Source organism: Haematobia irritans, chromosome 3 (genome assembly GCF_050003625.1).
Source record: "Haematobia irritans isolate KBUSLIRL chromosome 3, ASM5000362v1, whole genome shotgun sequence".
NCBI classification, from domain to species: Eukaryota; Metazoa; Arthropoda; class Insecta; order Diptera; family Muscidae; genus Haematobia; species Haematobia irritans.
In genome coordinates, this window is record NC_134399.1 from 110,907,200 (window position 1) to 111,195,557 (window position 288,358).

Below are 288,358 nucleotides of genomic sequence, written 5' to 3' on the forward strand. Positions count from 1 at the left end.
TGATTACTACACACCTGTTGGAAGAGCATAATGTTACTTCTTCGGGGGGAACATATAACATGTTTGTCGGAGTCGAGCAAAATTTCTACGACTCCGGCTACGACTCCGGCTCAAGCAAACTCTTCAGACTCCGACTCCACAGCCCTGCTCAGAAATGTCACCAGCATTACTGAGAGGGTATAAACCCCTTTCGAAAAACTCATGAGCTTTATATGCTAGACGGACATGCTAACCATTGCACTGCGGTGGCATCTCTGTATCATCACACCTTACATTAGTTCTGTTCCTCACCCAGAGAAAGAACATGGTTACTACACACCTGTTGTAAGAGCATAATGTCACTTCTTCGGGGGGAACATGTAACATGTTTGTCGGAGTCGAGCAAAATTTCTACGACTCCGGCTCCGACTCCAGCAAACTCTTCAGACTCCGACTCCACAGCCCTCCTCAGAAATGTCACCAGCAATACTGAGAGGGTATAAACCCCTTCCGAAAAACTCATGAGCTTTATATGCAAGACGGACATGCTAACCATTGCACTGCGGTGGCATCTCTGTACCATCACACTTTACATTAGTTCTGTTCCTCACCCAGACAAAGAACATGATTACTACACACCTGTTGGAAGAGCATAATGTTACTTCTTCGCGGGGAACATGTAATATGTTTGTCGAATGGTAAGACTAGTTCTACATAAAATGTATTCCACCAAAGATTCTTCTTTTCTTGGCAATTGTTTTTTTTTTTCTTACCGCTAACTCATCGGTTGCTAATAACTGTGCACAATACTAGCCAGCCAATATTTTTGAAAAGTGAGAAGTTTCCTTAACAAGGTTGCTGCAGTTAATGTCGCAGTAGTGATGAAGGTGATGCTGATTATGGTATTGGTAGCAGTGATGATGATGATGCCGATGATGATGATGTTCAGGTTGCAACTTCATATTGTCGTATGTGTACAGACAAAGCACCACAGCATCAATGGTGTACTAGAGACAGAGTGCAATAGCGATTAAAGCGTCAACTAACATTGGTTGTGTCTAAATGTGGCTAAAAACGTTTTGCAAATATTTTATGGAAAAGTGGGACATTTATTTACAAAACGATATAAGCGACAAAAACCCAACAGAAAAAAACTTGTAGACTCTACATGGGATACTTTTAAGCCATGACTTCTGGTCCATGGTTGTTGGTTTGTTTTTGTACTAGGGAGGTGTACAAAAAAACGAAATGAATCGAAACAAAACAAACCTAACTCAAACGTTTAAGTCACCTTGGTCCAATCGAATCCCCTCGGTTTATCCTGTAAATATTGCAATCTGGATGGACCATTGTTAATTGTGTGAGAGTGTATGTATGTGAGTGTGTGTTTGTTTGATATGAATGAATGCGATATGCCTGACTCTGACAATGAATAAGTGAATGAATGATCGACACTTTGTTTTGAGTTTTTGTTGTTGTTGTTATTGCTGTTCGTTCGTTTATTCGTTCTCTTCCCCATGATGGGAGATGGCAAAGATAGATGGTTTAATTCAAAGCAAATCCATCATGGATATTGGTTGTTTGGCCAACAAACGGGCTGGACCAACCATATACTTTGTTTTTTTTTTTTATTTTGTTCAGATACTCGCATACTTTGGCTGCAGGTAGACACTTGGTTCGAAGAGCTGGTTTTTGTTTGGGGAATATTGGGCTGACATTCAATCCATTCGGATGATTGGTTTCGTTTATCGATCCATTTAAAATGTCTCAGTTGGGGGATAGAAATAAATATTTCTCATTGATTTAAAACATTTGATAGCGCCTGAAAGGGAATTTCAGTCTTCACATGTCTACTCAAACACACACACACACACACATTCGCACTATCTTATTATTATAGAAAGTGAAACTTGTCCATCAAAAAGAACTCTTCGAGAAAAAAAGGCGTGAGAGGCGTTGCAGAAACCATGTATGGAGGTTGTGGTAATGTGATAATTTCTCTTTTTGAGAAATTGCTTGCGAAACTAGGTCGAAGTGGATGCAACAACAAAAAGAAAAAAGGAGATGATCGAACTTAGTTTTACGGAATATAAAACGAAATTCCATTGTGATCATTTCAGGTCCTTAGTAAACCAAAAGATGGGGAAGGGAGGGTAATTGTTGAAAATACGAAATAAATATCTTGATCGTCTTGTGATATTCTAATCCATTTTGGCCCTGTCTGTCCACCCGTCCATCCGTTCGTCCTAATCGTTATTGGATATTTTACTTGAATACGAGGGCGCTTTAATAATTACTTTCACCGCGGTGCAATGGTTAGCATGCCCGCCTTTCATACACAGAGTCGTGGGTTCAAACCCAGTTTCGACCAAACTCCATAAAAGTTTTTCAGTGGTGGATTAGCCCACCTCAGTAATGCTGGTGACATTTCTAGGGGTTTCAAAGCTGCTCTAAATGGTTTCACTGCAATGAATATGAAATAAAATTTCTATAGAAATAAAATTTTGACAAACTTTTCTATAGAAATACAATTTTCACAAAATTTTCTATAGAAATAAAATGTTGACAACATTTTCTATAGATACAAAATTTTGCCAAATTTTCTATGGAAATAAAATTTTGACAAAATTTTCTATAGAAATAAAATTTTGACAAAATTTTTCTATAAAAATAAGCTTTTGACAAAATTTTCTATAGAAATAAAATTTTGACAAAATTTTCTAAAAAATAAAATTTTGATCAAATTTTCTATAGAAATAAAATTTGGACAAAATTTTCGATTGAAATAAAATTCTGACATAATTTCCTATCGGAATAAAATGTTGACAACATTTTTTATAGATATAAAATTTTGACAAAATTTTCTATAAAAATAAAATTTTGTTACAAACTTGTTTTTATTGTATTCGACCTGTATTTGATTCTTCCAATTAATGAATTATTGATCAAAATGAAACAAAAACGACCTCGAGCTCGTTTTTGATCAATATCGTAATTCATTATTTGGAGAAATAAAATTTTGACAAAATTTTCTATAAAAATAAAATTTTGACAAAATTTTATATAGAAATAACATTTTTACAAAATTTTCTATTGAAATAAAATTTTGACAAAATATTCTATAGAAATAAAATTTTGACAAAATTTTCTATAGAAATAAAATTTTGACAAACTTTCCTACTGAAATAAAATTTTAACGAAATTTCCTATAGATATACAATTTTGACAAAATTTTCTATAGAAATAATTTTTTTTACAAACTTGTTTTTGATTCTTCCAATTATTGAATTATTGATAAAAATGAAACGAAAACGACCTCGAACTCGTTTTTTATCACTAATTCATAAATTGGAGAAATAAAATTTTGATAAAATTTTCTATAGAAATAAAATTTTGACAAAATTTTCTATAGAAATAAAATGTTGATAAAATTTTCTATAGAAATAAAATTTTGACGAAGTTTTTTATGGAAATAAAATTTTGACAAAATTTTCTATAGATAAAAAACTTTGACAAAATTTTCTATAGAAATAAAATTTTCTATGGAGCTAAAATTTTGACAAAATTTTCTATAAAAATAAAACGTTGACAAAATTTTCTATAGAAATAAAATTTTGACAAAATTTCCTACTGAAATAAAATTTTAACGAAATTTTCTATAGAAATAAAATTGTGACTAAATTTTCTATAGATATAAAATTTTGACAACATTTTCTATACATATAAAATTTTGACAAAATTTTCTATAGAAATAAATTTTTTTACAGACTTGTTTTTATTGTATTCGACCTGTATTTGATTCTTCCAATTATTGATAAAAATTAAACGAAAACGACCTCGAACTCGTTTTTTATCAATATCGTAATTCATTAATTGGAGAAATAAAATTTTGACAAAATTTTCTATAGAAATATAATTTTGACAAAATTTTCTATAAAAATAAAATGTTGACAAAATTTCCTATAGAAATAACATTTTTACAAAATTTTCTATTGAAATAAAATTTCGACAAAATATTCTATAGATATAAAATTTTGACAAAATTTTCTATAGAAATAAAATTTTGACAAAATTTCCTACTGAAGTAAAATTCTAACGAAATTTTCTATAGAAATAAAATGTTGACTAAATTTCCTATAGATATAAAATTTTGACAAAATTTTCTATAGAAATAAAATTTTGGCAAAATGTTCTATAGAAATAAGAATTTGACAAAATTTTCTAAGAAATAAAATTTTGACAAAATTTTCTATGAAAATAAAATTTTGACAAAATTTTCAATAGAAATAAAATTGCGATAAAATTTTCTATAGAAATGAAATATTAACAAAATTTTCTATAAAAATAATATGTTGACAAAAATTTCTATAGAAATAACATTTTTACAAAATTTTCTATTGAAATAAAAATTCGACAAAATATTCTATAGATAAAAAATTTTGACAAAATTTTCTATAGAAATAAAATTTTGACAAAATTTTCTATAGAAATAAAATTTTGACAAAATTTTCTATAGAAATAAAATTTTGACAAAATTTCCTACTGAATTAAAATTTTGACATAGAAAATTTTCTATAGAAATAAAATTTTGGCTAAATTTCCTATAGATATAACATTTTGACAACACTTTCTATAGATATAAAATTTTGATAAAATTTTTTACAAACTTGTTTTTGTTGTATTCGACCTGTATATTATTCTTCCAATTATTGAATTATTGATAAAAATGAAACGAAAACGACCTCGAGTTCGTTTTTTTTTATCAATAATTCATTAATTGGAGAAATAAAATTTTGACAAAATTTTCTATAGAAATAAAATTTTGACAAAATTTCCTATCGAAATAAAATTTTAACGAAATTTTCTATAAGAATGAAATTTTGACAAAATTTTCTATGAGAATAAAATTTTGACACAATTTTCTATAGAAATAAAGTTTTGACAAAATTTTCTATAGACATAAAATTTCGACAAAATATTCTATAGAAATAAAATTTTAACGAAATTTTCTATAGAAATAAAATTTTGACAAAATTTTCTATGGAGATACAATTTTGACAAAATTTTCTATAGAAATAAAATTTTGACAAAATTTTCTATAGAAATAAAATTTTGACAAAATTTTCTATAGAAATAAAATTTTGACAAAATTTTCTATAGAAATAAAATTTTGACAAAATTTCCTACTGAATTAAAATTTTGACGAAATTTTCTATAGAAATAAAATTTTGGCTAAATTTCCTATAGATATAACATTTTGACAACACTTTCTATAGATATAAAATTTTGATAAAATTTTCTATATAAATAAAATTTTTTACAAACTTGTTTTTGTTGTATTCGACCTGTATATTATTCTTCCAATTATTGAATTATTGATAAAAATGAAACGAAAACGACCTCGAGTTCGTTTTTTTTTATCAATAATTCATTAATTGGAGAAATAAAATTTTGACAAAATTTTCTATAGAAATAAAATTTTGACAAAATTTCCTATCGAAATAAAATTTTAACGAAATTTTCTATAAGAATGAAATTTTGACAAAATTTTCTATGAGAATAAAATTTTGACACAATTTTCTATAGAAATAAAATTTTGACAAAATTTTCTATAGACATAAAATTTCGACAAAATATTCTATAGAAATAAAATTTTAACGAAATCTAGGAAATAAAATTTTGACAAAATTTTCTATGGAGATACAATTTTGACAAAATTTTCTATAGAAATAAAATTTTGACAAAATTTTCTATAGAAATAAAATTTTGACAAAATTTTCTATAGAAATAAAATTTTGACAAAATTTTCTATAGAAATAAAATTTACACATAATTTTCTATAGAAATAGAATTTTGATAAAATTTTCTATAGAAATAAAATTTAGACAAAATTTTTTATAGAAATAAAATTTTGACAAAATTTTTTATAGAAATAAAATTTTGACAAAATTTTCTATAGAAATAAAGTTTTGACAAAATTTTCTATAGAAATAATATTTTGTCAAAAATTTTTCTATTAAAATAAAATTAAAATAAAATTTTGACAAAATTTTCTATAGAAATAAAATTTTGACAAAATTTTTTATAGAAATAAAATTTTGACAAAATTTTCTATAGAAATAAAATTTTGACAAAATTTTTTATAGAAATAAAATTTTGACAAAATTTTCTATAGAAATAAAATTTTGACAACATATTCTATAGAAATAAAATTTTGACAAAATTTTCGTAAAAAAAATCAATTTTGCAAAATAAGATTTTTTTGGTCAAATTTTCTCCAAATTGTGGTCGTTTATTTTTGGCTCGAGTGGCAACAGGGGCCGGCCCTGAGCATAATTGCCAAAGACACTATGTGTATATTTCGTCTTCTTCTGAGTGTTGTAAACATAGGCACTAACTTTAAAGTCGACTATCCTGATTCTCCATCCAATGATGATCTAGATTTGAATCAATATTACCATAAGGTTGCATTTAGCATTAACTCCAAATCGCTCATATTTCCAGACTTAGCATATATGAGATTTCACAATGTCTCTTTCAAATATCTATATAAAGTCATTTAGGGTAATTTTCTTTTGTTTTATTGCAAAGTAAGTAATTTGACGAAACGACCTCTGTATGTTCGCCTCAACGCCATCAAAACAATGGAAAATTCAAAAATTAACTCGAATCACTTGAATGATCGAATCAAATCGATTGCATGCCAATGCCAATGCGAATCGCATCGCATCTTCATTGCCGCACTCCGCTGCATACGGTAAAATAATCATAAAACGGAATAGACAAACGTGGATGAAGCATCAAAAAACAATGGATGGTGATGACAGTAACAACAAAGAAAATAATCGTCAAAAGACAATTGCTTCTTTCTTTTTTTTTGCCAATGTTTGATTTTCAAAATAGGCAGTATCTGAACGATATCTGTCAAGTGGAAAAATACAAGCTTTGTTCAAATGCTGGAAACAAAATCTAGGTACATCAGCTAGCTAAAACAAAAAATCAAAAAAAGAAACAAAAGAAAGGAGGAGCAATGTAATGTGCATTCATCCACATAGTAGATATATTCATTCATTCGTTCAATGCATTTTCATTGCATTACAGATGTCAAATGGTGGAAATACAGTGAGAGAAAATTAAAGCAACATGTGTGAAATTATTAAAGATTACGTAACCCAAATTTTAGGATGCGCTATTTACAAAATATTAAGGATAAATATTAAGGATAAATTTCTTTGAAATAATGAATTTTTAATTAAAATAAGTTAGCTGATAGCCTAAGTAGCTAATGCTAGATTTTCTCTCTATTATTCTTATATTTACTATAAGTTTAATAAATAAATAAATAAATAAATATATAATTAAAATAAGGTTTATAATCTTTGTTTCAAAAATTGTTTTTATGAAATTTAGGATACAAATTTTGCAAATTTGAGTCCCTCCGTTATAGTCGTATGTCCTTGAGTTAAGACAAATTTTCCTTAAAGTAAAGAAAAACTTTTTTGATTTAAAGAAATCGCCCTTAAATTAACTGAAATATTGAATCTTTAGATTTAAGATAAAAACGCTTCAAATATAGGCTAAGACTTATTTTGAGGATTTGGCGTCTTTGGTTTAAAGTTTTTTGTTTTTTTTTTTTTTTTGTTTTTTTAAATTAAGAAAACATGTTTTGCTTTGAAGTATCCGTTATAATTTGGTTTTGTACCATAATTTATTTTTTTAATTAATATAAAATTTGATATTATTATAAAATTTGATAAATGAGATCTGTATCCTAATTTTAATTTTATTGATCCTAAATTTAAAGCCAGATAGGTCACTACAAAATGTCTTTATTTTAAAGAAACTGCAACTTTGTCGCAATCAATACTACAATCCTGAAGGGAAGGTCCAAATCTTTGGATCCCAGCAGACTTTTTTGAGTGTATATAAAATTCTCCAGTAGGAAATATTTTAGTTTTTTTTGGACTTCTTTTTGAGAACTATATAAATATTTAATAATAGTTGCCACAATTATTATACCCACCACCATACAATTGTGATGGGGGTATAATAAGTTTGTCATTCTGTATGTAACACATCGAAATATCAACTTCTAGAAAGTTTTTATCCGATTTGCCCTCAAATTGAAATCTAGCTTCAATCTTCCCTGAAAATATCAAGTAAATCTGGGAAGTTTCCTTCAAGTTTCGAAATGAGGGGTAAGGGGAAGTCCCCTCACTCCAAAAATCAGTATACCATATTGATTTCATAACCTCTCCGAACGTCCTTTGTAAATTTCAAATAAATCAACGAAATGTATTTTTTTTTCACTATATTCGAAAAAAGTCGGGGAAAGGGCCAAATATCAAACAATGTCATTCTTCACTATTCCCCGTCCCCGACCAGATATGGAAAAATCATGTAACCTGTATTAATTTCGTCACCTTCTCCCTCGTTTCCTGTAAAATCGGAGAAGTTTAGATTTTTTCTCTATTTTATAAAATAAAATAAAACAAGTATATACGGCCGTAAGTTCGGTCAGACCGAATCTTATGTACCCTCCACCATGGATTGCGTAGAAACTTCTACGAAAGACTGTCATCCACAATCGAATTACTTGGGTAGTGGTAATATTTACCGATGACAATATAGGTAAGTCTACAAATAATTACGAATCGATATGGACTTTTGCACGGTACTTAGAGAGCCAGAATTGAAATATGGGGGTCGCTTATATGTGGGCTATATACAATTATGAACTTGATATGGACCAATTTTTGTGTGACTGGGGACCGATTTATCTGAGGGCTATATATAACTATAGACCGATATGGACCTGGTTAGGCATGGTTGTTAACGGCCATATACTATCACAATGTACCAAATTTCAACTGACTCGGATGAAATTTGCTCCTCCATGAGGCTCCAAAACCAAATCTCGGGATCGGTTTATATGGGGGCTATATATGATTATGGACCTATATGGACCACTCTCGGCATAGTTGTTAAATGTCATATACTAAGACCACGTACCAAATTTCAATCAGATCGGATGAATTTTGCTTCTCCAAAAGGCACCGGAGGTCAAATCTGGGGATCGGTTTATATGGGGGCTATATATAATTATGGACCGATGTGGACCAATTTTTGCACGGTTGTTAGAGACCATATACCAACACCATGTACCAAATTTCAGCCGGATCGGATGAAATTTGCTTCTCTTAGAGGCCTCGAAAGCCAAATCGGGGGATCGGTTTATATGGGGGCTATATATAATTATGGACCGATGTGGACCAATACCTGCATGGTTGTTAGAAACTATGTACCAATTTCAGCCGGATCGGATGAAATTTGCTTCTCTTAGAGACTCCGCAAGGCTATATATAATTATGGACCAATGTGGACCAATTTTTGCATGGTTGTTAGAGATCATATACTAACACCATGAACCAAATTTCAGCCGGATCGGAGGAAATTTGCTTCTCTTAGAGGATCCGCAAGCCAAATCTAGGGGTCCGTTTATATAGGGGCTATACGTAAAAGTGTATCGATGTGGTCCATTTGCAATACCATCCGACCTACATCAATAGCAACTTCTTGTGCCAAGTTTCAAGTCGATAGCTTGTTTCTGTCGGAAGTTAGCGTGATTTCAACAGACGGATTGACGGACATTCTTAGATCGACTCAGAATTTCACCACGACCCAGAATATATATAATTTATGAGGTCTTAGAGCAATATTTCGATGTGTTACAAACGGAATGAGAAAGTTAATATAACCCCATCATGTGGCGGAGGGTATAAAAAGTGCGTATTACCCTCAACCTTTCCTGAAAATTTCAAGAAAATCTGGGGAGTCAAGAAAATCTGGGAGCCCCCTCCCTGCCAAAAAATTAGGTACATCATATTGATTTCATAACCTCCCCCACGTGCTTCGTAAATTCCAAAGAAATCTGGAAAGAGGCAAATATCGAATAATGAAGTAGCGGATTTTTACGTAGACGCCACCCTTAACCTTCACTGAAAATGTCAAGCAAATCTGAGAACATAAGTCCATTTGACAAGAAGTAGGACAAATCGAAGTCCCCTCCCTGTCTAAATATCACAAAATAAGGTATCCAATATTAATTTCATAACGAGCCCCACGTCCTCTGTAAATGTATTTTAGTTTAGTGTTTTCACTGTAATTTCAAAAAAAAAAAATCCGGCAAATGGGAGGCACTCCTCCCCGATCAAATAACGAAAAATACATTAGCGTATCTTTGACTAGATGCCACCCCGCACATTACCTGAAAATTTCAAGCAAATCGGAGAACTTTGGTCCAATTTTCAAAATCGGACAAGGGGGAGGTCTTCGACCAGATCTCAAAAAATGAAGTATCCTATTATCACCACGTGAACGTCCTCTACATTCTCTGAAAATTCAAATAAATCATTTCAGCTGTTCCATACAAATAAACAATCATAATTCAGATTTTATATAAACATATAGATGAAAAAGTCTTACATAGTTAAAAACATGGGATTAAAGTATTTGCGGGTTTAACTAGAATATCAGAAAAAAGAATAAAACAACTTATCTCGCAGGATAGTTTTTGGTGTACTAACCAAGAGTTTATACAATTGATAAAAACATAAGATGTTGTATTTCATATATCCTTACCTGAAAAGAGAATAAAATATATGAGAAGCATTAATGAGGTATTGAAACTGTAGATAATTTTCTGGAATGCCAATAAAGTTGTGTATGGAATAAACAGAAGATATAAAAAAATATTTCTAAATTATTACAATTTTTTGTTGTTCTATTTCATTTTAAATGATTTTTTATTTTGCCGTATGGAAATCTATCTAAATGGAAATCTTAAAATTTCAATAATGCATAGTGTTCAACGGTGCGTATGAGTATTATTAATATTAAATAACCATGGTGACGTATGACTGATACAGATTTTTAATATAACTCATACTTAATGTACAAATGCAACTAAAACTTTCTATATATTTTAATATATTGCTATGTTAGTCTGACTACAATCGAAATCCCACGTTTTGATATTTTAAATAATAATTTTGTTAAATAAGATTAGGTTAGGTTAGGTTATGTGGCAGCCCCATGTATCAGGCTCACTTAGACTATTCAGTCCATTGTGATACCACAGTGGTGAACTTCTCTCTTATCACTGAGTGCTGCCCGATTCCATGTTAAGCTCAATGACAAGGGACCTCCTTTTTATAGCCGAGTCCGAACGGCGTTCCACATTCCAGTGAAACCACTTAGAGAAGCTTTGAAACCCTCAGAAATGTCACCAGCATTACTGAGGTGGGATAATCCACCGCTGAAAAACTTTTTGGTGTTCGGTCGTAACAGGAAGCGAACCCACGACCTTGTGTACGCAAGGCGGGCATGCTAACCATTGCACCACGGTGGCTCACTTAAATAAGATTGAATTTACATCATAAAAAAAAGAGATATTCGGGCATAATGTGAGTATATATAGTATGTGAACTGTGCGATGAAGCATATGAATATTATTAATTAACAAATATATACGGCCGTAAGTTCGGCCAGGCCGAAGCTTATGTACCCTCCACCATGGATTGCGTAGTAACTTCTTCTAAACACTGCCATCCACAATCGAATTACTTGGGTTGTGGTAACGCTTGCCGATGGCAAGGTATTTTAAAACCTCCTAACACCGTCTTCTAAATTATAAGTAAGCCCATACGTGGTATATATTATATTCAAAAAGATCGATTAAATACGTATATAATTCAGTTTGACAAAATTTTCTATAGAAATATAGTTTTGACAACATTTTCTATAGAAATAAAGTTTTGACAAAATTTTCTATAGAAATGAAATTTTAACAAAATTTTCTATAAAAATAAAATTTTAGCAAAATTTTCTTAGAAATATATATTTTTTTTAATAAAATTTTGACAAAAAAATTTTCAATTTTGACAAAATTTTCTATAGAAATAAAATTTTAACAAAATTTTCTATAGAAATAAAATTTTGACAAAATTTTCTATAGAAATATAGTTTTGACAAAATTTTCCATAGAAATAAAGTTTGAGTTTGAGAAAATTTTCTATAGAAATATAATTTTGACAAAATTTTCTATAGAAATAAAAATAAAATTTTAACAAAATTTTCTTAGAAATAATTTTTTTTATAAAATTTTCTATAGAAATAAAATTTCGGTAGATTATTTTTGGCTCGAGTGGCAACCATGATTATTAACCGATATGGACCAATTTTTGTGTGATTGGGGATCGGCTATATATAACTATAGACCGATATGGACCACTTTTGGAATGGTTGTTAGCGGCCATATACTAACACCACGTTCTAAATTTCAACAGGATCGGATGAAATTTGCTTCTCTTAGAGGCTCCGCAAGCCAAATCGGGGGATCGGTTTATATGGGGTCTGGATATAATTATGAACCTATGTGGACCAATTTTTGCATGGATGTTAGAGATCATATACTAACACCACGTTCCACATTTGAACCGGATCGGATGACTTTTGCTCCTCCAAGAGGCTCCGGAGGTCAAATCTGGAGAACGGTTTATATGGGGGCTATATATAATTATGGGCCGATGTGAACCAATTTTTTCATGGTTGTTAGAGACCATATGCTAACACCATGTTCCAAATTTCAACCGGATCGGATTAAATTTGCTTCTATTAGAGGCTCCGCCAAATCTGGGGATCGGTTTATATGAGGGCTATATATAATTATGAACCGATGTGGACCAATTTTTGCATGGTTGTTAGAGACCATATATCAACATCATGCACCAAATTTCAGCCGGATCGGATGAAATTTGTTTCTCTTTGCGCCTCCGCAAGCCAAATCTGGGGATCGGTTTATATGGGGGTTATATAAATTTATGGACCGATGTGGACCAATTTTAGCATGGTTGTTAAAGACCATATACCAAAACCATGTACCAAATTTCAGCCGGATCGGATTAAATTTGCTTCTCTTTGAGGCTCCGCAAGCCAAATCTGGGGATCGGTTTATATGGGGGCTATATATAATTATGGACCGATGTGGACCAATTTTTGCATGGTCATTAAAGACTATATACTGACACCACATACCAAATTTCAGCCGGATCGGATGAAATTTGCTTCTCTTAGAGGCTCCGCAATAGAGGTGTGCACGTGACACGAAATTGTCGTGACTCACGAACATTTTCGTGATTCGTGCGTGAGTCGTGAGTCACGCTCTTGAAAACAGCGTGAGTGTGCGTGAGCGTGATTAACAAACCAAAATGTCGTGCGTGAGCGTGAGTCACGAAAATAATATCTTCGTGAGTGTGCGTGAGTAAAGAATTACACTCACGAAAATATTCCTGCTCTCCAACATAAAACGCTTAAGAGTTAAATTCAATTACAATTTTAGTGACACCTGGGATGTTAAGAGTTTAATAACACTCTCGATTTTAATAATGCTCATGTTTACATACACTTCGGTAAGGTAAATTAATCATAAAATTATTCGTGAGTCACGATATATTCCGTGAGTCACGGTATTTTTCGTGAGTCACGACGTTTTCGTGCGTGAGTGTGCGTGAGCACAATTTTTCTTTTCGTGAGTGTGCGTGAGCGTGAGTCCTACCAAAAAATATCGTGCGTGAGTGTGCGTGAGTATGATTTTTCAGTCGTGAGTGTGCGTGAGCGTGAGTAAACTATTACTCACGTGCACACCTCTACTCCGCAAGCCAAATCGGGGGATCGGTTTATATGGAGGCTATATGTAATTATGGACCGATGTGGACCAATTTTTGCATGGTGGTTAGAGACCATATACTAACACCATGTACCAAATTTCAGCCAGATCAGATGAAATTTGCTTCTCTTAGAGGGTCTGCAAGCCAAATTTTGGGGGTCCGTTTATATTGAGACTATACGTAAAAGTGGACCGATATGGCCCATTTGCAATACCATCCGACCTATATCAATAACAACTACTTGTGCCAAGTTTCAAGTCGATAACTTGTTTCGTTCGGAAGTTAGCGTGATTTCAACAGATGGACGGACGGACTGACATGCTCAGAACGACTCAGAATTTCTCCACGACCCAGAATATATATACTTTATGGGGTCTTAGAGCAATATTTCGATGTGTTACAAACGCAATGGCAAAAATAATATTCTATGGTGGAGGGTATAAAAACAAGTATATACGGTCTTAAGTTAGGCCGGGTCGAATATGAAACACCCACTATCATGAATAAAATATAATTATTTCCTTTGAAAACTCTTTGTCGTAGCAGGTTAACAAATATGAAAATATACAGAATTTCAGATGGATTTGATGGCAGATACTCTGCTAAGCACACATATACACAAACCATGGATCGTCAAATTGGGAGAACGGACTGTATGGGGGCTATACCGAAATACATCATCTTTGGCACACTTGTTTATGGTTCCAAAAACCCTTTAGATTTTCAATTTTTGGTATATTGGATATAAATTGCAGTGTACAGATGCTCAAGAGTTAAAGTCGGGAGGTGGGGGAGATACCATAACATTGACCGATACCCACCATCTTCGGCACACTTATTTATGGACTTAAAATACCCCTAGATGTCCAATTTTAAATATATCGGATATACATTGCAGTGTCCAGAAGCTCAAGAATTCTAATTAGGAGATCAGTCTGTATGGGAGCTATATAAAAACCTGGACCGCTACACAACATATCCGGCACACTTATTTATGGACTTAAAATACCTTTAGATTTCCAATTTCAGGCAAATCGGATAAATATTGAGGTGTCTACACCCAGAGAAGGAATATGATCACCTCAAATATATTTTAAGAGCAAAATGTTATTTTTGGGTGGTGACCATGTAACATGGTTTTCGCAACCATGTTATTTTCTCGGAATTCATGTATTTGATTTCGGCAAGCAGATTATATTTGACGAGAAAATAACATTTTAGTGACAAACATGATACATGGTCACCATACAAAAATAAAATTTTGCTCTTGAAACATGTTTGAAGTGATCATATTCCTTCTCTGCGTGTAGATGCCCATGAAATCAAAACGGTCTATATGAGAGCTATAACAAAACACGGACTGATTCACACCATATTCTGTACACCTATTTCTGGACACAAAATACCTTTAGATTTGCAATTTCAGGCAAATCGGTAAAAATTGAGTTGTCTATAGGCTCGAGATGTCAAATAGGGATATCGGTCTATATGGGACTATATAAAAACCTAGACCGATACACTTCATGCTCGGCACACTTAGTTGTGGACCTAAAAGACATCTAGGTTATTGATCTTTGATTTAAAGTTAGATAGGTCCCTCAAAAAGGTCTTTATCTCAAAGAAGCCACATCTTTGACTCGGAATCATAATCCGTAAGGGAATGTCAAAATCTTTGGATTCAAGTAAACTTTTTGTTGAGTATACTTTACTTACAATGTACTTCAGTATAGTCGGAAATCGATATTGATAACTTAGGATGGCTTTGCCCTCTATGACATTCTTACTTTGTTAATTCTTTCCAATTTTTCTCTCCATGTACGAAATAAATGCGTTTGTGTTTGAACGCTTCTCATATTTAGACCATTACGCAGAATTGCTAATAAAGCTCAATTTTATTGATTTGGATATTGTTGTTGGTGTTGTTGCTTTAGTCGCTGTTTGTGGTTGCTTAGCATTGTCGTTTTGGCCTTAGCTTGTTTTGGTTTGGAGAAGATGTCAACGTAGAAAATGATTTTACTCTCGAAACTGTTCAACTGAAAGTAGTTTTTCGTTTTTTGTCCCCCTGGATTTTTCTTTGTTATTTTTTTCTTCCAATAGCAAGTGAAGTTTCTTTAAAGCTCTTGGTTTTGCCCCTTTCCATGCTTTTTTGCCACTACCTCTAATGAAGCAGCAACAAGTAGCTTGTTTCAGTTGCATCTGCAATGACACAGTAAAAAAAAAAAACGAGACATAAAATGCAACAAGTTGCTGTTGCTATTGCCATTGCTATTGCTATTATTGTTTTTGTTGCTGCTCCAAACATTGCCATCCCCATAGACATATGGATGGCCTTACAATAACTGTGTGCGAGAGAAGGGGATGTGTGTTTTCCATAGATGCAAGAGGATGCGCGATTGGAATTACTTTAGCAGACGGATAGACAGTCACACCGGCAGGTATTGTTGATTCGTGGTGGTGGTGGTGGTATCGGCCTTAAGTTTTAACGTATGTCTAACATCCAAGGGGGAAAATCAGACCTACTTGATGGCTGGCTAGCTGGTTTGGCATTGTCTCAACGTTAGCTTCATCTAGTGGCAGCGGTAGTTTGGTGGCGACAAGGAAGGCTTGTTTCGGTTTCCTTTCGGCCAACAAAAACAATGCTAAAAACTTGTAGCTTCTGCTTGAAGAGCAACAAACATTGTCGTCAAGTATTTAATGCCAATAATATTTTCTTAGTCAAGAGATAGAGCACAAAAACAGAGAGTGAGAGTAAAAAAGCTCTATTAGAGCAACTTACATGAGTTAAGTAAATGCTCTTGTAGCATTTGTATGATGAGAGTCTGCATGTAAATAAACATAAACATGTGAAGACTCTCATGATGATGATGATGTTGATGAGCATGCTAATTATTATCATCATTGTCATACATAGTGACTTTGGCTTGTGTCTGCACTGCATTAAATTGTCCGTCCTGTGGCCGGATTCTTCAATGCGGATCCATTCACATTCGCTTGCTGTGTACGCTCAAGTGTAGATGAGAAAAGAAAAAATACCTTCAGATTCATCGACACAATGGGCAATGGCAAATAAACCACTACCGGCATATAAATCTAGAGACAACTTTCATCATTATGACCATGTGTGATGATCATTCATCATTATGATGCATAAGAGTTATTTGAGTAAAAGTTACATCCGAATACGAGTCAAATTAGACGTACTCCACAAAGACATTTCGATCATTTTAGATTTTTTGCTTATAATAAGTACTTCGCAAATTGTCTATAGAAATAAAACTTAATTTGACAGAATTTTCTATAGAAATAAAATTTTGACAAAATTGTCTATAGAAATAAAATTTTGACAAAATTTTCTATAGGAATAAAATTTTGACAAAATTTTCGATAGAAATAAAATTTTGACAAAATTTTCTATAGAAATAAAATTTTGACAAAATTTTCTGTAGAAATATAATTTTCTATAGAAATAAATTTTTGACGAAACTTTCTATAGAAATAAAATTTTGACAAAATTTTGTATAGAAATAAATTTTGACAAAACTTTCTCTACAAATAAAATTTTGACAAAATTTTCTATAGAAATAAATTTTTGACAAAATTTTCTATAGAAATAAATTTTGACAAAACTTTCTATAGAAATAAAATTTTGACAAAATTTTCTATAGAAATAAACTTTTGACAAAATTTTCTGTAGAAATATAATTTTCTATAGAAATAAATTTTTGACGAAACTTTCTATAGAAATAAAATTTTGACAAAATTTTGTATAGAAATAAATTTTGACAAAACTTTCTCTAGAAATAAATTTTGACAAAATTTTCTATAGAAGTAAGATATTGACAAAATTTTCTATAGAAATAAAATTTTGACAAAATTTTCTATGGAAATAAAATTTTGACAAAATTGTCTATAGAAATAAAATTTTGACAAAATTTTCTTTAGAAATAAATTTTTGACGAAACTTTCCATAGAAATAAAATTTCCATTCGTTTTGTTTTGTTATTGTTGGGTTTATTCTTTTAAGCATTGTTGTTGTTTTTTATTTCAGCTTAAAACCGTACATTGACTAAACTACAAGTGTAGCTTAACCAAAAGAATGTTTGTCAAATTTATTTGGGCAAAGCCCTATAGACTGCAAGATGGTTGGATGGACGCATATTTCGGAATTACCACATTCCTCATCAGCATCCTCTATTTGCAGGAGAATTTATTTCGGCATAAGCCGGCTATCATACAAAACCTTTTTTCGGAAGGTTCAAGTGTGGTTCATTGTTGGGTTTAATGAACTGGCTGAATTTATTCTGATAATTGGTTGATAGTTTTTTTTTTGTCTATAGAAATAAGCTATATAATTATGGACTGATATGGACCACTTTTGGCATATTTGTTAAATATCATATACTACCACCACGTACCAAATTTAAACCTGATCGTATGAATTTTGCTTCTCCAAAAGGCACCAGAGGTCAAATCTGGGGATCGGTTTATATGGGGGCTATATATAATTATGGGCTGATATGGACCACTTTTGGCATGGTTGTTGGATACCATATAGTAACATCACGTACCGAATTTCAACCGGATCGGATGAAATATAGAAATAACATTTTTACAGAATTTTCGATAGAAATAAAATTTTGACAAAATTTTGTATAGAAACAAAATTGTCTACAGAAACAGCCGGATCGGATGAAATTTGCTTCTCTTAGAGGCTCCGCAAGCTAAATCGGGGGATCGGTTTATATGGGGGCTATGTATAATTATGGACCGATGTGCACCAATTTTTGCATGGTTATTAGAGACTATATACTAACACCATGTACCAAATTTCAACCGGATCGGATGAAATTTGCTTCGCTTAGATGATCGGCAAGCCAAATGGGGGGATAGATTTATATGGGGGCTATATGTAATTATGGACCGATGAGGACCAATTTTTGCATGGTTATTAGAGACTATATACTAACACCATGTACCAAATTTCAACCGGATCGGATAAAATTTGCTTCGCTTAGAGGCTCCGCAAGCCAAATTTGGGGGTTCGTTTATATGGGGGCTATACGTAAAAGTGAACCGATATGGCCCATTTGCAATACCATCCGACCTACATCAATAACAACTACTTGTGCCAAGTTTCAAGTCGATAGCTTGTTTCGTTCGGAAGTTAGCGTGATTTCAACAGACGGACGGACGGACGGACATGCTCAGATCGACTCAGAATTTCACCACGACCCAGAATATATATACTTTATGGGGTCTTAGAGCAATATTTCGATGTGTTACAAACGGAATGACGAAGTTATTATACCCCCATCCTATGGTGGTATAAATATGTTTTAGTTATAATTATAACTATATTAGGATTCTAGATAATTTTTGTATTTTCGAACAATTTTTGTTCTTTCAATATTTAAATTATAAAACATTAACAAAAAGCACAGTTTTGAGGAACAAAAGTATTAGCACAGCTAGTTCTAAATTATTTTTATACCCACCACCATAGAATGGTGACGGGGGTATAATAAGTTTGTCATTCCGTTTGTAACACATCGAAATATCGATTTCCGACTATATAAAGTATATATATTCTTGATCAGGGAGAAATTCTACGACGATATAACGATGTCCGTCTGTCCGTCTGTCTGTTGTAATCACGCTAGAGTCTTCAATAATGAAGCAATCGTGCTTAAATTTTGCACAAACTCGTCTTTTGTCTGCAGGCAGGTCAAGTTCGAAGATGGGCTATATCGGTCCAGGTTTTGATATAGTCCCCATATAAACCGACCTCCCGATTTGGGGGTCTTGGGCTTATAGAAATCGAAGTTTTTACCCAATTTGCCTGAAATTTGAAATCTAGAGGTATTTTATGACCATAGAGGGGTGTGCCAAAAATGGTGAGTATCGGTCCATAGTTTGGTATAGCCCCCATATTGACCGATCTCCCGATTTTACTTCTTGGGCTTATAGAAACCGCACTTTTTATTCAATTTACCTGAAATTGGAAATCTAGAGGTATTGTAGGACCACAAATACGTGTGCCAAAAATTGTGAGTATCGGTCCATATTTTGGTATAGCCCCCATATAGACCGATCTCCCGATTTTACTTCTTGGGCTTATAGAAACCGCACTTTTTATTCAATTTACCTGAAATTGGAAATCTAGAGGTATTGTAGGACCACAAATACGTGTGCCAAAAATTGTGAGTATCGGTCCATGTTTTGGTATGGTCCCCAAATAAAACGACCTCCCGATTTGGGGTCTTGGGCTTATAGAAACCGTAGTTTTTATCCAATTTGTCTGAAATTGGAAATCTAGAGGTATTTTAGGACCATAAAGAGGTGTGCCGAAAATGGTGAGTATCGGTCCATATTTTGGTATAGCCCCCATATAGACCGATTTCCCGATTTTACTTCTTGGGCTTCTAGAATCCGAAGTTTTTATTCTATTTGCCTGAAATTGGAAATCTAGAGGTATTTTCGAGTCATAAAGAGGTGTGCCGAAAACGGTGAGTATCGGTCCATATTTTAGTATAGCCCCCATAAGAACGATCTCCCGATTTAACTCCTTGGGTTTCTAGAAACCGTAGTTTTTATCTGATTTGCCTGAAATTGTAAATATTCTGGTATTTTAGGCTCACAAAAACGTGTATCGGATTCAGTTTTTATCGGTCCATTTGGCAATGCCTCCATATAGACCGACTTCACTTCTTGAGGGTGTAGAAGGCGCACTGATCATGAAAATTGCTTGAAACTCAATGTAAAATTTCTAGATTTTACTTCTACAGATTTAAGATTTCAAATTAAGACGTTATTTTATAATTTTCTTGCACACTTACAAGAGATGTTAATGATTCCCCTAAAACTCAAACAAAAATGGTTCCTATAAATCCAGAATATGATATAGTCCTCATAGGTGAAATCTTTAAATTTATCTTCGGGAAGTGTCCTCAAGTCTTCAAGCCCTCCTGAAATTTCAAAGGAAAACCTAATATTTGGTTCATGGTGGTGGGTATTTAAGATTCGGCCTGGCCTAACTTAGTGCTGTATATACTTGTTTTGGTACATTTAGTACTTTTTTGGCATTCCTTTTTATTTGAGAACAGCATCATGCAGTCTAGACAATGAATGGACTAATTGTTTGTTCCTATATTCCCCATTCTTCCTCTGAATACTGCGAACAACAAATACATAGTCAGGACACCAAGGGCTAAACCGATTCTGGAGGTGGTTGTGAGTCGATCGGAATATATTTTATGGAGCTTAAAATAAATAATTTTGGTAGGCACATTTTTTCGCAGATACCCTGACCACTATATGTGGTTTAGGCTGCTGTGCCAATACTTATGTGCGGCACTGTATATTCTGGGTCGCGGTGAGATTCTAAATCGACTCAGAAATTAATTCTAAAACGATCGATATACTAAACGAGGGATTTCGAACTGCTCCTCCTTAGCGTTACATACAAATGCACAAACTTATTATACCCTGTATCGCAGTTATGGTGAAGGGTATAAAAAGTGGTCCCATTTTTTCTGTGTATGTGAATTTTTCTAAAATTTCATACAAAGTACCAAATAAAAGCTTCCCACCCTTAACTGAAAAAAACAGTACTGCACAGATACAGGCATAACTTGCAGCACCTCAGCTGAAAAAAAACACACAATGAGTGAAGTTGTGTTGGTCAATGTTGCTGCTATGACTGATGATTGGCATTGGCATTACTAACCGATCAACCAACTAAACTACGAACTTCATAATCAGTGAGACCACAAACTAACCAACCAGCCAGCCAACAAACCAACTACCACAATCATCATTATTAACATAGTGAACATCATTATCATCTACTTTATTATGGAGGGTAAGCATTGTTGGTGACTTTAACCAACAGCAGTATTGGAAGCGCACAGATGTAGCACCAAAGCAACAGCCACAAGCAGTTAAAGCTGTGGCAGAAGCAAACGCAGATTCGTTTGGTGTGAGAGTCTTCTCGCCAGTTGAGACCAGCGGTAGTTGTTGTTGTGGCTTGTATCATTTTTGGCCCCGCTTGGAGAAAGAAGAAATTTAATTTTTTGTCGTTTCGCTGCATGCGAAGTAATTCGCGTTGAGAAAGCAGGTGTATTGAACATTCTGCGGTTACCCATGGCACGAAGTAGACGCGCGCGCGCATTCATACTCGTCGCTATTTGAGCAAATAAAACGATTGATAAACAAAACAAAAAAATAAAACAACAAGTATTTGAATAAGATAAAAAAAATTTTATTTAAAGAAAAATATTTAAAAATATTTTTTTAACTAGAAAAAAAAATATTGGAATTGAAAAATAAAAAAAATATATATAGTTTGAAACACTTCAAATAGAAAATTGGAAAACAATAAAAAAATTAAAAAAAAAGAATATTTTGAAATTTTCAAAGCCTTTTAAAAAGGACTAAAACTTAAAAAAAAAATTAAAGAAAATAAATAACTAAAAATTTTATTAACAAATGTTTGAATTTGAAAAACGAAAGTGTTAATTTTATACAACTCTGAGAAAACCTAACCGAGTGACTAAAAAGTGTCTTCCAACAAAAAACAAAAAAAAAGGACTTTGTATCCTTTTACCTTCTATACTGGATTATCAATACCAAAAAAATCACATTTTTGGAATATTTCTATAATAGCCAAATACTTTGCGCTTGCGTCTTCAGCCTATCTTCCGTCTATCAAGAAACTAAGGCAATTTAATTGCTATTGCTGTACCACCTGTTGCTGATAAATTTCATTGCTGTTACTGGATAATTTTGTGGGTGTTACTGCAAGTGTTCTGTTTGTCTAACCAACAGTCTTACGATTAACATTTCAATTCAATTTGCCGTAAATTGAATTGAAGGCAGCCAAAGTTGCTGGTGGTCTAATTCTTCCATTGCAGGTGGGTGGTTGTCTGTTTGTTTGTTTGTTATTTTCTTGACTTGTTTAATGATTTGATTTTATGACTTCATTTGATTTGATTTTATTTCGCTCATATTTTTTTTTATATCACCTTTCCGATGATTTCCACTTTAAGATTGTTTTCCTCAATTTAGATGAGAGAGGGTTAACTTTCATTTTTTTTGTTGTGTCTTGTTGGTGGTATGAAATTTTTTATTGCATCCATTTAATTTTATGTTGATTGCCATGGTTGCTGCTGCAAGTTTGTTTTCCCCCCATTTCTTTTATTTTTTGGCGGTTTTTTCACATTTTCCATTTAATTGTTTTTTATTGGATATATTTGATAGAAATAACGGGGTTCTCTATTAAATTGTTATTTTCAATTTTTTTTTTTTTTGTGTATACGCTTCGTTGGTTGATCTTAAGAGCGCTAGTGTGGAGGGGGCATTGAGAGTTGGTGGTGTGCGGTTAAGATTTTTTCTATTTCATTTTCATTTCCACATTTAATTTCTAATTGATTTCGGTTTATGGTCTGCTGAGTTTTTGGGTTAAAATCGCTTTAACCAAAAATGATGAAAATCAACAACCGAATAATGTGGCTTTTAATATCTTTCAGTTAGAAAGAAAGTAAAATTTACACTGATACTCTGTGAGTAGTTTTCCTAGGGGGGTTAGGGGATTTCTTTTTTGTTTCTTTTTTTTTATTTTAGAAAATTGAAATTATGGAAAATCAAGATGAGAAGAAATATTATAATCTTTCATAGCTAGAAGGGAAAAGCGATATGTCTGATATATTTTGGGGAGCCCTCAACGAAATTATTATGAAATGTTTTTAAGGCTAAAATAAACTATTTTTAAAAAACTGTAAGAAATTTTCCTTATAAAGCTGAATTTTTTTAGCTAAACGCTGGAATAAAATTCAGTGAACCTTCAATGCTAACTGAAATAGAAAAAGTTTTAGTACAATTCTCAAAAATAGTAAGAATGAAGTGCGATGTGGTTAATATGGTAATGATTTGGCACAAATCATTTTTGTTCTTTTCTTTTAGTTGATTTTTGGTATTAATTCTGAGCCAAAGGAGCAGAAAATTGCACTAAGGATACTTTTAAGACGCGATTTTCTTTTAAAGTTATTTTTTGAGAACTTGATAGTACACTGAAAAAAAAGCATGCCCGGTTCCAAAGATTTTGTCTTTACTTTAAAAAATTTGGTATTGATTCCGAGCCAAAGAAGCGGAGAATACAAGTAAGGATACTTTTAACACAGAATTCTCTTTTAAATTTGGGTTTTGTGTACTTGCTTCTAGGAAGCAAATTTTAATTTTTCGCTTTCTCAGCTTATTTTCTTCATATGCTATCAGAGTCCTTTAAAAACGAGTTAAGGACAACTTTATTTTCCAAAATGGGACTCGACATCCACTAGAAATTATGCTATGTTTCAAGTAAAAAAACATCTTTAAAATAAAGTTTTGAAAAACATGTCCTAAATTTGAACGATTTTTTGCTTTATAGTAAAGACGCAAAAAGGCAACAAATTTAAAGACAAATTCATTAAATTTAAAGAATTTTTCTGAATTATTAAAGTCAAGTTGACCTTAGCCCAAACATTTTTTCTTTCATGTTATGATACCCATTTTTAAGTCAAATCACTTAATTATAAGGACATTACGACTTCATTGAAAAGTTTATCGACTTTTGGACAAAGAAAAAAACTTTATATTAGAGAAATGCGTCTTCTAGCTAAGCAAAATTTGCATTCCTATTTTAAAGACATGAAATCTTTGACCTCACGACAATATTTTTTTCAGTGTAGAAACAAATTTGGATTCATTAATTTTTTCTGAAGTACTTAAAAGTGAAGGTTTCTAAATTGAAACTCGACTTCCAGTACACCGAAAAAAATATTTACGTGACATTAAAGTTTACGAAACTTAAATTTTACGATGCGCAATTTACAAAATATTGAGGACAAATTTTTTTAAAACAATGAAATTTTAATTAAAATTAAGTTTATAATTGGTGCTTCAAAAATTTTTTTCATTAGATTTAGGACACAATTTTTTTAAATTAGCGTCCCTCCGTTAAAGACGCATGTCTTTGAACTAAAGGAAAATTTTCGTAAAGTAAATAAACACATTCTTGATTTAAAGAAATCGTCCTTAAATTAACTCAAAAATATTGAATCATTATATTTAAGATAAAAACGCTTCAAATATAGGATAAGACTTATTTTGAAGATTTAACATCTTTGGTTTAAAGTTTTTTTTTGTGGAATTACGAAAGCATTTTTTATTTTAAAGTATCCGTTATAATTTGGATTTTTAAGCTGACATTTGTTTGTACGTGAATAGCTTTCCCAGCAAAAAATTTTGGAAGTTCTTCTAAAGCTACAACTTCAAAAGCACTTCCAAAAATGTCCTCCCAAAGAAGTTCTTTATTTTAGCTGCACAGGAAGGTTATTTGAGTCAATTTTTTTATAACTCGCTTTTTTCATATTTTTAATGGAAAAATTAAAATTTTTTGTTTGAAATAGGTTAAAAATAGATTACACTGAAAAAACAGTGAACCCACCAGTAAGAAAACTTTTGATTAATTTTAGAAAATTTTGAATATTTTTAGAAATTTTTAACTAAACAGTATTACAAGCGCTGGCATCACGCCGATATCACAAAAATAAGTAAATATTTTTCGACAAATTCAAGAAAATTTATTAGACATAAATAATTTTTTTCACTTTTTAAAGAAAATTGTGTAGTTTGAAGGAAAAAATTGGAGTTCAAAATTGCAAAAATGTCTTTAGTGACATACGAAGTTCATGATAGACGCTTTTGTAGTAAAATTTACAAATTTGAAGAAATAATGAACTATTTTATAACAAATACGAATTTAGTAAATCTCTATCCTTAACTTGTGTATAATTTTTTCCCGCCTTTTAGTTCATTTAACTAACGTACGCAAAAAATTTTTAGAGTAAATGAAACTTTCACGAATTATAATACGTTCATGAACTAAAATATAGTTAAATTGGCTTTAGTGCAATAGTGAGTTCACTTTTTTTTGAGTGTAAGAATTAATAATATGGTAAAAATTATTTAAATTTTGCCGAAAAAAATTCCAAATCCATTCTAGAAAATTTTGCGAATTTTTGAAAATATTTGATGTCAAACGTTCCAAACAAGCGTATGAATGCATTAAAACTCATAAAAATATCCAAAAATTATTTATATGTGCAAATATCACAATATTTCTTAATTCACACCCAAAACACTGAATTCACATCACACCTTAAGAAGTGATGCAGATTCAGTGCAGCGGCGGTTAAAATGGTGGACAACCGTCCTATGACAAGCCCATGTTAAATTCATTGCTTCTGCTCCAATTTTGCACCAGTTCCGGATCCAAAAAGAACACTTTCACTACTTTTTTGGCGACGCTTTTTTTTTCCTGTGTTATTAATATACAGCGAAAAGAAAATGAAAATTCGAAAAATGAGATATTTATCCTAATTTTAATTTAATGTAAAGCCAAATAGGTCACTAAAAAATGTTTTTATTTTAAAGAAGCCGCATCTTTGGCTCGTAATCAATACCAAAATCCTTAAGGGATTTGCTTAGGGACGATCTAAGCATGTCCGTCCGCCCGCCTGTTGAAATCAGGCTAACTTCCGAACAAAGCAATCTATCGAGTTGAAACTTGGCTCAAGAACTTGTTATTGATGTAGGTCGGATGGGTCATATCGGTTCACTTTAACGTATAGCTCCCATATAAATGGACCCCCAGATTTGGCTTGCGGAGCCTCTAAGAAAAGCATATTTTATCCGATCTGGCTGAAATTTGGTACATGGTGTTGGTACTCGTATGTAGTCCCTAACAACCATGCAAAAATTGGTCCACATCGGTTCATAATTATATATAGCCCCTATATATACCGATCCCCAGATTTGGCTTGCGAAGCCTCTAAGAGAAGCAAATTTCATTCGATCCGGTTGAAATTTGGTACGTGGTGTTAGAATATGGTCTCTAACAACCATGACGGATTTGGTTCATATCGGTCCATAATTATATATAGCCTCCATATAAATCGATCACTAGATTTTCGGTCTATATTTCTATATAGGCGATCCCAAATCACACAAAAATTGGTCCTTATCTGTTCATAATCATGGTTGCCACTCGAGCCAAAAATAATCTACAGGAAACATTGTCAAAATGTTATTTCTATAGAAAATTTTGTCAAAATTTTATTTCTATAGAAAATTTTGTCAAAATTTTATTTCTATAGAACATTTTGTCAAAATTTTATATCTATAGAAAATTTTGTTAAATTTTTATTTCTATAGAACATTTTGTCAGAATTTACTTCTATAGAAAATGTTGTCAAAATTTTATTTCTATAGAAACTTTAAACTTAATTATATACGTATTTAATCGGCCTTTTTTAGTTTAATATATACCACCTATGGACTATGTGGTATATATTACGGTGTTAGGAAGTTTTAAGATACCTTGCCATCGGCAAATGTTACCGCAACCCAAGTAATTCGATTGTGGATGACAGTCTTCAGTAGAAGTTTCTACGCAATCCATGTACCCTAAGCTTCGGCCTGGCCGAACTTACGGCCGTATATACTTGTTAATTAGTAATTTTAACTTTTTTTTGTTTTAAATAGGTTAAAAGCAGAGTAGGAATTAGAAAAGTAAAACAAATTATTTAAATTTTGTCCAAAAAAACAAGTAAGGAAAGTCTAAAGTCGGGCGGGGCCGACTATATTATACCCTGCACCACTTTGTAGATCTAAATTTTCGATACCATATCACATCCGTCAAATGTGTTGGGGACTATATATAAAGGTTTGTCCCAAATACATACATTTAAATATCACTCGATTTGGACAGAATTTGATAGACTTCTACAAAATCTATAGACTCAAAATTTAAGTTGGCTAATGCACTAGGGTGGAACACAATTTTAGTAAAAAAATATAGGAAACATTTAAAACTGAAGCAATTTTAAGGAAACTTCGCAAAAGTTTATTTATGATTTATCGCTCGATATATATGTTTAGACATTTAGGAAAATTAGAGTAATTTTTACAACTTTTCGACTAAGCAGTGGCGATTTTACAAGGAAAATGTTGGTATTTTGACAATTTTTGTCCAAATCAGAAAAACATATATATGGGAGCTATATCTAAATCTGAACCGATTTCAACCTAATTTGGCACACATAGCAACAATGCTAATTCTACTCCCTGTGCACAATTTCAACTAAATCGGAGCAAAATATTAGCTTCTGTGGTCATATGAGTGTAAATCGGACGAAAGCTATATATGGGAGCTATATCTAAATCTGAACCGATTTCAACCAAATTTGGCACGCATAGCTACAATGCTAATTCTACTCCCTGTGCAAAATTTCAATTAAATCGGAGCAAAAAATTGACCTCTGTGGTCATTTGAGTGTAAATCGGGCGAAAGCTATATATGGGAGCTATATCTAAATCTGAACCGATTTCAACCAAATTTGACACACATAGCTACAATGCTAATTCTACTCCCTGTGCAAAATCGGAGCAAAAAATTGGCCTCTGTGGTCATTTGAGTGTAAATCGGGCGAAAGCTATATATGGGAGCTATATCTAAATCTGAACCGATTTCCACCAAATTTGACACACATACCTATAATGCTAATTCTACTCCCTGTGCAAAATTTCAACTAAATCGAAGCAACAAATTGGCCTCTGTGGGCAAATGAGTGTAAATCGGGCGAAAAATATATATGGGAGCTATATCTAAATCTGAACCGATTTGGATGATATTTTTTACAAGTTTTTCGAGACTCATAAAATATTCGGATGTACGGAATTTGAGGAAGATCGGTTGATATACACACCAATTATGACCAGATCGGTGAAAAATATATATGGCAGCTATATCTAAATCTGAACCGATTTTTTCCAAAATCAATAGGGATCGTCTTTGAGGACCCTATACCAAATTTTAGGACAATCGGACTAAAACTGCGAGCTGTACTTTGCACACAAAAATACATAAACAGACAGACGGACAGACAGACAGACAGACGGACATCGCTAAATCGACTCAGAATTTAATACTAAGACGATCGGTATACTAAACGATGGATCTCAGACTTTTCCTTCTTGGTGTTACATACAAATGCACAAACTTATTATACCCTGTACCATAGTAGTGGTGAAGGGTATAAAAAAAATGATCAATCTATTCTAGAAAAATTGCAATTTTATAAAAATGTTGGAGGGCAAAAAAAAAAAAGTTTCAGACAAGCGTTACGGTATGGTTACACAGTTCAAATATTTGACAGAAATTAAAAACGAATTCGCCGCCACAGTAAATCTAGCAAACATTTTTAGCTCATATGGGACATACATCACATTAAGAGGTTTTTCCCAAAACACGGTTTCCAAATATTTCGATTATGCTTCGAGAAAAAAGTTTGACACTCATTTTGAGCAAATATCTGCCTAGTGGGACAATACACTCAGAATGCATTAAAAATCTTAACCCTTTCACTACCGATGTCCACCTACAAGGACATTCGAAAACGACACCAAACTCTATTTCCCCACTTAGTTTCGATTTATTTCTTGATGTTATTTTAAAGTAAAGACTTTAGTCTAAATAAGATATAAATATTTTCCATATAAGTGGGCACTAAAATGAATTTTTATAAACTTCTTTTACAATAAACAAAAAATACGAAATTTTGAGTCCATGTTTCTACTGTATGTCTCTACAAAAAATATGGTTGATATTTTTTCGGGCTCTTTTTTGTATTTTTTCTCACACTTCGAAAGATATTATAGACCAAACAGCGTTTAGTTTCGTCAGGCCATTTAGTTTCAATTCAGAAGTGAAGTAAGAAGGGAATCAAAGTCAATGCAATGGCTGTTGAAATGGTGGACATTCGTCCTATGACAAGCCCATGTTAAATGCTTTGCTTCTGCGCCAAATTTTTGTGACAAAAATGTTCTATATTCTCCGTTCAAGGTTAGGTATAGTGGAAGCCCGATATTTTGGACTCACTAAGACTAATCAGTCTATTCTGATACCACAGGTGTAAATATCTCTCTTATCACTGGGTACTGCCCTATTCTATGTTTAGCTCAATGAGAAGGGACTTGGTATAAACAAGCCCGACCGGCATTCCACTTTGCGGTGAATCTACTTTTAGAAGCTTTGAAACAATAGCCCGATATTTTGGACTCACTAAGACTAGTCAGTCTATTCTGATACCACAGGTGTAAATATCTCTCTTATCACTGGGTACTGCCCTATTCTATGTTTAGCTCAATGAGAAGGGACTTGGTATAAACAAGACCGACCGGCATTCCACTTTGCGGTGAATCTACTTTGAGAAGCTTTGAAACACTAAGAAATGTCACCAGCATTAATGGCGGGGGTGGGTATAATCCACCGCTGAGAAACTTGTGGTCAAAAGTTACCATTGCACCACGCTGGCTCCCTTTCCCGTACAAAAATAAACATATTTGGGGTGATATATTCATATTCCTTCTCTGTTCAGTTTTCTCGACATCAAGCCACTGTTCCTCTTCCGTTAAACGATGAATGAATTATACATAACAATCTTTTCATTCAAGGTGATAAAATAAACAAATTATGAAAACGTTTATCAAAAGAAAGTGAAAATGATTTAATTTCCGTCTTCCGTCCACCATTTGGATAATAATAAATTATCCCATAACAGTTATTAATAAATTTATGAGGTTACATTTCATTAAAGCAAATTTATAACACGAAATCTCAGACAACGAAATGAAAGACAAAATATTCCCACAACCATTTGTTGGACATGAAACTCCAAATCATTCCGTAAACAAAAAAATAAAAATAAAAAACACTTGTCGTATACCTAAATTATGGTGGACTATATGGAGAAGTCTTAAATAAACCCAGCCATGTGAAATTGTTGCCTACTTGCGTGATGGTATCCCTCCCCTTTGAATAGGGCCACACCTTAAGGAGAAAACTCCCAACTACCTCTTTTGTATGTATGGTCATCAGCAATCCCGGCTTAAGTCAATAAAACCACAAAATATCAACAACCAAAAACAGATAAAAGATCAGCATCAACAATAAAACATAAAATTAAGACATTTTTTCTGGACGCTTTGTGGGCTCACAACATAATAATCAAAGAAAGTCCACAAAAAAAAAGAACTCAGCAACGATAGCAAGAGTGAAGATCATTAGCCATCAACATAAAAGAAACCCCCAAAAAGGTGTTGACCATAATAATCAGTAAATGTGGCGGCTTACACGGTCACGTTATACCCATTGTGGGGAATCTAAACCTTAGCCCACCTTAGCCCAATCATCCATTCCACACCTCCGTGATCTACCACAATTTTATGATCATTTCTTGCCAAAGAAAAGTGCTGAATGCACAACGATACAGGCAAATAATGAAGTACTTAACAAATCATCAAACACTCGAAAGAATGAATGGTTGGGTAACTTGAGTGATGGAATGAACGATCTTGGTATTTTCTTCTTAATCAGCTCAAATTTACGTAGAGAAGCTAAATAGGTAGGTAGATGGGTATAAATGGCATATAAGTGGAACACATTAAATTTACTTTGTTTTCACAGAATTTTAGATGGGGAAATAGCGGAAAATGTTTTGCTTTCCATTTTTTAATGCAAACTAATTTTGTCGATCATTTAGATGGGTAATAGTGAGATAGATGGCTCATAAGCATGTATGGGATGATAATATGGGGTTTTTGAACCCAAATGACGGAGCCCTTCATACGGACAACGAAATGGAGAGTGTGTTGAATATTAAAATTTTCATAAAGATTGTTGCACATTGTGTTGATTTTATTCAACAAAAAGATAAACATATTTTTTTTACAATTTTCTATAGAAATAAAATTTTTCATAAAATGTTCTATAGAAATAAAATTTTGATAAAAATTTCTATAGGCATAAAATTGTCTATAGAAATAAAATTTCCTATAGGAAGAAAATTTCGACAAAATCTTCTATAGGAAGAAAATTTTGACACAATTTTTACCAGAAATAAAATTTTGACAAAATTTATAACAGAAATAAAATTTTGACAAAATTTTATATAGAAATAAAATTTTGACAAAATTTTATATAGAAATAAAATGTTGACAAACTTTTCTATAGAAATAAAATTTTGACAATTTTTTTTTTGTAAAAATAAAATTATGGCACAATTTTCTATAGCAATAAAATTGTGACAAAATTTTCTGTAGAAATAATATTTTGACAAACAATTTTTATAGAAATAAAAATTTTACAAAATGTGCTCTGAATATAAAATGTTGCCAAAATTTTCTATAGAAATAAAATTTCGTTGTTTTTTGATTTCTGCTTAAAACCATGCATTGACTAAACTACAATTGTAGCTTAACCAATAGAGGAAATGAATGTTTGTCAAATTTATTTGGGCAAATCCCTATAGACTGCAAGATGGTTGGATGGAAGCACGTTTCGGAATTACCACATTCCTCATCAGCATCCTCTACTTGCAGCAAAACTATCAACCAATTATCAGAATAAATTCAGGCAGTTCATTAAACCCAACAATGAACCACACTTGAACCTTCCGAAAAAAGGTTTTGCATGATAGCCGGCTTATGCCGAAATAAATTCGTACAAACATATTTCTTTTCCTAAAATAAATAAAAATGTCTATAGAAATAAAATTTTGACAACATTTTCTATAAAAATAAAATTTTCTATAAGAAGAAAATTTTGACAAAATTTTCTATAGAAAGAAAATTTTGACAAAATTTTCTATAGCAATAAAATTGTGACAACATTTTTAAGAGAAATAAAATTTTGACAAAATTTTATATAGAAATAAAATTTTGACAAAATTGTTTGTAAAAATAAAATTATGACAAAATTTTTTATAGAAATAACATTTTAACAAAATTTTTGTAAATATAAAATTATGACAAACTTTTCTATAGCAATAATATTGTGACAAAATTTTCTATAGAAATAAAAAAAAATTTTGTAAAAATAAAATTATGACAAAATTTTCTATAGAAATAATATTGTGACAATTTTTATAGAAATAAAATTTTAAACCTATTTTTATATAGAAATAAAATTTTGACAAAATTTTCTATAAAAATAAAATTTTGACAAAATTTTCTATAGAAATAACATTTGGAGAAAATTTTCTATAGAAATAAAATTTTGACAACATTTTCTATAGAAGTAACATTTTGAGAAAATTTCCTATAGAAATAAAATCTTGACGAAATTTTCTATAGCGATAAAATTTTGATACAATTTTCTGTAGAAATAAAATTTTGACCAAATTTTTTTATAGAAATAAAATTTTGACAACATTTCCTATAGAAGTAAAATTTTGACAAAATTTTTTTATAGAAATAAAATTTTGACAAAATTTTCTATAGAAATAAGATGTTGACAAAATTATCTATAGAAATAAAATTATGACTAAATATTCTATAGAAAAAAAAAATTATACAATTTTCTATAGAAATAAAATTTTGACAAAATTTTCTATAGAAATAAAATTTTGGCAAAATTTTCTACAAACAAAATTTTATGTAGAAATAAAATTTTGACAATATTTTATATAGAAATAAAATTTTTACAAAATTTTTTGTAAAAATAAAATTATGACAAAAGTTTCTATAGCAATAAAGTTGTGACAAAATTTTCTATAGAAGTAATATTTTGAACAAATTTTTCTATACAAATAAAATTTTGAAAAAATTTTCTCTAGAAATAAAATTTAGAAAGAATTTTCTGTAGAAATAAAATTTTGACAAAAAATTTCTATAGAAAATCTCTATAGAAAATTTTGACAAAATGTTATTTCTGTAGAAAAATTTGTCAAAAATTTATTTCTATAGAAAATTTTCTCAAAATTTTATTTCTACAGAAAATTTTCTCAAAATTTTATATCTATAGAAAATGTTGTCCAAATTTTATTTCAATAGAAAATTTTGACAACGTTTTCTATAGAAATTAAATTTTGGCAAAATTTTCTATAGAAATATACTGTTGACAAAATTTTCTATACGAAGAAATTTTTGACAAAATTTTCTACAGAAATAAAATTTTGACAAAATTTTCTATAGAAATAAAATTTTTACAAAATTCTCTACATACAAAACTTTCTGTAGATATAAAATTTTGACAAAAATTTTTAATAGAAATAAAATTTTGAGAAAATTTTCTATAGAAATAAAATTTTGTCGAAATTTTCTATAGAAATAAAATTTTGACAAAATTTTCTATAGAAATTAAATTTTGACAAAATTTTCTATAGAAATATAATGTTTTCTATACGAAGAAATTTTTGACAAAATTTTCTACAGAAATAAAATATTGACAAAATTTTCTATAGAAATAAAATTTTTACAAATTTCTCTACATACAAAATTTTCTGGAGAAGTAAAATTTTGACAAAAATTTTCTGGAGAAATAAAATTTTGACAAAATTTTTTTATAGAAATAAAATTTTGTCAAAATTTTCTGTAGAAATATCATTTTGTCAAAATTTTCTATAGAAATAAAATTTTGTCAAAATTTTCTATAGAAATAAAATTTTGACGAAATTTTCTATAGAAATTAAATTTTGACAAAATTTTCTATATAAATAAAATGTTGACAAAATTATCTTAAGAAATAAAATTATGACTAAATATTCTATAAAAAAAATTAAACAATTTTCTATAGAAATAAAATTTTGACAAAATTTTCTACAGAAATAAAATTTTGGCAAAATTTTCTACAGAAATAAAATTTTGGCAAAATTTTCTACAAACAAAATTTTATGTACAAATAAAATTTTAACAATATTTTATATAAAAATAAAATGTTTACAAAATTTTTTTGAAAATAAAATTATGACAAAAGTTGCTATAGCAATAAAATTGTGACAAAATTTTATATAGAAATAAAATTTTGACAAAATTGTTTTGTAAAAATAAAATTATGACAAAATTTTCTATAGTAATAACAGGTTGATTGATAAGTCCCCGGTCTAACAAAGAAAAACACATTTTTTGGTCAAAATTCGTTTTTAGTATTCAACATAGTTCCCTTGAAGACCGATACAACGATTATAACGACCTTCCAAATTTTTGGTACTATTTTGGTAGTACTCCTTTTTTGCCTCAAAATAGGCCTCAGTTTCGGCGATCACATCTTCATTGCAGCCAAATTTTTTCCCTGGGAGTAAGAAAAGAAAAAGTCATTAGGGGCCAGATCTGGAGAATACGGTGGGAGGAGAAGCAATTCGAAGCCCAATTCATGAATTTTTGCCATCGTTCTCAATGACTTGTGGCACGGTGAGTTGTCTTGGTGGAACAACACTTTTTTCTTCTTCATATGGGGCTGTTTTGCAGCAGATTTCGACCTTCAAGCGCTCCAATAACGTCATATAATAGTCACTGTTGATGGTTTTTCCCTTCTCGATAAAAATTATTCCACGCTCATCCCAAAAAACAGAGGCCATTACTTTGCCAGCGGAATTTTGAGTCTTTCCACGCTTCGGAGACGGTTCACCGGTCACTGTCCGCTCAGCCGACTGTCGATTGGACTCAAGAGTGTAGTGATGGAGCCATGTTTCATCCTTTGTCACATATCGACGGAAAAACTCGAGTGTATTACGAGTTAACAGCTGCAAACACCGCTCAGAATCATCAACACGTTGTTGTTTTTGGTCAAATATTAGCTCGCGCGGCACCCATTTTGCACAGAGCTTCCGCATATCCAAATATTGATGAATGATATGACCAACACGTTCCTTTGATATCTTTAAGGCCTCTGCTATCTCGATCAACTTCATTTTACGGTCATTCAAATCATTTTGTGGATTTTTTGATGTTTTCGTGAATACCGAGGGCGTCCACTACATTTAACGTCCTCAGTGCTCATTTCACCACGCTTGAATTTTGCATACCAATCAATTATGTTGATTTCCCTGTGGCAGAGTCCGGAAACTCAATTATCAAGCGAAGTTTTTTCTTCTACGGTATTTTTTCCCTTCAGAAAACAGAATTTTATCAAAACACGAAATTCCTTTTTTTCCATTTTTTTTCACAATAACAAAAGTTGCTTCACAAAAGACGCTCTATCTCACAAACTAATTGACTTACAGACGTCAAATTTTGAAGGTTCGTAACTATATAAAAATAATATACATTTAATACTAGCGACGCCATCTATGTGTCAGACCGGGGACTTATCAGCAAGCCTGTTAAAATTGTGACAAAATTTTCTATAGAAATAAATTTTGACAAAAAATTTTTATAGAAATACAATTTTGGGAAAATTTTCTATAGAAATAAAATTTTGACAAAAATTTCTACAGAAATAAAGTTTAAACTCAACACAAAATTGAAAAATTTTGCAAAACCATCTCAAGAGAACCACCCTTGGGTGTGAAAAATTCAACTGACAAATTAGGCAGATTGTCATTTATTTGATTCCATATGTCCGCTTTATTGTGGTATGGTCCACATTCCAAGATCAATAGCTACTAGATGTCATTATGTATATTAACTCATAACCACTAATCAATACTATAAGCACATTCATTTGATACAATAAATAATGCTATATGATTATTAAAACAGAATTGAACGTTTATAGTTGGTATAAAATTACGCTACTTAAATTATGGACAATTTATATTTTATGTTATGCCAATCCAATCATTACTTGCATTTAAATTGCAAGAAATAATTTTATCATCATCATCGTCATCTTATATAAATATGATCACATCAATTAACACGCGTTTATAACAGCATATTCATAACACGATAATGCTTATATTGCTAATGCTACTGTGCACTGTGTTTGATCAACCTCATTTTGTGTGTTTGTGTCTTAAGTCTTTTGTTTGTGCTTAGACGTGGACAATTTGTGTGAGTCTTACATTGCATTCTTTCTTCATCCCAATTACATGACATTAAAGCAAATATTTTTGTTGTAAGCTATTAATACATTAATACCATGAAATTGAGTATTAAAAATGCCCCATAATTTTTGTGATGCATCTATTTGGCAATATTGATTTGTAATTGGAAAAATTATGAATTCAAAAACCAAAAGTCATCCGACATTTAATTTCTCCGTTGACACATTTAACAGCGTTTTGGTTGCATAAATGCAAGACAATAATTGCTTATGGGTGATATTTGCACCTAATAGTTTGTTACTGTGGTATCACAATGACACACAAACAAAAAAATATTTTTGCTATACGCAATTTTAGACAAACAAATACCGTTTCTCATTTACGTTTCGCTGTAAGGAAGTTTGTTTGGAAGAATAGTATTTACTTTTTGTGATAAACGTAGATTCTTTAACAGGATGTAAAAACAATTTCATAAAGACTAACTCAAAAAAATATATATTTTAGCTAATTGCATTTTGCCTTACATCTTTTTCACTTTCAGGAGGTTTTTTTAGTTCTTAGAATTTTTTGCTGTATTACAAACAATGTAGAAGAAATTATTCGTTTTTATTTTTATACCCTCCACCATAGGATGGGGGTATATTAACTTTGTCATTCCGTTTGTAACACATCGAAATATTGCTCTAAGACCCCATCAAGTATATATATTCTGGGTCGTGGTGAAATTCTGAGTCGATCTGAGCATGTCCGTCCGTCCGTCTGTTGAAATCACGCTAACTTCCGAACGAAACAAGCTATCGACTTGAAACTTGGCAAAAGTAGTTGTTATTGATGTAGGTCGAATGGTATTGCAAATGGGCCATATCGGTCCGCTTTTACGTATAGCCCCCATATAAACGGACCCCCAAATTTGGTTTGCGATTGCTCTAAGAGAAGCAAATTTCATCCGATCCGGCTGAAATTTGGTACATGGTGTTAGTATATGTTCTCTAATGACCATGCAAAAATTGGTCCACATCGGCCCATAATTATATATAGCCCCCATATAAACCGATCCCCATGCAAGAATTGGTCCATATCGGTCCATAATTATATATAGCCGATCCCCAATCACACAAAAATTGGTCCATATCGGTTCATAATCATGGTTGTCACGCGAGCCAAAAATAATCTACCAAAATTTTATTTTTATAGAAAACGTTTCTATAGAAATAAGTTATTTCTATACAAAATTTTTTCCAAATTTTATTTCTATAGAATATTTTGCAAAGTTTTATTTCTATAGAAAATTTTTTTCCAAATTTTATTTCTATAGAAATTTTTCCCAAATTTTACTTCTATACAAAATGTTGTCAAAATTTTAATTTGTCAAAATTTTATTTCTATAGAAACTTTAAACTTAATTATATACGTATTTAATCGGCCTTTTAGGTGTTAGGAAGTTTTAGGATACCTTGCCATCGGCATGACAGTCTTCAGTAGAAGTTTCTACGCAATCTATGGTGGAGGGTACATAAGCTTCGGCCTGGCCGAACTTACGGCCGTATATACTTTTTTTTTTTTTTTTTTTTAATTTTGCCTGGACGGAGAATCGAACCGTGGACCGTACAGTTTGTAAGCCAACACACTATCTACTGGGCTACGTAGCTGCTATTGTCATCAACATACAATTATTGCTATAACCATTAAAGCTAACAGTCAAACGGATATATTTATATAGCATACTTTTGGGCTCCCACGAGTCGATGTTAAGAAACTTTACTTAACAGAAACATACATTCAGTTGGCCACCGTAGAACAATGGTTAGCATGCCAACATGTCGTGGATTCAATCTCTACTTCGACCAAGATATATTCCAAAAATGTTGAGAAGATTTATATAAGTTATATAAGTTAGTACATATGTTTGCAACACCCAGAAGGAGACGAGTGTCTTTAGCAATATTGCCAAAGACACCATATGTCATATTTTTGCAATATGCCATATTTTTGTAAAGAAAGTGTAGGTCGAAATTATAGTCCAATCTACTTCAAATTTGGCACAAATTTTTGGTTTGGGTCCGAATAGAACCCTATTGATTTTGGAAGATATCGGTTCAAATTTAGATATAGCTCCCATATACATATATCTTTCGTCCGATATCTACTAATATCTCCCAAAAGCCAGAGTTTTACCCTGATTAGCTTGGGATTTTGCACAAAGAGTACAATTAACAAGTATATACGGCAGTAAGTTCGACCAGGCCGAATCTTATGTACCCTCCACCATGGATTGCGTAGAAACTTCTACTAAAGACGGTCATCCACAATTAAATTATTTGGGTTGCGGCCGATGGCCAGGCATCTTAAAACTTCTTAACATCATCTTCTAAATTGTAAGTTAGTTCAGGCGGGACATATATTAGACAAATGATTGATTGAATACGTATATATTCAGTTCTTGACCGGTATATATAGGGAAGAAATAATTACGAACCGATATGAACTTTTGTGGCGTAATTATGGAGCCATAATTGAAATATGGGGGTTCGCTTTATATGGGGGCTATATACAATTATGAACACGAGTCTACCAAAAATAGAAGATTTTTTACTGTTTGGTAGATTGGTAGAATTCGTGATGTTTTGGAAGATTTTGCAAAATATTCCTCTCTAACTGTGAAACGCTTCATAAATTTTCTATAGAAATAACATTTTGACAACATTTTCTACAGAAATAAAATTCTGACCAAATGTTCTATAGAAATAAAATTCTGAAAAAATTTTCTATAGAAACAAATTTTTGACAAAATTTTGTATAGAAATTATATCTTGACAAAATTCCGTAAAGGCATCAAATGTTGACAAAATTTTCTATAGAAAAAAAAATTGACAAAATTTTCTATACAAATAAATTTTTGGACAAAATTTTTACAGAAATTATTTTTTGAAAAAATTTTCTATAGAAATAAAATTTTGACAAAATTTTCTATAGAAATATAAAATTTTGACAAAATTGTCTATGGCAATAAAATTCTGGTTGATTATTTTTGGCTCGAGTGGCAATCGTGTTTTTTCTGCGATTGGGGGTCGGTTTATTTGGGGGCTATATATAATATAGATCGCTACGGACCAATTTTGGCATGGTTGTTATCGGCCATTCACTAGCGAAATTTTCCGGATGTCAAATATGGGGATGGGTTTATATGGGGGCTATAGATAATTATGAACCGATATATATACAATTATGAACCAATTTTTGCATGGTTGTTAGAGACCATGTACTAACATCACGTACTAAGTTTCAATCGGATCGGATGAATTTTGCTCCTCCAAGAGGCTCCGCAAGCCAAATCTGGGGATCGCTTTATATGGGGGCTATATATAATTATGGACTGATTTGAACCAATTTTTGCATGGTTATGAGAGACCACATACCAACATCATGTACCAAATTTCAGCCGGATCGGATGAAATTTGCTTATCTTTTAGGCTCCGCAAGCCAAATCTGGGGATCGGTTTATATGGGGGCTATATATAATTATGGACCAATGTTAACCAATTTTTGCATGGTTGTTAGAGACCATATACTAACACCATGTACCAAATTTCAGCCGGATCGGATGAAAATATTCCTCTCCAACTATGAAATGCTTCATAAATTTTCTATAGAAATAACATTTTGACAAAACTTTCTACAGAAATAAAAAAATAGATATAAAATTCTGACAAAATTTTCTATAGAAATAAATTTTTGACAAAATTTTGTGTAGAAATTATATTTTGAAAAAATTTCCTAATGATATAAAATGTTGACAAAATTGTCTGTAGAAAAAAAAAAATTGACAAAATTTTCTATACAAATAAATTTTTGGACAAAATTTTGTATAGAAATTATATTTTGACAAAATTTTCAATAGAAATAAAATTTTGGTTGATTATTTTTGGCTCGAGTGGCAATCGTGATTTTTCTGCGATTGGGTATCGGTTTATTTGGGAGCTATACATAATATAGATCAATACGGACCAATTTTGGCATAGCTGTTATCGGCCATACACTAGCGAAATTTTCCGGAGGTTAAATCTGGGGAGTGGTTTATATAAGGGCTATATATAATTATGGACCGATGTAAACCAATTTTTGCATGGTTGTTAGAGACCATATACCAACACCACGTACCAAATTTCAGCCGGATCGGATGAAATTTGCTTCTCTTAGAGGCTCCGAAAGCCAAATCGGGGGATCGGTTTATATGACGGCTATATATAATTATGGACCGATGTGGAACAAAATTTTGCATGATTGTTAGAGACTATATACCAACACCATGTACCAAATTTCAACCGGATCGGATGAAATATGCTTCTCTTAGAGGCTCCGCAAGTCAAATCTGGGGGTCCGTTTATATGGGGGCTATACGTAAAAGTGAACCGATATGGTCCATACACACCAGGGACTAGTCCTGTACCAGTTCTGCGGTGGATCCATTTCCCATAGGGTATGTATGTCAATTTTGGTTGAAATCGACTCAGATTTAGATATAGCTTCCATATATATGTTTCTTTTCGATTTGGGAAAAATGACCTAAATATCCACATTTTCCTTGTAAATCGCCACTGCTAAGTCGAACACTTGTAAAAATGACTGCAATTTTCCTATACTTCTAATACATATCTGTCGACCGATAAACCATAAATAAACTTTTGCAAATTTGCTTCAAAATTGGTTAAGATATAAATATTTCCCATATTTATACTCTGCACCACACCCTAGGGTATTAGCCGACATAAATTTTAATTCTATGTTTTTTTTTAGATGTCTAAAAAAATTTGTCCAGATCGAGTCAGATTTAAATGCCTATATAGGGGAACAAAAACCTATATATATATAGCACCCAACACATTTGACGGATTTGATATGGTATCGAAAATGTGGATCCACAAATTCGTGGCGGCCCGCCCGATTTAGACTTTCCTTATTTGTTTTTAACTATGAAACTTCAAAATGTGTCCTATTAAAGACTTAAAGTGAGAAAAGGACAGTACTTGATATCAACCAAATGGACTGTGTTCGTGGATCAAAAAATAATTGTTGCTTTTATTGCAAACATAAAAATTTTGTGACAAAAAATTTGTTGGTTGAAATTTTTTGAAATTTTCGAAAAAAAAATTAAAAAAAAACTCTAACAAAAGAAGGACGTTTATGTACACGCGTTTGTGTGAATTAACGTTTTTAATGAAATTAAATTAACGTTTTTAAGGAAATTAAACAGTACTTATTTATGGGAGTTTTATCTAAATCTAAACCGATATGCCTGATATTTTTCAACAAAAAAAAAAGGGCTACAAAAACCTCTTGGTTTCCAATTCCAAGGTGACAAAAGTGGCCGAACTTCGGCAAGGTTTTAAGACTTTCTTTTAAAGTGAGCTAACACGAACCAACAGTTAGGGTTAATTTTGGTACAGACGCTTAAAAAAGAGTGAAAATGAGCCCCTGCTTTGGGTTTTAGGGCTGATTTTCCAGGGGCCCATTTTAATACCGCCATATATAGGAGTTATATCTATATTAGATTCGGTTTTTTACAACTTCAATAGCTATTCCTTAATCATCGAAAATTGCGTCATTGTGCGCTCTTTGATGATGAGAAAGTTCTCCAGATTTATTCATAGGATCTTCCTTGGAAATTGAAATGCACGATGTTCTGCCAATTTCTAAATTAGTCCTTGCATTTCTTCCAAAATACATTGTTGGCATTTTCTATTTTCTCCGTTCGGTTTTTACATTTGCAACTCAAAATATTTGCTGATGGTAGATCAGAGTAAAAAAGGGAAATTATTACTTTCACACATTTCATTATTTTTTGCAGTTTATGAAGTTCACATCTGTTCGCGGTTGCATCGTTGTCTAACCACAAAATTGTTGCATAGTTTATTGAACTAGCATATGTGAATTGTAATGCTAATAATTTTAAGTAATTTATGATTTTTTTCTCTCATTTTCAAATATTCAAAGCAATATACAATTTTTTGCGCTCTTTAAATTGTGGATAATTTTAAGGTGTAGTAAAAAAAAAATACTGCAAAAATTTGCAAAGTCAATGTTTATGGGAATTTTTACAATTAACTTCAATGACACCACTTTTATTGTTGGAAAATATTTATTTTAAGTTACCAAATGTTTTTTGTATTATATGACCCCAATAGTCTTATTATTCTTATTAGTAATGCAGTTTTGTTTTCCTACAGATTTTATTTAATGTGTAATAACTTTTCTATTTTATATTTTAAGAGTAACTTTTATCTTTTTAGGCAACATTTCCTTTTCGACCATCTACAGAATTAATTGAGCAGCGTGAAATGAACAAAAAAAAATTATGTCTAATAAATGTTCTTGAGTTTGAAAAACATTTACACATTTTTGTGATAACGTAGTGATATCAGCATTTTTAATACAATTTACGTTTTTTGTCTACAGACTGGTTCTGAATCGAAATCAATCTGGATAGATAGGCTTGTGTTAAATTTTAATTTTATTGGAATAGAACCTTGATCTAGATGCTAGATAATTTTTAAAAATTTTATTTCTATAGAATATTTTACCAAATTTTATTTGAAGTATATATTGTCAAAATTGTATTTCTCCAGAAAACTTTGTCAAAATTTTATTTCTATAGAAAATTTTGTCACAATTTTATTTCTATGGAAAATTTTGTCAAAAATTTTGATTTCTATAGAAAATTTTGTCAAAATTTTACTCCTGTAATATATTTTGTAAAAATTTTATTTTTATTAAAAATTTTATTAAAATTTAATTCTATAGAAAATTTTGTCATAATTTTATTTCTACCAAAAAAAAAATAATAAATAAAAATTTATTTCTATATAAAGTTTTTTTCAAAATTTTATTTCTGTACAATATGTTGTTAATCTTTTATTTCTATATAATATTTTTTAAAAAAATTGTTTTTATAGAAAATTTTGGCAAAATTTTATTTCTATAGAAAATTTTGTCAAAATTTTATTTCTAAAGAAAATTTTGTCAAAATTTGATTTCTATAGAAAATTTAGTCAAAATTTTATTTCTATAGGAAATTTTGTTAAAATTTTATTTCAATAGAATATTTTATCAAAATTTTACTTCTATAGAATATTTTGTAAAAATTTTATTTCTATAGAAAATTTTGTCAAAATTTTATTTCTATAGGAAATTTTGTTAAAATTTTATTTCTATAGAAAATTTTAATTTAAATTTCTATTTTTTTTTTAATTTTATTTCCAAAAAAAATTTCGTCATAATTTTATTTCTATATTAAATGTTTTCAAAATTTTATTTCTATAGGAAATTTTGTTTAAATTATATTTTTTTATTTCTATAGAAATTTTTGTCAAATTTTTATTTCTAGAGAAAATTTTGTCAAAATTTTATTTCTATAGGACATTTTATCAAAATTTTATTTCTAAAGAAAATTTTGTCAAAATTTTATTTCTATAGAAAATTTTGTCAAAATTTTATTTCTATAGAAAATTTTATCAAAATTTTATTTCTATATAATATTTTTAAAAAAATTTATTTTTATAGAAATTTTTGTCAAAATTTTATTTCTATAGAAAATTTTATTTCTATAGAATATTTTGTAAACATTTTATTTCTATAGAAAATTTTATCAAAATTTTTTTTCTATAGAATATTTTGTAAAAATTTTATTTCTAAAAAAAAAATTGTCAAAATTTTATTTCTATAGAAAATTTTGTTAATATTTTATTTCTATAGAAAATTTAGTCAAAATATTATTTCTATTTTTTTTTACTTTTATTTCCAAAAAAATTTCGTCATAATTTTATTTCTATAGAAAATGTTTTCAAAATTTTATTTCTATAGAAAATGTTATCAAAATTTTATTTCTATAGGAAATTTTGTTTAAATTATATTTTTTTATTTCTATAGAAAATTTTGTCAAAATTTTATTTCTAGAGAAAATTTTGTCAAAATTTTATTTCTATAGAAAATTTTGTCAAAATTTTATTTCTATAGAAAATTTTATCAAAATTTTATTTCTATATAATATTTTTTAAAAAATGTATTTTTATAGAAATTTTTGTTAAAATTTTATTTCTATAGAAAATTTTGTCAAAGTTTTATTTCAAAAGAAAATTTTGTCAAAATTTTATTTCTGTAGAAAATTTTGTCAAAATTTTGTTTCTATAGAAAATTTTATTTCTATAGAATATTTTGTAAAAATTTTATTTCTATAGAAAATTTTGTCAAAATTTTATTTCTAAAGAAAATTTTGTCAAAATTTTATTTCTATAGAAAATTTTGTTAAAATTTATCAAATTTTTATTTCTATAGAAAATTTTATCAAAATTTTATTTCTATAGAAAATTTTGTCAAAATTTTATTTCTATATAATATTTAAAAAAAAAATATTTCTATAGAAAATTTTGTCAAAATTTTATTTCTATAGAAAATTTTGTCAAAATTTTATTTCTATAGAAAATTTTATCAAAATTTTATTTCTATAGAATATTTTTTAAAAATTTTATTTCTATAGAAAATTTTGTCAAAATTTTATTTCTATAGGAAATTTTGTTAAAATTTTATTTCTATAGAAAATTTAGTCAAAATTGTATTTCTATTTTTTTTATTTTATTTCCAAAAACATTTCGTCATAATTTTATTTCTATAGAAAATATTTTCAAAATTTTATTTCTATAGAAAATTTTGTTAAAATTTAATTTTTTATTTCTATTGAAATTTTTGTCAAAATTTTATTTCTATAGAAATTTTTGTCGAAATTATATTTCTATAGAAAATTTTGTCAAAATTTTATTTCTATAGAAAATTTTTGTCAAAATTTTATTTCTTTAGAAAATTTTGTCAAAATTTTGGAAATTCAATGGCATTACTACAAGCTTTTTTCAATATGTGTTACATCATTTCTCACGATATGTCCAGCTTACGAGCAAGATTTGCTACTATTGCGCCATGGACTTCGATTAAATCTGACCTCCACTTTTCGAATCATTTCTGGTATTGTTATCTTAATTTGGGTCCACTTTTTGGGCTCTAACGAAAGCTATTTGTGGTTTTCCAGCCAATTATATAGCAATCACACTATCACGCTAGAATTCCATTACGAATAAATTTATTTCTGAATGCAATAGATCAAACTCGTTTGCAAGCTTGTGAACAATAAAATGAACTGTCACCTGGTACCCTGCATGTTTCAAGACTGGCGAGTGCCCATTTCTATAGTATTGGCTCAATCTTATCCCATAGGCTGTCAAAGGCGCAGCTTTCGTTAGCGAGCCCAAAAAGTAGGCAACCTATTTCCATCATTAAATTTCCCCTATGAAAACTTGCTGATAACGAAAATTGTTTAGCTCCTTTTTCAAAGATCTCAATTTATTGCAACTTTCACCAATTGAAAACGACCCACCCTACTAAACAAATTATCGAGTATGTTAATATTTAAAGATGATGGTAAGCTTTTATTCCATATGACCATCAATTCTGGTAAAGGATTTAAAGCCAATGACCAAGCCTACCTTCATTGTGGCATTCCTTGATTACCATTACCATTATTAGCAGTGGATATCAGTAATCGAAACAATGACCGATGGGTCATATTTGCAAAAAAAAGTGAAATCATCCGTTAATAATTCCCATCAAATAACAAAGGGAAGAAGACAAGCAAGTGGCAGATATTTACACATGTTTGGCTTTTTTCATAACTTGTCTTTGGGAAAAGACTTGCTTGTTGAAGTGCCTAAGGCTTACAGCTATTCTCTCAAATAAAAAAAAATTAAATTCAAAATCTGATTGAAGGCGATGGGCAATGAATAAATGTAGCTGCGATAAGAAGAAGAGGCGGACAGATAAACCACATCAATTGCCCCCAGAGGGAAAAGTTGAGCAGCCAAATTATCACACACACCAATTATGACCATTGGGTATATTACCTATTATCCCATGATATCTCGGGTAATTAATAGGATAGTCATGGTCATGTTTAAATTGAAATTTAGAAATGTTATCGTATCTAAAGTAGCAAGTAAACACCAGCAAGAAAGTGTTAATGATGGGCACATTTTCATTTAAATGAAAGTTAAATTATCTTGGACATTTTGTGGTGGAGGGTCTAAATTATGCACGGGTCCCCAAGATTTTGTCTTTATACTAATTATTTTTATATTGATTCCGAGCCAAAGTAGCAAAGAATTGAAGTAAGGATGCCTTTAAAAACCAAAGATGCGGCTTCTTCAAAATAAAGGCATTTGTTAGGGACCTATGTAGCTTTAAATCTAATATCAATAAAATTACATTTATGGAATTGTCATTCTCTTTTTCCGATATATTAATAAAGCTATTCATGTGCAAAAAAATCCAATTATAAAAGATACTTTAAAGTAAAAAAAATGTTTTCTTAATTCCAACAAAACTTTAAACCAACCATACAATAACCACAAAATAATTCTTAGCCTACTATATTTGAAGCGTTTTTATTTTAAATTTAAATATTCAATATTTCAGTTAATTTAAGGTCAATTTTTCTAAATTAAAAATGTGTTTCTTTACTTTAAACAAAATTTGACTTAGTTCAAGGACATACAATTTTAATGGAGGGACACAATTTTCCAAAATTAGTATCCTAAATTTAATAAAAAAAAATTGAGGCAAAGATTATTAACATTCTTTTAATTAAAATTTTAATTATTTTAATGAAATTTGTCCTTAAAATTGTGTAAATTGTGCATCCTAATATTTTGGTTGCATAATCTTTAATACCACGTAAATATTTCTTTTTTTTAACAAACAATTCAAAAATTGATCTTTGTCGGTTCATAATTATATATGTATATACTCCTCGATATAAACCGATCAAGAACTTAAATGGCTTATAAAGCAAATCTGAGACAACTTGAGCGCGATGGCTTTAGTCCTTTCACTACCGATATAAACGTAATGTTAAAAACTTATTTTTTCTTCTTTTTTATACCCACCACCATAGAATGGTGACGGGTGTATAATAAGTTTGTCATTCCGTTTGTAACACATCGAAATATCGATTTCCGACTATATACAGTATATATATTCTTGATCAGGGAGAAATTCTAAGACGATATAACGATGCCCATCTCTCCGTCTGTCTGTCTGTTGTAATCACTCTTTAATAATGAATCAATCGTGCTGAAATTTTGCACAAGCTCGTCTTTTGTCTGCAGGCATGTCAAGTTCGAAGATGGGCTATATCGGTCCAGGTTTTGATATATTCCCCATATAAACCGACCTCCCGATTTTGGGTCTTGGGCTTATAGAAATCGTAGTTTTTATCCAATTTGCCTGAAATTTGAAATCTAGAGGTATTTTATGACCATAAAGAGGTGTGCCAAAAGTGGTGAGTATCGGTCCATGTTTTGGTATAGTCCCCATATAGACCGATCTCCCGATTTTACTTCTTGGGCTTATAGAAACCGCAGTTTTTATTCAATTTACCTGAAATTGGAAATCTAGAGGTATTGTAGGACCATAAATACGTGCGCCAAAAATTGTGAGTATCGGTCCATATTTTGGTATAGCCCCCATATAGACCGATCTCCCGATTTTACTTCTTGGGCTTATAGAAACCGCAATTTTTATCCAGTTTACCTGAAATTGGAAATCGAGAGGTACTTTAGAACCGTAAAGAGGTGTGCTAAAAATGGTGAGCATCGGTCCATGTTTTGGTATGGTCCCATATAAACCGACCTCCCGATTTGGGGTCTTGGACTTATAGAAACCGCAGTTTTTATTCAATTTACCTGAAATTGGAAATCTAGAGGTATTGTAGGACCACAAATACGTGTGCCAAAAGTTGTAAGTATCGGTCCATATTTTGGTATAGCCCTCATATAGACCGATCTCCCGATTTTACTTCTTGGGCTTATAGAAACCGCAGTTTTTATTCAATTTACCTGAAATTGGAAATCTACAGGTACTGTAGGACCACAAATACGTGTGCCAAAAATTGTGAGTATCGGTCTATGTTTTGGTATGGTCCCATATAAACCGACCTCCCGATTTGGGGTCTTGGGCTTATAGAAACCGTAGCTTTTATCCTATTTGCCTGAAATTGGAAATCTAGAAGTATTTTCGGGTCATAAAGAGGTGTGCCGAAAACGGTGAGTATCGGTCCATATTTTAGTATAGCCCCCAAAAGAACGATCTCCCGCTTTAACTCCTTGGGTTTCTAGAAACCGTAGTTTTTATCTGATTTGCCTGAAATTGTAAATATTCTGGTATTTTAGGCCCACAAAAACGTGTATCGGATTAAGTTTTTATCGGTCCTTTTGGTAATGCCTCCGTATAGACCGACTTCACTTCTTGAGGGTGTAGAAGGCGCACTGATCATGAAAATTGCTTCAAACTCAATGTAAAATTTTCAGATTATTTTATAATTTTCTTGCACACTTACAACAGATGTTAATGATTCATCTAAAACTCAAACAAACATGGTTCTTATAAATTCAGAATCTGATATAGTTCTCATAGGTGAAATCTTTAAATTTATCTTCGGGAAGTGTCCTCAAGTCCTCAAGCCCTCCTGAAATTTCAAAGTAAACCCTAATATTTGGTTCATGGTGGTGGGTATTTAAGATTCGGCCCGGCCGAACATAGTGCTGTATATACTTGCTTACTTGTACTAGTAGCCTGTAGAAAAAAAAAATAGTTTTGAGAACCTACATTAATTGGGCCCAGATCTATAAGAATTTGCTTTGAAAACTTGATTTTAGAACTGGCCTTTTGTGATAAAAGTTTGAAAGTTTCAAAGATATTCAAAACCCTGTAGAAATTCAAAAGCCAAGATGTTTTGACAATGTCTTGCATTCTTTATATAGTCCGAAGTCGATATTTTAAAGACAAATTTCTTTGCAAAGAATATACTGAAATTTTTTTCTCTATATTATTACTTACTTACTGCCACATATAAACTTATTTAAATTTTGTTTTTCGTTATTTTTCAGATTTTTTTACAATACGGATAAAAGATGAGATTTAAAAATTTATCTCTTACAATCGCGTTATGTTTCCTAATTCAGGTAAGTTTATAGAATGACACATTGTCAATAGAAACTTAAAATTACTGGAAATTAAATTAAAAAAAAAAAAAAAAAAAACAAGTATATACGGCCGTAAGTTCGGCCAGGCCGAATCTTATGTACCCTCCACCATGGATTGCATAGAAACTTCTTCTAAACACTGCCACCCACAAGTGGCAGTTAAGTTGCGGTAACGCTTGCCGATGGCAAGGTATCTTAAAACCTCCTAACACCATCTTCTAAATTGTATGTAAGTCCATACGTGGTATATATTAAATCGAAAAAGATCGATCCAATACGTATATAATTCAGTATGACAAAGTAGACACAAAATTTTGACAAAATTTTCTATAGAAATAAAATTTTAACAAAATTTTCTATAGAAATAAAATTTTCACAAAATTTTCTATAGAAATAAAAATTTTCACAAAATTTTCTATAGAAAGAAAATTTTGACAAAAATGTCTACAGAAATAAAATTTTAACAAAATTTTCTATAGAAATAAACTTTTGACATAATTTTCTATAGAAATAAAATCTTGGTAGATTATTTTTGGCTCGAGTGCCAACCATGATTATGAACCGAATAAAATTTTAACAAAATTTTCTATAGAAATAAAATTTTGACAATGATGAAAATTTTATTATGAACCGAATAAAATTTTAACAAAATTTTCGCTAGAAATAAAATATTGACAAAATTTTCTATAGAAATAAAATTTTGGTAGATTATTTTTGGCTCTAGTTTCAAGTTTTGTGTGATTGGACCAATTTTGGTATGGTTGTTAGCGACCATATACTAACACCACGTTCCTAATTTGAACCGGATCGGATGAATTTTGCTCCTCCAAGAGGCTCCGGAGGTCATATAATTATGGACCGATATGGACCAATTTTTGCACGGTTGCTAGAGACCATATACCAATACCATGTACTAAATTTCCGCCGGAGCGGATGAAATTTGCTTCTCTTAGAGGCTCCGCAACCCAAATCTGGGGATCAGTTTATATGTGCGCTATATATAATTATGGACCGATGTGGACCAATTTTTGCATGGTTGTTAGAGACCATATACCAACATCATGTAACAAATTTCAGCCAGATCGGATGAAATTTGCTTCTCTTTGAGGCTCCGTAAGCCAAATCTGGGGATCGGTTTATATGGGGGCTATATATAATCATGGACCGATGTGGACCAATTTTTGCATGATTGTTAGAGACCATATACCAGCATCATGTAGAGGCTCCGCAAACCAAATCGGTCTCTAATGACCAATTTTTGCATGGTCATTAGAGACCATATACTAACACCATGTACCAAATTTCAGCCGGATCGAATGAAATTTGCTTCTCTTAGAGGCTCCGCAAGCCAAATATGGGGGTCCGTTTATATGGAGGCTATACGTAAAAGTGGACCGATATGGCCCATTTGCAATACCATCCGCCCTACATAAATAACAACTACTTGTGCCAAGTTTCAAGTCGATAGCTTGTTTCGTTCGGAAGTTAGCGTGATTTCAACAGACGGACGGACGGACGGACATGCTCAGATCGACTCAGAATTTCACCACGACCCAGAATATATATACTTTATGGGTCTTAGAGCAATATTTCGATGTGTTACAAACGGAATGTTAATATACCCCCCATCCTATGGTGGAGGGTATAAAAAAAACCAAGCGGTAAACCCTGATAAAAGCCATTTTGGCTTTGTTTTTTATATTTATGGTTCGGAGTTAATTTCATAATACTATAAATAATAATTAGTAATTATTGCCGTATAAACACTTGAAACTATTTTTTTTTATGGATGCAACAATTGTAATTACTGAGAGTTTACCAAAATAAAATTAATTACTGTAGCTCCGCTGAAAGACGTTCACTGGATGTAAGTTTTAGCAAAAATATGGACATTAACTTTGAATATTTTGATTTTATGAATTCAGCGATTTGTATACTATAGTAAATAATAGATATTAGAAAGTCAGTAAAAAAATCAAATTTTATTCGTATATGCGTTTTTTTTCTCATAGGGAATTTCCTCAAAATTTTATTTCTGTAGAAAATTTTCTTAAATTTTATTTCTATAGAAAATTTTGTAAAAGATTTGTTTCTACAGAAAGTTTTGTGAAAGTTTTATTTCTATAGAAAATGTTGTCAACATTTTATTTATATAGAAAATTTTATTTCTATAGAAGATTTTGTCAAAAGTTTATTTCAATAGAATATTTTGTTAAAATTTGATTTCTATATAAAATTTTGTCAAAATTTGATTTCAATAGAAAAGTTGGAGATGAATATTTTGCAATATCTAAATGTTTATGCTTATAGAAAATTTTGAAAACGTTTTATTTTCTCAGAAAATGCCAAAATTTTATTACTATAGAAAATTTTGTCCAAAAATTTATTTCTATAGAAAATATTGTCAAAATTTTATTTCTATAGAAAATTTTGTCAAAATTAGATTTCTATAGAAAATTTTTATCAAAATTTTATTTCCGTAGAAAATGTTGTCACTATTTTATTTCTCTAGAAAAGTTCGTCACTACTCTATTTCCATAAAAAATTTCGTCAACATTTAAATTTTAGAAAATTTTGTCAAAATTTTATTTCTTTAGAAAATTTTACTTCTATAGAAAATTTTGTCAAAATTTTATTTCTCTAGAACATTTTGTCAAAATTTTATTTCTATTTATGAAGAATCTCCTAGCTGGAGAGGAATATTTTGCAAAATCTACCAAACCATCCCTAACTCTACCAATCCATTCGATTTGGATATAGTCCGCATACAAACCAACCCCACATATGGGATCTTCAGCGTCTAGACATCTCAATTTTTATCCGATTGGCCTGAATTTCAAAGAGAGATAGTTTGGAATAGAGATGTGCACGTGACATGAAATTGTCGTGACTCACGAAAATTTTCGTGATTTGTGCGTGACTCGTGAGTCACGTTCATGACAACAGCGTGAGTGTGCGTGAGCGTGATTAACAAACCAAAATGTCGTGCGTGAGCGTGAGTCACGAAAATAATAAGATCTTCGTGAGTGTGCGTGAGTAACGAATTACACACACGAAAATATTCCTGCTCACCAACATAAAACGCTTAAGAGTTAAATTCAATTACAATTTTAGTGACACCTGGGATGTTAAGAGTTTAATAACACTCTCGATTTTAATAATGCTCATATTTTCAGACACTTCGGTAAGGTAAATTAATCATAAAGTTATTCGTGAGTGTGCGTGACGAAAGTAAACTATTACTCATGTGCACACCTCTAGTTTGGGAGCGTTAATAAGTGTGATTCGGTCCACATTTTAATATAGCCCTTATATAGACCGATCTCTTGATTTTAATTCTTGGGCTTCTAGACACCACAATTGTTATCCAATTTGTCTGAAATTCAAAATCTACATGTATTTTGGTTCTACACATAAGCACGGCGAATATGGTGCGTATCGACCCATATTTTGATATACCTCCCATATAGAGCAATCTCCCGATTTTATTTCTTGGACTTCTAGACATCGTAATTTTTATCCGTTTTGCCTGAAATTAAATATTTTGAGGTATTTTGGTTCATAAATAGGTGTGGCGAATATGGAGTGATTCGGTCCACATTTGGATATGGCCCCCATGTAGCTAGATCTTCCAAGTTGACTTCTTGAGCGTCTAGACATCCGAATTTATATTCGATTCGCCTGAAATTCAAAAATCTAGAGGTTTTTTGGGTTCATAAATAAGTGTGCCGAATATGGTGATTGAAGACATTTCAATTAAAAAATTAATTTTGTGATTGAACCAGAAAAAAATTTTTTGTGTGCATGTTGGCTTAGCGGAGTATCTGTCACCAAAACCACCTGCAATTCGATACATTTTCAAGTAACCCGAAGAAGAGTTTTCAAAGAAAACTATTATATTATTTGATTCATGGTGGTGGGTATTTAAGATTCGGCCCGGCCGAACTTAAGTCCCTATATACTTGTTTTTGCTAAAACAGCAAACAAGAAGTCAAATCTGATGGCACGATTATATTATTGCTACATAGAAGTATTAATTTTCGTATGAATATTAAATAGCATATACAGGCATATCCTACGGAATTATCTGAGATTTGAGATTTATCTGAGATCTGTTTAAAAGGGGATCCATATATTATTATGAACTGATATGGACAAATTTTTGTATAATTATACTGCCATCGTCCACCAAATTTCAACCGGATCGGATGAAATTCCCTAAACCTGGAGAACGGGTTCTAGGAGGGCCATATATAATGGTTATTAGAAGACATATCCAGTATCACGTAAATTTATTTGAAGTCAAATCTTGGCATGAGTTTATAGGACTTACATTGAAAACAACTAAAGGGTGGTTAAAATTTCAAGGGCCGATGTTGATTTTGAATAAAACACAAACTATTTAGGAAATTATTGTAATTTTATTTTATTATGATATGTTGGTATTATTCAATTATGTATGGAACAAAATACCGGCCTAATGGGCGCCGCGACCTCGGTGGCACACCTTCATCCGATGGTCCAAATTTTCGATGACGCTGAGGCATAATGGAGGTTCTATGCCGTTAATGTGCCGAATTATCTCATCCTTTAGCTCTTGAATTGTTGCTGGCTTATCGACGTACACCTTTTCTTTCGAATAATCCCAAAGAAAAAAGTCCAACGATGTCAAATCACATGATCTTGACGGCCAATTGACATGGCCATTACGTGAGATAACACGGCCATTGAATTTGTTGCGCAAAAGAGCCATTGTTTCATTAGCTGTGTGGCAAGTGGGACCGTCCTGCTGAAACCACATATCGTCCACATCATATCTTCCAATTCGGGCCATAAAAAGTTCGTTATCATCTCACGATAGCGAACACCATTCGCAGTAACTGCCTGACCGGCCTCATTTTGGAAAAATACGGCCCGATGATGCCGCCAGCCCATAAACCGCATTGGTTTTTCGACAATCACTCTTGGATTCTCATTCGCCCAAATACGGCAATTCTGTTTATTGACCAATCCACTGAGGTGAAAATGTGCCTCATCACTGAAGATGATTTTCTTCGAAAATTGATCATCCACTGTTGCCATTTCTTGGAACCATTTAACACGTTGTTGGAGTGTGATTCTCTCTATGGTTCAAATTGAGTAAGTCAGAAATAGAGAAATGTCAAATAAAATTGGGAAAAAAACTTTGCGTTTAGGTGTGATTCACATTCAACATCGGCCCTTACAATTTAACCACCCTTTACATATATCAAGTTTCAAGCCGATATCTTGTTTCGTTGAGAATTTAGCATGATTTAAACAGATGGATAGACGGACATCACTGGACCGATTCAGAATTTCATCACGTTCAATAATATATACAGTGAATCCTCTTAAAGTTGCACTCTTTGAAAATCTGGCAATTGTCGTAAGAGTTTGCTATATTAACAAATTACCTCTCATAACTGGATACCTCCCGAATGGGGACAAAAATTATGCGACCGTGGGTGCCCATTTCTGAGAGTTTTCATTGTATACCTTATGGGGTCTGAGACCAATATTTCAAAAGAAAACTTTGTTTGTCTAAAATGTTGTTCCTCAGAAAAGAAAGCTCTTCTTTCAGTGAAGGTTAATAGTGTGGCTATTATATTATGGTTTCACGCCGATAGCCCCTACTATGTAGTACCTATATAAATAAACCAAGTTTATTATACCCTGAATGAATTGAAATTATAATAAATTAAATATTACATTAATAATATATATGCAATAAAATTTGAGTTTAACCTTTTGTATAAATCCTAAATAAATAAATAAATTTGTATGACAATCATCGTGTATCAACAAATATTGCATTTTTGATGAGATTCTCATCAAATGACTTTCATTTGCATTTTATATGACATTCCAACGTAAATGTTGGCATGTTGGACATTTCTTATGGAAAATTAGTTTGGCAAAGTTCATTAACTTTTCAACAATAATGACACAATTTTCCAGTCATTGTGGCATGTCGTGCCGCGAGTACTGCTGCTGTTTTTTATTTTTCGCTACTCCTTCTGATGAAATCAAGTTGGTAACTACTCCTGTATGTGCAACCAAAGGTAATGGCAAAACGCCACAATCATAGTCGACGACATAGCTATCCAGTCAAGCAGCCAACAAGCAATGTGGACAAGTAACCCTTGGTTACACATTCAGCATTCTGCAACTCATTAAGGAAACGAATTTCACTTTTTTATGAGGAGGAGACTCTTCAGGAAAAAAAAACAACAACATAAAAAACAACATCAGAAGAGACAACGATAACAGCAACCACATTGATGGTGTGTGTGATGAAGACGACAAAGGGGCAACAACATCAAAAACTCTTCCTTTTTTAGTTTCGTTTTCCATTTCGTTTGTTTGGATAATGATGGCGGTGATGATGATGATGATGCTGTTGAGGACTCTAAAGCTCCTTGCTTTAATGATGATGATGATTATGGCGTTGATAAACAAAACTTTTCATTTTTCCTTTGTTAACCGTAACTTTTGACCTCTTACAAAAAGTTCTGTTTTGGCCATAATCCCACCAAACAAGTCATTGCAATGTGCAATCATGGTAACAGTGACTTGGAAGTAGGATTTTATGACTGTCATTATATATTTACGGTACGGTGTTAGGTTTTTATTTTAGTAATGGGAAAGTTGTGATATAGCGTTCATTAAAATTTCCTGGTTACTATTCCAAAGTGCTTACTGTATATCTGAAATAAGATATTTGAGCCGAAGAAATACTAATGATTAAAGTAGTTACAAGACCGGATCACTTTAGTTACCATTTTGTTTCGATTTGTATACCCACGACAATAGTGTATTGTGATGGGGGCTATAATAAGTTTGCCATTACGGAGAAATTCTAAGATGAAATGACAATGTCCGTCTGTCTGTCTGTCTGTTTCAATTATGCTAAAGCCTTCAATAATGAAGCTATCGTGCTGATGTTTGGCACAAACTCGTCTTTTGTCTGCAAGCAGGTCAAGATCATCTCAGATCTTGACCTGCTTGCAGACAATTTTGATATATTTTGGTCCATGTTTCGATATAGGCCCCATATAGACATCGGTCCAATTTGACTTCGCAACTTGCAATTGAGAGTACATCTGAGCCGAATAGGGACAGCAGAGGATGGTGCATATAGGTCGTGTTTTGAGGATGATGAGACCTAGGAACACTGCCCTTGCCACTGTCCTGCCTTTCCTAGGCACACTGAAAAAAAACCATGCCCGGTTCCAAAATTTTTGTCTTTAGACTAATGATTTTGATATTTATTCTGAGCCAGAGAAGCGGAGAAGTGAAGTAAAGATACTTGTGAGGCATAATTCTCTTTTAAGTTAAGAGTTTTGCGTACTTGATTATAGGAAACAAATAATAATATATTCGTTTCTTCAATTTTTTCATCATGTGCTATCAAATTCCTGTAAAATTGTTAATGACAACTTAAATTACCAAATTCCGATTCGACTTCCAGTAGAAATTATGTTATGTTTCAAGTAAAAAAAATCTTTGAAATAAATTATTGAAGTAAAAATACAAAAAATCAACAAAAAGACGATTTAATTTTGAGGAATTTTCTTTCATGCATAGATACCCTTTTTATACCCTCCACCATAGGATGGGGGATATATTAACTTTGTCATTCCGTTTGTAACACATCGAAATATTGCTCTGAGACTCCATAAAGTATACATATTCTGGATCGTGGTGAAATTCTGAGTCGATCTGAACATGTCCGTCTGTCCGTCCGTCTGTTGAAATCACGTTAACTTCCGAACGAAACAAGCTATGGACTTGAAACTTGGTACACATAGTTGTTATTGATATAGGTCGGATGGTATTGCAAATGGGCCATATCGGTCCACTTTTACGGACCCTCAGATTAGGTTTGCGGAGCCTCGAAGAGAAGCATATTTCATCCAATCCGGCTGAAATTTGGTACATGGCGATGGTATATGGTCTCTAACAACCACGCAAAAATTGGTCCACATCGGTCCATAATTAAAGATAGCCCCCATATAAACCGATTGCCAGATTTGGCTTGCGGAGCCTCAAAGAGAAGCAAATTTAATCCGATCCGGCTGAAATTTGGTACATGGTATTAGCATATGGTCTCTAACAACCGTGTCAGAATTGGTACATATCGGTCCTTAATTATATATAGCCCCCATATAAACCAGATTTGACCTCCGGAGCCTCTTGGAGGAGCAAAATTCAACCGATCCGGTTCAAAGTGGAACGTGGTGTTAGTATATGGTCTCTAACATCCATGCAAAAATTGGCCTATATCGGTCTATAGTTATATATACACTAATAGAAAAATTTTCGTTATATTAACGAAATGTGTCATTAAAAGTGAGTCAATGAAATAAATTCGTTAATACAACGAAAATGTTCGTTATTATAACGAATTTTCTGTTCATCAACGTAACGTTTCGTACTATTATCGAATCTTTTCATTGTATTAATGAAAATGTTTCGTTTTATCAACGAAAAATTTTCGTTGGCTCAATTTTAATGAAATTTTCTTTGTGTGTAGCCGATCCCCAATCACACAAACATTGGTCCATATCGGTTAATAATCATGGTTGCCACTCGAGCCAAAAATAATCTACCAACATTTTATTTCTATAGATTTTTTTTTTAAATTTTACTTCTATAGAAAATTTTGTTAAAATTTCATTTCTATAGAAAATTTTGCCAAAACTTAATTTCTAAAAAAAATTTTGTCAACATTTTATTTGTATAGAAAATTTTGTCAAAATTTTATTTGTATAGAAAATTTTGTCAAAATTTTATTTGTATAGAAAATTTTTCCAAATTTTATTTCTATAGAAAATTTTGTTAAAATTCTATTTCTATAGAAAATTTTGTCAAACTGAATTATATACGTATTTAATCGGTCTTTTTTAATTTAATATATACCACGTATGGACTTACTTATAATTTGGAAGACGTGCTAGGAGGTTTTAAGATACCTTGCCATCGGCAAGCGTTACCGCAACCCAAGTAATTCGATTGTGGATGGCAGTGTTTGGAAGAAGTTTCTAAGTAATCCATGGTAGAGGCTACATAATTTCGGCCTGGCCGAAATTACGGCCATATATACTTGTTTAAGTTGAATCACTTAACTAACATATAAGGACAAAGCGATTTCATTGAAAAGTTTATCGGCTTTTGGACAAGGAAAAATCGCCTTTCGGACCCGATAATAAAAAAAAAGAAGTCCCTTTTCAATGATCTTAAAATAGAATCAGGCAGCACACATTGTGCTATCCGATTCTGTGTTATCACAATGGGGTGAATAGACTATGTGCGCTTAAAAGTATTGGGCTGCCACTATGCCAAAACTATCTAAACTTAATTCGTAATATCCAGTACCTATACGTCCAACTCAACCCGCTTGGTTTCTATGGTATTTACCCTCTATGATACTTGATCCCTTTCTAAGTTACTTTCTACATCTGTCTCGTATTGTATCCACGGTTGCCACAGTTGGTCGAATTCTACCAAAAATTGTAGATTTTTTGACTGTTTGGTAGATTGGTAGAATTGTTTCTATTTTGGTAGATTTGGAAAAAAATTCTCTTACACTAAGAGTTACACAAATTTTGTATAGAAGTAAAATTTTGACAAAATTTTGTATAGAAATAACATTTTGACAACATTTTCTATAGAAATAAAATGTTGACGAAATTTTCCATATAAATAATACATTGATAAAATTTTCTATAGAAATAAAATTTAAACGAAATTTTCTATGGAAATAAAATTTTTACAACATTTTCTATAGAAATTAAATTTTAACAAAATTTTCTATAGAAATAAAATTTTTACAAAATTTTCTATAGGAAAAAAAATTTTTTTTGACAAAATTTTCTATAGAATTAAAATTTTGACAAAATTTTATATAGAAATAAAATTTTGACAAAATTTTCTATAGCAATAAAATTTTGACAAAATATTCTATAGAAATAAAATTTTGACAAAATTTTCTTTAGAAGTAAAATTTAGACAAAATTTCGTATAGAAATAAAATTTTGGCAAAATTTTCAATAGAAATAAAATGTTGACAAAATTTTCCGGATCACTTTAGCTACCATTTAGTTTCGATTTGTATACACACAAAAAAATTTCACGAAAATTTTTCCGATTAAAATTTTAATAGAGTTTTAAAAAATATTCAATTAAAAATTTTATTGATTCAACAAATTTTTTAATTGAAACAAAAATCAATCATAAAAATAATAGTATCAATTAATTTTTTAATTGTATCAATTAACTTTTTAATTGACCTTCAATTAATTTTTTAATTGATACTATCATTTCTGTGATTGAAGACATTTCAATTAAAAATTAATTGGATCAATTAATTTCGTGATTGAATCAGAAAATTTTTTTTTTGTGTGTACCCACGACCATAGTGTATTGTGATGGGGGCTATAATAAGTTTGCCATTCCGTAGAAATTCTAAGATGAAATGACAATGTCCGTCTGTCTGTCTGTCTGTTTCAATTATTCTAAAGCCTTCAATAATGAAGCTATCGTGCTGATGTTTGGCACAAACTCGTCTTTTGTCTACAAGCAGGTCAAGATCTGAGTAGGGATATATTTTGGTCCATGTTTCGATATAGGCCCCATATGGACATCGGTCAAATTTGACTTCTTGGGGGTATAGAAGCCGCAACTTGCAATTGACAGTACATCTGAGCCGAATAGGAGCAGCAGAGGATAGTGCATATAGGTCGTGTTTTGAGGATGATGAGACCTTGGAACACTGAAATTTTGACAAAATTTTCTATAGAAATAAAATTTTGACAAAATTTTCTATAGAAGTAAAATTTTGACAAAATTTTCTATAGAAATAAAATTTTGACAAAATTTTCTATAGAAATAAAATTTTGACAAAATTTTCTATAGAAATAAAATTTAGACAAAATATTCTATAGAAATAAAATTTTGACAAAATTTTCTATAGAAATAAAATTTTGACAAAATATTCTATATCAAAATGTTCTATATAAATAAAAGTTTGACAAAATTTTCTATATAATAAAATTTTCCATAAGATTTTTTTGGGTTTAGAAGTTTTTTGGTAACATGTTCTCCAAATTTTGGTAGTCCATAACTAATATTCGGTTTGTTTGTTGTCTGCAGAACATCTTGTCGTCAAGATGAGCCTGGTTCTCTTTCATACCATGCGCTACGTGACGGGATCGCCATCTCATGAAAGCAAGCAGTGACACAACATCCTAGGAGCATCGTCCGCTCCTATTCGGAACTGATGTGTTCTAGTTGGCCGGACATGCTTCTTTCATGACTATTTTCCCTATTTGAGTACTTTCAGGGTCCACTGATCAGATTTAGGACCGCGGTGTGTGTGAGCACTACAAACGGACCCAGCTTTTGCCAAACCTTCGATCCATCCGTATAACATTTATTACCTTCTAGCAACTGGGCTCACACACTAAGGACCTAAACTCACACTTAGTAGCACCGTCACTTCGGATGTATGGTCACTGCTGTATCCGCCAAAATAACTAAAGCCCTGATGATTCGTCATGATTCTCTTTGCTCATAAAACTCGGTTATATATATTGGATTAGATTACCCTTCCATACGAAGGGGAGTGCTCCACCAGCATGAAAGTGCTCAGCCATATGTGTGAAATAGGCCACACTCCCTCATCTATCACAAAAGAACAGCCACAGTCATAATTTAAATATTGCCCGCAGTCCCCATTAATAGCAACTGCTAATATTACAAAACTCCCATCAGTACATTATCTAGTGATCCATTTAGATCTCTTGACGGAAGAAGTACCGGTCTCCACTGAAACGATTATAATTCGTTCGGGAACGACACAAAACTAATGGTTAGGTTAGTATGACGGATGAGGAAGCATATCAGTCTTATGACTGAGCACTTCCATTGAGGTCTTGTATGGAGTGGCGAGTTGGTATGGCTGCCTGAGGATCAAGTGCTGAGCACTGAGCAATTCCATTGCGTTCAAGTCTTGTATGTAATGGCGAGTGGGTATGGCTGCCAGAAGATCAAGTGCTACTCCAAACTCCTGAGAGAGATTGGTCTTTTGACTGAGCACCTCCGTGGATGTGGAGGCCTTCGATGGAGCGGTGAATCGCGTGTTCATTATTATTTTTTTAGGGGATGTAACTGGAGTACTTTGTAATGGGGTGATGGGAGTTTCGGAAGTATAGCGATTGGGGCTATATTATGGCTAAATTGAAATTTTAGCTATGCGGTAGGAATACCTGAAGAGCACAAAGTTTTGTCGAGTAACCCATTTGTATCATGCACTACGCAAATATATGAAACCCTTATATTTGTGGCAAAGTCGATATATCTTACAACAATCTACATACGAATGGAACAGACTGACTAATTCACTGAGCTGGCATTACTTTCAAAACCATCGTACCGGAGAAGTGTGGACAGACAAAAGGGGTGGAGAGAAATAAGGTGAACTGAAGAATCTTTGATGTTGCATACTTTCCCCTTGAGCTGGCATGACTTTCAAAACCATCCTACCGGAGAAGTATGGACAGGCAACAGGGGTGGAGAGAAATAAGGTGAACTTAAGAATCTTTGGTGTTGCATACTTTCCCCTTGAGACATTTGGTTGCAAACTTTTCCCTCCAGGTGTGAGAACTACTAGTATCACAGAGAAGTTCACGAATCTGGGATTGAAGAAGGTACTTTAAAATAGGAAACTGCAATACATACCTTCAAAGATACGGATCGAGGGTAACATATCTGCAGTGACATTGAGGGTCATACAAATTTCAACAAACACAAGCTTTTCTAATATCAATAGGTCCAGCTCAATTTTAATCTCTGGTCAGTGATAAGGGATCACCTTCTTATAGATAACTCCAAACGGGATGTCACCCAGTATCGCTCTAACTTTGTGAAATCATGAGTGCCCAAAATTTTACCCATGATCTTTCCTTTCAAAGTTAGTTCCTTACAAAGAACTATCTTTGAAATACAAATGCCATTCCAAATCTGAACCCATCCAAATCACTGTTCTCCATCATAAAACATGATTTTTGTAATGCTATGATTATCATTAGAGTTTTATTATTGTTTTGCTCATTGTATTATTGAAGAAGTTGATGGAGTCTTTGAATAGTCTGTGAAGTACCTTGGCAATAGTACTCCGAGCATAGTAAAAACAAAGAAATGGAACTTGAAGCAGTCATCATTACAAGCCAATGAGCAAGTTACCAAGTTGTTTTACTGAACTGAATCGAATTGAGTGTAGTGGCTCTAAAGTGTCGTGAGACTGAGTGGATGATGTCTAAGCAAAGTACCAATGAGTTTGGAGAGAATTATTATTACCAGCACCATCACAATTATTATTACCAGCACCATCACATCATCTATTGTGCCATGCAACAGTTTATAGTTGGACTCTCTGGAGTTTGTCTTGGAGCACTCTGTTCACATCACTAAGCCAAAATACAGTTGTCTGCAACTTGTTGTAGAAAACAGAGATAGCTCAAGGAGTCCCCTCATGGTTATTGCTGAGACTGAGTAGTCATTGAGTTAGATAGTAAGTCCAAAAACCACAATGACGGCATTAGACTCACACAAATCCCAGACACCAAAAATCGCCTTAAACTTAAATATCACGTTCTTCAAATGTCGTTACTTTCTCTTGCCATGCAAGTGACGATGGCTGCTTTATGGTATCTCGTCGTTGTTGTGGCATTTTTCCTTCCATGCTAAGTCCATGGCGATGATGCTGATGATGATGAGGATGGACGATGGCGATGTTGCTTGTGTGCGGATACAGGTTGTGGTAGCAGATGGTGGTGCTAAAAACCATGACGCAGCCCACACTGCTAAAGGATGGATGGACCACAGCATTTTATGGAAACCAACTGAGGGATGTCGTTTGAGACATCCTGTAATAGAGTAGTCATCTAGGAGAAGGGAAGGTTAGGTTAGGTGGCAGTCCGATGTATCAGGCTCACTTAAACTATTCAGTCCATTGTGATACCACATTGGTGAACTTCTCTCTTATTACTGAGTGCTGCCCGATTCCACGTTAAGCTCAATGACAAGGGACCTCCTTTTTATAATCGAGTCCGAACGGCGTTCCAAATTGCACTGAAACCACTTAGAGAAGCTTTGAAACCCTCAGAAATATCACCAGCATTACTGAGGTGGGATAATCCCCCGCTGAAAAAATTTTTGGTGTTCGGTCGAAGCAGGAATCGAACCCTTGTGTATGTAAGGTGGATATGCTAACCATTGCACCACGGTGGCGAAGGGAAACTCCCAAGTGTTTGCTAAATTTGTTCAACATTACAATAAAACCAACTCCTTCCTTCCTTCCTTCCTTCCTTCCTTCCTTCCTTCCTTCCTTCCTTAAGAAGTGATGCAAATTCAGTGCAACGGCTGTTGAGAACTTAACATAAAAGGCCCAAGCGGAGTTATCTCTCATTATTGGTTTCTAAAGCTCTATTGAATATGTCCTAAAAACCACAAATGAAATAAGTTCCCGAAATTGGGGACTTATTTCACTTTGAAATCCCAAAAATAGTTTATGAAATTATGCCCCATTATTTAAATCCCTAAAATGAATATGAAAATTAGCCACATATCCAAAATGAAGTAAGATCGCAAAAATTTGTATGGAAAACAACAACACCAAATTTTTATGTTTTTGGAGAGTAACTTCAGTTTATTGGTGATCGTTTGCATTATGAAAATAAACCCGAATATTTCAAGTGTGGCCTTTTTCGCTTTCTAGGATTTGACCATAGGTTAGGTTAGGTATAGTAGAAGCCCCATATTTCAGGCTCACTTAGACTATTCAGCCCATTGTGATACCCCAGTGGTGAACTTCTCTCTTATCACTGAGTGCAGCCCGATTCTACGTTAATCACAATGACTAGGGACCTCTTTTTTTTATAGCCGAGTACGAACGGAGTTCTATATTGCAGTGAAACCACTCTCAGATATGTCACAAGCATTACTGAGGTGGGATAATCCACCGCTGAAAAACTTTTTGGTGTTTAATCGAAACTGGGTTTGGACCCACGACCCTGCGTATGCAAGGCGAGCGTGCTAACCATTGCACCACGGTGACCATGGTAGTAACTGTACACACATTTCTTGTTTTGAATAGCAATAAATTGTAGTAGATTTGGATTTGGCGTGGTCGGCCTTAGGCCGTGGTTTAGGACTTTCTCCTATGGTCAGAGTCCATAGTGGGCTATCGAGATTGTCAACAAATTCGCTCTGAATAACGCATATTTATTTTAATTTTAAAACTTCAGATTCTGTTCTGTTCATTTTCACGCGGTCAAAAAGGGAAAATAAACCCTAATTTTATTTTGGGATCGATTTTCAAGCTTCACTTACATTTGGTTGGGGCTCATTGGAAGATTTCGTCCCTATTTTTTAATTTTCTCTTAAATCTTTATATTTTCCCATCAATTATGGTTCGTATTCACACAGTTTATTAAATCAAAAAGAAAACAAAAGCCCAAAAAGAAAACAAAAGCCCAAATTATGGGGTCTTCTTTCCTGCATCAGTTGGGGCTCTTATTCATTATGAAGCGTCGCCCCACAGATGTGGCCATGCTTCGTTTGGGTTGTGGGGATTATTTTCATTGGGTCCATATTCCCAGCGCCAATTAAAACTATAAAATCCAAAATTAAATACATGGCGTTATGAATATGAGCCCCATGAAAATTAGCTTTTTTCGCACATTATGAAAATTAAAAATTGCAAACGAAAATGAACATCCCTTTTGGAGATCATTTCAACTGAACTATTTTCACACATTTGCTTGAAGTTCGGAGTTCGTTTTTCATGCCTCAGTTCATGCAACTTTTTGGGCTTATTTTCATAGGGCTCATATTCATTATGAAGCATTGCCCCATTTTTGGGGCCCTGTTTCATTTGTGCTTTGAGGATCATACCGCCAGACAATCGTACCTATCCAACCCCTTTAATGATTTTTATACCCTCCACCATAGGATGGGGGGTATATTAACTTTGTCATTCCGTTTGTAACACATCGAAATATTGCTCTAAGACCCCATAAAGTATATATATTCTGAGTCGTGGTGAAATTCTGAGTCCATCTAAGCATGTCCGTCCGTCCGTCTGTTGAAATCACGCTGACTTCCGAACGGAACAAGCTATCGACTTGAAACTTGGCACAAGTAGTTGTTATTGATATAGGTCGGATGGTATAGCAATTGGGCCATATCGGTCCACTTTTACGTGTAGCCCCCATATAAATGGACCCTCAGATTTGGCTTGCAGAGCCTCTAAGAGAAGCATATTTCATCTGATCCGGCTGAAATTTGGTACATGATGTTGGTATATGGTCTCTAAAAACCATGCCAAAACTGGTCCACATCGGTTCATAATTACATATAGCCCCCATATAAACCGATGCCCAGATTTGGCTTGCGGAGTCTCTAAGAGAAACAAATTTCATCCGATCCGCCTCAAATTTGGTACATGATGTTGGTATATGGTCTCTAACAATCATGCAAAAATTCGTCAACATAGGTTCATAATTATATATAGCCCCCATATAAACCGATCCCCAGATTTGGCTTGCGGAGTCTCTAAGAGAAGCAAATTTCATTCAATCCGGTTGAAATTTGGAACATGGTGTTAGTATATGATATTTATTAACCATGCCAGAATTGGTCCATATCAGTCCATAATTATATATAGCCCCCATATAAACCCTTCTCCAGATTTGACCTCCGGAGCATCTTGGAGGAGCAAAATTCGTCCGATCCGGTTCAAATTTGGAACGTGGTGTTAGTATATGGCCGCTAACAACCATACCAAAATTGGTCCATATCGGTCTATAGTTATATATAGCCGATTTCCAATCACACAAAAATTGGTCCATATCGGTTCATAATCATGGTTGTCACTCGAGCCAAAAATAATCTACCAACATTTGATTTCTATAGAAAATTTTGTTAAAATTTTAGTTCTATAGAAAATTTTGTGAAAATTTTATTTCTATAGAAAATTTTGTTAAAATTTCATTTCTATAGAAAATTTTGTCAAAACTTTATTTCTATAGAAAATTTTGTGAAAATTTTATTTCTATAGAAAATTTTGTTAAAATTTCATTTCTATAGAAAATTTGGTTAAAATTTCGTTTCTATAGAAAATTTTGTCAAAATTTTATTTCTATAGAAAATTTTGTCAAAATTTTATTTACTCGAGCCAAAAATAATCTACCAACATTTTATTTCTATAGAAAATTTTGTTAAAGTTTTATTTCTATAGAAAATTTTGTTAAAATTTCATTTCTATAGAAAATTTTGTTAAAATTTCATTTCTATAGAAAATTTTGTCAAAACTTTATTTCTATAGAAAATTTTGTGAAAATGTTATTTCTATAGAAAATTTTGTGAAAATTTTATTTCTATAGAAAATTTTGTCAAAATTTTATTTCTATAGAAAATTTTGTCAAAATGAATTAAAATTTCGTTTCTATAGAAAATTTTTTTAAAATTTCATTTCTATAGAAAATTTTGTCAAAACTTTATTTCTATAGAAAATTTTGTGAAAATTTTATTTCTATAGAAAATTTTGTGAAAATTTTATTTCTATAGAAAATTTTGTTAAGATTTCATTTCTATAGAAAATTTTGTTAAAATTTCGTTTCTATAGAAAATTTTGTCAAAATTTTATTTCTATAGAAAATTTTGTCAAAATTTTATTTCTATAGAAAATTTTGTCAAAATTTTATTTCTATAGAAAATTTTGTCAAACTGAATTATATACGCATTTAATCGAACTGTTTTGATTTAATATATACCATCAGCAAGCGTTACAGCAACTTAAGTAAAGGGTGATTTGTTAAGAGCTTGATAACTTTTAAAAAAAAAAAAAACGCATGAAATTTGCAAAATCTCATCGGTTCTTTATTTGAAACGTTAGATTGATCCATGACATTTACTTTTTGAAGATAATTTCATTTAAATGTTGACCGCGGCTGCGTCTTAGGTGGTCCATTCGGAAAGTCCAATTTTGGGCAACTTTTTCGAGCATTTCGGCCGGAATAGCCCGAATTTCTTCGGAAATGTTGTCTTCCAAAGCTGGAATAGTTGCTGGCTTATTTCTGTAGACTTTAGACTTGACGTAGCCCCACAAAAAATAGTCTAAAGGCGTCAAATCGCATGATCTTGGTGGCCAACTTACCGGTCCATTTCTTGAGATGAATTGTTCTCCGAAGTTTTCCCTCAAAATGGCCATAGAATCGCGAGCTGTGTGGCATGTAGCGCCATCTTGTTGAAACCACATGTCAACCAAGTTCAGTTCTTCCATTTTTGGCAACAAAAAGTTTGTTAGCATCGAACGATAGCGATCGCCATTCACCGTAACCTTGCGTCCAACAGCATCTTTGAAAAAATACGGTCCAATGATTCCACCAGCGTACAAACCACACCAAACAGTGCATTTTTCGGGATGCATGGGCAGTTCTTGAACGGCTTCTGGTTGCTCTTCACTCCAAATGCGGCAATTTTGCTTATTTACGTAGCCATTCAACCAGAAATGAGCCTCATCGCTGAACAAAATTTGTCGATAAAAAAGCGGATTTTCTGCCAACTTTTCTAGGGCCCATTCACTGAAAATTCGACGTTGTGGCTCGTTAGTAAGTCTATTCATGATGAAATGTCAAAGCATACTGAGCATCTTTCTCTTTGACACCATGTCTGAAATCCCACGTGATCTGTCAAATACTAATGCATGAAAATCCTAACCTCAAAAGAATCACCTTTTAATTCGATTGTGGATGGCAGTGTTTGGAAGAAGTTTCTACGCAATCCATGGTGGAGGGTACATAAGCTTCTGTCTGGCCGAACTTACGGCCGTATATACTTGTTTCCACTAATTTCATGAATTATTTTAAAATTTATGAAAATGACATAATACCCCAAATATCAAATTTTGTAGTTTTTTTCTTTATGACAAATTGGGGAGTTTTGTCATAATGAAGTAACTACCCTCAAAATATGAAGTAACCCACAAAAAATCGTTCGTTTTGTTGTCTGTACAGGAAATTGGGGATATATTTTATTTTTCCTTTTTGGGGAGTTATTTCATGTGGCTAAATTTTTTATTTAAGTTCTTGAGGATTTATTTCATTTGTTGGAGAATAATTTCACAAATTATTCATATTTTATTCTTAAATGAAATAAGTCCCCAATTTTAGGAATTTATTTCATTTGTGGTTATGGGGATTTATTTCATATAGACTTATCTTGTCGATCCTTCTTACAAACCCGTGTTCAATCTTGTGAAATTGTTCTCCAACTTTACCTCAATTAGTTCCTTACCTCGTATCCTTGAGTTATTGACTTTTTCGTTTCCTCTTAATCGGTTATGCCCTGGCATCCAATCGATTCGAACCACTTTTTGTTCAGAGTAGGGGGGACTTATCTTATCGATCCTTCTTACAAACCCGTGTTCAATCTTTTGAAGTTGTTCTCTAACTTTATCTCAATTAGTTTCTTACCTCGTATCCCCAAGTTATTGACTTCTTCGTTTCCTCTTAATCGGTTATGCCCTGGCATCCCATCGATTCGAATCACCTCTTGTCCATAGTAGGCAAGCATAAGTTATAGTTGTAGGTCAATGATAATTTTCAAACGCAATTTTGTACAAACATAAAAAATGTTCGTAATAGTTTATCTCATCTAAATAACAATGATAACATTTCTGAGCGTTTCAAAGGTTCTTGACACTCAAAACAAAGTACGGGGCATTAAAGCCAATTTAATTATATTTTAGTTCATGGAATTATGTTTTTAGAAAGTTTCCTTGACTTTATTTATTTATTTTTCTTGCAATTTAACCAAACTTTTCCTTCTTTGGTGGGTTCACTGATTTTTTTTGGAGTGTAAGAGATTTCACGCATAATGTAACAATTAATTAGACTCTTGCATTTTTGTCAGTTTTGCGTTCATATTGAGTTATTTTACATATTCCGTTTCGTCATGGATTTCTGCCTGCAGATGATACCTGTATCTTCTGATGATCTATAGTCCGAATATTAACTAAAATTTAGCAATCCTATTTAATATCGATGTGCACCCAACATGTGCCCAGTGTAGGACGTAGTCTTCCTTTTCAGTAGGTCTAAGTCCAATACCCATGGATTTACCTCTGATGGCATGGAATCTATTGATCTTAAATGGCTCCATGAAATAAGTCCCCATAAAATAACTCCCCAAAATGAAAAATGAAATAAGTCCCCAATTTCCTCTATGCAAAAACTAAAAAAATCTTTTGCTGAAGAAGAAGTGGAGGACATACAATTCGGTGAATGCAAAAGTAAAATATTTTTTAGTTTTTGCTTTTGCTGAAGAAGAACTGGAGGACATACAATTCGGTAAAAATTCGCGCCAATTTTTTTTAATTTCTGTTTCTCGTACGCTCCAAAAACTAAAAAAAATATTTTGCTTTTGCTGAAGAAGAAGTGGAGGACATACAATTCTGTGAATGCCAAAGGAAAATATTTTTTAGTGTGTAACGAATCAAATGAGACTCCTGGCTGATATCATATCAAAGGGATTGTACAGATACGATTGTCCACATTACCGTACTTCAGTCAAAAATTGATTACAATTATATACCCAAATAAATATACTACAGCATGGGTTAGAAGTTGAAATTGTTATGAACAAAAATGAAGAAATATTGTATTTAATTCATAAATTTGTTATTATTGTTTTTACGAAATAAGTCCCCAAAATATTGGGGATATATTTCATTTTGTGATTTAGGGATTTATTTAATTTTTTTGGGGTATAATTTCCTACAATATTTTGGGGGTTTACTTCATAATGAAATAAGTCCTCAATTTTGGGAACTTATTTCATTTTTCATTTTGGGGAGTTATTTCATGGGGACTTATTTCATGGAGCCATCTTAAAATCTCAAAGATTATCTCTAATAGGTATTTGGATATTTCGCTCACCTATCGGGATATTTCGATTCTTCTTATTCCGTTATTCCCTTGTAGTACTCTGGTCTAAGAAATTAATAAGTGTATCTTTGCCTGTATTAAAATCCGTTCGTAATTTCTTTATACATCCATAGTATTCAAATATGGCATCCCTAATAATGTTGGTCGCATCAACTACTACAAGCAGTTTCCTTCATAAGCTGAACTAACTCTTTAATGCAATGTATTTTGTAATTTCGTTTTCATATTTTTCTCATCAGCATCCTCTCATTCTTTGCTAATGGTGATGGCATATTGTCGAGGTCATAATCTGCAGTATTTTCCAACGTTTTCGTTTATTTAAAATGTGAACAACTTTTGCTTTCATTTACTATTTGTCTGAGTTTTCTAATCTCTTTCCTAGCACGAATCGAACCCTGGCGACCTTTTTGTTCATTGAGGTAATTTGCTGATGGCATAGAAATCATGCCAGAAATAGTAATCGATCTTTTTTTTGAATATTATGCGGTTTTTGTTAAATTGTAATGACTTCCTTTTGAAAGCAGAGGTAGATAGAAAAAAAAATTACTGGACTGGTTATTACCGATACTTTGACACTTATTTAAATTCGATTAGATGGCAAAGGGTTTTGTAGATTCAGTTTGAGTATTAGGTAATTAAGACACAATTTCCTCAATATTGGTTAAAACTTACGACTTATGTCTGGAGAATAACAAATAGATAGACAAACGGACGGACGGACAGAATACCACAATAAATTTCTTGTAGGCTGATGTTTATATAGACCAAATTATTATACCCTATTCACACGCTTGTACATTTAAAAACAAAATTAGCTCATACATTATAACAAATTGTGAACTTCTTTATATTATACCCTTCACCATAGAATGGAGTGTATATTAGCTTTTTCATTGTGTTTTTAACACATAAAAATAATTGTCTCAGACCCCATAAAGTATACAAATTCTGGGTCTTGGTGAAATTCTGAGTCGATATAGTAACCCACCAAAAAAAGGGGTCGCCAAAAAGTAGTGAAAATTTCCTTTTTATATCCAGAAGTGGTGCAAAATTGGCACAGAAACGATTAATTTAAGATTGGCTTGTCGTAGAACGAATGTCCACCATTTCACTGAATCTGCATCGCTTTTTAACGAGTGATCCGGATTCAGTGTTTTGGTTGTGAATTGGAAAATTTTGTAATACTTTTCCAAATAAATAATTATTTTTCATGTTAGCCTGATACCGAAACAGGCAATTAAGTTCCAAATGCATGATATTTTAATTTTTACAATTAATTATTATTTTTGGAGCTTTATGGAAAAATAATAATTAATTGTAAAAACAAATAAACAATTTTTATAATTTTTTATGATTTTTAACGCTAATATATATATTAAAATTTTATTTCTATAGAAAATTTTGTCAAAATTTTATTTTTATAGGAAACTTTGTTAAAATTTAATTAATATAGAAAATTTTGTCAATTTTTTATTTCTTTAGAAGAAATTTTTCAAAATGTTATTTCTATAGACGAACTTTGTCAAAATTTTATTTCTATAAAAAAAAAAATTGTTAAAAGTTTATTTTTAAAATTTTATTTATATAGAAAATTTTGCAAAAAATTTATTTCTATAGAAAATTTTGTCAAAATTTTATTCTATAGAAAAATTTGTCAAAATTTTATTTTTTTTAAAGAAAATAATCATTCAAGCTTGAGAACGTTCTCAAATTTTTTAAAAATATTTATTTCTATATAAATTTTTGTCAAATTTTTAATTCTTTAGAAATTGTTGTCAAAATTTTATATCTATAGAAAATTTTGTCAAAATTTTATATCTATAGAAAATTTTGTCAAAATTTTATTTCTATAGAAAATTTTGTCAAAATTTTATATCTATAGAAAATTTTGTCAAAATTTTATATCTATAGAAAATTTTGTCAAAATTTTATTTCTATAGAAAATTTTGTCAAAATTTTATTTCTATAGAAAATTTTGTCAAAATTTTATTCCCATAGAAAATTTTGTCACAATTTTATTTCTATAGAAAATTTTGTCAAAATTTTATTTCTATAGAAAATTGTGTCAAAATTTTATTTCTATAGAAAAAATTATCAAAATTTTATTTCTATAGAAAAAAATTGTCAAAATTTTATTTCTATAGAAAAAATTATCAAATTTTTATTTGTATAGAAAAAATGATCAAACTTTTATTTATATAGAAAAAAAATTTCAAAATTTTATTTCTATAGAAAAAATTATCAAAACTTTATTTCTATAGAAAATTTTGTCAAAATTTTATTTCTATAGAAAATTCTGTCAAAATTTTATTTCTATAGAAAATTTTGTCAAAATTTTATTTTTATAGAAAACTTTGTTAAAATTTTATTTCATTCAAGAATGATCTCATTCTCAAGCTCAAAATTTCTACAATTTTATTTCTATCGAACATTTTGTCAAACTTTTATTTCTATAGAAAATTTTATCAAAATTTTATTTCTATAGAAAATTTTATTAAAAGTTTATTTCTATAAAAATATTGTCAAAATTTTAGTTCTATAAAAATATTGTCAAAATTCCATTTCTATAAAAGATTCTGTCAAAATTTTATTTCTCTAGATCTAGCATGTGCACTTTATATATGGTTCTTTGCCAAGCTAGGATGCTCACTATCGAACTCGACGATGACCAATTTTTGTTTAACATTTATTGGAGTTGCATTAGTCCTAAATATTCAGAATATGTTAATTATATGTAAATCTACTACAAATTAGCAAAAACTCGAACTAAAACTAATATATTTACTATTCCTATATGGCGAAAACAATGTAAAAAACAAGTGAAAAATGTTTTACGATTGCAATTTACCAATCGAAAAAATTGTCGATCAAAAAAAGTCGATATCGACTCCCGTGATCCGAAAAATTTAGATTTCGATCAAAAGTTATCGATATCGAATGCCGTGATTAGCCCCCAGTACTTCGTTTTTCGTTGTTCGATTAAAAACCCCAATCGAATCTACTTTGTCCAAATATTTCTTTAGTTACAAAGATATGAAGTGTTTTTCAAATTTTGTTTCGCCGGAGTCGAAGTCGAGCAAAATTTATACGACTCCGGCTCCGACTCCGGCTCCGACTCCAGCAAAATATTCAGACTCTGACTCCACAGCTCTGATGCATGCCACATTTAGTTGAAATTGATTCAGATTTAGATATTGCTGCCATACACATCTTTCGTCCGATACGTACTTATATGGCTTAGGTCAAAATTTTACTCTTTTTACTATTTACTTGAAGTTTTGCGCAGAGAGTAGAACTAACATTCTTTCTAAACATGCCAAATTTGGTCAAAATCGGTTCAGATTTATATGTAACTCCCAAAGTTTCTTTTCGAAAATTTCGCACTGAGAGTTCACTTAAAATTTTAGCAATATGTGCCATATTTTATCAAAATCGGCTCAGAATTAGACAAAACCCCATATATATGTTCTTCCGATTTTAGCAAATATGGCCAAAATACCCACATGTCATTTTTTGAAAGTTAAAAACAATTTGTTCAAATCTTTGTATATCTCCTTACAAATTTGAAGGTGTTAAAATGGTATCAAAAATTTTGATATACATAGTGGTGAAGGGTATCATATAGTCGGCCCCCCGACTTTAGATTTTCCTTACTTGTTATTTCTATAGAAAATTTTTTCAACATTTTATTTGTATAGAAAATTTTGTCACAATTTTATTTCCATAGGAAATTTCTACAAAATTTGATTTCCATAGGAAATTTCTGGAAAATTTTATTTCTATAGAAAATCTTGTCAAAATTGTATTTCTAAAGAAAATTCTGTCAATTTTTTTTTAATAGAAAATTTTATTTCTATTGGAAATTTTGTCAAAATTTTATTTCTATAGAAAATTTTGTCAAAATTTTATTTCTATAGAAAATTTTGTAAAAATTGTATTTCTATGGAAAATTTTGTAAAAATTGTATTTCTGCAGAGAATTTTTTAAAAATGTTATTTTTATAGAAAATTTTGTTAAAATTTTATTTCTATAGAAAATTTTGTCAAAATTTTATTTCTATAGGAAATTTTGTCAACATTTTATTTCCACAGGAAATTTCTACAAAATTTTATTTCCATATGAAATTTCTACAAAATTTTATTTCTATAGAAAATTTTGTCGAAATTTTATTTCCACAGGAAATTTCTACAAAATTTTATTTCCATAGGAAATTTCTACAAAATTTTATTTCCATAGGAAATTTCTACAAAATTTTATTTCTATAGAAAATCTTCTCAAAATTGTATTTCTAAAGAAAATTCAGTCAACAAAAATTTTTTTTCAATAGAAAATTTTATCAAAATTTTATTTCTTAGGAAATGTTAAAATCTTATTTCTATAGAAAATTTTGTCAAAATTTTATTTCCACAGAAAATTTCTACAAAATTTTATTTCCATAGGAAATTTCTACAAAATTTTATTTCCATAGGAAATTTCTACAAAATTTTATTTCTGTAGAAAATCTTCTCAAAATTGTATTTTTAAAGAAAATTCTGTCAATTTTTTTTAATAGAAAATTTTATTAAAATTTTATTTCTATAGACAATTTTGTCAAAATTTTATTTCTATAGAAAATTTTGTCAAGATTTTATTTCTATAGAAAATTTTGTCAAAATTTTATTTCTTATTTCAATATAAAATTTTGTTAAAATGTTCTATATTTTGTTAAAATTTTATTTCTATAGAAAATTTCGTCAAAATTTTATTTCTAAAGAAAGATTTATTAAAATTTTATTTCTATAGAAAATTTTTCCAAATTTTATTTCTATAGAAAATTTTGTCAAAATTTTATTTCTATAGAAAATTTTGTCAAAATTTTATTTCCACAGGAAATTTCTACAAAATTTTATTTCCACAGGAAATTTCTACAAAATTTTATTTCTATAGAAAATCTTCTCAAAATTGTATTTCTAAAGAAAATTCTGTCAATTGTTTTTTTTTTTAAATAGAAAATCTTATCAAAATTTTATTTCTATATGAAATTTTGTCAAAGTTTTACTTCTATAGAAAATTTTGTCAAAATTTTATTTCTATAGAAAATTTTGTCAACATTTTATTTCTAAAGAAAATTTTGTCAAAATTTTATTTCTATGGAAAATTTTGTAAAAATTGTATTTCTGTAGAGATTTTTTTAAAAATTTTATTTCTATAGAAAATTTTGTTAAAATTTTATTTCTATAGAAAATTTTGTCAAAATTTTATTTCTAAAGAAAGATTTCTTAAAATTTTATTTCTATAGAAAATTTTGTAAAAATTTTATTTCTATAGAGAATTTTTTAACAATTTTATTTCTATAGAGAATTTTGTAAAAATTTTATTTCAGTAGAGAATTTTTAAAAATTTTATTTCTATAGATTTTTTTCTTCAAAATTTTATTTCTACAGAATATTTGTGAAGTACCTCCTAAGTGGAGAGGATATTTTGCAAAATCTAGAATTTTACCATTCTACCAAGCACTAAATAATCAACCATTTTGGTAGAATTCTACCAACTGTGGCAACCGTCGTTACCACCCGTCTAACCTAGTCTTTGCTGAGTGCCCATTAAACGATAAATAAATTCTTTGTGTTGATGTATATGATAATGAAGGACCTTACTAGAATTCAAGTACTTCAAAATAAATTGCCTTACTAAGTACATATACAATTTCACTGGAGCCCCCTTAAAGAAATTGTGAATAATAAATCTATTGATATTAACGACTATTGCATGTGTCTCCTTTAATTCCATCCATTATAGGAAATTGTATATCAATTACTTATCATCAAGATTGGCAATCTTACTGTTGATATCAAGCAACCATTTCGATGATTGACTCACTGAGTGGCCATTACCATTCATCACAATGTCCACTCGGCCATCATCTTTCAGAAAGCTTTCCTCCTTTTAACAACCACCAGAAGGCACAAGGCAATCATGCGACCAAGCAACAATGATCGGTGTGTTCACTGGAATCATGGTTTCAAAATCAATGTCAAAACTTTAAACTTCCCTCACTCCCCCTTTCTATGTAAGTATGACAGTAAACAATCCGACCTTATCTCGCATGAATTTATGATGGATTATGGGTCATAATCTATATGTTCTCGATGTAGTTGTAGTAGTGGTCGTAGTAGGAAAGGAATCGTCAAAAGAGAGTTGTCATCTTGAGAAACTGAAAGATAAATTGTCTCCATTCTCCTAACTACCACATATTGGTTGAGTCAACGAAATAATGATTGTGGTTAATAGTCATTTGGTCATATTCTATGCACTGTTATGACAAGAAAAATATGCCACTATTATTTCTGTAAATGCAGAGAGAGAAAGAAGAAGGCGATAGACAATATTTGTACAACATCTGTGGTATTGATGTCTTCAAGTCTTGAGTTAAAATGTTGTGATAAATGTATGAAGATAGTTGGCATATAAATTAAACGATGCAGTAGCTGTTGAAGGATAGTCTTTAGGTAATTAATTTTGCAGTATAATGTGTTTGGTGTCTGGTTGGCCCATCTACAGTTGGGCCAAAATTCATAAAGATTACAAATAAGTTTTCAACTTAATTTTCAGGCTAGTTAACGTAGAGTTTTGAGTAATGGTAAACAATAAAGATTGTTGATAATATGAATTTCAGTGATTTAACTGCTATGATTATTTGAAGAAATATTTTCCCAAAGCTTTCGACTCTCAAATAAGATTGGAAACGATTTATTCAACATGGACACCGATGAAGCAGAGTGCAAGCATCTAAAGTTCATGAACTATAATAAAGTGTTTGCAACGTATATATTAATTTGTTAGAACATATTATGTTTCGGACATAAAATTTTTATACACTGCGCCACACTGTGGAACAGGGTATTATAAGTTAGTGTATATGTTTGTAACACCCAGAAGGAGACGAGATAGACACATGGTGTCTTCGGCAAAAATGCTCAGGGTGGGCTCCTGAGTCGATATAGTCCGTCTATCCGTGAACACATTTTTGTAATCAAAGTTTAGGTCGCAGTTTTAGTCCAATTGACTTCAAATTTGGCACAAGTATGTGTTTTGGCTCAGAATAGGTTAGGTTAGGTGGCAGCCCGATGTATCAGGCTCACTTAGACTCCCAGCAAAAAAATTTGGAAGTTCTTCCAAAGGCACAACTTTAAAAGCACTTCCAGAAGATGCACTCCTAATGATGTTTTTTATTTTAACTACCCAGGAAGTTCTTTTAATTCAATTTTTTATAACTTGTTTTTTTTTCATACTTTTAATGGGTAATTTTAACCTTTTTTGTTTCAAATAAGTTAAAAACAGAGTAAGAATTCATATAATGGTACAAATCATTTAAATTTTGCCGAAAAAAATGCTAAATCCAATCTAAAAAAATCTTGAATTTTTGAAAATGTTTGAGGTCAAACGTTTCCGACAAGCGTTAGAATCCATTAAAAATTATAATAATTATTTATTTGACAAAATATCACAGAATGTTTTAATCTACATCCAAAACATTGAATTCGGATCACACCTGAAGAAGTGATGCAAATTCAGTGCAACGGCTGTTGAAATGGAGGACTTCCTTCCTATGACAAGCCCATGTTAAATTCATTGCTTCTGCGTCAATTTTGCACCACTTGCGGATCCAAAAAGAACATTTTCATTACTTTTTTGGCGCCTCTTTTTTTGCTGGGCTATTCAGTCCATTGTGATACCACATTGGTGATACCGCACTCTTATCACTGAGTGCTGCCCAATTCCATGTTAAGCTCAATGATAAGGGACCTCCTTTTTATAGCCGAGTCCGAACGGCGTTCCAAATTGCACTGAAACCACTTAGAGAAGCTTTGAAACCCTCAGAAATGTCATCAGCATTACTGAGGTGGGATAATCCACCGCTGAAAAACTTTTTGGTGTCGAAGCAGGAATCGAACCCACGACCTTGTGTATGCAAGGCGGGCATACTAACCATTGTACCACGTTGGCTCCCTCAGAATAGAACCCTATTGATATTGGAAGAAATCGGTTCTGATTTAGATATAGCTCCCACATATATATCTTTCGGCCGATATGTACTAATACGGTCCCAGAAGCCAGAGTTTTACCCCAATTTGGTTGAAATTTTGCACTAGGAGTACAATTAGTAGTGTCGTCAAGTGTGCAAATTTGGTTGAAATCGGTTCAGATTTAGATATAGCTCCCATATATAGTTTTCGCCCGATTTACACTCATATGACCACAGAGGCCAATTTTTAACTCCGATTTAGTTGAAATTTTGCACAGGAAGTATAATGAGCATTGTAGCTATGCTTGCCAAATTTGGTTGAAATCGGTTCAGATTTAGATATAGCTCCCATATATAGCTTTCGCCCGATTTACACTCATATGACCACAGAGGCCAATTTTTAACTCCGATTTAGTTGAAATTTTGCACAGGGAGTAGAATTAGCATTGTAGCTATGCGTGCCAAATTTGGTTGAAATCGGTTCAGATTTAGATATACCTCCCATATATAGTTTTCGCCCGATTTACACTCATATGACCACAGAGGCCAATTTTTAACTCCGATTTAGGTGAAATTTTGCACAGGGAGTAGAATTAGCATTGTAGCTATGCGTGCCAAATTTGGTTGAAATCGGTTCAGATTTAGATATATCTCCCATATATAGCTTTCGAACGATTTACACTCATATGACCACAGAGGCCAATTTTTAACTCCGATTTAGTTGAAATTTTGCACAGGGTGTAGAATTAGCATTGTAGCTATGCGTGCCAAATTTGGTTGACATCGGTTCAGATTTAGATATAGCTCCCATATATATGTTTTTCTGATTTCGACAAAAATGGTCAAAATACCAACATTTTGCTTGTTAAATCGCCACTGCTTAGTCGAAAAGTTGTAAAAATGACTCTAATTTTCCTAAACTTCTAATACATATATATCGAGCGATAAATCATAAATAACCTTTTGCGAAGTTTCCGTAAAATTGCTTCAGATTTAAATGTTTCCCATATTTATACCCTTCACCACTACTGTGGTACAGGGTATAATAAGTTTGTGCATTTGCATGTAACGCCAAGAAGGAAAAGTCTGAGACCCATCGTTTAGTATACCGATCGTCTTAGAATTGAATTCTGAGTCGATTTAGCGATGTCCGTCTGTCTGTCTGTCTGTCTGTCTGTCTGTCCGTCTATCTGTTGATATATTTTTGTGTGCAAAGTACAGCTCGCAGTTTTAGTCCGATTGTCCTAAAATTTGGTATAGGGTCCTGTTTCGGCTCAGAGACGATCCCTATTGATTTTGGAAAAAATCGGTTCAGATTTAGATATAGCTGCCATATATATTTTTCACCGATCTGGTCATAATTGGCGCGTATATCAACAGATCTTCCTCAAATTCCGTACATCCAAATATTTTATGAGTCTCGAAAAACTTGCAAAATATCAGCCAAATCGGTTCAGATTTAGATATAGCTCCCATATATTTTTTGCTTCGATTTTGTTGAAATTTTGCATAGGGAGTAGAATTAGCATTGTAACTATGCGTGCCAAATTTGGTTGAAATCGGTTCAGATTTGGATATATCTCCCATATATAGCTTTCGCCCGATTTACACTAATATGACCACAGAGGCCAATTTTTAACTACGATTTAGTTGAAATTTTGCGCAGGGAGTAGAATTAGTATTGTAGCTATGCGTGCCAAATTTGGTTGACATCGGTTCAGATTTAGATATAGCTCCCATATATATGTTTTTCTGATTTCGACAAAAATTGTTTAAAATACCAACATTTTCCTGTTAAATCGCCACTGCTTACTCAAAAAGTTGTAAAAATGACTCAAATTTTCCTAAACCTCTAATACATATATATCGAGCGATAAATCATAAATAAACTTTTGCGAAGTTTCCTTAAAATTGCTTCAGATTTAAATGTTTCCCATATTTTTTTTTACAAAAATTGTGTTCCACCCTAGTGCGTTAGCCAACTTAAATTTTGAGTCTATAGATTTTGTAAAAGTCTATCAAATTCTGTCCAAATCGAGTGATATTTAAATGTTTGTATTTGGGACAAACCTTTATATATAGCACCTAACGCATTTGACGGATGTGATATGGTATCGAAAATTTAGATCTACATAGTGGTGAAGGGTATAATATAGTCGGCCCCGTCCGACTTTAGACTTTCCTTACTTGTTTTTTACTAATATTGTGTTCCAAAAAAAGGGTAAAGATTTAATGGATTTACTACCCTATATCCCACACACTTCAAAAACACTTTATTTCCTTAAATACTAATAAATAATTTACATAGTTACAATAAAATGAGTTTGAATAAAATGTTTATTATAAAAACAAAAATTAAAAAAATAATAAGTCATTTATAAAGTCATTCAGTTAATTTTGAAAGTGGTATAAGTGATTTTAACCTTTCAAAATCAGATTTCCTTTTAGGTATGGTTAAAACTTTCACAATCATAATAAATGCTTGTTTGATATAAATAAAATTTGAATAAAATTATTTTTTAATCCTTTAAAATGCAAAACTCTAAATATCTAGAAAGAAGAAATTTTTGACTTACACCACTTTCAAAATCAAGGGCTCATATATTTTTTTATTTATGCAAAAAAAAAAAAATTGTAAATTCTACGAAATTTTACATCATATGTGTTATTTACTTTCCACAATAGCTCTAACCCTCAGTTTAGAGCAGAGCCTCCCAACCCAATTTGCTTTGCAACCTCCCCCAAAAATTTTATGAATTTCGTTGTTAATTCGAATTGGCTACCTTTGACACAAATTAGGGCATTCAAATGACCAATAAAACTATCATACGCTGCTCTGCGGTATTGTGTCCCATTCCCGGCGAAGCGCCGTTTTGAGATGATCGACACTTTGGTATTTTTTAGTGCCAACCTTATTCTCCATAATGATCCAGGCGCAAAAGTCCAACGGATTGAAATGAAGCGAGAAACCTCCTTTCTAAGCCATTCCTGGTCGACGCGTGCTGAGTGCAATGATGCTGAGTCGACATTAATGTGGTATCACAATGGACTGAATAGTCTAAGTGAGCCTGAAACTAAATCGGGCAGCCACTTTAGCATAACCTAACCTAACCTAGGACATGTTCCCGGTAATATTCAGCATTTATTTTGACCCCACCTTCAACGAGGGTAGAGACCATCGGCCGTTACGCTTGCGTTCTTATTGATCAACTACTCAATTTGGAATAGATTCGCATCAACCAAATTCGGTAACTGATCATTTTCGTGCAAGCGAAGCAATTCCTTGGCACTTTCCAATCTATTTGTTTTGTGAATCGGTGAACTCTTGCACTTTAGATTTATTCACTCAATTGAATAATTTTTCGGTCATATTTTTTGTAATTTTTCGGTCGTTATTCTTCTAGTTGGTCTTAGTTCTTACGTTAAAGAATCAACATTTATCACATACGCCAACGGAGCTAATATGACTTAAATATTGTCGTAATCTCACAAAAGTACACAGAAAAAAGTCAGTAGTTAAACTAATGCTAAATTTAAAATATTTTAATTACACAAAAAATATTTCTTTGTAGTTAATTTTAATTATTTTTTCAAAATTTTCCACAGTCAATAAAATTATCCTTCTCCTAAGTATTTCTCGAACATTTTAGGAATAATTGAGGGTATAAAGTTCAAAGACCATAAACATAAGTTCAATGTGAACAAAAATCCAAGAAAATTTCCGTACGATTCCCGAAAATAGTAAGAATAATTTACCAAAATTTGAAGAAAATTCTACTAACCTAACCTACTATCAAATTACCAACTAAAAAAAATTTTTTTTGCACAGTTTGATCAAGTTTTGGTGGTTGTTGTGGAAATAAATCGTTTCTTCAAAACAAGTGTTTTATTATTTTATTTTAGGTATTTAATTATTATTTTTTCACTCCAAATAGCGACAATTGATTTGAGTGAGACTTAGATAGTATGGCCTAAAACAAAAATTAGAATTTTTAAAGTTATTTATATAAAATTTAGTCATAGTTTTATTTTTATAGATTTTTTTTTTCAAAATTTTATTTCTATAGAAAATTTTGCCAATTTTTTTTTCAAAATTTTATTTCTATACAAAATTTTGCCAAAATTTTATTTCTATAGAAAATTATGTCAAAATGTTATTTCCATAGAAAATTTTGTCAAAATTTTATTTCTATAGAAAATTTTGTCAAAATTTTATTTCTATAGAAAATTTGTCATAGTTTTATTTCTATAGAAAATTTTTTTCAAAATTTTATTTCTATAGAAAATTTTGTCAAAATTTTATTTCTATAGAAAATGTAGTACAAATGTTATTTCTATATTTTTTTCAAAATGGTATTTCTCTAGAAAATTTTTTCAAAATTTTATTTCTATAAAAAAATTTTGTCAAAATTTTTTCACAACTTTATTTCTATAGAAATTTTTTTTTAAAATTTTATTTCTATAGAACATTTTGTCAAAATTTTATTTCTATAGAAAAATTAGTCACTGTTTTATTTCTATAGAAAATTCTTTAAACATTTTATTTCTATAGAAAATTTTCTCAAAATTTTATTTCTGTAATATATGTTATCAAAATTTTATTTCTATAGAGAATTTTGTCAAACTTTTATTTCTCTAGAAAATTTTGTCAAAATTTTATTTCTATAGAAAAGTTTGTCAAAACTTTATTTCTATTGAAAATTGTGTCACAATTTTATTTCTATTGAAAATTGTGTCAAAATGTTATTTCTATAAAATTTTTTTTCAAAATTTTATTTCTATAGACTTTTTTTTCAAACTTTTATTCTTGTAGAAAATTTTGTCAAAATTTTATTTCTATAGAAAATTTTGTTAAAATTTTATTTCTACATAGAATTTTGTCAAAATTTTATTTCTATAAATTGTGTCAAAATTTTATTTCTATAGAAAAATTTGGTCAATATTTTTTTATAGAAAAATTTTGTCAACATGTTGTTTATATAGAAAATTATGTCACAATTTTATTTCTATAGAACATTTTGTCAAAATTTTATTTCTTCCGAAAATTTTGTCAAATTTTATTCCTATAAAAAAATTTTTCAAATTTGGTCATTCCTATAAAAAAATTGTGTCAACATTTTATTTCTATAGAAAATTTTGACAAAATTTTATTTCTATAGAAAATTTTGTCAAAATTTTATTTCTATAGAAAATTTTGTCAAAATTTTATTTCTACAAATTGTGTCAAAATTTTATTTCTATAGAAAAATTTTGTCAACATCTTGTTTATATAGAAAATTATGTCACAATTTTATTTTTATAGAATTTTGTCAAACTTTTATTTCTTTAGAAAATTTTGTCAAAATATTATTTCTATAGAAAAGTTTGTCAAAACTTTATTTCTATTGAAAATTGTGTCACAATTTTATTTCTATTGAAAATTGTGTGAAAATGTTCTTTCTATAAAAAATTTTGTCAAAACTTTTATTTCTTTAGAAAATTTTGTCAAAATATTATTTCTATAGAAAAGTTTGTCAAAACTTTATTTCTATTGAAAATTGTGTCACAATTTTATTTCTATTGAAAATTGTGTCAAAATGTTCTTTCTATAAAAAATTTTGTCAAAATTTTATTTCTATAGATTTTTTTTTTTCAAACTTTTATTCCTGTAGAAAATTTTGTCAAAATTTTATTTTTATAGAAAATTTTGTCAAAATTTTATTTCTGTAGAAAATTTTGTTAAAATTTTATTTCTATAGAAAATTTTGTCAAAATTTTATTTCTATAGAAAATTTTGTCAAAATTTTATTTCTATAAATTGTGTCAAAATTTTATTTTAATAAAAAAATTTGGTCAATATTTTTTTATTTCAATAGAAAATTTTGTCAAAATTTTATTTCTATAAATTGTGTCAAAATTTTATTTCTATAGAAAAATTTGGTCAATATTTTTTTATAGAAAAATTTTGTCAACATCTTGTTTATATAGAAAATTATGTCACAATTTTATTTCTATAGAAAATGTTGTCAAAATTTTATTTCTTCAGGAAATTTTGTAAAATTTTATTCCTAAAAAAATTTTGTCAAATTTGTCATTCCTGTAAAAAAAAATTGTCAAAATTTTTTTTCTATAGACAATTTTGACAAAAATTTTTTCTATAGAAACATTTTGTCAACATCTTGTTTATATAGAAAATTATGTCACAATTTTTTTTCTATAAAAAATTTTTGTCAAAATTTTATTTCTATAGAAAATTTTGACAAAATTTTATTTCTATAGAAAATTTTGTCAAAATTTTATTTTTATAGATAATTTTGTCAAAATTTTGTTTTTATAGATAATTTTATCAACATTTTATTTCTATAGAAAATGTCAATTCTTGTAACTCTGTGTCTTTGCTACACAAATGGTGCCATTGTATTGTATTAGATTGACATGGTAACACTGTTTTCATAATGCAACATAACCCCACACATTCATTGCTTGTCTAATGAATGCACCAAACAATGTTAATTACAGTGACATTTGTATACTCTCGAGTATTCTAAAGAAAATATACTCTTACTCGTACTTATGGTTGTATATATGCCATGTATCTTTCATTGATATGCACTGGTGTGCTTACACCCTGAGTTCAACTGTAAATTGCAACAACAGAGACAAAATGGAGAGGGAGAAAAAATGAGCGAGAGAAAAATATCAGTGTTCACTATGTGATGTTACATATGTTGTTGTTGTTGCTGTGAAAATATATGTCACCGGTGTTATTTTTCATCTTTTTTAATTTGTTTTCTATCTTTTATGCTTCATGAGGCAAATGGATCCCTCTATGCCCCCTCTCTCCATCATTATTGTTATTATTATAGTTTAGTTTTTCCCCAGTTTTCCATTGCTTTAGCTTCTAACATACATACATACATACTTTTGTACATACAACTAAGCATTCATATATAGCCAACATTTGATTCAAGCCCATAGAGTAGAGTCACATCTATATCTGTTTGTAGCCTTGAACTTAATTTGAAACGGAACCATATCTAAACCGGATTACTTTACAGTTTACTTTCTTTTCTTGTGCCCATAGTTAGTTACACGGGAGTCTTCACAATCACCAGTAATGGTTGTGGCAGCCTATCATTGTCAACTTCGGAGTAGTCGGAATATTGTCAACATTGCAACTTGGATTGGTTGCATTTACTTATATAACTATATTGGGCAAGTTGTTTAGAAACTCCATTGCCAGCTATGTATCCTACATCGACTGATGGACTTTGGAATCAAATGCCATTTTAGGATAATTATTAGAAACTCTTTTCATTCATAAAAATGCCATGTGTGGGGAAACTAAGAGATGTCCATATGTAATCTGTGAAGGCAAAATACATGACTATTTCGATTAATTAGTTTCTATAAAGGCTGGTCTAACATAGAAGATTTTTAATAAATAAAAAATCACTTATACCAACCGAAAGTACTCGATGAGAGTAGAAAAGTTATTTCTTCATTTTGCCAGATTGGTTGAGGTTCGTTTTATTGGTTGAGGTTCATCTATTTTGATTTTAAGCCCATTTTGTTGAAATTTTCTTCGTTTTTCGCATGGCCCTAGCTCGAAAAATGCTGCGCAGTTTTTTGAAATCTTCAGCAAAGTTGTAGCTATTGACTCGACCAAGAAAAATATTAGTATTAAATTAATAATATAATCAATATTAAGAAATATTAATCGAATTTGGTGAAAAAACTATAGCTCATAAAAACAAACGGCAACCACTCTAGCAAAATGCAGAAATTAATTTTCTCTCATCGGGATTTTTTGTTTGGAGTCAAAAAGTTGAATATTGCGTCACTGTGTAATTATTTGCTAATTTTATTGTTTAAAAGTAAAGAGTGTTAGAAATAACATCAAAGTTTAGAATCAGTCTTGAGATGATCGACACTTCGGCAGTTTTTAGTTCCATTATTATTCTTCAAAATGCCCAGGCGCTAAAGTCCAACGTATTGAAGTCCGGAGATTTTGATGCCTATAAGAAATGACACGAACCATTATTGGTTGACGAGCGTGGAGTGTGATGGTGATGAGGCCTGTTGGAATCTCTACACTGAAAAAATATTGTCGTTAGGCCAAAGATTCCAAGTCCTTATAACGTATTTTTTTTTTTTTTTTATATATAAAGTTTCTTTTTTTCCTTGTCGATAAACTTTTCAACAAAGTCATTCTGTCCTTGTAGTTGGTGATTGGACTTAAAAATGGGTATCTTGAGATGAAAGAAACTTTTGTTTGTCCAAGGTCTACTTGACATTAATAATCTTGAAAAATTCTTCAAAATCAATGAAATCGTCTTTAAATTTCTTGACTTTTTGCATCTTGACTATATAGCAAAAAATTGTTCAAAAATAGGCCATGTCTTTCAACCCACTGAAATATGAGGGTCTCTTTATATGGGGGCTATATACAATTATGAACTGATCGTCGGCTATATGTAACTATAGACCGATAGGGACCAATTTTGGCATAGTTATTAGCGTCCATATCCTTGCACAACGTACAAAATTTCAACCGAATCGGATGAAATTTATTTCTCCAAGAGGCTCCGGAAGTCAAATCTGGAGATTGGTTTATATGGGGGCTATATATAATTATGGACCGATATGGATTATGGACTTGCATGGATGTTAGAAACCATATACTAACATAACGTACTATATTTCAACCGGATCGGAAGAATTGTGCTGCTCCAAGAGGATCCGCAAGCAAAATGTTGGATCGGTTTATATGGGGGCTATATATAATTATGGACCGATGTGGACTAATTTTTGCACGGTTGTAAGTGTCTATATACTAACACAAAATACAAAATGTCAACTGAATCGGATGACATTTACTCCTCCCAGAGGCTCCGGTGGTCAAATCTAGGATAGGGTTATATGGGAGCTATATATAATTATGGACCGATATGAAGCAATTTTTGCATGGTTCTTAGAGGCCATATATGAACACCACGTACCAAATTTCAACCGGATCGGATGTAAGAGGCTGTGGAGGTCAAATCTGGAGATCGGTTTATATGGCGGCTATATATAATTATGGACCGATTTGGATACATTTTTGCATAGATGTTAGAGGCTATATATAAAAACCACATACCGAATTTCAACCGGATCGGATGAAATCTGATCCCTCTGAAGCCTCTTGGCTTCGGAGGTCAAATCTGGGGATCGGTTTATATGGGGGCTATATATAATTATGGACCTATATGGATCAATTTTAGCGTGAATATTAGAGACCGGACGAATCGACCGGACGATCGGACGAAATTTGCTTCTCTAAGAGGTTCCACAAGCCAAATCTGGGGGTCGGTTTATATGGTGGCTATACGTAAAAGTGGTCCGATATGGCCCATTTGAAGTACCATCTGACCTACATCCAGAACAACTACATGTGCAAAGTTTCAAGTCGATAGCGTGTTTCGTTCGGAAGTGATTTCAACATACGGACGGACGGATATCGCTAGATCGATTCAGAAATTTCACCACGACCCAGAAAAATATATTTTATGGGGTCTTAGACCAATATTTCGTTGTATTACAAATGCAATTACAATGTTAATATACCTCCCATCCTATGGTGGAGGGTATAAAAAAGAGAATTGAAGTAAAGGTAAATGTACCTTTACTTCGACTTTTCGCTTATTTGGCTCGGAATCAATACAAAAATCATTAGTGTGAAGGCAAAATCTTTGGAACTGGGCATGCTTTTTTTGGTGTATGGTCGTCTGCAGTCGTAATGTTTGTTTGTCCAAGGCTTCAATACAGTATTTAGGACATTTTCCTGCTAATATTCGGCATTCATTTTAACCACACGGCGATGAATACGAGCAGAGAACGACTATCGGCCGTTATGGTGGTCCTCGACTTCTGATGTCCAATCGAAGGTGTTAATTTTCAGCTGACCTCTACGCCAAGTCATTCTTTTTATACCCTCCACCATAGGATGGGGGTATATTAACTTTCTCATTCCGTTTGTAACACATCGAAATATTGCCGTAAGACCCCCCGATCTGAGCATGCCCGTCCGTCTGTCTGTTGAAATCACTTCCGAACGAAACAAGCTATCGACTTGAAACATGGCGCAAGTAGTTGTTATTGATGTAGGTCGGATGGTATTGCAAATGGGCCATATCGGTCCACTTTTACGCATAGCCCCCATATAAACGGATCCTCAGATTTGGCTTGCAGAGCCTCTAAGAGAAGCATATTTCATCCGATCCGGCTGAAATTTGGTACATGGTGTTAGTATATGGTCTCTAACAACCATGCAAAAATTGGTCGACATCGGCCCATAAATAATTATATATAGCTCCATATAAACCGATCCCCAGATTTGGCTTACGGAGCCTCTAAGAGAAGCAAATTCCATCCGATCCGGCTGAAATTTGGTACATGGTGTTGTTCTATGGTCTCAAATAACCATGCAAAAATTGGTCCACATCGGTCCATAATTATATATAGCCCCTATATAAACCGATCCCCAGATTTGGCTTGCAGAGCCTAAAAGAGAAGCAAATTTCATCCGATCCGGCTGAAATTTGGTACATGGTTTTGGTATATGGTCTCTAACATCCATGCAGAAATTGGTTCACATAGGTTCATAATTATATATAGCCCCCATATAAACCGATCCCCAGATATGGCTTGCGGAGCCTCGAAGAGAAGCAAATTTCATCCGATCCGGTTGAAATTTGGAACATGGTGTTAGTATATGGTCTCTAACAACCGTGCCAGAATTGGTCCATATCGGTCCATAATTATATATAGCCTCCATATAAAACGTTCTTCAGATTTGACCTCCGGAGCCTCTTGGAGGAGCAAAATTCATCCGATCCGGTTCAAATTTGGAACGTGGTGTTAGTATATGGCCGCTAACAACCATTCCAAAATTGGTCCATATCGGTCTATAGTTATATATAGCCGATCCCCAATCACACAAAAATTGGTCCATATCGTTTCGTAATCATGGTTGCCACTCGAGCCAAAAATAATCTACCAAAATTTTATTTCTATAAAAAATTTTGTCAAAATTTTATTTCTATAGATAATTTTGTGAAAATTTTATTTCTATAGTAAATTTTGTTAAAATTTTATTTTTATAGAAAATTTTGTTAAAATTTCATTTCTATAGAAAATTTTGTGAAAACTTTATCCCTATAGAAACTTTTGTCAAAATTTTATTTCTATAGAAAATTTTATCAAACTGAATTATATACGTATTCAATCGTCTTTTTTAATTTAATATATACCACGTATGGACTTACTTATAATTCTCGATGGCTCTTTCCAGTCAAACTTATTTGTGCAACAGTGATTGTGTTTGCAGTTTTTACAACTTCAATGGCTTTTTTCTCCTTTTCACATATTGAAAAATTTCATCCGTTTTCGAGATATCATCATCTCATCAACAAGTTTTCTACCACTACTACGGCGTGGATTTTGATCAAATCTGGCCCTTACATGTTGGATCATTTCTGATGTTGTTAGCATTATTTGTCCACTCTTTGAACGCTATGCTATGTTTAATTCACATTTATACCATGGAGAGCTCTAACGATAGCCGCTTCTGGTTTTCCACCAACATATAAAGCAATAACAATACCACGCTTGTATTACATGCAAACTTGTAAACAATAAAATGATCTGTCACTGGGAAAAAAACTGGTCAGCTGAGGTTGGTTGCAATAAATATCACACACCCTGTACGGTTGATTTTACTATATATGTTGTATTGACTTTTGGACGGACAGACATGACTTGACCCACTTTGAATATCAACACAATGATGTATTATTATTTATTTATTTATTTATTTACAAAATTAGACTTATAGTATTATTACATTCAATAAAATGTTGGAATTTCCTCTAATTACAAAAAAAAAAGAAAAAAACCAAAATATAAATAGCATTCCTCAACCATTAATAACTTCTCGAATATCTCTTTTAATATTTCACTGATAATGGCTTTCTCCAGCATATTCTAAATCATTTCTTGCAATTAATGTTCGAACATTTATTATATCGCTAAATCAACTTTGAAGAATCCGCACAACGCCATAAAATACAATTCTCATTACAATTTTTCTTTTCCCAAAAAAATTTATTGCGTTTTTTTTCTGCATTCATTTGTCATGAAGATGGTGCTGATTTTTTTCACAGCGATAATAAATTTGCCTCTGAATGTCTCATTAATGCCAACTACAAAACGGCCGCTTTACCTGTAAACTTGTTCTTAATCCAGCATTCAATATCGTGGGAATGAAATCGGTTTTGCAATTTTCAATATGGAATGTCCGAATGCATCTGAGAGGAAAACAAAAAACGATGGTTAATTAAAATAACGCTTATCGATCGAAATTGGTCCTCCACCAAAGAAGATGTAATTGAAAGCGAAAATTTCTCTTAAACTTTAAGAAGTAGAGAAAAACGAATAATCTATCTCCAAAAACAAAAAGACCAAACTGAGATTGCCAGAAGACCTGTAAAAAGTGAAAATGTTGATGATCTTTTAAAAGCTATCCTTAGTTTGTTATCATTGTCAGCCTTTTTATAGAAATTTCGCATATAAATTTCGTTTCCGTAAACAAGTTTTTTTCACCAAAAACAAAAAAAACCGAACCTCAGACACTTAATATTAAGCAAAACCTGCGGGGACAGTCTGTTTCTTGTGCGACAAGCAAGACAACTTAGTAAAAGTTGTCGTTTATCGTATTTTATTTCTCCTTCCTTGATTTTATTTGAAATAAATCCGCATAATCAAGTGCCACCACCAAATATATTACTCAAATGTGGAAGTTTTGGACAATCCTACCGATTGTAGATCTCCAAATGCTACGCATATGCACTGAGAGAAAAATATCATTGGCTTCTAATTGAGTTGTGGCAACCTGTTCGTACACACACAATTAGGATCGGTTTTTATACCCACCACCATAGAATGTTGACGGAGGTATAATAAGTTTGTCATTCCGTTTGTAACACATCGAACTATCGATTTCCGACTATATAAAGTATCGATTTCCGACTATATAAAGTTCTTCATCAGGGAGAAATTCTAAGACGATATAAGCATGTCCGTCTGTCTGTCTTTTGCAATCACGCTACAGCCTTCAATAATGGCGCTATCGTCCTGAAATTTGGCACAGATTCGTCTTTTGTTTGTAGGCAGGTCAAGTTCGAAGATGGCCTATATCGGTCCAAGTTTTGATATAGTCCCCATATAAAACGACCTCCCGATTTGGGGTCTTGGGCTTAGAGAAACTGTAGTTTTTATCCAATTTGCCTGAAATTGGAAATCTAGAGGTATTTGAGGACCATCAAAAGGTGTACCGAAAGTGATGCCTATCGGTCCATGTTTTGGTATAGCCCCCATATGGACCGATTTCCCGATTTTACTTCTTGGTCTTCTAGAATCCGTAGTTGCCTGAAATTGGAAATCTAGAGGTACTCTAGGACCCTAAAGACGTGTGCCGAAAATTGTGAGTAATGGTGTTGTTTTGGTATATGCATCATATAGACCGATCTCCCGATTTTACTTCTTGGGCTTCTAGAATCCGTAGTTTTTATCCAATTTACCTGAAATTGGAAATATAGAGGTATTCTAGGAAAATAAAGAGATGTGCTGAAATTGGTGAGTATCGGTCCATGTTTTGATATAGCCCCCATAAAGACCGATCTCCCGATTTTACTTTTTGGGCTTCTAGAATCCGTAGTTTTTATCCAATTTGCCTGAAATTGGAAATCTAGAGGTATTCTAAAAAAGTAAAGAAATGTGCCGAAAATGGTAATTATGGGACCATGTTTTGATATAGCCCCCATATAGACCGATCTCCAGATTTACTTCATGGGCTTCTAGAATCCGTAGTTTTTATCCAATTTGCTTGAAATTGGAAATCTAGAGGTATTTTAGGACCATGAAGGGGTGTGCCGAATATATTGAGTATCGGTACAGTTTTTGATATAGCTCCCTTATAAACCGGCCCTCCGATTTGGGGTCTAGATTCTAGAACTAAAATTAAATGTGCTGAATACTGTGTGTATCCTTCCACGTTTTGGTATAGCCCCCATTATACCGAACTCCCGATTTAACTCCTAAGGTTTCTAGAAGTTGTGGTTTTTATCCGATTTGCCACAAATTGAAAATATACTGGCATTTTAGACCCATAACAAAGTGTATATGATTTAGTGTTATCGGCCCATTTGGTAAGGCCTCCATATAGACAGATTTCACTTATTGAGGGTATAGAAGGCGCACTGATCTGCTTGGGAAAATATCTATCATCAAACCCCCCTGAAATTTTCAAAGGAAACTATTATATTTGATTCATGGTGGTGGGTATTTATTAAGATTCGGTCCGGCCGAACTTATTACTGTATATACTTGTTATATTACGTATGGGGCTTTGTATAAATCTGAGCCAATTTGGCACACATTTCTCAAATGTTAATTATTCTCTCTGTGCACATTTTCAAGTAAATCGGAGGGAAATTTTGACCTGAGTCTATAGGCTGCCAATACTTATATAAATCTGAACCGATTTTGACCACATTTGGCATGCGTAGCAAGAATGTTAATTCTGCTCCCTATACACAATCGGAGTAAAACTTTGGTCCTTAGGACCATATGAGCTATATCTAAATCTCAACCGATTTCTTCCAAACTCAATAGGGTTCTATTTTGATCAAAAAATGTGTTCACAGACAGACGGACATTGCTAGATCGACTCAGAAGCATGATTGCCACTGTTGGTAGAATTCTACCAAAAATGGTAGATTGGTAGAATTGTTGATTATTTGGTAGAATTTTTAAAATATTCCAACTAAGAGTTACTTCAATTTTCTTTAGAATAAAATTTTGACAAAATCTTCTATAGAAATAAATTTTTGACATAATTTTCTATAGAACAAAAAATTTGACAAAATTTTTTAAAGAAATAAAAATTTTGCCAAAATTCCTATTTATTTCTTTAGGATAAAATTTTGACATTTTCTATAAAAATACAATTTTGTCACGATTTTCTATAGAAATAAAATTTTGATAACATTTTCTATAATATAAAATTTTGACAAAATTTTCGATAGATATACAATTTTGACCAAATTTTCTATAGAAATGAAGTTTTGACAAAATTTTCTATAGAAATAAATTTTTGTCAAAATTTTCTATAGAAATAAATTTTGACAAATTTTTCTAGAAATAAGATTTTGACAAAATTTTCTGTAGAAATGACATTTTGACAAAATTTTCTATAGAAATAAAATTTTAACAACATTTTCTATAGAAATAAGATTTTGACAAAATTTTCTATAGAAATTAAATTTTGACAAAATTTTCTAAAGAAATAAAATTTTGACATTTTCTATAAAAATAAAATTTTGTCAAGATTTTCTACAGAAATAAAATTTTGATAACATTTTCTATAAGATAAAATTTTGACAAAATTTTCGATAGATACACAATTTTGACCAAATTTTCTATAGAAATGAATTTTTGACAAAATTTTCTATAGAAATAAATTTTTGTCAAAATTTTCTATAGAAATAAATTTTTGTCAAAATTTTCTATAGAAAAAAAATTTGACAAAATTTTCTATAGAAATAAAATTTTGACATTTTCTATAAAAATAAAATTTTGATAACATTTTCTATAAGATAAAATTTTGATAAAATTTTCGATAGATACACAATTTTGACCAAATTTTCTATAGAAATGAATTTTTGACAAAATTTTCTATAGAAATAAATTTTTGTCAAAATTTTCTATAGAAATAAATTTTTGTCACAATTTTCTATAGAAATAAATTTTTGTCAAAATTTTCTATAGAAAAAAAATTTGACAAAATTTTCTATAGAAATAAAATTTTGACAAAATTTTCTAAAACAAACTTTTGACAAAATTTTCTAGAAATAAGATTTTGACAAAATTTTCTGTAGAAATGAAATTTTGACAAAATTTTCTGTAGAAATGAAATTTTGACAAAATTTTCTATAGAAATAAAATTTTAACAAAATTTTCTATAGAAATAAAATTTTGACAAAATTTTCTACAGAAATAAAATTTTGATAACATTTTCTATAAGATAAAATTTTGACAAAATTTTCGATAGATACACAATTTTGACCAAATTTTCTATAGAAATGAATTTTTGACAAAATTTTCTATAGAAATAAATTTTTGTCAAAATTTTCTATAGAAATAAATTTTTGTCAAAATTTTCTATAGAAAAAAAATTTGACAAAATTTTCTATAGAAATAAAATTTTGACATTTTCTATAAAAATAAAATTTTGATAACATTTTCTATAAGATAAAATTTTGATAAAATTTTCGATAGATACACAATTTTGACCAAATTTTCTATAGAAATGAATTTTTGACAAAATTTTCTATAGAAATAAATTTTTGTCAAAATTTTCTATAGAAATAAATTTTTGTCACAATTTTCTATAGAAATAAATTTTTGTCAAAATTTTCTATAGAAAAAAAATTTGACAAAATTTTCTATAGAAATAAAATTTTGACAAAATTTTCTAAAACAAACTTTTGACAAAATTTTCTAGAAATAAGATTTTGACAAAATTTTCTGTAGAAATGAAATTTTGACAAAATTTTCTGTAGAAATGAAATTTTGACAAAATTTTCTATAGAAATAAAATTTTAACAAAATTTTCTATAGAAATAAAATTTTGACAAAATTTTCTAAAACAAAATTTTGACAAAATTTTCTAGAAATAAGATTTTGACTAAATTTTCTATAGAAATAAAATTTTAACAAAATTTTCTACAGAAATAAAATTTTTACAAAATTTTTTATAGAAATAAAATTTTGACAAAATTTTCTATAGAAATAAAATTTTGACAAAACTACCTACAGAAATAAAATTTTGCAAAAAAAAATTCTATAAAAATAAAATTTTGCCAAAATTCCTATTTACTCGTATTTCTTTAGGATAAAATTTTGAGATTTTCTATAAAAATAAAATTTTGTCAAGATTTTCTATAGAAATAAAATTTTGATAACATTTTCTATAAGATAAAACTTTGACAAAATTTTCGATAGATATACAATTTTGACCAAATTTTCTATAGAAATGAATTTTTGACAACATTTTCTATAGAAATAAATTTTTGTCAAAATTTTCTATAGAAAAAAAATTTTACAACATTTTCTATAGAAAAAAATTTGACAAAATTTTTTATAGAAAAAAAAATTTGACAAACCTTCCTACAGAAATCAAATTTTACATCAATATTCTAATGAAATAACACTTTACCAAAATGTTCTATAGGAATAAAATTTAAAATTTTTAGATTTCTATATCTAAAATTTTGACAAAATTTTCTATGGAAATAAAACTTTGGCAAAATTTTCTATGGAACTAAAATTTTGACAAAATTTTCTATATATTGTATAAAAACGTAGCAATTTGATATCTATAAAAAACGTACTAATTTCATTTTGTGGCCCCAAAGTAAGCCTACGATCCACATTTTAATCAAATCGAATGAATGTGGAGGCTTCTATGCGCTCAAGAATATGTTTATAACCAGCTATATCAAAATCTGGATCAGATTTAGATATAGCTCCCATACTAACCGTTCACCAATTTGGGGTCTTGAGTGTCTTGAAATCCCTATATTTACCCGATTTGCCTGTAATTCAAAATTTATAGAAATCAAGAATTCAGAAAATCAAAATCAAGATTTTGGGTTCATAAATAAGAGTGCCGAATATGGTGTGCATTGCGGTTTGGAATAACTCCCATATAGCGCAATCTCCCTATTTGACTTCTAGACACGAGTCTACAAAAAAATGGCAGATTTTTTATTTATTTATTACGAGATTTACAATCATAATAAATTATGAAAATAAATATAAAAAAATTAGGTGCTAACAACAAAGGTTATTTCGATAGAAAGTTTTATCAACATTTTATGTCTTTAGGAAATTTGGCATAAATTTATTTCTATAGAAAATTTTGTCAAAATGTTATTTCTATTGTCTACAGAAAATTTTTGAAGCATTTCATAGTTGGAGAGGAATATTTTGCAAAATCTTCAAAACATCAAGAATTCTAGCAATCTACCAAACAGTAAAAAATCTGCCATTTTTGGTAGACTCGTGTTCATAATTGTATATAGCCCCCATATAAAGAGATCCCCATATTTCAGTTCTGGCTCTATAATTACCGCACAAAAGTTCATATCGGTTCGTAATTATTTCTTCCGTATACATATACCGGTCAAGAACTGAATATATACGTATTTAATCGACCTTTCTTTTGTATAATATGTATCCCGCATGGACTAACTTACAATTTAGAAGATGATGTTAAGAAGTTTTTAGATGCCTTGCCATCGGCTGCAACCCAAGTAATTTAATTGTGGATGACCGTCTTTAGTAGAAGTTTCTACGCAATCCATGGTGGAGGGTATATAAGATTCGGCCTGGTCGAACTTACGGCCGTATATACTTGTTTTTGTTTTTTGATTGTTGGTTTGTACTTCAATCATATTTCTTGTTTTGATTTCAGCTTAAGCCATTGTGTTGACTAAACTACAAGAGTAGCTTAACCAATAGCGGAAAAGTATATTTATCAATTTTTTTAGGCAAAGCCTATAGACTGCAAAATGGTTGTATGGACAGCCGTTTCAGAATTAACTCATCAGTATTCTCTATCAACCAATTATCAGAATTAATTCAGGTAATTTACAAAATTACAACCGAACCTCCCAAAAAAAGGAGGCAAAGCCGACTATCAAAAACCTTTTTTCGGGAGGTTCGAGTGTAATTTACATTGGGTTTAGTGAATTACCCGAATTTATTCTGATAAAAAAAAGGAGGCAAAGTCGACCAGCGAAAACCTTTTTTTTTTGGGAGGTTCGAGTGTAATATGCATTGGGTTTAGTGAATTACCCGAATTTATTCTGATAATTGGTTGAAAGTTTTTGCTGCAAGTAGAACTAAAATAACTTTCTGCGTAGTGAAAATAAAGAACATCTTTGGAAGGACGTGCTTTTAAAGTTGTACCTTTAGAACAACTTCCTCAATGTTTGCTGGGTGTTTTTTCTTTACTACTTTTGTTATTCAAAATAGGATTTCAAATATTTTTCAGTGTACCACATTTCCCAATATTGATCAAGCAACATTTCCCAATATTGATCAAGCAACACCAATGTATAGTCATGTGACTTTTTCTTGCTTCTTCTGCGTATTGTCAGACCAAGTTTACAGACGAATGTATGGCCGAATACATACGTGCACCTTATTGCGTTGCACATTGCGATCTCCTTAAGAAACAACAACAACTAAGCTAGCGTCTCTACTGATGATCTTGAACGTGGAAGAAGACCGCTTACAAAAAAAGTAGTTGCCCTAATTTTGAAGATGTAGACAATATCAGTACTGCTTTTTGGCAGACTGATCAGTCAGGTTAGCTGGACCAGCAAAACCAAGCAATTCGTTCGCTTCATATTATCGTTAAGTTAGATGACTGTCGTTGGTATTACCGGCACATGCCTTCCATTGGCACGCATTTGCCATAAAATCTTGAGTGAATACCGGAGGGGTAGATTGAATTGAAATTTATTATCATCTTTCTGTTCACACAGAGTGTGTGGTGCCTCTGTTTATTCAGTTTTGTTTTTTTTTTCTCTTTTGTCGGTTGGTGCTTGAATACAATGGCCAATCGTCTTCACTGTCATGGTCATTCAATCACTTTCGCATTTTTTTTTTTTGTGATCGTTTACTTTTAATTTCATTCCAGTGGAAAAGAAATTGTTGGAATTTATGAAAATAAACAATGATTGTTGTAACAAATGTGGAAATATTTTAGTACATCCAAAAGGAATATGAATGAAGTTAGTCATTCTTTAATAGACTCAAACAAAAATTAGCTTGGATCTCTAGAGTTTGACCTTTCCTTAAGGATTTTGGTATTGATTGCTAGTCAAAGATGAGGCTTCTTTAAATTAAGGAAATTTTTTATGATGCAAGCTAGCTTTAACCCTTTCACTACCGAATTAAACCTAATGTTGAAAACTTTCATTTTTCCTCTGTTTCTACTTGTACTAAGAACATGTAGAAACAAGTATATACGGCCGTAAGTTCGGCCAGGCCGAAGCTTATGTACCCTCCACCATGGATTGCGTAGAAACTTCTACTGAAGACTGTCATCCACAATCGAATTACTTGCGTTGCGGTAACTTTTGCCGATGACAAGGTATCTTAAAACTTCCTAATACCGTAATATATACCACGTATTTAGTCCATACATGGTATATATTAAACTTGAAATGGCCGATTAAATTCGTATATTATTAAGTTTGACAAAATTTTCTATAGAAAAAAAATTTTGACAAAATAAAATTTTGACAACATTTTCTATAGAAGTAAAATTTGGACAAAATTTTCTATAGAAATACGATTTTAACAAAATTTTCTATAGAACTAACATTTTGACAAAATTTTCTATAGAAATAAAATTTTTACAAAATTTTCAAATGATTTAAAATTTTGACAACATTTTCTACAGAAAATGAAAAGATTTTGCCAACATTTTCTATACAAATAAAATTTGACAAAATATTCTGTAGGAATAAAATTTCGACAAAATTTTCTATAGAAATAAAAATTTGACAAAATTTTCTATAGAAATAAAATTTTGCCAGATTATTTTGCTCGAGTGGCAAGCATGATTATGAACCGATATGGACCAATTTTTGTGTGATTGAGGATCGGCTATTTATAACTATAGACCGATATGGACCAATTTTGGAATGGCTATTAGCGGCCATATATTAACACCACGTTGCAAATTTCAACCGGATCGGATGAATTTTTCTCGTCCAAGTGGCTCCGGAGTTCAAATCTGGGGATCGGTGTATATAGGGGCTATATATAATTATCGACTGATATGGACCAATGTTTGAATGGTTCTTAGAGACTATATACTAATACCATGTACCAAATTTCAGCCGGATCGGATGAAATTTGCTTCTCTTAGAGGATTCGCAAACCAAATCTGGGAATCGGTTTATATGGGGGCTATATATAATTATGGACCGATATGGACTAATTTTTGCATGGTTGTCAGAGACCATATACTAACACCACGTACCAAATTTCAACCGGATCGGATGAATCTTGCTCCTCTAAGAGGCTCCGGAGTTCAAATCTGGGGATCGGTTTATATGGGGGCTATATATAATTATGGACCGATATGGACCAATTTTTGCACGGTTGTTTGAGAACATATAGTAACACCACATATCAAATTTCAAACGGATCAGATGAATTTTGCTCCTCCAAGAGGCTCCGGAGGTCAAATCTGGGGATCGGTTTATATGGGGGCTATATATAATTATGGACCGATACGGACCCATTTCTGCAGGGTTGTTAGAGATCATATACTAACACCACGTACCACATTTCAACCGGATCGGATGAATTTTGTTCCTCCAAGAGGTTCCGGAGGTTAAATCTGGGGATCGGTTTATATGAGGGGTATATATAATTATGGACCGATATGGACCAATTTGTGCATGGTGTTTAGAGACCATATACTTACACCACGTACCGAGTTTCAACCGGATCTGATGAATTTTGCACCTCCAGAGGCTTCGCAAGCCACATCTGTGGTCGGTTTATATGTGGACTATACGTAAAAGTGGTCCGATATGGCCCATTTGCAATACCATCTTACCTACATCAATAACAACTACTTATGCCAAGTTTCAAGTCGATAGCTTGTTTCTGCGGAAGTTAACGTGATTTCAACAGACGGACGGACGGACATGCTTAGATCCACTCAGAATTTAACCACGGCCCAGAATATATATACTTTATGGGATCTTAGAGAAATATTTCGATGTGTTACAAACGGAATGACAAAGTTAATATACCCCCATCCTGTGGTGGAGGGTATAAAAAATTGACTCAATTGAACTTCCTCTGAAGTTAAAATTAAGAATATCTTTGGGAGAACATTTTTGGAAGTGTTTTAAAAATTTTACTTTAGAAGAACTTTAAAAATTTTTTGCTGGAATACTCAATAATCAATCTAAAAAAATAATGTGATATTATAATAAGAGATATAATTTTTTTGGCGTCCTTTGTAAATTATCGTTTTTGGATAGAAATATACCAAAACGTTAAAGATTTGTCAAAATTTTAATTTGCTAAATTTTTTGGTTTCAATTCAAAATCCACCACCAATACCTATATAAAATAATTAACTTGGTTAAAATCGGACCATTCCTTCTTTTACACCATCCATGTAATTTGACCCCATTTTCCACCAAAAAAGGTTTAAATCCAAGTATTTTTTTAAAAAATTGTTGTAGTCAATTATGGCAAACATTTTTTTTGTATCCGTAGATTGATATCATAGACTATTAAAAACAGAAATTAGAATAAAAATCAGGGCATATATTTTTTCCGCCTTCGGAGCACTGTGTGTCGGTCTCTCTGTAGCAATCCCACTAGAGTCTTTAATAATGAAGCTATCGTGCACAAACTCTTTTCTTTTGTCTGTAGGCAGGTCAAGTTCAAAGATGGGCTATATCGGTCCAGATTTTGATATAGCTCGCATACAAACCGCCCCCCTACTGGGGTATTGAGCATCTAGATACCGCAATTTTTATCCGATTTGCCTGATATTGGAAATCAAGAGATATTTTAGGTCCATAAATAAGTGTTCCGAATATGGAATGTATCGGTTCAAGATTTTTAAATAGGCCCCATATTGATCAATCTCCCGTTGTGAGTTTTTAAGCGCCCAAACATCCGAATTTTTATCCGATTTCCTTGTAATTGGAAATTTAGAGGCATTTTGGGTCCACACATAGGAATGCCGAATATGTTGTGTATCGGTCCATGTTTTGACGTCTTCCACATATAGACCCACCTTCCGATTTGACCTCTTCAGTGTTTAGACATCCCAATTTTTATCCGATTTGCCTGAAATTCAAAAGCTAGAGGTATTTTCGGTCCTTAAATAGGCGTGGTGAATACGATGTGAATCGGTCCATTTTTTGCTATAACTCCCATATGGACCAATATCCCGATTTGACGGTCCATGATTTTGTATATATGTTTTGTTGGCAGAGTATATGTCATGAAATCCACCTGAAACTCTGTATATTTTTAAGTAACCCGCTACGACGAAGAATTTTCAAAGGAAGCAATTATGTTTGATTCATGGTGGTGGGTATTTAAGATACGACCCAGCCGAACTTAAGTCCGTATATATATTTTTGTTTTTAAGTTGAATCTTCTAACACAACGTAATCATTGATTATCAACATTCATTTCTCGAAGCATTTGTTTTTGTTCATCCAGCACCATCTCCAAAACTCTTAGATTTTGAATTATGCCTTTCTTGAATTATACGTTCGATGTGTGTGCTATAACATGTTCACAATATTTTTAGTAGCTCCAGTTGATAGCTCTTCCACTCGAATTGGTTATGAACATATTTTCAACCTACTGTCACTAAATTCTTCTTTGATTTATTTGATGATATTCAGTGGGGAAACTAATTTAGGACATTGCTTGAAATGGACATTTTAACGTCATTTCATGGAACAGGTTAGTCGTTTTTTTCTTTTTGTTTCGTTTTTCTTTTTTTTTTCAAAGGAAACAACAAACATAAATGAAAGTTGTCAGAGTTAATATTTCTTTTCCTTGTGGGTTTTTCGCAATTTTCAATTTCAACACACTCTTGGTGCTATTACTTGGTTGCCCAAAATGAAAGGTTTGGCCAGCCAGCGTGGGAACCCCATGGGAAAGTAAAACATAAAATGATTTGGTCAATAATTCAATTTGTTTGGTCAATATCAACATGAGGGAAACTGAGGGTTCGATTGACAGAAGTGATTGACGATATTTTAGTTGTTCCCCTCTTTATTGGAAATTTATGAAGTAATACATTGGCCATTGTCTTAACACATTAATGGGTGAATTAGAATGTACACCGTAAAAAATAGTGTCGTGAGGCCAAAGATTTCATGCTACATGTGTAACGTTAAGTACCATTCAGTGACTATAAGTCACTAGTATAAAAAAAAAAAAAAACAAGAAATACTGATTATTTGTTAATATTTTATTTATTATAAGGTAAGATTAAAAAGACAATTCGAATTTAAAGACATAAGAAAGAAACAAACCGCTTTTCGTATTATTAAACAAAGTATATTCGATACCTTCGAATATACTTTGTTTAATTTCAAAAGTGATTCAAAGTCAAAGAAATAGAAATAAAATTTTGACAAAATTTTCTATAGAAGAAACTTTTTGCCAAAATTTTTATAGAAATAAAAGTTTCACAAAGTTTTCTATAGAAATAACATTTTGACAAAATTTTCTATAGAAATAACATTTTGACAAAATTTTCTACAGAAATAAAATTTTTACAAAATTTTCTATAAAAATAAAATTATGAAAAAAATTTCTATAGCAATAAAATTTTGACAAAATTTTTTATAGGAAAAAAATTTTGACAAAATTTTCTATAGAAATAAAATATTGACAAAATTTTCTGTAAAAATAAATTTTTGACAAAAATTTGCTTAGCAATCAAATATTGACAACATTTTCTATAGAAATACAAATTTTGAGAAAATTTTCAATAGAAATCAAAATTTGACAAAATTTTCTATAGAAATAACATTTTGACAAAATTCTCTATAGAAATAAAATGTTGACAAAATTTTCCATAAGAATGAAATATTGACAAAATTTTCTATCGAAAAAAAATGTTGACAAAATTTTTATCGAAATAAAATATCGACAAAATTTCCTTAGAAATGAAATACTAACAAAATTTTCTATCGAAATAATATTTTGACAAAGTATTCTACCGAAGTAAAATTTTGACAAAATTTTCTATCAAAATAAAATCTTGACAAAATTTTCCATAAAAATAAAATTTTGACAAAATTTTCTATAAAAATAAAATTTTATCAAAATTTTCTATAGAAATAAAATTTTGTCAAAATTGTCTATAAAAATAAAATATCGACAAAGTTTTCTATAGAAATCAAATTTTGACAAAATTTTCTTTAGAAATAAAATATTGGAAAAACTTTCCATAGAACTAAAATTTTGACAAAATTTTCTATAGAAATACAAATGTTATAAAATTTCTTTAGGAAAAATATTTTGGAGAAAAATTTCTATAGAAATAAATATTGACAAAGTTTTCTACTGAAATAAAATTTTGACAACATTTTCTATAAAAATAAAATTTTGACAAAATTTTCTATAGAAATAAAATTTTGACCACATTTTCTATAGAAATAAAATATTAACAACATTTTCTATAGAAATAAAAATTTTATAAAATTTCTTTAGAAAAAAATGTTGGAGAAAACTTTCTATAGAAATAAAATTTTGTCAAAGTTTCCTATAGAAATAAAATTTTGACAAAATTTTCTACAGAAACACAAAGTTTGAGAAAATTTTCTATAGAATTAAAATTTTCACAAAATTTTCTATAGAAATAAAATTTTAAGAAAATTAAAAAAAAAACATTTGACAAAATTTTCAATAGAAATAAAATTTTAACAAAAATTTTGTATAGAAATAAAATTTTGAGAAAATTTTCTATAGAAATAAAATTTTGAGAAAATTTTCTATAGAAATAAAATTTTGACAAAATTTTCTACAGAAATAAAATTTTGACAAAATTTTCTATAGAAATAAAAATTTTATAAAATTTCTTTAGAAAAAACTTTTTGAGAAAAATTTCTAAAGAAATAAAATATTGACAAAATTTTCTATAGAATTACAACTTCACAAAATTTTCCATAGAAATCAAAATTTTGAGAAAATTTTGAAATGAAGTTTTGACAAAATTTTTATCGAAAAAAACTTTTTGACAAAATTTTCTATAGAAATAAAATTATGACAAAATTTTCTATAGAAATAAAATGTTGACAAAATTTTCTATATAAATAAAAATTTGATAAAATTTTATATAAAAATAAAATTTTGACAAAATTTTCTATAGAAATAAAATTTTTACAAAATTTTCTATAAAAATAAAATTATGAAAAAAATTTCTATAGCAATAAAATTTTGACAAAATTTTTTATAGGAAAAAAATTTTGACAAAATTTTCTATAGAAATAAAATATTGACAAAATTTTCTGTAAAAATAAATTTTTGACAAAAATTTGCTTAGCAATCAAATATTGACAACATTTTCTATAGAAATACAAATTTTGAGAAAATTTTCAATAGAAATCAAAATTTGACAAAATTTTTCTATAGAAATAACATTTTGACAAAATTCTCTATAGAAATAAAATGTTGACAAAATTTTCCATAAGAATGAAATATTGACAAAATTTTCTATCGAAAAAAAATGTTGACAAAATTTTTATCGAAATAAAATATCGACAAAATTTCCTTAGAAATGAAATACTAACAAAATTTTCTATCGAAATAATATTTTGACAAAGTATTCTACCGAAGTAAAATTTTGACAAAATTTTCTATCAAAATAAAATCTTGACAAAATTTTCTATAAAAATAAAATTTTGACAAAATTTGCTGTAAAAATAAAATTTTATCAAAATTTTCTATAGAAATAAAATTTTGTCAAAATTGTCTATAAAAATAAAATATCGACAAAGTTTTCTATAGAAATCAAATTTTGACAAAATTTTCTTTAGAAATAAAATATTGGCAAAACTTGCCATAGAAATAAAATTTTGACAAAATTTTCTATAGAAATACAAATGTTATAAAATTTCTTTAGGAAAAATATTTTGGAGAAAAATTTCTATAGAAATAAAATATTGACAAAGTTTTCTATTGAAATAAAATTTTGACAACATTTTCTATAAAAATAAATTTTTGACTAAATTTTCTATAGAAATAAAATTTTGACCACATTTTCTATAGAAATAAAATGTTAACAACATTTTCTATAGAAATAAAAATTTTATAAAATTTCTTTAGAAAAAAATGTTGGAGAAAAATTTCTATAGAAATAAAATTTTGTCAAAGTTTCCTATAGAAATAAAATTTTGACAAAATTTTCTACAGAAACACAAAGTTTGAGAAAATTTTCTATAGAATTACAATTTTCACAAAATTTTCTATAGAAATAAAATTTTAAGAAAATTAAAAAAAAAAACATTTGACAAAATTTTCAATAGAAATAAAATTTTAACAAAAATTTTGTATAGAAATAAAATTTTGAGAAAATATTCTATACAAATAAAATTTTGAGAAAATTTTCTATAGAAATAAAATTTTGACAAAATTTTCTACAGAAATAAAATTTTGACAAAATTTTCTATAGAAATCAAAATTTTGAGAAAATTTTGAAATGAAGTTTTGACAAAATTTTTATCGAAAAAAACTTTTTGACAAAACTTTCTATAGAAATAAAATTATGACAAAATTTTCTATAGAAATAAAATTTTGACAAAATTTTCTATATAAATAAAAATTTGATAAAATTTTATATAAAAATAAAATTTTGACAAAATTTTCTATAGAAATAAAATTTTGACAAAATTTTCTATAGAAATAAAATATTGACAAAATTTTCTATAAAAATAAATTTTAACAAAATTTGCTATAGAAATAAAATTTTGACAAAATTTTCCATAAAAAAATTTTTTTTTGACAAAATTTTCTATAGAAATAAAATTTTGACAAAATTTTCCATAAAAATTTTTTTTTTGACAAAATTTTCTATCGAAATAAGATTTTAACAAAATTTTCTTTAGAAATCAAAATGTTGACAAAATTTTTTATAGAAATAATATTTTGGCAAAAAAATTCTATAGAAATAAAATTGCGACATAATTTTCTATAGAAATAACATTTTTATTCGTTTTGTTATTTTTGGTTTTGTTCTTTAAGCATTGTTGGTGTTTTTTTATTTCAGCTTAAATTTTGAAAAAATTTTTATAGAAATAAAATTGTGAAAAAATTTCAATAGAAATATCATTTTGACAAAATTTTCTATAGAAATAAAAGTTTTCTATAGAAATAAAGTTTTGACAAAATTTTCTATAGAAATAAAATTTTGATAAAGTATTCTTTAGAAAAAAAAATTGACAAAATTTTCTATAGAAATAAAATTATGACAAAATTTTCTATAGAAATAAAATTTTGACATAATTTTCTATAGAAATAAAATTTTGACAAAATTTTCTATAGAAATCAAATTTTGACAAAATGTTGTATAGAAATACAATTTTTGAGAAATTTTTCTAAAAAATAAAATTTTGAGAAAATTTTCTATAGAAATAAAATGTTAACAATATTTTCTACAGAAATAAAAATTTGAGAAAATTTTCTATAGAAATGAAAATTTGGAGAAAAATTTCTATAGAAATAAATTTTTGACAAAATTTTCTATAGAAAAAAAATTTGACAAAATTTTCTATAGAAATAAAATTTTGACAAAATCTTCTATTGAAATAAAATTTTGACAAAATCTTCTTAGAAAAGAAATATTGACAAAATTTTCTATCGAAAAAAACAAGTATTTGACAAAATTTTCTATAGAAATCAAAATTTTGACAAAATTTTCTATAGAAATAAAATTTTGATAAAATTTGTCTATAGAAATAAAATTTTTATAAAATTTGCTATAGAAATAAAATGTTGATCAAATTTTATATGGAAATAAAATTTTGACAAAATTTTGTATATAAATAAAATTTTAACAGAATTTTCTATAGACATAAAATTGTGATAAAATTATGTCTATAGAAATAAAATTTTGACAAAAACGAAAATAGTTTTAATATTTATCACTTACAATACAGTGTAATCAATCACTAATCTCTTCCCAACACTTTACTTTCTTTCAGATTGCCATAGCGGACGATGGAGAAGTTGTCAAGGGAAATGAAGAAATATCCGATCATGAGAACGAAGTGGATCAAGTAGCCCTGGAGTCCGAACCGGAACCACAACAGGCCCAAAAGGTACACTATCAACACAATATGCAACAGCAGCCACCTCAAGGACCAGGACCCGCGAGAAGTAAGATCACACATTTATCCTCCCCCAACAAGAGCTGTGATAATTTTGTAAATAATAGCAAAATTCTATGTTGTTACAGGCAATAATCAAGGCATACCTTTGGCATTAGGTCAACCCTTTGGACCACCACCACCCCCCTCACAATTGGCCTATCAAGGTCCACCTCCACCATTGCCACCGCAAAGGCCTCCAGCGCCTGTTCATGTGCCACAAGCATTGCCCGATTTGAGTGTCGGGGCCTCTTCGACCAATGAAATTTGGGCTTCTCCTGTCCAGGATATGGCCAAGATTATTTCGCTCGATGTAAAATGTGAAAAGAATGGCATGAAAGTTTTTGTACAATTCGATAAACCCTTCTATGGCATTGTTTTCTCCAAGGGTCATTATAGCAACATGAATTGTGTCCACTTGCCCTCGGGTCTTGGACGGGCATCGGCCACCTTCGATATTGGTCTACATGAATGTGGTACATCGGGTAATACGGAAAATGGCCTCTACGGTTATGGTCATGAATCCGGATCGGGAACATATTTTGAAAATATCATTGTTATACAATATGATCCCCAGGTGCAAGAGGTGTGGGATCAGGCAAGAAAGTTACGTTGCACTTGGCACGATCAGTATGAAAAGAGTGTTACCTTCCGACCCTTCCCAGTGGATATGTTGGATGTGGTAAGGGCTGATTTTGCTGGTGATAATGTGGGCTGTTGGATGCAGATACAAGTGGGTAAGGGTCCTTGGGCTTCCGAGGTTTCCGGCTTGGTGAAGATAGGCCAAACCATGACCATGGTGTTGGCTATCAAAGATGATGACTCCAAGTTCGATATGTTGGTAAGAAATTGTGTGGCCCATGATGGTAAACGAGCTCCCATTCAATTGGTCGACCAAAGAGGTTGTGTCACAAGACCTAAACTTATGTCGAGGTTTACGAAAATCAAGAATTTCGGAGCTTCAGCTTCGGTACTTTCCTATGCCCATTTCCAAGCCTTTAAATTCCCCGATTCCATGGAGGTTCACTTCCAATGTACCATACAAATTTGCCGCTACCAATGTCCCGATCAGTGTTCTGATCCCAATCTCCAAGAGGTCCATCATTTGCAAGTAGGTCCCGAATCCCAATATGGTCCGCCACCACCTCAATTGCATGTGGACACCTATCATGTGGGAAGCTCCATAGGAAAGCGACGAGATGAACGTCGCGTTCAACGTCGTGCTCGTGCCGTAGATCCCAATGAGCCACAGGTTGGTTTGAATCGTATCATTAAAGTGGTCTCCTCGGGTGATCTAACATTTGCCATTGACGAGAATGCCAATACAACGGCCACAGCAGCAGCACAGACCATGGTCTTCCCTGCTCGTGAGGATGGCCTTATATGCATGACCACTCCAGGTTTTGCGATAACCCTCATTATATTGCTGGGCATACTGATAACGTCATGCCTTATATCAGCCGTCCTCTATATACGCCTGAGACCGTTCTCTTTAATTTCGAAGAAGGAACGTGCGGTGGCTTTTACAAATCCCCAATTGACGGGAACCCTGCCAGTTATACAAATTCCAGCACCCACACCAAGTCATCATGGTACTCTATCGAAAAATCGACAGCATACATAAATCTCTAGTACAAAATGAAAAAAATATCGAGGTGTTTTTATAGTCGAAAATGTGGTAAAAAGGCAACTGTGTTGCAATTTATCATATTTTTGATAGTCTTCGTAGTAGTAGTTCATGGGCGTGGTGAGTAGGCAAAAGTGTTCGAGGCATTTGGCGTTTATTTGGAATGAGATATGCTTATAAAAAAGGTTTGAGTAATATCAAAAGTAATCTTCGGCTTCCGATTTGTTTTCCAATGGATAATATTTATTGTATCAATTAATTTTTTTTATTGGATCCTTTAATTTTAGCCGATGCCTACCAACGGCCGTTTTGCATATAAATAAATGTTTTTTGTCTTTAATCACAAAATTAATTGATCCATTTAATAGTTAATAGAAATTACTTCAACCGTAGAATTGATAATATCAATCACCGATGTCAATTAAATACTTAATTGGCCCAATTAAAATTTAATTGATACAATTAATTCTTGTGATTGAAAATATTTTTTTGTTTTTATTAATAAGGTGTTTAATCACTTAACTTTTTAATGGAAAGTTTTTTTTCAAATTTTAATCAAAATATTTGTCATGGATCATTTTTGTGATTGAATTTTGTTTTGAATTAAAAATTAATTAAAACAATTAACTCTTTAAGTCAACATTTTTCCAAATTTAATTAGAATTTTAATTTAAAAAAAATCTGATATTATTTCTTTATAATACAGTTATTTGGACCAAAAAGGTAGACACTCATAGAGGTCAAATATTTGTCTAGTGTGATCATACCCATATGGGTAGCCTAACTGTCAAACAGAGTGGCACCAAATTAAGACCTATTTAAATTCGTTGTGGATAAAACTCAGCACTAAGGCAATTAAAACGAACCCCAGCAAAATTTTACCTAACCTTATGCGATTACCAGTAATTAATATCGTACTACTCGAATTATTACCAAATTATGGGTTACCAATAATCATCTTTTTTCAATAGATTTTTTTTTTATTTTTTAATATGTTCCAAAAACATCCCTCCTGAACATATTAAAATATTATATAGTATATCAGTTTAACTTTTTTTTTGGTAAAATATTTTTTGGTCAAAATCATCTTGTGAGCGTTTGTATGAAGGAATATACAATTGCCAATATCAAAGTAAATAGAAGTAGTTCGTCGATTATAAACATGAGCTTATCATTGAAGGAAACCAATTGACTCTTATATGCACTACCAGTAAATGATTGTTGTACTATTTCGATATATTGCCCGATTTTGAAACCGCCTTTTTAATTTCCCAAAAAACAATATTTATTTAACTCTATTACTCACAAAAATAAAGAAATAAGTTTCTCCTACAAAACATAGTATTAAAATATGTTTTACCTAACAAAAAACTGTAGAAATTTTAAATTTTTAAAGCCTTTTTTGGTTTTTTTTCCTGTGATGTATTCAAATTATTACAAACAATTGAATATACACTGAAAAAAAATATTGCCGAATACAAACCAGTATCTTGTAGCGTAGACAGATATCACTGATACTTGCACTGAAAATAATATTGTCTTGAGGCCAAAGATTTCATGGCCTTAATCTTTTCACTACCGAAATAAACCTAATGTTACAAACTTTAATTTTTCTTCTGTTTTTACTTGTATTAACAGCATGTAGAATAAAAATTGTAATCCTGAGGACCTACTTCAATTGCTGCAAGAGCTATATGAGTTTGTTCTGGAAACTTGAATCTTGAATTGTGACCAAATAGCTCTATGAAAATAAGCGCTATTTGACCTATCACAGAAAAAAAATATCACCAACATATTTCCAATTAAAAAGTTAATTGAAGTTGATTTTTTATTTCAATTAATAAATTAATTGGTACAATTAACTTTTTATCAAGATAAAAACATTAAGTTAATTAAGTCAATGATTGAAAATTTTAAAATTTTTAATTAAAAAGTTAATTGATACAATTAACTTTTAATCAAATTCGTAAGACTAACTGCCTGTTCATGAAACACAAAATCGACTCGAGACGAATCGTTCGTCTAGATTGAAACTAAAATAAGTTTAGATATATTTGGTACAAAATCTTGAAATTTGTCATGAACTCACTATTTATGATTTACTATCGAACACCGAAACAATTGGGATTTCACAGACTCTTGTTTTCGATATATAAATATGTGATTTTTGACGAATCGTTCGTCTCGAGGCGAACGAAAATTCCACGAACAGGCGGTGAGTCAGTTTATGATGATGATGAACATTTTTTTTAAATTTTTAATTAAAAAATCAATCAATTGTTAATCCAAATAAAAATTCTAAGCCAATTCAGAATGTAATTGAAAATAGTTACATTTTTTTTAATTAATAAATTAATTGAGTTTTGCAATCAACATCAATTAAATTTTTAATTGAATCAATTAAAAATTTAATTGACATTTGGTAATGAAATCAATTAATTTTTTAATCAAGAATTTTTTATATGCCCAATTAAAACTGTGATTGATACTATCATTTTGGTGATTGAAGACATTTCAATTAAAAAATTAATTGGATCAATTAATTTCGAGATTGAATCAGAAAAAAATTTTTTTGTGTGATTATATCTATCGATGTGTGAGAAAAAATACAAAAAGACCTCGAAAAAATATCAGCTATAGTTTTTGTACGAATGTCCATTTACTGGTGACATACAGTAGAAAAATGGACTCCAAATTTCGTATTTTTCTTTTATTGTTAAAGAAATTTATAACAATGCATTTTAGTGCTCATCAATATGGAAAATATTTATAACTTATTAAAGCCTCTACTTAAAAAAAAAAAACATCGAGAAATAAATCGAAACTAAATGGGGAAATCGACTTTGGTGTCGTTTTCAAATGTCATCCCAGGTGGACTCGGTAGTGAAAGGATTAAAATATGAATGCGAATGAATGCTCAGAAGAACTTTTCTCCGAACAAAATTTCTTTTTCCTTGTCCAAAAATCGATGAACTTTTTAATGAAGTTGTTTTGCCCTTATTATTAAGTGATTAGACTTAACTTTAGGTGTCCTAACGTAAAAGAAAATTTTCGTTTCAATAAGGCCAACTTGGCTTTAATAATTCTGAAATTTCTTTAAAATTAATGAAATAGTCTTTAAATTTGTTAACTTTTCTACTTTTACTACAAAGCAAAAATGCGTTCAAAAATAGGAGATGCTGTTCAGGATTTTATTTAAAAGACTTATTTACTTAAAACATAGCATAATTTCTACTTGAAGTGGAGTCTGAATTTGGAAACTTAAGTTGCCGCCAATACGTTTTTAAAGGACTTTGATAGCACACGAAGAAAAAAGCTGAAAAAAAAACGAATAAATCAAAAATTGTTTCCTAGGATCAAGGACGAAAAACTCAAATTTAAAAGAGAATTGTCTTTCAAATATGTCCTTATTTAAATGCTCCGCTTCTTTGGCTCGGAATTAATATCAAAATCATTAGAGTAAAGACAAAATCTTTGGGACCGGACACGTTTTTTTTTTTTTTTTTGTTTCAGTGTGACAAGCGTTACCAATTTGGGTTTTATCCCACTAAATCTGGTTTTTGAAAGACTTTTGGCGGGAGAAAAAAATTATTTCACGACTTTTTTAGCCTTTTTTGGCAAAACAGCGTTTTATCTAATCCTTACTGCCAGAAAAAGGTGTTCCACATATTTCAAAGTTCAATCCAAACATTAATAATAATTCCCGCTGTGACTTTTGGTACTTAACCAAAAGTCAATACATTTTTCTTTGAAAGGTAAGCGAATAGACATAAAATTAAATTCTTTTGAAGTGAAGTCAACTTGATCTGAAACAATTCCTAATTATTATAGAAATCGTCCTTCTATTCGGGCAATTTTTGTAACCTCACCACACCCAGAGAAGGAATATGATCATCTCAAACATGTTTTTAGAGCAAAATGTTATTTTTGGGTGGTGACCATGTCACATGGTTTTCGCAACCATGTTATTTTCTCGGAAATCATGTATCTGATTGCGGCAAGCAGGTTATATTTGACGAGAAAATAACATTTTAGTGACAAACATGTTACATGGTCACCATACAAAAGTAACATTTTGCTCTTGAAACATGTTTGAGGTGATCATATTCCTTCTCTGCGTGCAATAAGTTGAAGAATATTTGGAGGCCTTTTTGCAAGTCATTGTTTTATAGACATTTTGTACTTAAAAATGGAATAATTTTTACTTTGTATAGCTCAAGGTAATTTTCTTTATTGCAAGTATGTCTGAAACACTTTAAGAACTACACGTGTATAAATTTCGATGACCATACACTAATAGAAAAAATTGCGTTCCACAATCGTGAACGGACGGTGACAAAATGAAACGGAAACGTTCACAACAAATCAAAACGAAATGTTCACGATTTTGTCCACGGGCGTTCACGATTTCATGAACGGCATTCGTTTTTCTTTTTCCATGAAAATTCTTAAAATAATCGTTAGATGTTGTTATGGCAACTCCACCGGTGGTGCAATGTGCTAACGCGACTGTTAACGCGTATGGTGCGCCCAACACAGGTTCGAGTCACAGTAGCGGAAATCTTTTTTTTTTAATTTTGTTTATAAATTCGTAACCATTACGTTTTCAGATCATGAACGGTCGTTGTTGTTTTGACAACGGATGGTGTCATTTTAACGTTGTCAGATTGACCCCGTCTGTTCTCAGTTTGACAACACATGTGTGTTGATTCACTTTCATGAACGAAACGTTTTGAAATGACAACGCCGTTCATGATTTTTTCTATGGGTGTACAAATGCTTATTAAAGGAAATAAAATCATTTTTAATTTAAAAGAAAATTTCATAAAATTTGCCACACCGATTTTTGAGATTTGCTCCTCTATTAAAGTCGCATGCTTTTAAAAAGTAAGGCAAATTTTCTTCAAAGTATAAAAAGCTTCAAATATAGGCTAAGACTTATTATCAGTGTCTTTGGTTTAAAGTTTTTGAAATTAAGAAAATAATTTTCACAATTTTTAAACTGATTTTTAGCAAAAAAGAGAATGAATATTCGATAAATGAGATCTGCATTCTAATAGAGCCTTCACAGAAAAACAGTCCGTTGTTAAACTAACACTAAAGTTGATGTATGTTTATTGCAAAAAAATATTTTGTTTTATTTTTAAAAATTTCTAAAGAAATTTCGCTAATTAAAAATCTCAGTAAATTATCGTCATATTAAGAACACATTATGGAAATTTCAAAAAAAAGGAATACAATTTAGTTAAATTTTCGTACGAGTTAAATTATCATTCTTCCAATAAAAAAGTTTCCTCTTTTTTTAAGTAGATTTAAAACTAGCATCTTTAACTCGAAATCTTGGTATTTATTCCGACCTCTAATCCTTCCACTAACGAATTAAATCTATTGTTCAAAACTTAATATTTTCTTCTTTTTTACTTGCACTAACAGCATGTAGAAAATATAGTAGTTTCCAAGGCCTACTTCAATTTATTACAAAGCTACACGCAAAAAAAGTGTACCGAAAACGTTTTTTTTTTGTTAGAGTTTTTTGAATTGCTGCGAAAAGTATACACTTTTATCACCAAAAAAATTCGTTTGTTACAAAATTTGTATTTTTTCGACAAAAAAAAGTTATTTTTGAACCAACAACACAGTCCATTTCGTTTATATCAAACACTGTTCTTTTCTGACTTTAGGTTTTTAATAAGACATATTTTACAGTTCATAGTAAAAATTTAATATAGTAGAATGTAATGTTGAACATTTTTTCGGAATCTTCCGACCATATCTGGAATATATTAAGAAAAAAAACTCTGTGGTCAAAGCAGGGATCGAACCCACGGCCCTTGGCATGCAAGTCGGACTTAGCAACCACTGCTCCACGATGACCAACTAAATGTATTTTTCTGTTACATAAACTTTGTTTAATCGGCTCGTGGGCGCCGCAAGCTATGCTATATAAATATAACTTATATGGGTAATTGTCTATTGATGATAGTGTATTGGCTTACAAATTGCATGGTCCGCGGTTCGATTCTCCGTCCAGGCGAAAGGTAAAAAAAAATTTTAAAAGTTTATAAAATCGTATAATTTCTTCTACATTGTTTGTATTACAGAAAAATGTGCTAAGAACTAAAAAACTTCGTGGAAGTGAGAAAGATGTGAGGGAAAATGCAATTAGCCAGAAAAAATTTTTTTTGAGTTAGCCTTTATGAAATTGTTTTTACGTCCTGGAAAAGAATAAACGTTTATGACAAAATGTATATACTTTTCTTCCAAATACACTTCCTTTCAACGAAAAGCAAATGAGAAACGAACTTTGTTTGTCTAAAATTTCGTTTGGGAGGAAAGAATTATTTTTTGCGTGTATATGAGTTTGTTCTGAAAATTTGATTTTTGAATTATGAATGTCAATTTTTTAGAGACGTACAGTTAAAAAAATGGTCTCAAAATTGCGTATTTTTCGTTGATTATTAATTGTTGATTGTTAAGTTTATAAAAATGCATTTAGTGCCCACCAATATGGAAAATATTTATAGCGTATTTAGTTAACAGACTCTACTTAAAAATTACATCAGGATATAAATCGAAAGTAAATGGGGAGCTTGAGTTTGGGGTCGTTTTTGATTCAATCACGAAACTAATTGATCCAATTAATTTTTTTATTGAAATGTCTTCAATCACAGAAATGATAGTATCAATTAAAAAATTAATTGACAGTCAATTAAAAAAATTATTGACAGTCAATTAAAAAATTAATTGATCCAATTAAAAAATTAATTGATACTATTAATTTGTGTGATTGATTTTTATTTCAATTAAAAAATTCGTTGAATCAATTAAATTTTTAATTGAATATTTTTTAAAACTCAATTAAGATTTTAATTGGAAAAATGTTCGTGAAATGGGGAGAGCAAGATCTTTTGATCCAATTAAACTTTTTTTATTGTGCTGAAGTAAAACTGACTACTCGAATTCTTAGCGGGATTGGATGGAAAAAATCTTATTTAAAATGTTCTAAAATTCCATTATTAAACTAGTGATAAATTAACATAATTTATGTTGCAAACTGTATTTCATTTTAATTTATTTTGTCAACTTTTGTAAGAAGTCCGATCGAAAAGAAACGCATATCGTTGTTCGTGGTTGATCAGGGGCTATATTTCGTGCATTGGTCATTTTTGACTCCGACGTCAAATTTGATTTTTAATTTTTTTATTTCGCTTCGTATACCATTATGAAGCCCATTTCTGATAACCATTATAAAGATCTTAACAAAATATGAACTTTTGCTTTTGAAGTATTTACTTATATTCATAAACAAAAAAGTTACAGAGATTTTAAAAAGTCAATAGGTCACCCTACACAAATGCTACAAAACTGGGGGGTGACCGCATCAACTTTTTTTCTTTTAGGCCGTGACCCTATCTAGTATACATTTCAATGACCATACAAATAAATTCAATGATAACTAGTTTTTCGTACACTTCTCAAAAATAATAAGAATGAACTATAGGATGGTTAAAACGCTAAGAATTTGTCGACAAAGTTTTTTCTTTTCTTTATTTTTATTTTGTTTTTTTCCTTTTATGAGAAATTAAATTATGGCATTACGAGGCGATGACGCAGAAGCGATGAATTTAACATGGGCTTGTCAAAGGACGGAAGTCCTCCATTTCAACAGCCGGTGCACTGAATTTGCATTACTTCTTAAGGCGTGATTCGAATACAGTGTTTTGGATGTGAATTTAAAATTTTTGTAATATTTTGCGAAATACATAATTTTTATAATTTTTTATAATTTTTAATGGATTCTAACGCTTGCCCGTAACGTTTGGTCTCAAATATTTTTAAAAATGCTTTTTTCAGATGGGATTTAACATTTTTTTTCAACAAAATTTAAATAATTTGTACCATTTTATGAATTTTTAAACTGTTTGTAACCAATTTGAAAAAAAAAATTAAAATTACCCATTACAAATATCAAAAAAGCATGTTATAAAAAATTGAATGAAAAGAACTTCTTGTATAGTTAAAATAAAGAACATAATTGGGAGTACATCTTCTGGAAGTGCTTTTAAAGTTGTGCCTTTGGAAAGAACTTCTGTTTTTGTTGGGAGGTAATGATTGGGCGTCAATTTGAAACAAAAAAAGTTAAAATTACCCATTAGAAATATGAAAAAATCATGTTATAAAAAATTGAATGAAAATAACTTATTGTGTAGTGAAAATAAAGAACATCATTGGGAGAACATCTTCTGGAAGTGCTTTTAAAGTTGTGCCTCTGGAAAGAACTTCCAAATTTTTTTGCTGGGAGGTAATGATTGGACGTCAATGTTTTTTTTTTTTATTATACCCACCACCATAGAATGGTGACGGGGGTATAATAATTTTGTTTTTAGTTCATTTTTTTCCTTTTATGAGAAATTAACACATTATATAAATCTAAGAAAATGGAATGCAAGTTAGATCAATTTTTGCACAAACTACACACAAAAAATTTTTTTTTCTGATTCAATCACGAAATTAATTGATCCAATTAATTTTTTAATTGAAATGTCTTCAATCACAGAAATGATAGTACCAATTAAAAAATTAATTGACAGTCAATTAAAAAATTAATTGATCCAATTAAATATTTAATTGATACTATTAATTTGTGTGATTGATTTTTGTTTCAATTAAACAACAACAAACAATTAAATTTTTATTTGAATATTTTTTAAAACTCAATTAAGATTTTAATTGGAAAAATTTTCGTGAAATTTTTTTTCTGTGTATTTTGGGGCAGTTAATTCCGAGTATTAAACTAGTGATTGATGCTAACTGACTACCTCAATTCTTAGCGGGGTTGGGTGGAAAAAATTTTATTTAAAGTAGCTGATTTTTTGAATCTTTGTACACAAGAAAAAAAGGCCATTGATAAAAAAACGTATGTTTATTGCAAAAAAAAAATATATTTCTTTTTAGTTTAGTTTTTCATTTTTTAAGAAATTTTCCTCAGCCCAACCAAATTTCCTTTATTACAAGTGTATTTCAAAAATTTAATGAAAAACCTGGATATAAATTTCATTGGCCATACAAATAAGTTCAATGTTAACTAAAATAGAAGAAGTTTTTCGTATACTTCTCACAAATAGTAAGAATGAACTACGGCGTGGTAAAAATGGGAATGATTTGGTGCCAATATTTTTTTCTGTATTTTTAGTTAATTTTTACTTTTATGAGAAGGAAAAATTTCGCATATTGATGTTAAAAATTCCAAAATTTCAGTAAATTATCGTTATTTTAACAACGCATTATGGAAAAGAAATGGAATAAAATTTAGTTCATTTTCCACACGAGGTAATGTGATGCCAACTAAGGTATTGCACCGAAAAAAAGTGAACTGTTTTATAGGAAGGAGCCACCGTGGTGCAATGCTTTGCGTGCCCGCCTTGCATACATAAGGTCGTGTGTTCGATTCCTGCTTCGACCGAACACCAACAAGTTTTTCAGCGGTGGATAATCCCACCGCAGTAATGCTGGTGACATTTCTGAGGGTTTCAAAGCTTCTCTAAGTGGTTTCACTACATATGTGGAACGCCGTTCGGACTCGGCTATAAAAAAGGAGGTCCCTTGTCATTGAGCTTAACATGGAATCGGGCAGCATAAGAGAGAAGTTCACCAATTTGGTATCACAATGGACTGAATAGTCTAAGTGAGCCTGATACATCGGGCTGCCACCTAACATAACCTAACCTAACCTTTATAGGAAGAATGAACTACCACACACGAAAATTGAACTAAATTTTGCTCCACATTTTGAGATTTCCACAAAGCGTTGTTAAAACCAGGAAATTTTAATGTCCTGTTGTACTTTTTAACTGCAGTTCACGAAATTACACCATCTCATTGAAGAAAAAATTAACTAAAAGTAAAGAAGAAAATCATTGGCGCCAAATCATGGCCATTTTAACCATACAGTAGTTCATTATTACTTATGTGTACGGTCATTGAACTTTATACCCACGTTTAGCTCATAAAATTTTTGAGGCATACTTAAAAAAAGTAAGATTTCATTAAGCTGTGGAAAATTTCGATAAAAATAATAAAATTTAATTGTAAGCAAATAATTTTTTTTTCCAATAAAAATAAGTTAAATATAGCATTAGTTTAACTACGGAAATTTTTTTCTGTGTGGGTGCAAAAAATGGTATTTAAAGTAGCTGATGTTTTGGATATTTCTCCAGAAAAAATACAACGAATTTTTTATAGCCGATTTAACTTTATTTTAGTTCATTTTTGCCAAATGTTTTTTGCTTAACATACTGTAATGACTTGAGCCAAAAACGAGAAAAAAAGTTTTATACAGATGAAGTACACAACCTTACTAACTATGATAATAGTTCATATTTTTCTAAAATGGGTAAGGTTCGCTTCTTTTGAATTCAAAAGTTTCAAATTTTTCTTAAATTTGGTCTGTCTTGAACAATTTCTAATTCCAAATTTCTCTTCTAAAATTTTAAATTATATTAAAGAACAAAAGAAAAAATATTATTTTCAATAAATTTTTGGTTTCAAATTATTAACTTATTTGTATCATTGTGCAATTACTAAAATATTTTAGTTAATATTTTCTTATATAAACCTAAAATTTCTTTCAAGGTGGGTTCACTTTTTTTGGGTGTTTGTACACATCAAAAAAAGTCCATTTTAAACTGATGATAAATGCTAGTTAAAAATCCAAAACAAAAAAAGTTCTGTAAATTTTCGTTAATTTGTTAAGGTATTGAAAAATAAAAAAAATTGAATACAATTTTGTTCGACGTTCTCACAAAATAGTTAATTTTTCCCACAATATAGAAGACCATATGTTTTGATGCTGGTGCAGTTTTGAAATTAAAACAATGTTTTTAATGGAATAATCTTTATTATGAAAAGTCGCTCTTTGACTCGACAGAAACTAAAAATTAATAGAAATACGAAACACAAAAAAAAAATATTTTTTTATAACAAATCATTGTTCGATGTAAACAGCTGACAAGATGTTTGGCAAAATTTGGTATTTACACTGAATAAAAAGTGTGGAGTTTTGTTTAAATTTTTCGTTAATAGTTTAACCATGTGGTCCCATATGGGTAAAAACAACATAGCACAACTAAAACTTTTTCTGAACCAAAAATATAATTTTATTCTTTAATTTCATAATGTTTTTCTTTATACTATCTTCATAACTTCTGGCAAAATTAAACAATCTGTATTTTTTTCGTAATATAACGCCTCTATTGAACACTCAAAGCCACGCCCATAAATTCAAACTAAACACTCTTTTTCAATAGCTTTTATCTATTTCTTCAAGACTAAGATTTAGTTTTCATTTAATTTATTTCTCAATATGTAAACTTGTTAAATTTTTTTAACAAAAGCTTTAATTTTAACTAAAACAAATAACCATAAAATAATTATCAAACAAAACTAAAACATATTTAAAAACAAACAAAAGAAAATATTTCGAAATTTTTTGGGCATTTCTTTAAATAAAATTGTCATACAATAAAAAAAAAAAAAATTATATAAAAAATTTCACAATAATTACAATAATAAAAAAAGATAAATGGGTATACTTGAAAAGCTTCTTGCAAACGGTGGTAGTCTTTTCTCAACTTTTATAGTCTCTCTCAGATAGTATTATTTTAAGTTCTTTTCTCTCTAACTGACGATGAAATAATGAATTAATTATTTCAAATTTAATTTACTTATGAGTATATAAAAACAACTATACACAGACACACACACACACTGACACTTGCATACAATAACACTTTAAACACTTAAAATAAAATAAAAAAGAAAAGAAAAACAACTGGTGCTAAGCCATATTTAAAAAGTTCAAATCTATTTCTCTATAGCTACTAGAGTGAGTTAATGTTTTTTTTTTATTATTTGTCTCTTTAAATACTCTAAATATTTGTTTAAGTTTATAATTTTTTTGTTTTAATTAATATTTATTTATTTATTGTATTTGTTTAATTATTTTTCACATAGTCATTAAATATTTTAAGTAATCTTAAATCGTTAAAAAGAAATTTTGAGAAATTTGTTTTGTTAAAAAAAAAAATAGCTAAGCTTTATATTATTCAGTTAAAGTTTTGTTTTTATTTTGGCCTTTTTGTTTTTATATAATGTTATAACTTTTCTAGTTCTACTCAAGGCTTTCGTATTTATTTAAATATCTAATTTATTGTTTACTTATTTATTTCATTTGTAGAATTTAAGTTAACGCGATGACAACACAAGAGCATGCTAAACTTTGATGTATTAAACTTTTTTACACAAAAAAAAAATATCTAAAATAAACCATTTGACGAAATGATAATTAAATGTTGTTTTATTCTTGAAAGGTAATAAGCAGGTTAAGTTCGAAGGTGGACTATTTATCGGATTTTCTGATTTAGTCACCTCTTTTCTCTATTCGACTTCTTGAAAACTTACACAGAAAAAATGTCACGAAAATTTTTCCAATTAATGTCTTTATTAAGTTTTAAAAAAATATTCAATGAAAAAATTTAATTGATTCAAGAAATTTTTTAATTGAAACAAAAATCAATCACAAAAATTAATAGTATCAATTAATCTTTTAATTGATACGATCATTTCTGTGATTGAGGACATTTCAATTAAAAATTAATTGGATAAATTAAATTCGTGATTGAACACAAAAAATATTTTTATTTTTATTTTATTTTACTGTGTATTTTAATAACCTGCACAACAAGAATTAATTCTTATAATTACAGTACAGGCATTTAGTGTCCAACAATAACATCCTGATATTATTAATTTAAAATTATTAAATTAAAATAAAATAAATTGAACATAAAAAAAAAACAGAAATGAACTTAACTACAACAATTGTTTGTTTGAGTAAAAAAGAAAATAAAAATGACAAATAAAGTGTATAAATAAATTTAAGAAAAAAAAAATTAAAATATAAATTAAAGTAATAAATTAAATGTGTGAAAAATTAATGAATGAATTAATATCAAAAAAAAAATTAATATAAAAAAAGAAAAATGGAGATAAATAACAATTATTAAAAAAATATAAATGAAACTGATTTTGATTGACTATATTTATTGTACATTTGAATAATGATCAAATAAACGTTTTCTAAGTTGCATTGTGTTGCTTGTCAGTTGAATGTCATGAGGTAATATATTCCAGAGGCGTACTGCATTTATGTAGAAATGCCAATCTGAAACATGACTTTGACACCGAATTGGAACAATAATTTTTCCTCTGTTAGACCTAGCAAACCGTATCCTATCATATAAATAAAATGGTTCGTGTGAGTAAATTATGCGATGGAGAAACAACATAAGCCTAAAATCAAACAAACCGTCAAGATCCAACCCATATAAACGCCCGCGGAACTGAGATACATGATCAAATCGCCTCAAACCATAAACGTACTTAATTCTGTTATTGAATGCCAAATTAAGCTTACGTTTGCATGCAGCATCACAGCTAGCAAAAAGCTAATAACCATACAATAAAACAGACATCAAGTAACTTTTTGCCAAAAATACCCTTATAGGCAAAGGCGTCAACATCTGTGTAGACCAAAGACTCCTGAGTCTTGCATAAATCTGACCACTAATATAGTTAACGTGATCAGTCCAACTAAATGAGCTGTTCAGCATGATGCCAAGGTTCTTAGCCGACGTTACAATACTAATTCGTTAATCATTTATCTTAATCTGGGGATCAATGTTAACCGTTATACTACGCCTATGTATCATCAGAAATTTGGACTTTTCAGGGTTAAGACATAGTCCATTCGCCTTTGCCCAATTGTGGACAATGTCAAGATCATCATTGAGCCTATCAATACATTCATACGAAGTGTCTATAGTGCCACTACGATATATCTGCACGTCATCAGCATACATATGTATCTTACTGTCCCTAATAAATCTTGGCAGATCGTTTATATAAATAGAAAAAAAGAATAGGGCCAAGTGTGGATCCCTGAGGAACTCCTTTTCGTAAACGTACAGGACAGATATCCCATTACGTGTGTATACAGACTGCGTTCTTCCACTCAGATAGGAATGTAAAAGTCTAACAGAGCTAGGAGAAAAATTAAAAAGGTTGCGTAACTTGAAGCACAACAATGAATGATCGACAGTGTCAAATGCCTTCGAATGATCCAATAGAACAAGAAAGCTAACCTTACCAAGATCAGTTTCTATTCTAAGATCTTCACAGACATCAGCTAGCGCACTAATACAACTATCACCAGGACGAAACCCCGATTGACTTGATGAAAGAAGTGATTTAACCTTCAAGAAATCAGATATCTGTACATGTACTATCTTTTCAAATACCTTCGAAAGAAATGGAAGTAGTGATATGGGGATAAAGGTTTGTCCCAAATACATACATTTAAATATCACTCGATCTGGAAGAATTTCATAGACTTCAACAAAATCTATAGACTCAAACTTTAAGTCGGCTAATGCACTAGGGTGGAACACAATGTTAGTAAAAAATAAATATGGGAAACGTTTAAATCTGAAGCAATTTTAAGGAATCTTCGAAAAAGTTTATTTATGATTTATCGCTCGATATATGTGTATTAGAAGTTTAGGAAAATTAGAGTCATTTTTACAACTTTTCGACTAAGCAGTGGCGATTTTACAAGGAAAATGTTGGTATTTTGACCATTTTTGTCGAAATCAGAAAAACATATATATGGGAGCTATATCTAAATCTGAACCGATTTCAACCAAATTTGGCACGCATAGCTACAATGCTAATTATACTCCCTGTGCAAAATTTCAACTAAATCGGAGTTAAAAATTAGCCTCTGTGGTCATATGAGTGTAAATCGGGCGAAAGCTATATATGGGAGCTATATCTAAATCTGAACCGATTTCAACCAAATTTTGCACGCATAGCTACAATGCTAATTCTACTCCCTGTGCTAAATTTCAACTAAATCGGAGAAAAAAATTGGCCTCTGTGGGCAAATGAGTGTAAATCGGGCGAAAGCTATATATGGGAGCTATATCTAAATCTGAACCGATTTGGCTGATATTTCGCAAGTTTTTCGACACTCATAAAATATTCGGGTGTACGGAATTTTAGGAAGATCGGTTGATATACACACCAATTATGACCAGATCGGTGAAAAATATATATGGCAACTATATCTAAATCTGAACCGATTTTTTCCAAAATCTATAGGGATCGTCTCTGAGCCAAAACAGGACCCTATACCAAATTTTAGGACAATCGGACTAAAACTACGAGCTGTCCTTTGCACACAAAAATACATCAACAGACAGACAGACGGACAGACAGACAGACGGACATCGCTAAATCGACTCAGAATTTAATTCTAAGACGATCGGTATACTAAACGATGGGTCTCAGACTTTTCCTTCTTGGCGTTACATACAAATGCACAAACTTATTATACCCTGTACCACAGTAGTGGTGAAGGGTATAATAAAAGTGACAAATGGTAATAATAGAGGAAGAATAATTCTGACAAACTTAGGATCTAGGCCATCATATCCAATTGAGTTCGACTTAACCTTTGCAAAGGCGAGTAAAACATCAGATTGAGTAATGCATTGAAACTCAAAGCCATCCCCGCTATCAAAGCATGGCAACGCGTTAGCACTGGTGTAAAAATCAGAGTCCACTGTAGCCAGTGGCAGATCCGTAAAAATTAGACTCAATGAATTGGCATCCAGTGACAATCCCTCCCGCTAGTTCTGCCAACACCAATATCACGTATTGTCTTCCACTTCTCCTTAGTTCCTAAAGCCGTGTTAAAACGATTAGAGTAATACTCTATCTTAGCACTACTAATCAACGAATTCACGTGTCTCCTAGACGCTCGAAACTCGTCCCTTAGCGTCTCCATTTTAAAACACTTCCACCTCGAATAAAGAAGATTCCGTTCAAGAATATCTTCCTTAATCGCAGTACTAAACCAAGGTCTTGTTCTTGTCGTGGTTCTCCTGATCCTCACCGGAATACATAAATCGTACAAATCCCTTATATTGTCCTGCAAAAATGACACTTGATCGTCTACCCCTTCCAATCCAACTTTGTAGAACATCATAAGTCAACCTACTGTAATCCCTGTATGAAGTTATATGTTCACTATGCAACATTGGTACATTATAAGTGAGGAAGATTAAGTCATGTTTGGAAAAAGAAGAAGAACATCTGATATGTCATTGATAAAAAACAAATCCAATAAAGTGTTACTGGTTGATGCGTGGTGGGTAGGTACACACAAAAAAATTTTTTCTGATTCAATCACGAAATTAATTGATCCAATTAATTTTTTAATTGAAATGTCTTCAATCACGAAAATGATAGTATCAATCACAGTTTTAATTGGGCATAGAAAAAATTCTTGATTAAAATATTAATTGATGTCATTAGCAATTTTCAATTAATTTTTTAATTGATTCAATTAAAAATTTAATTGGTTTTGAATGCAAACCCCAATTAATTTTTTATTTCAAAAGGTAACTATTTTCAATTACTTTCTGAATTGGCTTAGAGTTTTTATTTGGATTAAGAAATGTTCATCACTTTTTTTAACTGACTTAGTCTTCCGAATTTTATTAAAAGTTAATTGTATCAATTAATTTTTTAATTAAAAATTTTAAAATTTTCAATCATTGACTTAATTAACTTTATGTTCTATCTTGAATTGAAAAAATATTCAACTTCAATTAACTTTTTAATTGGAAATATTTTGGTGATATTTTTTTCTGTTTACAGTAACATTGGTAGGAAATAATCCCAAGCAAGACATTTCATTAACTAAGCTCCTCTCTAGTAAGACGTTTGAGTTAAAGTCGCCCGTGTGTAGAACACAGAAAAAATTTCACGAAAATTTTTCCAATTAAAGTCTTTATTGAGTTTTAAAAAATATTCAATTAACAATTTAATCGATTCAACAATTTGTTTAATTTTTTAAACAAAAATCAAATCAAAATTTCACGAAAAGGTTTCCAATTAAAGTCTTTATTGAGTTTTAAAAAATATGCAATTAACAATTTAATCGATTCAACAATTTGTTTAATTTAAAAAGAAAAATCAATCGCAAAAATTAATAGTATCAATAATTTTTTAATTTGATCGATTAATTTTTTAATTGATGCTATTTTCTCTGTGATTGAAGACATTTCAATTAAAAATTAATTGGATAAATTAAATTCGTGATTGAACGCAAAAAAATATTGTTTTGTGTGTAAAAGGCATTTGAAGAGGAATTTTAGATCCACAAATAGGGATGCCGAATACACACAAAGAAAATTTCATTAAAATTGAGTAACGACATTTTTCGCTGATATAACGAAATATTTTCATAAAGACAATGAATATGCTCTTAATAGCACGAAATATTTCATTGATTAACAGAAAATTCGTTACAACAATGAAAAGTTTCGTTGTATTAACGAATTTGTTTGGTTGGCTCAATTTTAATAAAACAATTCGTTGAAATAACAATGTTTTTTCTATCAGTGTATGGTGTGTACCGGTCCAGATTGTGGTGTAGCCGCCGTATAAATCGATCTTCTGATGTTTTTCTTGAGCTTCTAGACTCTGCAGTTTTTATCCGATTTACTGAAATTGAAAATCTACAGATATCCTAGTTCCACAAATGGGTGTGCCGCATATGGTGAGCTTCGATTCATGTTTTGATATAGCTCCCAAATTGTCTTCTTGGTTTCTAAATACCGTTTTATCCAAAACTGGAATTATTTTTGGTCCACAAATAGTGGTCCACGATTTGCCCGAAATATAAATTTAGAAATATTTTAGATCCTCAAGGTTAGGTTAGGTTAGGTTATGTGGCAGCCCGATATATCAGGCTCACTTAGACTATTCAGTCCATTGTGATACCACAGTGGTCAACTTCTCTCTTATCACTGAGTGCTGCCCGATTCCATGTTAAGCTCAATGACAAGGGACCTCCTTTTTATAGCCGAGTCGGAACGGCGTTCCACATTCCAGTGAAACCACTTAGAGAAGCTTTGAAACCCAGCAATACTGAGGTGGGATAAACCACCGCTGAAATACAGGAATCGCACGACCTTGTATATGCAAGGCGGGCATGCTCCCAGGTGGCTCCCAGGTCCTCAAAAAGGTGTGTCGATTATGATGTCTAAGGGTTCATGTTTAGGTACAGCCCCCCACATACACCGATCTACCGACGTGACTTCTTGGGCTTCAAGGAATCTCAATTTTGGGTCCGAATATGGTGTTTATCGATCGATGGTTTGGTATAGCCCCCATAAAAATCGATTAGCTGAATTGACTTCTTAGGCATTAAGACGCCCCAATTTTTCTCCGATTTGCCTGAAAATTAAAATCTTGAGATACGCATCGGTATGCAATATAGCCCCCCATATAAACCAACCCTTCTCCGATTTGAAATCTTGAGCCTGCGGATACACCAATTTTGCTCCAATTTGTCTGAAATTCAAAATCTACACAGAAAAAAATTTCACGAAAATTTTTCCAATTCAAATTTTAATTGAGTTTTAAAAAATATTCAATTAAAAATTTAATTGATTCAACAAATTTTTTAATTGAAACAAAAATCAATCACAAAAATTAATAGTATCAATTAATTTTTTAATTGGATCAATTAATTTTTTAATTGACCTTCAATTAATTTTTTAATTGATACTATCATTTCTGTGATCGAAGACATTTCAATTAAAAAATTAATTGGATCAATTAATTTCGTGATTGAACCAGAAAAAAATTTTTTTGTGTGTAGGTATATTTTAAGACCATTAATAGGTCTGCCGAATATGGCGTGTATTTTTGGCAATAGCCCTCATAAAGACAGATCTTGCGATTTTTGTCTTATTTGGCTGAAATGCAAAATGCAGAAGTATTTTAGGTCCACAAAGAGGTGTGCCGAATATGGTGTATATTGGGACATGTTTTGGTATAAGCGCCATATAGACCGGTCTCCCGATTTGACTTCTTGGTGGTCTAGATGTCTCAATTTGTGTCAAATTTGGCTGAATTTTAATACATAGACGATTTAGTAAAAATGTTATTTCAATAGAAAATTGTGTCAAAATTTTATTTCTATAGAAAATTTTGTTTCTTAGAAAATTTTTCCAAAATTTTGTTTATATGGAATTTTTTTTATTTTCATCGAAAATTTTGTTTCTATAGAAAATTTTGTCAAAAGTATATTTCTCCTCTTTGTAAAATCTACCAAAACATAAAGAATTCTACCAATCTACCAAACAGTAAATGGGAGCCACCGTGGTACAATGGTTAGCATGCCCGCCTTGCATACACAAGGTCGTGGGTTCGATTCCTGCTTCGACCGAACACCAAAAAGTTTTTCAGCGGTGGATTATCCCACCTCAGTAATGCTGGTGACATTTCTGAGGGTTTCAAAGCTTCTCTAAGTGATTTCACTGCAATGTGGAACACCGTTCGGACTCGGCTATAAAAAGGAGGTCCCTTGTTATTGAGCTTAACATGGAATCGGGCAGCACTCAGTGATAAGAGAGAAGTTGAGAAAGTGGCAACTCTAAGCGAACAAACGTCTTTTTTATTCAGTGCGTATTAGCGGAGAAAAAATATAATAAATTCGTGGTGTAAACAAAGTTAAACAAACGAGAGATACTGTTATTGTTATCAGCTGAGTTTTCTCTGATCGCTGTATATGAAAAATGCCGTCCAATGTGAGAAAAAGCATTAATACTCAAAAAAACATTATCGTATGTTTACAATGCCAAACAACAGTGTTGGATAGTGATGGAGCGATAGAATGTGATTATTGCAAAAAAAACTCTCCACTTGCAATGTACAAAGCTGAACAAAGTGGAAGTAGAAAAGTTCTTGGACGATGAATCTCTTGCTTTTAAGTGTCATGTGTGTGAGCCTACAACTGACAATAAACATGAATTTAAAATGATGTTCAAAGAAATGAGAGAACTGAAAGAGACGATGAAGTTTATGTCATCTCAATATGATGACATTTTAAAAGGTGTGAGAAAGAATACTCAAGATATAAAAAACTTACAAAGAGAAAACCGAAACTTGAGAGAAAGTAATAAACAACTAACATCAACTGTTGCATTTTTAAGTGAAGCTAGAGTGGAGAATAATTGTATAATAAATGGTATTCAAACAGACAATAATGCTAAACCAATTGATGTTGTTATGGATATTATAAAAAAGTCAGGAGCAGAAATATCAGAAGATAAAATCGATAAGGCGTATTTTCTTAAACAAAGAAACAACCAATCATCTGTTGTGGTCAAATTCGTAAACAACCGAAGCAAGGTGACATTCATGAAAGAGAAAAAGAAATTGAGTGAATTAGATGATACGAAAAAGGTCTATGTCAACGATTTTCTATCCAAAGAAACACTAAACGTTTTTAAGTATGCGAAATCGTTGAAATCTGTTGGATTTAAATTTATCTATACAAGCGGTGGTAGAGTTTTTGCTAAGAAAAATGAAGAATCGAGACAAATGAGAATACGGTCGTTGGAGGACGTGGATGAAATCTTGAAAAAGTATGCTGGTGGTATAACCAAAACTAATGTCCGTCGTTCTGGTGTTTATGATATTGATGACGAGGATGATGAGGATGATGATGATAATGATGTAGATCAAGATGGCCATTAAAATATTGTATTATTATATATTTTTTTTTAATTTTATATGTTTATTGGTAATATTTACTCAATAACTAATGATCTCTAATTACTTTAAAAATGTAAATTCATATAATACTTTTATTTGTAATAATAATCAGATAAATTTTCATATATTATCTATTAATGTTAGAAGTATTTCTTCGATAAACAAATTTAATAAATTTAAAAATGAAATAAGTCAACTTATTAATCTGCCTGATGTTATTGCTATTCAGGAAACCTGGATCAGTAGACAATATGTAAATCTATACAAAATTGATGGCTACAATGCTGTACACTGTGTGCGTATGGATGGTTTCGGTGGGACAACAATTTTCGTCAAATCAACTTTAAAACACAATACTGTTATAAATAAAAGCGAAAATAATTTGGATATTGTTGCGATTGAATTACCTGAGATCAAATTAAATAATTTGAAAATTACGATACTATCAATATATAGATCACAACGATGTGTTGTCAGTAATTTTATTGCACAGTTGGAGTTGGCCTTGAAGGAATTTCGATCTAGTAATATTTTGGTTGTTGGTGATGTTAATGTTGACTTGTTGGTACCTAATCGGTCACTAAATTTGTTGGAAAATCTGATGTATGATTATAACTTGCACTCTTGTCATGAAAATATAACTAGACCATCCAGTGGAACATGTATAGATTGGGTTTTCAGCAACAACCCTTCGAAATTTTTGGTTTGCAGTGTTGAAAACACACTCTCTGATCATAATTTTGTTTTTTGTGATGTAGCATTACATTCGGATAAGAATGAGTATCTTACGGAATATCAAGAGAAAATAAATTATACGAAATTTGGTCAACTTATAGATCCTACTTTATCCTCATTACTCAATCGGACTCCTTCTCCTGATTTATGTCAAAAACTTGTCCAGTTACTATCAACTGCTGCAAGTCGCAGTACCGAAACATCCACGAAGCGAATAAATATGAGAATGAAAATGGCCCCCTGGATTAATGAAGCGTTATATAACTTGATATGTCTTAAGCAAAATTTGTTAAAAAAGAGAAGAAGAAAAAGAACTAATTATAGTTTGAATGAGCAACTGAAAAGAATAAGCAAAATAATCAAGTTATGTAATAAAAAACTGATGGATGATTACTACCAGCAAAATTTAGGATTTTGTGGCACAGATGCAAGACGAACATGGCGGTTTTTAAATAATGAGTTGGGGAGACAGAAAACTCAAACGTTGGAACTTTTTAATGAAAATGGAAGATTAATTAGTGATGATGTAGAGAAAGCTATAACCTTAAATGAATATTTTGTTAAATCAATTCTTGATCTAAAAAATGGCATTCAACATTACCAATATGATGACATAAATATGTTTGGTACATTAGTACAGCAGTTTACTTCATGGGACTTAGTTGAGATTTGTGGATCGGATATAATAAATGTTATCGAAGCTCTAAACATGAACAAAAGTTCCGGTTATGACAACATAACAGTGAGAATGATTTGTATGAGAAAGGAATTGGTTGGTGAAATATTGGCAAAAATCTTCAATGAAATGATAGAAAATAGGAAGTATCCTGACGTGCTGAAAATTCATAAAATTATTCCTATACCTAAAGTTCCAGGTTCGAGACGAGTTACAGATTTTCGACCTGTAGCAGTGTTGCCAATTATCGACAAAATTTTTGAAAAAATCATATGTAATCAGTTTTCTCAGTTTCTAAATGAGAATAATATTTTATATGAAAATCAGTTTGGGTTCACTAAAGGTTGTGGAACGGATGCAGCTTTGGTGTATGTTATAGAATATATTTGTGCTGGACTAGACTCTGGATATAAAGGAGTCGCTGGAGTATTTTTCGACTATTCAAAGGCTTTCGACTTAGTACAGCACGACATATTGCTAGAAAAGCTACGTTACATTGGAGTATCTGGCCGTACAGTGGAGCTTCTAAAAGATTATTTGAGTAATCGATTTCAATATGTCCAAGTAGGCGAATCCAAGAGCAATAAATTGCCAGTAAATTATGGTGTTCCGCAAGGAAGTGTACTAGGACCACTACTCTTCAAGATATATATAAATGATTTAAAAAATATAAACTTTAATGGGAAGTTAGTAATGTTTGCTGATGACTTGTGTCTGTTTTACAAATACAAACATGAAACAGTATTGCAGACGGAGATACAATACGACGCATCAATATTGTCGGAGTATGCTCGATTAAATAAACTTATCTTGAACTCATCAAAAACTAAGTTCATTAGGTTTACCACAAATGTAAGAGAAACTGGAGAGATGACTGTTCCAATTAATGGAGAAACTATTCAAGAGTCTAAGACGGTCAAATATTTAGGAGTGAATTTGTGTAGCAATCTTCTTTGGGATGAACACATAAAAAGTGTAAAGGCAAAAGTATCATCAGCCACTGGAATTTTGCATAAGTTTAGAAATATTTTAACTACTGATACAAAACTGATGATATATCACTCACTTATCCATTCCCACTTGACATATTTACCTATAATTTATGCACATCGTTCAACGAGAACTTTAAAGGAGCTACAGTCCGCCCAGAACAAAGCCTTAAAAGTTGTCTACAATTTGCCACTGCGTTATCCAACAACACTTTTATATAAAAATCATGCTAAAAATATATTGCCAATTCGTGGTTTATATAAGCAGCAGTTATTGTTATATATGTTCAAATCTGTACATAGATTAAACACAAGATCGTTACAATTTGATCAAAATTTTACCAGAACAGGGAGAGTAACTAGACAATCCAGTAATTTGAATGTAGCACGTTGTCGGATAGATTTAACCAAGCAAAGAATATCAATTGCCGGTCCTATTGAATACAATAACTTGCCAGGCAGATTAAAAAACATTTGTATTATATCTTCATTTAAAAATGAACTAAAGTCATATTTATTAGATAATTTGACAATGCTTTTGTAATCCAAATATTATGTAAATTATATAGAATTTCTTTTTATGGAATCGTTAAATATTAGTTAAAGTTGCCATGGTTTGGTCTCTTTAAAGCCTTAAGGCGCTGAGACCTCAAAATGTACATATTGTAAATTTAAAATATGAAATAAAATGAATCCAAAAAAAAAGTTCACCAAAGTGGTATCACAATGGACTGAATAGTCTAAGTGAGCCTGATACATCGGGCTGCCACCCAACCTAACACAACCTAAACAGTAACAAATATTCCATTTTTGGTAGAATTCTACCAACTGTGACAATCGTGGCCATAATTCGTGCCAAAGGTGGCCAATTCTAAACTGATTCTAAATTTGATGTTATCTACGACATTTTGTTGCTTTTGAACAATAAAATTAAAAAACAAATGCAATGCAAAATATTAACTACTCTATAAAGATAGTTCATATGTGCAATATTCCAAATGAGATTGCTTTAGTGTTTCTTTTTTTTTTCCTAATGCATATATTTTATGCCTTATTTTTCTTTACAAAGAATCCAATTTCTGGAATATCTAAGAATGTTGCATTTTTTATTAATTTTTGACATGGATCAGTAACACAAAGATGTACACCCAGAAAAAAGTGACCCCTTCTTTAAGTTAAAATGAACTCATTGTGAAGAAAGTTGAACTTCGTATAGCGCCAAAGACATTTTTATTTGTTTGAATGATGTGATTTTCGTAGAAATTAGGTAGAATGCATTCCGTATATTAGTTAACATTTTCCTATATTTATGTACCACTATACTACAGAATGAAAAAATTCAACTGAATTGAATTCATATATGGAATGATTTTATTGAACTTTTTTTCATTCATTTGGACAAATCTTACATATTTGTGGTAAACCTTTTACTTCAAAGTTAGATCTGCTTACCTTCGTTTTTAAATACAATTTTATGTATTTATATAAGCAATTTTTTCTTCAATAAAAGACATGTTTTATTAATATATTAAATATATTTATTTAGAATCAACAGCATCGACTGGCCTTGAAATATTAATTATTATTATTTTTATACCCTCCATCATAGGATGGGGGTATATTAACTTTGTCATTCCGTTTGTAACACATCGAAATATTGCTCTAAGACCCCATAAAGTATATATATTCTGAGTCGTGGTGAAATTCTGAGTCGATCTAAGCATGTCCGTCCGTCCGTCCGTCCGTCCGTCTGTTGAAATCACGCTAACTTCCGAACGAAACAAGCTATCGACTTGAAACTTGGCACAAGTAGTTGTTATCGATGTAGGTAGATGGTATTGAAAATGGGCCATATCGGTCCACTTTTACGTATAGCCCCCATATAAAGGTACCCTCAGATTTGGCTTGTGGAGCCTCTAACAAAACCATATTTCATCCGATCCGGCTGAAATTTGGTACATGGTGTTGGTATATGGTCTCTAACAACCATGCAAAAATTGGTCCACATCGGTCCATAATTATATATAGCCCCCATATAAACCGATCCCCAGATATGGCTTGCGGAGCCTAAAAGAGAAGCAAATTTCATCCGATCCGGCTGAAATTTGGTACATGGTGTTAGTATATGGTCTCTAACAACCACGCAAAAATTGGTCCATATCGGTCCTTAATTATATATAGCCCCCATATAAACCGATCCCCAGATATGTCTTATGGAGCCTCTAAGAGAAGCATATTTCATCCGATCCGGCTGAAATTTGGTACATGGTGTTGGTATATGGTCTCTAACAATCACGCAAAAATTGGTCCACATCGGTCTATAATTATATATAGCCCCCATATATACCGATCCCCAGATTTGGCTTGCGGAGCCTCAAAGAGAAGCAAATTTCATCCGATCCGGCTGAAATTTGGTACATGATATTGGTATATGGTCTCTAACAACCATGCAAAAATTGGTCCACATCGGTTCATAATTATATATAGCCACCATATAAACCGATCCCCAGATTTGGCTTGCGAAGTCTCCAAGAGAAGCAAAATTCATCCAATCCGGTTGTTATTTGGAACATGGTGTTAGTATATGATCTTTAACAAGCGTGCCAGAATTGGTCCATATCGGTCCATAATTATATATAGCCCCCATATAAAACGTTCTCCAGATTTGACCTCCGGAGCCTCTTGGAGGAGCAAAATTCATCCGATCCGGTTCAAATTAAGAACGTGGTGTTAGTATATGGTCGTTAACAACCATAACAAAATTGGTCCAATCACACAAAATTTGGTCCATATCGGTTCATAATCATGGTTGCCACTAGAGCCAAAAATAGTCTACCAAAATTTTATTTCTATACAAAATTTTGTCAAAATTTTATTTCTATAGAAAATGTTGTCAAAATTTTATTTCTAGAGAAAATTTTGCTAAAATTTTATTCGGTTCATAATAAAATTTTCATCATTGTCAAAATTTTATTTCTATAGAAAATTTTGTTCAAATTTTATTCGGTTCATAATCATGGTTGCCACTCGAGCCAAAAATAATCCACCAAGATTGTATTTCTATAGAAAATTTAGTGAAAATTTTATTTCTATAGAAAATTTTGTTAAAATTTTATTTCTCTAGAAAATGTTGTCAAAATTGTATGTCTACTTTGTCAAACTCAATTATATACGTATTGGATCGATCTTTTTTGATTTAATATATACCACGTTGGACTTACATACAATTTAGAAGATGGTGTTAGGTGGTTTTAAGATACCTTGCCATCGGCAAGCGTTACCGCAACTTAAGTAATTCGATTGTGGATGGCAGTGTTTAGAAGAAGTTTCTACGCAATCCATGATGGAGGGTACATAAGCTTCGGCCTGGCCGAACTTACGGCCGTATATACTTGTTTCTTCTTGTAGTACCTTTCACTTTGAATAATTTGCTGCCTAGCAATTTTGTCCACCTTCTACAATTTCAATACCTACAAATATAAACAAAAAAATCCAAACCCAATTTTTTCACAAAAGGTTAGCGTCACTGAATATTACCTGTTAATTGAAGATTCCAAAATGAAGTTGAATGAAGGGGTTGTTATTCTGTTGGTGTTTTCTTTTTTATAAACCAATTTTAAAAAAACGAACATATTTCTCACTAATTTAAAATAACAAATATTTTCTATATTTTATTTGTTTTTTATAATATTATTTTACTATATTATTTTTTAACAATCTCTCCGTATACCATAACAACGCGATTCCAACTAAAACAAGTATATAAGGCCGCAAGTTCGGCCAGGCCGAATCTTATGTACCCACCACCATGGATTGCGTAGAAACTTCTACGAAAGACTATCATCCGCAATCGAATTACTTGGGATGTGGTATCTTAAAACTTCTTAACATCGTTTTCTAAATTGTGATTTAGTCCATACATGGTATATATTAGACAAAAAAGTTATGTATAGTTAAGTCTACAAATAATTACGAATCGATATGGACTTTTTGTACGTAGAGAGCCAGAATTGAAATATGGGGGTCGCTTATATGGGGGCTATATACAATTATGAACTTGATATGGACCATTTTTTGTGTGATTGGGGATTGATTTATCTGAGGGCCATATATAACTATAGACCGATATGGACCTAGTTAGGCATGGTTGTTAACGACTATATACTAGCACAATGTACCAAATTTCAACTCACTCGGATTAAATTTGCTCCTCCAAGAGGTTCCAAAACCAAATCTCGGGATCGGTTTATATGGGGCTATGCACGATTATGGACTGATATGGACCATTTTTGGCATGGTTGTTAAATATCATATACTACCACCACGTACCAAATTTCAAGCAGATCGGATGAATTTTGCTTCTCCAAAAGGCACCGGAGGTCAAATCTGGGGATCGGTTTATATGGGAGCTATATATAATTATGGACTGATATGAACCAATTCCTGCATGGTTGTTGGATACCATATACCAACATCACGTACCAAATTCCAACCGAATGGGAAGAATTTTGCCCTTCCAAGGGGCTCTGGGGGTCAAATCTGGGGATCGGTTTATATGGGGCCTATATATAATTATGGACCGATATTGACCAATTTTTGCATGGGAGTTTGAGGCCATATATTAACACCACGTACCAAATTTCAACTGAATCAGATGAATTTTGGTCTTCCAAGGGGTTCCGGAGGTCAAATCTGGTGATCGGTTTATATGGGGGCTATATATAATTATGGACCGATGTGGACCAATTTTTGCATGGTTGTTAGAGACCATATACTAACACCATGTACCAAAATTCAGCCGGATCGGATGAAATTTGCTTCTCTTAGAGGCCTCGCAAGCCAAATTTTGGGGTCCGTTTATATGGGGGCTATACGTAAAAGTGGACCGATATGGCAATACCATCCGACCTACATCAATAACAACTACTTGTGCCAAGTTTCAAGTCGATAGCTTGTTTCGTTCGGAAGTTAGCGTGATTTCAACAGACGGACGGACGGACGGACATGCTCAGATCGACTCAGAATTTCACCACGACCCAGAATATATATACTTTATGGGGTCTTAGAGCAATATTTCGATGTGTTACAAACGGAATGACAAAGTTAATATACCCCCCATCCTATGGTGGTGGGTATAAAAACAACCCACGCGCAAACATATCGATTACACTCACGCGCAAACACAAACGATGACAGGTATCGATTACAAGTAGACAATAGAAATATAGGAAAATTTCCTATATTCTAACAAGAGCGTTTCCTTAAGTTTTGAAAGGATTGCATACTTCTTAGTACGAATGAACTAAAATATTTTTCTATGCCAAGTGTTGTTCGTATGTATGAAAAACTTTCTATTATAAAGGAAGTCGCAATTATCATTTTATAGGAAATTTTACTAATTTTGAGGAAACTTGGTTTTAGTTCGGATTTTGTTTATTTTAACGAATGCTTTGTTATCGGTGAATAAAATTTTCTTGTTCAGTAGTAAATTCTTATACCCAGCGAAGAAAACAGTATTAGTAAAATTCCATGTCTTATTCTAGTTAATGAACTATTCCTAACTGCTTACAGTTTAGGATTTCTTTACTGAAACGAGTAAATTTTATTATTTCTCACAAAAATATACCTTAACGGAAATAAAATGGATAAACTATATTGATGAAAATTTTTTCCTTTAGTTTCGAAGGCACTTTTTTCTGGGTGTACAACAAATGTCAAATTTTTCGCTTTAAATCACTTTTCAAAGATTTATTTAACAGTTCATCCAGTCAAACTCGGTTTGAAGGATATTCAAGGACGTGTTGAATGCAATCATAGTTGAATTTATGTTGAGAATTGCATTTGAAAAGGGATCATTTTTGTGTTTATTGGATTTTCAGTAGAGAGATATGGGCGCCATCTACAGAAATTGAACAAAAAGTCTCTATGTAACAAAAAAACAAATTAAAATAAAATATTCTAAAAACTTTTGATGCATACTTTTAGGATGCACGATTAATTACTGCAAGTAAAGCTCTGTTTGGTCTGTATGTAAAATTAGTTTAGACATAAACCTGCATGATTCATTCAAATTATATCTTATGCCAAAAGAGAAGTTAGAATAAAGAGACTGCTTTGCCATCGCAAGTTTGAGGCGCTAGATGTCTCTGCTTGAGAGTCTGATAATTTCTTCAATGAAAACTAAAAAAAAGTAATACAAAAATGAATCTTTATAATTTCAAACTATAACGGAGTACACCACTTTAAAAAAAATTGTACTAATTTTAAAGCGTGAACTGCAAAAGAGTTAAAAATAATAATTATTACGAGATTTTCATAAATTTTTTTAAATATAAACTATCTGGGTAGAAATGCACGTAACTAAATTGAAGTTCAAAATTTGCCATAAATTACGAGCTACTTTTTTTGTGCAGGCCCTAATTCGTGATTACCCCAAATTCTAAAAAATCTACATTTTATATAAAGCTTATATGGATATTTTATATGGACTTTAGTTGGTGATCACCCCAAAAAAATTGAAATTGTATTATCAAAAACTTCTTTTGCTGATATCTCCTAAACAAAGCGCCTAAGGTTAATTTGTGACTACATCCAAAAAATCGAAAATTCCATCCACATCCTGACAAAATAAAAGTTTTTATATCTCCAAAAATATGCGTTGTAAAGAAGGTTAATTCGAGATCACCCCCCAAAAAAAAAACGAACTTTCCAAACACATCCTGCAAAATAATCGAAATTTTTATATGTAAAACTTCTTTCGCTCATATTTTATTTCGTGATCACTCCTCCATAATCCAAATTTCAATAGAAATCCTGAACAAAATCAAATTTTTTATATGAAAAACTTCTTTCGCTCATATCTCAAAAACTACGAGTCCTAAGGCGTAGTTTATGAGATATGAGCGAAATTCGTGACCACCCCCTAAAAATGAAAAATCCACCCAAATCCTATAAAAATTTTAATTTTTATATGAAAAAACTTTTTTTTAGCCGTATCTCCTAAACTGAGCGTCCTAGAGCGAAAAGAACTTTGATTCGTGACAATCCCCAACAAAATGAAAAATTCACCCAAATCCTAAAAAATTTAAATATTTATATGAAAAACTTAAATATTCGCCATAGAGCGAAAAGGACTTTAATTCGTGATTACCCTCAAAAAAATGGAAAGATCTACCCTAATATCGAAAAAATTTAAATTTTTATATAAAAAGCATAAACTACGAGTAAAAAGCCAAAAAGGACTTTATTTCGTGACCAGCCCCCAATAATTGCAATTAAACAAAAATGAAATTTTTATATGAAAATTTCATTTGGCCATATCTCCTAAACGAAGCGCCCTAGAGCGAAAATGACTTTAATTCGCGCCCACCACCTAAAAGTGGAAAAATCCACCCAAAATAAAAAATAAAAATAAAATTTTTATCTGAAAAGATTCATTTCCCTCATTTCTCATAAACTACGAGTTTATGTAGTAAGTAATTCGTCGTGACCTCCAAAAAATTGAAAATTCCATCCAAATCCTAAAAAAATTGAAATTCAATCAATCAAAATCCTAAAAAAAGGAATATTTATATAAAAATTTTATTGTGGCCATAACTCCAAAACTAAGCTTCCCAAAACAAACAAGTAAGGAAAGTCTAAAGTCGGGCGGGGCCGACTATATTATACCCTGCACCACTTTTTAGATCTAAATTTTCGATACCATATCACATCCGTCAAATGTACTGAGGGCTATATATAAAGGTTTGTCCTAAATACATACATTTAAATATCACTCGATCTAGACAGAATTTGATAGACGTCTACAAAATCTACACTAATAGAAAAAACTACGTTCCACAGTCGTGAACGAACGGTGACAAAATGAAACGGAAACGTTCACAAAAAATCAAAACGGAATGTTCACAATTTCGTTCACGGGCGTTCACGATTTCATGAACGGCATTCGTTTCTCTTTGGCCATGAAAAGTCTTAAAATAATCGTTAGTCGTTATTATGGCAACTCCTCGGTGGTGCAATGTGCTAAGGCGTACACGTATTGTGCAGAAAACACAGGTTCGAGTCACGGTAGCGGAAATCTTTTTTTAATTTTGTTTATAAATTACGTTTTCAGATCATGAACGCTGGTTGTTGATTTAACAACGCATGGTGTCATTTTATCGTTGTCAGATTGACAACGCCTGTTCTCCGTTCGACACCACATATGTGTTGATTCACTTTCATGAACGAATCGTTTTGAAATGAGCACGCCGTGCATGATTTTTTCTATGAGTGTATAGACTCAAAATTTAAGTCGGCTAATGCACTAGGGTGGAACACAATGTTAGTAAAAAACCAGTAAGGAAAGTCTAAAGTCGGGCGGGGCCGACTATATTATACCCTGCACCACTTTGTAGATCTAAATTTTCTATACCATATCACATCCGTCAAATGTGTTGGGGGCTATATATAAAGGTTTGTCCCAAATACATACATTTAAATATCACTCGATCTAGAAGAATTTGATAGACTTCTACAAAATCTATAGACTCAAAATTTAAGTCGGCTAATGCACTAGGGTGGAACACAATGTTAGTAAAAAAATATGGGAAACGTTTAAATCTGAAGCAATTTTAAGGAAACTTCTAAAAAATTTATTTATGATTTATCGCTCGATATATATGTATTAGAAGTTTAGGAAAATTAGAGTCATTTTTACAACTTTTCGACTAAGCAGTGGCGATTTTACAAGGATAATGTTGGTATTTTGACCATTTTTGTCGAAATCAGAAAAACATATATATGGGAGCTATATCTAAATCTGAACCGATTTCAACCAAATTTGGCACGCATAGCTACAATGCTAATTCTACTCCCTGTGCAAAATTTCAACTAAATCGGAGTTAAAAATTGGCCTCTGTGGTTATATGAGTGTAAATCGGGCGAAAGCTTTATATGGGAGATATATCCAAATCTGAACCGATTTCAAGCAAATTTGGCACGCATAGTTACAATGCTAATTCTACTCTCTATGCAAAATTTCAACTAAATCGGAGCAAAAAATTGGCCTCTGTGGGCAAGTGAGTGTAAATCGGGCGAAAGCTATATATGGGAGCTATATCTAAATCTGAACCGATTTTGCTGATATTTTGCAAGTTTTTCGAAACTCATAAAATATTCGGATGTACGGAATTTGAGGAAGATCGGTTGATATACACGCCAATTATGACCAGATCGGTGAAAAATATATATGGCAGCTATATCTAAATCTGAACCGATTTTTTCCAAAATCAATGGGGATCGTCTTTGAGCCGAAACAGGACCCTATACCAAATTTTAGGACAATCGGACTAAAACTGCGAGCTGTACTTTGCACACAAAAATACATCAACAGACAGACAGACAGACGGACAGACAGACGGACAGACAGACGGACAGACAGACAGACAGACAGACGGACATCGCTAAATCGACTCAGAATTTAATTCTAAGCCGATCCGTATACTAAAAGGTTGATCTATGATTACTCCTTCTTGGCGTTACATACAAATGCACAAACTTATTGTACCCTGTACCACAGTAGTGGTGAAGGGTATAAATATGGGAAACATGTAAATCTGAAGCAATTTTAAGGAAACTTCGCAAAATTTTATTTTTGATTTATCGCTCGATATATATGTATTAGAAGTTTAGGAAAATTAGAGTCATTTTTACAACTTTTTGACTAAACAGTGGAGATTTTACCAGGAAAATGTTAGTATTTTGACCATTTTTGTCGAAATCAGAAAAACATATATATAGGAGCTATATCTAAATCTGAACCGATTTGGCTGATATTTTGCAAGTTTTTCGAGACTCATAAAATATTCGGATGTACGGAATTTGAGGAAGATCGGTTGATATACACGCCAATTATGACCAGATCGGTGAAAAATATATATGGCAGCTATATCTAAATCTGAACCGATTTTTTCCAAAATCAATAGGGATCATCTTTGAGCCGAAACAGGACCCTGTACCAAATTTTAGGACAATCGGACTAAAACTGCGAGCTGTACTTTGCACACAAAAATACACCAACAGACAGACAGACAGACAGACATCGCTAAATCGACTCAGAATTTAATTATAAGACGATCGGTATACTAAACGATGGGTCTCAGACTTTTCCTTCTTGGTGTTACATACAAATGCACAAATTTATTATACCCTGTACCACAGTAGTGGTGAAGGGTATAAAAAGAGGTTAATTCTTACCACCCCAAAATATTAAAAAAAATTCAAATTGTTATATGAAAAACTGATTTGCTTAGATCTCCCAAACTAAGCGTCCTAGAGCAAAAAGGAGGTTAATTCATAATCATCCTAAACTAAGCGTCCTAGAGCGAAAAAGAGGTTAATTCGTGATCATCCAAATCAAAATTTTTTAAAAATCCAGAAAAACATCAAAGTTTTGTATGAAAAACTCCTTTTGCTCATATCTTATTTTGTGATCAACCCTAACAACTCCAAAATTCCATAGAAATCCTGACACAGTCAAAGGTTTTATATGAAAAACTTCTTTGGTGAGCGAGATATGAGCTCACACGAGTCGTAAGGCTTAATTGGTGATCATTCCTAGAAAATCCAAAAATGAAAAACTTCACAGATGATTTTTTCGCTTAAACGTGGGTACTAAGTTCTAGTTTAGACGCTAAAACGAAAATTAAGGTGGATATTTTATTCATAAGTGTTTTTTGGTAGATTTTACTTTAACTTGATGGGAAATGACCTTTAAAATGAATTATTAAACAAAAGCATTCGTGAAAAATGGCTGCTTTACGCTATAATGTAATCTTAATACCATCCTTCATTTTCGAACCATTTCATCGAAAACGAGTCTAGGAAAAATATTTATCGACTACGATATCGAACGTTGTGGTCAGGAGGACCATCATGACCATCCCCAAAAAATTGACAAATTCATCCAAAACCTAAAAAAATTGAAAGACTTCTTTTGTACAAATTTTTATACGAAAAACTTTTTTGCCATATCTCCTTAAATATGCGTCCTAGAGGGTAAATGACTTTAATTCGTGACCACCCCCAAAAAATTTAAAAACCCACCCAAAACCTAAGAAAAACTTTAACTTTGTATACGAAAAACTTATTTTGCCCATATCTCCTTAAATATTCGTCCTAGAGCGAAAAGGACTTTAATTCGTGACCACCCCCAGAAAATTGAAAAATCCACCCAAAACCTAAAAAAATTTAAATTTTTATATGAAAAACTTCTTATGCTCATATTTCCTTAAATATGCGTCCTAGAGCGAAAAGGATTTTAATTCGTGACCACCCCCAAAAAATTGAAAAATGCACACAAATCCTAAAAAAATGAAATTTTTATATGAAAAACTTCTTTTGCTCATATCTCCTTAAATAGGCATCTTAGAGCGAAAAGGACTTTACCCACCTCTCAAAAAAGTGACAAATCCACCCAAATCCTTAAAAAATTAAAATTTTTATATGAAAACTTTTTTTGGCCATATCCCCTGAACTACGCATCCTAGAGCGAAAAGGATTTTAATTCGTGACCACTCTCAAAAAATTTAAAAACCATCCTAGATAAAAACGAAAATAAAGCTGAATATTTTATTCATAACTGTTTGTTGGTAGATTTTACTTTAACTTAGTGGGAAATGACTAAGAGCAACAATTGAAAAATATTTCCTTTAAAATGAATTATTAAAGAAAAGTAACTGTGAAAAATGCCTGTTAGTGTTAGTCATATTGCATTTTAATACCGGCCTTCATTTTCGAACCATTTCATCGAAAAAGAACCTAGGGAGAATATTTATCGACTACGATATCGAAAGTTGTGGTCAGGAGGGCATTTGCACACACATGAATATACCAGTATATCAAAAAGAAAAAATGGAATTAGCCTAACAGTACATGCTCCTAATACTACCAGATATAATAAAACCAATAAAAGAAATTAAAAAACAAACTCACTCACCTTTGCTTACAGTACAATATAAAAACTCCAAAAGCTCCATCCATGATACCACTACCATCATTCATTATTTTTTCATATTTGAATATAAAATTTATGCAGTCTTGAATAGACTCAAATTTTTTAAATTAATAAAGTACATATAAAATATCAACCACCAAGAGCGATTTAACGAAAAATGCCGACTGCACTGTACAAGAACGAAACCACGATCTATGCACACTCATACATATTTCAATTGTGCACATTAATACAAGAAGCAATGCATACTAATTCAATTAAGCGCAAAATAAAAACACGACCGCGTAGTGTAAAAGTAAAAATAGAACTGCTTGGCTAGACATTCGATAATAACCTGTTTGGGTAAAGAGAGGAAGCGGATATAATTCACATTCAACTCAAAGGTATAAAAACGCAAATGCACTTAGTTTTAGTTTATTGGTATGCGAGCGGAGAGAGAGAGAGAGAGACACTGATATATATGTAAACAATGAAGGTGAGCGACAGAATCCACAATTTTGCCGAGAATTGTATTTTGTTTTATTGAGAGCAAGAGAGTAACAACCGTAAGCTTACACATATACACTAAGCCATTTGCAATTCACATTCATGTACATCCAATAGAACACAATATTCATACAAATAATACATGTAGATTACTATTAGACAGACTGTACCGATTTCTTTGCAATTAAAAAACAATCTTCCTCACTTTTTTTGCACACTCGTATATAATTTGCCAATATATCGACAACAAAAAAAAAAACTTTATCGAAAATGAGAGCGACTGGACAACCGTCTGCACCATACGAAAGTTAAAGCCGAACTACTGGTTTGTTGATTGGATGCACAAAATTATCCGGTTGATAAAGAGAGGAAGCGGATATTATTCACATTCAACTCAAATGGATAAAAACAAAAACTCACTTAGTTTCAGTTCAGTGTTGCCAGGTGATTGTGTTTTTACTTTCTTTAAGAAAAACCTCTAAATTGTTTTTAAATTTTAATTGTTTCAAAAACAACAACAACAACAAAATACGAATGTAAATAGTTACAAAATGGGTTTCAAAACATTTTGAAAAAATCATGCAATGATACACATAATAAATTATAGGTAACAAAAAATATATAAACACTAGTTTTTTTTGTGTACTTTGATTTGCTGTATTCGAAAATGAAGTATAACAAGTATATACGGCCGTAAGTTCGGCCAGGCCGAAGCTTATGTACCCTCCATCATGGATTGCGTAGAAACTTCATCTAAACACTGCCATCCACAATCGAATTACTTAAGTTGCGGTAACGCTTGCCGATGGCAAGGTATCTTAAAACCTCCTAACGCCATCTTCTAAATTGAATGTAAGTCCATACGTGGTATATATTTAATCAAAAAAGATCGATCCAATACGTATATAATTCAGTTTGACAAAGTAGACATAAAATTTTGACAAAATTATCTACAGAAATAAAATTTTAACAAAATTTTCTATAGAAATAAAATTTTCACAAAATTTTCTATAGAAATACAAATTTTGACAAAATTTTCTATAGAAAGAAATTTTTGACAGAAATTTCCACAGAAATAAAATTTTAACAAAATTTTCTATAGAAATAAACTTTTGACAAAATTTTCTATAGAAATAAAATCTTGGTAGATTATTTTTGGCTCGAGTGGCAACCATGATTATGAACCGAATAAAATTTGAACAAAATTTTCTATAGAAATAAAATTTTGACAAAATTTTCTATAGAAATAAAATGTTGACAATGATGAAAATTTTATTATGAGCCGAATAAAATTTTAACAAAATTTTCTCTAGAAATAAAATTTTGACAAAATTTTCTATAAAAATAAAATTTTGACAATTTGAACCGGATCGGATGAATTTTGCTCCTCCAAGAGGCTCCGGAGGTCAAATCTGGAGAATGTTTTATATGGGGGCTATATATAATTATGGACCGATATGGACCAATTCTGGCACGGTTGTTAAAGATCATATACTAACACCATGTTCCAAATTACAACCGGATTGGATAAAATTTGCTTCTCTTGGAGACTTCGCAAGCCAAATCTGGGGATCAGTTTATATGGGGGCTATATATAATTATGAACCGATGTGAACCAATTTTTGCATGGTTGTTAGAGACCATATACCAATACCATGTACTAAATTTCAGCCCGATCGGATGAAATATGCTTCTCTTAGGGGCTCCACAAGCCAAATCTGGGGATCGGTTTATATGGGGGCTATATATAATTATGAACCGATGTGGACCAATTTTTGCACGGTTATTAGAGACCATATACCAATACCATGTACCAATTCTCAGCCGGATCGGATGCAATTTGCTTCTCTTAGGGGCTCCACAAGCCAAATCTGGGGATCGGTTTATATGGGGGCTATATATAATTATGGACCGATGTGGACCACTTTTTGCATGATTGTTAGAGACCATATACCAACACCATGTACCAAATTTCAGCCGAATCGGATGAAATTTTCTTCTCTTTGAGGCTCCGCAAGCCAAATCTGGGGATCGGTTTATATGGGGGCTATATATAATTATGGACCGATGTGGACCACTTTTTGCATGATTGTTAGAGACCATATACCAACACCATGTACCAAATTTCAGCCGGATCGAATGAAATATGCTTCTCTTAGGGGCTCCACAAGCCAAATCTGGGGATCGGTTTATATGGGGGCTATATATAATTATGGACCGATGTGGACCACTTTTTGCACGATTGTTAGAGACCATATACCAACACCATATACCAAATTTCAGCCGGATCGGATGAAATATGCTTCTCTTAGGGGCTCCACAAGCCAAATCTGGGGATCGGTTTATATGGGGGCTATATATAATTATGAACCGATGTGAACCAATTTTTGCATGGTTGTTAGAGACCATATACCAATACCATGTACCAAACTTCAGGCGGATCGGATGAAATATGCTTCTGTTAGAGGCTCCACAAGCCAAATCTGAGGGACCCTTTATATGGGGGCTATACGTAAAAGTGGACCGATATAGCCCATTTTCAATACCATCCGACCTACATCGATAACAACTACTTCTACCAAGTTTCAAGTCGATAGCTTGTTTCGTTCGGAAGTTAGCGTGATTTCAACAGACGGACGGACGGACGGACGGACGGACATGCTTAGATCGACTCAGAATTTCACCACGACCCAGAATATATATACTTTATGGGGTCTTAGAGCAATATTTCGATGTGTTACAAACGGAATGACAAAGTTAATATACCCCCATCCTACACCCAGAAAAAAGTGACCCCTTCTTTAAGTTAAAATGAACTCATTGTGAAGAAAGTTGAACTTCGTATAGCGCCAAAGACATTTTTATTTGTTTGAACGATGTGATTTTCGTAGAAATTAGGTATAATGCATTCCATATATTAGTTAACATTTTCCTATATTTATGTACCACTATACTACAGAATGAAAAAATTTAACTGATTTGAATTCATATATGGAATGATTTTATTGAAATTTTTTCATTCACATCGACAAATCTTACACATTTGTGGTAAATCTTTTACTTCATAATTAGAACTGCTTACCTTCGTTTTTAAATACAATTTTATTTATTTATATAAGCAATTTTATATTGAATAAAGACATGTTTTATTAATATATTGAATATATTTATTAAGAATCAACAGCATCGAATCTCCTTGAAATATTAGTTTATTATTCCGCTGTTTCCAATTTCCATGTGATATTATCAACTGTAAAACACACTTTTTCTTCTTCTTGTACTTTTCACTTTTAATAAGTTGCTGCCTAACGATTTTGTCTTCCTTTTACAATTTCAATACCTACAAATATAAAAAATCATAAACAATTTTTGTTACAAAAGGTTAGCGTCACTGAATATTACCTGATAATTGAAGATTCCAAAATGAAGACAAATGAAAGGGTTGTTATTCTGCTGGTGTTTTCTTTTTTTATATACCATCACGAACATTGATAGATTTATTTTCAAAAAAAGAAAAATTTTCTCACTAATTTAAAATAATAAATATTTTATATATTTTATTTGTTATTTATTATATTATTTTACCATATTATTTTTTAACAATCTTTCCGTATACCACAACAACGCGATTCCAACTAAAAAAACAACCCACGCGCAAACATATCGATTACACCCACGCGCAAACACATCGATTGCGATGACAGGTATCGATTACAGGTAGACAATAGAAATATAGGAAAATTTCCTATATTCTAACAAGTGTGTTTCCTTAAGTTTTGAAAGGATTGCATACTTCTTAGCACGAATGAACTAAAATATTTTTCTATGCCAAGTGTTGTTCGTATGTATGAAAAACTTTCTATTATAAAGGAAGTCGCAATTATCATTTTATAAGAAATTTTACTAATTTTGAGGAAACTTGGTTTTAGTTCGGTTTTTGTTTATTTTTACGAATGCTTTGTTATCGGTGAATAAAATTTTCTTGTTCAGTAGTAAATTCTTATACCCAGCGAAGAAAATAGTATGAGTAAAATTCCATGCCTTATTCTAGTTAATGAACTATTCCTAACTGCTTACAGTTTAGGATTTTTTTACTGAAACGAGTAAATTTTATTATTTTTCACAAAAATTTACCTTAATGGAAATAAAATGGATAAACTATATTGATGAAAAATTTTTCCTTTAGTTTCGAAGGCACTTTTTTCTGGGTGTATGATGGAGGGTATAAAAACATTTTGAGATATCCCGTTATTTTTAGTTTTTCGGCCTTTTTTCACTAAATCACATTTTCGGTCGATTTACTTCTCATTGGACTTATTTCGTACGTTAAAGTATCATTTTTACGAACATGAAGAGAAACCAGACTGTTTTCCAATGGTTTATACTTTTCTGGCGGCATAGAGTCATTGTAAAACGCGATTTTTTTTGAAAATTCGCCCAATTTTCATTGATATATTTTGAATCACTTATTTTATCACAATGTTAATTCTACTCCCTGTGCAAAATTCCACTTAAATCGGATTACAACTTTGACCTCTGTTGTCATATGAGTGAAAATCGAGGGAAAGATATATATGGGAGCTATATATAAATCTGACCCGATTTCAACCAAATTTGGCACATATAGCTACAATATTAATTCTACTTTTTGTGCAAAATTTAAAGTAAATTAGAGCAAAATTCTTGCTTCTGGGGCCATATAAGTGAACATCGGGGGAAATACATATATAGGAGCTATATCTTAATCTGAACCGATTTCAACCAAATTTGACATACTTAGCTATAATATTAATTCTACTCCCTGTGCAAAATTTAAAGCAAATTAGGGCAAAACTCTGGCTTCTGGGGCCATAGGAGTTCATATCGGGCGAAAGATATATATGGGAGCTATATCTTAATTTGAACCGATTTCAACCAAATTTGACATACATAGCTCTAATATTAATTCTACTCCCTGTGCAAAATTTAAAGCATATTAGGGCAAAACTCTGGCTTCTGGAGCCTTATAAGCGCATATCGGGCGAAAGATATATATATGGGAGCTATATCTAAATCTGAACCGATTTCAACCAAATTGGGCACATTTTACGACACTATCAATTGCACTTCTTGTGCAAAATTTAAAGTAAATCAGGCTGAAATTCTGGCTTCTGGGGTCATATTAGTAGATATCGGGAGAAAGATATATATGCACACAGAAAACAAATTTGTTGTGCCAACCAATTTTTTTGCCAACCGATTTATTTGGTCCTATCTACCATCAGAATATAACCGACAATATTTGTTAGAGCAACCAATTCTTGTCTGGCACAACAATACATAAATTGTTTGGATAACTAAAATTTGAGCACATTAACACCCTAATTGGTAATCCCAACCAATAAAATTTCATTTGTTTGTTAAAACAACTAATTATTTTTTCGGACAACCTTATGAAATTAAGAAACCATCCTTTGAATTAAGTTTAATTTATATTTAATTTTATTACATATTAATATTTCTTGTATTGATTATTGAGCTAATAAAAAATCGTCATCTGTAGAACACTGGAACTGGAAAAGAAACTTCACAAAATAGATAGTTGCGATGTTTGCAAACCAATCTGCATAATTTTCAGGCCCAAGGAGGTCCTCGGCCTATAAGAATTCTTCTAAACTTGTAATCTTCGATTTCATAAATCTTATTGTAGGGCAGTTCTCAAAATATTTTGCTTTTAAAGCCTGAAAGAAATAATACCTAACGAAATTTTTACGTTAATATCAAATTTGACATGATCATGGTGTAATGGTCATTCGGTTTTAATCGCAGAAGTGAAGCCAATGTATCCGAAACACCTACAGAGCTTAGAACTGAATGGAAATGTTTCAGTTGCGGTACTTATAATTACCGGATCGATTTTCAGCGTGACTCTGAACTCAGGCATGGATCATGAAATGTTGTCGTTACATCGGAAGTCGTCACATTTGTTGAGATATCCCTAGAGGGAAGAAGGTAAAGAGTGAGGAGTATTAATTTAATTTGATGTTTAAGTTACTTACAACTTAAGAATACAGCTACCCAATTTAAAAATGTACAAAAAAACTCTCAGACTTGGTCACTCTGAAAACCGGCACCTACCAACCGTGGACGGTTTTCTAACTGGACACCTGCCAAATGTGGACAAAAGTTAGACGACCGTTTGTGTCTTCCATTCACTGTATATATATAACTCACAGCAATCCTTTATGGACATGTTCTCTAAATTCGAGTAAACGTCATCAAAATATTGAATTGAAATTTAAAGAATTTAAAGTTGATAATTAATTAGGCAAAACACAATATATTTGTTGTTATATATGTATATGTAGTCCATAGCAACCAATTCCCTTTATAACTATCAAATCAGTTAACACAACCAACTTAGTTGTTAAACAGACCTTCAGTTGGGCATGGAAGCATATTGGCAAAAGAAGTCAGTTAGCACAACGGGGTGTAATAAATTGAAATGGTTGCTTACTTCAATATATAAATAACGACCAATACTTGGTCGTGTGTACCAACTTTCGGTCACACCGCTATTATATTGGTTATATAAACTATCTAACAAAAGAAATAACTAACAATTATTCCACACAATTAAAAATTGTGAGTCTCCACTATCAAATTGTTGTCGTAATCGAATTCCAACCAATCATTTCTCTGGGTGTGGGAGCTATATCTAAAACTTAACCGATTTCTTCCAAAATCAATAGGGTTCTATTCTGACCCAAAATACATACTTGTGCCAAATTTGAAGTCGATTGGACTTAAATTGCGACCTAGAATTTGATTACAAAAATGTGTTCACAGCCAGACGGACATGGCTAGATCGACTCAGAGGCCGACCCTGAACAATATTGCCAAAGACACCATATGTCTATCTCGTCTACTTCTGGGTTCACAGTAGAGATGTGCACGTGAGTAATAGTTTACTCACGCTCACGCACACTCACGACTGAAAAATCATACTCACGCACACTCACGCACGATATTTTTTGGTAGGACTCACGCACACTCACGAACAGAAAATTTGTACACACGCACACTCACGCACACTCACGCACGAAAACGTCGTGACTCACGAAAAATACCGTGACTCACGAAAAATATCGTGACTCACGAAAAATATCGTGACTCACGAATAATTTTATGATTAATTTACCTTACCGAAGTGTCTGAAAACATGAGCATTATTAAAATCGAGAGTGTTATTAAACTCTTAACATCCCAGGTGTCACTAAAATTGTAATTGAATTTAACTCTTAAGCGTTTTATGTTGGTGAGCAGGAATATTTTCGTGAGTGTAATTCTTTACTCACGCACACTCACGAAGATATTATTTTCGTGACTCACGCTCACGCACGACATGTTGGTTTGTTAATCACGCTCACGCATACTCACGCTGTTGTCATGAGCGTGACTCACGCACGAATCACGAAAATTTTCGTGAGTCACGATAATTTCGTGTCACGTGCACACCTCAAGTCCACAGTGCGACGCAGGGTATAAAAACTGAAGGGTGAAAAAAAACTATAAAAATCATTATCTTCCTTATAATATAACCATTTCAGATTTCCAATAAATCAGCAGCCCGTATTTTAATTAAAACATAATTGTTCTAAAGAAATTTTTCATTAATATTTTGTAAATTGCGCATCCTAAAAATTAAGTTGCGTAATCTTTCATATCACGTAAATATATTTTTCAGCGTATAAGCAAATACGCATTAGCTGTACTTTCCTTAGCCTTTTAATGTATATTTTTACTGAATTTAAATTTTTGTTTATTTTTCTGTTTTACCAATCCATCCTTTTATTTCGAGTTATTTTTATACCCTCCATCATAGGATGGGGGTATATTAACTTTGTCATTCCGTTTGTAACACATCGAAATATTGCTCTAAGACCCCATAAAGTATATATATTCTGGGTCGTGGTGAAATTCTGAGTCGATCTAAGCATGTCCGTCCGTCCGTCCGTCCGTCTGTTGAAATCACGCTAACTTCCGAACGAAACAAGCTATCGACTTGAAACTTGGCAGAAGTAGTTGTTATCGATGTAGGTCGGATGGTATTGAAAATGGGCCATATCGGTCCACTTTTACGTATAGCCCCCATATAAAGGGTCCCTCAGATTTGGCTTGTGGAGCCTCTAACAGAAGCATATTTCATCCGATCCGGCTGAAATTTGGTACATGGTGTTGGTATATGGTCTCTAACAACCATGCAAAAATTGGTCCATATCGGTCCTTAATTATATATAGCCCCCATATAAACCGATCCCCAGATTTGGCTTGTGGAGCCCCTAAGAGAAGCATATTTCATCCGATCCGGCTGAAATTTGGTACATGGTGTTGGTATATGGTCTCTAACAATCGTGCAAAAAGTGGTCCACATCGGTCCATAATTATATATAGCCCCCATATAAACCGATCCCCAGATTTGGCTTGTGGAGCCCCTAAGAGAAGCATATTTCATCCGATCCGGCTGAAATTTGGTACATGGTGTTGGTATATGGTCTCTAACAATCATGCAAAAAGTTGTCCACATCGGTCCATAATTATATATAGCCCCCATATAAACCGATCCCCAGATTTGGCTTGCGGAGCCTCAAAGAGAAGCAAATTTCATCCGATCCGGCTGAAATTTGGTACATGATGTTGGTATATGGTCTCTAACAACCATGCAAAAATTGGTCTACATCGGTTCATAATTATATATAGACCCCATATAAACCGATCTCCAGATTTGGCTTGCGAAGCCTCAAAGAGAAGCAAATTGCATCCGATCCGGCTGAAATTTGGTACATGGTATTGGTATATGGTCTCTAACAACCGTGCAAAAATTGGTTCACATCGGTCCATAAGTATATATAGCGCCCATATAAACCGATCCCTAGATTTGGGTTGCGGAGCCTCAAAGAGAAGCAAATTTCATCCGATCCGCCTGAAATTTGGTACATGATATTGGATATGGTCTCTACCAACCATGCAAAAATTGGTCCACATCGGTTCATAATTATATATAGCCCCTATATAAACCGATCCCGAGATTAGGCTTGCGAAGTCTCCAAGAGAAGCAAATTTCATCCAATCCGGTTGTAATTTGGAACATGGTGTTAGTATATGATCTTTAACTGCCGTGGCAGAATTGGTCCATATCGGTCCATAATTATATATAGCCCCCATATAAAACGTTCTCCAGATTTGACATCCGGAGCCTCTTGGAGGAGCAAAATTCATCCGATCCGGTTCAAATTAGGAACGTGGTGTTAGTATATGGTCGCTAACAACCATACCAAAATTGGTCCAATCACACAAAAATTGGTCCATATCGGTTCATAATCATGGTTGCCACTAGAGCCAAAAATAATCTACCAAAATTTTGTTTCTAGAGAAAATTTTGTCAAAATTTTATTTCTAGAGAAAGTTTTGTTAAAATTTTATTCGGTTCATAATAAAATTTTCATCATTGTCAAAATTTTATTTCTATAGAAAATTTTGTCAAAATTTTATTTCTATAGAAGATTTTGTTCAAATTTTATTCGGTTCATAATCATGGTTGCCACTCGAGCCAAAAATAATCTACCAAGATTTTATTTCTATAGAAAATTTTGTCAAAAGTTTATTTCTATAGAAAATTTTGTTAAAATTTTATTTCTATAGAAAATTTTGTGAAAATTTTATTTCTGTAGAAAATTTTGTCAAAATTTTATGTCTACTTTGTCAAACTGAATTATATACGTATTGGATCGATCTTTTTTGATTTAATATATACCACGTATGGACTTACATCAATTTAGAAGATGGTGTTAGGAGGTTTTAAGATACCTTGCCATCGGCAAGCGTTACCGCAACTTAAGTAATTCGATTCTGGATGGCAGTGTTTAGAAGAAGTTTCTACGCAATCCATGATGGAGGGTACATAAGCTTCGGCCTGACCGAACTTACGGCCGTATATACTTCTTTCTAGCTGCTTTTTTAATGTGTAATTATTTATATATATTTTTTTTGTTAAATATAATTTATTATGTGTATCATTAGATGATTTTTTTCATTTCAAGTTTTGAAACCCATTTTGTAACTAAATTTTTTGGTTGTTTTTGAAAAAGATCAAATTCAAAAACAATTTAGGGTTTTTTTCTTAAGGAAAGTAAAAAAACAATCACCTGGCAACACTGAACTGAAACTAAGTGAGTTTTTGTTTTTTATCCATTTGAGTTGAATGTGAATTATATCCGCTTCCTCTCTTTATCAACCGGATAATTTTGTGCATCCAATCAACAAACCAGTAGTTCGGCTTTAACTTTCGTATGGTGCAGACGGTTGTCCAGTCGCTCTCATTTTCGATAAAGTTTTTTTTTGTTGTCGATATATTGGCAAATTATATACGAGTGTGCAAAAAAAGTGAGGAAGATTGTTTTTTAATTGCAAAGAAATCGGTACAGTCTGTCTAATAGTAATCTACATGTATTATTTGTATGAATATTGTGTTCTATTGGATGTACATGAATGTGAATTGCAAATGGCTTAGTGTATATGTGTAAGCTTACGGTTGTTACTCTCTTGCTCTCAATAAAACAAAATACAATTCTCGGCAAAATTGTGGATTCTGTCGCTCACCTTCATTGTTTACATATATATCAGTGTCTCTCTTTCTCTCTCTCCGCTCGCATACCAATAAACTAAAACTAAGTGCGTTTGCGTTTTTATACCTTTGAGTTGAATGTGAATTATATCCGCTTCCTCTCTTTACCCAAACAGGTTATTATCGAATGTCTAGCCAAGCAGTTCTATTTTTACTTTTACACTACGCGGTCGTGTTTTTATTTTGCGCTTAACTGAATTAGTATGCATTGCTTCTTGTATTAATGTGCACAATTGAAATATGTATGAGTGTGCATAGATCGTGGTTTCGTTCTTGTACAGTGCAGTCGGCATTTTGCGTTAAATCGCTCTTGGTGATTGATATTTTATATGTACTTTATTAATTTACAAAATTTGAGTCTATTCAAGACTGCATAAATTTTATATTCAAATATGAAAAAATAATGAATGATGGTAGTGGTATCATGGATGGAGCTTTTGGAGTTTTCATATTGTACTGTAAGCAAAGGTGAGTTAGTTTGTTTTTTAATTTCTTTTATTGGTTTTATTATATCTGGTAGTATTAGGAGCATGTACTGTTAGGCTAATTCCATTTTTTCTTTTTGATATACTGGTATATTCATGAGTGTGCAAATGCCCTCCTGACCACAACGTTCGATATGGTAGTCGATAAATATTCTCCCTAGGTTCTTTTTCGATGAAATGGTTCGAAAATGAAGGCCGGTATTAAAATGCAATATGACTAACACTAACAGGCATTTTTCACAGTTACTTTTCTTTAATAATTCATTTTAAAGGAAATATTTTTCAATTGATGCTCATTTCTCACTAAGTTAAAGTAAAATCTACCAACAAACAGTTATGAACAAAATATTCAGCTTTATTTTCGTTTTTATCTGGGATGGTTTTCAAATTTTTTGAGAGTGGTCACGAATTAAAATCCTTGTCGCTCTAGGATGCGTAGTTCAGGGGATATGGCCAAAATAAGTTTTCATATACAAATTTAAATTTTTTAAGGATTTGGGTGGCTTTGTCCCTTTTTGCGAGGTGGATAAAGTCCTTTTCGCTCTAAGACGCCTATTTAAGGAGATATGAGTAAAAGAAGTTTTTCATATAAAAATTTCATTTATTTTAGGATTTGTGTGCATTTTTTTTAGGTTTTGGGTGGATTTTTCAATTTTTTGGGGGTGGTCACGAATTAAAGTCCTTTTCGCTCTTGGACGCTTAGTTTAGGAGATATGGGCAAAAGAAGTTTTTCATATAAAAATTTAAATTTTTTTAGGTTTTGGGTGGATTTTTCAATTTTTGGGGGTGGTCACGAATTAAAGTCCTTTTCGCTCTAGGACGCATATTTAAGGAGATATGGGCAAAAGAAGTTTTTCATATAAAAATTTCAATTTTTTTAGGTTTTGGGTGGATTTTTAAATTTTTGCGGGTGGTCACGAATTAAAGTTCTATCGCTCTGGGACGCATATTTAAGGAGATATGGGCAAAAGAAGTTTTTCATATAAAAATTTAGTTTTTTTTAGGTTTCGGGTGGATTCTTCAATTTTTTGAGGGTGGTCACGAATTAGAGTCCTTTTCGCTCTAGGACGCATATTTCAATTTTTTTAGGTTTTGGGTGGATTTTTCAATTTTTGTGGGGTGGTCACGAATTAAAGTCCTTTTCGCTCTAGGACGCTTAGTTTAGGAGATATGGGCAAAAGAAGTTTTTCATATAAAAATTTAAATTTTTTTAGGTTTTGGGTGGATTTTTTAAATTTTTGAGGGTGGTCGCGAATTAAAGTCCTTTTCGCTCTAGGACGCATATTTAAGGAGATATGAGCAAAAGAAGTTTTTCATATAAAAATTTAAATTTTTTAGGTTTTGGGTGGATTTTTCAACTTTTTGGGGCTGGTCACGAATTAAAGTCCTTTTCGCTCTAGGACGCATATTTAAGGAGATATTGGCAAAAGAATTTTTATAAAAATATCAATTTTTTTAGGTTTTGGGTGGATTTTTCAATTTTTTGGGGGTGGTCACGAATTAAAGTCCTTTTCGCTGTAGGACGCATATTTAAGGAGATATGGGAAAAAGGGGGTGGTCACGAATTAAAGTCCTTTTCACTGTAGGACGCATATTTAAGGAGATATGGGAAAAAGGGGGTGGTCACGAATTAAAGTCCTTTTCACTGTAGGACGTATTTTTAAGGAGATATGGGAAAAAGAAGTTTTTCATATAAAAATTTCAATTTTTTAGGTTATGGGTGGATTTTGCAATTTTTTGGGGGTGGTCACGAATTAAAGTCCTTTTCGCTCGGTTTTGGGTGGATTTTTCAATTTTTTGGGGGTGGTCACGAATTAAAGTCCTTTTCGCTCTAGGAGGCTTAGTTTAGGAGATATGGGCAAAAGAAGTTTTTCATATAAAAATTTCAATTTTTTTAGGTTTTGGGTGGATTCTTAAATTTTTTGAGGGTGGTCACGAATTAAAGGCCATTTCCCTCTAGGACGCATATTTAAGGAGATATGGGCAAAATAAGTTTTTCATATAAAAATTTAATTTTTTTTATGTTTTGGGTGAATTTTTCTAGGACGCTTAGTTAAGGAGATATGAGCAAAAGAAATTTTACATATGAAAATTTCAATTTTTTATTCATATAAAAATTTCATTTGTTTTTAAGTTTTGGGTGGATTTTTAAATTTTTTGGGGGTGGTCACGAATTAAAGTCCTTTTCGCTCTAGGACGCTTAGTTAGGAGATATGAGCAAAAGAAGTTTTTCATATAAAAATTTCATTTTTTTTAGGTTTTGGGTGAATTTTTCTAGGACGCTTAGTTAAGGAGATATGAGCAAAAGAAATTTTACATATAAAAATTTCAATTTTTTTTTCATATAAAAATTTCATTTGTTTTTAAGTTTTGGGTGGATTTTTAAATTTTTTGGGGGTGGTCACGAATTAAAGTCCTTTTCGCTCTAGGACGCTTAGTTAAGGAGATATGAGCAAAAGAAGTTTTTCATATAAAAATTTCAATTTTTTTTAGGTTTTGAGTGGGTTTTTCAATTTTTTGGGGGTGGTCACGAATTAAAGTCTTTTTCGCTCTAGGACGCATATTTAAGGAGATATGGGCAAAAGAAGTTTTTCATATAAAAATTAAATTTTTTTTAGGTTTTTGGGTGGATTTTTCAATTTTTTGGACGCTTAGTTTAGGAGATATGGGCAAAAGAAGTTTTTCATATAAAAATTTAAATTTTTTTAAGTTTTGGGTGGATTTTTCAATTTTTTGGGGGTGGTCACGAATTATAGTCCTTTTCGCTCTAGGACGCTTAGTTTAGGAGATATGGGCAAAAGAATTTTTCATATAAAAATTTAATTTTTTTTAGGTTTTGGGTGGATTTTTCAACTTTTTGGGGGTGGTCACGAATTAAAGTCCTTTTCGCTCTAGGACGCATATTTAAGGAGATATGGGCAAAAGAAGTTTCTCATATAAAAATTTCAATTTTTTTAGGTTTTGGGTGGATTTTTCAATTTTTTTGGGGGGTGGTCACGAATTAAAGTCCTTTTCGCTCTAGGACGCTTAGTTTAGGAGATATGGGCAAAAGAAGTTTTTCATATAAAAATTTCAATTTTTTAGGTTTTGGGTGGATTTTTCAATTTTTTGGGGGTGGTCACGAATTAAAGTCCTTTTCGCTCTAGGACGCTTAGTTTAGGAGATATGGGCAAAAGAAGTTTTTCATATAAAAATTTCAATTTTTTTAGGTTTTGGGTGGATTTTTCAATTTTTTTAGGGTGGTCACGAATTAAAGTCCTTTTCGATCTAGGACGCATATTTAAGGAGATATGGACAAAAGAAGTTTTTCATATAAAAATCTCAATTTTCTAAGGTTTTGGGTGGATTTTTCAATTTTTTGGGGGTGGTCACGAATTAAAGTACTTTTCGCTCTAGGACGCATATTTAAGGAGATATGGGCAAAAGAAGTTTTTCATATAAAAATTTCAATTTTTTTAAGTTTTGGGTGGATTTTTCAATTTTTTTGAGGGTGGTCACGAATTAAAGTCCTTTTCGCTCTAGGACGCATATTTAAGGAGATATGGGCAAAAGAAATTTTTCATATAAAAATTTAAATTTTTTAGGTTTTGGGTGGATTTTTCAATTTTTTGAGGGTGGTCACGAATTATAGTCCTTTTCGCTCTAGGACGCTTAGTTTAGGAGATATGGGCAAAAGAATTTTTCATATAAAAATTTAAATTTTTTTAGGATTTTGGGGGTGGTCACGAATTAAAGTCCTTTTCGCTCTAGGACGCATATTTAAGGAGATATGGGCAAAAGAAGTTTTTCATATAAAAATTTCAATTTTTTTAGGTTTTGGGTGGATTTTTCAATTTTTTGGGGGTGGTCACGAATTAAAGTCCTTTTCGCTCTAGGACGCATACTTAAGGAAATATGGGCAAAAGAAGTTTTTCATATAAAAATTTCAATTTTTTTAGGTTTTGAGTGGATTTTTCATTTTTTTTTGGGGTGGTCACGAATTAAAGTCCTTTTCGCTCTAGGACGCATATTTAAGGAGATATGGGCAAAAGAAGTTTTTCATATAAAAATTTCAATTTTTTTAGGTTTTGGGTGGATTTTTCAATTTTTTGGGGGTGGTCACGAATTAAAGTCCTTTTCGCTCTAGGACGCACATTTAAGGAGATATGGGCAAAAGAAGTATTTCATATAAAAATCTCAATTTTTTTAGGTTGTGGGTGGATTTTTCAATTTTTTGGGGGTGGTCACGAATTAAAGTCATTTTCGCTCTAGGACGCATATTTAAGGAGATATGGGCAAAAGAAGTTTTCATTTAAAAATTTCAATTTTTTTAGGTTTTGAGTGGATTTTTCAATTTTTTGGTGGTGGTCACGAATTAAAGTCCTTTTCGCTCTAGGACGCATATTTAAGGAGATATGGGCAAAAGAAGTTTTTCATATAAAAATTTCAATTTTTTTAGGTTTTGGGTGGATTTTTCAATTTTTTGGGGGTGGTCACGAATTAAAGTCCTTTTCGCTCTAGGACGCATACTTAAGGAAATATGGGCAAAAGAAGTTTTTCATATAAAAATTTCAATTTTTTTAGGTTTTGAGTGGATTTTTCATTTTTTTTTGGGGTGGTCACGAATTAAAGTCCTTTTCGCTCTAGGACGCATATTTAAGGAGATATGGGCAAAAGAAGTTTTTCATATAAAAATTTCAATTTTTTTAGGTTTTGGGTGGATTTTTCAATTTTTTGGGGGGGGTCACGAATTAAAGTTCTTTTCGCTCTAGGACGCACATTTAAGGAGATATGGGCAAAAGAAGTTTTTCATATAAAAATTTCAATTTTTTAAGGTTTTGGGTGGATTTTTCAACTTTTTGGGGGTGGTCACGAATTAAAGTCCTTTTCGCTCTAGGACGCATATTTAAGGAGATATGGGCAAAAGAAGTATTTCATATAAAAATTTCAAGTTTTTTAGATTTTGGGTGGATTTTTCAATTTTTTGGGGGTGGTCACGAATTAAAGTCCTTTTCGCTCTAGGACGCATATTTAAGGAGATATGGGCAAAAGAAGTATTTCATATAAAAATTTCAATTTTTTTAGGTTTTGGGTGGATTTTTCAATTTTTTTTAGGGTGGTCACGAATTAAAATCCTTTTCGATCTCGGACGCATATTTAAGGAGATATGGACAAAAGAAGCTTTTCATATAAAAATTTCAATTTTTTAAGGTTTTGGGTGGATTTTTCAACTTTTTGGGGGTGGTCACGAATTAAAGTACTTTTCGCTCTAGGACGCATATTTAAGGAGATATGGGCAAAAGAAGTTTTTCATATAAAAATTTCAATTTTTTTAGGTTTTGGGTGGATTTTTCAATTTTTTTGAGGGTGGTCACGAATTAAAGTCCTTTTCGCTCTAGGACGCATATATAAGGAGATATGGGCAAAAGAAATTTTTCATATAAAAATTTCAATTTTTTTAGGTTTTGGGTGGATTTTTCAATTTTTTTGGGGGTGGTCACGAATTAAAGTCCTTTTCGCTCTAGGACGCATATTTAAGGAGATATGGGCAAAAGAAGTTTTTCATATAAACATTTCAATTTTTTTAGGTTTTGGGTGGATTTTTCAATTTTTTGAGGGTGGTCACGAATTAAAGTCCTTTTCGCTCTAGGACGCATATTTAAGGAGATATGGGCAAAAGAAGTTTTTCATATAAAAATTTCAATTTTTTAAGGTTTTGGGTGGATTTTTCAACTTTTTGGGGGTGGTCACGAATTAAAGTCCTTTTCGCTCTAGGACGCATATTTAAGGAGATATGGGCAAAAGAAGTATTTCATATAAAAATTTCAATTTTTTTAGATTTTGGGTGGATTTTTCAATTTTTTGGGGGTGGTCACGAATTAAAGTCCTTTTCGCTCTAGGACGCATATTTAAGCAGATATGGAGATTTGGGCAAAAGAAGTTTTTCATATAAAAATTTCAATTTTTGTAGGTTTTGGGTGGATTTTTCAATTTTTTTAGGGTGGTCACGAATTAAAGTCCTTTTCGATCAAGGACGCATATTTAAGGAGATATGGACAAAAGAAGTTTTTCATATAAAAATTTCAATTTTTTAAGGTTTTGGGTGGATTTTTCAACTTTTTGGGGGTGGTCACGAATTAAAGTCCTTTTCGCTCTAGGACGCATATTTAAGGAGATATGGGCAAAAGAAGTTTTTCATATAAACATTTCAATTTTTTTAGGTTTTGGGTGGATTTTTCAATTTTTTGAGGGTGGTCACGAATTAAAGTCCTTTTCGCTCTAGGACGCATATTTAAGGAGATATGGGCAAAAGAAGTTTTTCATATAAAAATTTCAATTTTTTAAGGTTTTGGGTGGATTTTTCAACTTTTTGGGGGTGGTCACGAATTAAAGTCCTTTTCGCTCTAGGACGCATATTTAAGGAGATATGGGCAAAAGAAGTATTTCATATAAAAATTTCAAGTTTTTTAGATTTTGGGTGGATTTTTCAATTTTTTGGGGGTGGTCACGAATTAAAGTCCTTTTCGCTCTAGGACGCATATTTAAGCAGATATGGAGATATGGGCAAAAGAAGTTTTTCATATAATAATTTCAATTTTTTTAGGTTTTGGGTGGATTTTTCAATTTTTTTACGGTGGTCACGAATTAAAATCCTTTTCGATCTAGGACGCATATTTAAGGAGATATGGACAAAAGAAGCTTTTCATATAAAAATTTCAATTTTTTAAGGTTTTGGGTGGATTTTTCAACTTTTTGGGGGTGGTCTCGAATTAAAGTACTTTTCGCTCTAGGACGCATATTTAAGGAGATATGGGCAAAAGAAGTTTTTCATATAAAAATTTCAATTTTTTTAGGTTTTGGGTGGATTTTTCAATTTATTTGAGGGTGGTCACGAATTAAAGTCCTTTTCGCTCTAGGACGCATATATAAGGAGATATGGGCAAAAGAAATTTTTCATATAAAATTTCAATTTTTTTAGGTTTTGGGTGGATTTTTCAATTTTTTTGGGGGTGGTCACGAATTAAAGTTCTTTTCGCTCTAGGACGCATATTTAAGGAGATATGGGCAAAAGAAGTTTTTCATATAAACATTTCAATTTTTTTAGGTTTTGGGTGGATTTTTCAATTTTTTGAGGGTGGTCACGAATTAAAGTCCTTTTCGCTCTAGGACGCATATTTAAGGAGATATGGGCAAAAGAAGTTTTTCATATAAAAATTTCAATTTTTTAAGGTTTTGGGTGGATTTTTCAACTTTTTGGGGGTGGTCACGAATTAAAGTCCTTTTCGCTCTAGGACGCATATTTAAGGAGATATGGGCAAAAGAAGTATTTCATATAAAAATTTCAATTTTTTTAGATTTTGGGTGGATTTTTCAATTTTTTGGGGGTGGTCACGAATTAAAGTCCTTTTCGCTCTAGGACGCATATTTAAGGAGATATGGACAAAAGAAGTTTTTCATATAAAATTTTCAATTTTTTTAGGTTTTGGGTGGATTTTTCAATTTTTTTAGGGTGGTCACGAATTAAAGTCCTTTTCGCTCTAGGACGCATATTTAAGGAGATATGGGCAAAAGAAGTTTTTCATATAAAAATTTCAATTTTTTTAGGTTTTGGGTGGATTTTTCAATTTTTTGGGGGTGGTCACGAATTAAAGTCCTTTTCGCTCTAGGACGCACATTTAAGGAGATATGGGCAAAAGAAGTATTTCATATAAAAATCTCAATTTTTTTAGGTTGTGGGTGGATTTTTCAATTTTTTGGGGGTGGTCACGAATTAAAGTCCTTTTCGCTCTAGGACGCACATTTAAGGAGATATGGGCAAAAGAAGTATTTCATATAAAAATCTCAATTTTTTTAGGTTGTGGGTGGATTTTTCAATTTTTTGGGGGTGGTCACGAATTAAAGTCATTTTCGCTCTAGGACGCATATTTAAGGAGATATGGGCAAAAGAAGTTTTTCATATAAAAATTTCAATTTTTTAAGGTTTTGGGTGGATTTTTCAACTTTTTGGGGGTGGTCACGAATTAAAGTCCTTTTCGCTCTAGGACGCATATTTAAGGAGATATGGGCAAAAGAAGTATTTCATATAAAAATTTCAAGTTTTTTAGATTTTGGGTGGATTTTTCAATTTTTTGGGGGTGGTCACGAATTAAAGTCCTTTTCGCTCTAGGACGCATATTTAAGCAGATATGGAGATATGGGCAAAAGAAGTTTTTCATATAAAAATTTAAATTTTTTTAGGTTTTGGGTGGATTTTTCAATTTTTTTAGGGTGGTCACGAATTAAAATCCTTTTCGATCTAGGACGCATATTTAAGGAGATATGGACAAAAGAAGCTTTTCATATAAAAATTTCAATTTTTTAAGGTTTTGGGTGGATTTTTCAATTTTTTGGGGGTGGTCACGAATTAAAGTACTTTTCGCTCTAGGACGCATATTTAAGGAGATATGGGCAAAAGAAGTTTTTCATATAAAAATTTCAATTTTTTTAGGTTTTGGGTGGATTTTTCAATTTTTTGGGGGTGGTCACGAATTAAAGTCCTTTTCGCTCTAGGACGCATACTTAAGGAAATATGGGCAAAAGAAGTTTTTCATATAAAAATTTCAATTTTTTTAGGTTTTGAGTAAATTTTTCATTTTTTTTGGGGGTGGTCACGAATTAAAGTCCTTTTCGCTCTAGGACGCATATTTAAGGAGATATGGGCAAAATAAGTTTTTCATATAAAAATTTCAATTTTTTTAGGTTTTGGGTGGATTTTTCAATTTTTTGGGGGTGGTCACGAATTAAAGTCCTTTTCGCTCTAGGACGCACATTTAAGGAGATATGGGCAAAAGAAGTATTTCATATAAAAATCTCAATTTTTTTAGGTTGTGGGTGGATTTTTCAATTTTTTGGGGGTGGTCACGAATTAAAGTCATTTTCGCTCTAGGACGCATATTTAAGGAGATATGGGCAAAAGAAGTTTTTCATATAAAAATTTCAATTTTTTAAGGTTTTGGGTGGATTTTTCAACTTTTTGGGGGTGGTCACGAATTAAAGTCCTTTTCGCTCTAGGACGCATATTTAAGGAGATATGGGCAAAAGAAGTATTTCATATAAAAATTTCAAGTTTTTTAGATTTTGGGTGGATTTTTCAATTTTTTGGGGGTGGTCACGAATTAAAGTCCTTTTCGCTCTAGGACGCATATTTAAGCAGATATGGAGATATGGGCAAAAGAAGTTTTTCATATAAAAATTTAAATTTTTTTAGGTTTTGGGTGGATTTTTCAACTTTTTGGGGGTGGTCACGAATTAAAGTCCTTTTCGCTCTAGGACGCATATTTAAGGAGATATGGGCAAAAGAAGTATTTCATATAAAAATTTCAATTTTTTTAGATTTTGGGTGGATTTTTCAATTTTTTTAGGGTGGTCACGAATTAAAGTCCTTTTCGATCAAGGACGCATATTTAAGGAGATATGGACAAAAGAAGTTTTTCATATAAAAATTTCAATTTTTTAAGGTTTTGGGTGGATTTTTCAACTTTTTGGGGGTGGTCACGAATTAAAGTACTTTTCGCTCTAGGACGCATATTTAAGGAGATATGGGCAAAAGAAGTTTTTCATATAAAAATTTCAATTTTTTTAGGTTTTGGGTGGATTTTTCAATTTTTTGGGGGTGGTCACGAATTAAAGTCCTTTTCGCTCTAGGACGCACATTTAAGGAGATATGGGCAAAAGAAGTATTTCATATAAAAATCTCAATTTTTTTAGGTTGTGGGTGGATTTTTCAATTTTTTGGGGGTGGTCACGAATTAAAGTCATTTTCGCTCTAGGACGCATATTTAAGGAGATATGGGCAAAAGAAGTTTTTCATATAAAAATTTCAATTTTTTAAGGTTTTGGGTGGATTTTTCAACTTTTTGGGGGTGGTCACGAATTAAAGTCCTTTTCGCTCTAGGACGCATATTTAAGGAGATATGGGCAAAAGAAGTATTTCATATAAAAATTTCAAGTTTTTTAGATTTTGGGTGGATTTTTCAATTTTTTGGGGGTGGTCACGAATTAAAGTCCTTTTCGCTCTAGGACGCATATTTAAGCAGATATGGAGATATGGGCAAAAGAAGTTTTTCATATAAAAATTTAAATTTTTTTAGGTTTTGGGTGGATTTTTCAACTTTTTGGGGGTGGTCACGAATTAAAGTCCTTTTCGCTCTAGGACGCATATTTAAGGAGATATGGGCAAAAGAAGTATTTCATATAAAAATTTCAATTTTTTTAGATTTTGGGTGGATTTTTCAATTTTTTTAGGGTGGTCACGAATTAAAGTCCTTTTCGATCAAGGACGCATATTTAAGGAGATATGGACAAAAGAAGTTTTTCATATAAAAATTTCAATTTTTTAAGGTTTTGGGTGGATTTTTCAACTTTTTGGGGGTGGTCACGAATTAAAGTACTTTTCGCTCTAGGACGCATATTTAAGGAGATATGGGCAAAAGAAGTTTTTCATATAAAAATTTCAATTTTTTTAGGTTTTGGGTGGATTTTTCAATTTTTTGGGGGTGGTCACGAATTAAAGTCCTTTTCGCTCTAGGACGCACATTTAAGGAGATATGGGCAAAAGAAGTATTTCATATAAAAATCTCAATTTTTTTAGGTTGTGGGTGGATTTTTCAATTTTTTGGGGGTGGTCACGAATTAAAGTCATTTTCGCTCTAGGACGCATATTTAAGGAGATATGGGCAAAAGAAGTTTTTCATATAAAAATTTCAATTTTTTAAGGTTTTGGGTGGATTTTTCAACTTTTTGGGGGTGGTCACGAATTAAAGTCCTTTTCGCTCTAGGACGCATATTTAAGGAGATATGGGCAAAAGAAGTATTTCATATAAAAATTTCAAGTTTTTTAGATTTTGGGTGGATTTTTCAATTTTTTGGGGGTGGTCACGAATTAAAGTCCTTTTCGCTCTAGGACGCATATTTAAGCAGATATGGAGATATGGGCAAAAGAAGTTTTTCATATAAAAATTTAAATTTTTTTAGGTTTTGGGTGGATTTTTCAACTTTTTGGGGGTGGTCACGAATTAAAGTCCTTTTCGCTCTAGGACGCATATTTAAGGAGATATGGGCAAAAGAAGTATTTCATATAAAAATTTCAATTTTTTTAGATTTTGGGTGGATTTTTCAATTTTTTTAGGGTGGTCACGAATTAAAGTCCTTTTCGATCAAGGACGCATATTTAAGGAGATATGGACAAAAGAAGTTTTTCATATAAAAATTTCAATTTTTTAAGGTTTTGGGTGGATTTTTCAACTTTTTGGGGGTGGTCACGAATTAAAGTACTTTTCGCTCTAGGACGCATATTTAAGGAGATATGGGCAAAAGAAGTTTTTCATATAAAAATTTCAATTTTTTTAGGTTTTGGGTGGATTTTTCAATTTTTTGGGGGTGGTCACGAATTAAAGTCCTTTTCGCTCTAGGACGCACATTTAAGGAGATATGGGCAAAAGAAGTATTTCATATAAAAATCTCAATTTTTTTAGGTTGTGGGTGGATTTTTCAATTTTTTGGGGGTGGTCACGAATTAAAGTCCTTTTCGCTCTAGGACGCACATTTAAGGAGATATGGGCAAAAGAAGTATTTCATATAAAAATCTCAATTTTTTTAGGTTGTGGGTGGATTTTTCAATTTTTTGGGGGTGGTCACGAATTAAAGTCATTTTCGCTCTAGGACGCATATTTAAGGAGATATGGGCAAAAGAAGTTTTTCATATAAAAATTTCAATTTTTTAAGGTTTTGGGTGGATTTTTCAACTTTTTGGGGGTGGTCACGAATTAAAGTCCTTTTCGCTCTAGGACGCATATTTAAGGAGATATGGGCAAAAGAAGTATTTCATATAAAAATTTCAAGTTTTTTAGATTTTGGGTGGATTTTTCAATTTTTTGGGGGTGGTCACGAATTAAAGTCCTTTTCGCTCTAGGACGCATATTTAAGCAGATATGGAGATATGGGCAAAAGAAGTTTTTCATATAAAAATTTAAATTTTTTTAGGTTTTGGGTGGATTTTTCAATTTTTTTAGGGTGGTCACGAATTAAAATCCTTTTCGATCTAGGACGCATATTTAAGGAGATATGGACAAAAGAAGCTTTTCATATAAAAATTTCAATTTTTTAAGGTTTTGGGTGGATTTTTCAACTTTTTGGGGGTGGTCACGAATTAAAGTACTTTTCGCTCTAGGACGCATATTTAAGGAGATATGGGCAAAAGAAGTTTTTCATATAAAAATTTCAATTTTTTTAGGTTTTGAGTGGATTTTTCATTTTTTTTTTGGGGGTGGTCACGAATTAAAGTCCTTTTCGCTCTAGGACGCATATTTAAGGAGATATGGGCAAAATAAGTTTTTCATATAAAAATTTCAATTTTTTTAGGTTTTGGGTGGATTTTTCAATTTTTTGGGGGTGGTCACGAATTAAAGTCCTTTTCGCTCTAGGACGCACATTTAAGGAGATATGGGCAAAAGAAGTATTTCATATAAAAATCTCAATTTTTTTAGGTTGTGGGTGGATTTTTCAATTTTTTGGGGGTGGTCACGAATTAAAGTCATTTTCGCTCTAGGACGCATATTTAAGGAGATATGGGCAAAAGAAGTTTTTCATATAAAAATTTCAATTTTTTAAGGTTTTGGGTGGATTTTTCAACTTTTTGGGGGTGGTCACGAATTAAAGTCCTTTTCGCTCTAGGACGCATATTTAAGGAGATATGGGCAAAAGAAGTATTTCATATAAAAATTTCAAGTTTTTTTAGATTTTGGGTGGATTTTTCAATTTTTTGGGGGTGGTCACGAATTAAAGTCCTTTTCGCTCTAGGACGCATATTTAAGCAGATATGGAGATATGGGCAAAAGAAGTTTTTCATATAAAAATTTAAATTTTTTTAGGTTTTGGGTGGATTTTTCAATTTTTTTAGGGTGGTCACGAATTAAAATCCTTTTCGATCTAGGACGCATATTTAAGGAGATATGGACAAAAGAAGCTTTTCATATAAAAATTTCAATTTTTTAAGGTTTTGGGTGGATTTTTCAACTTTTTGGGGGTGGTCACGAATTAAAGTACTTTTCGCTCTAGGACGCATATTTAAGGAGATATGGGCAAAAGAAGTTTTTCATATAAAAATTTCAATTTTTTTAGGTTTTGGGTGGATTTTTCAATTTTTTTGAGGGTGGTCACGAATTAAAGTCCTTTTCGCTCTAGGACGCATATATAAGGAGATATGGGCAAAAGAAATTTTTCATATAAAAATTTCAATTTTTTTAGGTTTTGGGTGGATTTTTCAATTTTTTGAGGGTGGTCACGAATTAAAGTCCTTTTCGCTCTAGGACGCATATTTAAGGAGATATGGGCAAAAGAAGTTTTTCATATAAAAATTTCAATTTTTTAAGGTTTTGGGTGGATTTTTCAACTTTTTGGGGGTGGTCACGAATTAAAGTCCTTTTCGCTCTAGGACGCATATTTAAGGAGATATGGGCAAAAGAAGTATTTCATATAAAAATTTCAATTTTTTTAGATTTTGGGTGGATTTTTCAATTTTTTTAGGGTGGTCACGAATTAAAGTCCTTTTCGATCAAGGACGCATATTTAAGGAGATATGGACAAAAGAAGTTTTTCATATAAAAATTTCAATTTTTTTAGGTTTTGGGTGGATTTTTCAACTTTTTGGGGGTGGTCACGAATTAAAGTACTTTTCGCTCTAGGACGCATATTTAAGGAGATATGGGCAAAAGAAGTTTTTCATATAAAAATTTCAATTTTTTTAGGTTTTGGGTGGATTTTTCAATTTTTTGGGGGTGGTCACGAATTAAAATCCTTTTCGCTCTAGGACGCATATTTAAGGAGATATGGGCAAAAGAAATTTTTCATATAAAAATTTCAATTTTTTTAGGTTTTGGGTGGATTTTTCAATTTTTTGGGGGTGGTCACGAATTAAAGTCCTTTTCGCTCTAGGACGCATATTTAAGGAGATATGGGCAAAAGAAATTTTTCATATAAAAATTTCAATTTTTTTAGGTTTTGGGTGGATTTTTCAATTTTTTGGGGGTGGTCACGAATTAAAATCCTTTTCGCTCTAGGACGCATATTTAAGGAGATATGGGCAAAAGAAATTTTTCATATAAAAATTTCAATTTTTTTAGGTTTTGGGTGGATTTTTCAATTTTTTGGGGGTGGTCACGAATTAAAGTCCTTTTCGCTCTAGGACGCATATTTAAGGAGATATGGGCAAAAGAAGTTTTTCATATAAAAATTTCAAGTTTTTTAGATTTTGGGTGGATTTTTCAATTTTTTGGGGGTGGTCACGAATTAAAGTCCTTTTCGCTCTAGGACGCATATTTAAGCAGATATGGAGATATGGGCAAAAGAAGTTTTTCATATAAAAATTTCAATTTTTTTTAGGTTTTGGGTGGATTTTTCAATTTTTTTACGGTGGTCACGAATTAAAATCCTTTTCGATCTAGGACGCATATTTAAGGAGATATGGACAAAAGAAGCTTTTCATATAAAAATTTCAATTTTTTAAGGTTTTGGGTGGATTTTTCAACTTTTTGGGGGTGGTCACGAATTAAAGTACTTTTCGCTCTAGGACGCATATTTAAGGAGATATGGGCAAAAGAAGTTTTTCATATAAAAATTTCAATTTTTTTAGGTTTTGGGTGGATTTTTCAATTTTTTTAGGGTGGTCACGAATTAAAATCCTTTTCGATCTAGGACGCATATTTAAGGAGATATGGACAAAGGAAGCTTTTCATATAAAAATTTCAATTTTTTAAGGTTTTGGGTGGATTTTTCAACTTTTTGGGGGTGGTCACGAATTAAAGTACTTTTCGCTCTAGGACGCATATTTAAGGAGATATGGGCAAAAGAAGTTTTTCATATAAAAATTTCAATTTTTTTAGGTTTTGGGTGGATTTTTCAATTTTTTTGTGGGTGGTCACGAATTAAAGTCCTTTTCGCTCTAGGACGCATATATAAGGAGATATGGGCAAAAGAAATTTTTCATATAAAAATTTCAATTTTTTTAGGTTTTGGGTGGATTTTTCAATTTTTTTGGGGGTGGTCACGAATTAAAGTCCTTTTCGCTCTAGGACGCATATTTAAGGAGATATGGGCAAAAGAAGTTTTTCATATAAACATTTCAATTTTTTTAGGTTTTGGGTGGATTTTTCAACTTTTTGGGGGTGGTCACGAATTAAAGTCCTTTTCGCTCTAGGACGCATATTTAAGGAGATATGGGCAAAAGAAGTATTTCATATAAAAATTTCAATTTTTTTAGATTTTGGGTGGATTTTTCAATTTTTTGGGGGTGGTCACGAATTAAAGTCCTTTTCGCTCTAGGACGCATATTTAAGCAGATATGGAGATATGGGCAAAAGAAGTTTTTCATATAAAAATTTCAATTTTTTTAGGTTTTGGGTGGATTTTTCAATTTTTTTAGGGTGGTCACGAATTAAAGTCCTTTTCGATCAAGGACGCATATTTAAGGAGATATGGACAAAAGAAGTTTTTCATATAAAAATTTCAATTTTTTAAGGTTTTGGGTGGATTTTTCAACTTTTTGGGGGTGGTCACGAATTAAAGTACTTTTCGCTCTAGGACGCATATTTAAGGAGATATGGGCAAAAGAAGTTTTTCATATAAAAATTTCAATTTTTTTAGATTTTGGGTGGATTTTTCAATTTTTTTGAGGGTGGTCATGAATTAAAGTCCTTTTCGCTCTAGGACGCATATTTAAGGAGATATGGGCAAAAGAAATTGTTCATATAAAAATTTCAATTTTTTTAGGTTTTGGGTGGATTTTTCAATTTTTTGGGGGTGGTCACGAATTAAAGTCCTTTTCGCTCTAGGACGCATATTTAAGGAGATATGGGCAAAAGAAATTTTTCATATAAAAATTTCAATTTTTTTAGGTTTTGGGTTGATTTTTCAATTTTTTGGGGGTGGTCACGAATTAAAGTCCTTTTCGCTCTAGGACGCATATTTAAGGAGATATGGGCAAAAGAAGTTTTTCATATAAAAATTTCAATTTTTTTAGGTTTTGGATGGATTTTTAAATTTTTTTGGGGGTGGTCACGAATTAAAGTCCTTTTCGCTCTAGGACGCATATTTAAGGAGATATGGGCAAAAGAAGTTTTTCATATAAACATTTCAATTTTTTTAGGTTTTGAGTGGATTTTTCAATTTTTTGGGGGTGGTCACGAATTAAAGTCCTTTTCGCTCTAGGACGCTTAGTTTAGGAGATATGGGCAAAAGAAGTTTTTCATATAAAAATTTCAATTTTTGTAGGTTTTGGGTGGATTTTTCAATTTTTTGGGGGTGGTCACGACTTAAAGTCTTTTTCGCTCTAGGACGCATATTTAAGGAGATATGGGCAAAAGAAGTTTTTCATATAAAAATTTCAATTTTTTAGGTTTTGGATGGATTTTTAAATTTTTTTGGGGGTGGTCACGAATTAAAGTCCTTTTCGCTCTAGGACGCATATTTAAGGAGATATGGGCAAAAGAAGTTTTTCATATAAACATTTCAATTTTTTTAGGTTTTGGGTGGATTTTTCAATTTTTTGAGGGTGGTCACGAATTAAAGTCCTTTTCGCTCTAGGACGCATATTTAGGGAGATATGGGCAAAAGAAGTTTTTCATATAAAAATTTCAATTTTTTAAGGTTTTGGGTGGATTTTTCAACTTTTTGGGGGTGGTCACGAATTAAAGTCCTTTTCGCTCTAGGACGCATATTTAAGGAGATATGGACAAAAGAAGTTTTTCATATAAAAATTTAAATTTTTTTAGGTTTTGAGTGGATTTTTCAATTTTTTGGGGGTGGTCACGAATTAAAGTCCTTTTCGCTCTAGGACGCATATTTAAGGAGATATGGGCAAAAGAAGTTTTTCATATAAAAATTTCAATTTTTTTTAGGTTTTGAGTGGATTTTTCAATTTTTTGGGGGTGGTCACGAATTAATTTTTTTAGGTTTTGGGTGGATTTTTCATTTTTTTGGGGGTGGTCACGAATTAAAGTCCTTTTCGCTCTAGGACGCATATTTAAGGAGATATGGGCAAAAGAAGTTTTTTTATATAAAAATTTCAATTTTTTTAGGTTTTGGGTGGATTTTTCATTTTTTTGGGGGTGGTCACGAATTAAAGTCCTTTTCGCTCTAGGACGCTTAGTTTAGGAGATATGGGCAAAAGAAGTTTTTCATATAAAAATTTCATTTTTTTAGGTTTTGGGTGGATTTTTCATTTTTTTGGGGGTGGTCACGAATTAAAGTCCTTTTCGCTCTAGGACGCATATTTAAGGAGATATGGGCAAAAAAAGTTTTTCATATAAAAATTTCAATTTTTTTAGGTTTTGGGTGGATTTGTCAATTTTTTGGGGGTGGTCACGAATTAAAGTCCTTTTCGCTCTAGGACGCATATTTAAGGAGATATGGGCAAAAGAAGTATTTCATATAAAAATTTCAATTTTTTTAGGTTTTGGGTGGATTTTTCAATTTTTTGGGGGTGGTCACGAATTAAAGTCCTTTTCGCTCTAGGACGCATATTTAAGGAGATATGGGCAAAAGAAGTTTTTCATATAAAAATTTCAATTTTTTTTTAGGTTTTGAGTGGATTTTTCAATTTTTTGGGGGTGGTCACGAATTAAAGTCCTTTTCGCTCTAGGACGCATATTTAAGGAGATATTGAGATATGGGCAAAAGAAGTGTTTCATATAAAAATTTCAATTTTTTAGGTTTTGGGTGGATTTTTCAATTTTTTGAGGGTGGTCACGAATTAAAGTCCTTTTCGCTCTAGGACGCATATTTAAGGAGATATGGGCAAAAGAAGTTTTTCATATAAAAATTTCAATTTTTTAAGGTTTTGGGTGGATTTTTCAACTTTTTGGGGGTGGTCACGAATTAAAGTCCTTTTCGCTCTAGGACGCATATTTAAGAAGATATGGACAAAAGAAGTTTTTCATATAAAAATTTCAATTTTTTTTAGGTTTTGGGTGGATTTTTCAATTTTTTTGAGGGTGGTCACGAATTAAAGTCCTTTTCGCTCTAGGACGCATATTTAAGGAGATATGGGCAAAAGAAGTTTTTTATATAAAAATTTCAATTTTTTTAGGTTTTGGGTGGATTTTTCAATTTTTTGGGGGTGGTCACGAATTAAAGTCCTTTTCGCTCTAGGACGCATATTTAAGGAGCTATGGGCAAAAGAAGTTTTTCATATAAAAATTTCATTTTTTTTAGGTTTTGAATGGATTTTTCAATTTTTTGGGGGTGGTCGCGAATTAAAGTCCTTTTCGCTCTAGGACGCATATTTAAGGAGATATGGGCAAAAGAAGTTTTTCATATAAAAATTTCAATTTTTTTAGGTTTTGGGTGGATTTTTCAATTTTTTGAGGGTGGTCGCGAATTAAAGTCCTTTTCGCTCTAGGACGCATATTTAAGGAGATATGGGCAAAAGAAGATTTTCATATAAAAATTTCAATTTTTTTAGGTTTTGAGTGGATTTTTCAATTTTTTGGGGGTGGTCACGAATTAAAGTCCTTTTCGCTCTAGGACGCATATTTAAGGAGATATGGGCAAAAGAAGTTTTTCATATAAAAATTTCAATTTTTTTAGGTTTTGGGTGGATTTTTCAATTTTTTGGGGGTGGTCAAGAATTAAAGTCCTTTTCGCTCTAGGACGCTTAGTTTAGGAGATATGGGCAAAAGAAGTTTTTCATATAAAAATTTCAATTTTTTTAGGTTTTGGGTGGATTTTTCAATTTTTTGAGGGTGGTCGCGAATTAAAGTCCTTTTCGCTCTAGGACGCATATTTAAGGAGATATGGGCAAAAGAAGTTTTTCATATAAAAATTTCAATTTTTTTAGGTTTTGAATGGATTTTTCAATTTTTTGGGGGTGGTCGCGAATTAAAGTCCTTTTCGCTCTAGGACGCATATTTAAGGAGATATGGGCAAAAGAAGTTTTTCATATAAAAATTTCAATTTTTTTAGGTTTTGGGTGGATTTTTCAATTTTTTGGGGGTGGTCACGAATTAAAGTCCTTTTCGCTCTCGGACGCTTAGTTTAGGAGATATGGGCAAAAGAAGTTTTTCATATAAAAATTTAATTTTTTTTAGGTTTTGGGTGGATTTTTCAATTTTTTGGGGGTGGTCACGAATTAAAGTCCTTTTCGCTCTAGGACGCATATTTAAGGAGATATGGACAAAAGAAGTTTTTCATATAAAAATTTCAATTTTTTTAGGTTTTGGGTGGATTTTTCAATTTTTTGAGGGTGGTCGCGAATTAAAGTCCTTTTCGCTCTAGGACGCATATTTAAGGAGATATGGGCAAAAGAAGTTTTCATTTAAAAATTTCAATTTTTTTAGGTTTTGGGTGGATTTTTCAATTTTTTGGGGGTGGTCACGAATTAAAGTCCTTTTCGCTCTAGGACGCATATTTAAGAAGATATGGGCAAAAGAAGTTTTTCATATAAAAATTTCAATTTTTTTAGGTTTTGGGTGGATTTTTCAATTTTTTGGGGGTGGTCACGAATTAAAGTCCTTTTCGCTCTAGGACGCATATTTAAGGAAATATGGGCAAAAGAAGTTTTTCATATAAAAATTTCAATTTTTTTAGGTTTTGAGTGGATTTTTCATTTTTTTGGGGGTGGTCACGAATTAAAGTCGTTTTCGCTCTAGGACGCATATTTAAGGAGATATGGGCAAAAGAAGTTTTTCATATAAAAATTTCAATTTTTTAGGTTTTGGGTGGATTTTTCAATTTTGTGGGGGTGGTCACGAATTAAAGTCCTTTTCGCTCTAGGACGCATATTTAAGGAGATATGGGCAAAAGAAGTTTTTCATATAAAAATTTCAATTTTTTAGGTTTTGGGTGGATTTTTCAATTTTTTGAGGGTGGTCACGAATTAAAGTCCTTTTCGCTCTAGGACGCATATTTAAGGAGATATGGGCAAAAGAAGTTTTTCATATAAAAATTTCAATTTTTTAAGGTTTTGGGTGGATTTTTCAACTTTTTGGGGGTGGTCACGAATTAAAGTCCTTTTCGCTCTAGGACGCATATTTAAGGAGATATGGGCAAAAGAAGTATTTCATATAAAAATTTCAATTTTTTTAGGTTTTGGGTGGATTTTTCAATTTTTTGAGGGTGGTCACGAATTAAAGTCCTTTTCGCTCTAGGACGCATATTTAAGGAGATATGGGCAAAAGAAGTTTTTCATATAAAAATTTCAATTTTTTTAGGTTTTGAGTGGATTTTTCAATTTTTTGGGGGTGGTCACGAATTAAAGTCCTTTTCGCTCTAGGACGCATATTTAAGGAGATATGGGCAAAAGAAGTTTTTCATATAAAAATTTCAATTTTGTTAGGTTTTGGGTGGATTTTTCAATTTTTTGGGGGTGGTCACGAATTAAAGTCCTTTTCGCTCTAGGACGTATATTTAAGAAGATATGGGCAAAAGAAGTTTTTCATATAAAAATTTCAATTTTTTTAGGTTTTGGGTGGATTTTTCAATTTTTTGGGGGTGGTCACGAATTAAAGTCCTTTTCGCTCTAGGACGCATATTTAAGGAAATATGGGCAAAAGAAGTTTTTCATATAAAAATTTCAATTTTTTTAGGTTTTGAGTGGATTTTTCATTTTTTTGGGGGTGGTCACGAATTAAAGTCGTTTTCGCTCTAGGACGCATATTTAAGGAGATATGGGCAAAAGAAGTTTTTCATATAAAAATTTCAATTTTTTTAGATTTTGGGTGGATTTTTCAATTTTTTGGGGGTGGTCACGAATTAAAGTCCTTTTCGCTCTAGGACGCATATTTAAGGAGATATGGGCAAAAGAAGTTTTCATTTAAAAATTTCAATTTTTTTAGGTTTTGAGTGGATTTTTCAATTTTTTGGGGGTGGTCACGAATTAAAGTCCTTTTCGCTCTAGGACGCATATTTAAGAAGATATGGGCAAAAGAAGTTTTTCATATAAAAATTTCAATTTTTTTAGGTTTTGGGTGGATTTTTCAATTTTTTGGGGGTGGTCACGAATTAAAGTCCTTTTCGCTCTAGGACGCATATTTAAGGAAATATGGGCAAAAGAAGTTTTTCATATAAAAATTTAAATTTTTTTAGGTTTTGAGTGGATTTTTCATTTTTTTGGGGGTGGTCACGAATTAAAGTCGTTTTCGCTCTAGGACGCATATTTAAGGAGATATGGGCAAAAGAAGTTTTTCATATAAAAATTTCAATTTTTTTAGATTTTGGGTGGATTTTTCAATTTTTTGGGGGTGGTCACGAATTAAAGTCCTTTTCGCTCTAGGACGCATATTTAAGGAGATATGGGCAAACGAAGTTTTTCATATAAAAATTTCAATTTTTTAATGTTTTGGGTGGATTTTTCAATTTTTTGAGGGTGGTCACGAATTAAAGTCCTTTTCGCTCTGGGACGCATATTTAAGGAGATATGGGCAAAAGAAGTTTTTCATATAAAAATTTCAATTTTTTAAGGTTTTGGGTGGATTTTTCAACTTTTTGGGGGTGGTCACGAATTAAAGTCCTTTTCGCTCTAGGACGCATATTTAAGGAGATATGGGCAAAAGAAGTATTTCATATAAAAATTTCAATTTTTTTAGGTTTTGGGTGGATTTTTCAATTTTTTGAGGGTGGTCACGAATTAAAGTCCTTTTCGCTCTAGGACGCATATTTAAGGAGATATGGGCAAAAGAAGTTTTTCATATAAAAATTTCAATTTTTTTAGGTTTTGAGTGGATTTTTCAATTTTTTGGGGGTGGTCACGAATTAAAGTCCTTTTCGCTCTAGGACGCATATTTAAGGAGATATGGGCAAAAGAAGTTTTTCATATAAAAATTTCAATTTTGTTAGGTTTTGGGTGGATTTTTCAATTTTTTGGGGGTGGTCACGAATTAAAGTCCTTTTCGCTCTAGGACGCTTAGTTTAGGAGATATGGGCAAAAGTTTTTCATATAAAAATTTAATTTTTTTTAGGTTTTGGATGGATTTTTCAATTTTTTGGGGGTGGTCACGAATTAAAGTCCTTTTCGCTCTAGGACGCATATTTAAGGAGATATGGGCAAAAGAAGTTTTTCATATAAAAATTTCAATTTTTTTAGGTTTTGGGTGGATTTTTCATTTTTTTGGGGGTGGTCACGAATTAAAGTCCTTTTCGCTCTAGGACGCATATTTAAGGAGATATGGGCAAAAGAAGTTTTTCATATAAAAATTTCAATTTTTTTAGGTTTTGAGTGGATTTTTCATTTTTTTTGGGGTGGTCACGAATTAAAGTCCTTTTCGCTCTAGGACGCATATTTAAGGAGATATGGGCAAAAGAAGTTTTTCATATAAAAATCTCAATTTTTTTTAGGTTTTGGGTGGATTTTTCAATTTTTTGGGGGTGGTCACGAATTAAAGTCCTTTTCGCTCTAGGACGCATATTTAAGGAGATATGGGCAAAAGAAGTATTGCATATAAAAATTTCAATTTTTTTAGGTTTTGGGTGGATTTTTCAATTTTTTGAGGGTGGTCACGAATTAAAGTCCTTTTCGCTCTAGGACGCATATTTAAGGAGATATGGGCAAAAGAAGTTTTTCATATAAAAATTTCAATTTTTTTAGGTTTTGGGTGGATTTTTCATTTTTTTGGGGGTGGTCACGAATTAAAGTCCTTTTCGCTCTAGGACGCATATTTAAGGAGATATGGGCAAAAGAAGTATTGCATATAAAAATTTCAATTTTTTTAGGTTTTGGGTGGATTTTTCAATTTTTTGAGGGTGGTCACGAATTAAAGTCCTTTTCGCTCTAGGACGCATATTTAAGGAGATATGGGCAAAAGAAGTTTTTCATATAAAAATTTCAATTTTTTTAGGTTTTGGGTGGATTTTTCATTTTTTTGGGGGTGGTCACGAATTAAAGTCCTTTTCGCTCTAGGACGCATATTTAAGGAGATATGGGCAAAAGAAGTTTTTTATATAAAAATTTCAATTTTTTTAGGTTTTGGGTGGATTTTTCATTTTTTTGGGGGTGGTCACGAATTAAAGTCCTTTTCGCTCTAGGACGCTTAGTTTAGGAGATATGGGCAAAAGAAGTTTTTCATATAAAAATTTCATTTTTTTAGGTTTTGGGTGGATTTTTCATTTTTTTGGGGGTGGTCACGAATTAAAGTCCTTTTCGCTCTAGGACGCATATTTAAGGAGATATGGGCAAAAAAAGTTTTTCATATAAAAATTTCAATTTTTTTAGGTTTTGGATGGATTTGTCAATTTTTTGGGGGTGGTCACGAATTAAAGTCCTTTTCGCTCTAGGACGCATATTTAAGGAGATATGGGCAAAAGAAGTATTTCATATAAAAATTTCATTTTTTTTAGGTTTTGGGTGGATTTTTCAATTTTTTGGGGGTGGTCACGAATTAAAGTCCTTTTCGCTCTAGGACGCATATTTAAGGAGATATGGGCAAAAGATGTTTTTCATATAAAAATTTCAATTTTTTTTAGGTTTTGAGTGGATTTTTCAATTTTTTGGGGGTGGTCACGAATTAAAGTCCTTTTCGCTCTAGGACGCATATTTAAGGAGATATTGAGATATGGGCAAAAGAAGTGTTTCATATAAAAATTTAATTTTTATGGTTTTGGGTGGATTTTTCAATTTTTTGAGGGTGGTCACGAATTAAAGTCCTTTTCGCTCTAGGACGCATATTTAAGGAGATATGGGCAAAAGAAGTTTTTCATATAAAAATTTCAATTTTTTAAGGTTTTGGGTGGATTTTTCAACTTTTTGGGGGTGGTCACGAATTAAAGTCCTTTTCGCTCTAGGACGCATATTTAAGAAGATATGGGCAAAAGAAGTTTTTCATATGAAAATTTCAATTTTTTTTTAGGTTTTGGGTGGATTTTTCAATTTTTTTGAGGGTGGTCACGAATTAAAGTCCTTTTCGCTCTAGGACGCATATTTAAGGAGATATGGGCAAAAGAAGTTTTTTATATAAAAATTTCAATTTTTTTAGGTTTTGGGTGGATTTTTCAATTTTTTGGGGGTGGTCACGAATTAAAGTCCTTTTCGCTCTAGGGCGCATATTTAAGGAGATATGGGCAAAAGAAGTTTTTCATATAAAAATTTCAATTTTTTTAGGTTTTGGGTGGATTTTTAAATTTTTTGGGGGTGGTCACGAATTAAAGTCCTTTTCGCTCTAGGACGCATATTTAAGGAGATATGGGCAAAAGAAGTATTTCATATAAAAATTTCAATTTTTTTAGGTTTTGGGTGGATTTTTCAATTTTTTGAGGGTGGTCACGAATTAAAGTCCTTTTCGCTCTAGGACGCATATTTAAGGAGATATGGGCAAAAGAAGTTTTTCATATAAAAATTTCAATTTTTTTAGGTTTTGGGTGGATTTTTAAATTTTTTGGGGGTGGTCACGAATTAAAGTCCTTTTCGCTCTAGGACGCATATTTAAGGAGCTATGGGCAAAAGAAGTTTTTCATATAAAAATTTCATTTTTTTTAGGTTTTGAATGGATTTTTCAATTTTTTGGGGGTGGTCGCGAATTAAAGTCCTTTTCGCTCTAGGACGCATATTTAAGGAGATATGGGCAAAAGAAGTTTTTCATATAAAAATTTCAATTTTTTTAGGTTTTGGGTGGATTTTTCAATTTTTTGAGGGTGGTCGCGAATTAAAGTCCTTTTCGCTCTAGGACGCATATTTAAGGAGATATGGGCAAAAGAAGTTTTTCATATAAAAATTTCAATTTTTTTAGGTTTTGAGTGGATTTTTCAATTTTTTGGGGGTGGTCACGAATTAAAGTCCTTTTCGCTCTAGGACGCATATTTAAGGAGATATGGGCAAAAGAAGTTTTTCATATAAAAATTTCAATTTTTTTAGGTTTTGGGTGGATTTTTCAATTTTTTGGGGGTGGTCAAGAATTAAAGTCCTTTTCGCTCTAGGACGCTTAGTTTAGGAGATATGGGCAAAAGAAGTTTTTCATATAAAAATTTCAATTTTTTTAGGTTTTGGGTGGATTTTTCAATTTTTTGGGGGTGGTCGCGAATTAAAGTCCTTTTCGCTCTAGGACGCATATTTAAGGAGATATGGGCAAAAGAAGTTTTTCATATAAAAATTTCAATTTTTTTAGGTTTTGAATGGATTTTTCAATTTTTTGGGGGTGGTCGCGAATTAAAGTCCTTTTCGCTCTAGGACGCATATTTAAGGAGATATGGGCAAAAGAAGTTTTTCATATAAAAATTTCAATTTTTTTAGGTTTTGAGTGGATTTTTCAATTTTTTGGGGGTGGTCACGAATTAAAGTCCTTTTCGCTCTAGGACGCATATTTAAGGAGATATGGGCAAAAGAAGTTTTTCATATAAAAATTTCAATTTTTTTAGGTTTTGGGTGGATTTTTCAATTTTTTGGGGGTGGTCACGAATTAAAGTCCTTTTCGCTCTCGGACGCTTAGTTTAGGAGATATGGGCAAAAGAAGTTTTTCATATAAAAATTTAAATTTTTTTAGGTTTTGGGTGGATTTTTCAATTTTTTGGGGGTGGTCACGAATTAAAGTCCTTTTCGCTATAGGACGCATATTTAAGGAGATATGGGCAAAAGAAGTTTTCATTTAAAAATTTCAATTTTTTTAGGTTTTGAGTGGATTTTTCAATTTTTTGGGGGTGGTCACGAATTAAAGTCCTTTTCGCTCTAGGACGCATATTTAAGAAGATATGGGCAAAAGAAGTTTTTCATATAAAAATTTCAATTTTTTTAGGTTTTGGGTGGATTTTTCAATTTTTTGGGGGTGGTCACGAATTAAAGTCCTTTTCGCTCTAGGACGCATATTTAAGGAAATATGGGCAAAAGAAGTTTTTCATATAAAAATTTCAATTTTTTTAGGTTTTGAGTGGATTTTTCATTTTTTTGGGGGTGGTCACGAATTAAAGTCGTTTTCGCTCTAGGACGCATATTTAAGGAGATATGGGCAAAAGAAGTTTTTCATATAAAAATCTCAATTTTTTTAGGTTTTGGGTGGATTTTTCAATTTTGTGGGGGTGGTCACGAATTAAAGTCCTTTTCGCTCTAGGACGCATATTTAAGGAGATATGGGCAAAAGAAGTTTTTCATATAAAAATTTCAATTTTTTAGGTTTTGGGTGGATTTTTAAATTTTTTGAGGGTGGTCACGAATTAAAGTCCTTTTCGCTCTAGGACGCATATTTAAGGAGATATGGGCAAAAGAAGTTTTTCATATAAAAATTTCAATTTTTTAAGGTTTTGGGTGGATTTTTCAACTTTTTGGGGGTGGTCACGAATTAAAGTCCTTTTCGCTCTAGGACGCATATTTAAGAAGATATGGACAAAAGAAGTATTTCATATAAAAATTTCAATTTTTTTAGATTTTGGGTGGATTTTTCAATTTTTTGGGGGTGGTCACGAATTAAAGTCCTTTTCGCTCTAGGACGCATATTTAAGGAGATATGGGCAAACGAAGTTTTTCATATAAAAATTTCAATTTTTTAAGGTTTTGGGTGGATTTTTCAATTTTTTGAGGGTGGTCACGAATTAAAGTCCTTTTCGCTCTGGGACGCATATTTAAGGAGATATGGGCAAAAGAAGTTTTTCATATAAAAATTTCAATTTTTTAAGGTTTTGGGTGGATTTTTCAACTTTTTGGGGGTGGTCACGAATTAAAGTCCTTTTCGCTCTAGGACGCATATTTAAGGAGATATGGGCAAAAGAAGTATTTCATATAAAAATTTCAATTTTTTTAGGTTTTGGGTGGATTTTTCAATTTTTTGAGGGTGGTCACGAATTAAAGTCCTTTTCGCTCTAGGACGCATATTTAAGGAGATATGGGCAAAAGAAGTTTTTCATATAAAAATTTCAATTTTTTTAGGGTTTGAGTGGATTTTTCAATTTTGTGGGGGTGGTCACGAATTAAAGTCCTTTTCGCTCTAGGACGCATATTTAAGGAGATATGGGCAAAAGAAGTTTTTCATATAAAAATTTCAATTTTGTTAGGTTTTGGGTGGATTTTTCAATTTTTTGGGGGTGGTCACGAATTAAAGTCCTTTTCGCTCTAGGACGCTTAGTTTAGGAGATATGGGCAAAAGTTTTTCATATAAAAATTTATTTTTTTTTAGGTTTTGGATGGATTTTTCAATTTTTTGGGGGTGGTCACGAATTAAAGTCCTTTTCGCTCTAGGACGCATATTTAAGGAGATATGGGCAAAAGAAGTTTTTCATATAAAAATTTCAATTTTTTTAGGTTTTGGGTGGATTTTTCATTTTTTTGGGGGTGGTCACGAATTAAAGTCCTTTTCGCTCTAGGACGCATATTTAAGGAGATATGGGCAAAAGAAGTTTTTCATATAAACATTTCAATTTTTTTAGGTTTTGAGTGGATTTTTCATTTTTTTGGGGGTGGTCACGAATTAAAGTCCTTTTCGCTCTAGGACGCATATTTAAGGAGATATGGGCAAAAGAAGTTTTTCATATAAAAATCTCAATTTTTTTAGGTTTTGGGTGGATTTTTCAATTTTTTGGGGGTGGTCACGAATTAAAGTCCTTTTCGCTCTAGGACGCATATTTAAGGAGATATGGGCAAAAGAAGTTTTTCATATAAAAATTTCAATTTTTTTAGGTTTTGGGTGGATTTTTCATTTTTTTGGGGGTGGTCACGAATTAAAGTCCTTTTCGCTCTAGGACGCATATTTAAGGAGATATGGGCAAAAGAAGTATTGCATATAAAAATTTCAATTTTTTTAGGTTTTGGGTGGATTTTTCAATTTTTTGAGGGTGGTCACGAATTAAAGTCCTTTTCGCTCTAGGACGCTTAGTTTAGGAGATATGGGCAAAAGAAGTTTTTCATATAAAAATTTCATTTTTTTAGGTTTTGGGTGGATTTTTCATTTTTTTGGGGGTGGTCACGAATTAAAGTCCTTTTCGCTCTAGGACGCATATTTAAGGAGATATGGGCAAAAAAAGTTTTTCATATAAAAATTTCAATTTTTTTAGGTTTTGGGTGGATTTGTCAATTTTTTGGGGGTGGTCACGAATTAAAGTCCTTTTCGCTCTAGGACGCATATTTAAGGAGATATGGGCAAAAGAAGTATTTCATATAAAAATTTCAATTTTTTTAGGTTTTGGGTGGATTTTTCAATTTTTTGGGGGTGGTCACGAATTAAAGTCCTTTTCGCTCTAGGACGCATATTTAAGGAGATATGGGCAAAAGATGTTTTTCATATAAAAATTTCAATTTTTTTTAGGTTTTGAGTGGATTTTTCAATTTTTTGGGGGTGGTCACGAATTAAAGTCCTTTTCGCTCTAGGACGCATATTTAAGGAGATATGGAGATATGGGCAAAAGAAGTGTTTCATATAAAAATTTAAATTTTTTAGGTTTTGGGTGGATTTTTCAATTTCTTGAGGGTGGTCACGAATTAAAGTCCTTTTCGCTCTAGGACGCATATTTAAGGAGATATGGGCAAAAGAAGTTTTTCATATAAAAATTTCAATTTTTTAAGGTTTTGGGTGGATTTTTCAACTTTTTGGGGGTGGTCACGAATTAAAGTCCTTTTCGCTCTAGGACGCATATTTAAGAAGATATGGGCAAAAGAAGTTTTTCATATAAAAATTTCAATTTTTTTTTAGGTTTTGGGTGGATTTTTCAATTTTTTTGAGGGTGGTCACGAATTAAAGTCCTTTTCGCTCTAGGACGCATATTTAAGGAGATATGGGCAAAAGAAGTTTTTTATATAAAAATTTCAATTTTTTTAGGTTTTGGGTGGATTTTTCAATTTTTTGGGGGTGGTCACGAATTAAAGTCCTTTTCGCTCTAGGGCGCATATTTAAGGAGATATGGGCAAAAGAAGTTTTTCATATAAAAATTTCAATTTTTTTAGGTTTTGGGTGGATTTTTCAATTTTTTGGGGGTGGTCACGAATTAAAGTCCTTTTCGCTCTAGGACGCATATTTAAGGAGATATGGGCAAAAGAAGTATTTCATATAAAAATTTCAATTTTTTTAGGTTTTGGGTGGATTTTTCAATTTTTTGAGGGTGGTCACGAATTAAAGTCCTTTTCGCTCTAGGACGCATATTTAAGGAGATATGGGCAAAAGAAGTTTTTCATATAAAAATTTCAATTTTTTTAGGTTTTGGGTGGATTTTTAAATTTTTTGGGGGTGGTCACGAATTAAAGTCCTTTTCGCTCTAGGACGCATATTTAAGGAGCTATGGGCAAAAGAAGTTGTTCATATAAAAATTTCAATTTTTTTAGGTTTTGGGTGGATTTTTCAATTTTTTGAGGGTGGTCGCGAATTAAAGTCCTTTTCGCTCTAGGACGCATATTTAAGGAGATATGGGCAAAAGAAGTTTTTCATATAAAAATTTCAATTTTTTTAGGTTTTGGGTGGATTTTGCAATTTTTTGGGGGTGGTCACGAATTAAAGTCCTTTTCGCTCTAGGACGCATATTTAAGGAGCTATGGGCAAAAGAAGTTTTTCATATAAAAATTTCAATTTTTTTAGGTTTTGAGTGGATTTGTCAATTTTTTGGGGGTGGTCACGAATTAAAGTCCTTTTCGCTCTAGGACGCATATTTAAGGAGATATAGGCAAAAGAAGTTTTTCATATAAAAATTTCAATTTTTTTTGATTTTGGGTGGATTTTTCAATTTTTTGGGGGTGTTCACGAATTAAAGTCCTTTTCGCTCTAGGACGCATATTTAAGGAGATATGGGCAAAAGAAGTTTTTCATATAAAAATTTCAATTTTTTTAGGTTTTGAGTGGATTTTTCAATTTTTTGGGGGTGGTCACGAATTAAAGTCCTTTTCGCTCTAGGACGCATATTTAAGGAGATATGGGCAAAAGAAGTTTTTCATATAAAAATTTCAATTTTTTTAGGTTTTGGGTGGATTTTTCATTTTTTTTGGGGGTGGTCACGAATTAAAGTCCTTTTCGCTCTAGGACGCATATTTAAGGAGATATGGGCAAAAGAAGTATTGCATATAAAAATTTCAATTTTTTTAGGTTTTGGGTGGATTTTTCAATTTTTTGAGGGTGGTCACGAATTAAAGTCCTTTTCGCTCTAGGACGCATATTTAAGGAGATATGGGCAAAAGAAGTTTTTCATATAAAAATTTCAATTTTTTTAGGTTTTGGGTGGATTTTTCATTTTTTTGGGGGTGGTCACGAATTAAAGTCCTTTTCGCTCTAGGACGCATATTTAAGGAGATATGGGCAAAAGAAGTTTTTTATATAAAAATTTCAATTTTTTTAGGTTTTGGGTGGATTTTTCATTTTTTTGGGGGTGGTCACGAATTAAAGTCCTTTTCGCTCTAGGACGCTTAGTTTAGGAGATATGGGCAAAAGAAGTTTTTCATATAAAAATTTCATTTTTTTAGGTTTTGGGTGGATTTTTCATTTTTTTGGGGGTGGTCACGAATTAAAGTCCTTTTCGCTCTAGGACGCATATTTAAGGAGATATGGGCAAAAAAAGTTTTTCATATAAAAATTTCAATTTTTTTAGGTTTTGGGTGGATTTGTCAATTTTTTGGGGGTGGTCACGAATTAAAGTCCTTTTCGCTCTAGGACGCATATTTAAGGAGATATGGGCAAAAGAAGTATTTCATATAAAAATTTCAATTTTTTTAGGTTTTGGGTGGATTTTTCAATTTTTTTGGGGGTGGTCACGAATTAAAGTCCTTTTCGCTCTAGGACGCATATTTAAGGAGATATGGGCAAAAGAAGTTTTTCATATAAAAATTTCAATTTTTTTTAGGTTTTGAGTGGATTTTTCAATTTTTTGGGGGTGGTCACGAATTAAAGACCTTTTCGCTCTAGGACGCATATTTAAGGAGATATTGAGATATGGGCAAAAGAAGTGTTTCATATAAAAATTTAAATTTTTTAGGTTTTGGGTGGATTTTTCAATTTTTTGAGGGTGGTCACGAATTAAAGTCCTTTTCGCTCTAGGACGCATATTTAAGGAGATATGGGCAAAAGAAGTTTTTCATATAAAAATTTCAATTTTTTAAGGTTTTGGGTGGATTTTTCAACTTTTTGGGGGTGGTCACGAATTAAAGTCCTTTTCGCTCTAGGACGCATATTTAAGAAGATATGGGCAAAAGAAGTTTTTCATATAAAAATTTCAATTTTTTTTTAGGTTTTGGGTGGATTTTTCAATTTTTTTGAGGGTGGTCACGAATTAAAGTCCTTTTCGCTCTAGGACGCATATTTAAGGAGATATGGGCAAAAGAAGTTTTTTATATAAAAATTTCAATTTTTTTAGGTTTTGGGTGGATTTTTCAATTTTTTGGGGGTGGTCACGAATTAAAGTCCTTTTCGCTCTAGGGCGCATATTTAAGGAGATATGGGCAAAAGAAGTTTTTCATATAAAAATTTCAATTTTTTTAGGTTTTGGGTGGATTTTTCAATTTTTTGGGGGTGGTCACGAATTAAAGTCCTTTTCGCTCTAGGACGCATATTTAAGGAGATATGGGCAAAAGAAGTATTTCATATAAAAATTTCAATTTTTTTAGGTTTTGGGTGGATTTTTCAATTTTTTGAGGGTGGTCACGAATTAAAGTCCTTTTCGCTCTAGGACGCATATTTAAGGAGATATGGGCAAAAGAAGTTTTTCATATAAAAATTTCAATTTTTTTAGGTTTTGGGTGGATTTTTCAATTTTTTGGGGGTGGTCACGAATTAAAGTCCTTTTCGCTCTAGGACGCATATTTAAGGAGCTATGGGCAAAAGAAGTTGTTCATATAAAAATTTCAATTTTTTTAGGTTTTGGGTGGATTTTTCAATTTTTTGAGGGTGGTCGCGAATTAAAGTCCTTTTCGCTCTAGGACGCATATTTAAGGAGATATGGGCAAAAGAAGTTTTTCATATAAAAATTTCAATTTTTTTAGGTTTTGGGTGGATTTTGCAATTTTTTGGGGGTGGTCACGAATTAAAGTCCTTTTCGCTCTAGGACGCATATTTAAGGAGCTATGGGCAAAAGAAGTTTTTCATATAAAAATTTCAATTTTTTTAGGTTTTGAGTGGATTTGTCAATTTTTTGGGGGTGGTCACGAATTAAAGTCCTTTTCGCTCTAGGACGCATATTTAAGGAGCTATGGGCAAAAGAAGTTTTTCATATAAAAATTTCAATTTTTTTAGGTTTTGGGTGGATTTTTCAATTTTTTGGGGGTGGTCACGAATTAAAGTCCTTTTCGCTCTAGGACGCATATTTAAGGAGCTATGGGCAAAAGAAGTTGTTCATATAAAAATTTCAATTTTTTTAGGTTTTGGGTGGATTTTTCAATTTTTTGAGGGTGGTCGCGAATTAAAGTCCTTTTCGCTCTAGGACGCATATTTAAGGAGATATGGGCAAAAGAAGTTTTTCATATAAAAATTTCAATTTTTTTAGGTTTTGGGTGGATTTTGCAATTTTTTGGGGGTGGTCACGAATTAAAGTCCTTTTCGCTCTAGGATATAGGCAAAAGAAGTTTTTCATATAAAAATTTCAATTTTTTTTGATTTTGGGTGGATTTTTCAATTTTTTGGGGGTGTTCACGAATTAAAGTCCTTTTCGCTCTAGGACGCATATTTAAGGAGATATGGGCAAAAGAAGTTTTTCATATAAAAATTTCAATTTTTTTAGGTTTTGAGTGGATTTTTCAATTTTTTGGGGGTGGTCACGAATTAAAGTCCTTTTCGCTCTAGGACGCATATTTAAGGAGCTATGGGCAAAAGAAGTTTTTCATATAAAAATTTCAATTTTTTTAGGTTTTGAATGGATTTTTCAATTTTTTGGGGGTGGTCGCGAATTAAAGTCCTTTTCGCTCTAGGACGCATATTTAAGGAGATATGGGCAAAAGAAGTTTTTCATATAAAAATTTCAATTTTTTTAGGTTTTGGGTGGATTTTTCAATTTTTTGAGGGTGGTCGCGAATTAAAGTCCTTTTCGCTCTAGGACGCATATTTAAGGAGATATGGGCAAAAGAAGTTTTTCATATAAAAATTTCAATTTTTTTAGGTTTTGAGTGGATTTTTCAATTTTTTGGGGGTGGTCACGAATTAAAGTCATTTTCGCTCTAGGACGCATATTTAAGGAGATATGGGCAAAAGAAGTTTTTCATATAAAAATTTCAATTTTTTTAGGTTTTGGGTGGATTTTTCAATTTTTTGGGGGTGGTCAAGAATTAAAGTCCTTTTCGCTCTAGGACGCTTAGTTTAGGAGATATGGGCAAAAGAAGTTTTTCATATAAAAATTTCAATTTTTTTAGGTTTTGGGTGGATTTTTCAATTTTTTGGGGGTGGTCGCGAATTAAAGTCCTTTTCGCTCTAGGACGCATATTTAAGGAGATATGGGCAAAAGAAGATTTTCATATAAAAATTTCAATTTTTTTAGGTTTTGAATGGATTTTTCAATTTTTTGGGGGTGGTCGCGAATTAAAGTCCTTTTCGCTCTAGGACGCATATTTAAGGAGATATGGGCAAAAGAAGTTTTTCATATAAAAATTTCAATTTTTTTAGGTTTTGAGTGGATTTTTCAATTTTTTGGGGGTGGTCACGAATTAAAGTCCTTTTCGCTCTAGGACGCATATTTAAGGAGATATGGGCAAAAGAAGTTTTTCATATAAAAATTTCAATTTTTTTAGGTTTTGGGTGGATTTTTCAATTTTTTGGGGGTGGTCACGAATTAAAGTCCTTTTCGCTCTCGGACGCTTAGTTTAGGAGATATGGGCAAAAGAAGTTTTTCATATAAAAATTTAAATTTTTTTAGGTTTTGGGTGGATTTTTCAATTTTTTGGGGGTGGTCACGAATTAAAGTCCTTTTCGCTCTAGGACGCATATTTAAGGAGATATGGACAAAAGAAGTTTTTCATATAAAAATTTAAATTTTTTTAGGTTTTGGGTGGATTTTTCAATTTTTTGAGGGTGGTCGCGAATTAAAGTCCTTTTCGCTCTAGGACGCATATTTAAGGAGATATGGGCAAAAGAAGTTTTCATTTAAAAATTTCAATTTTTTTAGGTTTTGAGTGGATTTTTCAATTTTTTGGGGGTGGTCACGAATTAAAGTCCTTTTCGCTCTAGGACGCATATTTAAGAAGATATGGGCAAAAGAAGTTTTTCATATAAAAATTTCAATTTTTTTAGGTTTTGGGTGGATTTTTCAATTTTTTGGGGGTGGTCACGAATTAAAGTCCTTTTCGCTCTAGGACGCATATTTAAGGAAATATGGGCAAAAGAAGTTTTTCATATAAAAATTTCAATTTTTTTAGGTTTTGAGTGGATTTTTCATTTTTTTGGGGGAGGTCACGAATTAAAGTCGTTTTCGCTCTAGGACGCATATTTAAGGAGATATGGGCAAAAGAAGTTTTTCATATAAAAATCTCAATTTTTTTAGGTTTTGGGTGGATTTTTCAATTTTGTGGGGGTGGTCACGAATTAAAGTCCTTTTCGCTCTAGGACGCATATTTAAGGAGATATGGGCAAAAGAAGTTTTTCATATAAAAATTTCAATTTTTTAGGTTTTGGGTGGATTTTTCAATTTTTTGAGGGTGGTCACGAATTAAAGTCCTTTTCGCTCTAGGACGCATATTTAAGGAGATATGGGCAAAAGAAGTTTTTCATATAAAAATTTCAATTTTTTAAGGTTTTGGGTGGATTTTTCAACTTTTTGGGGGTGGTCACGAATTAAAGTCCTTTTCGCTCTAGGACGCATATTTAAGGAGATATGGGCAAAAGAAGTATTTCATATAAAAATTTCAATTTTTTTAAGTTTTGGGTGGATTTTTCAATTTTTTGAGGGTGGTCACGAATTAAAGTCCTTTTCGCTCTAGGACGCATATTTAAGGAGATATGGGCAAAAGAAGTTTTTCATATAAAAATTTCAATTTTTTTAGGTTTTGAGTGGATTTTTCAATTTTTTGGGGGTGGTCACGAATTAAAGTCCTTTTCGCTCTAGGACGCATATTTAAGGAGATATGGGCAAAAGAAGTTTTTCATATAAAAATTTCAATTTTTTTAGGTTTTGGGTGGATTTTTCAATTTTTTGGGGGTGGTCACGAATTAAAGTCCTTTTCGCTCTAGGACGCTTAGTTTAGGAGATATGGGCAAAAGTTTTTCATATAAAAATTTAATTTTTTTTAGGTTTTGGATGGATTTTTCAATTTTTTGGGGGTGGTCACGAATTAAAGTCCTTTTCGCTCTAGGACGCATATTTAAGGAGATATGGGCAAAAGAAGTTTTTCATATAAAAATTTCAATTTTTTTAGGTTTTGGGTGGATTTTTCATTTTTTTGGGGGTGGTCACGAATTAAAGTCCTTTTCGCTCTAGGACGCATATTTAAGGAGATATGGGCAAAAGAAGTTTTTCATATAAAAATTTCAATTTTTTTAGGTTTTGAGTGGATTTTTCATTTTTTTGGGGGTGGTCACGAATTAAAGTCCTTTTCGCTCTAGGACGCATATTTAAGGAGATATGGGCAAAAGAAGTTTTTCATATAAAAATCTCAATTTTTTTAGGTTTTGGGTGGATTTTTCAATTTTTTGGGGGTGGTCACGAATTAAAGTCCTTTTCGCTCTAGGACGCATATTTAAGGAGATATGGGCAAAAGAAGTTTTTCATATAAAAATTTCAATTTTTTAGGTTTTGGGTGGATTTTTCAATTTTTTGAGGGTGGTCACGAATTAAAGTCCTTTTCGCTCTAGGACGCATATTTAAGGAGATATGGGCAAAAAAAGTTTTTCATATAAAAATATCAATTTTTTTAGGTTTTGGGTGGATTTGTCAATTTTTTGGGGGTGGTCACGAATTAAAGTCCTTTTCGCTCTAGGACGCATATTTAAGGAGATATGGGCAAAAGAAGTATTTCATATAAAAATTTCAATTTTTTTAGGTTTTGGGTGGATTTTTCAATTTTTTGGGGGTGGTCACGAATTAAAGTCCTTTTCGCTCTAGGAGGCATATTTAAGGAGATATGGGCAAAAGAAGTTTTTCATATAAAAATTTCAATTTTTTTTTAGGTTTTGGGTGGATTTTTCAATTTTTTTGAGGGTGGTCACGAATTAAAGTCCTTTTCGCTCTAGGACGCATATTTAAGGAGATATGGGCAAAAGAAGTTTTTCATATAAAAATTTCAATTTTTTAAGGTTTTGGGTGGATTTTTCAACTTTTTGGGGGTGGTCACGAATTAAAGTCCTTTTCGCTCTAGGACGCATATTTAAGAAGATATGGGCAAAAGAAGTTTTTCATATAAAAATTTCAATTTTTTTTTAGGTTTTGGGTGGATTTTTCAATTTTTTTGAGGGTGGTCACGAATTAAAGTCCTTTTCGCTCTAGGACGCATATTTAAGGAGATATGGGCAAAAGAAGTTTTTCATATAAAAATTTCAATTTTTTTAGGTTTTGGGTGGATTTTTCAATTTTTTGGGGGTGGTCACGAATTAAAGTCCTTTTCGCTCTAGGACGCATATTTAAGGAGATATGGGCAAAAGAAGTATTTCATATAAAAATTTCAATTTTTTTAGGTTTTGGGTGGATTTTTCAATTTTTTGAGGGTGGTCACGAATTAAAGTCCTTTTCGCTCTAGGACGCATATTTAAGGAGATATGGGCAAAAGAAGTTTTTCATATAAAAATTTCAATTTTTTTAGGTTTTGGGTGGATTTTTCAATTTTTTGGGGGTGGTCACGAATTAAAGTCCTTTTCGCTCTAGGACGCATATTTAAGGAGCTATGGGCAAAAGAAGTTGTTCATATAAAAATTTCAATTTTTTTAGGTTTTGGGTGGATTTTTCAATTTTTTGAGGGTGGTCGCGAATTAAAGTCCTTTTCGCTCTAGGACGCATATTTAAGGAGATATGGGCAAAAGAAGTTTTTCATATAAAAATTTCAATTTTTTTAGGTTTTGGGTGGATTTTGCAATTTTTTGGGGGTGGTCACGAATTAAAGTCCTTTTCGCTCTAGGACGCATATTTAAGGAGCTATGGGCAAAAGAAGTTTTTCATATAAAAATTTCAATTTTTTTAGGTTTTGAGTGGATTTTTCAATTTTTTGGGGGTGGTCACGAATTAAAGTCCTTTTCGCTCTAGGGCGCATATTTAAGGAGATATGGGCAAAAGAAGTTTTTCATATAAAAATTTCAATTTTTTTAGGTTTTGGGTGGATTTTTCATTTTTTTGGGGGTGGTCACGAATTAAAGTCCTTTTCGCTCTAGGACGCATATTTAAGGAGATATGGGCAAAAGAAGTTTTTTATATAAAAATTTAAATTTTTTAAGGTTTTGGGTGGATTTTTCATTTTTTTGGGGGTGGTCACGAATTAAAGTCCTTTTCGCTCTAGGACGCATATTTAAGGAGATATGGGCAAAAGAAGTATTGCATATAAAAATTTCAATTTTTTTAGGTTTTGGGTGGATTTTTCAATTTTTTGAGGGTGGTCACGAATTAAAGTCCTTTTCGCTCTAGGACGCATATTTAAGGAGATATGGGCAAAAGAAGTTTTTCATATAAAAATTTCAATTTTTTAAGGTTTTGGGTGGATTTTTCAACTTTTTGGGGGTGGTCACGAATTAAAGTCCTTTTCGCTCTAGGACGCATATTTAAGGAGATATCGAGATATGGGCAAAAGAAGTTTTTCATATAAAAATTTCAATTTTTTAGGTTTTGGGTGGATTTTTCAATTTTTTGAGGGTGGCCACGAATTAAAGTCCTTTTCGCTCTAGGACGCATATTTAAGGAGATATGGGCAAAAGAAGTTTTTCATATAAAAATTTCAATTTTTTAAGGTTTTGGGTGGATTTTTCAACTTTTTGGGGGTGGTCACGAATTAAAGTCCTTTTCGCTCTAGGACGCATATTTAAGGAGATATGGGCAAAAGAAGTTTTTCATATAAAAATTTCAATTTTTTTTTAGGTTTTGGGTGGATTTTTCAATTTTTTTGAGGGTGGTCACGAATTAAAGTCCTTTTCGCTCTAGGACGCATATTTAAGGAGATATGGGCAAAAGAAGTTTTTCATATAAAAATCTCAATTTTTTTAGGTTTTGGGTGGATTTTTCAATTTTTTGGGGGTGGTCACGAATTAAAGTCCTTTTCGCTCTAGGACGCATATTTAAGGAGATATGGGCAAAAGAAGTTTTTCATATAAAAATTTCAATTTTTTAGGTTTTGGGTGGATTTTTCAATTTTTTGAGGGTGGTCACGAATTAAAGTCCTTTTCGCTCTAGGACGCATATTTAAGGAGATATGGGCAAAAAAAGTTTTTCATATAAAAATATCAATTTTTTTAGGTTTTGGGTGGATTTGTCAATTTTTTGGGGGTGGTCACGAATTAAAGTCCTTTTCGCTCTAGGACGCATATTTAAGGAGATATGGGCAAAAGAAGTATTTCATATAAAAATTTCAATTTTTTTAGGTTTTGGGTGGATTTTTCAATTTTTTGGGGGTGGTCACGAATTAAAGTCCTTTTCGCTCTAGGAGGCATATTTAAGGAGATATGGGCAAAAGAAGTTTTTCATATAAAAATTTCAATTTTTTTTTTAGGTTTTGGGTGGATTTTTCAATTTTTTTGAGGGTGGTCACGAATTAAAGTCCTTTTCGCTCTAGGACGCATATTTAAGGAGATATGGGCAAAAGAAGTTTTTCATATAAAAATTTCAATTTTTTAAGGTTTTGGGTGGATTTTTCAACTTTTTGGGGGTGGTCACGAATTAAAGTCCTTTTCGCTCTAGGACGCATATTTAAGAAGATATGGGCAAAAGAAGTTTTTCATATAAAAATTTCAATTTTTTTTTTAGGTTTTGGGTGGATTTTTCAATTTTTTTGAAGGTGGTCACGAATTAAAGTCCTTTTCGCTCTAGGACGCATATTTAAGGAGATATGGGCAAAAGAAGTTTTTCATATAAAAATTTCAATTTTTTTAGGTTTTGGGTGGATTTTTCAATTTTTTGGGGGTGGTCACGAATTAAAGTCCTTTTCGCTCTAGGGCGCATATTTAAGGAGATATGGGCAAAAGAAGTTTTTCATATAAAAATTTCAATTTTTTTAGGTTTTGGGTGGATTTTTCAATTTTTTGGGGGTGGTCACGAATTAAAATCCTTTTCGCTCTAGGACGCATATTTAAGGAGATATGGGCAAAAGAAGTATTTCATATAAAAATTTCAATTTTTTTAGGTTTTGGGTGGATTTTTCAATTTTTTGAGGGTGGTCACGAATTAAAGTCCTTTTCGCTCTAGGACGCATATTTAAGGAGATATGGGCAAAAGAAGTTTTTCATATAAAAATTTCAATTTTTTTAGGTTTTGGGTGGATTTTTCAATTTTTTGGGGGTGGTCACGAATTAAAGTCCTTTTCGCTCTAGGACGCATATTTAAGGAGCTATGGGCAAAAGAAGTTGTTCATATAAAAATTTCAATTTTTTTAGGTTTTGGGTGGATTTTTCAATTTTTTGAGGGTGGTCGCGAATTAAAGTCCTTTTCGCTCTAGGACGCATATTTAAGGAGATATGGGCAAAAGAAGTTTTTCATATAAAAATTTCAATTTTTTTAGGTTTTGGGTGGATTTTGCAATTTTTTGGGGGTGGTCACGAATTAAAGTCCTTTTCGCTCTAGGACGCATATTTAAGGAGCTATGGGCAAAAGAAGTTTTTCATATAAAAATTTCAATTTTTTTAGGTTTTGAGTGGATTTTTCAATTTTTTGGGGGTGGTCACGAATTAAAGTCCTTTTCGCTCTAGGGCGCATATTTAAGGAGATATGGGCAAAAGAAGTTTTTCATATAAAAATTTCAATTTTTTTAGGTTTTGGGTGGATTTTTCATTTTTTTGGGGGTGGTCACGAATTAAAGTCCTTTTCGCTCTAGGACGCATATTTAAGGAGATATGGGCAAAAGAAGTTTTTTATATAAAAATTTCAATTTTTTAAGGTTTTGGGTGGATTTTTCATTTTTTTGGGGGTGGTCACGAATTAAAGTCCTTTTCGCTCTAGGACGCATATTTAAGGAGATATGGGCAAAAGAAGTTTTTTATATAAAAATTTCAATTTTTTAAGGTTTTGGGTGGATTTTTCATTTTTTTGGGGGTGGTCACGAATTAAAGTCCTTTTCGCTCTAGGACGCATATTTAAGGAGATATGGGCAAAAGAAGTATTGCATATAAAAATTTCAATTTTTTTAGGTTTTGGGTGGATTTTTCAATTTTTTGAGGGTGGTCACGAATTAAAGTCCTTTTCGCTCTAGGACGCATATTTAAGGAGATATGGGCAAAAGAAGTTTTTCATATAAAAATTTCAATTTTTTAAGGTTTTGGGTGGATTTTTCAACTTTTTGGGGGTGGTCACGAATTAAAGTCCTTTTCGCTCTAGGACGCATATTTAAGGAGATATTGAGATATGGGCAAAAGAAGTTTTTCATATAAAAATTTCAATTTTTTAGGTTTTGGGTGGATTTTTCAATTTTTTGAGGGTGGCCACGAATTAAAGTCCTTTTCGCTCTAGGACGCATATTTAAGGAGATATGGGCAAAAGAAGTTTTTCATATAAAAATTTCAATTTTTTAAGGTTTTGGGTGGATTTTTCAACTTTTTGGGGGTGGTCACGAATTAAAGTCCTTTTCGCTCTAGGACGCATATTTAAGAAGATATGGGCAAAAGAAGTTTTTCATATAAAAATTTCAATTTTTTTTTAGGTTTTGGGTGGATTTTTCAATTTTTTTGAGGGTGGTCACGAATTAAAGTCCTTTTCGCTCTAGGACGCATATTTAAGGGGATATGGGCAAAAGAAGTTTTTCACATAAAAATTTCAATTTTTTTAGGTTTTGGGTGGATTTTTCAATTTTTTGGGGGTGGTCACGAATTAAAGTCCTTTTCGCTCTAGGGCGCATATTTAAGGAGATATGGGCAAAAGAAGTTTTTCATATAAAAATTTAAATTTTTTTAGGTTTTGGGTGGATTTTTCAATTTTTTGGGGGTGGTCACGAATTAAAGTCCTTTTCGCTCTAGGACGCATATTTAAGGAGATATGGGCAAAAGAAGTATTTCATATAAAAATTTCAATTTTTTTTGGTTTTGGGTGGATTTTTCAATTTTTTGAGGGTGGTCACGAATTAAAGTCCTTTTCGCTCTAGGACGCATATTTAAGGAGATATGGGCAAAAGAAGTTTTTCATATAAAAATTTCAATTTTTTTAGGTTTTGGGTGGATTTTTCAATTTTTTGGGGGTGGTCACGAATTAAAGTCCTTTTCGCTCTAGGACGCATATTTAAGGAGATATGGGCAAAAGAAGTTGTTCATATAAAAATTTCAATTTTTTTAGGTTTTGGGTGGATTTTTCAATTTTTTGAGGGTGGTCGCGAATTAAAGTCCTTTTCGCTCTAGGACGCATATTTAAGGAGATATGGGCAAAAGAAGTTTTTCATATAAAAATTTCAATTTTTTTAGGTTTTGGGTGGATTTTGCAATTTTTTGGGGGTGGTCACGAATTAAAGTCCTTTTCGCTCTAGGACGCATATTTAAGGAGCTATGGGCAAAAGAAGTTTTTCATATAAAAATTTCAATTTTTTTAGGTTTTGAGTGGATTTTTCAATTTTTTGGGGGTGGTCACGAATTAAAGTCCTTTTCGCTCTAGGACGCATATTTAAGGAGATATGGGCAAAAGAAGTTTTTCATATAAAAATTTCAATTTTTTTAGGTTTTGGGTGGATTTTTCATTTTTTTGGGGGTGGTCACGAATTAAAGTCCTTTTCGCTCTAGGACGCATATTTAAGGAGATATGGGCAAAAGAAGTTTTTTATATAAAAATTTCAATTTTTTAAGATTTTGGGTGGATTTTTCATTTTTTTGGGGGTGGTCACGAATTAAAGTCCATTTCGCTCTAGGACGCATATTTAAGGAGATATGGGCAAAAGAAGTATTGCATATAAAAATTTCAATTTTTTTAGGTTTTGGGTGGATTTTTCAATTTTTTGAGGGTGGTCACGAATTAAAGTCCTTTTCGCTCTAGGACGCATATTTAAGGAGATATGGGCAAAAGAAGTTTTTCATATAAAAATTTCAATTTTTTAAGGTTTTGGGTGGATTTTTCAACTTTTTGGGGGTGGTCACGAATTAAAGTCCTTTTCGCTCTAGGACGCATATTTAAGGAGATATTGAGATATGGGCAAAAGAAGTTTTTCATATAAAAATTTCAATTTTTTAGGTTTTGGGTGGATTTTTCAATTTTTTGAGGGTGGCCACGAATTAAAGTCCTTTTCGCTCTAGGACGCATATTTAAGGAGATATGGGCAAAAGAAGTTTTTCATATAAAAATTTCAATTTTTTAAGGTTTTGGTGGATTTTTCAACTTTTTGGGGGTGGTCACGAATTAAAGTCCTTTTCGCTCTAGGACGCATATTTAAGAAGATATGGGCAAAAGAAGTTTTTCATATAAAAATTTCAATTTTTTTTTAGGTTTTGGGTGGATTTTTCAATTTTTTTGAGGGTGGTCACGAATTAAAGTCCTTTTCGCTCTAGGACGCATATTTAAGGAGATATGGGCAAAAGAAGTTTTTCATATAAAAATTTCAATTTTTTTAGGTTTTGGGTGGATTTTTCAATTTTTTGGGGGTGGTCACGAATTAAAGTCCTTTTCGCTCTAGGGCGCATATTTAAGGAGATATGGGCAAAAGAAGTTTTTCATATAAAAATTTAAATTTTTTTAGGTTTTGGGTGGATTTTCCAATTTTTTGGGGGTGGTCACGAATTAAAGTCCTTTTCGCTCTAGGACGCATATTTAAGGAGATATGGGCAAAAGAAGTATTTCATATAAAAATTTCAATTTTTTTAGGTTTTGGGTGGATTTTTCAATTTTTTGGGGGTGGTCACGAATTAAACTCCTTTTCGCTCTAGGACGCATATTTAAGGAGATATGGGTAAAAGAAGTTTTTCATATAAAAATTTCAATTTTTTTAGGTTTTGGGTGGATTTTTCAATTTTTTGGGGGTGGTCACGAATTAAAGTCCTTTCCGCTCTAGGACGCATATTTAAGGAGCTATGGGCAAAAGAAGTTGTTCATATAAAAATTTCAATTTTTTTAGGTTTTGGGTGGATTTTTCAATTTTTTGAGGGTGGTCGCGAATTAAAGTCCTTTTCGCTCTAGGACGCATATTTAAGGAGATATGGGCAAAAGAAGTTTTTCATATAAAAATTTCAATTTTTTTAGGTTTTGGGTGGATTTTGCAATTTTTTGGGGGTGGTCACGAATTAAAGTCCTTTTCGCTCTAGGACGCATATTTAAGGAGCTATGGGCAAAAGAAGTTTTTCATATAAAAATTTCAATTTTTTTAGGTTTTGAGTGGATTTTTCAATTTTTTGGGGGTGGTCACGAATTAAAGTCCTTTTCGCTCTAGGACGCATATTTAAGGAGATATGGGCAAAAGAAGTTTTTCATATAAAAATTTCAATTTTTTTAGGTTTTGGGTGGATTTTTCATTTTTTTGGGGGTGGTCACGAATTAAAGTCCTTTTCGCTCTAGGACGCATATTTAAGGAGATATGGGCAAAAGAAGTTTTTTATATAAAAATTTCAATTTTTTAAGGTTTTGGGTGGATTTTTCATTTTTTTGGGGGTGGTCACGAATTAAAGTCCTTTTCGCTCTAGGACGCATATTTAAGGAGATATGGGCAAAAGAAGTTTTTCATATAAAAATTTTATTTTTTTAAGGTTTTGGGTGGATTTTTCAACTTTTTGGGGGTGGTCACGAATTAAAGTCCTTTTCGCTCTAGGACGCATATTTAAGAAGATATGGGCAAAAGAAGTTTTTCATATAAAAATTTCATTTTTTTTTTTAGGTTTTGGGTGGATTTTTCAACTTTTTGGGGGTGGTCACGAATTAAAGTCCTTTTCGCTCTAGGACGCATATTTAAGGAGATATTGAGATATGGGCAAAAGAAGTTTTTCATATAAAAATTTCAATTTTTTAGGTTTTGGGTGGATTTTTCAATTTTTTGAGGGTGGCCACGAATTAAAGTCCTTTTCGCTCTAGGACGCATATTTAAGGAGATATGGGCAAAAGAAGTTTTTCATATAAAAATTTTAATTTTTTAAGGTTTTGGGTGGATTTTTCAACTTTTTGGGGGTGGTCACGAATTAAAGTCCTTTTCGCTCTAGGACGCATATTTAAGAAGATATGGGCAAAAGAAGTTTTTCATATAAAAATTTCATTTTTTTTTTAGGTTTTGGGTAGATTTTTCAATTTTTTTGAGGGTGGTCACGAATTAAAGTCCTTTTCGCTCTAGGACGCATATTTAAGGAGATATGGGCAAAAGAAGTTTTTCATATAAAAATTTCAATTTTTTTAGGTTTTGGGTGGATTTTTCAATTTTTTGGGGGTGGTCACGAATTAAAGTCCTTTTCGCTCTAGGGCGCATATTTAAGGAGATATGGGCAAAAGAAGTTTTTCATATAAAAATTTCAATTTTTTTAGGTTTTGGGTGGATTTTTCAATTTTTTGGGGGTGGTCACGAATTAAAGTCCTTTTCGCTCTAGGACGCATATTTAAGGAGATATGGGCAAAAGAAGTATTTCATATAAAAATTTCAATTTTTTTAGGTTTTGGGTGGATTTTTCAATTTTTTGAGGGTGGTCACGAATTAAAGTCCTTTTCGCTCTAGGACGCATATTTAAGGAGATATGGGCAAAAGAAGTTTTTCATATAAAAATTTCAATTTTTTTAGGTTTTGGGTGGATTTTTAAATTTTTTGGGGGTGGTCACGAATTAAAGTCCTTTTCGCTCTAGGACGCATATTTAAGGAGCTATGGGCAAAAGAAGTTGTTCATATAAAAATTTCAATTTTTTTAGGTTTTGGGTGGATTTTTCAATTTTTTGAGGGTGGTCGCGAATTAAAGTCCTTTTCGCTCTAGGACGCATATTTAAGGAGATATGGGCAAAAGAAGTTTTTCATATAAAAATTTCAATTTTTTTAGGTTTTGGGTGGATTTTGCAATTTTTTGGGGGTGGTCACGAATTAAAGTCCTTTTCGCTCTAGGACGCATATTTAAGGAGCTATGGGCAAAAGAAGTTTTTCATGTAAAAATTTCAATTTTTTTAGGTTTTGAGTGGATTTTTCAATTTTTTGGGGGTGGTCACGAATTAAAGTCCTTTTCGCTCTAGGACGCATATTTAAGGAGATATGGGCAAAAGAAGTTTTTCATATAAAAATTTCAATTTTTTTAGGTTTTGGGTGGATTTTTCATTTTTTTGGGGGTGGTCACGAATTAAAGTCCTTTTCGCTCTAGGACGCATATTTAAGAAGATATGGGCAAAAGAAGTTTTTTATATAAAAATTTCAATTTTTTAAGGTTTTGGGTGGATTTTTCATTTTTTTGGGGGTGGTCACGAATTAAAGTCCTTTTCGCTCTAGGACGCATATTTAAGGAGATATGGGCAAAAGAAGTATTGCATATAAAAATTTCAATTTTTTTAGGTTTTGGGTGGATTTTTCAATTTTTTGAGGGTGGTCACGAATTAAAGTCCTTTTCGCTCTAGGACGCATATTTAAGGAGATATGGGCAAAAGAAGTTTTTCATATAAAAATTTCAATTTATTAAGGTTTTGGGTGGATTTTTCAACTTTTTGGGGGTGGTCGCGAATTAAAGTCCTTTTCGCTCTAGGACGCATATTTAAGGAGATATGGGCAAAAGAAGTTTTTCATATAAAAATTTCAATTTTTTTAGGTTTTGGGTGGATTTTTAAATTTTTTGAGGGTGGTCGCGAATTAAAGTCCTTTTCGCTCTAGGACGCATATTTAAGGAGATATGGGCAAAAGAAGTTTTTCATATAAAAATTTAAATTGTTTTAGGTTTTGGGTGGATTTTTCAATTTTTTGGGGGTGGTCAAGAATTAAAGTCCTTTTCGCTCTAGGACGCTTAGTTTAGGAGATATGGGCAAAAGAAGTTTTTCATATAAAAATTTCAATTTTTTTAGGTTTTGGGTGGATTTTTCAATTTTTTGAGGGTGGTCACGAATTAAAGTCCTTTTCGCTCTAGGACGCATATTTAAGGAGATATTGAGATATGGGCAAAAGAAGTTTTTCATATAAAAATTTCAATTTTTTAGGTTTTGGGTGGATTTTTCAATTTTTTGAGGGTGGCCACGAATTAAAGTCCTTTTCGCTCTAGGACGCATATTTAAGGAGATATGGGCAAAAGAAGTTTTTCATATAAAAATTTCAATTTTTTAAGGTTTTGGGTGGATTTTTCAACTTTTTGGGGGTGGTCACGAATTAAAGTCCTTTTCGCTCTAGGACGCATATTTAAGAAGATATGGGCAAAAGAAGTTTTTCATATAAAAATTTCAATTTTTTTTTAGGTTTTGGGTGGATTTTTCAATTTTTTTGAGGGTGGTCACGAATTAAAGTCCTTTTCGCTCTAGGACGCATATTTAAGGAGATATGGGCAAAAGAAGTTTTTCATATAAAAATTTCAATTTTTTTAGGTTTTGGGTGGATTTTTCAATTTTTTGGGGGTGGTCACGAATTAAAGTCCTTTTCGCTCTAGGGCGCATATTTAAGGAGATATGGGCAAAAGAAGTTTTTCATATAAAAATTTCAATTTTTTTAGGTTTTGGGTGGATTTTCCAATTTTTTGGGGGTGGTCACGAATTAAAGTCCTTTTCGCTCTAGGACGCATATTTAAGGAGATATGGGCAAAAGAAGTATTTCATATAAAAATTTCAATTTTTTTAGGTTTTGGGTGGATTTTTCAATTTTTTGGGGGTGGTCACGAATTAAAGTCCTTTTCGCTCTAGGACGCATATTTAAGGAGATATGGGTAAAAGAAGTTTTTCATATAAAAATTTCAATTTTTTTAGGTTTTGGGTGGATTTTTCAATTTTTTGGGGGTGGTCACGAATTAAAGTCCTTTCCGCTCTAGGACGCATATTTAAGGAGCTATGGGCAAAAGAAGTTGTTCATATAAAAATTTCAATTTTTTTAGGTTTTGGGTGGATTTTTCAATTTTTTGAGGGTGGTCGCGAATTAAAGTCCTTTTCGCTCTAGGACGCATATTTAAGGAGATATGGGCAAAAGAAGTTTTTCATATAAAAATTTCAATTTTTTTAGGTTTTGGGTGGATTTTGCAATTTTTTGGGGGTGGTCACGAATTAAAGTCCTTTTCGCTCTAGGACGCATATTTAAGGAGCTATGGGCAAAAGAAGTTTTTCATATAAAAATTTCAATTTTTTTAGGTTTTGAGTGGATTTTTCAATTTTTTGGGGGTGGTCACGAATTAAAGTCCTTTTCGCTCTAGGACGCATATTTAAGGAGATATGGGCAAAAGAAGTTTTTCATATAAAAATTTCAATTTTTTTAGGTTTTGGGTGGATTTTTCATTTTTTTGGGGGTGGTCACGAATTAAAGTCCTTTTCGCTCTAGGACGCATATTTAAGGAGATATGGGCAAAAGAAGTTTTTTATATAAAAATTTCAATTTTTTAATGTTTTGGGTGGATTTTTCATTTTTTTGGGGGTGGTCACGAATTAAAGTCCTTTTCGCTCTAGGACGCATATTTAAGGAGATATGGGCAAAAGAAGTTTTTCATATAAAAATTTTAATTTTTTAAGGTTTTGGGTGGATTTTTCAACTTTTTGGGGGTGGTCACGAATTAAAGTCCTTTTCGCTCTAGGACGCATATTTAAGAAGATATGGGCAAAAGAAGTTTTTCATATAAAAATTTCATTTTTTTTTTAGGTTTTGGGTGGATTTTTCAACTTTTTGGGGGTGGTCACGAATTAAAGTCCTTTTCGCTCTAGGACGCATATTTAAGGAGATATTGAGATATGGGCAAAAGAAGTTTTTCATATAAAAATTTCAATTTTTTAGGTTTTGGGTGGATTTTTCAATTTTTTGAGGGTGGCCACGAATTAAAGTCCTTTTCGCTCTAGGACGCATATTTAAGGAGATATGGGCAAAATAAGTTTTTCATATAAAAATTTAATTTTTTTTTTAGGTTTTGGGTAGATTTTTCAATTTTTTTGAGGGTGGTCACGAATTAAAGTCCTTTTCGCTCTAGGACGCATATTTAAGGAGATATGGGCAAAAGAAGTTTTTCATATAAAAATTTCAATTTTTTTAGGTTTTGGGTGGATTTTTCAATTTTTTGGGGGTGGTCACGAATTAAAGTCCTTTTCGCTCTAGGGCGCATATTTAAGGAGATATGGGCAAAAGAAGTTTTTCATATAAAAATTTCAATTTTTTTAGGTTTTGGGTGGATTTTTCAATTTTTTGGGGGTGGTCACGAATTAAAGTCCTTTTCGCTCTAGGACGCATATTTAAGGAGATATGGGCAAAAGAAGTATTTCATATAAAAATTTCAATTTTTTTAGGTTTTGGGTGGATTTTTCAATTTTTTGAGGGTGGTCACGAATTAAAGTCCTTTTCGCTCTAGGACGCATATTTAAGGAGATATGGGCAAAAGAAGTTTTTCATATAAAAATTTCAATTTTTTTAGGTTTTGGGTGGATTTTTAAATTTTTTGGGGGTGGTCACGAATTAAAGTCCTTTTCGCTCTAGGACGCATATTTAAGGAGCTATGGGCAAAAGAAGTTGTTCATATAAAAATTTCAATTTTTTTAGGTTTTGGGTGGATTTTTCAATTTTTTGAGGGTGGTCGCGAATTAAAGTCCTTTTCGCTCTAGGACGCATATTTAAGGAGATATGGGCAAAAGAAGTTTTTCATATAAAAATTTCAATTTTTTTAGGTTTTGGGTGGATTTTGCAATTTTTTGGGGGTGGTCACGAATTAAAGTCCTTTTCGCTCTAGGACGCATATTTAAGGAGCTATGGGCAAAAGAAGTTTTTCATATAAAAATTTCAATTTTTTTAGGTTTTGAGTGGATTTTTCAATTTTTTGGGGGTGGTCACGAATTAAAGTCCTTTTCGCTCTAGGACGCATATTTAAGGAGATATGGGCAAAAGAAGTTTTTCATATAAAAATTTCAATTTTTTTAGGTTTTGGGTGGATTTTTCATTTTTTTTGGGGGTGGTCACGAATTAAAGTCCTTTTCGCTCTAGGACGCATATTTAAGAAGATATGGGCAAAAGAAGTTTTTTATATAAAAATTTCAATTTTTTAAGGTTTTGGGTGGATTTTTCATTTTTTTGGGGGTGGTCACGAATTAAAGTCCTTTTCGCTCTAGGACGCATATTTAAGGAGATATGGGCAAAAGAAGTATTGCATATAAAAATTTCAATTTTTTTAGGTTTTGGGTGGATTTTTCAATTTTTTGAGGGTGGTCACGAATTAAAGTCCTTTTCGCTCTAGGACGCATATTTAAGGAGATATGGGCAAAAGAAGTTTTTCATATAAAAATTTCAATTTATTAAGGTTTTGGGTGGATTTTTCAACTTTTTGGGGGTGGTCGCGAATTAAAGTCCTTTTCGCTCTAGGACGCATATTTAAGGAGATATGGGCAAAAGAAGTTTTTCATATAAAAATTTCATTTTTTTAGGTTTTGGGTGGATTTTTCAATTTTTTGAGGGTGGTCGCGAATTAAAGTCCTTTTCGCTCTAGGACGCATATTTAAGGAGATATGGGCAAAAGAAGTTTTTCATATAAAAATTTAAATTTTTTTAGGTTTTGGGTGGATTTTTCAATTTTTTGGGGGTGGTCAAGAATTAAAGTCCTTTTCGCTCTAGGACGCTTAGTTTAGGAGATATGGGCAAAAGAAGTTTTTCATATAAAAATTTCAATTTTTTTAGGTTTTGGGTGGATTTTTCAATTTTTTGAGGGTGGTCACGAATTAAAGTCCTTTTCGCTCTAGGACGCATATTTAAGGAGATATGGGCAAAAGAAGTTTTTCATATAAAAATTTTAATTTTTTTAGGTTTTGGGTGGATTTTTCAATTTTTTGGGGGTGGTCACGAATTAAAGTCCTTTTCGCTCTAGGACGCTTAGTTTAGGAGATATGGGCAAAAGAAGTTTTTCATATAAAAATTTCAATTTTTTTAGGTTTTGGGTGGATTTTTCAATTTTTTGGGGGTGGTCACGAATTAAAGTCCTTTTCGCTCTAGGGCGCATATTTAAGGAGATATGGGCAAAAGAAGTTTTTCATATAAAAATTTCAATTTTTTTAGGTTTTGGGTGGATTTTTCAATTTTTTGGGGGTGGTCACGAATTAAAGCCCTTTTCGCTCTAGGACGCATATTTAAGGAGATATGGGCAAAAGAAGTATTTCATATAAAAATTTCAATTTTTTTAGGTTTTGGGTGGATTTTTCAATTTTTTGAGGGTGGTCACGAATTAAAGTCCTTTTCGCTCTAGGACGCATATTTAAGGAGATATGGGAAAAAGAAGTTTTTCATATAAAAATTTCAATTTTTTTAGGTTTTGGGTGGATTTTTCAATTTTTTGGGGGTGGTCACGAATTAAAGTCCTTTTCGCTCTAGGACGCATATTTAAGGAGATATGGGCAAAAGAAGTTTTTCATATAAAAATTTCAATTTTTTTAGGTTTTGGGTGGATTTTTCAATTTTTTGAGGGTGGTCGCGAATTAAAGTCCTTTTCGCTCTAGGACGCATATTTAAGGAGATATGGGCAAAAGAAGTTTTTCATATAAAAATTTCAATTTTTTTAGGTTTTGGGTGGATTTTGCAATTTTTTGGGAGTGGTCACGAATTAAAGTCCTTTTCGCTCTAGGACGCATATTTAAGGAGCTATGGGCAAAAGAAGTTTTTCATATAAAAATTTCAATTTTTTTAGGTTTTGAGTGGATTTTTCAATTTTTTGGGGGTGGTCACGAATTAAAGTCCTTTTCGCTCTAGGACGCATATTTAAGGAGATATGGGCAAAAGAAGTTTTTCATATAAAAATTTAAATTTTTTTTGATTTTGGGTGGATTTTTCAATTTTTTGGGGGTGTTCACGAATTAAAGTCCTTTTCGCTCTAGGACGCATATTTAAGGAGATATGGGCAAAAGAAGTTTTTCATATAAAATTTTCAATTTTTTTAGGTTTTGAGTGGATTTTTCAATTTTTTGGGGGTGGTCACGAATTAAAGTCCTTTTCGCTGTAGGACGCATATTTAAGGAGCTATGGGCAAAAGAAGTTTTTCATATAAAAATTTCAATTTTTTTAGGTTTTGAATGGATTTTTCAATTTTTTGGGGGTGGTCGCGAATTAAAGTCCTTTTCGCTCTAGGACGCATATTTAAGGAGATATGGGCAAAAGAAGTTTTTCATATAAAAATTTCATTTTTTTTAGGTTTTGGGTGGATTTTTCAATTTTTTGAGGGTGGTCGCGAATTAAAGTCCTTTTCGGTCTAGGACGCATATTTAAGGAGATATGGGCAAAAGAAGTTTTTCATATAAAAATTTCAATTTTTTTAGGTTTTGAGTGGATTTTTCAATTTTTTGGGGGTGGTCACGAATTAAAGTCCTTTTCGCTCTAGGACGCATATTTAAGGAGATATGGGCAAAAGAAGTTTTTCATATAAAAATTTAAATTTTTTTAGGTTTTGGGTGGATTTTTCAATTTTTTGGGGGTGGTCACGAATTAAAGTCCTTTTCGCTCTAGGACGCTTAGTTTAGGAGATATGGGCAAAAGAAGTTTTTCATATAAAAATTTCAATTTTTTTAGGTTTTGGGTGGATTTTTCAATTTTTTGAGGGTGGTCACGAATTAAAGTCCTTTTCGCTCTAGGACGCATATTTAAGGAGATATGGGCAAAAGAAGTTTTTCATATAAAAATTTTAATTTTTTTAGGTTTTGGGTGGATTTTTCAATTTTTTGGGGGTGGTCACGAATTAAAGTCCTTTTCGCTCTAGGACGCTTAGTTTAGGAGATATGGGCAAAAGAAGTTTTTCATATAAAAATTTCAATTTTTTTAGGTTTTGGGTGGATTTTTCAATTTTTTGGGGGTGGTCACGAATTAAAGTCCTTTTCGCTCTAGGACGCATATTTAAGGAGATATGGGCAAAATAAGTTTTTCATATAAAAATTTCAATTTTTTAAGGTTTTGGGTGCATTTTTCAATTTTTTGGGGGTGGTCACGAATTAAAGTCGTTTTCGCTCTAGGACGCATATTTAAGGAGATATGGGCAAAAGAAGTTTTTCATATAAAAATTTAAATTTTTTTAGGTTTTGGGTGGATTTTTCAATTTTTTGGGGTTGGTCACGAATTAATGTCCTTTTCGCTCTAGGACGCATATTTAAGGAGATATGGGCAAAAGAAGTTTTTCATATAAAAATTTCAATTTTTTTAGGTTTTGGGTGGATTTTTCATTTTTTTGGGGGTGGTCACGAATTAAAGTCCTTTTAGCTCTAGGACGCATATTTAAGGAGATATGGGCAAAAGAAGTTTTTTATATAAAAATTTCAATTTTTTTAGGTTTTGGGTGGATTTTTCATTTTTTTGGGGGTGGTCACGAATTAAAGTGCTTTTCGCTCTAGGATGCTTAGTTTAGGAGATATGGGCAAAAGAAGTTTTTCATATAAAAATTTCATTTTTTTAGGTTTTGGGTGGATTTTTCATTTTTTTGGGGGTGGTCACGAATTAAAGTCCTTTTCGCTCTAGGACGCATATTTAAGGAGATATGGGCAAAAAAAGTTTTTCATATAAAAATTTCAATTTTTTAGGTTTTGGGTGGATTTGTCAATTTTTTGGGGGTGGTCACGAATTAAAGTCCTTTTCGCTCTAGGACGCATATTTAAGGAGATATGGGCAAAAGAAGTATTTCATATAAAAATTTCAATTTTTTTAGGTTTTGGGTGGATTTTTCAATTTTTTGGGGGTGGTCACGAATTAAAGTCCCTTTCGCTCTAGGACGCATATTTAAGAAGATATGGGCAAAAGAAGTTTTTCATATAAAAATTTCAATTTTTTTTTAGGTTTTGGGTGGATTTTTCAATTTTTTTGAGGGTGGTCACGAATTAAAGTCCTTTTCGCTCTAGGACGCATATTTAAGGAGATATGGGCAAAAGAAGTTTTTCATATAAAAATTTAAATTTTTTTAGGTTTTGGGTGGATTTTTCAATTTTTTGGGGGTGGTCACGAATTAAAGTCCTTTTCGCTCTAGGGCGCATATTTAAGGAGATATGGGCAAAAGAAGTTTTTCATATAAAAATTTAAATTTTTTTAGGTTTTGGGTGGATTTTTCAATTTTTTGGGGGTGGTCACGAATTAAAGTCCTTTTCGCTCTAGGACGCATATTTAAGGAGATATGGGCAAAAGAAGTATTTCATATAAAAATTTCAATTTTTTTAGGTTTTGGGTGGATTTTTCAATTTTTTGAGGGTGGTCACGAATTAAAGTCCTTTTCGCTCTAGGACGCATATTTAAGGAGATATGGGCAAAAGAAGTTTTTCATATAAAAATTTCAATTTTTTTAGGTTTTGGGTGGATTTTTCAATTTTTTGGGGGTGGTCACGAATTAAAGTCCTTTTCGCTCTAGGACGCATATTTAAGGAGCTATGGGCAAAAGAAGTTGTTCATATAAAAATTTCAATTTTTGTAGGTTTTGGGTGGATTTTTCAATTTTTTGAGGGTGGTCGCGAATTAAAGTCCTTTTCGCTCTAGGACGCATATTTAAGGAGATATGGGCAAAAGAAGTTTTTCATATAAAAATTTCAATTTTTTTAGGTTTTGGGTGGATTTTGCAATTTTTTGGGGGTGGTCACGAATTAAAGTCCTTTTCGCTCTAGGACGCATATTTAAGGAGCTATGGGCAAAAGAAGTTTTTCATATAAAAATTTCAATTTTTTTAGGTTTTGAGTGGATTTTTCAATTTTTTGGGGGTGGTCACGAATTAAAGTCCTTTTCGCTCTAGGACGCATATTTAAGGAGATATGGGCAAAAGAAGTTTTTCATATAAAAATTTCAATTTTTTTTGATTTTGGGTGGATTTTTCAATTTTTTGGGGGTGTTCACGAATTAAAGTCCTTTTCGCTCTAGGACGCATATTTAAGGAGATATGGGCAAAAGAAGTTTTTCATATAAAAATTTCAATTTTTTTAGGTTTTGAGTGGATTTTTCAATTTTTTGGGGGTGGTCACGAATTAAAGTCCTTTTCGCTCTAGGACGCATATTTAAGGAGCTATGGGCAAAAGAAGTTTTTCATATAAAAATTTCAATTTTTTTAGGTTTTGAATGGATTTTTCAATTTTTTGGGGGTGGTCGCAAATTAAAGTCCTTTTCGCTCTAGGACGCATATTTAAGGAGATATGGGCAAAAGAAGTTTTTCATATAAAAATTTCAATTTTTTTAGGTTTTGGGTGGATTTTTCAATTTTTTGAGGGTGGTCGCGAATTAAAGTCCTTTTCGCTCTAGGACGCATATTTAAGGAGATATGGGCAAAAGAAGTTTTTCATATAAAAATTTTAATTTTTTTAGGTTTTGGGTGGATTTTTCAATTTTTTGGGGGTGGTCACGAATTAAAGTCCTTTTCGCTCTAGGACGCTTAGTTTAGGAGATATGGGCAAAAGAAGTTTTTCATATAAAAATTTCAATTTTTTTAGGTTTTGGGTGGATTTTTCAATTTTTTGGGGGTGGTCACGAATTAAAGTCCTTTTCGCTCTAGGACGCATATTTAAGGAGATATGGGCAAAATAAGTTTTTCATATAAAAATTTCAATTTTTTAAGGTTTTGGGTGCATTTTTCAATTTTTTGGGGGTGGTCACGAATTAAAGTCGTTTTCGCTCTAGGACGCATATTTAAGGAGATATGGGCAAAAGAAGTTTTTCATATAAAAATTTAAATTTTTTTAGGTTTTGGGTGGATTTTTCAATTTTTTGGGGTTGGTCACGAATTAATGTCCTTTTCGCTCTAGGACGCATATTTAAGGAGATATGGGCAAAAGAAGTTTTTCATATAAAAATTTCAATTTTTTTAGGTTTTGGGTGGATTTTTCATTTTTTTGGGGGTGGTCACGAATTAAAGTCCTTTTAGCTCTAGGACGCATATTTAAGGAGATATGGGCAAAAGAAGTTTTTTATATAAAAATTTCAATTTTTTTAGGTTTTGGGTGGATTTTTCATTTTTTTGGGGGTGGTCACGAATTAAAGTGCTTTTCGCTCTAGGATGCTTAGTTTAGGAGATATGGGCAAAAGAAGTTTTTCATATAAAAATTTCATTTTTTTAGGTTTTGGGTGGATTTTTCATTTTTTTGGGGGTGGTCACGAATTAAAGTCCTTTTCGCTCTAGGACGCATATTTAAGGAGATATGGGCAAAAAAAGTTTTTCATATAAAAATTTCAATTTTTTAGGTTTTGGGTGGATTTGTCAATTTTTTGGGGGTGGTCACGAATTAAAGTCCTTTTCGCTCTAGGACGCATATTTAAGGAGATATGGGCAAAAGAAGTATTTCATATAAAAATTTCAATTTTTTTAGGTTTTGGGTGGATTTTTCAATTTTTTGGGGGTGGTCACGAATTAAAGTCCCTTTCGCTCTAGGACGCATATTTAAGAAGATATGGGCAAAAGAAGTTTTTCATATAAAAATTTCAATTTTTTTTTAGGTTTTGGGTGGATTTTTCAATTTTTTTGAGGGTGGTCACGAATTAAAGTCCTTTTCGCTCTAGGACGCATATTTAAGGAGATATGGGCAAAAGAAGTTTTTCATATAAAAATTTCAATTTTTTTAGGTTTTGGGTGGATTTTTCAATTTTTTGGGGGTGGTCACGAATTAAAGTCCTTTTCGCTCTAGGGCGCATATTTAAGGAGATATGGGCAAAAGAAGTTTTTCATATAAAAATTTAAATTTTTTTAGGTTTTGGGTGGATTTTTCAATTTTTTGGGGGTGGTCACGAATTAAAGTCCTTTTCGCTCTAGGACGCATATTTAAGGAGATATGGGCAAAAGAAGTATTTCATATAAAAATTTCAATTTTTTTAGGTTTTGGGTGGATTTTTCAATTTTTTGAGGGTGGTCACGAATTAAAGTCCTTTTCGCTCTAGGACGCATATTTAAGGAGATATGGGCAAAAGAAGTTTTTCATATAAAAATTTCAATTTTTTTAGGTTTTGGGTGGATTTTTCAATTTTTTGGGGGTGGTCACGAATTAAAGTCCTTTTCGCTCTAGGACGCATATTTAAGGAGCTATGGGCAAAAGAAGTTGTTCATATAAAAATTTCAATTTTTGTAGGTTTTGGGTGGATTTTTCAATTTTTTGAGGGTGGTCGCGAATTAAAGTCCTTTTCGCTCTAGGACGCATATTTAAGGAGATATGGGCAAAAGAAGTTTTTCATATAAAAATTTCAATTTTTTTAGGTTTTGGGTGGATTTTGCAATTTTTTGGGGGTGGTCACGAATTAAAGTCCTTTTCGCTCTAGGACGCATATTTAAGGAGCTATGGGCAAAAGAAGTTTTTCATATAAAAATTTCAATTTTTTTAGGTTTTGAGTGGATTTTTCAATTTTTTGGGGGTGGTCACGAATTAAAGTCCTTTTCGCTCTAGGACGCATATTTAAGGAGATATGGGCAAAAGAAGTTTTTCATATAAAAATTTCAATTTTTTTTGATTTTGGGTGGATTTTTCAATTTTTTGGGGGTGTTCACGAATTAAAGTCCTTTTCGCTCTAGGACGCATATTTAAGGAGATATGGGCAAAAGAAGTTTTTCATATAAAAATTTCAATTTTTTTAGGTTTTGAGTGGATTTTTCAATTTTTTGGGGGTGGTCACGAATTAAAGTCCTTTTCGCTCTAGGACGCATATTTAAGGAGCTATGGGCAAAAGAAGTTTTTCATATAAAAATTTCAATTTTTTTAGGTTTTGAATGGATTTTTCAATTTTTTGGGGGTGGTCGCAAATTAAAGTCCTTTTCGCTCTAGGACGCATATTTAAGGAGATATGGGCAAAAGAAGTTTTTCATATAAAAATTTCAATTTTTTTAGGTTTTGGGTGGATTTTTCAATTTTTTGAGGGTGGTCGCGAATTAAAGTCCTTTTCGCTCTAGGACGCATATTTAAGGAGATATGGGCAAAAGAAGTTTTTCATATAAAAATTTCAATTTTTTTAGGTTTTGAGTGGATTTTTCAATTTTGGGGGTGGTCACGAATTAAAGTCCTTTTCGCTTTTTGGGGGTGGTCACGAATTAAAGTCCTTTTCGCTCTAGGGCGCATATTTAAGGAGATATGGGCAAAAGAAGTTTTTCATATAAAAATTTCAATTTTTTTAGGTTTTGGGTGGATTTTTCAATTTTTTGGGGGTGGTCACGAATTAAAGTCCTTTTCGCTCTAGGACGCATATTTAAGGAGATATGGGCAAAAGAAGTTTTTCATATAAAAATTTCAATTTTTTTAGGTTTTGAGTGGATTTTTCAATTTTTTGGGGGTGGTCACGAATTAAAGTCCTTTTCGCTCTAGGACGCATATTTAAGGAGCTATGGGCAAAAGAAGTTTTTCATATAAAAATTTCAATTTTTTTAGGTTTTGAATGGATTTTTCAATTTTTTGGGGGTGGTCGCAAATTAAAGTCCTTTTCGCTCTAGGACGCATATTTAAGGAGATATGGGCAAAAGAAGTTTTTCATATAAAAATTTCAATTTTTTTAGGTTTTGGGTGGATTTTTCAATTTTTTGAGGGTGGTCGCGAATTAAAGTCCTTTTCGCTCTAGGACGCATATTTAAGGAGATATGGGCAAAAGAAGTTTTTCATATAAAAATTTCAATTTTTTTAGGTTTTGAGTGGATTTTTCAATTTTGGGGGTGGTCACGAATTAAAGTCCTTTTCGCTTTTTGGGGGTGGTCACGAATTAAAGTCCTTTTCGCTCTAGGGCGCATATTTAAGGAGATATGGGCAAAAGAAGTTTTTCATATAAAAATTTCAATTTTTTTAGGTTTTGGGTGGATTTTTCAATTTTTTGGGGGTGGTCACGAATTAAAGTCCTTTTCGCTCTAGGACGCATATTTAAGGAGATATGGGCAAAAGAAGTTTTTCATATAAAAATTTCAATTTTTTTAGGTTTTGGGTGGATTTTTCAATTTTTTGAGGGTGGTCACGAATTAAAGTCCTTTTCGCTCTAGGACGCATATTTAAGGAGATATGGGCAAAAGAAGTTTTTCATATAAAAATTTTAATTTTTTTAGGTTTTGGGTGGATTTTTCAATTTTTTGGGGGTGGTCACGAATTAAAGTCCTTTTCGCTCTATTACGCTTAGTTTAGGAGATATGGGCAAAAGAAGTTTTTCATATAAAAATTTCATTTTTTTTAGGTTTTGGGAGGATTTTTCAATTTTTTGGGGGTGGTCACGAATTAAAGTCCTTTTCGCTCTAGGACGCATATTTAAGGAGATATGGGCAAAATAAGTTTTTCATATAAAAATTTCAATTTTTTAAGGTTTTGGGTGGATTTTTCAATTTTTTGGGGGTGGTCACGAATTAAAGTCGTTTTCGCTCTAGGACGCATATTTAAGGAGCTATGGGCAAAAGAAGTTTTTCATATAAAAATTTCAATTTTTTTAGGTTTTGAATGGATTTTTAAATTTTTTGGGGGTGGTCGCGAATTAAAGTCCTTTTCGCTCTAGGACGCATATTTAAGGAGATATGGGCAAAAGAAGTTTTTCATATAAAAATTTCAATTTTTTTAGGTTTTGGGTGGATTTTGCAATTTTTTGGGGGTGGTCACGAATTAAAGTCCTTTTCGCTCTAGGACGCATATTTAAGGAGCTATGGGCAAAAGAAGTTTTTCATATAAAAATTTCAATTTTTTTAGGTTTTGAGTGGATTTTTCAATTTTTTGGGGGTGGTCACGAATTAAAGTCCTTTTCGCTCTAGGACGCATATTTAAGGAGATATGGGCAAAAGAAGTTTTTCATATAAAAATTTCAATTTTTTTTGATTTTGGGTGGATTTTTCAATTTTTTGGGGGTGTTCACGAATTAAAGTCCTTTTCGCTCTAGGACGCATATTTAAGGAGATATGGGCAAAAGAAGTTTTTCATATAAAAATTTCAATTTTTTTAGGTTTTGAGTGGATTTTTCAATTTTTTGGGGGTGGTCACGAATTAAAGTCCTTTTCGCTCTAGGACGCATATTTAAGGAGCTATGGGCAAAAGAAGTTTTTCATATAAAAATTTCAATTTTTTTAGGTTTTGAATGGATTTTTCAATTTTTTGGGGGTGGTCGCAAATTAAAGTCCTTTTCGCTCTAGGACGCATATTTAAGGAGATATGGGCAAAAGAAGTTTTTCATATAAAAATTTCAATTTTTTTAGGTTTTGGGTGGATTTTTCAATTTTTTGAGGGTGGTCGCGAATTAAAGTCCTTTTCGCTCTAGGACGCATATTTAAGGAGATATGGGCAAAAGAAGTTTTTCATATAAAAATTTCAATTTTTTTAGGTTTTGAGTGGATTTTTCAATTTTTGGGGGTGGTCACGAATTAAAGTCCTTTTCGCTTTTTGGGGGTGGTCACGAATTAAAGTCCTTTTCGCTCTAGGGCGCATATTTAAGGAGATATGGGCAAAAGAAGTTTTTCATATAAAAATTTCAATTTTTTTAGGTTTTGGGTGGATTTTTCAATTTTTTGGGGGTGGTCACGAATTAAAGTCCTTTTCGCTCTAGGACGCATATTTAAGGAGATATGGGCAAAAGAAGTTTTTCATATAAAAATTTCAATTTTTTTAGGTTTTGGGTGGATTTTTCAATTTTTTGAGGGTGGTCACGAATTAAAGTCCTTTTCGCTCTAGGACGCATATTTAAGGAGATATGGGCAAAAGAAGTTTTTCATATAAAAATTTTAATTTTTTTAGGTTTTGGGTGGATTTTTCAATTTTTTGGGGGTGGTCACGAATTAAAGTCCTTTTCGCTCTATTACGCTTAGTTTAGGAGATATGGGCAAAAGAAGTTTTTCATATAAAAATTTCATTTTTTTTAGGTTTTGGGAGGATTTTTCAATTTTTTGGGGGTGGTCACGAATTAAAGTCCTTTTCGCTCTAGGACGCATATTTAAGGAGATATGGGCAAAATAAGTTTTTCATATAAAAATTTCAATTTTTTAAGGTTTTGGGTGGATTTTTCAATTTTTTGGGGGTGGTCACGAATTAAAGTCGTTTTCGCTCTAGGACGCATATTTAAGGAGCTATGGGCAAAAGAAGTTTTTCATATAAAAATTTCAATTTTTTTAGGTTTTGAATGGATTTTTAAATTTTTTGGGGGTGGTCGCGAATTAAAGTCCTTTTCGCTCTAGGACGCATATTTAAGGAGATATGGGCAAAAGAAGTTTTTCATATAAAAATTTCAATTTTTTTAGGTTTTGGGTGGATTTTTCAATTTTTTGAGGGTGGTCGCGAATTAAAGTCCTTTTCGCTCTAGGACGCATATTTAAGGAGATATGGGCAAAAGAAGTTTTTCATATAAAAATTTCAATTTTTTTAGGTTTTGAGTGGATTTTTCAATTTTGGGGGTGGTCACGAATTAAAGTCCTTTTCGCTTTTTGGGGGTGGTCACGAATTAAAGTCCTTTTCGCTCTAGGACGCATATTTAAGGAGATATGGGCAAAAGAAGTTTTTCATATAAAAATTTCAATTTTTTTAGGTTTTGGGTGGATTTTTCAATTTTTTGGGGGTGGTCAAGAATTAAAGTCCTTTTCGCTCTAGGACGCTTAGTTTAGGAGATATGGGCAAAAGAAGTTTTTCATATAAAAATTTCAATTTTTTTAGGTTTTGGGTGGATTTTTCAATTTTTTGGGGGTGGTCACGAATTAAAGTCCTTTTCGCTCTAGGACGCATATTTAAGGAGATATGGGCAAAATAAGTTTTTCATATAAAAATTTCAATTTTTTAAGGTTTTGGGTGGATTTTTCAATTTTTTGGGGGTGGTCACGAATTAAAGTCGTTTTCGCTCTAGGACGCATATTTAAGGAGATATGGGCAAAAGAAGTTTTTCATATAAAAATTTCAATTTTTTTAGGTTTTGGGTGGATTTTTCAATTTTTTGGGGTTGGTCACGAATTAATGTCCTTTTCGCTCTAGGACGCATATTTAAGGAGATATGGGCAAATGAAGTTTTTCATATAAAAATTTAAATTTTTTTAGGTTTTGGGTGGATTTTTCAATTTTTTGGGGGGTGGTCACGAATTAAAGTCCTTTTCGCTCTAGGACGCATATTTAAGGAGATATGGGCAAAAGAAGTTTTTCATATAAAAATTTCAATTTTTTTAGGTTTTGGGTGGATTTTTCAATTTTTTGGGGATGGTCACGAATTAAAGTCCTTTTCGCTCTAGGACGCTTACTTTAGGAGATATGGGCAAAAGAAGTTTTTTATATAAAAATTGCAATTTTTTTAGGTTTTGGGTGGATTTTTCAATTTTTTGGGGGTGGTCACGAATTAAAGTCCTTTTCGTTCTAGGACGCTTAGTTTAGGAGATATGGGCAAAAGAAGTTTTTCATATAAAAATTTCAATTGTTTTAGGTTTTGGGTGGATTTTTCAATTTTTTGAGGGTGGTCACGAATTAAAGTCCTTTTCGCTCTAGGACGCATATTTAAGGAGATATGGGCAAAAGAAGTTTTTCATATAAAAATTTAAATTTTTTTTTGGTTTTGGGTGGATTTTTCAATTTTTTGGGGGTGGTCACGAATTAAAGTCCTTTTCGCTCTAGGACGCATATTTAAGGAGATATGGGCAAAATAAGTTTTTCATATAAAAATTTCAATTTTTTAAGGTTTTGGGTGGATTTTTCAATTTTTTGGGGGTGGTCACGAATTAAAGTCGTTTTCGCTCTAGGACGCATATTTAAGGAGATATGGGCAAAAGAAGTTTTTCATATAAAAATTTCAATTTTTTTAGGTTTTGGGTGGATTTTTCAATTTTTTGGGGTTGGTCACGAATTAATGTCCTTTTCGCTCTAGGACGCATATTTAAGGAGATATGGGCAAAAGAAGTTTTTCATATAAAAATTTAAATTTTTTTAGGTTTTGGGTGGATTTTTCAATTTTTTGAGGGTGGTCACGAATTAAAGTCCTTTTCGCTCTAGGACGCATATTTAAGGAGATATGGGCAAAAGAAGTTTTTCATATAAAAATTTCAATTTTTGTAGGTTTTGAGTGGATTTTTCAATTTTTTTTTTTAAGTCCTTTTCGCTCTAGCACGCATATTTAAGGAGATATGGGCAAAAGAAGTTTTTCATATAAAAATTTCAATTTTTTTAGGTTTTGGGTGGATTTTTCAATTTTTTGGGGGTGGTCACGAATTAAAGTCCTTTTCGCTCTAGGACGCTTACTTTAGGAGATATGGGCAAAAGAAGTTTTTTATATAAAAATTGCAATTTTTTTAGGTTTTGGATGGATTTTTCAATTTTTTGGGGGTGGTCACGAATTAAAGTCCTTTTCGCTCTAGGACGCTTAGTTTAGGAGATATGGGCAAAAGAAGTTTTTCATATAAAAATTTCAATTGTTTTAGGTTTTGGGTGGATTTTTCAATTTTTTGAGGGTGGTCACGAATTAAAGTCCTTTTCGCTCTAGGACGCATATTTAAGGAGATATGGGCAAAAGAAGTTTTTCATATAAAAATTTACATTTTTTTAGGTTTTGGGTGGATTTTTCAATTTTTTTTTTTTTTAAGTTCTTTTCGCTCTAGGACGCATATTTAAGGAGATATGGGCAAAAGAAGTTTTTCATATAAAAATTTCAATTTTTTTAGGTTTTGGGTGGATTTTTCAATTGTTTGGGGGTAGTCACGAATTAAAGTCCTTTTCGCTCTAGGACGCATATTTAAGGAGCTATGGGCAAAAGAAGTTTTTCATATAAAAATTTCAATTTTTTTAGGTTTTGAGTGGATTTTTCAATTTTTTGGGGGTGGTCACGAATTAAAGTCCTTTTCGCTCTAGGACGCATATTTAAGGAGATATGGGCAAAAGAAGTTTTTCATATAAAAATTTCAATTTTTTTTGATTTTGGGTGGATTTTTCAATTTTTTGGGGGTGTTCACGAATTAAAGTCCTTTTCGCTCTAGGACGCATATTTAAGGAGATATGGGCAAAAGAAGTTTTTCATATAAAAATTTCAATTTTTTTAGGTTTTGAGTGGATTTTTCAATTTTTTGGGGGTGGTCACGAATTAAAGTCCTTTTCGCTCTAGGACGCATATTTAAGGAGCTATGGGCAAAAGAAGTTTTTCATATAAAAATTTCAATTTTTTTAGGTTTTGAATGGATTTTTCAATTTTTTGGGGGTGGTCGCAAATTAAAGTCCTTTTCGCTCTAGGACGCATATTTAAGGAGATATGGGCAAAAGAAGTTTTTCATATAAAAATTTCAATTTTTTTAGGTTTTGGGTGGATTTTTCAATTTTTTGAGGGTGGTCGCGAATTAAAGTCCTTTTCGCTCTAGGACGCATATTTAAGGAGATATGGGCAAAAGAAGTTTTTCATATAAAAATTTCAATTTTTTTAGGTTTTGAGTGGATTTTTCAATTTTGGGGGTGGTCACGAATTAAAGTCCTTTTCGCTTTTTGGGGGTGGTCACGAATTAAAGTCCTTTTCGCTCTAGGGCGCATATTTAAGGAGATATGGGCAAAAGAAGTTTTTCATATAAAAATTTCAATTTTTTTAGGTTTTGGGTGGATTTTTCAATTTTTTGGGGGTGGTCACGAATTAAAGTCCTTTTCGCTCTAGGACGCATATTTAAGGAGATATGGGCAAAAGAAGTTTTTCATATAAAAATTTCAATTTTTTTAGGTTTTGGGTGGATTTTTCAATTTTTTGAGGGTGGTCACGAATTAAAGTCCTTTTCGCTCTAGGACGCATATTTAAGGAGATATGGGCAAAAGAAGTTTTTCATATAAAAATTTTAATTTTTTTAGGTTTTGGGTGGATTTTTCAATTTTTTGGGGGTGGTCACGAATTAAAGTCCTTTTCGCTCTAGGACGCTTAGTTTAGGAGATATGGGCAAAAGAAGTTTTTCATATAAAAATTTCATTTTTTTTAGGTTTTGGGAGGATTTTTCAATTTTTTGGGGGTGGTCACGAATTAAAGTCCTTTTCGCTCTAGGACGCATATTTAAGGAGATATGGGCAAAATAAGTTTTTCATATAAAAATTTCAATTTTTTAAGGTTTTGGGTGGATTTTTCAATTTTTTGGGGGTGGTCACGAATTAAAGTCGTTTTCGCTCTAGGACGCATATTTAAGGAGCTATGGGCAAAAGAAGTTTTTCATATAAAAATTTCAATTTTTTTAGGTTTTGAATGGATTTTTAAATTTTTTGGGGGTGGTCGCGAATTAAAGTCCTTTTCGCTCTAGGACGCATATTTAAGGAGATATGGGCAAAAGAAGTTTTTCATATAAAAATTTCAATTTTTTTAGGTTTTGGGTGGATTTTTCAATTTTTTGAGGGTGGTCGCGAATTAAAGTCCTTTTCGCTCTAGGACGCATATTTAAGGAGATATGGGCAAAAGAAGTTTTTCATATAAAAATTTCAATTTTTTTAGGTTTTGGGTGGATTTTTCAATTTTTTGGGGGTGGTCAAGAATTAAAGTCCTTTTCGCTCTAGGACGCTTAGTTTAGGAGATATGGGCAAAAGAAGTTTTTCATATAAAAATTTCAATTTTGTTAGGTTTTGGGTGGATTTTTCAATTTTTTGGGGATGGTCACGAATTAAAGTCCTTTTCGCTCTAGGACGCTTAGTTTAGGAGATATGGGCAAAAGAAGTTTTTCATATAAAAATTTCAATTGTTTTAGGTTTTGGGTGGATTTTTCAATTTTTTGGGGGTGGTCACGAATTAAAGTCCTTTTCGCTCTAGGACGCATATTTAAGGAGCTATGGGCAAAAGAAGTTTTTCATATAAAAATTTCAATTTTTTTAGGTTTTGAATGGATTTTTCAATTTTTTGGGGGTGGTCGCAAATTAAAGTCCTTTTCGCTCTAGGACGCATATTTAAGGAGATATGGGCAAAAGAAGTTTTTCATATAAAAATTTCAATTTTTTTAGGTTTTGGGTGGATTTTTCAATTTTTTGAGGGTGGTCGCGAATTAAAGTCCTTTTCGCTCTAGGACGCATATTTAAGGAGATATGGGCAAAAGAAGTTTTTCATATAAAAATTTCAATTTTTTTAGGTTTTGAGTGGATTTTTCAATTTTGGGGGCGGTCACGAATTAAAGTCCTTTTCGCTTTTTGGGGGTGGTCACGAATTAAAGTCCTTTTCGCTCTAGGACGCTTACTTTAGGAGATATGGGCAAAAGAAGTTTTTTATATAAAAATTGCAATTTTTTTAGGTTTTGGGTGGATTTTTCAATTTTTTGGGGGTGGTCACGAATTAAAGTCCTTTTCGTTCTAGGACGCTTAGTTTAGGAGATATGGGCAAAAGAAGTTTTTCATATAAAAATTTCAATTGTTTTAGGTTTTGGGTGGATTTTTCAATTTTTTGAGGGTGGTCACGAATTAAAGTCCTTTTCGCTCTAGGACGCATATTTAAGGAGATATGGGCAAAAGAAGTTTTTCATATAAAAATTTAAATTTTTTTAGGTTTTGGGTGGATTTTTCAATTTTTTGGGGGTGGTCACGAATTAAAGTCCTTTTCGCTCTAGGACGCATATTTAAGGAGATATGGGCAAAATAAGTTTTTCATATAAAAATTTCAATTTTTTAAGGTTTTGGGTGGATTTTTCAATTTTTTGGGGGTGGTCACGAATTAAAGTCGTTTTCGCTCTAGGACGCATATTTAAGGAGATATGGGCAAAAGAAGTTTTTCATATAAAAATTTCAATTTTTTTAGGTTTTGGGTGGATTTTTCAATTTTTTGGGGTTGGTCACGAATTAATGTCCTTTTCGCTCTAGGACGCATATTTAAGGAGATATGGGCAAAAGAAGTTTTTCATATAAAAATTTAAATTTTTTTAGGTTTTGGGTGGATTTTTCAATTTTTTGAGGGTGGTCACGAATTAAAGTCCTTTTCGCTCTAGGACGCATATTTAAGGAGATATGGGCAAAAGAAGTTTTTCATATAAAAATTTCAATTTTTGTAGGTTTTGAGTGGATTTTTCAATTTTTTTTTTTTAAGTCCTTTTCGCTCTAGCACGCATATTTAAGGAGATATGGGCAAAAGAAGTTTTTCATATAAAAATTTCAATTTTTTTAGGTTTTGGGTGGATTTTTCAATTTTTTGGGGGTGGTCACGAATTAAAGTCCTTTTCGCTCTAGGACGCTTACTTTAGGAGATATGGGCAAAAGAAGTTTTTTATATAAAAATTGCAATTTTTTTAGGTTTTGGGTGGATTTTTCAATTTTTTGGGGGTGGTCACGAATTAAAGTCCTTTTCGCTCTAGGACGCTTAGTTTAGGAGATATGGGCAAAAGAAGTTTTTCATATAAAAATTTCAATTGTTTTAGGTTTTGGGTGGATTTTTCAATTTTTTGAGGGTGGTCACGAATTAAAGTCCTTTTCGCTCTAGGACGCATATTTAAGGAGATATGGGCAAAAGAAGTTTTTCATATAAAAATTTACATTTTTTTAGGTTTTGGGTGGATTTTTCAATTTTTTTTTTTTTTAAGTTCTTTTCGCTCTAGGACGCATATTTAAGGAGATATGGGCAAAAGAAGTTTTTCATATAAAAATTTCAATTTTTTTAGGTTTTGGGTGGATTTTTCAATTGTTTGGGGGTAGTCACGAATTAAAGTCCTTTTCGCTCTAGGACGCATATTTAAGGAGCTATGGGCAAAAGAAGTTTTTCATATAAAAATTTCAATTTTTTTAGGTTTTGAGTGGATTTTTCAATTTTTTGGGGGTGGTCACGAATTAAAGTCCTTTTCGCTCTAGGACGCATATTTAAGGAGATATGGGCAAAAGAAGTTTTTCATATAAAAATTTCAATTTTTTTTGATTTTGGGTGGATTTTTCAATTTTTTGGGGGTGTTCACGAATTAAAGTCCTTTTCGCTCTAGGACGCATATTTAAGGAGATATGGGCAAAAGAAGTTTTTCATATAAAAATTTCAATTTTTTTAGGTTTTGAGTGGATTTTTCAATTTTTTGGGGGTGGTCACGAATTAAAGTCCTTTTCGCTCTAGGACGCATATTTAAGGAGCTATGGGCAAAAGAAGTTTTTCATATAAAAATTTCAATTTTTTTAGGTTTTGAATGGATTTTTCAATTTTTTGGGGGTGGTCGCAAATTAAAGTCCTTTTCGCTCTAGGACGCATATTTAAGGAGATATGGGCAAAAGAAGTTTTTCATATAAAAATTTCAATTTTTTTAGGTTTTGGGTGGATTTTTCAATTTTTTGAGGGTGGTCGCGAATTAAAGTCCTTTTCGCTCTAGGACGCATATTTAAGGAGATATGGGCAAAAGAAGTTTTTCATATAAAAATTTCAATTTTTTTAGGTTTTGAGTGGATTTTTCAATTTTGGGGGTGGTCACGAATTAAAGTCCTTTTCGCTTTTTGGGGGTGGTCACGAATTAAAGTCCTTTTCGCTCTAGGGCGCATATTTAAGGAGATATGGGCAAAAGAAGTTTTTCATATAAAAATTTCAATTTTTTTAGGTTTTGGGTGGATTTTTCAATTTTTTGGGGGTGGTCACGAATTAAAGTCCTTTTCGCTCTAGGACGCATATTTAAGGAGATATGGGCAAAAGAAGTTTTTCATATAAAAATTTCAATTTTTTTAGGTTTTGGGTGGATTTTTCAATTTTTTGAGGGTGGTCACGAATTAAAGTCCTTTTCGCTCTAGGACGCATATTTAAGGAGATATGGGCAAAAGAAGTTTTTCATATAAAAATTTTAATTTTTTTAGGTTTTGGGTGGATTTTTAAATTTTTTGGGGGTGGTCACGAATTAAAGTCCTTTTCGCTCTAGGACGCTTAGTTTAGGAGATATGGGCAAAAGAAGTTTTTCATATAAAAATTTCATTTTTTTTAGGTTTTGGGAGGATTTTTCAATTTTTTGGGGGTGGTCACGAATTAAAGTCCTTTTCGCTCTAGGACGCATATTTAAGGAGATATGGGCAAAATAAGTTTTTCATATAAAAATTTCAATTTTTTAAGGTTTTGGGTGGATTTTTCAATTTTTTGGGGGTGGTCACGAATTAAAGTCGTTTTCGCTCTAGGACGCATATTTAAGGAGCTATGGGCAAAAGAAGTTTTTCATATAAAAATTTCAATTTTTTTAGGTTTTGAATGGATTTTTAAATTTTTTGGGGGTGGTCGCGAATTAAAGTCCTTTTCGCTCTAGGACGCATATTTAAGGAGATATGGGCAAAAGAAGTTTTTCATATAAAAATTTCAATTTTTTTAGGTTTTGGGTGGATTTTTCAATTTTTTGAGGGTGGTCGCGAATTAAAGTCCTTTTCGCTCTAGGACGCATATTTAAGGAGATATGGGCAAAAGAAGTTTTTCATATAAAAATTTCAATTTTTTTAGGTTTTGGGTGGATTTTTCAATTTTTTGGGGGTGGTCAAGAATTAAAGTCCTTTTCGCTCTAGGACGCTTAGTTTAGGAGATATGGGCAAAAGAAGTTTTTCATATAAAAATTTCAATTTTGTTAGGTTTTGGGTGGATTTTTCAATTTTTTGGGGATGGTCACGAATTAAAGTCCTTTTCGCTCTAGGACGCTTAGTTTAGGAGATATGGGCAAAAGAAGTTTTTCATATAAAAATTTCAATTGTTTTAGGTTTTGGGTGGATTTTTCAATTTTTTGGGGGTGGTCACGAATTAAAGTCCTTTTCGCTCTAGGACGCATATTTAAGGAGCTATGGGCAAAAGAAGTTTTTCATATAAAAATTTCAATTTTTTTAGGTTTTGAATGGATTTTTCAATTTTTTGGGGGTGGTCGCAAATTAAAGTCCTTTTCGCTCTAGGACGCATATTTAAGGAGATATGGGCAAAAGAAGTTTTTCATATAAAAATTTCAATTTTTTTAGGTTTTGGGTGGATTTTTCAATTTTTTGAGGGTGGTCGCGAATTAAAGTCCTTTTCGCTCTAGGACGCATATTTAAGGAGATATGGGCAAAAGAAGTTTTTCATATAAAAATTTCAATTTTTTTAGGTTTTGAGTGGATTTTTCAATTTTGGGGGTGGTCACGAATTAAAGTCCTTTTCGCTTTTTGGGGGTGGTCACGAATTAAAGTCCTTTTCGCTCTAGGGCGCATATTTAAGGAGATATGGGCAAAAGAAGTTTTTCATATAAAAATTTCAATTTTTTTAGGTTTTGGGTGGATTTTTCAATTTTTTGGGGGTGGTCACGAATTAAAGTCCTTTTCGCTCTAGGACGCATATTTAAGGAGATATGGGCAAAAGAAGTTTTTCATATAAAAATTTCAATTTTTTTAGGTTTTGGGTGGATTTTTCAATTTTTTGAGGGTGGTCACGAATTAAAGTCCTTTTCGCTCTAGGACGCATATTTAAGGAGATATGGGCAAAAGAAGTTTTTCATATAAAAATTTTAATTTTTTTAGGTTTTGGGTGGATTTTTCAATTTTTTGGGGGTGGTCACGAATTAAAGTCCTTTTCGCTCTAGGACGCTTAGTTTAGGAGATATGGGCAAAAGAAGTTTTTCATATAAAAATTTCATTTTTTTTAGGTTTTGGGAGGATTTTTCAATTTTTTGGGGGTGGTCACGAATTAAAGTCCTTTTCGCTCTAGGACGCATATTTAAGGAGATATGGGCAAAATAAGTTTTTCATATAAAAATTTCAATTTTTTAAGGTTTTGGGTGGATTTTTCAATTTTTTGGGGGGTGGTCACGAATTAAAGTCCTTTTCGCTCTAGGACGCATATTTAAGGAGATATGGGCAAAATAAGTTTTTCATATAAAAATTTCAATTTTTTAAGGTTTTGGGTGGATTTTTCAATTTTTTGGGGGGTGGTCACGAATTAAAGTCCTTTTCGCTCTAGGACGCATATTTAAGGAGATATGGGCAAAAGAAGTTTTTCATATAAAAATTTCAATTGTTTTAGGTTTTGGGTGGATTTTTCAATTTTTTGGGGGTGGTCACGAATTAAAGTCCTTTTCGCTCTAGGACGCATATTTAAGGAGCTATGGGCAAAAGAAGTTTTTCATATAAAAATTTCAATTTTTTTAGGTTTTGAATGGATTTTTCAATTTTTTGGGGGTGGTCGCAAATTAAAGTCCTTTTCGCTCTAGGACGCATATTTAAGGAGATATGGGCAAAAGAAGTTTTTCATATAAAAATTTCAATTTTTTTAGGTTTTGGGTGGATTTTTCAATTTTTTGAGGGTGGTCGCGAATTAAAGTCCTTTTCGCTCTAGGACGCATATTTAAGGAGATATGGGCAAAAGAAGTTTTTCATATAAAAATTTCAATTTTTTTAGGTTTTGAGTGGATTTTTCAATTTTGGGGGTGGTCACGAATTAAAGTCCTTTTCGCTTTTTGGGGGTGGTCACGAATTAAAGTCCTTTTCGCTCTAGGGCGCATATTTAAGGAGATATGGGCAAAAGAAGTTTTTCATATAAAAATTTCAATTTTTTTAGGTTTTGGGTGGATTTTTCAATTTTTTGGGGGTGGTCACGAATTAAAGTCCTTTTCGCTCTAGGACGCATATTTAAGGAGATATGGGCAAAAGAAGTTTTTCATATAAAAATTTCAATTTTTTTAGGTTTTGGGTGGATTTTTCAATTTTTTGAGGGTGGTCACGAATTAAAGTCCTTTTCGCTCTAGGACGCATATTTAAGGAGATATGGGCAAAAGAAGTTTTTCATATAAAAATTTTAATTTTTTTAGGTTTTGGGTGGATTTTTCAATTTTTTGGGGGTGGTCACGAATTAAAGTCCTTTTCGCTCTAGGACGCTTAGTTTAGGAGATATGGGCAAAAGAAGTTTTTCATATAAAAATTTCATTTTTTTTAGGTTTTGGGAGGATTTTTCAATTTTTTGGGGGTGGTCACGAATTAAAGTCCTTTTCGCTCTAGGACGCATATTTAAGGAGATATGGGCAAAATAAGTTTTTCATATAAAAATTTCAATTTTTTAAGGTTTTGGGTGGATTTTTCAATTTTTTGGGGGGTGGTCACGAATTAAAGTCCTTTTCGCTCTAGGACGCATATTTAAGGAGATATGGGCAAAAGAAGTTTTTCATATAAAAATTTCAATTTTTTTAGGTTTTGGGTGGATTTTTCAATTTTTTGGGGGTGGTCACGAATTAAAGTCCTTTTCGCTCTAGGACGCATATTTAAGGAGCTATGGGCAAAAGAAGTTGTTCATATAAAAATTTCAATTTTTGTAGGTTTTGGGTGGATTTTTCAATTTTTTGAGGGTGGTCGCGAATTAAAGTCCTTTTCGCTCTAGGACGCATATTTAAGGAGATATGGGCAAAAGAAGTTTTTCATATAAAAATTTCAATTTTTTTAGGTTTTGGGTGGATTTTGCAATTTTTTGGGGGTGGTCACGAATTAAAGTCCTTTTCGCTCTAGGACGCATATTTAAGGAGCTATGGGCAAAAGAAGTTTTTCATATAAAAATTTCAATTTTTTTAGGTTTTGAGTGGATTTTTCAATTTTTTGGGGGTGGTCACGAATTAAAGTCCTTTTCGCTCTAGGACGCATATTTAAGGAGATATGGGCAAAAGAAGTTTTTCATATAAAAATTTCAATTTTTTTTGATTTTGGGTGGATTTTTCAATTTTTTGGGGGTGTTCACGAATTAAAGTCCTTTTCGCTCTAGGACGCATATTTAAGGAGATATGGGAAAAAGAAGTTTTTCATATAAAAATTTCAATTTTTTTAGGTTTTGAGTGGATTTTTCAATTTTTTGGGGGTGGTCACGAATTAAAGTCCTTTTCGCTCTAGGACGCATATTTAAGGAGCTATGGGCAAAAGAAGTTTTTCATATAAAAATTTCAATTTTTTTAGGTTTTGAATGGATTTTTCAATTTTTTGGGGGTGGTCGCAAATTAAAGTCCTTTTCGCTCTAGGACGCATATTTAAGGAGATATGGGCAAAAGAAGGTTTTCATATAAAAATTTCAATTTTTTTAGGTTTTGGGTGGATTTTTCAATTTTTTGAGGGTGGTCGCGAATTAAAGTCCTTTTCGCTCTAGGACGCATATTTAAGGAGATATGGGCAAAAGAAGTTTTTCATATAAAAATTTCAATTTTTTTAGGTTTTGAGTGGATTTTTCAATTTTGGGGGTGGTCACGAATTAAAGTCCTTTTCGCTTTTTGGGGGTGGTCACGAATTAAAGTCCTTTTCGCTCTAGGGCGCATATTTAAGGAGATATGGGCAAAAGAAGTTTTTCATATAAAAATTTCAATTTTTTTAGGTTTTGGGTGGATTTTTCAATTTTTTGGGGGTGGTCACGAATTAAAGTCCTTTTCGCTCTAGGACGCATATTTAAGGAGATATGGGCAAAAGAAGTTTTTCATATAAAAATTTCAATTTTTTTAGGTTTTGGGTGGATTTTTCAATTTTTTGAGGGTGGTCACGAATTAAAGTCCTTTTCGCTCTAGGACGCATATTTAAGGAGATATGGGCAAAAGAAGTTTTTCATATAAAAATTTTAATTTTTTTAGGTTTTGGGTGGATTTTTCAATTTTTTGGGGGTGGTCACGAATTAAAGTCCTTTTCGCTCTATTACGCTTAGTTTAGGAGATATGGGCAAAAGAAGTTTTTCATATAAAAATTTCATTTTTTTTAGGTTTTGGGAGGATTTTTCAATTTTTTGGGGGTGGTCACGAATTAAAGTCCTTTTCGCTCTAGGACGCATATTTAAGGAGATATGGGCAAAATAAGTTTTTCATATAAAAATTTCAATTTTTTAAGGTTTTGGGTGGATTTTTCAATTTTTTGGGGGTGGTCACGAATTAAAGTCGTTTTCGCTCTAGGACGCATATTTAAGGAGCTATGGGCAAAAGAAGTTTTTCATATAAAAATTTCAATTTTTTTAGGTTTTGAATGGATTTTTAAATTTTTTGGGGGTGGTCGCGAATTAAAGTCCTTTTCGCTCTAGGACGCATATTTAAGGAGATATGGGCAAAAGAAGTTTTTCATATAAAAATTTCAATTTTTTTAGGTTTTGGGTGGATTTTTCAATTTTTTGAGGGTGGTCGCGAATTAAAGTCCTTTTCGCTCTAGGACGCATATTTAAGGAGATATGGGCAAAAGAAGTTTTTCATATAAAAATTTCAATTTTTTTAGGTTTTGAGTGGATTTTTCAATTTTGGGGGTGGTCACGAATTAAAGTCCTTTTCGCTTTTTGGGGGTGGTCACGAATTAAAGTCCTTTTCGCTCTAGGACGCATATTTAAGGAAATATGGGCAAAAGAAGTTTTTCATATAAAAATTTCAATTTTTTTAGGTTTTGGGTGGATTTTTCAATTTTTTGGGGGTGGTCAAGAATTAAAGTCCTTTTCGCTCTAGGACGCTTAGTTTAGGAGATATGGGCAAAAGAAGTTTTTCATATAAAAATTTCAATTTTTTTAGGTTTTGGGTGGATTTTTCAATTTTTTGAGGGTGGTCACGAATTAAAGTCCTTTTCGCTCTAGGACGCATATTTAAGGAGATATGGGCAAAAGAAGTTTTTCATATAAAAATTTTAATTTTTTTAGGTTTTGGGTGGATTTTTCAATTTTTTGGGGGTGGTGACGAATTAAAGTCCTTTTCGCTCTAGGACGCTTAGTTTAGGAGATATGGGCAAAAGAAGTTTTTCATATAAAAATTTCATTTTTTTTAGGTTTTGGGTGGATTTTTCAATTTTTTGGGGGTGGTCACGAATTAAAGTCCTTTTCGCTCTAGGACGCATATTTAAGGAGATATGGGCAAAATAAGTTTTTCATATAAAAATTTCAATTTTTTAAGGTTTTGGGTGGATTTTTCAATTTTTTGGGGGTGGTCACGAATTAAAGTCGTTTTCGCTCTAGGACGCATATTTAAGGAGATATGGGCAAAAGAAGTTTTTCATATAAAAATTTCAATTTTTTTAGGTTTTGGGTGGATTTTTCAATTTTTTGGGGTTGGTCACGAATTAATGTCCTTTTCGCTCTAGGACGCATATTTAAGGAGATATGGGCAAATGAAGTTTTTCATATAAAAATTTAAATTTTTTTAGGTTTTGGGTGGATTTTTCAATTTTTTGGGGGGTGGTCACGAATTAAAGTCCTTTTCGCTCTAGGACGCATATTTAAGGAGATATGGGCAAAAGAAGTTTTTCATATAAAAATTTCAATTTTTTTAGGTTTTGGGTGGATTTTTCAATTTTTTTTTTTTTTAAGTCCTTTTCGCTCTAGCACGCATATTTAAGGAGATATGGGCAAAAGAAGTTTTTCATATAAAAATTTCAATTTTTTTAGGTTTTGGGTGGATTTTTCAATTTTTTGGGGATGGTCACGAATTAAAGTCCTTTTCGCTCTAGGACGCTTACTTTAGGAGATATGGGCAAAAGAAGTTTTTTATATAAAAATTGCAATTTTTTTAGGTTTTGGGTGGATTTTTCAATTTTTTGGGGGTGGTCACGAATTAAAGTCCTTTTCGTTCTAGGACGCTTAGTTTAGGAGATATGGGCAAAAGAAGTTTTTCATATAAAAATTTCAATTGTTTTAGGTTTTGGGTGGATTTTTCAATTTTTTGAGGGTGGTCACGAATTAAAGTCCTTTTCGCTCTAGGACGCATATTTAAGGAGATATGGGCAAAAGAAGTTTTTCATATAAAAATTTAAATTTTTTTAGGTTTTGGGTGGATTTTTCAATTTTTTGGGGGTGGTCACGAATTAAAGTCCTTTTCGCTCTAGGACGCATATTTAAGGAGATATGGGCAAAATAAGTTTTTCATATAAAAATTTCAATTTTTTAAGGTTTTGGGTGGATTTTTCAATTTTTTGGGGGTGGTCACGAATTAAAGTCGTTTTCGCTCTAGGACGCATATTTAAGGAGATATGGGCAAAAGAAGTTTTTCATATAAAAATTTCAATTTTTTTAGGTTTTGGGTGGATTTTTCAATTTTTTGGGGTTGGTCACGAATTAATGTCCTTTTCGCTCTAGGACGCATATTTAAGGAGATATGGGCAAAAGAAGTTTTTCATATAAAAATTTAAATTTTTTTAGGTTTTGGGTGGATTTTTCAATTTTTTGGGGGGTGGTCACGAATTAAAGTCCTTTTCGCTCTAGGACGCATATTTAAGGAGATATGGGCAAAAGAAGTTTTTCATATAAAAATTTCAATTTTTGTAGGTTTTGAGTGGATTTTTCAATTTTTTTTTTTTAAGTCCTTTTCGCTCTAGCACGCATATTTAAGGAGATATGGGCAAAAGAAGTTTTTCATATAAAAATTTCAATTTTTTTAGGTTTTGGGTGGATTTTTCAATTTTTTGGGGGTGGTCACGAATTAAAGTCCTTTTCGCTCTAGGACGCTTACTTTAGGAGATATGGGCAAAAGAAGTTTTTTATATAAAAATTGCAATTTTTTTAGGTTTTGGGTGGATTTTTCAATTTTTTGGGGGTGGTCACGAATTAAAGTCCTTTTCGCTCTAGGACGCTTAGTTTAGGAGATATGGGCAAAAGAAGTTTTTCATATAAAAATTTCAATTGTTTTAGGTTTTGGGTGGATTTTTCAATTTTTTGAGGGTGGTCACGAATTAAAGTCCTTTTCGCTCTAGGACGCATATTTAAGGAGATATGGGCAAAAGAAGTTTTTCATATAAAAATTTACATTTTTTTAGGTTTTGGGTGGATTTTTCAATTTTTTTTTTTTTTTAAGTTCTTTTCGCTCTAGGACGCATATTTAAGGAGATATGGGCAAAAGAAGTTTTTCATATAAAAATTTCAATTTTTTTAGGTTTTGGGTGGATTTTTCAATTGTTTGGGGGTAGTCACGAATTAAAGTCCTTTTCGATCTAGGACGCATATTTAAGGAGCTATGGGCAAAAGAAGTTTTTCATATAAAAATTTCAATTTTTTTAGGTTTTGAGTGGATTTTTCAATTTTTTGGGGGTGGTCACGAATTAAAGTCCTTTTCGCTCTAGGACGCATATTTAAGGAGATATGGGCAAAAGAAGTTTTTCATATAAAAATTTCAATTTTTTTTGATTTTGGGTGGATTTTTCAATTTTTTGGGGGTGTTCACGAATTAAAGTCCTTTTCGCTCTAGGACGCATATTTAAGGAGATATGGGCAAAAGAAGTTTTTCATATAAAAATTTCAATTTTTTTAGGTTTTGAGTGGATTTTTCAATTTTTTGGGGGTGGTCACGAATTAAAGTCCTTTTCGCTCTAGGACGCATATTTAAGGAGCTATGGGCAAAAGAAGTTTTTCATATAAAAATTTCAATTTTTTTAGGTTTTGAATGGATTTTTCAATTTTTTGGGGGTGGTCGCAAATTAAAGTCCTTTTCGCTCTAGGACGCATATTTAAGGAGATATGGGCAAAAGAAGTTTTTCATATAAAAATTTCAATTTTTTTAGGTTTTGGGTGGATTTTTCAATTTTTTGAGGGTGGTCGCGAATTAAAGTCCTTTTCGCTCTAGGACGCATATTTAAGGAGATATGGGCAAAAGAAGTTTTTCATATAAAAATTTCAATTTTTTTAGGTTTTGAGTGGATTTTTCAATTTTGGGGGTGGTCACGAATTAAAGTCCTTTTCGCTTTTTGGGGGTGGTCACGAATTAAAGTCCTTTTCGCTCTAGGGCGCATATTTAAGGAGATATGGGCAAAAGAAGTTTTTCATATAAAAATTTCAATTTTTTTAGGTTTTGGGTGGATTTTTCAATTTTTTGGGGGTGGTCACGAATTAAAGTCCTTTTCGCTCTAGGACGCATATTTAAGGAGATATGGGCAAAAGAAGTTTTTCATATAAAAATTTCAATTTTTTTAGGTTTTGGGTGGATTTTTCAATTTTTTGAGGGTGGTCACGAATTAAAGTCCTTTTCGCTCTAGGACGCATATTTAAGGAGATATGGGCAAAAGAAGTTTTTCATATAAAAATTTTAATTTTTTTAGGTTTTGGGTGGATTTTTCAATTTTTTGGGGGTGGTCACGAATTAAAGTCCTTTTCGCTCTAGGACGCTTAGTTTAGGAGATATGGGCAAAAGAAGTTTTTCATATAAAAATTTCATTTTTTTTAGGTTTTGGGAGGATTTTTCAATTTTTTGGGGGTGGTCACGAATTAAAGTCCTTTTCGCTCTAGGACGCATATTTAAGGAGATATGGGCAAAATAAGTTTTTCATATAAAAATTTCAATTTTTTAAGGTTTTGGGTGGATTTTTCAATTTTTTGGGGGTGGTCACGAATTAAAGTCGTTTTCGCTCTAGGACGCATATTTAAGGAGCTATGGGCAAAAGAAGTTTTTCATATAAAAATTTCAATTTTTTTAGGTTTTGAATGGATTTTTAAATTTTTTGGGGGTGGTCGCGAATTAAAGTCCTTTTCGCTCTAGGACGCATATTTAAGGAGATATGGGCAAAAGAAGTTTTTCATATAAAAATTTCAATTTTTTTAGGTTTTGGGTGGATTTTTCAATTTTTTGAGGGTGGTCGCGAATTAAAGTCCTTTTCGCTCTAGGACGCATATTTAAGGAGATATGGGCAAAAGAAGTTTTTCATATAAAAATTTCAATTTTTTTAGGTTTTGGGTGGATTTTTCAATTTTTTGGGGGTGGTCAAGAATTAAAGTCCTTTTCGCTCTAGGACGCTTAGTTTAGGAGATATGGGCAAAAGAAGTTTTTCATATAAAAATTTCAATTTTGTTAGGTTTTGGGTGGATTTTTCAATTTTTTGGGGATGGTCACGAATTAAAGTCCTTTTCGCTCTAGGACGCTTAGTTTAGGAGATATGGGCAAAAGAAGTTTTTCATATAAAAATTTCAATTGTTTTAGGTTTTGGGTGGATTTTTCAATTTTTTGAGGGTGGTCACGAATTAAAGTCCTTTTCGCTCTAGGACGCATATTTAAGGAGATATGGGCAAAAGAAGGTTTTCATATAAAAATTTAAATTTTTTTAGGTTTTGGGTGGATTTTTCAATTTTTTGGGGGTGGTCACGAATTAAAGTCCTTTTCGCTCTAGGACGCATATTTAAGGAGATATGGGCAAAATAAGTTTTTCATATAAAAATTTCAATTTTTTAAGGTTTTGGGTGGATTTTTCAATTTTTTGGGGGTGGTCACGAATTAATGTCCTTTTCGCTCTAGGACGCATATTTAAGGAGATATGGGCAAATGAAGTTTTTCATATAAAAATTTAAATTTTTTTAGGTTTTGGGTGGATTTTTCAATTTTTTGGGGGGTGGTCACGAATTAAAGTCCTTTTCGCTCTAGGACGCATATTTAAGGAGATATGGGCAAAAGAAGTTTTTCATATAAAAATTTCAATTTTTTTAGGTTTTGGGTGGATTTTTCAATTTTTTTTTTTTTTAAGTCCTTTTCGCTCTAGCACGCATATTTAAGGAGATATGGGCAAAAGAAGTTTCTCATATAAAAATTTCAATTTTTTTAGGTTTTGGGTGGATTTTTCAATTTTTTGGGGATGGTCACGAATTAAAGTCCTTTTCGCTCTAGGACGCTTACTTTAGGAGATATGGGCAAAAGAAGTTTTTTATATAAAAATTGCAATTTTTTTAGGTTTTGGGTGGATTTTTCAATTTTTTGGGGGTGGTCACGAATTAAAGTCCTTTTCGTTCTAGGACGCTTAGTTTAGGAGATATGGGCAAAAGAAGTTTTTCATATAAAAATTTCAATTGTTTAAGGTTTTGGGTGGATTTTTCAATTTTTTGAGGGTGGTCACGAATTAAAGTCCTTTTCGCTCTAGGACGCATATTTAAGGAGATATGGGCAAAAGAAGTTTTTCATATAAAAATTTAAATTTTTTTAGGTTTTGGGTGGATTTTTCAATTTTTTGGGGGTGGTCACGAATTAAAGTCCTTTTCGCTCTAGGACGCATATTTAAGGAGATATGGGCAAAATAAGTTTTTCATATAAAAATTTCAATTTTTTAAGGTTTTGGGTGGATTTTTCAATTTTTTGGGGGTGGTCACGAATTAAAGTCGTTTTCGCTCTAGGACGCATATTTAAGGAGATATGGGCAAAAGAAGTTTTTCATATAAAAATTTCAATTTTTTTAGGTTTTGGGTGGATTTTTCAATTTTTTGGGGTTGGTCACGAATTAATGTCCTTTTCGCTCTAGGACGCATATTTAAGGAGATATGGGCAAAAGAAGTTTTTCATATAAAAATTTAAATTTTTTTAGGTTTTGGGTGGATTTTTCAATTTTTTGGGGGGTGGTCACGAATTAAAGTCCTTTTCGCTCTAGGACGCATATTTAAGGAGATATGGGCAAAAGAAGTTTTTCATATAAAAATTTCAATTTTTGTAGGTTTTGAGTGGATTTTTCAATTTTTTTTTTTTTAAGTCCTTTTCGCTCTAGCACGCATATTTAAGGAGATATGGGCAAAAGAAGTTTTTCATATAAAAATTTCAATTTTTTTAGGTTTTGGGTGGATTTTTCAATTTTTTGGGGGTGGTCACGAATTAAAGTCCTTTTCGCTCTAGGACGCTTACTTTAGGAGATATGGGCAAAAGAAGTTTTTTATATAAAAATTGCAATTTTTTTAGGTTTTGGGTGGATTTTTCAATTTTTTGGGGGTGGTCACGAATTAAAGTCCTTTTCGCTCTAGGACGCTTAGTTTAGGAGATATGGGCAAAAGAAGTTTTTCATATAAAAATTTCAATTGTTTTAGGTTTTGGGTGGATTTTTCAATTTTTTGAGGGTGGTCACGAATTAAAGTCCTTTTCGCTCTAGGACGCATATTTAAGGAGATATGGGCAAAAGAAGTTTTTCATATAAAAATTTACATTTTTTTAGGTTTTGGGTGGATTTTTCAATTTTTTTTTTTTTTAAGTTCTTTTCGCTCTAGGACGCATATTTAAGGAGATATGGGCAAAAGAAGTTTTTCATATAAAAATTTCAATTTTTTTAGGTTTTGGGTGGATTTTTCAATTGTTTGGGGGTAGTCACGAATTAAAGTCCTTTTCGCTCTAGGACGCTTACTTTAGGAGATATGGGCAAAAGAAGTTTTTTATATAAAAATTGCAATTTTTTTAGGTTTTGGGAGGATTTTTCAATTTTTTGAGGGTGGTCGCGAATTAAAGTCCTTTTTGCTCTAGGACGCATATTTAAGGAGATATGGGCAAAAGAAGCTTTTCATATAAAAATTTAAATTTTTTTAGGTTTTGGGTGGATTTTTCAATTTTTTGGGGGTGGTCACGAATTAAAGTCCTTTTCGCTCTAGGACGCATATTTAAGGAGATATGGGCAAAAGAAGTTTTTCATATAAAAATTTCAATTTTTTTAGGTTTTGGGTGGATTTTTCAATTTTTTGGGAGTGGTCACGAATTAAAGTCCTTTTCGCTCTAGGACGCTTAGTTTAGGAGATATGGGCAAAAGAAGTTTTTCATATAAAAATTTCAATTTTGTTAGGTTTTGGGTGGATTTTTCAATTTTTTGAGGGTGGTCACGAATTAAAGTCCTTTTCGCTCTAGGGCGCATATTTAAGGAGATATGGGCAAAAGAAGTTTTTCACATAAAAATTTCAATTTTTTTAGGTTTTGGGTGGATTTTTCAATTTTTTGGGGGTGGTCACGAATTAAAGTCCTTTTCGCTCTAGGACGCATATTTAAGGAGATATGGGCAAAAGAAGTTTTTCATATAAAAATTTCAATTTTTTTAGGTTTTGGGTGGATTTTTCAATTTTTTGAGGGTGGTCACGAATTAAAGTCCTTTTCGCTCTAGGACGCATATTTAAGGAGATATGGGCAAAAGAAGTTTTTCATATAAAAATTTTAATTTTTTTAGGTTTTGGGTGGATTTTTCAATTTTTTGGGGGTGGTCACGAATTAAAGTCCTTTTCGCTCTAGGACGCTTAGTTTAGGAGATATGGGCAAAAGAAGTTTTTCATATAAAAATTTCAATTTTTTTAGGTTTTGGGTGGATTTTTCAATTTTTTGAGGGTGGTCACGAATTAAAGTCCTTTTCGCTCTAGGACGCATATTTAAGGAGATATGGGCAAAAGAAGTTTTTCATATAAAAATTTCAATTTTTTTAGGTTTTGGGTGGATTTTTCAATTTTTTGGGGGTGGTCACGAATTAAAGTCCTTTTCGCTCTAGGACGCATATTTAAGGAGATATGGGCAAAAGAAGTTTTTCATATAAAAATTTCAATTTTTTTAGGTTTTGAATGGATTTTTAAATTTTTTGGGGGTGGTCGCGAATTAAAGTCCTTTTCGCTCTAGGACGCATATTTAAGGAGATATGGGCAAAAGAAGTTTTTCATATAAAAATTTCAATTTTTTTAGGTTTTGGGTGGATTTTTCAATTTTTTGAGGGTGGTCGCGAATTAAAGTCCTTTTCGCTCTAGGACGCATATTTAAGGAGATATGGGCAAAAGAAGTTTTTCATATAAAAATTTCAATTTTTTTAGGTTTTGAGTGGATTTTTCAATTTTGGGGGTGGTCACGAATTAAAGTCCTTTTCGCTTTTTGGGGGTGGTCACGAATTAAAGTCCTTTTCGCTCTAGGGCGCATATTTAAGGAGATATGGGCAAAAGAAGTTTTTCATATAAAAATTTCAATTTTTTTAGGTTTTGGGTGGATTTTTCAATTTTTTGGGGGTGGTCACGAATTAAAGTCCTTTTCGCTCTAGGACGCATATTTAAGGAGATATGGGCAAAAGAAGTTTTTCATATAAAAATTTCAATTTTTTTAGGTTTTGGGTGGATTTTTCAATTTTTTGAGGGTGGTCACGAATTAAAGTCCTTTTCGCTCTAGGACGCATATTTAAGGAGATATGGGCAAAAGAAGTTTTTCATATAAAAATTTTAATTTTTTTAGGTTTTGGGTGGATTTTTCAATTTTTTGGGGGTGGTCACGAATTAAAGTCCTTTTCGCTCTAGGACGCTTAGTTTAGGAGATATGGGCAAAAGAAGTTTTTCATATAAAAATTTCATTTTTTTTAGGTTTTGGGAGGATTTTTCAATTTTTTGGGGGTGGTCACGAATTAAAGTCCTTTTCGCTCTAGGACGCATATTTAAGGAGATATGGGCAAAATAAGTTTTTCATATAAAAATTTCAATTTTTTAAGGTTTTGGGTGGATTTTTCAATTTTTTGGGGGTGGTCACGAATTAAAGTCGTTTTCGCTCTAGGACGCATATTTAAGAAGCTATGGGCAAAAGAAGTTTTTCATATAAAAATTTCAATTTTTTTAGGTTTTGAATGGATTTTTAAATTTTTTGGGGGTGGTCGCGAATTAAAGTCCTTTTCGCTCTAGGACGCATATTTAAGGAGATATGGGCAAAAGAAGTTTTTCATATAAAAATTTCAATTTTTTTAGGTTTTGGGTGGATTTTTCAATTTTTTGAGGGTGGTCGAGAATTAAAGTCCTTTTCGCTCTAGGACGCATATTTAAGGAGATATGGGCAAAAGAAGTTTTTCATATAAAAATTTCAATTTTTTTAGGTTTTGAGTGGATTTTTCAATTTTGGGGGTGGTCACGAATTAAAGTCCTTTTCGCTTTTTGGGGGTGGTCACGAATTAAAGTCCTTTTCGCTCTAGGACGCATATTTAAGGAGATATGGGCAAAAGAAGTTTTTCATATAAAAATTTCAATTTTTTTAGGTTTTGGGTGGATTTTTCAATTTTTTGGGGGTGGTCAAGAATTAATGTCCTTTTCGCTCTAGGACGCTTAGTTTAGGAGATATGGGCAAAAGAAGTTTTTCATATAAAAATTTCAATTTTTTTAGGTTTTGGGTGGATTTTTCAATTTTTTGAGGGTGGTCACGAATTAAAGTCCTTTTCGCTCTAGGACGCATATTTAAGGAGATATGGGCAAAAGAAGTTTTTCATATAAAAATTTTAATTTTTTTAGGTTTTGGGTGGATTTTTCAATTTTTTGGGGGTGGTGACGAATTAAAGTCCTTTTCGCTCTAGGACGCTTAGTTTAGGAGATATGGGCAAAAGAAGTTTTTCATATAAAAATTTCATTTTTTTTAGGTTTTGGGTGGATTTTTCAATTTTTTGGGGGTGGTCACGAATTAAAGTCCTTTTCGCTCTAGGACGCATATTTAAGGAGATATGGGCAAAATAAGTTTTTCATATAAAAATTTCAATTTTTTAAGGTTTTGGGTGGATTTTTCAATTTTTTGGGGGTGGTCACGAATTAAAGTCGTTTTCGCTCTAGGACGCATATTTAAGGAGATATGGGCAAAAGAAGTTTTTCATATAAAAATTTCAATTTTTTTAGGTTTTGGGTGGATTTTTCAATTTTTTGGGGTTGGTCACGAATTAATGTCCTTTTCGCTCTAGGACGCATATTTAAGGAGATATGGGCAAATGAAGTTTTTCATATAAAAATTTAAATTTTTTTAGGTTTTGGGTGGATTTTTCAATTTTTTGGGGGGTGGTCACGAATTAAAGTCCTTTTCGCTCTAGGACGCATATTTAAGGAGATATGGGCAAAAGAAGTTTTTCATATAAAAATTTCAATTTTTTTAGGTTTTGGGTGGATTTTTCAATTTTTTTTTTTTTTAAGTCCTTTTCGCTCTAGCACGCATATTTAAGGAGATATGGGCAAAAGAAGTTTTTCATATAAAAATTTCAATTTTTTTAGGTTTTGGGTGGATTTTTCAATTTTTTGGGGATGGTCACGAATTAAAGTCCTTTTCGCTCTAGGACGCTTACTTTAGGAGATATGGGCAAAAGAAGTTTTTTATATAAAAATTGCAATTTTTTTAGGTTTTGGGTGGATTTTTCAATTTTTTGGGGGTGGTCACGAATTAAAGTCCTTTTCGTTCTAGGACGCTTAGTTTAGGAGATATGGGCAAAAGAAGTTTTTCATATAAAAATTTCAATTGTTTTAGGTTTTGGGTGGATTTTTCAATTTTTTGAGGGTGGTCACGAATTAAAGTCCTTTTCGCTCTAGGACGCATATTTAAGGAGATATGGGCAAAAGAAGTTTTTCATATAAAAATTTAAATTTTTTTAGGTTTTGGGTGGATTTTTCAATTTTTTGGGGGTGGTCACGAATTAAAGTCCTTTTCGCTCTAGGACGCATATTTAAGGAGATATGGGCAAAATAAGTTTTTCATATAAAAATTTCAATTTTTTAAGGTTTTGGGTGGATTTTTCAATTTTTTGGGGGTGGTCACGAATTAAAGTCGTTTTCGCTCTAGGACGCATATTTAAGGAGATATGGGCAAAAGAAGTTTTTCATATAAAAATTTCAATTTTTTTAGGTTTTGGGTGGATTTTTCAATTTTTTGGGGTTGGTCACGAATTAATGTCCTTTTCGCTCTAGGACGCATATTTAAGGAGATATGGGCAAAAGAAGTTTTTCATATAAAAATTTAAATTTTTTTAGGTTTTGGGTGGATTTTTCAATTTTTTGGGGGGTGGTCACGAATTAAAGTCCTTTTCGCTCTAGGACGCATATTTAAGGAGATATGGGCAAAAGAAGTTTTTCATATAAAAATTTCAATTTTTGTAGGTTTTGAGTGGATTTTTCAATTTTTTTTTTTTAAGTCCTTTTCGCTCTAGCACGCATATTTAAGGAGATATGGGCAAAAGAAGTTTTTCATATAAAAATTTCAATTTTTTTAGGTTTTGGGTGGATTTTTCAATTTTTTGGGGGTGGTCACGAATTAAAGTCCTTTTCGCTCTAGGACGCTTACTTTAGGAGATATGGGCAAAAGAAGTTTTTTATATAAAAATTGCAATTTTTTTAGGTTTTGGGTGGATTTTTCAATTTTTTGGGGGTGGTCACGAATTAAAGTCCTTTTCGCTCTAGGACGCTTAGTTTAGGAGATATGGGCAAAAGAAGTTTTTCATATAAAAATTTCAATTGTTTTAGGTTTTGGGTGGATTTTTCAATTTTTTGAGGGTGGTCACGAATTAAAGTCCTTTTCGCTCTAGGACGCATATTTAAGGAGATATGGGCAAAAGAAGTTTTTCATATAAAAATTTACATTTTTTTAGGTTTTGGGTGGATTTTTCAATTTTTTTTTTTTTTAAGTTCTTTTCGCTCTAGGACGCATATTTAAGGAGATATGGGCAAAAGAAGTTTTTCATATAAAAATTTCAATTTTTTTAGGTTTTGGGTGGATTTTTCAATTGTTTGGGGGTAGTCACGAATTAAAGTCCTTTTCGCTCTAGGACGCTTACTTTAGGAGATATGGGCAAAAGAAGTTTTTTATATAAAAATTGCAATTTTTTTAGGTTTTGGGAGGATTTTTCAATTTTTTGAGGGTGGTCGCGAATTAAAGTCCTTTTTGCTCTAGGACGCATATTTAAGGAGATATGGGCAAAAGAAGTTTTTCATATAAAAATTTAAATTTTTTTAGGTTTTGGGTGGATTTTTCAATTTTTTGGGGGTGGTCACGAATTAAAGTCCTTTTCGCTCTAGGACGCATATTTAAGGAGATATGGGCAAAAGAAGTTTTTCATATAAAAATTTCAATTTTTTTAGGTTTTGGGTGGATTTTTCAATTTTTTGGGAGTGGTCACGAATTAAAGTCCTTTTCGCTCTAGGACGCTTAGTTTAGGAGATATGGGCAAAAGAAGTTTTTCATATAAAAATTTCAATTTTGTTAGGTTTTGGGTGGATTTTTCAATTTTTTGAGGGTGGTCACGAATTAAAGTCCTTTTCGCTCTAGGGCGCATATTTAAGGAGATATGGGCAAAAGAAGTTTTTCACATAAAAATTTCAATTTTTTTAGGTTTTGGGTGGATTTTTCAATTTTTTGGGGGTGGTCACGAATTAAAGTCCTTTTCGCTCTAGGACGCATATTTAAGGAGATATGGACAAAAGAAGTTTTTCATATAAAAATTTCAATTTTGTTAGGTTTTGGGTGGATTTTTCAATTTTTTGAGGGTGGTCACGAATTAAAGTCCTTTTCGCTCTAGGACGCTTAGTTTAGGAGATATGGGCAAAAGAAGTTTTTCATATAAAAATTTCAATTTTGTTAGGTTTTGGGTGGATTTTTAAATTTTTTGGGGGTGGTCACGAATTAAAGTCCTTTTCGCTCTAGGACGCATATTTAAGGAGATATGGGCAAAAGAAGTTTTTCATATAAAAATTTCAATTTTTTTAGGTTTTGGGTGGATTTTTCAATTTTTTGAGGGTGGTCACGAATTAAAGTCCTTTTCGCTCTAGGACGCATATTTAAGGAGATATGGGCAAAAGAAGTTTTTCACATAAAAATTTCAATTTTTTTAGGTTGTGGGTGGATTTTTAAATTTTTTGGGGGTGGTCACGAATTAAAGTCCTTTTCGCTCTAGGACGCATATTTAAGGAGATATGGGCAAAAGAAGTTTTTCACATAAAAATTTCAATTTTTTTAGGTTTTGGGTGGATTTTTAAATTTTTTGGGGGTGGTCACGAATTAAAGTCCTTTTCGCTCTAGGACGCATATTTAAGGAGATATGGGCAACAGAAGTTTTTCACATAAAAATTTCAATTTTTTTAGGTTTTGGGTGGATTTTTAAATTTTTTGGGGGTGGTCACGAATTAAAGTCCTTTTCGCTCTAGGACGCATATTTAAGGAGATATGGACAAAAGAAGTTTTTCATATAAAAATTTCAATTTTTTTAGGTTTTGGGTGGATTTTTCAATTTTTTGGGGGTGGTCACGAATTAAAGTCCTTTTCGCTCTAGGACGCATATTTAAGGAGATATGGGCAAAAGAAGTGTTTCATATAAAAATTTCAATTTTTTTAAGTTTTGGGTGGATTTTTCAATTTTTTGGGGGTGGTCACGAATTAAAGTCCTTTTCGCTCTAGGACGCATATTTAAGGAGATATGGGCAAAAGAAGTTTTTCATATAAAAATTTCAATTTTTTTAGGTTTTGGGTGGATTTTTCAATTTTTTGAGGGTGGTCACGAATTAAAGTCCTTTTCGCTCTAGGACGCATATTTAAGGAGATATGGGCAAAAGAAGTTTTTCACATAAAAATTTCAATTTTTTTAGGTTTTGGGTGGATTTTTAAATTTTTTGGGGGCGGTCACGAATTAAAGTCCTTTTCGCTCTAGGACGCATATTTAAGGAGATATGGACAAAAGAAGTTTTTCATATAAAAATTTCAATTTTGTTAGGTTTTGGGTGGATTTTTCAATTTTTTGAGGGTGGTCACGAATTAAAGTCCTTTTCGCTCTAGGACGCATATTTAAGGAGATATGGGCAAAAGAAGTTTTTCATATAAAAATTTCAATTTTTTAGGTTTTGGGTGGATTTTTCAATTTTTTGAGGGTGGTCACGAATTAAAGTCCTTTTCGCTCTAGGACGCATATTTAAGGAGATATGGGCAAAAGAAGTTTTTCACATAAAAATTTCAATTTTTTTAGGTTTTGGGTGGATTTTTAAATTTTTTGGGGGTGGTCACGAATTAAAGTCCTTTTCGCTCTAGGACGCATATTTAAGGAGATATGGACAAAAGAAGTTTTTCATATAAAAATTTCAATTTTGTTAGGTTTTGGGTGGATTTTTCAATTTTTTGAGGGTGGTCACGAATTAAAGTCCTTTTCGCTCTAGGACGCATATTTAAGGAGATATGGACAAAAGAAGTTTTTCATATAAAAATTTCAATTTTTTTAGGTTTTGGGTGGATTTTTCAATTTTTTGGGGGTGGTCACGAATTAAAGTCCTTTTCGCTCTAGAACGCATATTTAAGGAGATATGGGCAAAAGAATTGTTTCATATAAAAATTTCAATTTTTTTAAGTTTTGGGTGGATTTTTCAATTTTTTGGGGGTGGTCACGAATTAAAGTCCTTTTCGCTCTAGGACGCATATTTAAGGAGATATGGGCAACAGAAGTTTTTCATATAAAAATTTCAATTTTGTTAGGTTTTGGGTGGATTTTTCAATTTTTTGGGGGTGGTCACGAATTAAAGTCCTTTTCGCTCTAGGACGCATATTTAAGGAGATATGGGCAAAAGAAGTTTTTCATATAAAAATTTCAATTTTTTTAAGTTTTGGGTGGATTTTTCAATTTTTTGGGGGTGGTCACGAATTAAAGTCCTTTTCGCTCTAGGACGCATATTTAAGGAGATATGGGCAAAAGAAGTTTTTCATATAAAAATTTCAATTTTTTTAAGTTTTGGGTGGATTTTTCAATTTTTTGGGGGTGGTCACGAATTAAAGTCCTTTTCGCTCTAGGACTCATATTTAAGGAGATATGGGCAAACGAAGTTTTTCATATAAAAATTTCAATTTTTTTAGGTTTTGTGTCGATTTTTAAATTTTTTGGGTGTGGTCACGAATTAAAGTCCTTTTCGCTCTAGGACGCATATTTAAGGAGATATGGGCAAAAGAAGTTTTTCATATAAAAATTTCAATTTTGTTAGGTTTTGGGTGGATTTTTCAATTTTTTGAGGGTGGTCACGAATTAAAGTCCTTTTCGCTCTAGGACGCTTAGTTTAGGAGATATGGGCAAAAGAAGTTTTTCATATAAAAATTTCAATTTTGTTAGGTTTTGGGTGGATTTTTCAATTTTTTGAGGGTGGTCACGAATTAAAGTCCTTTTCGCTCTAGGACGCATATTTAAGGAGATATGGGCAAAAGAAGTTTTTCATATAAAAATTTCAATTTTTTTAGGTTTTGGGTGGATTTTTCAATTTTTTGGGGGTGGTCACGAATTAAAGTCCTTTTCGCTCTAGGACGCATATTTAAGGAGATATGGACAAAAGAAGTTTTTCATATAAAAATTTCAATTTTTTTAGGTTTTGTGTCGATTTTTAAATTTTTTGGGGGTGGTCACGAATTAAAGTCCTTTTCGCTCTAGGACGCATATTTAAGGAGATATGGGCAAAAGAAGTTTTTCATATAAAAATTTCAATTTTTTTAGGTTTTGGGTGGATTTTTCAATTTTTTGAGGGTGGTCACGAATTAAAGTCCTTTTCGCTCTAGGACGCATATTTAAGGAGATATGGGCAAAAGAAGTTTTTCATATAAAAATTTCAATTTTGTTAGGTTTTGGGTGGATTTTTCAATTTTTTGAGGGTGGTCACGAATTAAAGTCCTTTTCGCTCTAGGACGCATATTTAAGGAGATATGGGCAAAAGAAGTTTTTCATATAAAAATTTCAATTTTTTTAGGTTTTGGGTGGATTTTTCAATTTTTTGGGGGTGGTCACGAATTAAAGTCCTTTTCGCTCTAGGACGCATATTTAAGGAGATATGGACAAAAGAAGTTTTTCATATAAAAATTTCAATTTTTTTAGGTTTTGGGTGGATTTTTCAATTTTTTGAGGGTGGTCACGAATTAAAGTCCTTTTCGCTCTAGGACGCATATTTAAGGAGATATGGGCAAAAGAAGTTTTTCATATAAAAATTTCAATTTTGGGTGGATTTTTAAATTTTTTGGGGGTGGTCACGAATTAAAGTCCTTTTCGCTCTAGGACGCATATTTAAGGAGATATGGACAAAAGAAGTTTTTCATATAAAAATTTCAATTTTTTTAGGTTTTGGGTGGATTTTTCAATTTTTTGGGGGTGGTCACGAATTAAAGTCCTTTTCGCTCTAGGACGCTTAGTTTAGGAGATATGGGCAAAAGAAGTTTTTCATATAAAAATTTCAATTTTTTTAGGTTTTGGGTGGATTTTTAAATTTTTTGGGGGTGGTCACGAATTAAAGTCCTTTTCGCTCTAGGACGCATATTTAAGGAGATATGGGCAAAAGAAGTTTTTCACATAAAAATTTCAATATTTTTAGGTTTTGGGTGGATTTTTAAATTTTTTGGGGGTGGTCACGAATTAAAGTCCTTTTCGCTCTAGGACGCATATTTAAGGAGATATGGACAAAAGAAGTTTTTCATATAAAAATTTCAATTTTTTTAGGTTTTGGGTGGATTTTTAAATTTTTTGAGGGTGGTCACGAATTAAAGTCCTTTTCGATCTAGGACGCATATTTAAGGAGATATGGGCAAAAGAAGTTTTTCATATAAAAATTTCAATTTTTTTAAGTTTTGGGTGGATTTTTCAATTTTTTGGGGGTGGTCACGAATTAAAGTCCTTTTCGCTCTAGGACGCATATTTAAGGAGATATGGACAAAAGAAGTTTTTCACATAAAAATTTCAATTTTTTTAGGTTTTGGGTGGATTTTTCAATTTTTTGGGGGTGGTCACGAATTAAAGTCCTTTTCGCTCTAGGACGCATATTTAAGGAGATATGGGCAAAAGAAGTTTTTCATATAAAAATTTCAATTTTTTTAGGTTTTGGGTGGATTTTTAAATTTTTTGAGGGTGGTCACGAATTAAAGTCCTTTTCGCTCTAGGACGCATATTTAAGGAGATATGGGCAAAAGAAGTTTTTCACATAAAAATTTCAATTTTTTTAGGTTTTGGGTGGATTTTTCAATTTTTTGGGGGTGGTCACGAATTAAAGTCCTTTTCGCTCTAGGACGCATATTTAAGGCGATATGGGCAAAAGAAGTTTTTCACATAAAAATTTCAATTTTTTTTAGGTTTTGGGTGGATTTTTAAATTTTTTGGGGGTGGTCACGAATTAAAGTCCTTTTCGCTCTAGGACGCATATTTAAGGAGATATGGGCAAAAGAAGTTTTTCATATAAAAATTTTAATTTTTTTAGGTTTTGGGTGGATTTTTCAATTTTTTGAGGGTGGTCACGAATTAAAGTCCTTTTCGCTCTAGGACGCTTAATTTAGGAGATATGGGCAAAAGAAGTTTTTCATATAAAAATTTCAATTTTGTTAGGTTTTGGGTGGATTTTTCAATTTTTTGAGGGTGGTCACGAATTAAAGTCCTTTTCGCTCTAGGACGCTTAGTTTAGGAGATATGGGCAAAAGAAGTTTTTCATATAAAAATTTCAATTTTGTTAGGTTTTGGGTGGATTTTTCAATTTTTTGAGGGTGGTCACGAATTAAAGTCCTTTTCGCTCTAGGACGCATATTTAAGGAGATATGGACAAAAGAAGTTTTTCATATAAAAATTTCAATTTTTTTAGGTTTTGGGTGGATTTTTAAATTTTTTGGGGGTGGTCACGAATTAAAGTCCTTTTCGCTCTAGGACGCATATTTAAGGAGATATGGGCAAAAGAAGTTTTTCATATAAAAATTTCAATTTTTTTAGGTTTTGGGTGGATTTTTCAATTTTTTGAGGGTGGTCACGAATTAAAGTCCTTTTCGCTCTAGGACGCATATTTAAAGAGATATGGGCAAAAGAAGTTTTTCATATAAAAATTTCAATTTTTTTAGGTTTTGTGTCGATTTTTAAATTTTTTGGGTGTGGTCACGAATTAAAGTCCTTTTCGCTCTAGGACGCATATTTAAGGAGATATGGGCAAAAGAAGTTTTTCATATAAAAATTTCAATTTTTTTAGGTTTTGGGTGGATTTTTCAATTTTTTGAGGGTGGTCACGAATTAAAGTCCTTTTCGCTCTAGGACGCATATTTAAGGAGATATGGGCAAAAGAAGTTTTTCACATAAAAATTTCAATTTTTTTAGGTTTTGGGTGGATTTTTCAATTTTTTGGGGGTAGTCACGAATTAAAGTCCTTTTCGCTCTAGGACGCATATTTAAGGAGATATGGGCAAAAGAAGTTTTTCATATAAAAATTTCCATTTTTTTAGGTTTTGGGTGGATTTTTCAATTTTTTGGGGGTGGTCACGAATTAAAGTCCTTTTCGCTCTAGGACGCATATTTACGGAGATATGGGCAAAAGAAGTTTTTCATATAAAAATTTCAATTTTTTTAGGTTTTGGGTGGATTTTTCAATCTTTTGAGGGTGGTCACGAATTAAAGTCCTTTTCGCTCTAGGACGCATATTTAAGGAGATATGGGCAAAAGAAGTTTTTCATATAAAAATTTCAATTTTGTTAGGTTTTGGGTGGATTTTTCAATTTTTTGAGGGTGGTCACGAATTAAAGTCCTTTTCGCTCTAGGACGCATATTTAAGGAGATATGGGCAAAAGAAGTTTTTCACATAAAAATTTCAATTTTTTTAGGTTTTGGGTGGATTTTTAAATTTTTTGGGGGTGGTCACGAATTAAAGTCCTTTTCGCTCTAGGACGCATATTTAAGGAGATATGGACAAAAGAAGTTTTTCATATAAAAATTTCAATTTTTTTAGGTTTTGGGTGGATTTTTCAATTTTTTGGGGGTGGTCACGAATTAAAGTCCTTTTCGCTCTAGTACGCTTAGTTTAAGAGATATGGGCAAAAGAAGTTTTTCATATAAAAATTTCAATTTTTTTAGGTTTTGGGTGGATTTTTCAATTTTTTGAGGGTGGTCACGAATTAAAGTCCTTTTCGCTCTAGGACGCATATTTAAGGAGATATGGGCAAAAGAAGTTTTTCATATAAAAATTTCAATTTTTTTAGGTTTTGGGTGGATTTTTCAATTTTTTGGGGGTGGTCACGAATTAAAGTCCTTTTCGCTCTAGGACGCATATTTAAGGAGATATGGACAAAAGAAGTTTTTCATATAAAAATTTCATTTTTTTTAGGTTTTTGGTGGATTTTTCAATTTTTTGAGGGTGGTCACGAATTAAAGTCCTTTTCGCTCTAGGACGCTTAGTTTAGGAGATATGGGCAAAAGAAGTTTTTCATATAAAAATTTCAATTTTGTTAGGTTTTGGGTGGATTTTTCAATTTTTTGGGTGTGGTCACGAATTAAAGTCCTTTTCGCTCTAGGACGCATATTTAAGGAGATATGGGCAAAAGAAGTTTTTCATATAAAAATTTCAATTTTTTAGGTTTTGGGTGGATTTTTCAATTTTTTGGGGGTGGTCACGAATTAAAGTCCTTTTCGCTCTAGGACGCATATTTAAGGAGATATGGGCAAAAGAAGTTTTTCATATAAAAATTTCAATTTTTTTAGGTTTTGGGTGGATTTTTCAATTTTTTGGGGGTGGTCACGAATTAAAGTCCTTTTCGCTCTAGGACGCATATTTAAGGAGATATGGACAAAAGAAGTTTTTCATATAAAAATTTCAATTTTGTTAGGTTTTGGGTGGATTTTTCAATTTTTTGAGGGTGGTCACGAATTAAAGTCCTTTTCGCTCTAGGACGCATATTTAAGGAGATATGGGCAAAAGAAGTTTTTCATATAAAAATTTCAATTTTTTTATGTTTTGGGTGGATTTTTCAATTTTTTGAGGGTGGTCACGAATTAAAGTCCTTTTCGCTCTAGGACGCATATTTAAGGAGATATGGGCAAAAGAAGTTTTTCATATAAAAATTTTAATTTTTTTAGGTTTTGGGTGGATTTTTCAATTTTTTGGGGGTGGTCACGAATTAAAGTCCTTTTCGCTCTAGGACGCTTAGTTTAGGAGATATGGGCAAAAGAAGTTTTTCATATAAAAATTTCAATTTTGTTAGGTTTTGGGTGGATTTTTCAATTTTTTGAGGGTGGTCACGAATTAAAGTCCTTTTCGCTCTAGGACGCATATTTAAGGAGATATGGACAAAAGAAGTTTTTCATATAAAAATTTCAATTTTTTTAGGTTTTGGGTGGATTTTTCAATTTTTTGAGGGTGGTCACGAATTAAAGTCCTTTTCGCTCTAGAACGCATATTTAAGGAGATATGGGCAAAAGAAGTTTTTCATATAAAAATTTTAATTTTTTTAGGTTTTGGGTGGATTTTTCAATTTTTTGAGGGTGGTCACGAATTAAAGTCCTTTTCGCTCTAGGACGCTTAGTTTAGGAGATATGGGCAAAAGAAGTTTTTCATATAAAAATTTCAATTTTGTTAGGTTTTGGGTGGATTTTTAAATTTTTTGGGGGTGGTCACGAATTAAAGTCCTTTTCGCTCTAGGACGCATATTTAAGGAGATATGGGCAAAAGAAGTTTTTCATATAAAAATTTCAATTTTTTTAGGTTTTGGGTGGATTTTTCAATTTTTTGGGGGTGGTCACGAATTAAAGTCCTTTTCGCTCTAGGACGCATATTTAAGGAGATATGGACAAAAGAAGTTTTTCATATAAAAATTTCAATTTTTTTAGGTTTTGGGTGGATTTTTCAATTTTTTGAGGGTGGTCACGAATTAAAGTCCTTTTCGCTCTAGGACGCATATTTAAGTAGATATGGGCAAAAGAAGTTTTTCACATAAAAATTTCAATTTTTTTAAGTTTTGGGTGGATTTTTCAATTTTTTGGGGGTGGTCACGAATTAAAGTCCTTTTCGCTCTAGGACGCATATTTAAGGAGATATGGGCAAAAGAAGTTTTTCACATAAAAAAAAGGGTGGTCACGAATTAAAGTCCTTTTCGCTCTAGGACGCATATTTAAGGAGATATGGGCAAAAGAAGTTTTTCACATAAAAATTTCAATTTTTTTAGGTTTTGGGTGGATTTTTCAATTTTTTGGGGGTAGTCACGAATTAAAGTCCTTTTCGCTCTAGGACGCATATTTAAGGAGATATGGGCAAAAGAAGTTTTTCATATAAAAATTTCCATTTTTTTAGGTTTTGGGTGGATTTTTCAATTTTTTGGGGGTGGTCACGAATTAAAGTCCTTTTCGCTCTAGGACGCATATTTACGGAGATATGGGCAAAAGAAGTTTTTCATATAAAAATTTCAATTTTTTTAGGTTTTGGGTGGATTTTTCAATCTTTTGAGGGTGGTCACGAATTAAAGTCCTTTTCGCTCTAGGACGCATATTTAAGGAGATATGGGCAAAAGAAGTTTTTCATATAAAAATTTCAATTTTGTTAGGTTTTGGGTGGATTTTTCAATTTTTTGAGGGTGGTCACGAATTAAAGTCCTTTTCGCTCTAGGACGCATATTTAAGGAGATATGGGCAAAAGAAGTTTTTCACATAAAAATTTCAATTTTTTTAGGTTTTGGGTGGATTTTTAAATTTTTTGGGGGTGGTCACGAATTAAAGTCCTTTTCGCTCTAGGACGCATATTTAAGGAGATATGGACAAAAGAAGTTTTTCATATAAAAATTTCAATTTTTTTAGGTTTTGGGTGGATTTTTCAATTTTTTGGGGGTGGTCACGAATTAAAGTCCTTTTCGCTCTAGTACGCTTAGTTTAAGAGATATGGGCAAAAGAAGTTTTTCATATAAAAATTTCAATTTTTTTAGGTTTTGGGTGGATTTTTCAATTTTTTGAGGGTGGTCACGAATTAAAGTCCTTTTCGCTCTAGGACGCATATTTAAGGAGATATGGGCAAAAGAAGTTTTTCATATAAAAATTTCAATTTTTTTAGGTTTTGGGTGGATTTTTCAATTTTTTGGGGGTGGTCACGAATTAAAGTCCTTTTCGCTCTAGGACGCATATTTAAGGAGATATGGACAAAAGAAGTTTTTCATATAAAAATTTCATTTTTTTTAGGTTTTTGGTGGATTTTTCAATTTTTTGAGGGTGGTCACGAATTAAAGTCCTTTTCGCTCTAGGACGCTTAGTTTAGGAGATATGGGCAAAAGAAGTTTTTCATATAAAAATTTCAATTTTGTTAGGTTTTGGGTGGATTTTTCAATTTTTTGGGTGTGGTCACGAATTAAAGTCCTTTTCGCTCTAGGACGCATATTTAAGGAGATATGGGCAAAAGAAGTTTTTCATATAAAAATTTCAATTTTTTAGGTTTTGGGTGGATTTTTCAATTTTTTGGGGGTGGTCACGAATTAAAGTCCTTTTCGCTCTAGGACGCATATTTAAGGAGATATGGGCAAAAGAAGTTTTTCATATAAAAATTTCAATTTTTTTAGGTTTTGGGTGGATTTTTCAATTTTTTGGGGGTGGTCACGAATTAAAGTCCTTTTCGCTCTAGGACGCATATTTAAGGAGATATGGACAAAAGAAGTTTTTCATATAAAAATTTCAATTTTGTTAGGTTTTGGGTGGATTTTTCAATTTTTTGAGGGTGGTCACGAATTAAAGTCCTTTTCGCTCTAGGACGCATATTTAAGGAGATATGGGCAAAAGAAGTTTTTCATATAAAAATTTCAATTTTTTTATGTTTTGGGTGGATTTTTCAATTTTTTGAGGGTGGTCACGAATTAAAGTCCTTTTCGCTCTAGGACGCATATTTAAGGAGATATGGGCAAAAGAAGTTTTTCATATAAAAATTTTAATTTTTTTAGGTTTTGGGTGGATTTTTCAATTTTTTGGGGGTGGTCACGAATTAAAGTCCTTTTCGCTCTAGGACGCTTAGTTTAGGAGATATGGGCAAAAGAAGTTTTTCATATAAAAATTTCAATTTTGTTAGGTTTTGGGTGGATTTTTCAATTTTTTGAGGGTGGTCACGAATTAAAGTCCTTTTCGCTCTAGGACGCATATTTAAGGAGATATGGACAAAAGAAGTTTTTCATATAAAAATTTCAATTTTTTTAGGTTTTGGGTGGATTTTTCAATTTTTTGAGGGTGGTCACGAATTAAAGTCCTTTTCGCTCTAGAACGCATATTTAAGGAGATATGGGCAAAAGAAGTTTTTCATATAAAAATTTTAATTTTTTTAGGTTTTGGGTGGATTTTTCAATTTTTTGAGGGTGGTCACGAATTAAAGTCCTTTTCGCTCTAGGACGCTTAGTTTAGGAGATATGGGCAAAAGAAGTTTTTCATATAAAAATTTCAATTTTGTTAGGTTTTGGGTGGATTTTTAAATTTTTTGGGGGTGGTCACGAATTAAAGTCCTTTTCGCTCTAGGACGCATATTTAAGGAGATATGGGCAAAAGAAGTTTTTCACATAAAAATTTCAATTTTTTTAGGTTTTGGGTGGATTTTTAAATTTTTTGGGGGTGGTCACGAATTAAAGTCCTTTTCGCTCTAGGACGCATATTTAAGGAGATATGGACAAAAGAAGTTTTTCATATAAAAATTTCAATTTTTTTAGGTTTTGGGTGGATTTTTCAATTTTTTGGGGGTGGTCACGAATTAAAGTCCTTTTCGCTCTAGTACGCTTAGTTTAAGAGATATGGGCAAAAGAAGTTTTTCATATAAAAATTTCAATTTTTTTAGGTTTTGGGTGGATTTTTCAATTTTTTGAGGGTGGTCACGAATTAAAGTCCTTTTCGCTCTAGGACGCATATTTAAGGAGATATGGGCAAAAGAAGTTTTTCATATAAAAATTTCAATTTTTTTAGGTTTTGGGTGGATTTTTCAATTTTTTGGGGGTGGTCACGAATTAAAGTCCTTTTCGCTCTAGGACGCATATTTAAGGAGATATGGACAAAAGAAGTTTTTCATATAAAAATTTCATTTTTTTTAGGTTTTTGGTGGATTTTTCAATTTTTTGAGGGTGGTCACGAATTAAAGTCCTTTTCGCTCTAGGACGCTTAGTTTAGGAGATATGGGCAAAAGAAGTTTTTCATATAAAAATTTCAATTTTGTTAGGTTTTGGGTGGATTTTTCAATTTTTTGGGTGTGGTCACGAATTAAAGTCCTTTTCGCTCTAGGACGCATATTTAAGGAGATATGGGCAAAAGAAGTTTTTCATATAAAAATTTCAATTTTTTAGGTTTTGGGTGGATTTTTCAATTTTTTGGGGGTGGTCACGAATTAAAGTCCTTTTCGCTCTAGGACGCATATTTAAGGAGATATGGGCAAAAGAAGTTTTTCATATAAAAATTTCAATTTTTTTAGGTTTTGGGTGGATTTTTCAATTTTTTGGGGGTGGTCACGAATTAAAGTCCTTTTCGCTCTAGGACGCATATTTAAGGAGATATGGACAAAAGAAGTTTTTCATATAAAAATTTCAATTTTGTTAGGTTTTGGGTGGATTTTTCAATTTTTTGAGGGTGGTCACGAATTAAAGTCCTTTTCGCTCTAGGACGCATATTTAAGGAGATATGGGCAAAAGAAGTTTTTCATATAAAAATTTCAATTTTTTTATGTTTTGGGTGGATTTTTCAATTTTTTGAGGGTGGTCACGAATTAAAGTCCTTTTCGCTCTAGGACGCATATTTAAGGAGATATGGGCAAAAGAAGTTTTTCATATAAAAATTTTATTTTTTTTAGGTTTTGGGTGGATTTTTCAATTTTTTGGGGGTGGTCACGAATTAAAGTCCTTTTCGCTCTAGGACGCTTAGTTTAGGAGATATGGGCAAAAGAAGTTTTTCATATAAAAATTTCAATTTTGTTAGGTTTTGGGTGGATTTTTCAATTTTTTGAGGGTGGTCACGAATTAAAGGCCTTTTCGCTCTAGGACGCATATTTAAGGAGATATGGACAAAAGAAGTTTTTCATATAAAAATTTCAATTTTTTTAGGTTTTGGGTGGATTTTTCAATTTTTTGAGGGTGGTCACGAATTAAAGTCCTTTTCGCTCTAGAACGCATATTTAAGGAGATATGGGCAAAAGAAGTTTTTCATATAAAAATTTTAATTTTTTTAGGTTTTGGGTGGATTTTTCAATTTTTTGAGGGTGGTCACGAATTAAAGTCCTTTTCGCTCTAGGACGCTTAGTTTAGGAGATATGGGCAAAAGAAGTTTTTCATATAAAAATTTCAATTTTGTTAGGTTTTGGGTGGATTTTTAAATTTTTTGGGGGTGGTCACGAATTAAAGTCCTTTTCGCTCTAGGACGCATATTTAAGGAGATATGGGCAAAAGAAGTTTTTCATATAAAAATTTCAATTTTTTTAGGTTTTGGGTGGATTTTTCAATTTTTTGGGGGTGGTCACGAATTAAAGTCCTTTTCGCTCTAGGACGCATATTTAAGGAGATATGGACAAAAGAAGTTTTTCATATAAAAATTTCAATTTTTTTAGGTTTTGGGTGGATTTTTCAATTTTTTGAGGGTGGTCACGAATTAAAGTCCTTTTCGCTCTAGGACGCATATTTAAGTAGATATGGGCAAAAGAAGTTTTTCACATAAAAATTTCAATTTTTTTAAGTTTTGGGTGGATTTTGCAATTTTTTGGGGGTGGTCACGAATTAAAGTCCTTTTCGCTCTAGGACGCATATTTAAGGAGATATGGGCAAAAGAAGTTTTTCACATAAAAATTTCAATTTTTATATGTTTTGGGTGGATTTTTAAATTTTTTGGGGGTGGTCACGAATTAAAGTCCTTTTCGCTCTAGGACGCATATTTAAGGAGATATGGGCAAAAGAAGTTTTTCATATAAAAATTTCAATTTTTTTAGGTTTTGGGTGGATTTTTCAATTTTTTGGGGGTGGTCACGAATTAAAGTCCTTTTCGCTCTAGGACGCATATTTAAGGAGATATGGACAAAAGAAGTTTTTCATATAAAAATTTCAATTTTGTTAGGTTTTGGGTGGATTTTTAAATTTTTTGGGGGTGGTCACGAATTAAAGTCCTTTTCGCTCTAGGACGCATATTTAAGGAGATATGGACAAAAGAAGTTTTTCATATAAAAATTTCAATTTTTTTAGGTTTTGGGTGGATTTTTCAATTTTTTGAGGGTGGTCACGAATTAAAGTCCTTTTCGCTCTAGGACGCATATTTAAGGAGATATGGGCAAAAGAAGTTTTTCACATAAAAATTTCAATTTTTTTAGGTTTTGGGTGGATTTTTCAACTTTTTGGGGGTGGTCACGAATTAAAGTCCTTTTCGCTCTAGGACGCATATTTAAGGAGATATGGGCAAAAGAAGTTTTTCATATAAAAATTTCAATTTTTTTAGGTTTTGGGTGGATTTTTAAATTTTTTGGGGGTGGTCACGAATTAAAGTCCTTTTCGCTCTAGGACGCATATTTAAGGAGATATGGGCAAAAGAAGTTTTTCATATAAAAATTTCAATTTTGTTAGGTTTTGGGTGGATTTTTCAATTTTTTGAGGGTGGTCACGAATTAAAGTCCTTTTCGCTCTAGGACGCATATTTAAGGAGATATGGACAAAAGAAGTTTTTCATATAAAAATTTCAATTTTTTTAGGTTTTGGGTGGATTTTTAAATTTTTTGGGGGTGGTCACGAATTAAAGTCCTTTTCGCTCTAGGACGCATATTTAAGGAGATATGGGCAAAAGAAGTTTTTCATATAAAAATTTCAATTTTTTTTAGGTTTTGGGTGGATTTTTCAACTTTTTGGGGGTGGTCACGAATTAAAGTCCTTTTCGCTCTAGGACGCATATTTAAGGAGATATGGGCAAAAGAAGTTTTTCATATAAAAATTTCAATTTTTTTAGGTTTTGGGTGGATTTTTAAATTTTTTGGGGGTGGTCACGAATTAAAGTCCTTTTCGCTCTAGGACGCATATTTAAGGAGATATGGCAAAAGAAGTTTTTCACATAAAAATTTCAATTTTGTTAGGTTTTGGGTGGATTTTTCAATTTTTTGAGGGTGGTCACGAATTAAAGTCCTTTTCGCTCTAGGACGCATATTTAAGGAGATATGGGCAAAAGAAGTTTTTCATATAAAAATTTTATTTTTTTTAGGTTTTGGGTGGATTTTTCAATTTTTTGGGGGTGGTCACGAATTAAAGTCCTTTTCGCTCTAGGACGCTTAGTTTAGGAGATATGGGCAAAAGAAGTTTTTCATATAAAAATTTCAATTTTGTTAGGTTTTGGGTGGATTTTTCAATTTTTTGAGGGTGGTCACGAATTAAAGTCCTTTTCGCTCTAGGACGCATATTTAAGGAGATATGGACAAAAGAAGTTTTTCATATAAAAATTTCAATTTTTTTAGGTTTTGGGTGGATTTTTCAATTTTTTGAGGGTGGTCACGAATTAAAGTCCTTTTCGCTCTAGAACGCATATTTAAGGAGATATGGGCAAAAGAAGTTTTTCATATAAAAATTTTAATTTTTTTAGGTTTTGGGTGGATTTTTCAATTTTTTGAGGGTGGTCACGAATTAAAGTCCTTTTCGCTCTAGAACGCTTAGTTTAGGAGATATGGGCAAAAGAAGTTTTTCATATAAAAATTTCAATTTTGTTAGGTTTTGGGTGGATTTTTAAATTTTTTGGGGGTGGTCACGAATTAAAGTCCTTTTCGCTCTAGGACGCATATTTAAGGAGATATGGGCAAAAGAAGTTTTTCATATAAAAATTTCAATTTTTTTAGGTTTTGGGTGGATTTTTCAATTTTTTGGGGGTGGTCACGAATTAAAGTCCTTTTCGCTCTAGGACGCATATTTAAGGAGATATGGACAAAAGAAGTTTTTCATATAAAAATTTCAATTTTTTTAGGTTTTGGGTGGATTTTTCAATTTTTTGAGGGTGGTCACGAATTAAAGTCCTTTTCGCTCTAGGACGCATATTTAAGGAGATATGGGCAAAAGAAGTTTTTCACATAAAAATTTCAATTTTTTTAGGTTTTGGGTGGATTTTTAAATTTTTTGGGGGTGGTCACGAATTAAAGTCCTTTTCGCTCTAGGACGCATATTTAAGGAGATATGGGCAAAAGAAGTTTTTCATATAAAAATTTCAATTTTTTTAGGTTTTGGGTGGATTTTTCAATTTTTTGGGGGTGGTCACGAATTAAAGTCCTTTTCGCTCTAGGACGCTTAGTTTAGGAGATATGGGCAAAAGAAGTTTTTCATATAAAAATTTCAATTTTGTTAGGTTTTGGGTGGATTTTTCAATTTTTTGAGGGTGGTCACGAATTAAAGTCCTTTTCGCTCTAGGACGCATATTTAAGGAGATATGGGCAAAAGAAGTTTTTCATATAAAAATTTTAATTTTTTTAGGTTTTGGGTGGATTTTTCAATTTTTTGGGGGTGGTCACGAATTAAAGTCCTTTTCGCTCTAGGACGCTTAGTTTAGGAGATATGGGCAAAAGAAGTTTTTCATATAAAAATTTCAATTTTGTTAGGTTTTGGGTGGATTTTTCAATTTTTTGGGGGTGGTCACGAATTAAAGTCCTTTTCGCTCTAAGGCGCATATTTAAGGAGATATGGACAAAAGAAGTTTTTCATATAAAAATTTCAATTTTTTTAGGTTTTGGGTGGATTTTTCAATTTGTGGGGGTGGTCACGAATTAAAGTCCTTTTCGCTCTAGGACGCTTAGTTTAGGAGATATGGGCAAAAGAAGTTTTTCATATAAAAATTTCAATTTTGTTAGGTTTTGGGTGGATTTTTAAATTTTTTGGGGGTGGTCACGAATTAAAGTCCTTTTCGCTCTAGGACGCATATTTAAGGAGATATGGGCAAAAGAAGTTTTTCATATAAAAATTTCAATTTTTTTAGGTTTTGGGTGGATTTTTCAATTTTTTGGGGGTGGTCACGAATTAAAGTCCTTTTCGCTCTAGGACGCATATTTAAGGAGATATGGACAAAAGAAGTTTTTCATATAAAAATTTCAATTTTTTTAGGTTTTGGGTGGATTTTTCAATTTTTTGGGGGTGGTCACGAATTAAAGTCCTTTTCGCTCTAGGACGCATATTTAAGGAGATATGGACAAAAGAAGTTTTTCATATAAAAATTTCAATTTTTTTAGGTTTTGGGTGGATTTTTCAATTTTTTGAGGGTGGTCACGAATTAAAGTCCTTTTCGCTCTAGGACGCATATTTAAGGAGATATGGGCAAAAGAAGTTTTTCACATAAAAATTTCAATTTTTTTAGGTTTTGGGTGGATTTTTCAACTTTTTGGGGGTGGTCACGAATTAAAGTCCTTTTCGCTCTAGGACGCATATTTAAGGAGATATGGGCAAAAGAAGTTTTTCATATAAAAATTTCAATTTTTTTAGGTTTTGGGTGGATTTTTAAATTTTTTGGGGGTGGTCACGAATTAAAGTCCTTTTCGCTCTAGGACGCATATTTAAGGAGATATGGGCAAAAGAAGTTTTTCATATAAAAATTTCAATTTTGTTAGGTTTTGGGTGGATTTTTCAATTTTTTGAGGGTGGTCACGAATTAAAGTCCTTTTCGCTCTAGGACGCATATTTAAGGAGATATGGACAAAAGAAGTTTTTCATATAAAAATTTCAATTTTTTTAGGTTTTGGGTGGATTTTTAAATTTTTTGGGGGTGGTCACGAATTAAAGTCCTTTTCGCTCTAGGACGCATATTTAAGGAGATATGGGCAAAAGAAGTTTTTCATATAAAAATTTCAATTTTTTTTAGGTTTTGGGTGGATTTTTCAACTTTTTGGGGGTGGTCACGAATTAAAGTCCTTTTCGCTCTAGGACGCATATTTAAGGAGATATGGGCAAAAGAAGTTTTTCATATAAAAATTTCAATTTTTTTAGGTTTTGGGTGGATTTTTAAATTTTTTGGGGGTGGTCACGAATTAAAGTCCTTTTCGCTCTAGGACGCATATTTAAGGAGATATGGGCAAAAGAAGTTTTTCACATAAAAATTTCAATTTTGTTAGGTTTTGGGTGGATTTTTCAATTTTTTGAGGGTGGTCACGAATTAAAGTCCTTTTCGCTCTAGGACGCATATTTAAGGAGATATGGGCAAAAGAAGTTTTTCATATAAAAATTTTATTTTTTTTAGGTTTTGGGTGGATTTTTCAATTTTTTGGGGGTGGTCACGAATTAAAGTCCTTTTCGCTCTAGGACGCTTAGTTTAGGAGATATGGGCAAAAGAAGTTTTTCATATAAAAATTTCAATTTTGTTAGGTTTTGGGTGGATTTTTCAATTTTTTGAGGGTGGTCACGAATTAAAGTCCTTTTCGCTCTAGGACGCATATTTAAGGAGATATGGACAAAAGAAGTTTTTCATATAAAAATTTCAATTTTTTTAGGTTTTGGGTGGATTTTTCAATTTTTTGAGGGTGGTCACGAATTAAAGTCCTTTTCGCTCTAGAACGCATATTTAAGGAGATATGGGCAAAAGAAGTTTTTCATATAAAAATTTTAATTTTTTTAGGTTTTGGGTGGATTTTTCAATTTTTTGAGGGTGGTCACGAATTAAAGTCCTTTTCGCTCTAGGACGCTTAGTTTAGGAGATATGGGCAAAAGAAGTTTTTCATATAAAAATTTCAATTTTGTTAGGTTTTGGGTGGATTTTTAAATTTTTTGGGGGTGGTCACGAATTAAAGTCCTTTTCGCTCTAGGACGCATATTTAAGGAGATATGGGCAAAAGAAGTTTTTCATATAAAAATTTCAATTTTTTTAGGTTTTGGGTGGATTTTTCAATTTTTTGGGGGTGGTCACGAATTAAAGTCCTTTTCGCTCTAGGACGCATATTTAAGGAGATATGGACAAAAGAAGTTTTTCATATAAAAATTTCAATTTTTTTAGGTTTTGGGTGGATTTTTCAATTTTTTGAGGGTGGTCACGAATTAAAGTCCTTTTCGCTCTAGGACGCATATTTAAGTAGATATGGGCAAAAGAAGTTTTTCACATAAAAATTTCAATTTTTTTAAGTTTTGGGTGGATTTTGCAATTTTTTGGGGGTGGTCACGAATTAAAGTCCTTTTCGCTCTAGGACGCATATTTAAGGAGATATGGGCAAAAGAAGTTTTTCACATAAAAATTTCAATTTTTATATGTTTTGGGTGGATTTTTAAATTTTTTGGGGGTGGTCACGAATTAAAGTCCTTTTCGCTCTAGGACGCATATTTAAGGAGATATGGGCAAAAGAAGTTTTTCATATAAAAATTTCAATTTTTTTAGGTTTTGGGTGGATTTTTCAATTTTTTGGGGGTGGTCACGAATTAAAGTCCTTTTCGCTCTAGGACGCATATTTAAGGAGATATGGACAAAAGAAGTTTTTCATATAAAAATTTCAATTTTTTTAGGTTTTGGGTGGATTTTTAAATTTTTTGGGGGTGGTCACGAATTAAAGTCCTTTTCGCTCTAGGACGCATATTTAAGGAGATATGGGCAAAAGAAGTTTTTCACATAAAAATTTCAATTTTTTTAGGTTTTGGGTGGATTTTTAAATTTTTTGGGGGTGGTCACGAATTAAAGTCCTTTTCGCTCTAGGACGCATATTTAAGAAGATATGGGCAAAAGAAGTTTTTCATATAAAAATTTCAATTTTTTTAGGTTTTGGGTGGATTTTTCAATTTTTTGAGGGTGGTCACGAATTAAAGTCCTTTTCGCTCTAGGACGCTTAGTTTAGGAGATATGGGCAAAAGAAGTTTTTCATATAAAAATTTCAATTTTGTTAGGTTTTGGGTGGATTTTTCAATTTTTTGAGGGTGGTCACGAATTAAAGTCCTTTTCGCTCTAGGACGCATATTTAAGGAGATATGGACAAAAGAAGTTTTTCATATAAAAATTTCAATTTTTTTAGGTTTTGGGTGGATTTTTAAATTTTTTGGGGGTGGTCACGAATTAAAGTCCTTTTCGCTCTAGGACGCATATTTAAGGAGATATGGACAAAAGAAGTTTTTCATATAAAAATTTCAATTTTGTTAGGTTTTGGGTGGATTTTTCAATTTTTTGAGGGTGGTCACGAATTAAAGTCCTCTTCGCTCTAGGACGCATATTTAAGAAGATATGGGCAAAAGAAGTTTTTCATATAAAAATTTCAATTTTTTTAGGTTTTGGGTGGATTTTTCAATTTTTTGAGGGTGGTCACGAATTAAAGTCCTTTTCGCTCTAGGACGCTTAGTTTAGGAGATATGGGCAAAAGAAGTTTTTCATATAAAAATTTCAATTTTGTTAGGTTTTGGGTGGATTTTTCAATTTTTTGAGGGTGGTCACGAATTAAAGTCCTTTTCGCTCTAGGACGCATATTTAAGGAGATATGGGCAAAAGAAGTTTTTCATATAAAAATTTCAATTTTTTTAGGTTTTGGGTGGATTTTTCAACTTTTTGGGGGTGGTCACGAATTAAAGTCCTTTTCGCTCTAGGACGCATATTTAAGGAGATATGGGCAAAAGAAGTTTTTCACATAAAAATTTCAATTTTTTTAGGTTTTGGGTGGATTTTTCAATTTTTTGGGGGTGGTCACGAATTAAAGTCCTTTTCGCTCTAGGACGCATATTTAAGGAGATATGGGCAAAAGAAGTTTTTCATATAAAAATTTCAATTTTTTTAGGTTTTGGGTGGATTTTTAAATTTTTTGGGGGTGGTCACGAATTAAAGTCCTTTTCGCTCTAGGACGCATATTTAAGGAGATATGGACAAAAGAAGTTTTTGATATAAAAATTTCAATTTTGTTAGGTTTTGGGTGGATTTTTCAATTTTTTGAGGGTGGTCACGAATTAAAGTCCTTTTCGCTCTAGGACGCATATTTAAGGAGATATGGGCAAAAGAAGTTTTTGATATAAAAATTTCAATTTTGTTAGGTTTTGGGTGGATTTTTCAATTTTTTGAGGGTGGTCACGAATTAAAGTCCTTTTCGCTCTAGGACGCATATTTAAGGAGATATGGACAAAAGAAGTTTTTCATATAAAAATTTCAATTTTTTTAGGTTTTGGGTGGATTTTTAAATTTTTTGGGGGTGGTCACGAATTAAAGTCCTTTTCGCTCTAGGACGCATATTTAAGGAGATATGGACAAAAGAAGTTTTTCATATAAAAATTTCAATTTTGTTAGGTTTTGGGTGGATTTTTCAATTTTTTGGGGGTGGTCACGAATTAAAGTCCTTTTCGCTCTAGGACGCATATTTAAGGAGATATGGGCAAAAGAAGTTTTTCATATAAAAATTTCAATTTTTTTAGGTTTTGGGTGGATTTTTCAATTTTTTGAGGGTGGTCACGAATTAAAGTCCTTTTCGCTCTAGGACGCATATTTAAGGAGATATGGACAAAAGAAGTTTTTCATATAAAAATTTCAATTTTGTTAGGTTTTGGGTGGATTTTTAAATTTTTTGGGGGTGGTCACGAATTAAAGTCCTTTTCGCTCTAGGACGCATATTTAAGGAGATATGGGCAAAAGAAGTTTTTCACATAAAAATTTCAATTTTTTTAGGTTTTGGGTGGATTTTTCAATTTTTTGGGGGTGGTCACGAATTAAAGTCCTTTTCGCTCTAGGACGCATATTTAAGGAGATATGGGCAAAAGAAGTTTTTCATATAAAAATTTCAATTTTTTTAGGTTTTGTGTCGATTTTTAAATTTTTTGGGTGTGATCACGAATTAAAGTCCTTTTCGCTCTAGGACGCATATTTAAGGAGATATGGGCAAAAGAAGTTTTTCACATAAAAATTTCAATTTTTTTAGGTTTTGGGTGGATTTTTAAATTTTTTGAGGGTGGTCACGAATTAAAGTCCTTTTCGCTCTAGGACGCATATTTAAGGAGATATGGGCAAAAGAAGTTTTTCACATAAAAATTTCAATTTTTTAGGTTTTGGGTGGATTTTTAAATTTTTTGGGGGTGGTCACGAATTAAAGTCCTTTTCGCTCTAGGACGCATATTTAAGGAGATATGGGCAAAATAAGTTTTTCATATAAAAATTTCAATTTTTTAAGGTTTTGGGTGGATTTTTCAATTTTTTGGGGGGTGGTCACGAATTAAAGTCCTTTTCGCTCTAGGACGCATATTTAAGGAGATATGGGCAAAATAAGTTTTTCATATAAAAATTTCAATTTTTTAAGGTTTTGGGTGGATTTTTCAATTTTTTGGGGGGTGGTCACGAATTAAAGTCCTTTTCGCTCTAGGACGCATATTTAAGGAGATATGGGCAAAAGAAGTTTTTCATATAAAAATTTCAATTGTTTTAGGTTTTGGGTGGATTTTTCAATTTTTTGGGGGTGGTCACGAATTAAAGTCCTTTTCGCTCTAGGACGCATATTTAAGGAGCTATGGGCAAAAGAAGTTTTTCATATAAAAATTTCAATTTTTTTAGGTTTTGAATGGATTTTTCAATTTTTTGGGGGTGGTCGCAAATTAAAGTCCTTTTCGCTCTAGGACGCATATTTAAGGAGATATGGGCAAAAGAAGTTTTTCACATAAAAATTTCAATTTTTTTAGGTTTTGGGTGGATTTTTAAATTTTTTGGGGGTGGTCACGAATTAAAGTCCTTTTCGCTCTAGGACGCATATTTAAGGAGATATGGGCAAAAGAAGTTTTTCATATAAAAATTTCAATTTTTTTAGGTTTTGGGTGGATTTTTCAATTTTTTGGGGGTGGTCACGAATTAAAGTCCTTTTCGCTCTAGGACGCTTAGTTTAGGAGATATGGGCAAAAGAAGTTTTTCATATAAAAATTTCAATTTTGTTAGGTTTTGGGTGGATTTTTCAATTTTTTGAGGGTGGTCACGAATTAAAGTCCTTTTCGCTCTAGGACGCATATTTAAGGAGATATGGGCAAAAGAAGTTTTTCATATAAAAATTTTAATTTTTTTAGGTTTTGGGTGGATTTTTCAATTTTTTGGGGGTGGTCACGAATTAAAGTCCTTTTCGCTCTAGGACGCTTAGTTTAGGAGATATGGGCAAAAGAAGTTTTTCATATAAAAATTTCAATTTTGTTAGGTTTTGGGTGGATTTTTCAATTTTTTGGGGGTGGTCACGAATTAAAGTCCTTTTCGCTCTAAGGCGCATATTTAAGGAGATATGGACAAAAGAAGTTTTTCATATAAAAATTTCAATTTTTTTAGGTTTTGGGTGGATTTTTCAATTTGTGGGGGTGGTCACGAATTAAAGTCCTTTTCGCTCTAGGACGCATATTTAAGGAGATATGGGCAAAAGAAGTTTTTCATATAAAAATTTCAATTTTTTTAGGTTTTGGGTGGATTTTTCAATTTTTTGGGTGTGGTCACGAATTAAAGTCCTTTTCGCTCTAGGACGCATATTTAAGGAGATATGGGCAAAAGAAGTTTTTCATATAAAAATTTCAATTTTTTTAGGTTTTGGGTTGATTTTTAAATTTTTTGAGGGTGGTCACGAATTAAAGTCCTTTTCGCTCTAGGACGCATATTTAAGGAGATATGGGCAAAAGAAGTTGTTCATATAAAAATTTCAATTTTTTTAGGTTTTGGGTGGATTTTTCAATTTTTTGGGTGTGGTCACGAATTAAAGTCCTTTTCGCTCTAGGACGCATATTTAAGGAGATATGGGCAAAAGAAGTTTTTCATATAAAAATTTCAATTTTTTTAAGTTTTGGGTGGATTTTTCAATTTTTTGGGGGTGGTCACGAATTAAAGTCCTTTTCGCTCTAGGACGCATATTTAAGGAGATATGGACAAAAGAAGTTTTTCATATAAAAATTTCAATTTTTTTAGGTTTTGGGTGGATTTTTCAATTTTTTGGGGGTGGTCACGAATTAAAGTCCTTTTCGCTCTAGGACGCTTAGTTTAGGAGATATGGGCAAAAGAAGTTTTTCATATAAAAATTTCAATTTTTTTAGGTTTTGGGTGGATTTTTCAATTTTTTGAGGGTGGTCACGAATTAAAGTCCTTTTCGCTCTAGGACGCATATTTAAGGAGATATGGGCAAAAGAAGTTTTTCATATAAAAATTTTAATTTTTTTAGGTTTTGGGTGGATTTTTCAATTTTTTGAGGGTGGTCACGAATTAAAGTCCTTTTCGCTCTAGGACGCTTAGTTTAGGAGATATGGGCAAAAGAAGTTTTTCATATAAAAATTTCAATTTTGTTAGGTTTTGGGTGGATTTTTCAATTTTTTGAGGGTGGTCACGAATTAAAGTCCTTTTCGCTCTAGGACGCTTAGTTTAGGAGATATGGGCAAAAGAAGTTTTTCATATAAAAATTTCAATTTTGTTAGGTTTTGGGTGGATTTTTCAATTTTTTGGGGGTGGTCACGAATTAAAGTCCTTTTCGCTCTAGGACGCATATTTAAGGAGATATGGACAAAAGAAGTTTTTCATATAAAAATTTCAATTTTTTTAGGTTTTGGGTGGATTTTTAAATTTTTTGGGGGTGGTCACGAATTAAAGTCCTTTTCGCTCTAGGACGCATATTTAAGGAGATATGGACAAAAGAAGTTTTTCATATAAAAATTTCAATTTTGTTAGGTTTTGGGTGGATTTTTCAATTTTTTGAGGGTGGTCACGAATTAAAGTCCTTTTCGCTCTAGAACGCATATTTAAGGAGATATGGGCAAAAGAAGTTTTTCATATAAAAATTTCAATTTTGTTAGGTTTTGGGTGGATTTTTCAATTTTTTGAGGGTGGTCACGAATTAAAGTCCTTTTCGCTCTAGGACGCATATTTAAGGAGATATGGACAAAAGAAGTTTTTCACATAAAAATTTCAATTTTTTTAGGTTTTGGGTGGATTTTTCAATTTTTTGGGGGTGGTCACGAATTAAAGTCCTTTTCGCTCTAGGACGCATATTTAAGGAGATATGGACAAAAGAAGTTTTTCATATAAAAATTTCAATTTTTTTAGGTTTTGGGTGGATTTTTAAATTTTTTGGGGGTGGTCACGAATTAAAGTCCTTTTCGCACTAGGACGCATATTTAAGGAGATATGGACAAAAGAAGTTTTTCATATAAAAATTTCAATTTTTTTAGGTTTTGGGTGGATTTTTAAATTTTTTGGGGGTGGTCACGAATTAAAGTCCTTTTCGCTCTAGGACGCATATTTAAGGAGATATGGACAAAAGAAGTTTTTCATATAAAAATTTTAATTTTTTTAGGTTTTGGGTGGATTTTTCAATTTTTTGAGGGTGGTCACGAATTAAAGTCCTTTTCGCTCTAGGACGCTTAGTTTAGGAGATATGGGCAAAAGAAGTTTTTCACATAAAAATTTCAATTTTTTTAGGTTTTGGGTGGATTTTTCAATTTTTTGGGGGTGGTCACGAATTAAAGTCCTTTTCGCTCTAGGACGCATATTTAAGGAGATATGGACAAAAGAAGTTTTTCATATAAAAATTTCAATTTTTTTAGGTTTTGGGTGGATTTTTAAATTTTTTGGGGGTGGTAACGAATTAAAGTCCTTTTCGCTCTAGGACGCTTAGTTTAGGAGATATGGGCAAAAGAAGTTTTTCACATAAAAATTTCAATTTTTTTAGGTTTTGGGTGGATTTTTCAATTTTTTGGGGGTGGTCACGAATTAAAGTCCTTTTCGCTCTAGGACGCATATTTAAGGAGATATGGGCAAAAGAAGTTTTTCATATAAAAATTTTAATTTTTTTAGGTTTTGGGTGGATTTTTCAATTTTTTGGGGGTGGTCACGAATTAAAGTCCTTTTCGCTCTAGGACGCTTAGTTTAGGAGATATGGGCAAAAGAAGTTTTTCATATAAAAATTTCAATTTTGTTAGGTTTTGGGTGGATTTTTCAATTTTTTGGGGGTGGTCACGAATTAAAGTCCTTTTCGCTCTAAGGCGCATATTTAAGGAGATATGGACAAAAGAAGTTTTTCATATAAAAATTTCAATTTTTTTAGGTTTTGGGTGGATTTTTCAATTTTTTGGGGGTGGTCACGAATTAAAGTCCTTTTCGCTCTAGGACGCATATTTAAGGAGATATGGATAAAAGAAGTTTTTCATATAAAAATTTCAATTTTTTTGGGTTTTGGGTGGATTTTTCAATTTTTTGAGGGTGGTCACGAATTAAAGTCCTTTTCGCTCTAGGACGCATATTTAAGGAGATATGGGCAAAAGAAGTTTTTCATATAAAAATTTTAATTTTTTTAGGTTTTGGGTGGATTTTTAAATTTTTTGAGGGTGGTCACGAATTAAAGTCCTTTTCGCTCTAGGACGCATATTTAAGGAGATATGGGCAAAAGAAGTTGTTCATATAAAAATTTCAATTTTTTTAGGTTTTGGGTGGATTTTTCAATTTTTTGGGTGTGGTCACGAATTAAAGTCCTTTTCGCTCTAGGACGCATATTTAAGGAGATATGGGCAAAAGAAGTTTTTCATATAAAAATTTCAATTTTTTTAAGTTTTGGGTGGATTTTTCAATTTTTTGGGGGTGGTCACGAATTAAAGTCCTTTTCGCTCTAGGACGCATATTTAAGGAGATATGGACAAAAGAAGTTTTTCATAAAAAAATTTCAATTTTTTTAGGTTTTGGGTGGATTTTTCAATTTTTTGGGGGTGGTCACGAATTAAAGTCCTTTTCGCTCTAGGACGCATATTTAAGGAGATATGGACAAAAGAAGTTTTTCATATAAAAATTTCAATTTTTTTAGGTTTTGGGTGGATTTTTCAATTTTTTGAGGGTGGTCACGAATTAAAGTCCTTTTCGCTCTAGGACGCATATTTAAGGAGATATGGGCAAAAGAAGTTTTTCATATAAAAATTTTAATTTTTTTAGGTTTTGGGTGGATTTTTCAATTTTTTGAGGGTGGTCACGAATTAAAGTCCTTTTCGCTCTAGGACGCTTAGTTTAGGAGATATGGGCAAAAGAAGTTTTTCATATAAAAATTTCAATTTTGTTAGGTTTTGGGTGGATTTTTCAATTTTTTGGGGGTGGTCACGAATTAAAGTCCTTTTCGCTCTAGGACGCATATTTAAGGAGATATGGACAAAAGAAGTTTTTCATATAAAAATTTCAATTTTGTTAGGTTTTGGGTGGATTTTTCAATTTTTTGAGGGTGGTCACGAATTAAAGTCCTTTTCGCTCTAGAACGCATATTTAAGGAGATATGGGCAAAAGAAGTTTTTCATATAAAAATTTCAATTTTGTTAGGTTTTGGGTGTATTTTTCAATTTTTTGAGGGTGGTCACGAATTAAAGTCCTTTTCGCTCTAGGACGCATATTTAAGGAGATATGGACAAAAGAAGTTTTTCACATAAAAATTTCAATTTTTTTAGGTTTTGGGTGGATTTTTCAATTTTTTGGGGGTGGTCACGAATTAAAGTCCTTTTCGCTCTAGGACGCATATTTAAGGAGATATGGACAAAAGAAGTTTTTCATATAAAAATTTCAATTTTTTGGTTTTGGGTGGATTTTTAAATTTTTTGGGGGTGGTAACGAATTAAAGTCCTTTTCGCTCTAGGACGCATATTTAAGGAGATATGGGCAAAAGAAGTTTTTCATATAAAAATTTCAATTTTTTTAGGTTTTGGGTGGATTTTTAAATTTTTTGGGGGTGGTCACGAATTAAAGTCCTTTTCGCTCTAGGACGCATATTTAAGGAGATATGGACAAAAGAAGTTTTTCATATAAAAATTTCAATTTTTTTAGGTTTTGGGTGGATTTTTCAATTTTTTGAGGGTGGCCACGAATTAAAGTCCTTTTCGCTCTAGGACGCATATTTAAGGAGATATGGACAAAAGAAGTTTTTCATATAAAAATTTCAATTTTTTTAGGTTTTGGGTGGATTTTTCAATTTTTTGAGGGTGGTCACGAATTAAAGTCCTTTTCGCTCTAGGACGCATATTTAAGGAGATATGGGCAAAAGAAGTTTTTCATATAAAAATTTCAATTTTTTTAGGTTTTGGGTGGATTTTTCAATTTTTTGAGGGTGGTCACGAATTAAAGTCCTTTTCGCTCTAGGACGCATATTTAAGGAGATATGGACAAAAGAAATTTTTCACATAAAAATTTCAATTTTGTTAGGTTTTGGGTGGATTTTTCAATTTTTTGAGGGTGGTCACGAATTAAAGTCCTTTTCGCTCTAGGACGCATATTTAAGGAGATATGGGCAAAAGAAGTTTTTCATATAAAAATTTCAATTTTTTTAAGTTTTGGGTGGATTTTTCAATTTTTTGGGGGTGGTCACGAATTAAAGTCCTTTTCGCTCTAGGACGCATATTTAAGGAGATATGGGCAAAAGAAGTTTTTCATATAAAAATTTCAATTTTGTTAGGTTTTGGGTGGATTTTTCAATTTTTTGGGGGTGGTCACGAATTAAAGTCCTTTTCGCTCTTGGACGCTTAGTTTAGGAGATATGGGCAAAAGAAGTTTTTCATATAAAAATTTCAATCTTGTTAGGTTTTGGGTAGATTTTTCAATTTTTTGGGGGTGGTCACGAATTAAAGTCCTTTTCGCTCTAGGACTCATATTTAAGGAGATATGGGCAAAAGAAGTTTTTCATATAAAAATTTCAATTTTTTTAGGTTTTGTGTCGATTTTTAAATTTTTTGGGTGTGGTCACGAATTAAAGTCCTTTTCGCTCTAGGACGCATATTTAAGGAGATATGGGCAAAAGAAGTTTTTCACATAAAAATTTCAATTTTTTTAGGTTTTGGGTGGATTTTTCAATTTTTTGGGGGTGGTCACGAATTAAAGTCCTTTTTGCTCTAGGACGCATATTTAAGGAGATATGGACAAAAGAAGTTTTTCATATAAAAATTTCAATTTTTTTAAGTTTTGGGTGGATTTTTCAATTTTTTGGGGGTGGTCACGAATTAAAGTCCTTTTCGCTCTAGGACTCATATTTAAGGAGATATGGGCAAAAGAAGTTTTTCATATAAAAATTTCAATTTTTTTAGGTTTTGGGTGGATTTTTCAATTTTTTGGGGGTGGTCACGAATTAAAGTCCTTTTCGCTCTAGGACGCTTAGTTTAGGAGATATGGGCAAAAGAAGTTTTTCATATAAAAATTTCAATTTTGTTAGGTTTTGGGTGGATTTTTAAATTTTTTGGGGGTGGTCACGAATTAAAGTCCTTTTCGCTCTAGGACGCATATTTAAGGAGATATGGGCAAAAGAAGTTTTTCATATAAAAATTTCAATTTTTTTAGGTTTTGGGTGGATTTTTAAATTTTTTGGGGGTGGTCACGAATTAAAGTCCTTTTCGCTCTAGGACGCATATTTAAGGAGATATGGGCAAAAGAAGTTTTTCATATAAAAATTTCAATTTTTTTAGGTTTTGGGTGGATTTTTCAATTTTTTGGGGGTGGTCACGAATTAAAGTCCTTTTCGCTCTAGGACGCATATTTAAGGAGATATGGACAAAAGAAGTTTTTCATATAAAAATTTAAATTTTTTTAGGTTTTGGGTGGATTTTTCAATTTTTTGGGGGTGGTCACGAATTAAAGTCCTTTTCGCTCTAGGACGCATATTTAAGGAGATATGGACAAAAGAAGTTTTTCATATAAAAATTCCAATTTTTTTAGGTTTTGGGTGGATTTTTCAACTTTTTGGGGGTGGTCACGAATTAAAGTCCTTTTCGCTCTAGGACGCATATTTAAGGAGATATGGGCAAAAGAAGTTTTTCATATAAAAATTTCATTTTTTTTAGATTTTGGGTGGATTTTTCAATTTTTTGAGGGTGGTCACGAATTAAAGTCCTTTTCGCTCTAGGACGCATATTTAAGGAGATATGGACAAAAGAAGTTTTTCATATAAAAATTTCAATTTTTTTAGGTTTTGGGTGGATTTTTAAATTTTTTGGGGGTGGTCACGAATTAAAGTCCTTTTCGCTCTAGGACGCATATTTAAGGAGATATGGACAAAAGAAGTTTTTCACATAAAAATTTCAATTTTTTTAGGTTTTGGGTGGATTCTTCAACTTTTTGGGGGTGGTCACGAATTAAAGTCCTTTTCGCTCTAGGACGCATATTTAAGGAGATATGGGCAAAAGAAGTTTTTCATATAAAAATTTCAATTTTTTTAGGTTTTGGGTGGATTTTTCAACTTTTTGGGGGTGGTCACGAATTAAAGTCCTTTTCGCTCTAGGACGCATATTTAAGGAGATATGGACAAAAGAAGTTTTTCATATAAAAATTTCAATTTTGTTAGGTTTTGGGTGGATTTTTCAATTTTTTGAGGGTGGTCACGAATTAAAGTCCTTTTCGCTCTAGGACGCATATTTAAGGAGATATGGGCAAAAGAAGTTTTTCATATAAAAATTTCAATTTTTTTAGGTTTTGGGTGGATTTTTCAATTTTTTGGGGGTGGTCACGAATTAAAGTCCTTTTCGCTCTAGGACGCATATTTAAGGAGATATGGGCAAAAGAAGTTTTTCATATAAAAATTTTAATTTTTTTAGGTTTTGGGTGGATTTTTCAATTTTTTGGGGGTGGTCACGAATTAAAGTCCTTTTCGCTCTAGGACGCATATTTAAGGAGATATGGGCAAAAGAAGTTTTTCATATAAAAATTTCAATTTTTTTAGGTTTTGGGTGGATTTTTCAATTTTTTGGGGGTGGTCACGAATTAAAGTCCTTTTCGCTCTAGGACGCATATTTAAGGAGATATGGGCAAAAGAAGTTTTTCATATAAAAATTTTAATTTTTTTAGGTTTTGGGTGGATTTTTCAATTTTTTGAGGGTGGTCACGAATTAAAGTCCTTTTCGCTCTAGGACGCATATTTAAGGAGATATGGGCAAAAGAAGTTTTTCATATAAAAATTTCAATTTTTTTAGGTTTTGGGTGGATTTTTCAATTTTTTGGGGGTGGTCACGAATTAAAGTCCTTTTCGCTCTAGGACGCATATTTAAGGAGATATGGGCAAAAGAAGTTTTTCATATAAAAATTTCAATTTTTTTAGGTTTTGGGTGGATTTTTAAATTTTTTGAGGGTGGTCACGAATTAAAGTCCTTTTCGCTCTAGGACGCATATTTAAGGAGATATGGGCAAAAGAAGTTTTTCATATAAAAATTTCAATTTTTTTAGGTTTTGGGTGGATTTTTAAATTTTTTGGGTGTGGTCACGAATTAAAGTCCTTTTCGCTCTAGGACGCATATTTAAGGAGATATGGACAAAAGAAGTTTTTCATATAAAAATTTCAATTTTTTTAGGTTTTGGGTGGATTTTTCAATTTTTTGGGGGTGGTCACGAATTAAAGTCCTTTTCGTTCTAGGACGCATATTTAAGGAGATATTGGCAAAAGAAGTTTTTCATATAAAAATTTCAATTTTTTTAGGTTTTGTGTCGATTTTTAAATTTTTTGGGTGTGGTCACGAATTAAAGTCCTTTTCGCTCTAGGACGCATATTTAAGGAGATATGGGCAAAAGAAGTTTTTCATATAAAAATTTCAATTTTTTTAGGTTTTGGGTGGATTTTTCAATTTTTTGGGGGTGGTCACGAATTAAAGTCCTTTTTGCTCTAGGACGCATATTTAAGGAGATATGGGCAAAAGAAGTTTTTCATATAAAAATTTCAATTTTTTTAGGTTTTGGGTGGATTTTTAAATTTTTTGGGGGTGGTCACGAATTAAAGTCCTTTTCGCTCTAGGACGCATATTTAAGGAGATATGGACAAAAGAAGTTTTTCATATAAAAATTTCAATTTTTTTAGGTTTTGGGTGGATTTTTCAATTTTTTGGGGGTGGTCACGAATTAAAGTCCTTTTCGCTCTAGGACGCATATTTAAGGAGATATGGACAAAAGAAGTTTTTCATATAAAAATTTAAATTTTTTTAGGTTTTGGGTGGATTTTTCAATTTTTTGGGGGTGGTCACGAATTAAAGTCCTTTTCGCTCTAGGACGCATATTTAAGGAGATATGGACAAAAGAAGTTTTTCATATAAAAATTTCAATTTTTTTAGGTTTTGGGTGGATTTTTCAATTTTTTGGGGGTGGTCACGAATTAAAGTCCTTTTCGCTCTAGGACGCATATTTAAGGAGATATGGACAAAAGAAGTTTTTCATATAAAAATTTCAATTTATTTAGGTTTTGGGTGGATTTTTCAACTTTTTGGGGGTGGTCACGAATTAAAGTCCTTTTCGCTCTAGGACGCATATTTAAGGAGATATGGGCAAAAGAAGTTTTTCATATAAAAATTTCAATTTTTTTAGGTTTTGGGTGGATTTTTCAACTTTTTGGGGGTGGTCACGAATTAAAGTCCTTTTCGCTCTAGGACGCATATTTAAGGAGATATGGACAAAAGAAGTTTTTCATATAAAAATTTCAATTTTGTTAGGTTTTGGGTGGATTTTTCAATTTTTTGAGGGTGGTCACGAATTAAAGTCCTTTTCGCTCTAGGACGCATATTTAAGGAGATATGGGCAAAAGAAGTTTTTCATATAAAAATTTCAATTTTTTTAGGTTTTGGGTGGATTTTTCAATTTTTTGGGGGTGGTCACGAATTAAAGTCCTTTTCGCTCTAGGACGCATATTTAAGGAGATATGGGCAAAAGAAGTTTTTCATATAAAAATTTTAATTTTTTTAGGTTTTGGGTGGATTTTTCAATTTTTTGGGGGTGGTCACGAATTAAAGTCCTTTTCGCTCTAGGACGCATATTTAAGGAGATATGGGCAAAAGAAGTTTTTCATATAAAAATTTCAATTTTTTTAGGTTTTGGGTGGATTTTTCAATTTTTTGGGGGTGGTCACGAATTAAAGTCCTTTTCGCTCTAGGACGCATATTTAAGGAGATATGGGCAAAAGAAGTTTTTCATATAAAAATTTTAATTTTTTTAGGTTTTGGGTGGATTTTTCAATTTTTTGAGGGTGGTCACGAATTAAAGTCCTTTTCGCTCTAGGACGCATATTTAAGGAGATATGGGCAAAAGAAGTTTTTCATATAAAAATTTCAATTTTTTTAGGTTTTGGGTGGATTTTTCAATTTTTTGGGGGTGGTCACGAATTAAAGTCCTTTTCGCTCTAGGACGCATATTTAAGGAGATATGGGCAAAAGAAGTTTTTCATATAAAAATTTCAATTTTTTTAGGTTTTGGGTGGATTTTTAAATTTTTTGGGGGTGGTCACGAATTAAAGTCCTTTTCGCTCTAGGACGCATATTTAAGGAGATATGGACAAAAGAAGTTTTTCATATAAAAATTTCAATTTTGTTAGGTTTTGGGTGGATTTTTCAATTTTTTGAGGGTGGTCACGAATTAAAGTCCTTTTCGCTCTAGGACGCATATTTAAGGAGATATGGGCAAAAGAAGTTTCTCATATAAAAATTTCAATTTTTTTAGGTTTTGGGTGGATTTTTAAATTTTTTGGGTGTGGTCACGAATTAAAGTCCTTTTCGCTCTAGGACGCATATTTAAGGAGATATGGACAAAAGAAGTTTTTCATATAAAAATTTAAATTTTTTTAGGTTTTGGGTGGATTTTTCAATTTTTTGGGGGTGGTCACGAATTAAAGTCCTTTTCGCTCTAGGACGCATATTTAAGGAGATATTGGCAAAAGAAGTTTTTCATATAAAAATTTCAATTTTTTTAGGTTTTGTGTCGATTTTTAAATTTTTTGGGTGTGGTCACGAATTAAAGTCCTTTTCGCTCTAGGACGCATATTTAAGGAGATATGGGCAAAAGAAGTTTTTCATATAAAAATTTCAATTTTTTTAGGTTTTGGGTGGATTTTTAAATTTTTTGAGGGTGGTCACGAATTAAAGTCCTTTTCGCTCTAGGACGCATATTTAAGGAGATATGGACAAAAGAAGTTTTTCATATAAAAATTTCAATTTTGTTAGGTTTTGGGTGGATTTTTCAATTTTTTGAGGGTGGTCACGAATTAAAGTCCTTTTCGCTCTAGGACGCATATTTAAGGAGATATGGGCAAAAGAAGTTTTTCATATAAAAATTTCAATTTTTTTAGGTTTTGTGTCGATTTTTAATTTTTTTGGGTGTGGTCACGAATTAAAGTCCTTTTCGCTTTAGGACGCATATTTAAGGATATATGGACAAAAGAAGTTTTTCATATAAAAATTTTAATTTTTTTAGGTTTTGGGTGGATTTTTCAATTTTTTGAGGGTGGTCACGAATTAAAGTCCTTTTCGCTCTAGGACGCATATTTAAGGAGATATGGACAAAAGAAGTTTTTCATATAAAAATTTCAATTTTTTTAGGTTTTGGGTGGATTTTTAAATTTTTTGGGGGTGGTCACGAATTAAAGTCCTTTTCGCTCTAGGACGCTTAGTTTAGGAGATATGGGCAAAAGAAGTTTTTCACATAAAAATTTCAATTTTTTTAGGTTTTGGGTGGATTTTTAAATTTTTTGGGGGTGGTCACGAATTAAAGTCCTTTTCGCTCTAGGACGCATATTTAAGGAGATATGGACAAAAGAAGTTTTTCATATAAAAATTTCAATTTTGTTAGGTTTTGGGTGGATTTTTCAATTTTTTGAGGGTGGTCACGAATTAAAGTCCTTTTCGCGCTAGGGCGCATATTTAAGGAGATATGGGCAAAAGAAGTTTTTCATATAAAAATTTCAATTTTGTTAGGTTTTGGGTGGATTTTTCAATTTTTTGAGGGTGGTCACGAATTAAAGTCCTTTTCGCTCTAGGACGCTTAGTTTAGGAGATATGGGCAAAAGAAGTTTTTCATATAAAAATTTCAATTTTGTTAGGTTTTGGGTGGATTTTTAAATTTTTTGGGGGTGGTCACGAATTAAAGTCCTTTTCGCTCTAGGACGCATATTTAAGGAGATATGGGCAAAAGAAGTTTTTCATATAAAAATTTCAATTTTGTTAGGTTTTGGGTGGATTTTTCAATTTTTTGAGGGTGGTCACGAATTAAAGTCCTTTTCGCTCTAGGACGCATATTTAAGGAGATATGGACAAAAGAAGTTTTTCATATAAAAATTTCAATTTTTTTAGGTTTTGGGTGGATTTTTAAATTTTTTGGGGGTGGTCACGAATTAAAGTCCTTTTCGCTCTAGGACGCATATTTAAGGAGATATGGGCAAAAGAAGTTTTTCATATAAAAATTTCAATTTTTTTAATTTTTGGTTGGATTTTTCAATTTTTTGGTGGTGGTCACGAATTAAAGTCCTTTTCGCTCTAGGACGCATATTTAAGGAGATATGGGCAAAAGAAGTTTTTCATATAAAAATTTCAATTTTGTTAGGTTTTGGGTGGATTTTTAAATTTTTTGAGGGTGGTCACGAATTAAAGTCCTTTTCGCTCTAGGACGCATATTTAAGGAGATATGGGCAAAAGAAGTTTTTCATATAAAAATTTTAATTTTTTTAGGTTTTGGGTGGATTTTTCAATTTTTTGAGGGTGGTCACGAATTAAAGTCCTTTTCGCTCTAGGACGCATATTTAAGGAGATATGGACAAAAGAAGTTTTTCATATAAAAATTTCAATTTTTTTAGGTTTTGGGTGGATTTTTAAATTTTTTGGGGGTGGTCACGAATTAAAGTCCTTTTCGCTCTAGGACGCTTAGTTTAGGAGATATGGGCAAAAGAAGTTTTTCACATAAAAATTTCAATTTTTTTAGGTTTTGGGTGGATTTTTAAATTTTTTGGGGGTGGTCACGAATTAAAGTCCTTTTCGCTCTAGGACGCATATTTAAGGAGATATGGACAAGAGAAGTTTTTCATATAAAAATTTCAATTTTGTTAGGTTTTGGGTGGATTTTTCAATTTTTTGAGGGTGGTCACGAATTAAAGTCCTTTTCGCGCTAGGACGCATATTTAAGGAGATATGGGCAAAAGAAGTTTTTCATATAAAAATTTCAATTTTGTTAGGTTTTGGGTGGATTTTTCAATTTTTTGAGGGTGGTCACGAATTAAAGTCCTTTTCGCTCTAGGACGCTTAGTTTAGGAGATATGGGCAAAAGAAGTTTTTCATATAAAAATTTCAATTTTGTTAGGTTTTGGGTGGATTTTTAAATTTTTTGGGGGTGGTCACGAATTAAAGTCCTTTTCGCTCTAGGACGCATATTTAAGGAGATATGGGCAAAAGAAGTTTTTCATATAAAAATTTCAATTTTTTTAGGTTTTGGGTGGATTTTTCAATTTTTTGAGGGTGGTCACGAATTAAAGTCCTTTTCGCTCTAGGACGCATATTTAAGGAGATATGGACAAAAGAAGTTTTTCATATAAAAATTTCAATTTTTTTAGGTTTTGGGTGGATTTTTAAATTTTTTGGGGGTGGTCACGAATTAAAGTCCTTTTCGCTCTAGGACGCATATTTAAGGAGATATGGGCAAAAGAAGTTTTTCATATAAAAATTTCAATTTTTTTAATTTTTGGTTGGATTTTTCAATTTTTTGGGGGTGGTCACGAATTAAAGTCCTTTTCGCTCTAGGACGCATATTTAAGGAGATATGGGCAAAAGAAGTTTTTCATATAAAAATTTCAATTTTTTTAGGTTTTGGGTGGATTTTTCAATTTTTTGGGGGTGGTCACGAATTAAAGTCCTTTTCGCTCTAGGACGCATATTTAAGGAGATATGGGCAAAAGAAGTTTTTCATATAAAAATTTCAATTTTTTTAGGTTTTGGGTGGATTTTTAAATTTTTTGGGGGTGGTCACGAATTAAAGTCCTTTTCGCTCTAGGACGCATATTTAAGGAGATATGGACAAAAGAAGTTTTTCATATAAAAATTTCAATTTTGTTAGGTTTTGGGTGGATTTTTCAATTTTTTTAGGGTGGTCACGAATTAAAGTCCTTTTCGCTCTAGGACGCATATTTAAGGAGATATGGACAAAAGAAGTTTTTCATATAAAAATTTCAATTTTTTTAGGTTTTGGGTGGATTTTTCAATTTTTTGGGGGTGGTCACGAATTAAAGTCCTTTTCGCTCTAGGACGCATATTTAAGGAGATATGGGCAAAAGAAGTTTTTCATATAAAAATTTCAATTTTTTTAGGTTTTGGGTGGATTTTTCAATTTTTTGAGGGTGGTCACGAATTAAAGTCCTTTTCGCTCTAGGACGCTTAGTTTAGGAGATATGGGCAAAAGAAGTTTTTCATATAAAAATTTCAATTTTGTTAGGTTTTGGGTGGATTTTTCAATTTTTTGAGGGTGGTCACGAATTAAAGTCCTTTTCGCTCTAGGACGCATATTTAAGGAGATATGGGCAAAAGAAGTTTTTCATATAAAAATTTCAATTTTTTTAGGTTTTGGGTGGATTTTTCAATTTTTTGGGTGTGGTCACGAATTAAAGTCCTTTTCGCTCTAGGACGCATATTTAAGGAGATATGGGCAAAAGAAGTTTTTCATATAAAAATTTCAATTTTGTTAGGTTTTGGTTGGATTTTTCAATTTTTTGAGGGTGGTCACGAATTAAAGTCCTTTTCGCTCTAGGACGCTTAGTTTAGGAGATATGGACAAAAGAAGTTTTTCATATAAAAATTTCAATTTTGTTAGGTTTTGGGTGGATTTTTCAATTTTTTGGGGTTGGTCACGAATTAAAGTCCTTTTCGCTCTAGGACGCATATTTAAGGAGATATGGGCAAAAGAAGTTTTTCATATAAAAATTTCAATTTTTTTTGGGTTTTGGGTGGATTTTTAAATTTTTTGGGGGTGGTCACGAATTAAAGTCCTTTTCGCTCTAGGACGCATATTTAAGGAGATATGGACAAAAGAAGTTTTTCATATAAAAATTTCAATTTTTTTAGGTTTTGGGTGGATTTTTAAATTTTTTGGGGGTGGTCACGAATTAAAGTCCTTTTCGCTCTAGGACGCATATTTAAGGAGATATGGGCAAAAGAAGTTTTTCATATAAAAATTTCAATTTTTTTAGGTTTTGGGTGGATTTTTAAATTTTTTGGGGGTGGTCACGAATTAAAGTCCTTTTCGCTCTAGGACGCATATTTAAGGAGATATGGGCAAAAGAAGTTTTTCATATAAAAATTTCAATTTTTTTAGGTTTTGGGTGGATTTGTCAATTTTTTGAGGGTGGTCACGAATTAAAGTCCTTTTCGCTCTAGGACGCATATTTAAGGAGATATGGACAAAAGAAGTTTTTCACATAAAAATTTCAATTTTTTTAGGTTTTGGGTGGATTTTTCAATTTTTTGAGGGTGGTCACGAATTAAAGTCCTTTTCGCTCTAGGACGCTTAGTTTAGGAGATATGGGCAAAAGAAGTTTTTCATATAAAAATTTCAATTTTTTTAGGTTTTGGGTCGATTTTTAAATTTTTTGAGGGTGGTCACGAATTAAAGTCCTTTTCGCTCTAGGACTCATATTTAAGGAGATATGGGCAAAAGAAGTTTTTCATATAAAAATGTTAATTTTTTTAGGTTTTGGGTGGATTTTTCAATTTTTTGAGGGTGGTCACGAATTAAAGTCCTTTTCGCTCTAGGACGCATATTTAAGGAGATATGGACAAAAGAAGTTTTTCATATAAAAATTTCAATTTTTTTAGGTTTTGGGTGGATTTTTCAATTTTTTGGGGGTGGTCACGAATTAAAGTCCTTTTCGCTCTAGGACGCATATTTAAGGAGATATGGGCAAAAGAAGTTTTTCACATAAAAATTTCAATTTTTTTAGGTTTTGGGTGGATTTTTCAATTTTTTGGGTGTGGTCACGAATTAAAGTCCTTTTCGCTCTAGGACGCATATTTAAGGAGATATGGGCAAAAGAAGTTTTTCATATAAAAATTTCAATTTTGTTAGGTTTTGGGTGGATTTTTCAATTTTTTGAGGGTGGTCACGAATTAAAGTCCTTTTCGCTCTAGGACGCATATTTAAGGAGATATGGGCAAAAGAAGTTTTTCATATAAAAATTTCAATTTTTTTAGGTTTTGGGTGGATTTTTCAATTTTTTGAGGGTGGTCACGAATTAAAGTCCTTTTCGCTCTAGGACGCTTAGTTTAGGAGATATGGGCAAAAGAAGTTTTTCATATAAAAATTTCAATTTTGTTAGATTTTTCAATTTTTTGAGGGTGGTCACGAATTAAAGTCCTTTTCGCTCTAGGACGCATATTTAAGGAGATATGGGCAAAAGAAGTTTTTCATATAAAAATTTCAATTTTTTTAGGTTTTGGGTGGATTTTTCAATTTTTTGGGGGTGGTCACGAATTAAAGTCCTTTTCGCTCTAGGACGCATATTTAAGGAGATATGGACAAAAGAAGTTTTTCATATAAAAATTTCAATTTTGTTAGGTTTTGGGTGGATTTTTCAATTTTTTGAGGGTGGTCACGAATTAAAGTCCTTTTCGCTCTAGGACGCATATTTAAGGAGATATGGGCAAAAGAAGTTTTTCATATAAAAATTTCAATTTTGTTAGGTTTTGGGTGGATTTTTCAATTTTTTGAGGGTGGTCACGAATTAAAGTCCTTTTCGCTCTAGGACGCATATTTAAGGAGATATGGACAAAAGAAGTTTTTCATATAAAAATTTCAATTTTTTTAGGTTTTGGGTGGATTTTTCAACTTTTTGGGGGTGGTCACGAATTAAAGTCCTTTTCGCTCTAGGACGCATATTTAAGGAGATATGGGCAAAAGAAGTTTTTCATATAAAAATTTTAATTTTTTTAGGTTTTGGGTGGATTTTTCAATTTTTTGAGGGTGGTCACGAATTAAAGTCCTTTTCGCTCTAGGACGCATATTTAAGGAGATATGGGCAAAATAAGTTTTTCATATAAAAATTTCAATTTTTTTAGGTTTTGGGTGGATTTCTCAATTTTTTGGGGGTGGTCACGAATTAAAGTCCTTTTCGCTCTAGGACGCATATTTAAGGAGATATGGACAAAAGAAGTTTTTCATATAAAAATTTCAATTTTGTTAGGTTTTGGGTGGATTTTTCAATTTTTTTGAGGGTGGTCACGAATTAAAGTCCTTTTCGCTCTAGGACGCATATTTAAGGAGATATGGGCAAAAGAAGTTTTTCATATAAAAATTTCAATTTTGTTAGGTTTTGGGTGGATTTTTCAAATTTTTGAGGGTGGTCACGAATTAAAGTCCTTTTCGCTCTAGGACGCATATTTAAGGAGATATGGGCAAAAGAAGTTTTTCATATAAAAATTTCAATTTTTTTAGGTTTTGGGTGGATTTTTCAATTTTTTGAGGGTGGTCACGAATTAAAGTCCTTTTCGCTCTAGGACGCATATTTAAGGAGATATGGACAAAAGAAGTTTTTCATATAAAAATTTCAATTTTTTTAGGTTTTGGGTGGATTTTTCAATTTTTTTGGGGTGGTCACGAATTAAAGTCCTTTTCGCTCTAGGACGCATATTTAAGGAGATATGGGCAAAAGAAGTTTTTCATATAAAAATTTCAATTTTTTTAGGTTTTGGGTGGATTTTTAAATTTTTTGGGGGTGGTCACGAATTAAAGTCCTTTTCGCTCTAGGACGCATATTTAAGGAGATATGGACAAAAGAAGTTTTTCATATAAAAATTTCAATTTTGTTAGGTTTTGGGTGGATTTTTCAATTTTTTGAGGGTGGTCACGAATTAAAGTCCTTTTCGCTCTAGGACGCATATTTAAGGAGATATGGGCAAAAGAAGTTTTTCACATAAAAATTTCAATTTTTTTAGGTTTTGGGTGGATTTTTAAATTTTTTGGGGGTGGTCACGAATTAAAGTCCTTTTCGCTCTAGGACGCATATTTAAGGAGATATGGGCAAAAGAAGTTTTTCACATAAAAATTTCAATTTTTTTAGGTTTTGGGTGGATTTTTCAATTTTTTGGGTGTGGTCACGAATTAAAGTCCTTTTCGCTCTAGGACGCATATTTAAGGAGATATGGGCAAAAGAAGTTTTTCATATAAAAATTTCAATTTTTTTAAGTTTTGGGTGGATTTTTCAATTTTTTGGGGGTGGTCACGAATTAAAGTCCTTTTCGCTCTAGGACTCATATTTAAGGAGATATGGACAAAAGAAGTTTTTCATATAAAAATTTCAATTTTTTTAGGTTTTGGGTGGATTTTTCAATTTTTTGGGTGTGGTCACGAATTAAAGTCCTTTTCGCTCTAGGACGCATATTTAAGGAGATATGGGCAAAAGAAGTTTTTCACATAAAAATTTCATTTTTTTTAGGTTTTGGGTGGATTTTTCAATTTTTTGAGGGTGGTCACGAATTAAAGTCCTTTTCGCTCTAGGACGCATATTTAAGGAGATATGGACAAGAAGTTTTTCATATAAAAATTTCAATTTTTTTAGGTTTTGGGTGGATTTTTCAATTTTTTGGGGGTGGTCACGAATTAAAGTCCTTTTCGCTCTAGGACGCATATTTAAGGAGATATGGGCAAAAGAAGTTTTTCATATAAAAATTTCAATTTTTTTAAGTTTTGGGTGGATTTTTCAATTTTTTGGGGGTGGTCACGAATTAAAGTCCTTTTCGCTCTAGGACGCATATTTAAGGAGATATGGGCAAAAGAAGTTTTTCATATAAAAATTTCAATTTTGTTAGGTTTTGGGTGGATTTTTCAATTTTTTGGGTGTGGTCACGAATTAAAGTCCTTTTCGCTCTAGGACGCATATTTAAGGAGATATGGGCAAAAGAAGTTTTTCATATAAAAATTTCAATTTTTTTAGGTTTTGGGTGGATTTTTAAATTTTTTGGGGGTGGTCACGAATTAAAGTCCTTTTCGCTCTAGGACGCATATTTAAGGAGATATGGGCAAAAGAAGTTTTTCATATAAAAATTTCAATTGTGTTAGGTTTTGGGTGGATTTTTCAATTTTTTGAGGGTGGTCACGAATTAAAGTCCTTTTCGCTCTAGGACGCATATTTAAGGAGATATGGGCAAAAGAAGTTTTTCATATAAAAATTTCAATTTTTTTAGGTTTTGGGTGGATTTTTAAATTTTTTGGGGGTGGTCACGAATTAAAGTCCTTTTCGCTCTAGGACGCATATTTAAGGAGATATGGGCAAAAGAAGTTTTTCATATAAAAATTTCAATTTTTTTAGGTTTTGGGTGGATTTTTCAATTTTTTGAGGGTGGTCACGAATTAAAGTCCTTTTCGCTCTAGGACGCTTAGTTTAGGAGATATGGGCAAAAGAAGTTTTTCATATAAAAATTTAAATTTTTTTAGGTTTTGGGTGGATTTTTCAATTTTTTGGGGGTGGTCACGAATTAAAGTCCTTTTCGCTCTAGGACGCATATTTAAGGAGATATGGGCAAAAGAAGTTTTTCATATAAAAATTTCAATTTTTTTAGGTTTTGGGTGGATTTTTAAATTTTTTGGGGGTGGTCACGAATTAAAGTCCTTTTCGCTCTAGGACGCATATTTAAGGAGATATGGGCAAAAGAAGTTTTTCATATAAAAATTTCAATTTTGTTAGGTTTTGGGTGGATTTTTCAATTTTTTGAGGGTGGTCACGAATTAAAGTCCTTTTCGCTCTAGGACGCATATTTAAGGAGATATGGACAAAAGAAGTTTTTCATATAAAAATTTCAATTTTTTTAGGTTTTGGGTGGATTTTTAAATTTTTTGGGGGTGGTCACGAATTAAAGTCCTTTTCGCTCTAGGACGCATATTTAAGGAGATATGGGCAAAAGAAGTTTTTCATATAAAAATTTCAATTTTTTTAGGTTTTGGGTGGATTTTTCAATTTTTTGAGGGTGGTCACGAATTAAAGTCCTTTTCGCTCTAGGACGCTTAGTTTAGGAGATATGGGCAAAAGAAGTTTTTCATATAAAAATTTCAATTTTGTTAGGTTTTGGGTGGATTTTTCAATTTTTTGGGGGTGGTCACGAATTAAAGTCCTTTTCGCTCTAGGACGCTTAGTTTAGGAGATATGGGCAAAAGAAGTTTTTCATATAAAAATTTCAATTTTGTTAGGTTTTGGGTGGATTTTTCAATTTTTTGAGGGTGGTCACGAATTAAAGTCCTTTTCGCTCTAGGACGCATATTTAAGGAGATATGGACAAAAGAAGTTTTTCATATAAAAATTTCAATTTTTTTAGGTTTTGGGTGGATTTTTCAATTTTTTGAGGGTGGTCACGAATTAAAGTCCTTTTCGCTCTAGGACGCATATTTAAGGAGATATGGGCAAAAGAAGTTTTTCATATAAAAATTTCAATTTTGTTAGGTTTTGGGTGGATTTTTCAATTTTTTGAGGGTGGTCACGAATTAAAGTCCTTTTCGCTCTAGGACGCATATTTAAGGAGATATGGACAAAAGAAGTTTTTCATATAAAAATTTCAATTTTTTTAGGTTTTGGGTGGATTTTTCAATTTTTTGGGGGTGGTCACGAATTAAAGTCCTTTTCGCTCTAGGACGCTTAGTTTAGGAGATATGGGCAAAAGAAGTTTTTCATATAAAAATTTCAATTTTGTTAGGTTTTGGGTGGATTTTTCAATTTTTTGAGGGTGGTCACGAATTAAAGTCCTTTTCGCTCTAGGACGCATATTTAAGGAGATATGGGCAAAAGAAGTTTTTCATATAAAAATTTCAATTTTTTTAGGTTTTGGGTGGATTTTTAAATTTTTTGGGGGTGGTCACGAATTAAAGTCCTTTTCGCTCTAGGACGCATATTTAAGGAGATATGGACAAACGAAGTTTTTCATATAAAAATTTCAATTTTTTTAGGTTTTGGGTGGATTTTTAAATTTTTTGGGGGTGGTCACGAATTAAAGTCCTTTTCGCTCTAGGACGCATATTTAAGGAGATATGGACAAAAGAAGTTTTTCATATAAAAATTTCAATTTTGTTAGGTTTTGGGTGGATTTTTCAATTTTTTGGGGGTGGTCACGAATTAAAGTCCTTTTCGCTCTAGGACGCATATTTAAGGAGATATGGACAAAAGAAGTTTTTCATATAAAAATTTCAATTTTGTTAGGTTTTGGGTGGATTTTTCAATTTTTTGGGGGTGGTCACGAATTAAAGTCCTTTTCGCTCTAGGACGCATATTTAAGGAGATATGGACAAAAGAAGTTTTTCATATAAAAATTTCAATTTTTTTAGGTTTTGGGTGGATTTTTCAATTTTTTGGGGGTGGTCACGAATTAAAGTCCTTTTCGCTCTAGGACGCATATTTAAGGAGATATGGGCAAAAGAAGTTTTTCATATAAACATTTCAATTTTTTAGGTTTTGGGTGGATTTTTCAATTTTTTGAGGGTGGTCACGAATTAAAGTCCTTTTCGCTCTAGGACGCATATTTAAGGAGATATGGGCAAAAGAAGTTTTTCATATAAAAATTTCAATTTTTTTAGGTTTTGGGTGGATTTTTAAATTTTTTGGGGGTGGTCACGAATTAAAGTCCTTTTCGCTCTAGGACGCATATTTAAGGAGATGTGGACAAAAGAAGTTTTTCATATAAAAATTTCAATTTTTTTAGGTTTTGGGTGGATTTTTAAATTTTTTGGGGGTGGTCACGAATTAAAGTCCTTTTCGCTCTAGGACGCATATTTAAGGAGATATGGACAAAAGAAGTTTTTCATATAAAAATTTCAATTTTTTTAGGTTTTGGGTGGATTTTTCAATTTTTTGGGGGTGGTCACGAATTAAAGTCCTTTTCGCTCTAGGACGCTTAGTTTAGGAGATATGGGCAAAAGAAGTTTTTCATATAAAAATTTCAATTTTGTTAGGTTTTGGGTGGATTTTTCAATTTTTTGAGGGTGGTCACGAATTAAAGTCCTTTTCGCTCTAGGACGCTTAGTTTAGGAGATATGGGCAAAAGAAGTTTTTCATATAAAAATTTCAATTTTGTTAGGTTTTGGGTGGATTTTTCAATTTTTTGAGGGTGGTCACGAATTAAAGTCCTTTTCGCTCTAGGACGCATATTTAAGGAGATATGGGCAAAAGAAGCTTTTCATATAAAAATTTCAATTTTTTTAGGTTTTGGGTGGATTTTTCAATTTTTTGAGGGTGGTCACGAATTAAAGTCCTTTTCGCTCTAGGACGCTTAGTTTAGGAGATATGGGCAAAAGAAGTTTTTCATATAAAAATTTCAATTTTTTTAGGTTTTGGGTGGATTTTTAAATTTTTTGGGGGTGGTCACGAATTAAAGTCCTTTTCGCTCTAGGACGCATATTTAAGGAGATATGGGCAAAAGAAGTTTTTCATATAAAAATTTTAATTTTTTTAGGTTTTGGGTGGATTTTTCAATTTTTTGAGGGTGGTCACGAATTAAAGTCCTTTTCGTTCTAGGACGCTTAGTTTAGGAGATATGGGCAAAAGAAGTTTTTCATATAAAAATTTCAATTTTGTTAGGTTTTGGGTGGATTTTTCAATTTTTTGAGGGTGGTCACGAATTAAAGTCCTTTTCGCTCTAGGACGCATATTTAAGGAGATATGGGCAAAAGAAGTTTTTCATATAAAAATTTCAATTTTTTTAGGTTTTGTGTCGATTTTTAAATTTTTTGGGGGTGGTCACGAATTAAAGTCCTTTTCGCTCTAGGACGGATATTTAAGGAGATATGGGCAAAAGAAGTTTTTCATATAAAAATTTCAATTTTGTTAGGTTTTGGGTGGATTTTTAAATTTTTTGGGGGTGGTCACGAATTAAAGTCCTTTTCGCTCTAGGACTCATATTTAAGGAGATATGGGCAAAAGAAGTTTTTCATATAAAAATTTAAATTTTTTTAGGTTTTGGGTGGATTTTTCAATTTTTTGGTTGTGGTCACGAATTAAAGTCCTTTTCGGTCTAGGACGCATATTTAAGGAGATATGGGCAAAAGAAGTTTTTCATATAAAAATTTCAATTTTTTTAGGTTTTGGGTGGATTTTTCAATTTTTTGGGTGTGGTCACGAATTAAATTCCTTTTCGCTCTAGGACGCATATTTAAGGAGATATGGACAAAAGAAGTTTTTCATATAAAAATTTCAATTTTTTTAGGTTTTGGGTGGATTTTTCAATTTTTTGGGGGTGGTCACGAATTAAAGTCCTTTTCGCTCTAGGACGCATATTTAAGGAGATATGGGCAAAAGAAGTTTTTCATATAAAAATTTCAATTTTGTTAGGTTTTGGGTGGATTTTTCAATTTTTTGGGGGTGGTCACGAATTAAAGTCCTTTTCGCTCTAGGACGCTTAGTTTAGGAGATATGGGCAAAAGAAGTTTTTCATATAAAAATTTCAATTTTGTTAGGTTTTGGGTGGATTTTTCAATTTTTTGAGGGTGGTCACGAATTAAAGTCCTTTTCGCTCTAGGACGCATATTTAAGGAGATATGGACAAAAGAAGTTTTTCATATAAAAATTTCAATTTTTTTAGGTTTTGGGTGGATTTTTCAATTTTTTGGGGGTGGTCACGAATTAAAGTCCTTTTCGCTCTAGGACGCATATTTAAGGAGATATGGGCAAAAGAAGTTTTTCACATAAAAATTTCAATTTTTTTAGGTTTTGGGTGGATTTTTAAATTTTTTGGGGGTGGTCACGAATTAAAGTCCTTTTCGCTCTAGGACGCATATTTAAGGAGATATGGACAAAAGAAGTTTTTCATATAAAAATTTCAATTTTGTTAGGTTTTGGGTGGATTTTTCAATTTTTTGGGGGTGGTCACGAATTAAAGTCCTTTTCGCTCTAGGACGCATATTTAAGGAGATATGGGCAAAAGAAGTTTTTCATATAAAAATTTCAATTTTTTTAGGTTTTGGGTGGATTTTTCAACTTTTTGGGGGTGGTCACGAATTAAAGTCCTTTTCGCTCTAGGACGCATATTTAAGGAGATATGGGCAAAAGAAGTTTTTCATATAAAAATTTCAATTTTTTTAGGTTTTGGGTGGATTTTTAAATTTTTTGAGGGTGGTCACGAATTAAAGTCCTTTTCGCTCTAGGACGCATATTTAAGGAGATATGGGCAAAAGAAGTTTTTCATATAAAAATTTCAATTTTTTTAGGTTTTGGGTGGATTTTTCAATTTTTTGAGGGTGGTCACGAATTAAAGTCCTTTTCGCTCTAGGACGCATATTTAAGGAGAAGTTTTTCATATAAAAATTTCAATTTTTTTAGGTTTTGGGTGGATTTTTCAATTTTTTGGGGGTGGTCACGAATTAAAGTCCTTTTCGCTCTAGGACGCATATTTAAGGAGATATGGGCAAAAGAAGTTTTTCACATAAAAATTTCAATTTTTTTAGGTTTTGGGTGGATTTTTAAATTTTTTGGGGGTGGTCACGAATTAAAGACCTTTTCGCTCTAGGACGCATATTTAAGGAGATATGGACAAAAGAAGTTTTTCATATAAAAATTTCAATTTTGTTAGGTTTTGGGTGGATTTTTCAATTTTTTGAGGGTGGTCACGAATTAAAGTCCTTTTCGCTCTAGGACGCTTAGTTTAGGAGATATGGGCAAAAGAAGTTTTTCATATAAAAATTTCAATTTTTTTAGGTTTTGGGTGGATTTTTCAACTTTTTGGGGGTGGTCACGAATTAAAGTCCTTTTCGCTCTAGGACGCTTAGTTTAGGAGATATGGGCAAAAGAAG

The 288,358-nt window shown here is 31.8% G+C and overlaps 2 protein-coding genes across 3 annotated transcripts; both read left to right on the top strand.

The window, feature by feature from the left end:
- The first annotated feature begins 22,131 nt into the window (after positions 1-22,131).
- On the top strand, positions 22,132-109,765 carry dy (transmembrane protein dusky). 2 transcript variants are annotated; one of them, XM_075299983.1, is made up of 4 exons: positions 22,132-22,618; positions 49,552-49,626; positions 107,553-107,727; positions 107,786-109,765. In XM_075299983.1, exons 2-4 carry the CDS (start codon positions 49,576-49,578, stop codon positions 109,339-109,341), a joined length of 1,782 nt encoding a protein of 593 aa, XP_075156098.1. In that variant the 5' UTR covers positions 22,132-22,618; positions 49,552-49,575; the 3' UTR covers positions 109,342-109,765. The 2 variants fall into 2 exon arrangements, with proteins under 2 accessions (XP_075156098.1, XP_075156099.1); XM_075299984.1 differs by having other exon boundaries at positions 107,807-109,765.
- Positions 109,766-129,056: 19,291 nt separating this feature from the next.
- LOC142231140 (uncharacterized) lies at positions 129,057-138,259 on the top strand. The gene is made up of 4 exons (XM_075301759.1): positions 129,057-129,104; positions 129,199-129,999; positions 130,268-132,896; positions 138,198-138,259. Exons 1-4 carry the CDS (start codon positions 129,057-129,059, stop codon positions 138,257-138,259), a joined length of 3,540 nt encoding a protein of 1,179 aa, XP_075157874.1.
- The last annotated feature ends 150,099 nt before the right edge of the window (positions 138,260-288,358 follow it).

Excerpts from the sequence above, each read along its gene's own strand:
- LOC142231140 (XM_075301759.1), top strand. The coding sequence starts at position 129,057 with ATGCCGTCCAATGTGAGAAAAAGCATTAATACTCAAAAAAACATTATC. Across the intron at positions 129,105-129,198 it reads ATACTCAAAAAAACATTATC|CTGAACAAAGTGGAAGTAGA; the intron begins GTATGTTTACAA and ends CAATGTACAAAG. Across the intron at positions 130,000-130,267 it reads AGGATGATGATGATAATGAT|GAAACCTGGATCAGTAGACA; the intron begins GTAGATCAAGAT and ends ATTGCTATTCAG.
- dy (XM_075299983.1), top strand. The coding sequence starts at position 49,576 with ATGAGATTTAAAAATTTATCTCTTACAATCGCGTTATGTTTCCTAATT. Across the intron at positions 49,627-107,552 it reads CGTTATGTTTCCTAATTCAG|ATTGCCATAGCGGACGATGG; the intron begins GTAAGTTTATAG and ends ACTTTCTTTCAG. Across the intron at positions 107,728-107,785 it reads AGGACCAGGACCCGCGAGAA|CAAAATTCTATGTTGTTACA; the intron begins GTAAGATCACAC and ends TGTAAATAATAG.